General features: G+C 47.5%; 6 protein-coding genes across 19 annotated transcripts in view; 4 read left to right on the top strand and 2 right to left on the bottom strand.

The window, feature by feature from the left end:
• ARF1 (ARF GTPase 1) overlaps positions 1 to 795 on the top strand; it is a 22,572-nt gene extending 21,777 nt beyond the window's left edge. Inside the window, exon 5 of the mRNA XM_073334834.1 lies at positions 1 to 795. This exon is cut by the window's left edge and continues 707 nt beyond it. The gene's annotated coding sequence lies outside the window, so the exon portion shown is untranslated.
• Positions 796 to 39,718: 38,923 nt separating this feature from the next.
• Positions 39,719 to 53,958, bottom strand: C2H1orf35 (chromosome 2 C1orf35 homolog). The gene is given in 11 exon segments (XM_073334832.1): positions 39,719 to 40,357; positions 40,359 to 40,653; positions 44,476 to 44,616; positions 45,317 to 45,396; positions 46,706 to 46,778; positions 47,517 to 47,599; positions 49,637 to 49,682; positions 50,277 to 50,427; positions 51,786 to 51,963; positions 53,096 to 53,156; positions 53,662 to 53,958. Coding segments are annotated over 9 exon segments (990 nt in total). The 5' UTR covers positions 51,880 to 51,963; positions 53,096 to 53,156; positions 53,662 to 53,958; the 3' UTR covers positions 39,719 to 40,330.
• A 13,501-nt stretch (positions 53,959 to 67,459) lies between these two features.
• Positions 67,460 to 73,736, bottom strand: MRPL55 (mitochondrial ribosomal protein L55). 4 transcript variants are annotated; one of them, XM_073334829.1, is made up of 4 exons: positions 73,631 to 73,736; positions 72,300 to 72,496; positions 69,541 to 69,742; positions 67,460 to 67,737 (listed from the first exon to the last, which is right to left on the bottom strand). In XM_073334829.1, exons 2-4 carry the CDS (start codon positions 72,323 to 72,325, stop codon positions 67,588 to 67,590), a joined length of 378 nt encoding a protein of 125 aa, XP_073190930.1. In that variant the 5' UTR covers positions 72,326 to 72,496; positions 73,631 to 73,736; the 3' UTR covers positions 67,460 to 67,587. The 4 variants fall into 4 exon arrangements, with proteins under 4 accessions (XP_073190930.1, XP_073190931.1, XP_073190932.1 ...); XM_073334830.1 differs by having other exon boundaries at positions 73,590 to 73,724; XM_073334831.1 differs by lacking the exon at positions 73,631 to 73,736 and adding an exon at positions 73,445 to 73,567.
• A 5-nt stretch (positions 73,737 to 73,741) lies between these two features.
• On the top strand, positions 73,742 to 125,572 carry GUK1 (guanylate kinase 1). Of its 8 annotated transcripts, XM_073334827.1 has the most exons (9): positions 73,748 to 73,944; positions 97,673 to 97,778; positions 101,633 to 101,746; positions 107,088 to 107,129; positions 108,708 to 108,804; positions 117,670 to 117,808; positions 119,324 to 119,408; positions 122,221 to 122,306; positions 123,651 to 125,572. In XM_073334827.1, exons 3-9 carry the CDS (start codon positions 101,635 to 101,637, stop codon positions 123,684 to 123,686), a joined length of 597 nt encoding a protein of 198 aa, XP_073190928.1. In that variant the 5' UTR covers positions 73,748 to 73,944; positions 97,673 to 97,778; positions 101,633 to 101,634; the 3' UTR covers positions 123,687 to 125,572. The 8 variants fall into 8 exon arrangements, 2 of the variants coding, with proteins under 2 accessions (XP_073190928.1, XP_073190927.1); XR_012157661.1 differs by lacking the exons at positions 97,673 to 97,778; positions 123,651 to 125,572 and adding an exon at positions 120,167 to 120,412 and having other exon boundaries at positions 73,742 to 73,944; positions 122,221 to 122,308; XR_012157662.1 differs by lacking the exons at positions 97,673 to 97,778; positions 123,651 to 125,572 and adding an exon at positions 120,167 to 120,417 and having other exon boundaries at positions 73,742 to 73,944; positions 122,221 to 122,308.
• A 24,510-nt stretch (positions 125,573 to 150,082) lies between these two features.
• On the top strand, positions 150,083 to 262,420 carry GJC2 (gap junction protein gamma 2). 4 transcript variants are annotated; one of them, XM_073334823.1, is made up of 4 exons: positions 150,083 to 150,538; positions 179,659 to 179,759; positions 180,340 to 180,399; positions 254,345 to 262,420. In XM_073334823.1, the coding sequence occupies exon 4, from the start codon at positions 254,365 to 254,367 to the stop codon at positions 255,616 to 255,618; it is 1,254 nt and encodes a 417-aa protein (XP_073190924.1). In that variant the 5' UTR covers positions 150,083 to 150,538; positions 179,659 to 179,759; positions 180,340 to 180,399; positions 254,345 to 254,364; the 3' UTR covers positions 255,619 to 262,420. The 4 variants fall into 4 exon arrangements, with proteins under 4 accessions (XP_073190924.1, XP_073190923.1, XP_073190925.1 ...); XM_073334822.1 differs by lacking the exon at positions 180,340 to 180,399 and having other exon boundaries at positions 150,084 to 150,538; XM_073334824.1 differs by lacking the exons at positions 150,083 to 150,538; positions 179,659 to 179,759; positions 180,340 to 180,399 and adding an exon at positions 189,027 to 189,243.
• Positions 262,421 to 274,448: 12,028 nt separating this feature from the next.
• IBA57 (iron-sulfur cluster assembly factor IBA57) lies at positions 274,449 to 286,963 on the top strand. Its single transcript, XM_073334820.1, has 3 exons — positions 274,449 to 274,862; positions 277,868 to 278,214; positions 281,769 to 286,963. Exons 1-3 carry the CDS (start codon positions 274,534 to 274,536, stop codon positions 282,161 to 282,163), a joined length of 1,071 nt encoding a protein of 356 aa, XP_073190921.1. The 5' UTR covers positions 274,449 to 274,533; the 3' UTR covers positions 282,164 to 286,963.
• The last annotated feature ends 395 nt before the right edge of the window (positions 286,964 to 287,358 follow it).

Here is a 287,358-nt window from a genome sequence, read left to right as displayed (position 1 = left end):
TTGACATGGCCATGCAGAAATGAAACCAAGCTTCATCTGATTAAAATACAGATCCATGTAACTGCTAGATCTCTGGATCTTTCTGTAGTTCATAGCATGTGTGTTCAAAGGTTTGTTTGAACTGGTTTAGAGCAGTTTGAAAATTTGTTCATACAGCTTAAACCTCTGTGTTTTGCTTCAGATAAGGTTGATATTGTGATCTTCCATCAGACTTGAATAATTTCTGGGAGGGTCACATTTTTAACCTCTTACATCCTATGTGAAGTGTTTTGTACTTTTCTTGTGTGTAAACCACTCCAGAAGGCAAAACCTTTCCACAGAAAGCACAGCCTACGTCAGTCCTAAGCTCTATAGTCGGAAAGTACTGTACGTAAATAAGAAATGCCATGAACAATTCACCAAACATCTAGGTATAGTGTCTAGAAAAAAGCATGAGAGTCTGGAGAATCATTCCATTCTAGAAGTATTCAATCCCATTTTGGAACAATCCCATATCTGTATATGTGTGAAAACCCTGGGCATCCCTCATACTGCAAGGTTCAGATTTGCCATCAGAAAAAGATCTCTTTACTTTTTTCTTTTGTATTTTGATAAACACTGAAGAAGCTGGAGCTGTTGAAAACATTAAACTTGGGGAACTATCAGAACTGGTTTGTTTAGTGTTGCGGAAACCTTTATGCTTTCAATACACAATTAGTAATCAAACTGTTTTGTATACTTGTTTCAGTTTTCATTTTGACAAACAAGCACTGTAATTAAAGCTATTAGAATAAAATCTCTTAACTATTTCATGTTTTTATGTCTTGCTGTTTATTTGATCACCTTCGTAGAATCATAAAGAAATACTTGTCGAATAAAATGTTTCCTGAAACTTGCACTAGTATTATTCATAGATCCCAATGATCCCTTCCAGCCTTGGAATCCCCTTGTCTGGCCTCCTGTATAATGCATGCCATAGAACTCCCCAAAATAATTCCTACAGCAGGTCTACTAGAAAAACATCTACTCTTGATTTAAAGATTCAGTGATTTGTGGTATGCCGAGTTGCATCACTGCCTGACCTGTAACTATGGGTCACCTTTCTGCCAGAGCAGTAAAGAATCCTCTCAGGGAGGTGTTAGGCCTTAAATTTGCTGATATCCAGTAGGGGTTGCTCACTGGATTTTAATCTCCCCCTTGTCATACTTCTAAGCAGTAACTTAATGTGAGATCTGAAAATAAGCCTTATCACTTAGTTTGAACAAGGTGGTTAATAAAATCTCAGCATCCCTGCATCCCTCTAACACAGATGACGAAAGAGGGACTGTGATAGAGATTGATACAATTATGAATGGTGTGGAGAAAGTGAATAAGAAAGTGCTGCTTACCCCCTTCCCGTCAGACATGAAACGGGTCCCCCCAGTGAAATTAATAGGCAGCAGGTTTAAAAAAAAAACTAAAGAAAAAACTTCTTTACACCATCCACAGGCAACCTGTGAAGGTCAAAACTATACCCGAGTTTAAAAAAGAATTAAGCTCACAGAGGATTGGTCCATCAGTGGCTATCAGCCCGGATGGTCAGGGGCACAACCCCATGCTCAGGGTAATCTTCAACCTCTGATTGCCAGAAACTGGAGCTGGATGACATGGGGTGGATCACTCAATAAATTGCCCTGTTCTGTTCATTCCCTCTGAAGCACCTGGCATTGGCCACTGTGGGAAGACAGGATGCTGGGCTAGATGGACCATTGGTCTGATCCAATATGGCCATAAAACTCTCCGCTCTCTCGCTGCAGTTCTGCTCCAGCTGTGACTCATTGGCTAAGGCTGCAATGTCTGCCCCCTCTTCTCTTCTCTTCCCTCGCTCTAATCATATGCTCTTCTCCCCTGCATTAATATGCCAGTGTGTGGGACTCCAGACAGCTGAACACTGATGATTTACTGACTACTATGCTCTGCGCTCGTCAAATGCCGTTGGCCTGTGGCAAGCTGGGGTGTAAATCTACCTTGCACTGCCCTGCTGCGTACTAAGCGTCCGTGTCGTTGCTGCCTGCTGACCATTCCTGTCATTTCTCCCAGTGCCTGGCTAGAGGGCTGGCAGTTCTGCTGTGGCTTGCTGGCTGAAGACCTGTAGAGTGGGAGTAAAGGGCTGCTTGAGGTGGTCACAGCGGGAGCAGGCTCTTTGGGAAGGGACTCTCAGCCAGCAAGCAAAGGCTCTCCTGGCTCTGACCTTTGGCAGAGCTGACTCCAGCAGTCATTCTAGCAAAGCCGTCACCCCAGCACACAAGCCAGTGAGTCGTTGTCCTGCCAGCTATCACGACTTCAGTGATTTATGAGGGAGGATACAGCCATGGACTGTGACCTTAGGTCGGTCACTTAGGATGGATCCACACAACGGAAGGCGTGCACAGGTTAGCCTGTCCGAGCTGGCTTGAATCCCAATAGCAGAGCTAACATTGCCGGAGAACCTGCAGTGTGGGCTTCGGCGCAGGGAGGACAAGCCCGGCACATGCCCTGGATATGTACTCAGCACCCGAGCCTATGCTGAAACCTGCATGGCCCTGTCTTCCCTGCATTGTTACCTGCAGCAGCTGGATTTCAGCTAGCTCAGGTAGGGCAGTCTGTGCCCAGCGTTCACCCTTGGTCTCTGTGTTGTCCCTGGCTGTAAAAGGAAGATAATTAATACTTCCTTTCTCACCTCTTTTGTTTGTCTTGTCTTTAGATTATAGGCTCTTCAGGGGTCTGCCGCATAACAAGCCTTTGCACAGCACCTAGCACAATGGGACCAATCTCGGTAGGGGCAGAATCTAGGCGTGCATAAATTGAAACCCGTGAATGCAAAGCGCATTTCAGTCGCTTGATCTTTAGCATAGCCGGTGCTTAGATTCATTGCACAATCATGTTTCACGTCCTGCCACCATGCTGCTGTGACCTGCTTGTGGGGCAGAAGTCAGCATGTTGCAGATGGGCTAGCCAAATGCGTGAGAGATCTTACGAAGAGAAACATTTGAGTAGCAGGGCACATTTCAAGACTTCAGCAGGCCAGGCATGTTGACGAGCACTGGAAGGGATAGCTGATGGCAGAAGAACACGGGGCAGAAAAAGAAACTCTTGGATGGACAATGGGGTATCCCAGGTGGATCAAAGGACTATTCAGCCACAAAGAAATGAGCAGACAACTGTACAGAATGGGCTCCCACCATTGCAAACCTCCAGGAATGGAGATGCCACATAGGAGGAATATCTCCACTACGGAAAGCTACGTTTCCAAGGTCAGTCTCCGAGGTAGTTCTCCCAGCAAGCACTGTGTGCATCCTGTCGCTGTTTGTTCTGTCTTTGTATATGGAGTTTCCTAGCGTTCTTACTGTGTAGGGAAATTCTAACGCCAAGGAATTGGGAACTGCCTGCAACCCAGATTATTCTACCAAAGGCTGTGCGTTTGCAGCCTGGAGTATGAGCTGGATAGTGGTGTATATGGATGTGCCTAGCTGGGAACAGTCCTATCAGGCTCTATCCACAGTCCTTGTTATGATGGTGGAGAGCTGCACAGATTTTCAGCAGGTGTCAATCCTCATAACGCCACTAAAGTCTATGGAGCTACAGCGGATTTCCACCAGCTGAGGATCTGGCCCAGTGTTATCTTTCCCACCCTTCTAAAGTAGGGGTCTAGTCACAACTCACTCCCTCAGTTCCATCAGTAATAAAGTGGTGCACCCCCCAGCCCCCATTAAATAATACTGAAGCCCCTGCGAGATGTTTCTAGCACACAGCGGTGGCTGTGGGCGCATGCTATGGGCGTGCAGAAGGCAGGCATTTTAAGTGTGATTTGGCGTTTTGGTTAGAGCAGTAGGGGCTGCCCTCAGCCCCGAGGAAATAGGCCTGACGGGTGGGTGCCACGTGTGCAGTGAGCGACCGCTGAACGCTAAACACCCTGCAACTGTGGGAGGGATGCGGCTGAGAAGCGGGGCAGGATGGGGTGCCGGGCTGTGAGTGGGTCATAGTGGTGGCTTCAGGCTGGCTACTTTGTGCATTCAGGCTCCAGGCCTTGCACACTAGGAAGTGCCCCTCATGCCCAGTGAGCAGGAGCACAGGGCTCAAGGCTGGCCAGCCAGTTATTCCCACTCTCTCTGAATTCCTAAGTAACGTGGTCCCTTACTGGAGGAAGGAGGACGATCCCTCCTGCTGCATGATGGGGTGTGGACCTGAGGCCAATTACATCCTAAACCTTCCCTGGACAGTCATGCCCTCTGTTGAGGACAGGATGCGTGTGGGGTCTGGGGTCTGTACTGAGGGAGCTAATCCCATTCCCTTATAGCACCATAAGCCAAATAGTGCTGCCCAGGGGCCCTACTGGGGTTTGAAAATCCAGAGGCCGCCTTGGTCCCTGGAAAGGAAGGAAATTTGTTCCCATTGCAGGCACTTCCCCTGCCAAACTTGTGCAGCAGCACCAGGCAATGCACGGCCCCATTTCTCCCTGGCACCTGGGATCCCACCCTGCGGCTGGGAGGAGATCGCAGGGAGTAACTGCATCAATACAAGGGAACCTCAGTTGGGTTAAGGTGCTGCTGTATGGGCTCAGACTGGGTGAGATTCACCCCCCAGCATGAGGCCTCCCCCCCGCTCCAGCCCCAGCACGCTGCAGAGCTGGTCGTCACACCAGCTAGTGCAGGTGAGGAAGGGTACCTTAGGGCAGTTCATGGGGAGGGGCTGGGGATGCGCATTTGTGCAGAGCAAATCCCTTGTGCAGCCAGCGAGGAGGAGTTAGGGGGGTGTGGGGAAGAGGGCAGCCCCCCATCCTAGCCATGGGCTGGGGAGGGGGTGGATACCTCTCCATCCACATGCAACCCAAATTCATTCCGTCCATCCATCCTCCCTATGCAATGTAATCCATCCACCCATCTACGTGGCCCTCGTCCCCACAGCCGCTACAAACTCCAGCATTACGCAAGCGGAGGGAATTTCACCCACACCACAGCAGAGCACCCGTCTGCTTCCCTGTGCTACGGTGACCCCGGCGCGTTTACATGCAGCGGGGGCTGAAAACGGAGAACCTGCTGCCGTGCTGACTGATTGCTGTGCATTGGGATGCTCTGTCCCTTCCTTCCCCTTGTCGCACGGGAAGTCCCAAGCATCGATCAAACCACCAGTTTAATAGGACTTGCAAAACCAAGAGGCCAAAGCTGTAACGGGACACTGGACCTGAGGAGCCCACACAAGGTTCGGGATGCACTTGAAAGGGAAAAAGCAAATTATGGAGTCAGGAGATATTTCACAGCTGTTCAGTGTATTCATGAATGTTCTCCAGGGCGTAGTAGGTGTGGGGTGTGGGAAGAGAGCCAAATAATCTCGCCACGGCCTCAAAGCCAGAGCTGACGCGCGACTGGTGTAGCAGACCGGCTGGATTTCACAAAGGCAGAGCTGTGCTCGGGGGAGGACTAAGGGAACGGCTCAGGGCACGGAAGCGGATTGTGGAAACTGCAATCAAGCGGGTGGGGTGTTCTCCCAGCATTGTGGTGGGGAGAGGCAACTTGGTAAACTGACAGAGTGAAAAGAGCAACCTGGAAACAGGGGAAGGTTGGGAACCAGGGGGCCTGGATTGCAAATGACCTCCGGGAACGTTCTGTCCCTGCTGGGGGTGCAGAAACTGAGGGCTGCAGAGGGTTTGGCTAGAGCGTAGCCTTTAAGAAACCATTTGATGTGTGGACAGTGCCTAGCCCAGCAGGGTCCAGAGCCCCAACTGGGCCTCTGGGCTTCCCTGCAGCACAAACAGGGATCATTCCGGGGAAGTCCCAGGGCCTGTGTGGTGCAGGAGGGCAGACAAGATGACCAGAGTGGTCCCTGCTGGCCTTAGACTCTACGAACCTATAAAATGAATAATGATACTAATATGTGATGACCTAGACAAGGGTGGAAAGTTTTGGGACACCCCTTCATCACCTGGGTCGTGATCATTGGGACTCGCGTGGCGCCTCGCAGTCCGAGGACTCCTTGGTACTTGGATTACAGCTGGACTTCAGAGGCTCCTGCCGAGATGACGATCAGCGTGCTAGGTGCTGTACACACACACAGTAAGACAGCCCCTGCTCCAAAGAGCTGGCAATCTAAGTAGACAAGACAGACACAGGAAGGATTATTTAGCTCTATTTTACAGACGGGGAACTTAAGGAAAGAGAGAGACACTCAAGGTCACACAGGAATAGACCCCACAGCCTTCACCACAAGACCATTCTTTCTTTGCTAAGGACTTTACAGCTGCTCCTTTATAACATCTCAAGGTCAACCCCTCCCCTTCACATCCCCGCCCTCAGAATCCTGATTATCTGAAATTTGGGCATGTCCCCAGAGTGCCAAATTCATACAGGAATGAATGTCATTTACCTAAAACGCCAGTTATTTGGGTGCCCCACCGCACATTCAAATAGCTAAGGTTTACCCAAGGAGCGATCGTATCATCCAGCAGTGAAAAGCAACCAGCTCTGGGGAGGAACACGGCCACCATTTTAACAGCACAGGCTAGCATTAGGCCATAGCTTAGTAAGGGAAGTGAAGAGGAGCCACCATGCCCAGTTTAACATGGCAGCAGTAGCACAGAGGGGAGTTCGGCGAAGACCTTTGCGTGAACACCCTGATTCCTGTTAAAAAGCGCAATCGAGTCTCTGCCGACCGCAAGGCGACAGGATCTCTGTTTTGTCTGAGCCGATGACCAACACGGGAAGCAGCGCGGTCGTGCCGGTGAAAGAGCTGTGGCATTTTTTTCCAGCTGTGGTTACAACAAAATGGGTGACACAATATGTCTCCTGGGAAGAGTTTGCTCCCCTTTTTGCTCTTGGGGGGCAGTATGGCTTCGTGGGTAGCGCACCTGACAGGGACTCAGGAGACCTGGGTTCTCTTCCTGGCTCTGCCACTGGCCTGCTGGATGACCGTGGGCAAGTCACTTCCCCCTGCTGTGTGCCTCAGTTTCCCCATATGTAAAATGGGGATGATGATCCGTCTTCCTTTTGCAAAGCACTTTGGCATGTAGGGATTAAAGTGGTGAGAGCTAGGTATTACTAACAAGAGCTATAGAAAGAGGGTTCAGTAGAGAGGCAAGAGGGGCTAGAGAAGAGGACAGAGCAGGACAGCTAGATTCTCCCATGGGAGTTGGGCACCTAACTTCCTTCAACTCCTTTCAAAATTCCCAAGCCAGGATCCCGCTGTGCTGCTGTGGGACCGTGGGGGAGTCACTCCATCTGTCTGGGTCGTGGTAAATGCTCCCTCGGTGGAGCAGGGCGAATGACAGCATCAACCACAGCTGCGTTCGGTCCTGACAGCTTCGCTCTGAGCTGTGTGTTCATCGAGTCCTCGGAGAGCCTCGGACAACAGGCAACGGAGACGAGGAGCAGCACGAATTATTCCCGGTATCAGCAAAAAGGGCTCCGGGGGGCTGAGCCTCTGCTGGTGTAAATTATGACAGCTCTACTGAGTCCAATGGAGCTGGGAAGTTTTACACCAGTGGGGATCTGCCCCGTTGACTGCAGAGGGGCTGGGACATGTTACACCAGTGGGGATCTGCCCCGTTGACTGCAGAGGGGCTGGGACATGTTACACCAGTGGGGATCTGCCCCGTTGACTGCAGAGGGGCTGGGACATGTTACACCAGTGGGGATCTGCCCCGTTGACTGCAGAGGGGCTGGGACATGTTACACCAGTGGGGAACTGCCCCGTTGACTGCAGAGGGGCTGGGACATGTTACACCAGTGGGGAACTGCCCCGTTGACTGCAGAGGGGCTGGGACATGTTACACCAGTGGGGATCTGCCCCGTTGACTGCAGAGGGGCTGGGACATGTTACACCAGTGGGGATCTGCCCCGTTGACTGCAGAGGGGCTGGGACATGTTACACCAGTGGGGATCTGCCCCGTTGACTGCAGAGGGGCTGGGACATGTTACACCAGTGGGGATCTGCCCCGTTGACTGCAGAGGGGCTGGGACATGTTACACCAGTGGGGATCTGCCCCGTTGACTGCAGAGGGGCTGGGACATGTTACACCAGTGGGGATCTGCCCCGTTGACTGCAGAGGGGCTGGGACATGTTACACCAGTGGGGAACTGCCCCGTTGACTGCAGAGGGGCTGGGACATGTTACACCAGTGGGGATCTGCCCCGTTGACTGCAGAGGGGCTGGGACATGTTACACCAGTGGGGATCTGCCCCGTTGACTGCAGAGGGGCTGGGACATGTTACACCAGTGGGGAACTGCCCCGTTGACTGCAGAGGGGCTGGGACATGTTACACCAGTGGGGATCTGCCCCGTTGACTGCAGAGGGGCTGGGACATGTTACACCAGTGGGGATCTGCCCCGTTGACTGCAGAGGGGCTGGGACATGTTACACCAGTGGGGATCTGCCCCGTTGACTGCAGAGGGGCTGGGACATGTTACACCAGTGGGGATCTGCCCCGTTGACTGCAGAGGGGCTGGGACATGTTACACCAGTGGGGATCTGCCCCGTTGACTGCAGAGGGGCTGGGACATGTTACACCAGTGGGGAACTGCCCCGTTGACTGCAGAGGGGCTGGGACATGTTACACCAGTGGGGATCTGCCCCGTTGACTGCAGAGGGGCTGGGACATGTTACACCAGTGGGGATCTGCCCCGTTGACTGCAGAGGGGCTGGGACATGTTACACCAGTGGGGATCTGCCCCGTTGACTGCAGAGGGGCTGGGACATGTTACACCAGTGGGGATCTGCCCCGTTGACTGCAGAGGGGCTGGGACATGTTACACCAGTGGGGATCTGCCCCGTTGACTGCAGAGGGGCTGGGACATGTTACACCAGTGGGGATCTGCCCCGTTGACTGCAGAGGGGCTGGGACATGTTACACCAGTGGGGATCTGCCCCGTTGACTGCAGAGGGGCTGGGACATGTTACACCAGTGGGGAACTGCCCCGTTGACTGCAGAGGGGCTGGGACATGTTACACCAGTGGGGATCTGCCCCGTTGACTGCAGAGGGGCTGGGACATGTTACACCAGTGGGGAACTGCCCCGTTGACTGCAGAGGGGCTGGGACATGTTACACCAGTGGGGATCTGCCCCGTTGACTGCAGAGGGGCTGGGACATGTTACACCAGTGGGGATCTGCCCCGTTGACTGCAGAGGGGCTGGGACATGTTACACCAGTGGGGATCTGCCCCGTTGACTGCAGAGGGGCTGGGACATGTTACACCAGTGGGGAACTGCCCCGTTGACTGCAGAGGGGCTGGGACATGTTACACCAGTGGGGATCTGCCCCGTTGACTGCAGAGGGGCTGGGACATGTTACACCAGTGGGGAACTGCCCCGTTGACTGCAGAGGGGCTGGGACATGTTACACCAGTGGGGATCTGCCCCGTTGACTGCAGAGGGGCTGGGACATGTTACACCGGTGGGGATCTGCCCCGTTGACTGCAGAGGGGCTGGGACATGTTACACCGGTGGGGATCTGCCCCGTTGACTGCAGAGGGGCTGGGACATGTTACACCGGTGGGGATCTGCCCCGTTGACTGCAGAGGGGCTGGGACATGTTACACCGGTGGGGATCTGCCCCGTTGACTGCAGAGGGGCTGGGACATGTTACACCGGTGGGGATCTGCCCCGTTGACTGCAGAGGGGCTGGGACATGTTACACCGGTGGGGAACTGCCCCGTTGACTGCAGAGGGGCTGGGACATGTTACACCGGTGGGGAACTGCCCCGTTGACTGCAGAGGGGCTGGGACATGTTACACCGGTGGGGATCTGCCCCGTTGACTGCAGAGGGGCTGGGACATGTTACACCGGTGGGGATCTGCCCCGTTGACTGCAGAGGGGCTGGGACATGTTACACCGGTGGGGATCTGCCCCGTTGACTGCAGAGGGGCTGGGACATGTTACACCGGTGGGGATCTGCCCCGTTGACTGCAGAGGGGCTGGGACATGTTACACCAGTGGGGATCTGCCCCGTTGACTGCAGAGGGGCTGGGACATGTTACACCAGTGGGGAACTGCCCCGTTGACTGCAGAGGGGCTGGGACATGTTACACCGGTGGGGAACTGCCCCGTTGACTGCAGAGGGGCTGGGACATGTTACACCGGTGGGGATCTGCCCCGTTGACTGCAGAGGGGCTGGGACATGTTACACCGGTGGGGATCTGCCCCGTTGACTGCAGAGGGGCTGGGACATGTTACACCGGTGGGGATCTGCCCCGTTGACTGCAGAGGGGCTGGGACATGTTACACCGGTGGGGATCTGCCCCGTTGACTGCAGAGGGGCTGGGACATGTTACACCGGTGGGGATCTGCCCCGTTGACTGCAGAGGGGCTGGGACATGTTACACCAGCCGAGGGTCTTTCCCTTCGATATAAGGGAAGCTCTCAGCAGACACACACACACACTATCAGCTTGACTGGGAGGGTACAAGGCAAAGATTGTCGCAGCCGGTCTGTGGAAATGATGCCCAAGGCCGAGGCCAGAGTTACACAAACCACGACCCTGTAATGGAAGGCGCGTCAGTGCAGCGGGAGGCCATGCCAATAGCTCGGATTGTATAGCTGTTTACAAGGTGCAGCCAGGAGCTCTTCAAGGCTGAGACATAACACAAGCCAGCCCGCAGCCATATGCCCAAGGCATCCGCCTCCCCCGCAGTACAATCACTGGGACGGAGGACTTAGGCCCAGGTGCTCGTATACGTGTTTCATAGAATCTCAGGGTTGGAAGGGATCTCAGGAGGTCATCTAGTCCAACCCCCTGCTCAAAGCAGGACCCATCCCCAATTAAATCATCCCAGCCAGGGCTTTGTCAAGCCGGGTCTTAAAAACTTCTAAGGAAGGAGATTCTACCACCTCCCTAGGTAACGCATTCCAGTGTTTCACCACCCTCCTAGTGAAAAAGTTTTTCCTAATATCCAACCTAAACCTCCCCCACTGCAACTTGAGACCATTACTCCTTGTTCTGTCATCTGTTACCATTGAGAACAGTCTAGAGCCATCCTCTTTGGAACCCCCTCTCAGGTAGTTGAAAGCAGCTATCAAATCCCCCCTCCTTCTTCTCTTCCATAGACTAAACATCCCCAGTTCCCTCAGCCTCTCCTCATAAGTCATGTGTTCCAGTCCCCTAATCATTTTTGTTGCCCTCCACTGGACTCTTTCCAATTTTTCCACATCCTTCTTGTAGTGTGGGGCCCAAAACTGGACACAGTACTTCAGATGAGGCCTCACCAGTGTCGAATAGAGGGGAACGAACACGTCCCTCAATCTGCTGGCAATGCCCCTACTTATACCTCCCAAAATGCCATTGGCCTTCTTGGCTACAAGGGCACACTGTTGACTCATATCCAGCTTCTCGTCCACTGTAACCCCTAGGTCCTTTTCTGCAGAACTGCTGCCGAGCCATTCGGTCCCTAGTCTGTAGCGGTGCATGGGATTCTTCCGTCCTAAGTGCAGGACTCTGCACTTGTCCTTGTTGAACCTCATCAGATTTCTTTTGGCCCAATCCTCCAATTTGTCTAGGTCCCTCTGTATCCTATCCCTACCCTCCAGCGTTTCTACCTCTCTTCCCAGTTTAGTGTCATCTGCAAACTTGCTGAGGGTGCAATCCACACCATCCTCCAGATCATTTATGAAGATATTGAACAAAACCGGCCCCAGGACCGACCCTTGGGGCACTCCACTTGATACCGGCTGCCAACTACACATGGAGCCATTGATCACTACCTGGTTTGGTTTCAGTGGAAGTTGGGAGCCTAAATCCTTGTGGGGATCTACTTTAGCACTTTGTTCCCAAGTCAGCCTGTGATCGCCAGGTGTCTGGGAGCCGCGGACTTGGCTTACAGAACTGGGTTCTCATTTCTTTTTCCGGGCCTTTTTCCCCTCTCGGATGGTGCAGAGCTGCAGGGACGCTTGGAAAGGAACAAACCACCGTGCTCTGTTATTCTCTATCCAGGCACTTCCCTGGCACTCGGCATGGCAATTCTGCAGCACCTTAGGCACATGGCTGTGATGGCAGGGTCTCTGCCCGCTCCGTGTATGTCCCGCATTTGGAAAAACCAGTCGCTGAATCAATCTGTTCATAGCAGACGATTTGAACAGCCCTGACCGCTTACAAGGCTGTGGCCAGATGACTCAGCAGGAGCCGGCGTGGGTTTTTCCTTTGCACCAGAAATCAAACCACGTTAACACAAGCAAAACCCCTGGCCTGGGACTCAGCTCATTCCTGGGAGCTGGGCTGTGGGTCCCTGTCTTCTCAAAGGCAGCCTCAGCCCTCTGCCTCCCACAAGCAGCCCATTATAGCCCTTCCCCTGACCATCCGTGCAAGCGGAGGTTGAGCTGAGGTGAACCCCTTGTGCACCACAGTAGCACCGCCTGCGTGCATAGGCCCATCCAGCCATAAATGCCCTGCGTGGACAAGGGAAAGCTTGTTCAACAGGACACGCCTGACACCGTACTGTACTGCTTCCTAAAATCAGGCTCAGAGGGACCCACGAGGGAGAGCGAGTCCCATAGCCAGGGACTTGCTACGGAAAAAACTCCCAGGATAAGCCACTGGGGACCTAGCAGCAGCTCAGCTGATCTCTGCCCAGACGCCCGCTGGTGGGAATTCTACGCAGGTCCCGCCTCTGCCTAAATGGCCACCCAACCACCGACTGCTGGCTGTAACCCCACATGGCTCTGCAGAGCACTGGGGGGGCTGGCCCTGCTTGCCTCTTCCTCCTGTTGACTCAGTGGGGCCAGCCTCAGGAGGCAAGCGAGCAGGTTTGGGGCCTGAGGGCTCAGCAGCATTTCTTCAGTAGCGTGCACCTCAGAAATGACCTCGGGTCACATGGCTCTTGCTGACAAACACACTCAGGGAGGTCTCTCCACAGGCGCCCAGTTTGCTGAAGGCCAATACCTGGAAATCAGGAGGGCAGAGGAATAAATAGTTGAACTCTGTCTCTCAGTAGCTGGCCCTGAGCCTTGGGATAATTCACTCAGGGGCCTCTCTAGCTCTTCCCTCCGCTGCCACAAACCAGTGGGTGAGCTCCAGGTGAACTCGCTGGCTAAGAGCCAGCCCGGCATCCTCAAACGTCGGCTTTGGGTGTCTCAGGGATCGTTCCCAGCCAGGTGAAGTCTAGCCAGGCGCGCCTCAGCACAGCAGCCGCGGGGTCCGCCCTAAAGGCTGGTTTAAGCCACCGAGTGGCTGCAGATCAAACATTTGCCATCACGTGCACCAGGAGGAACGGGCACGTTTCTCAAGACGTTATTCCGAGTGTGCTGCAATGGTGATAAATGAGAACGACCTGGGCAACCTCCTATTGCTCACAGGCTAGTTCTTTAGCTCATGCAGTAAAGCCCAGTGCTGACAAATTGTGGATTCAAATCCTGCTGACGATCCCTAGGGCAAGGGGGGTGTTTATACCTGCCTAAGTTCGTTTTGTCACTGGCAACAAAATTTTAGGGATCCTTAATTCCAAGGGACTTGCCCCAGACCTTCCAGAGGATCTGTACCACTTGATCAAGAAAGCTTTTGCTGTTCGTAAACATCTTGAGAGAAACAGAAAGGATAAAGATGCCAAATTTAGTCTATTCTGATTGAGAGCAGAATTCACAGGCTGGCTCATTACTACAAGACCAAGAGAATACTCCCACCCAGCTGGAAGTACGAGTGATTCATGGCTTCTGCTCTGGTCGCGTAAGAGTTCACTCTTCTTTTTACTGAAAGAATAAAGTCACATTAAAGACCAACCAAAAAAAGAAGAAGGATTATTACGAAGCGCCCTTCAGTTTGCAGTAACAGAGAGACGAGAGCGGTTATTTAACAGGATATTGTCTATTGATAAGTGTTTTTACATGCCCAGCAGTGTAGTATCTGGTCACCAGCAATGGTGTATGAGCATTGGGCCAAATCTTGACATCTTTACGCCATGATTTCAAATGGCATTTTGCCGGAGTCCTGGTGACTAAGTATTAAACTGAGTAAAGATTTCAGGACTCAGCCTCGTAGTTCAAGAGCATGGTGTCTTCCCCAGGGCTGTCAAAAGAAACACTCCATGCATATGAAAAGTTCCACAGCTGGGTTACCGAGAGCACTTCTGATTGTTCCACAGTTGAATTCCTTTTCTGCTGTAGCTGCCGTTTGTTTGTCTATTGTCTCCACTTCACTCAGCCTGGCCAGCTTGGTTTCTTTTTGATTTCTATGAAGTGAGCTGTAGCTCACAAAAGCTTATGCTCAAATAAATTGGTTAGTCTCTAAGGTGCCACAAGTCCTCCTTTTCTTTTTGCAAATACAGACTAACACGGCTGTTACTCTGAAACCTATGTATAGTCAGTTTCTCTTGCGCATTCTCACGCACTACTAAGCCAATGCTGTTGTGTTAGGATTTCCAAGACAGCAGGGGAAGGTTTAACTCTTCAGTCCGTGCCACTCACCAAAACAAAAACACAGACAGACCTGGTTTTGTTGAAAATCCTGACATTTCCATGCGGATTGTCAATTAGGTTTCATAAGACGGTATTTAAAATACTCCATTTTGGCATAGTCCCTTTAAACTGGAAGCGGATGGAGCTTGTTGTATTTGATATGGGCGATGGTATGAGGCTATGCAGAACCAGATTCTGAGCTGTGGCCAAGGAGAACTCTGTGCAGCTCAGTGGGAGAGGAAGTAGCTTTAAGCTGCTTCTGTGCTCCCCTGGTCTAGACTGATCTGAGTTAGGTCTTTCCCAGGCACAAATTAGGGTATCCTCGGGGCTGCTCTAAATTGCACCGGTTGCCATTAACAGCTGGGGATCTTCGAGACATGGGGATATCCCAGCCATGCCTCCTTTTTCCCCAGCTACTGTCCCTGTATGGCTGCAGTGGAGGGTATCAGAGCAGCTACACTGGCTCTGTGTCCCTAGAGGATCCCCTTACACGTGAGTGATCTGGATGTGGCTGGTTACACCAGCTCTAGGGCAGCTTTGTGCCAACGGAGTAGTGCAAAGCTCCCTTAACGCAGCCCTGGCTCTAGCCCACAGGCCCTAGTCCAACAGTATTTGCCAAATACTATTCAACAAAACACTCAAGCACGTCCCTATTCAGCAAAGCCCGCTGACTTACATGCTAAATTAGGCACATGCTTAAAGTGAAGGGTGTGCTTAAGTGCTTTCCTGAATCAGTGACAATGGGCTTTATTTTGGCTTTGTGACACATGCACAAACCACTCCCATGGGTTAGGAAGCTGATTGTCATTTGAAAACGTTCAAGGAATAGCACCAGCAAACAAACAGCAGCCCAAGGCATATAGACATTCAGGCTTCCAAGCTAGTTACACAAGTATCCTGGGCCCAAATCCTCCATGGGAGTGTGATGGGATCCACGCTCTGCTGGTGGCGCCTTCTCCAGGCCAACCTAGGGATTAGTTCTGCCAGGCATTGCACTCTCCTCTGGTGCTGTCTTCACCCGTCCTGTCTCACCCTGTGGCCCCTCTCGCTCCAGGAACTGCAGCCTCCTCTTCGTGACTCGGCCCTCCGGCTAGATCTCCATATGTATTCCCCTTCCGGAAGTAGCAAAGTCCGTCTTGACCACAGGGCTCAGGCAGTCTTCCTGCTCACTGCCTCACCAGTGCCACTTCAGCAGCAGCAGGCAGGGGGACCCGGGCTTGCCCTCCACTCCGGTTCTAGCTCAGGGGCCCTTAAGTCAGCAGCCAAGGCCTGCACTGTCCTACCTTGCTGCTTTCCCCTGAGCCTTCTCCTACCTTTCAGGATTCACCAACTTCCCACTACGCTCCTCTAATGGAGCAACTGCAGCCTGCTTCTGGGCAGCTTCCTTCGGTTACCTGTTCCTCCTTACCTGGGCACTGTCAGCAGTTAGGGCCCCGCCTTGCCTGGCTTTTCCTCCAACTGCAGCCTGGGCAGTTAATAGGCCTACCTGGCCACCTTCACCCCTTCCTGTCCTGCGTGAGGTGGACACCCCAATCACAGGAGTGGAATCATAGAATCATAGAATATCAGGTTTGGAAGGGACCCCAGAAGGTCATCTAGTCCAACCCCCTGCTCGAAGCAGGACCAATTCCCAGTTAAATCATCCCAGCCAGGGCTTTGTCAAGCCTGACCTTAAAAACTTCTAAGGAAGGAGATTCTACCATCTCCCTAGGTAACGCATTCCAGTGTTTCACCACCCTCTTAGTGAAAAAGTTTTTCCGAATATCCAATCTAAACCTCCCCCACTGCAACTTGAGACCATTACTCCTTGTTCTGTCATCTGCTACCATTGAGAACAGTCTAGAGCCATCCTCTTTGGAACCCCCTTTCAGGTAGTTGAAAGCAGCTCTCAAATCCCCCCTCATTCTTCTCTTCTGCAGGCTAAACAATCCCAGCTCCCTCAGCCTCTCCTCATAACTCATGTGTTCCAGTCCCCTAATCATTTTTGTTGCCCTTCGCTGGACTCTCTCCAATTTATCCACATCCTTCTTGAAGTGTGGGGCCCAAAACTGGACACAGTACTCCAGATGAGGCCTCACCAATGTCGAATAGAGGGGAACGATCACGTCCCTCGATCTGCTCGCTATGCCCCTACTTATACATCCCAAAATGCCATTGGCCTTCTTGGCAACAAGGGCACACTGCTGACTCATATCCAGCTTCTCGTCCACAGTCACCCCTAGGTCCTTTTCCGCAGAACTGCTGCCTAGCCATTCGGTCCCTAGTCTGTAGCTGTGCATTGGGTTCTTCCGTCCTAAGTGCAGGACCCTGCACTTATCCTTATTGAACCTCATCAGATTTCTTTTGGCCCAATCCTCCAATTTGTCTAGGTCCTTCTGTATCCTATCCCTCCCCTCCAGCGTATCTACCACTCCTCCCAGTTTAGTATCATCCGCAAATTTGCTGAGGGTGCAATCCACACCATCCTCCAGATCATTTATGAAGATATTGAATAAAACCGGCCCCAGGACCGACCCTTGGGGCACTCCACTTGATACCGGCTGCCAACTAGACATGGAGCCATTGATCACTACCCGTTGAGCCCGACAATCTAGCCAGCTTTCTACCCACCTTATAGTGCATTCATCCAGCCCATACTTCCTTAACTTGCTGGCAAGAATACTGTGGGAGACCATGTCAAAAGCTTTGCTAAAGTCAAGAAACAATACATCCACTGCTTTCCCTTCATCCACAGAACCAGTAATCTCATCATAAAAGGCGATTAGATTAGTCAGGCATGACCTTCCCTTGGTGAATCCATGCTGGCTGTTCCTGATCACTTTCCTCTCATGCAAGTGCTTCAGGATTGATTGTTTGAGGACCTGCTCCATGATTTTTCCAGGGACTGAGGTGAGGCTGACTGGCCTGTAGTTCCCAGGATCCTCCTTCTTCCCTTTGTTAAAGATTGGCACTACATTAGCCTTTTTCCAGTCATCCGGGACTTCCCCGGTTTGCCACGAGTTTTCAAAGATAATGGCCAATGGCTCTGCAATCACAGCCGCCAATTCCTTCAGCACTCTCGGATGCAAGTCGTCCGGCCCCATGGACTTGTGTACGTCCAGCTTTTCTAAATAGTCCCTAACCACCTCTGTCTCCACAGAGGGCTGGCCATCTCTTCCCCACTTTGTGATGCCCAGCGCAGCAGTCTGGGAGCTGACCTTATTAGTGAAAACAGAGGCAAAAAAAGCATTGAGTACATTAGCTTTTTCCACATCCTCTGTCACTAGGTTGCCTCCCTCATTCAGTAAGGGGCCCACACATTCCTTGGCTTTCTTCTTGTTGCCAACATACCTGAAGAAACCCTTCTTGTTACTCTTGACATCTCTGGCTAGCCTAATTACCTTCAAGGTGCTGGGCCCTAGTTGCCTTATCCATTGACTGTGTATTCGACCCAGTCAAGCAGGCCGGTTTTGAAGCTTTGTGACTGTGAAAACCTAGGAAATCCATCTGGTTGCCCAAGTAATTGCCAAACACTCATCATTGACCCCAGCCCAGTATTCATAGAATCATAGAATCATAGAATATCAGGGTTGGAACGGATCTCAGGAGGTCATCTAGTCCAACCCCCTGCTCAAAAGCAGGACCCATCCACAATTAAATCATCCCAGCCAGGGCTTTGTCAAGCCTGACCTTAAAAACTTCTAAGGAAGGAGATTCCACCACCTCCCTAGGCAACGCATTCCAGTGTTTCACCACCCTCCTAGTGAAAAAGTTTTTCCTAATATCCAACCTAAACCTCCCCCACTGCAACTTGAGACCATTACTCCTTGTCCTGTCATCTTCTACCACTGAGAATAGTCTAGAACCATCCTCTCTGGAACCACCTCTCAGGTAGTTGAAAGCAGCTATCAAATCCCCCCTCATTCTTCTCTTCCGCAGACTAAGACTTCTTCATCCAGCAAGACACAAAACATACTCCCTGTTTTAAGAAGAGACAATATCATCATTATCTTGAAGCTTAAAAGAAACAGCAACTGCCGTATTAAGAAGGATTGTGCTTCTATTCCTTCAGCGCTGTGATCAGCTGGATTTTCAGTACCCAGCTCCATTGCGTACAAGGGAGCTGACTTGCCAGATACCCTTCCCTTTAACACTGCCACTGCCCTGCTGACTTCCGGCTTTGTAGCAGGAGCAGTGCTATGTATTCAGAGGTAATTATAGCAGTGAGCAGGTACTTATGGCAGTGAGCAATGCATGGCACGAGCAGGCTGCAGGTGGAGTAGAAAAGTTCCTGTTTGTGCCAGGGAAAGTGAGAGCTGGTGAACGGGGCAGAATCCTCTGATGAATCTATTTTGGATGGCTCCAGGCAGCTCTGCAATGCTGTGTGTGGTGCTCAGACGCTCCAGTGACAGCAGCTACATTCAAAACAGGCTGAGCCTGAGAAAAGAGGGCAGTGAAACCCTGGGAAGTGGGCTAGCTGAGTTCTAGGCCCATCTCTGCCATTTGTTTTCTGTGTGGCCGTGGTCAAGCCACGTAATTGCTCCGTGCCTCAGTTTCCCCCACTGTTAAATGGGGTATGGGTGCTGCTGCAGGAAAGTCGCTTGGGACACTTTGCTTTTCAAAAGCATCTTTTTCAGCTATTGCACACCCAGCAGGGGCAAATTCAGCTCTGGAATGAAGTCAGCCCAAACCAGGGCTGGATCCGAGCAGCACAAGCGTCTTCACATAACAGAGCCAAAACCAAGTCACTCCCTAGCAACCAGACCTTTGGATCGAGCTCCACGAAGCTGCAGCAAATGCCATCCCGAGGCAGATAGAAGGGTAGGAAGACCAAAAATCTCAGCTCAACCCCGCCACTGGCTGACCCCATCTTTCCCTGACACAGCAAGAGAGCTCCCCCTCCTGGCCTCCCAAGTCACTTGCAATGGTTGCTGTCTCTCTCAAGGGGCTGTCAGTTGTAACAGCAGCGAGAAGATCATTGTCTTTAAGGCACTTGGCTGAGCAAAGATTTGAGTCTGAGTCCCGCTCGCCTGAGGGCTGTCCGGTCCAAGCACTGAGTCCCAGCTCTAGCGCCCCCGTTTCCCATGGCATTTCTACACATACTGCTTTTATTCTCTAAAGAGCAAAGGACACAACAGTCCCTGGGGAGTCGGGGAGGGGGAGGGGAATCATTGTTGCAGTAATTGGAATTGCCCAAAGAATAAATGAGCCGCATGTTAAAGTAGCCCAAAGAGATGGGCAGAAGGTAGGGTGACCGGATGTCCAGACCGTCCCAATATTAGGGGCTTTGTCTTATAGATGCAACTCTATCCTCCCACCCCGGAAAAAAAAAAAAGTCCTGATTTTTCACACTTGCTAGCTGGTCCGCCTAGCAGAAAGGTTCTTATAAACATGGCCAGTGCCATGGAAATGTGACTCATCCGGCCTATCATGGAGAGGTATTTCAATTGTAGAAAATCTTTCTAGAGGCAGTGGGAGAAGGGATGACACTGTGGAGTGAAGTACAGGCTTTCTTAGAAGGCCAATGGATCAGCAGCAGGGCTCTCGCCCCGGCCCCCAATCAGTGGGGAATGGGAGGGGATCCAGACCGCACTGATTTAAATGGCATGTTCCAGTGCTCAGGATCAGGCCCCTAAGTTGGCCTGATCCAGTTCCCATCTAAGTCAAGAGGTGTAATTCCCACTGATTCCAGTGGAGCTCGATCAAGCCCTAAGCCACCTGAGGTCCGATTCTGCTGCGTCTTGGGGCTTTGCGTGGGCTGGAGGATGCACGGCCTGCTCCCTTGGTTCATTGTAGGCATCCCCACCCCACCCCAGTTCTAGGTCCCAGCCTCCCTCTCTTTAAATCACCAACTGCACTTTGCATCAAGGCCCAGTGGCATTTTGGAGGCAGGCCTTTTCAGAGCTGAGGGCCATTTGTCAACATTGCCCTGGCTTCCCCTTCTCATGTCAGCCGGACAGTGAGTTCAGCGTTTCTCCTTTATTCCCGACAGCCAATAATTATCTCCATTTCCTTTTTCTCTTTATCAAAAGAGGCCATTCTTCAGCCAAAAGGGATTACCTGAAACTGTACATCATCTGCTGACATCATTCATGGCGGGGGAAATCTACCCCTCCGGGCAAACAGCCATCTCAAGGCTTAGGCACCCGGCAAGTCCTCCTCCAGCCCAGAGTGGTGCATAGCCCCCTGCCCAGGGGTGGTTCTCACCCGGTGTGAATGAAGGCTCCCACACAGCTGGCATCCAGGGCCTATGCCCGGGAGGGTTTTTTTCCAAACGAGCTTCTCGTGGGTGTGCTGCATGCATTCTGGCCACGCTGAAACTCTGTGATTCATTGAGCAACCGTGCCGCTTCCTGTTCCCTCGCCCCAAAATAGGGGCCTAAAAATAGATCCTCTTTATACATCTGGAGGAGAACTGAGTTGGAAAAGCCAGACATAAAGTGGCCTTTTATTGTTGCGCTGTTGGAACTGGTCAGCCCAGGGCCGATACTACTGTGCTGGAAATGAACGGCGTCTGCTAAACGTGTTTCTCCTGGTAAATTAATGAAACTACAGGCTACCTGCAAACCAAAAAAATAATCCAGCCAAAGTACAATGTTATGGAATGGCTTGTCTGTATGGGCTCTACTGCCGTCTACTGGATAGACTCAGAACTGCTCAACTGTGTGGCACAATCTCTACATTACAAGCAGCGAATGGGGATTCTCCTTTAGCTCATGTGGTAAAAGCCTGTGATTTTGGAGTTGGGCTCTAAGGAGACTGGGTGTGCTGGGCATCAGTGTGGACAGCTCAACAAAAGCCTCTCGTCAATCTGCAGCCGCAGTGGAAATAAAGCGATCCAAGTGTAGGCTGCGTAAAGAATGAGACATAATAATACTGTACCAGCAGGTTATAAAGAAATGAGCCAGGCTTACCTGCAGGGTGTTCAGTTCTGGCCATCGTGTCTCAGAAAGACTAGAGGAGAAATCCAGGGGTTTCAGAGCTGGAAAATGAAAATGGATAGCAGTCTGGATAAACTTCCATAGGCATGAAGAGAGGCTGAAAGGATTGGGGCTGTTTAATTCTGAGAGGAGACGGATAGAGAGGCCTGATGATAAAGGTTTACAAAATAAGGAATGACACAGAGAAGGCAAAGCAGATGCTACTAATCACCCCTTGCTATCGGTTATGAACAAGGGAACATTCAGAACAATTGGAAGCCTGCTCATTTCAAATAATAAAGGAAAATCCATTTTTTGCTCAAGGCACAATGGGCCTGTGGAACTCATTGCCACTGGCTATCACTGAGTCCGAAAGCTCAGTAGGATTGAAGCATTTCTATGAATAATATGAACATTCAGGGGACTTTTTCAGAGGAAGTTTAGATGGGCTATAAACCCTCCTGCTTCAGGGCATAAGCCAAGCTCTAAATATCAGAGGTCAGGAAGTAACACTCCATTAGGGCAATTTATCCCTGGCCTGCCTCCTGAAGGCTTTCCTGCACCTTCCTTTGAAGCAGCGGGTGCTGGCTATTGTTGGAAACAGAATCCAGGGTGGGATAAAGCCCAGGTCTGATCTGCTATGGCAGTTCTTCTGTTCCTAGGGAGTTTTTTTCTAGCTCCAGGTGCAGAGATCTCTGTTGGAGCTGACGGCTCTGGGTTCTAGGCCTGGTGTAATTGGTTACTGTTCTGCAACGCAGGGGTTTGTTTCACAATGCAGCCGGGGAAAGGCGGGGTGGGAGGCGTCTGGTGTATGCAAAGGTTAGGGCAACGTTGAATCACTGCTGGGAAGGCCTTTGTCTTAGGAGGATCCTGTCAGGGTTGTTTCCTGACCTTTGAGCCATGGAACATACCTGTGCCTGATTTATACCATTAACAGAGATTTTGAAGGCTAATGAAGTCATCTCCACTTCCTCTCGCCTCTTGATTGAGACCAACGCTCCTGCTTAGACCTGTCTCCACAGCAGTAATTAAAGGCTTTATTGAGCTGAGGGAGGGAGGGAACCACGGGGAAAATGAAGGCAGTTCATCCTCAGGGTGTTTCCTGAGTGAAAGGGACAAGGGGGGAGGGGAGCGGTCAGCTGGATTAGCTGGGACCCACTGGTAAATCAGAAGAATCAGGGGCTCTTTCAAAGAGGTTTCCCTTTTCCAGAGGCTTCTAGGTGCTGCTGCAGCACTAATTAACAGTAACAAATATTTTTATTAATTATATCTGTCTGAGGAACACCTTGAGCCCACCCCAGCCCCTCTTGGATTTCAGCTGTCCTTCCCCCTGCTGCTAGGTCAGCAGAGACCACATGAGTATGGCCCTTCGTTTTTCTTTTCTTTAATTTCCCCAGGAATGAATCAGTGTTTATTACCACAACAACAAAAACAGGTGAAAATCAGTGCAAAACATTATTTACACTTTTTCTGGGTAAATATCGGGTTTATTCTAGTGGACGGAAAGATGCCGGGGGGGAGAAGAGTATTCCCTAGATTCATGCTTTGAATCCCGTTCGTCCATGTGGCTTGCTGCGGAACTAAAACAGAGCTCAAAACACAAGGCCACCTCTGAGTTTAAGAAAACAAGATATCTCTAATCCCCAAATCAAACTTTTCATCTGAATGAACAGGTTACAATCTACTGTTGTAGACTTAGAACTATTAGCCTACAAATATTTACATTTAATAATTGGGGCCATGCCATTTGCAGTGCATACACCTAACTTCATCCTTTTCTCCTGGTTTTGTTTCGTTAAAACTTTCAAATACTTCCTTGTGTTCTGAACCATATTCGGACACAGATTTTCTTTTTCTTCCCATTTTCACGTGTCAAATCTTTAAACCATTATCTGCTAACAGCTTGAAATGTGTCCGTGGTGGGCGTGAGAGTCATCAGCGCGTTCAGATGGGCGTGCACTTCAGAGCTGGCGTGCGCGTTTGTTTATTGGGTGTAGCTTCTAGACTAAAACATGTTATTGGTTGTACATTTGAATGATACAAAAGTAGGGTGAAAATCGGAAAAAACTGAATAACCCTTTTTGTAAACCTGCAAATTTTTCGGTAAAAATCAGTTTAATCTGGAAATGAAGGGGCTAGCATGGGAGGAAGGTGTCCCAACCAACCCGGGCCATCATTCCAGCTCACCGCATTGGCAAGGTCAGGTTTGACAAAGCCCTGGCTGGGATGATTTAGTTGGGGATTAGGTCCTGCTTTGAGCAGGGGGTTGGACTAGATGACCTCCCTCTTCCAACCCTGATATTCTCTGATTCTCTGATTCTAAGGTTCCCCATAGGAAAACTTGATCCTGGTAGGGAAGCCCCCAGCCATGGGGCTCTCTGCTCTGGGGCTCCTCACATGGGCATGATACAGTCACAGGATTCCCCACACAGGACCTGGAAATGGGGTGCTTCTGGCATCTGAGGGCATCTTCTGGGTGCTGATGGGCCAGGACCACTGCTAACCAATACTGTCTCATTGTTTCCTCATCCTGCCCCATTGGTCTGGCTCCATCTGTTGTCTTTTGTCATAGACTTAGATTATAAACTCTTTGGAGCCCTTCTGTTTGTTTTGTGTTTGTACAGCACCTGGCACAATGGGGTTCCCAGATGCTATGATAATACAAATCATCATCATCTAAGGTGGGTGCTGGGACTACAGTCGCAGGGGATGAACAATCAAAGCTTTAGATAAATGTCTAGCAATTCAGGAGCCCGATTCACCCTGGGTTACTCTGGTTTTGTGCCGGCGTAACCCCATTGATTTAAATGGAGTTACACCAGTGTAAATCCAGAGCAACACAAGGAATACTTGATCTGGAATTGCTGCTGAGCAAGTCAGCCTGAAGACCTTCAGGCTCTGGTTTGGGTTCTAGCTGACTGGCAAACCCTAAATGCCTCATGATGTCATCTATCAGGTGTCAGGCAAAGGACTTTGGTCCACAGGGGAAAGTCTAGCCCTTAGGGGCTGCCAGCATTGGCACTGATGTAGCTATGCTGGGGCAAACCTCTCCTGTGGTCATGCTGTACTGGTGTAAAGTGGGCCTTGCACCAATGTAATGTACTCCAGTCATTTACCAGAATGAGCTGAGCCACCGTGAACCCCATCTCACACGCATGCAGCGCATCTGCTTTCCAGGGCCATGCAGCTGCGTCAGTGCAAACTTCCCCAAGGGAATCAGACCTTGCATGTCCAAACTGGCCACTGGCAGCCCCAGAGTCCTGAAGGTGCAAAGATGGTGGACTAACCACCTCTGCTCCAATGCTGTGGTCAGCTTGGCCACGCCCCAGAACTGGGGGCAGACCCTGATAGAATTTGAGGCACCCCATTGGGAGAGTGCATCGGCAAATGTATGCTTGTGGGCCTGATTCTCCTTTGCCCTGTACCTTGGGCCAGTGCCCAGTGGCTGTGAAACACGCCCAGATCTGAAGGGTAGCAGGCTGCACTAGATTTACTGCACCGTAAATGACAACACAAGTGGCAGGGCGGCTCTGGATCAGGCCCCCTGGCTTTCCTTTTGCCGTAGCTGGAAAGCAAAGATGCCAGATTGGCTGCAGCTGTCAGATTTCAAAGCCGCTTTTTTACGGTGCTGAAATTTCACAGTGGCTTTCCTACAACTCCTAGCCCAAGCTTTCTGGCCTGCGCTTATGGCCCAGGCCTAGAACCCAATGGATCATAAAGCTTCATTTCCCATAGTTAAGCACCAGTTAACACATATGTGACAGGTCCCTCACTGCTCTGCACTTTATTACGTGTGTGGGGTGGGGACAAGCAAATCCTCTTTTATTCAGTCGTTACTTTAGCTTCAAGGGGACATTATTTTCCTCCCTACTTCCTTTCTCACTTGCAGCATGAAATCAAGATTAAAAACACAACCCAGGGCCTACGGAGAAGGGGCGCTCGCCTAAAAAACACCCTCACACTTTTACAGCCCTTCAAGTGTCCATCATAAAGCAATTGTGGGCTTTAAAAACAGCTCCCCTTGTAAAAAAGCAGCATCCCCACCCAGACCTGTCATTTCACTCCAGCAGCAAAGAACCACCTGGCCTCAGCCCCTGGAAGTAGGTAGCAATCATTGGGATAAAAATGGGTTTATTCCTCCCTGTAAACCCATCTTGTCATTTTCAGCAGGGAGTGAAATTGACCAGTGATTTTCCTAATTAACCAGAGGTGCCAACTCTCCCTCAGCAGAGACACCTGTTCCTCCTCTTTTCTTATTGTCATGACACTTCCTCCTTCTTGCCCACCATTTGAAAAGAGCTCAAACTGAGCTGAAAGAGGAACCAGACTGGACCAAAGGGCTAGATCCATCCAGTCGCAAATTTACTTCTGACTTGAAGGGGAGCAGGATGGGGCCCTTGCTGAGCAGAATGAGGGAAGGTGACTGGGCGCTGAATCAACATGCAGGGGCCATCGGCCTGCTGCAGCTGCAGAGAAAATGATTAACACCTGGCAAAGGGGCAGGTGTCGCTGTACTGCCAGGCAGGGGCTCAGAGGGTGGATTCAGAGATTGCCACCCACAGCAGAGGCATATTTGAGACAGATAGGAGAACAGACAGGGTAGATGAGATGAGTATGGATGTAGCCACAGCAGCATACTAGGAATTGAGAGAGATGTTAGCTGAGGGGGTCAAGGATGAAGCAATCTGTGCATAAATCCTTTAGGTGCCTACGTTTCTGACAGTAAAGTCACCTAACGAACAGAATGTTGGGAATCATTAAGAAAGGGATAGATAATAAGACAGAAAATGTCATATTGCCTCTATATAAATCCATGGTACGCCCATATCTTGAATACTGCGTGCAGATGTGGTCGCCCCATCCCATAAAAGATATATTGGAATTGGAAAAGGTTCAGAAAAGGGCAACAAAAATGGTTGGGGTATGGAACAGCTGCCGTGTGAGGAGAGATTAATAAGACTGGGACTTTTCAGCTTGGAAAAGAGACGACTAAAGGGCAATATGATAGAGGTCTGTAAAATCATGACTGGTGTGGAGAAAGTGAATAAGGAAGTGTTATTTACTCCTTCTCCTAACACAAGAACTAGAGGTCACCAAATGAAATTAATAGGCAGCAGGTTTAAAACAAACAAAAGGAAGTATTTCTTCACACAACGCACAGTCAACCTGTGGAACTCTTTGCCAGAGGATGTTGTGAAAGCCAGGATGGGCAGGGATGGTGTCCCGAGCCTCTGTTTGCTAGAAGCTGGGAATGGGTGACAGGGGATGGATCACTTGATGATCACCTGTTCTGTTCATTCCCTCTGGGGCACCTGGCATTGGCCACTGTCAGAAGACAGGGTACTAGGCTAGATGGACCTTTGGTCTGACCCAGTATGGCCATTCTTATGTTATGTTCTAACATTTGGCCAGTAGGCATGGGCAAAACTGGCCACAGCCTGACAGTGCTGAGCAGTTCAATGTGAGCCTCAGCCCTGGTCTACACTAGGACTTTAGGTCGAATTTAGCAGCGTTAAATCGATGTAAACCTGCACCTGCACAATGAAGCCCTTTATTTCGACTTAAAGGGCTCTTAAAATCGATTTCCTTACTCCACCCCTGACAAGTGGATTAGCGCTTAAATCGATGTTGCCGGCTCGAATTTGGGGTACTGTGGACACAATTCGATGGTATTGGCCTCCGGGAGCTATCCCAGAGTGCTCCATTATGACTGCTCTGGACAGCACTCTCAACTCAGATGCACTGGCCAGGTAGACAGGAAAAGAACCGCGAACTTTTGAATCTCATTTCCTGTTTGGCCAGCGTGGCAAGCTGCAGGTGACCATGCAGAGCTCATCAGCACAGGTGACCATGATGAAGTCCCAGAATCGCAAAAGAGCTCCAGCATGGACCGAACGGGAGGTACGGGATCTGATCGCTGTTTGGGGAGAGGAATCCGTGCTATCAGAACTCCGTTCCAGTTTTCGAAATGCCAAAACCTTTGTCAAAATCTCCCAGGGCATGAAGGACAGAGGCCATAACAGGGACCCGAAGCAGTGCCGCGTGAAACTGAAGGAGCTGAGGCAAGCCTACCAGAAAACCAGAGAGGCGAACAGCCGCTCTGGGTCAGAGCCCCAAACATGCCGCTTCTATGATGAGCTGCATGCCATTTTAGGGGGTTCAGCCACTACTACCCCAGCCATGTTGTTTGACTCCTTCAATGGAGATGGAGGCAATACAGAAGCAGGTTTTGGGGACGAAGAAGATGATGATGAGGAGGAGGTTGTAGATAGCTCACAGCAAGCAAGCGGAGAAACTGGTTTTCCCGACAGCCAGGAACTGTTTCTCACCCTAGACCTGGAGCCAGTACCCCCCGAACCCACCCAAGGCTGCCTCCTGGACCCAGCAGGCGGAGAAGGGACCTCTGGTGAGTGTACCTTTTAAAATACTATACATGGTTTAAAAGCAAGCATGTGAAAGGATTACTTTGCCCTGGCATTTGCGGTTCTCCTAGATGTAGTCCTAAAGCCTTTGCAAAAGGTTTCTGGGGAGGGCAGCCTTATTGCGTCCTTCATGGTAGGACACTTTACCACTCCAGGCCAGTAACACGTACTCGGGAATCATTGTAGAACAAAGCATTGCAGTGTATGTTTGCTGGCATTCAAACAACATCCGTTCTTTATCTCTCTGTGTTATCCTCAGGAGAGTGAGATATAATTCATGGTCACCTGGTTGAAATAGAGTGCTTTTCTTCAGGGGACACTCAGAGGAGCCCATTCCTGCTGGGCTGTTTGCCTGTGGCTAAACAGAAATGTTCCCCGCTGTTAGCCACAGGGAGGGGGGAAGGTTGAGGGGGTAGTCACGCGGTGGGAGGAGGCAAAATGCGACCTTGTAACGAAAGCACATGTGCTATGTATGTAATGTTAACAGCAAGGTTTACCCTGAAAGAGTGTAGCGACTGTTTTATAAAATGTGTCTTTTTAAATACCGCTGTCCCTTTTTTTTTCTCCACCAGCTGCATGTGTTTCAATGATCACAGGATCTTCTCCTTCCCAGAGGCTAGTGAAGCTTAGAAAGAAAAGAAAACGCACTCGCGATGAAATGTTCTCCGAGCTCATGCTGTCCTCCCACATTGACAGAGCACAGACGAATGCGTGGAGCCAAATAATGTCAGAGTGCAGGAAAGCACAAAATGACCGGGAGGAGAGGTGGCGGGCTGAAGAGAGTAAGTGGCGGGCTGAAGAGAGTAAGTGGCGGGCTGAAGAGTGTAAGTGGCGGGCTGAAGAGAGGGCTGAAGCTCAAATGTGGCGGCAGCGTGATGAGAGGAGGCAGGATTCAATGCTGAGGCTGCTGCAGGACCAAACCAGTATGCTCCAGTGTATGGTTGAGCTGCAGCAAAGGCAGCTGGAGCACAGACTGCCACTGCAGCCCCTCTGTAACCAACCGCCCTCCTCCCCAAGTTCCATAGCCTCCACACCCAGACGCCCAAGAACGCGGTGGGGGGGCCACTGGCCAACCAGCCACTCTGCCACAGAGGATTGCCCAAAAAAAAGAAGGCTGTCATTCAATAAATTTTAAAGTTGTAAACTTTTAAAGTGCTGTGTGGCATTTTCCTTCCCTCCTCCACCACCCCTCCTGGGCTACCTTGGTAGTCATCCCCCTATTTGTGTGATGAATGAATAAAGAATGCATGAATGTGAAGCAACAATGACTTTATTGCCTCTGCAAGCGGTGATTGAAGGGAGGAGGGGCGGGTGGTTAGCTTACAGGGAAGTAGAGTGAACCAAGGGGCGGGGGGGGTTTCATCAAGGAGAAACAAACAGAACTTTCACACCGTAGCCTGGCCAGTCATGAAACTGGTTTTCAAAGCTTCTCTGATGCGTACCACGCCCTCCTGTGCTCGTCTAACCGCCCTGGTGTCTGGCTGCGCGTAACCAGCAGCCAGGCGATTTGCCTCAACCTCCCACCCCGCCATAAACGTCTCCCCCTTACTCTCACAGATATTGTGGAGTGCACAGCAAGCAGTAATAACAGTGGGAATATTGGTTTCGCTGAGGTCTAAGCGAGTCAGTAAACTGCGCCAGCGTGCCTTTAAACATCCAAATGCACATTCTACCACCATTCTGCACTTGCTCAGCCTGTAGTTGAACAGCTCCTGACTACTGTCCAGGCTGCCTGTGTACGGCTTCATGAGCCATGGCATTAAGGGGTAGGCTGGGTCCCCAAGGATACATATAGGCATTTCAACATCCCCAACAGTTATTTTCTGGTCTGGGAATAAAGTCCCTTCCTGCAGCTTTTGAAACAGACCAGAGTTCCTGAAGATGCGAGCATCATGCACCTTTCCCGGCCATCCCACGTTGATGTTGGTGAAACGTCCCTTGTGATCCACCAGAGCTTGCAGCACTATCGAAAAGTACCCCTTGCGGTTTATGTACTTGGCGGCTTGGTGCTCCGGTGCCAAGATAGGGATATGGGTTCCGTCTATAGCCCCACCACAGTTAGGGAATCCCATTGCAGCAAAGCCATCCACTATGACCTGCACATTTCCCAGGGTCACTACCCTTGATATCAGCAGATCTTTGATTGCGTGGGCTACTTGCATCACAGCAGCCCCCACAGTAGATTTGCCCACTCCAAATTGATTCCCAACTGACCGGTAGCTGTCTGGCATTGCAAGCTTCCACAGGGCTATCGCCACTCGCTTCTCAACTGTGAGGGCTGCTCTCATCTTGGTATTCATGCGCCTCAGGGCAGGGGAAAGCAAGTCACAAAGTTCCATGAAAGTGCCCTTACGCATGCGAAAGTTTCGCAGCCACTGGGAATCGTCCCAGACCTGCAACACTATGCGGTCCCACCAGTCTGTGCTTGTTTCCCGAGCCCAGAATCGGCGTTCCACAGCATGAACCTGCCCCATTAGCTTTCAGAGAAATCTGTGTCCATGTCCTGATCACTCACGTGACCGCGCTGACGTCGCCTCCTCGCCCGGTTTCGCTTTGCCAGGTTCTGGTGCTGCATATACTGCTGGATAATGCGTGTGGTGTTTAATGTGCTCCTAATTGCCAAAGTGAGCTGAGCGGCCTCCATGCTTGCCTTGGTATGGCGTCCGCACAGAAAAAAGGCGCGGAACGATTGTCTGCCGTTGCTCTGACGGAGGGAGGGGCGACTGACGACACGGCTTACAGGGTTGGCTTCAGGGAGCTAAAATCAACAAAGCGGGTGGCTTTACATCAAGGAGTATTTCAGGCAGGACTTCATGGAGGGTTCCAATAAGAAATGGTGCACCTAAGTTATCGTTCTTATTGGAACAAGGAGGTTAGCCTGGCCTCTGATTGATACATGGCTAGATTTACCTCGCTGCACCTTCTCTGTGAGTGACTGCAGTGTGACCTAGAGGAATGAGTCCCTTAGACAGGGGAGGAGGCAAATGAGTACAAAACAAATCTGGTCTATTTCTTGTTTTGACCCACTCCATCTATCTTTTACATCTTTGGCTGGCAGCAGACGGTGCAGAAGGACTGCATGCCATCCACATCTCATGGCTGCTCGGCAGAAGATGGTACAGTACGACTGCTAGCAGTCCGTATCGCCTGCCCGCTCACCATAAGATGGTTCAATAGGACTGACTGCAGGACTAAAGAGAATGACCTGCTCAAGTCACTCCAAATTTAGTCCCTGCGCCCATGTCTGCCCAGGCGCTCCTGATCGACCTCACAGAGGGGACCAGGAGCACCTCGGACATGACGATGACGGCTACCAGTCGTACTGTACCGTCTGCTGCCAGAAGGCAATGGGTTGCTGCTACTGTGTAGCAATGCCGTACCGCGTCTGCCAGCACCCAGGAGACATAGGGTGACGGTTACCTGAGCGGGCTCCATGCTTGCCGTGGTATGGCGTCTGCACAGGTAACTCAGGAAAAAAGACGCAAAATGATTGTCTGCCCTTGCTTTCACGGAGGGAGGGAGGGAACGGGGGCCTGACGATATGTACCCAGAACCACCCGCGACAATGTTTTAGCCCCATCAGGCATTGGGATCTCAACCCAGAATTCCAATGGGCAGCGGAGACTGCGGGAACTGTGGGATAGCTATCCACAGTGCAATGCTCCGGAAGTCGACTCTAGCCTCGGTACTGTGGAAGCACTCCGCCGAGTTAATGCACTTAATGCACTTAGAGCATTTTCTGTGGGGACACACACACTCCAATATATAAAACCAATTTCTAAAAAACCAACTTCTATAAATTCGACCTTATTCCGTAGTGTAGACATACCCTCAGACTAGGGAGTTTGGGAGGAAATAGAGTCTTTGGGTTAAATTCAGACCTAATGTAAACAGGTCCAACTCCATGTCAGTCAGGGAGTCCAGACACTTCCACCTGTCTGGATGAGATCCCTTGTTTTTAAAAGTCTGTCTGCTCCTGGTGCGTATTTGCCACTTGAAGTTATTCTCCTTAGTGACATCGTATTTGGTTACTGTAAAAATTATAGTGATGTCCCATTAATCAATTAAGAGGGTGCATAAACAGATAGATAGAGCAGAGTAGCTAACTAGGTATCAGGAGACCAGGATTTGAATCCTGGCTCTGCCACAGACTTATTGCATGGCCTTGGGTAAATCACTTCACCTCGTCACCTTATTTCCCTCATCTGTAAGTGGAAATGGCACGGCAGAAGTACTAGATGGTGCTATTACACATGGTCTTAAAGTCCTTAGTGCGCGAGCAAGCTTTCAGTCCATGGAAGAAAAATTGTGTTGTTTTGTTATGAAGTAGTCCTTTGAGAGAAGCTCTCTGCGTTTGCTCTCTGCTTTATTCTCTATAATTGGTGGCAATTCTTGGGCCAGAGTAGCTTCCTGGGGCACTGGTGTGTAGGCTGAGATTTCTGCTGGAAGGGATTTCCTGCATGCTGTTTGTGACCGTCTCTGTGCCAGGACTGGCATATATGTGTACCTAAAACAAGTTCAACTTAGTGTATACTCGCACTCCATGCCACTGATTTTTCCTCCCCTAGGAAGCCAATCTGAAAACCCCCAAAATTCTGCTACTGCTCCACAGATGGGTACCGCTGGTGTTAGTGATGGGATGAGGTGGTCGGACAAAGGGGCAAGCGGGACTAATGAGAGCCACTTCCCAAGGGCTTCGTGAGGCTTAACTCATTCATTTTTGGGAAGTCCTTGGAAAACCTCCCACGGAAGGCATTGAAACGAGGCCAAATACTGCTACTAATAGAGAAAACAGATGCTAGAACAATCATCTCTAAGTGTAGGGCCAGACCCTTAGCTAGTGTAAATCGGCTTCACTCCAACCCAGATCTTCAGCTGATGTAAACCAGCACAGCTCCATTCTAGCCAATGGGCCTGGATCCTCAGCTGATGTAAACCAGCACAGCTCCATTCTAGCCAATGGGCCTGGATCCTCAGCTGGTGTAAATCAGCATAGCTCTACTCAGGGCAATGGGGCCAGATCCTCAGCTGGTGTAAATCAGCATATCTCCATTCAGGCCAATGGGACCAGATCCTCAGCTGGTGTAAATCAGCATAGCTCTACTCAGGGCAACGGGACCAGATCCTCAGCTGGTGTAAATCAGCATAGCTCTACTCAGGGCAATGGGGCCAGATCCTCAGCTGGTGTAAATCAGCATTGCTCCATGTGCTTCAATGTAGTGCTACTGATTTCAATAGTTACAGCATTTTACGTCCGCTGAGGGTTTGCCCCCAGATCACCTGGGTTCCTGTTTGAAGCTCTCTGGCTAATGCCCCTCATTGCTGGACTCTCTGAGCGCCTGGTGCGGGTCAGGCTGTTGTCCCGGGCGGACAGTGAGGTTTTTTCTTTTATGTGCCAATGAGTTTTTTATGCCTGGAGCCCTGGTTCCTGCCTCCCATTAACCACAGCCCCATTTTCACACACGTGTCACCGCGCAGATGGGAAGTACTCTCCTTTACACCAGCGTAGTTAGAGCTAAGCGGCGTTGCGGGGTGGCCAGGCGGGTTGCCCTGGGGCTGGACCTTAGCCAGAACATGGGTATAAGTGGTACAGGAGTGAAACTGGCACCCATTTGCCATTCAGTAGGCCCGAGTCCCTACCCTGGGCTAGCCCAGCATTGCACACCATGAGGGGAAGTTGGTTGATAAGTTCACGGAGCACAGGTCCATCAATGGCTATTAGCCAGGATGGGCAGGGATGGTGTCCCTAGCCTCTATTTTCTTGAAGCTGGGAATGAGCAACAGGGGATGGATCACTTGAGGATTCCCTGTTCTGTTCATTCCCTCTAGGGCACCTGGCACTGGCCACTGCTGGAAGATGGGATACTGGGCTAGATGGACCTTTGGTCCGACCCAGGAGGGCTGTTCTTATGTTCTTATGGCTTTAAGGCACCTTCATGGTCTTTAGATTCTGGGGCCAGCTGGGGATCAGTCTGAGGCCTGCTCTAATCACAGCTGTTTGCCTTTACTCCAAGGGGAAGTTTTGGAAGCTGGGGAAAGCTAGAACACAGAGACAGCCTGCCCACGCACCTTTTCCCTTGGGAATGTCTCCTGTGCTCAGGGCCTGGAGGCCGTGGCTTAGAAGCTGCTGTATGGCTTTAGACCATCCCCGGATTCCCCTTCTGTCAAGGGAAGCTCCAGCCAGCCAGTGATGCTGGATTTCGGTTTCTCTGTGCCACCAGAGCGGGGGCCCCGTAGCCGTGCCCAGGAGTGCCGCTTTCACCCCCAGGGGCAGAACAGAGGTGATATGAAACATTACACTCCAATGTGAGAGTGTAAAATAAAGGAATGGGGCCTGTCTCCATCTTACACTCCCTGTGCTGGCCACGCCACCTACTTGGTTTCCCTTGGCACCAGGGTTGCCATGAGACAAGGGAGGACACCTGGCATGAGGACGGCAGTGTAGCTGAGTGCGGGATTGGCCCCCACTGACTTCGACTGCAATCCTTGCTTGCTATAGATTGAGTTAGGCTCATGGCATCAAATATGCCTTAATTTCTAGATGTTTGCTCCTTATTGTGTTTAAATCCCACATTAAAACTGATTTATCCCATGGGATAGAAACACCTGGGACTGGAACAGGGCTCCCCATTGCTGCTGTGCTTCTCTGACAGCCCCGTGGCTCAAGCACTGAACTTGGGGGTCAGGAGATGGGGCTCCAATCCCAGCTGTGCTGCTAGCCAGCTGTGCGCCTTTGGGCAAGTACTTCTGTGCCTCTGTCCCCCATTTTGGGGGTGAAGATAATGACTGTCCCTTGTGAAGCATGGTGAGATCTATAGATGGGGAACGCTATAAAGGAGCGAAATGTTGGACTTTCAGCACCGTTATCAAGCCACGTCTGACAGTGCTGCTGCCAGGCAGGCTTGGGCACTTTGTGTAGGAACTGAGGAGATGGCCCCTTGCCAGCATCCAGACTAAAGAGCTTGGCAGGCCACAAAAGAGGTGACTAGAGACACTTTGTATAGAGCTAATTCCACACCACACCTGCTCCCAGACCAGTGCTTTAATGGGTAGGTCCCTCCTAGCCATAAGGAACGGCACACCTGATCACCTCATTGCTTCCATCAAAGTCAGTCAGTTCTGCACAGCTGATTGCCCGCTACAGCTCCTAACCATTTTTTAAATTGCCCTTTGTCTTAAGTCTTCCCCTGAATGAAAGCGCCACAGTGCTCCAGGAAAGATACTCTGGGCCAGAACCTCAGCTGGTGTAAATTGGCATCGTCCCAGCTGCATCTGGCTTTGGTGGAGTTCTGCGGATTGACACCATCTGAGAGACTCAGCCCATGTCTCGCCCTGACGGGTGCCCCCGGCGGATTCTGATGTACGCCGAAGGGAGAGAAGTTGACAGGCATGCCCTGCACACAGAACAGGCCCTGCCTCCTGCCATCACAAAACAGTGGCGTGGGACTCCAACCGTGCACGAGAAGGCTGTTTCTAAGGTAAGCTGGTCCTACAGACGGGAGAAGACCCAACGGCCGGAAGCTGAAGCCAGACATATTCAAACTGGAAATAAGGCACCAACTTAACTAACCACGGGAACAAACTCCCAAGGGCAGTGGTGCATTCTCCAGCTCTTGCTGCCTTCAGATCAAGATGGGCTGCCTTCCCGGAAGGTGGGTGTGACTAAAACACAAGTTAGCCTGCTCAGTATCGGGGTAACTGGATCAGACACTGCGGCCCGTTACACATATCAGACGAGATGCTCATCTAAAAGCTTTAAATACTAAGACCGTGACTAGTTCTCTCTGTACAACCGGCAGCCAGTGCAGTGAGCGGCCCTGAAACGCCCCCCTCCCCCTCTCCTGCCTTATAGCCAACTTCTTCTCATTCCCTTACACCCCAACATACAGACACCGACCATCCTGCCTCTGTGGGAGAGCACAGACCTAGTCTGGTTGGGTTACACATGCAGGGGCTGCTAGCAGAGGGGAAACGAGGAGTGACAGCGCCACCTACAGGCAATGTGTACACACAGCTAGCCTAGGTAAGAGTATTTTGCCCCTGCTGAGGGGCCGGCTGATATGCAGCTGTGGCAGTAGCCAAAAGGAGGGCACCACTGAGGGTGGCAAACCAGTCTGCGCCTTTCCAAGCACTGGGCTGCGAATACCTAATCACTGGTGCCAGCGGTTCAAGTCCCAGCAAGGTCAAGGCAACTCTGTGGTGTGTTCAAGGTAGGTAAATTGAGCAGCATGCAGTTTTCAGTGTTCAAGCCCTTGGGAGGAGACCTGGAGCCAGTGTGGACCTTAATCATCCCAGGCACTTTTTGTAGCTTGATCCCAATGTCTCCTCCCTGTTCTGCTCTGCAGTGCCCTCTGTGCTCCACCCTAGAGGTGGGTGCATTTCAGATGCCTTCTAGTTTGCTTAGGAGAGCAAACACTCCGAAGTCGGGCACTGGCTGGGCCTCCGCTCAGGCACTGACAGGCAATACAACACAGTCTATCTCAGCCACACAACCGGCACGGCTGTTAAGGCCATTGGCTCCTCACTGCTATTTCACCACGTGTGTGAGCTGTTGTCCCCCATCACTGTGCATATCCCAGCAGGGCCTATGGGCCCCAGTCTGAGCATAGAGCCCTGCTCTGCTAGGTGCTGTACAGAAACAGGGTGAGAGAGAGGCCCTGCCGCACGAGTTAACAGTCCAAACAGACAAGGCAGGCAGAGGGCAAGAGGGGGATTGTGAAGGGGAGCCACAGTTGCCAATGGGGTGCAGGGCTAATGAATCCTGGGCCCTGGGAATCCCTACACAGCCAGACACACACACCCCACTGGCATTCACAGGCTCCTTTGTTTGTGGTCTCAGCCGAGGCCAATGCCCGAATAAGCCACATGGCCCCTGCAGGGTTCAGCCCTACTTGTCGCCCAGCCCTTTCCCTAGGCCACTGATGAAGTGCGGAGCGGCCAGGTCCTGCAAGCCCCAGAGGGGCCAGCGGCTGGCATCGGGCTCCCCCTGCCCCGGCTTCCTGCCCTTGCCGGCTGGGCCAGGCTCCCACGCGAAGCCCCTTCCCTGCTGGGAGCAGGCCTATTAATCAGATGGAAAACGCTGGAGCCAGACTGGTAGGGCCCAGCGTGGCCTTTCCTCCCCCTCCCACCCAACAATGGGATTCATTTGCAACACCCCCCTCAGCAGCCCCCACCCCACTGCCCTGAAACGGGGTCGCCTTCTTTAATTGACCTCCTCTTATTCTTACAGCAACAGGCGCCTCCCCTGCCCACCCCCCTCCCCGGGCTCAAACTGCCTGGATTGCACAACAAGCCTGGAGGCCGAGGGGGAATCGGGGGGGAGACACTGGTGGGGGAAGCGGGGAGCCAGACTTATCCCACAAGTCAGCTGGCCCCGCCAAACTCAAACGCTCTCTGGTGTACTGAGAGTGAGCCAGCCCCACGTGTGGACCGGTAATACCAACCGCTAGGAAAGGTTAAAAGCATAGAGGGGTGGCAGGGTTCCTCTCTCCCAGCGGGAAATGCATCCTCTTCCCTGGATTAGCGCCGTATTCTGCTGACATCGACCAGAGGGCTTGCTATGGTGCCAGCTGCCAGGACTGCTCATTGATGCAGCAGCTCCCCGGAGCACCTGGACTGGGGGGTTCGCCGCTGCCTTCAGTGGGAGCAAGACTGAATCGGGGCGGGGTGGGAGAGGGAGAAAGAGCGCCCATGCTAAGATCCCTGCCTGGCCTCTCTAAAGCAGGGTTTCATATGTAACAGTGGCACCCAGCTCTTAGATAGCAGTCGGTCTCAATATGCTTTACAAAGGAGGTCAGTGCCATTATCCCATTTTACAGGTGGGGAAACCAAGGCACAGGGCTGTGACATGACTTGCCTGAGGTCACCCATGAGGGCAGTGGCCAAGCAGGGAATAGAACCCAGGTCTGCCAAGTCCCAGTCTCGTGAGCTACCCCCTAGACTTCCCTCCAGTTCCATTCAGGGCCAAAGGGAAAGTGCCGGCCCCACATTTAACTGATAAATTGTAGGAGTTAGAGAGACAGAGTTACTAGAGGCTCTAGTCCAGGGGTTCTCAAACTGGGGGTTGGGACCCCTCAGGTGATCACGAGGTTATTACATGATGGGCCATGAGCTGTCAGCCTCCACCCCAAACCCCGCTTTGCACTCAGCATTTATAATGGTGTTAAATATATAAAAAAGTGGTTTTAATTTCTAGGGCAGGGTCAGACTCAGAGGCTTGCTTTGTGAAAGGGGGCACCAGTACAAATGTTTGAAAACCATTGCTCTAGTCCATACCCCAGGGGTCCATACAGGATGGGGCCTGCCTGTATAAAGCAGGGCTTGGGCCTATGGCTAGCGCTAAACAGCCCAGCCTGGGGCCTCCAGCCCCCGCGGGGGGGGGGGGGGGGAGGCTATTGTGCAGCGTCTTCTCTAGAGCTCTTCACCAATATCCAGCCCCAATTCCTGATGTCTTTGGCAACCTGGCAAGACTAAACATCAGAGCTAGGTTCCCACCTCTGCCGCTGACTTGCTGTGTGACCTTGGCCAAGTCTCCTCTGGGCTACCAAGACAATCAAGGCAGCAGCTGCCCAGGCTGGTTACCAGGGCTGGGTCCCATTTACCACAGCAGGAAACAGCTGTCGTCGAACCAGCACCTCGGAGCTGCTCACAGCGACGGGACTAGAGCGAGGCACATTGCAGCAGTCCAGCGTGAAGCAGCTTTGTTGATTCCTCCCTTCCCAATTTCCCACTGATTTACCCCATTGACCCTTCTCTCCCATCCCATCCGTAGTCCTGCCAGCCGAGAGCCAGGATCCACTCCCCTCTTCTCAGCAAGCACACACGTACACAGGAGCCCATCGAGCAAGGGGAAGGAACAGCTAGGACACTGGCTCCTGGTGCTGAAGGAACCAGTTCCTCGGGGGGAGCAGCCATCCAGAGGCCAGGAGGTTTTGGAAGCTAGATTTGCACCTGGCAGCTCCCAGGCCGATGCTGCCACATCAGTTCCATTCAGAGGATTGCCTATCCTTTAGTGGCAGAGCACGCCACAGCGACGGCTCCGCAGCCGGACGTCCCTTATTTGCACCCATGGCAAGGGCAGCTGCCATGCAAGTTTTCCCCGCCCGTATGATGCAGCCAGCAGGGGCATTCACTGTTGGTCTCCCTGCCTAGACTGACACCCCAGAGGCCGCCTGCACTGATGGTTCCGTGACTCAGCCCATTTCCCACCCTGCCCTGGTTTCCTAGCAGATGATGGTGTCAGCAATACAGTGACCAACTTACACATTCGGGGCAGATGCTCCAACCACCCCTGGAGAATCCCAACCCCAGCCCACTAACAGGCACCAACAAAGTTATCGAGGGCCAGGGACATCTGTCTACCGCAGGCATGAGGGCCCCTGGGCTCAGCTCTGGAGACCATGGGCAGAATTGCTGCAGGGGCAAACCGGCCTGGCTTCGGAAGTCAGTGGAGTTGTGCCAATATACAAACAGCAGAGACTTTAGCCAGGACTACATAGCAGCTATTCTGATCTCACTTCACAATCAGGGACGTTGCGGCACGGTTACTAGCTGTTTGTCCAAATACAAGTTTAAGTCTCCTAAACTTCAAGTTATTTTATTCCGGGGGGGGGGGGGGGGAGTTTACAAAACTTCCTGTGTAAGTACATTTAAAAAAAACGGGGGAAATTTAAAAGAAAAAAGTGTCAGATTAAAAAAAATTTAAAAAACCAACAAAACCCTTCAGCGCAGTAAAAACACACACGGATAGCAACGTCTTTTAGGCTATTAAAGCAGAAACTGTTCATCTCCAGCTGCCTGGTTTTCAGTTTACTTGCTACGTCACCCCCTGTTTACTTGCTACGTCACCCTCTGCTTGAAACGGACTAGATCCATTGTCCGTTTTTGTTGGACATCATGTTCCAGGCTGCTTTAACCTTGCTGGTTCTCATGCACTAACACAGCGGGTTGAAGACATTCACCTCAGGCAATAGTCAAAACCCAAACAAGATCTCTCTTCTATTACATTCTCTCCCCAAGCTTTTCAGTAAAATTCTGGTTCAACAGGAGGTTCTGTAGTTGACGTTGGTTTTCTAAAATATCTAACTCTGGGCACACAAGTACTTGACAGCGACCTGATAAACATTTCCAAACAAAGGCCTCCATTCTGCAAGAGGTTCGCTTCCCCGGCATACAGTTATCCCCCTGCAGACATACAGGAGGGATCTGTGCACCTGGCTTTAAACCCTTTGTGGGCACAAGACACAGCAGGGCAGGGCAAGCTCAGCAGAATCAGAGAAATAGGCCAGTGGAGCAGCCTTGGCCAAGCTAAGGGCTAGACTCCTCTAAAAAGCTTTACCGGTGTAACTGCAATTATACTGGCATAAGAAAGTGCATATGCTGGTATAAATGTGTCTACACTAGGCATCTATGCTAGGGCATCAGTAGCATAGATAAGGGCATAAAAAAAAACACCCCCACCAACCTCTGGGCTAGATCCTCAGCTGGTGTGAACTGGTACAGTTCAATGCACTCTCAATCCAGTGACTTCACAGCTGCTCTGATTTGTACCAGCTGAGGATCTGGTCCTGTAACTTCAGTTTGGACAGCATCCCTTTAAACCAAGGCCCTAGCAGTTCCAGTCTTTCCTGCACTTCCCTGCAGCTCAGACATCTGAGTCAGTGTCGTGGCGGCCGCTTGGCGTGGCGGTCTGGGGGGGACTCTCTGCCGTTTCCCTGGCCCCTGGAGGGGGAGTGCCGGCTGTGGCGGTCCCTGCTGCCACTCCTGTCATTCCTGTGGGCTGGGAGATGTCGGCGAGGGGGGCTCCCTCCCATGCCCTCGCTGCTGGAGGAGTCCATGTCATGCCGCCGCCTGCCGGGCTGCTTCTGTGCCTCTGGGCCCGGTGATGAATGGCTGTCACGCCAGCCGTCTGCAAGCCGCCGGGAGGATGATGAATGGTCCTTGGAGGGTGGGGCTTCCCGCCTCCTCCTGCAACAGAGAAGATGGGTCAGAGCCTGCGGGTGCAAACCCCGCGGCCCCCGAGAGGGGAAGAGAACAGACCCTCGGAGCAGGAATGGAGACACAAGTGATAAGGGACCAGTCCCTGTATGCTCTAGCCTGGCTGAAAGGATGATGCAGGCAATGCTGAGATACTGCTCTGCACAGGGGAACATAGCCCAGGGAAGAATCCTACCCTGTCTGCATCTTCCCCTTCCCTTGGGCACGATCCCACCCCCAGTCTTGGGGCTGGGCTACGGGGGACCCAATTCTAGGACAACGAGAACAAAGTTCTTCCAAACTAGGGGCCAGGTTCTGCTTTCAGTTACACCCAGCTAACCCTGCTGCCATGCCCAGTGTCAATGCAGTTAACCCTGGATTTACGCCTCTGACAGAGATCAGAGTCTGGCCCTAGAAAAATTCATTCAGGGGGGAGTTATTCTCCTGCAAAACTGTTCACACTCGCTGTTCTGTTAAAGCCAGTTCATTTCAGTCCATGGCCAGGCCTCCAGGCTGGAGTGACAGCAGTGCATTTGTAATCAACTGTAGGTCACAAGGGCTGCTGGATGCATAGGGGACACCCAGGGAAATCTCCCTGATCTGCACAATGCTCATCAGCATGCCCTATGGTTTGCATACAAAGCACAGAGCCCCTCAGCTGAGATTTAACAGCTGCTGCTATGGAGAGGCCGCCTATTCCTGGGACTTCATTTCTTTTGCCGCAATATACTCCAGGACGTTTACTGCTATTAACACGTGGGGTTAGCGTAAGCCATCACCACTAGCTACACTGGCAGATCCTCTGGGGAAGGGTGTGCTGCACTGCCTTGAAATACCCCGTGCTCCCTCACCGACATTGGCCAGGGCTCTCCATGCCACTGGTACAAGCCAGCAAGGTGCCCCTGGTGACTTGGTTTTGAAAAAGGCAGCATGGGGGCTCGAGTCAGACCACTGGTGAAGGGACAATCTCCACGTCACCACATTCACGGCATGGGTAAGGGGTGTTAAATGACCCCAATGAGCCAGCGGGAGAAGAGACAGACTGCTGGCGGTCCCCTCTGGACACGGCCAGTTACTCTGTAGTCTACACGGGAAGGAATATTAAAAAAAAAAAAAAAAAAAAAAAAAAAGCAGCCGGGTTGGTAGGCTTGTTTCTGGGATTCCACGGACATGTCCCTTATACAGAGTGCGGCAGCTCTTGGCTCACAGCGCCCTCGTGTGTTAAGTATTTGCAAATGCGTCAAAAAAAAAACGTGAATGCACTAAAATGTAACCTTCACACGCCAGGTAAGCATGGGCCAAATGAGAAAAGCCCTTGGGACCCCCTAGTTCTGATCTCACACAGGTGTTACCCCTGGGTAATGCCATGATCCTCAACTGAGTTACTCCTGGATTACACTGGTACAAGCGAGAGGAGAATGTAGGCTTGTTTATGCTAAGAACTATCCGCACTGACTCCCGTATACTGTGTGTGTGGATTGTGGTGAAGGCTAAGGCAGTGGGTCTCAAACTTTTGTCCTGGTGACCCCTTTCACACAGCAAGCCTCTGAGTGCCACCCCGCTTATAAATTAAAAACACTTTTTAAAAAAAAAAAATATTTAACACTATTATAAATGCTTGGAGGCAAAGCGGGTTTTGGGATGGAGGCAGACAGCTCGTGACCCTCTCCTCCACATGGACAAACCTCAAGACCCCCAGTTTGAGAACCCCTGAGCTAGCGAGTCCTAGTCCTGAGCCAACACCCCATTGTGTGAGGAGCTGTACAAAAGCAGAACAAGACGACAATCCCTGCCACCAAAAGATCTTACAAACTATTCTGTAAGATATTAATATTGAAACAAAATGTTCTAACCGTGGCTTCTCTCCTGCCATATGGGGTACAGGTTTCAAACAGTGCGTAGAGAAATACTTAAAAAAAAAAAAATTAAGAGCAGGATCTTGTTTTTAAATGAGCAAATAGCTAAATACTACCTAGACCCCGCAATTATACTGTAAGTTACAGTCAGACCAAAGTCTCTGTCTATCCTTGATCCAACATCCTGTAGCCATGGTTCTCAGTTCAGCACTGGAGAGATGCAGGCTGGTTTGTAGCATAGTATTACAGCAAGAATCCATTCTAACACCACTGATTAAAATCAAAGAGGTGTTCTGCCCTGGACTCTGGAGTCTGAGATGTGGCACGCTCGGTCGAATGGTCCAAGGAGCAGTGTGCTATAGACTGCATGGAGAGAGAAGTCATTTAGCGCTTAATGGATGGACGATTTGTACTGGTGCTTGTTTGGGGGCATAGCTAGTACGGAAGTTAATCTAAAGCTGCTACACAGAGGGCTGGGGAAGAGGATGACGCACTGAGATTGGCAAGAGGCCCAGAAAATACCTACCCGCCACAACAGAAGAGCGCTCAGCAGGTTACTCCATTGAATGTTTGCATTTCAATCCCCACTAGAGAGGGCGGGGGGGCTGGCTCGGTACGACATGCCAATCCACAGCACCAATGCCCCCCCCGAGCCTTTTTACTACCCGGGGAGCTAGCAGAGAGACTCTCACGTGGTGGGGTCCAGCCACACCTGGAGCAGCTGCCGCACGTGGGCTCACGGCATTGTACAGGTGTGGCACAAATCAAGGTGCTACCTGACCCAATGCTGCTAATGTCAGAGAGTCTTCACAACAAGCGTCCTACCCCGGGGAGCAAATCCAACTACCGTGCATCGAGCCCCAGCTTTAGTCAGTCACGGCTAATGCAACACCCCCTTCCCCGCCTCCACCCACGGCCAATCTGTGAAGCTAGGTCACAAGAAGAAAATGAAGTGAGCTGTAGCTCACAAAAGCTTATGCTCAAATAAATTGGTTAGTCTCTAAGGTGCCACAAGTCCTCCTTTTCTTTTTGCAGATACAGACTAACGCGGCTGCTACTCTGAAAGAAGAAAATGGTTTCCCTCCCGCCCCCACTCCCATGACACACACACTCTGACCTCCCTTGTCTGGGGAAAGGAGAGAGCACAATGCAGCAGACACACTTGCCACACAAAGGCTGCGGCAGGGAGGCTTTCCAGGCTGCTTGTTTTCTACGCACTTTCTAGCGACACAGCTGTGTCGCTACATGCCAAGAGCTCTCCCTCTGACAAACAAAATCCACCCCCAACGGGAGGCAATAGCTTTGTCAGCAGGAGAGCACTCCGGCCGACAAAGAACTGTTCACACCGGTGCTTCTCTTCGGCAAAACTTTTGTTGTTCGGGGGCTGTGTGGGGGGGTGTTTTTCGCACCTCTGAACTACAAAAGTTTTATTGATGAAAGTGCAGGGTAGTCAATGCCTGAGTTTGAGCCCCTTCCTGACCCTGCAGCTCACAACACAGGAGTAACTGAGTGAAATTCTCCAGCCACACAGAACGTCAGAAGTTGGTCTTGGTGTTATAACACTGGACTCGGACGACATGATTTCAATTCCCAGGTCTAATATCAACTTCCTCTGTGATCTGGAGCTCTGTGCCTCAGTTTTGCCATCTACAAAATGGGGCTATAATACCTAACACACTTCATGGAGCTATAATATCTAACACACTCACAGGTTATACAGGAGGTCAGACAAGAAGATCTAATGGTCCCTTCTGGCCTTGGAGCCTATGACTGCCCTTGTGTTTGTACAGTGCCTAGCAAAATGGGGTCCTGATCCCTGACTGGGGTCTTTAGTTGGTGTTGGCCCTGCTTTGAGCAGGGGGTTGGACTGGATGACCTCCTGAGGTCTCTTCCACCCCTAATCTTCTATGATTTTAGACACTGCCATGAAAGAGAAAGATAGCAGCAGCTCTGGTACCTTTCCCCATGATCTGGAGAGGGGGAGGAGGTGGTGGTGGCTGCTTCTTTCTTGTGATGTTTCTCCTTTTCCTTCTCTTTCTTGTGTTTTTTCTTCTTTTTCTTCTTCTTCTCCTTTTTGGATTTCTTGCTGCTCTCGGGCCTGCACGGTTAAAGAAACAGGGAGACATGCTAACGGCACCAGCACTTCTTTGAAAGCGCAGCTGCATTCGCTGACCAGGGGCAAGTTGCCAGGTCTCAGCCCAGTGCCTGTCCTCAGTGGCTCACTGCTGTGGATCACTCCATGAAAGTTTTGCAAGAACGGATTAAGCCCTGAGCTGCTCACCAGCTGCTGCAGCTATCTAATAATCTAGCTGTGTGACTGGTTGATTCACGCACATGGTATTGTTTCTTCCACACGATTGGTTAGCCCAGTGATTCTCAACCCGCGGGCCGTTTGCGGCCCAATCAGTGCCCAGTTGCAGCCCGTGTGACATGCTCAGGGGCATACAGGTAGCATTTATAGTGTGCGGATGCGGCCCACATAACACAGAGAGCTGCAGGTGTGGCCCACCATGGTAAATAGACTGAGAACCACTGGGTTAGCCTCATCTTTATGAAACCACTTCTGCGCGGAAGGAAGTTAGTTTGGGATTAAACGAATCCGAGCTGCTAGCTGCAACTTTGCAGATGTCCACACGCAAAAGGCTTTGCTGGCAGGGAGCTCTGTGAAATCAAAGTGGGTGCAGACGCAGTCAGAGGGGAATCTGATTGACAGAGACACCCGGCTGTGGGTGAACAGCGTCTCACGATAGCCCACCGCAGCTCCCGCTGTGCGTCAAGCATAAGTGGGTTGCTCTTACCATGCCTCTTCCGCCTTTTCCTCCTTGCCCACCTTTCTCTTCGCCCCTGAGGCCTCCGGACTGTTTGCCGCTCTCTGATGCTAGATTTTCACAAGACAAAATGATGCACGAGACCGTCAGGCTGAGCGTGCCCATGGTTAACAACACAGAGCAGGTCCCACTGTATTATTGAGCAATACCAAGATTAAACAAGGTGGCAACGTAGCTGGGGGGCGGGGGGGGGGTGGGGGTTGGGGGCAGGGCTGGCAGCGTGGAGCTCCTTCGTTCTCACTCCGACGCCAATTCCCTGCTATGTGGCGCTGTCCACTGCACATAAAGGTTACACCCTGCGAGTTAGGTCACAGCCATGACAGCGCTGGGGCGACAGCTGGTGCTGACCGGCAGTGCCCCCCTGCAGGAGGGCAAAGTGGCACCATCTTAGACCCTTGCTCTAGGGATCTTCTCTCTCGCCCTCAAGCTCCTCCCAGCCACGACCTCAGCTTCTCCTTGCATTTCTACTCCCCCCCCCGCATCTATTACCCTCCAGCTCTCACGTCTATCTACCCATGGGGCGGTTAGGGTTACTACACCAACTCGGCCGCAAGAGCAAACCCCAATGCTCACAAGAAGGGATTTGATATTGTAGCTCCCGCTTCTCAGCCCCAGAACTGGGCTGACCCCAAGCCAAACTCTCCTGAAAGTTGGGGGATGTGTCCGTATCGAGGGATTTGCCCTGTTACAAAGATAGGTGCTGGCTGCGAACTTTAGAGTTAGTCTGAAATGCTCCCAGAGTTCAAGAAGGTCAGGGGCCCAGAAAGCCAATTCAGGCTTATTTCTGTTATCCAGGTAATAAAGCTATATCCCTCCTGCCCAAAATCCTGCTCCCATGACATCAGTGACAAAATTCCAGATCCATTTGAACAGATGGAGAAAGGACGGTCTCTAGTAAAAGCCCTGGCCAGGGGCTGAGGACAGTTGGGTTCAATTCCTGCTCTGCCACAAACTTCCTGTGAGAGCTTGGGCAACTCACTTACTCTCTGTGCCTCAGTTCTCCCATGTATAAAACAGGGCCAATACTTCTGTAGCTCACAGGGGTGCTATCAGGATAAAATCCACTAGTGATCAGGAGGCACTCAGATACTAGCGAGGAGGGCCACGTCAGCACCTACACAGACATGCGAGTAGGATCAACCCCTTAAAAAAACCAAACAAAACAAAACACACACCCCAATGCAGCCCTCACAATTTGCACGAGCAATGTGGAATGTGAAACTAACCCCAGAAAGTTACACTCTGGGAGTTTCTCTTGGACGGTAAAAATTAGTGTAGACGCAGCAGGGATCAAGCCTCTCCTATGCTCTGCAAAGCACCTAGCATGCAGAATGACGAGCACAGGGTGGAAAGACTTACAGTAAAAACAGAAAGCCCCAGTTTGGCAGCCTCTTTGTCCTCTTTGGAGAGCATCATTCTGCCAGCACCACCACTGGGGGGAAAATAAAAAGTAAAGATACACACACATACACGAGCGTACTGCAGGATTTTCTCTAGTCACCATGAGGGATGCGCCAATGACACTTTTGGAGCAATGCCTACTGGTTAAAGCAGGGGACTGGCAGTCAAGAATTCCTGAGATCTGTTCCCGCTCGGCTACTGAGTGACTGCGTCATCTTGGGAGAGTCATTTAACTTCTGTGCTGCCTCAGTTTCCTCTTGGGGCATGAGGATTCATCAGTGTTTGGAAAGGCCTTTGAAAACTCTCTGATGAATGCGCTAGACCGGGGCACAGTATTACTGTTATTACTGTTAGCTTTTTTGACTACTGCTGTGCACTGAGCAGATGCAGAGAACTATCCACGATGGTTCCAAGATCTCTTTCTTGAGTGATAACAGCTAATTTAGACCCCATCATGTTTACGTATAGTTGGAATTATTTTTTCCTCGTGTGTATTACTTTGCACATATAAACACTGAATTTCATCTGCCATTTTGTTGCCCAGTCACCCAGTTGTGGGAGAGCCCTTTAACTCTTCACAGTCTGCTTTGGACTTAACCATCTTGAGTAATTTCGTATCATCTGAACATTTTGCCACCTCGCAGTGTATCCCCTTTTCCACATGGTTTGTGGTTTTGGGGTCACCAGATTTCCTGCTTTAGCCACCAGAGGTTCTAAAGAGCAGGGAAAAGCACTGGAATTCTTATGCTAGTGGAAAATAGCCCCATACCTGGAACTCCCCAGCCCCAAGACACGGTCTGTATCCTTCTCATTGCGCTCTGCTCCGTCACGCTTACAGACCTCAGCGAGATCCTAGGAAGGAACAGGTTAGAAGGAGCAGTAAGTCCGTGGACCTGACCAGTTAACCACATCCATGTATTAGAAGAACTGGGAGCGCTGAATTCTTCAATACTGTATTTTCCATAGTCAGGAGCACCCCTTGTGGAGCACTCAGGTGACCTGTATGTCCCCAGACTGAATGGAAATAGGAACAAGCTTTCAGTTGACTAAACCATGAGGCCCCACCATCACCACCCCATTTCTATGGCCCTTTTCAAGCAGCAGATCTCAATGCACTTTGCAAAGACAGGCCCCGATCCTGTAATGGACAGCAACAGGGCTGACCAAAACGGTCTCGTTGAAGTTAATGCACAAGTGCAGCAAATCCACCCCATTCTGCCAGTGGGATGATTGGGACCATAGGCACAGATCCCAGTGGGGTTCAATCAGGTATGTTCAGAAAGGGCAACTCACACTGACTTATCTGTGCCACATGGAAATTCAGCCTCCCAGGGCATTTTCAGTAGGAGCCCCCCCTCTTTTCCCTTCCCTGTAGGGCACCAGCCGATCGTCACTCTCAGCCCAGGAAGTGGTTATGTTCCAGCACTACTGTTTGTACCTTGTACACAGCTTGTAAGAGCTGGGGAAGCCTCTGAGATCCAAGGGGCTGCGTGTAACACTGGTACTCTGCTAAGCCTACAAAACTGCTGTGGGACAAGCAATCATCCGAGGGAGCAGCTGACTGAGCATGGTCTGGAGGAAACAGCACTAGAGTGGGAGTCAGGACACCTGGGTTCTATTCCTGGCTCTGCCTCTGACCTTCCAGGCAAGTCTGTGCCTCTCCTATCCTCTGCCTGTCTTGTCAGTTTAGACTATAAGTGCTTCAAGGCCGGGTCTGCCTCTCCATGTGTTTGTACAGTGCCTATTGCAGAGGAGTCCTGGCCTCAGTAGGGGCCACTATACAATATTGTTCTATAAATAAATAAGGTCCTGATTGCACAGCCTCTGAGCACTATAGCAGTAGAGCGATTCATGGGCAGTTCACAGAGAGAGGTAAATTCTGCCTAGTACATTTCCAGTGAATCCCTCACTTCCATCTTTTTACGTCTTATTCATCATTAATGTTGCATAGAGGCAGAATTTGAAAGTTAGCAAGTCCCAGTGCAGCGTATATTCACAGCAGTGTATGCTCATTCCCACTTAAGTGCCAATAATGACAGCCAGACTGGGGGGAGGAAGGAGGAGAGAAAAAGAGTTTTAAGGTGTCATCTGGCCGGCAAAACCAATAGAGCTACAAATAATCACTCCCCAGTGGCGTGTACACCATTCAATTTTAGCTCTGCCAGATCCCAAGACCCAGAACTTTAAAAATCACCTCATTCTGGTTACCATCTTGCTAACAACTTCCTAGTTCTGACCTGAGTCCAGCAGCGGATGTCTCTAGAACCAGCTACCCCAACTGAAGCAGCTTTGTACAAAGCACAACTCAACTAAAGCTCAGGAGACACTGGCTATTTAAGTCATGTCAGACTAAGGGCTTGTCTATAGCAGGGAAATTAATTTGGATTACGGTAGGGTGTGAATTTAAAGCTAAATAGCTATACCTGATTAACGCCCTAGGTGGATGCTCTTATTCTGGAATAATCCTTGTCTGTTCAAAGTAACACACTCTTTTTCCAGAGTACGAGTGTCCATAGAGGGAGTTAATCAGGAATAGCTGTTCCAGACTATGTAGACAAGCCCTTAGATTGGGCAAGGAAGCACGATGGTAATCAGAGTGATGTGATTTTTTTTTTAAAAAAAAGAACTGATATTTCATGACCCAGCAGGGCTGGGAACATTTTGGAAGCAGCAGTAGAAATGCTTTATGGACCAAGTGAACTTTCTTAGAGCCCCAGTCATGAATCCAGGCTCCAAAATAAAGTATTAAATGTCAGTAGGCTCATGAGTCAAACCCAGATAACTTGGTATGGAGAGGGCCTGTGGCCCTGCTGGAGCGCCACTTCCCGCTCTCTCCCCTGAATCTCTCGCACAAAGACCCCACCTCTCACACTCAGATGCCTACCGTACCTCTTTGCTCAGGCCCGTGGGCTGTTTCTTCACATTCTTGTAGCCCCTGGAAGAAATAAAATCCAGATGAGTTACAAAAGCAAGCGATGGCTGAATCACCCGTTCCGGGAGAGGGGCTGGGAGAAAGGGAGCGAGACACCAAGACTGCTTCTCCATCGGTTGAATTGTTTGAAGATCACCAGGTCACTAGACGCAGAGTTGCTATTGCCACAAGACTGCAGGGGGGCTCAGGAAGTTGGGACATTTATCCAGTCGAACCTGTTTGGTGCTCACAAATGCATTTTTATGTGGTTCTCAGACACCACGGCGATGGGCACCCTAGAAATATCAGACAGAGCTATTTGCCTACAGTCCCACAACACTAGATAAATTATTTGCATTATGACAGTCCCCAGAGGCCCTAACCAAGATCATGGCCCCATTGCTGCACAAACACACACAGTAAGAGATCAAAGAACTTATTAGCTAGGTAGCCACAACAGAGAAATGGTGGAAGAGGAAGTAGAGGTGACTTGCCCAGCTGTACCTGCAGATTTCAGATCAGATGAACCAAACTTCAAGGTGTCTTTTAAACTGTGGTTCTCAATATGTCATAGGCCTTGGAGAGGTCACCCGTTAGACCCACTTGCCACAGACTTACAGAGCCGCCATCATGGCCTCCTGCTCGGCCAGCCGGACTGCAGCCAGCTCGGCTTCTCGGGAGATCTGCACGTCGCCTTGCTTCCCCTTTGCATACCAGGTGAGGTCTTTGCCCTTCTGCCACCTGCCCACTGGAGCCATCAGGGAGTTGCCTGCCATTTAGAACAAGAGAAGCCTTCAAGAGACCTAAAGTGTTAGGCCAGTATGAAACATCACTTCTAAAACAATGCAACCGGACTAACGATAGATCACGCAGGGCCCAACACATAGGGCACAGCACTGGGAGTCAGGACACCCAGGTCTTCCACTGACCTGGGGGGTGACTGCGGACAAGGCACTTCCCCATCCATTCCTCAGTTTATCCATCTGTAAAATGGGACTACTGATCCTGAACTCCTCTGTAAAGTGCTTTGAGATCTACAGGTGAAAAGTGCTATGTAATATCTAAGTGTTATTCTTGACAAGGTCCATGGTGTGATTCAAGGGCTCCTATATAAGTCTAGGGGCTGATTATTTATTCTGAGGTGAAAAGACAGCATTTGGGCCAATCTGTCCCAGCCATTCAGCTTCCACTAATAGCAAACAATAACGTCTTACATTTCTATAGCACTTTTCATCCTCAGGGATCCAGAAGGGCTTTGTAACTCTATATGCATCGCTGTACTGAAATGCGGCCACCTCTGGGGTGCATGGTGGCAGCCAAACAGCACACAGCACAATGTACAACTTGGGGAGGGAGGGTGGCCAGACCCCAGGGCAAACCACAAAGCCTACAAAAGTTCCATTTAATGAACATACAGGGTGAACAGGACCTCAGGTTTTTATATCACAACAAATCCCAAAGTGATTTAGCAGCAGTACTGACTGTATGAATAGGGTTCACTTTGCCCAGCAGTGAAATTCAGCTACCTGTAGGTTGCTTGCTAAGGGAAGTGGTAAATTCTCCATCAAGTAGTTTCTATAAATGGAGATTGGCCATCTTTTTAGAAACAAGCTGCTTTAATTCCAACCCAAATAATTGGGTTTCCCACAGGAATCACTTGGTGAGGTTACATAGGAGGCCAAATTAGATGGTCAGAATGGTCCCTTCTGGCCTTAAAAATCAATGAAACACAGTAGTGTTTAAGACCACCACCATGACAGCTCTTAGGACATAAAGCAAAGAGCAACACCATCTCCACGTTTATAATATTAACACCAATATTCCCGTGTGTCCAGTTCCTAGTTACCACATGGACATGACATAAAATAACTGTCATAGCTGGTCCCCCTGCGTCGGCAGCCTCAGCAGAGAGACCAAATCCTCCTGTTGGCTCCAGAAGTGGTGCTCTCAGGTTGGGATCGGTGCTCACGGGGGAATGGCAGCAGGGAAGGTGAAAGCATGGTGCCCATGCCATGTGCGTCCTGTAGTATACCAAGGACATCAGCCTCCAGCGCTGCCTGTCAGGCACCTTTCACAAGAGCTGAATTCACACAAGACACTTTATGCAATGACAAGATCAACTCTTACCCAGGTAATTTTCCCTCTGTTTATCCGTCTTCACATCCTCCCAGTTGAACTGGTCCTGCCCACCCCTCACTCCTCCCCTGGAGGAGCCAAACATGGTGCGGGAAGAAACAGCCTGCGGAGCTGGAAGTGAAATCGATCACCACGAGGTGCGCAGATCTCTGCCCTGAGTCGTCCAGATCTAGTAAACAGAGCAGGACAATCCCGAGGGTTACAGACCACATCCGATAGCCAACCAGCTTCCGCCAGACCCACATCATGTCTTCCCCCTCTGGCGCGCGAGCCATGATGGGACGGTGGCAAAGGACTGATTTTCCTAGGGGGGGCACTGACTGCTAGAATCTGCACTAATTCCTGCAGCTGGCCCAGGGTGCTGTGAATGGCAGCTTCCCGTGTTAGCCTGCCCCCACAATACCTCTGTGGGGATTCACCCCCCCAGAGACAGACAGTGGCATTTCAGCTGGAGGTGCCTGCGCTCGTCTGGCTGGGGTTCTACAGAGGATCAAATGAGAGTGCATCCTTTGGGCACCCCCACTTTTTGGCTAAGGCTGGGAGGGAGAGGCTAAGGCTGTTTTCTGCCAGCATGATCTTCCCACTGGCGAGCCTTCCTCCGCCCCTAGGTTTACAGTGGCAGACAGAGGTGGAAAGCTGAGTTGAATCCATTCCACTGTCCACGCAAAGTACTTGGTGGCACCGTCCTAGCCCTAGAGGAGAGCAAGAATAGGTGTCCTGGGGCAGATTCCTTCTGCCATCCAGGCCCTTTGCAGGCTATCCCAAGGCATGTGGGGCAAAAAAGGACACAGGGTCACATCTAGCAGAACACAGGAGTTGCACGCCAAGGGAGACTCTCGGTTCTTGAGGGCACCATCCTGACAGAGAGGCAGTGCAGTGCTTCAGAGGAAGGCAAAACACCCTCATAGTGCCCCGGCAGATTTTTCACTGTTGTATATGAGGAGGAGAAGCTCTTCCTGACCCCCGTGGCAATCAGCTTGTGCCCTGAAGCATGAGATTTGATCCACCCCATACCTCAGCATGTAGAGAGCTATTGGTATTTTTATACTGCGCCGTGAACACGAACACACACACATACTATTTTGCAGACTCCCGGAAACACAGAGTTCCTCCCAGGAGAGGCCTCACAGGAGACAGAAGCGACACAACCTGCTTTCCCCACAGTAACAAGGAACAAACCTCTGTGACACAGAGTTCCTCTAGGTTTTCCATCTCTTTCCATGCAATGACCAGCCCCCAAGTCTCCCTCCCAAGCAACATGCCCCCGGGGGAGGGTGTGGAGAAAACTGGCTCTAAATTACCCCTTCCTTTACAGTTCCCAGGATATCCAGGTCTTTCCTTCAGAGTAGCAGCCGTGTCAGTCTGCATTCACAAAAAAATAAATGGAGGACTTGTGGCACCTTGGAGACTAACAAACCTATCGGAGTGGAAGCTTTCGTGAGCCACAGCTCACTTCAGCGGATGCATGCTTTCTTTGCATCTCTGCTTTAGGCCCAAACGCGGCAAGCTCACGCACTCTCAGCCACACCGAGCTGCAGGATGGGGGTCGAGGGCTGTCTTAGGGATGTTTATTTTTGCAGAGCATGTTGTCAGCACAGCCATCAACCATAACAGGGATCGACAGATGTAAGAACAGCTCCTGGACGTCGCCCGGCCCTTTTTTTTTTTTTACACCCAGCTACCGCGTGCAAACATTCCTTATGAGGCAGCAAACCAAATCCTCTCCCTTAGGCCTTTAGACAGGACTCATAAAGCTGGTGCCTTCTTTCTGCAGGCAGCAGAGTTCCTTTCACCAGGATTTTAAACCCAACCACACATGGCTCTAATGCCGGATCCCAACCCCCGCTCCCAGCCACCGCCTCATTACCGGAAGACGCTGCGTGCAGCAGTCAAAGGCGAGCGGGCTCAGTGCCCGCTTCATGCTCCGCCGGCCCGGCGGGGCCCCTGGCTCCACGCCTCGGTCCCTGCAGCGGGGCCCTCCCTTGCAATACCCCAATACCTTGCAATAACCGGCACTGCAAGCAAAGGGAACCCCCCCCCTCGGGGCGGGGCTGAGCCGCTTCCAGCCCGCGCCAAGGCGGCAGAACGCGGGTCCGCCCCGCGCCGGACCCGAACCCGCCCCCGGGACGGCGACTCGCGAGAAGCCGCCGCAGGGCTACCAGCGTGCCTAGGGAGCTACCACTGCGATGGGCAGCCGCGCGCGGGGGGGAGGAGAGCGCAAGCTGTACCAAGTGGCTGCAGGGGCGGGGGTGCGCAGGCAGCAACTCGGCGCCTTCGGGTGGAGAAGGGAGCCCACAGCGCTTGCCCCCGCCCGGGCGGGGAGGCCGCGCGAGCCTGCAGGGGCTGTGCGCGCGCGCGCGAGTGACTTCGTGCCTCTGGAGTCCAAGGGGGCTGCTCCGTGGGCAAAGGCAGCCGCGCGTGGGTGGGTGTGTAAGGAGCTGAGTGTAAATTTACACCCCCAGGGGAGTTTCAGCCCCTGCATTTGCAAGGTATTGACCCAAAGCGGTGACAGCTCTGAGTCCCCCGTGGACAAGTCAGTGTTGTTATTAACCACCGCTCCCCTTTGCCGGGCTGTTGTGAGGATTACACGAGGTTCCTAAAGCTCTGAGAAAATGCAAAACACAACGGATTAATTGATTTGCGATGGAAGACCCTCATAAAATAAACCAGATTAGTAGGAGGTAGCTGTGTAAGTGTGTATCCACAAAAACAACACGGAGTCCCGTGGCACCCAACTCCTTGGTTTTTGCAGATTAATTGGAAAGGCCCTATAAAATATGAATAGATAAGACCCTATACAAATAAACCAGATGCATATAAAAGGCCCTATGAAACATATGTTAATATATAAGACTATAAAATAAACTGGATGTATACGAAAGGCCGTATGAAATATATAATGTATGAATATAAGATCCTATAAAATAAACTAGATGCATATGTATGGCCCTATGTGATATACAATATGAGACCCTATTAAATAAACTAGGTGCATATAAATGGCCCTATGAAATATATAGTATATGGGACCCTATAAAATAAACCAGAGAGTTACATATGCAAGATAATTCACTTTTGAAAATTTTAGATTTAGGATTTTTGTTTAAAGATTTATATATATACAAAATGTGTCAGAGTATGATGAGAACAACTCTGGGTGGGTTTCAAAAGGGGGAGAACCCCCCACCTGTTCTAAATCCCCAAAACGCCAGGCTGGTCAAAATAATTGAGTTTATATTGACAAAGTGAGGAAGCTTTCGGTAGGTCAGAAGGCCTTTCCCAAGATGGAGAAGTGTAATACGTTTGAACTAACCAGTCCTTCTCAAGCACACTTAGTTGAGATGACTTGTTTCTATAAGACTGGGGAGTAAGGCTATGACTACACGGTACTTTTGTTGGTAAAACTTTTGTCAGTCAAAGGTGTGAAAAAAACACTTGCCTGACTGACAAAAGTTTTACTGATGAAAAGCACCCAGTGTGGACAGTGCTTTGTTGGTGGGAGATGCTCTCCCGCAGACAAAGCTACTGCCACTCGTTGGGGGTGGTTTTAATTTGCTGGCAGGAGAGCTCTCTCCTGCCGGAAAAGAGCAGCTACACAGGAGACCTTACAGCGGCACAGCTGTGCCGTTGTGCGGTATGCAGTATAGACACAGCCTAAGAAAGAGCTTCCACATACTCTCTGATATTCTTCCAAGGGAGAGTTGCCTAATGCTTACAGAAGAGGCTGAGCATCAGGACTCTTCTATTCCTGGTTCAGTGTGATCAAAGGCATGTCCCTTAGGCTGGGATTTTCAAAGGAGCCTAAGGGAATTAGGTGCTTAATCCCTACTGAGTCAGAGCCTTAAATGCCCTATACCTAACTTTTCCTAACAGCTAAAATAAGGAGAATAATATAGGTAGGAATAAGAACAGGAGTACTTGTGGCACCTTAGAAACTAACAAATTTATTAGAGCATAAGCTTTTTTGGCTACTGCCCACTTCATCGGATGCATAGAATGGAACATATAGTAAGATAGATAGATAGATATACACATACATACATACAGATAAGTTGGAAGTTACCATACAAACTGTGAGAGGCTAATTAGTTAAGACGAGTTATTATCAGGAGGAGAAAAAACACGGCTGCTACTCTGAAACCTGTCATAGGCAGGAATGGTTATAAGATGTTATTCCTTAGTGTTTGTAAAACATTTTGATAGCCTCAGGGAAGAAGGGTTTCAGAGGGGTAGCCGTGTTAGTCTGTATCAGAAAAACCAACGAGGAGTCCTTATGGCACCTTAGAGACTAACAAATGTATTTGGGCATAAGCTTTCGTGGGCTATAGATGTGCTTGTTATTGGTTGCTAATAATAAAAACATTTTTTTAGAACACTTGTCATCCATAGATCTCAAAGCCCTTTACAAAGGAGGTCAGTGTCATGAGTTCTAGACCAGTGCACTATCCATTTGACCACACTGCCTCCCTACAGCCATTGGGCTGTGAAGGCACATTACTGAATGCTTGTTGGAACATCAGGGTCTTTACTAATTCCACACTTCTCATCTCATCCTCGTCCCTGGGAGTCTGATGTAGCTCCCTGATCAAATCAGTGAAAAGATTCCTATATTTATTTATTTCACCATCCGAACAAAAGCCATTTGTGACCAGGGTCCCAAGGGAGCCAACTGAGGTCACTCAATTAGGATGAACTGCAAAGAATGGGGCAGGCTAAGCCCCAGTTTATGAACGCCCAGCCAGCCAGTTAGCTGTAAAATCCCTCTTGGTGTCTGTTCTCTGCTTGCTTTACCTGTAAAGGGTTAACAAGCCCACAGGTAAAAGAAAAGGAGTGGGCACCTGACCAAAAGAGTCAATGGGAAGGCTAGAACTTTTAAATTTGGGAAAAAAACTTTCCCTTTGTCTGTTGTTCTTTGGAGAAGGAGATACAGAGGAGCAATGCTGTAAGGCTTGAACCAGGTACGAAAATTCATCTTCCATACCTAGAAGAAATTATTTGGATAGGGAATGTTTAGACAGTAACAATCAGGTTTATTTTTTATTTTGGCTTGTGGATCTCCTCTGTGCTTTTGTTTGCTTGTAACATGGAATGGCCCTAATTACCATTCACAAACTTTCTAACATTCTTTAAAGGTTGACTCTCGGGTATTTGACCTGCAAGCTGCTTAACCCTTTCTGGCCATGTGTCAAACTTGTATAAGAGCCGTTGCAATTATATAACAGTGGTAGTAACAGTGGTTTGCATGGTCATATTTTAATCAGACAACATCACACCATTGCTTCAAGCTTCTGTCTGTAACTGATCATCATAATATCATTGATTTTGTTTTAATTCTTAGTTTTACAGTAATGGTAAAAGGGTCATGAAAATTGTTACATTTGAAAAAGGACTGACCAACCAGAAAAGACTGAGATATGTTAATCTGGGCCCTTAAATTCCTAGATTTGTTTCTTAAACATGTACCTCCAGTAGGTAATATGACCCAGATCCTTAATGGTATTTAGGCACCTAATCCCCATTTATTAATTGGGAGTTAGGTGCTTAAACACCTTTAAGGATCTGGGCCTATGTTCTTTAACCAGGAATTTTCATAAGAACAGCCATACTGGGTCAAACCAATGGTCCACCTAGCCCAGGTCCTGTCACTGACAGTGGCCAGGGCACTTTCAAGTGATCCATCCCCTGTCGCCCAGTTCCAGCTCTCTGGCAGTAAAAGGTTTAGAGACACCCAGAGCACGGGGTTGCAACCCCTGACTATCTTGGCTAATAGCCATTGATGGACCGATCCTCCATGAACTTATCTCACTCTTTTTTGAACCCAGTTATATTTTTGGCCCTCACAACCACCCCCAGCAATGAGTTTCCCAGGCTGACTATGCATTGTGTGAAGAAATACTTTAACCGCTGTCTATTAATTTCATCAGGTGGACCCTAGTTCTTGCGTTATGAGAAGAGGTAAATAACTCTTCCTGATTCACATTCTCCACCCCATTTATGACTGTACAGCCCTCTGTCATATCCCCCCTTAGTTGTCTCTTTTCTAAGATGCACTGTCCCAGTCTTCATAATCTCTCCCCTTTCAATCAGTTATAACTAAAGCAAAGATTATGTCACAGAATCCGTGAGTTACAAAGACCTCCATGACATTTTCCGCTTTAGCCCTGGTGGGGCCCCTGCAGCTCCCTGCTGCCGTGGGTGGCAGGGGACCCCGCAACTCCCAGCCACTGTGGGTGGCGGGGGAGACCCTGCTGCTCCCAGCTGCCGGGGCCAGCAGGGGGACCTCGGAGCTCTCAGCTGCTGTTGGTGGCAGGGAGACCCCCGCAGCTTTGAGCTACCATGGGTGGTGGGGGGACCTCACAGCTTCAAGATGCTAAGAGGGCAGGCTGGTGGATGCTGGACTCTTCTCACTCCCCATTTTGTCAGAGTTATTTTTAGTAAAAGTCAGGGACAGGTCACAGGCCTCCATGAATTTTTGTTTATTGCCTGTGACCTGTCCCTGGTTTTTACTAAAAATAACTGTAACAAAATCAGGTTTCAGAGTAACAGCCGTGTTAGTCTGTATTCGCAAAAAGAAAAGGAGTACTTGTGGCACCTTAGAGACTAACCAATTTATTTGAGCATGAGCTTTCATGAGCTACAGCTCACTTCATCGGATGCATACTGTAGAAACTGCAGAAGACATTATATACACAGAGACCATGAAACAATACCTCCTCCCACCCCACTCTCCTGTTGGTAATAGCTTATCTAAAGTGATCATCAAGTTGGGCCAAGATTAGAGACCACTTCTGGGTTGGTGTGATGGGGTGCCCACCCCACACAGGACTGGAAGGGGTTAAAACGGCCAGGCCAATTAACGCCATAGGCTGCACCAGGAAGAGGAGGCAGGGAGCAGGGAACTAACAGGAAACAGGCTCAGATGGGGAGGAACAGGTGTGTGGGGGGGTCTGTATAAAGCCAGGTAGCTGGCAACAGAAGAAAGGTGCAGGGAAGTAGGCTGCAGTCAGTCCCTAAGTGGAGGGAGTTGGGAGGCTAGCAAATCCAGAGAGGGAAAGAAGCCAGGAAGGTAGGAGAAGGCTCAGGGGAATAGCAGCAAGGAATAGGAGTGTGACCAGAGGGCCTGTCAAGGTTCCTTCCCCACTCTGAACTCTAGGGTACAGATGTGGGGACCTGCATGAAAACCTCCTACGCTTACTTTTACCAGGTTAGGTTAAAACTTCCCCAAGGTATAAACTATTTTACCCTTGGACTTCCACTGCCACCACCAAACATTTATCTGGGTTTATTTTTATTAGGAAAGCATCATTTGGAAAAGTCTTTCCCCCCCAAAAATCCTCCCAACCCTTGCACCCCACTTCCTGGGGAAGGTTTGGTAAAAATCCTCACCAATTTGCATAGGTGACCACAGACCCAAAACCTTGGATCTTAAGAACAATGAAAAAGCATTCAGTTTTCTTACAAGAAGACTTTTAATAGAAGTAAAAAAGAATCACCTCTGTAAAATCAGGAGGGTAAATACCTTACAGGGTAATTAGATTCAAAACATAGAGAATCCCTCTAGGCAAAACCTTAAGTTACAAAAAAGACACACAGACAGGAATATTCATTCTATTCAGCTCAGCTTAATTTTCTCAGCCATTTAAAGAAATCATAATCTAACACATATCTAGCTAGATTACTTACTAAGTTCTAAGACTCCATTCCTGTTCTGTCCCTGGTAAAAGCATCATACAGACAGACCCAGACCCTTTGTTTCTCTCCCTCCTCCCAGCTTTTGAAAGTATCTTGTCTCCTCATTGGTCATTTTGGTCAGGTGCCAGCGAGGTTACCTTTAGCTTCTTAACCCTTTACAGGTGAGAGGATTTTTCCTCTGGCCAGGAGGATTTTAAAGGTGATTACCCTTCCCTTTATATTTATGACAGGGCCCCTGAGCTGGCATTTGGAGTAGAGGGCTGGCCCAGGTTCCCCTACCAGTCACAGGGAACGTGGTGCAGTTGACACAGTAAATGGAAGACTGCCATTTCCTATGGAGGGACTTTCATACCCTGCAAAGGGGGAATATGTATTGTGACCTGGCCAGAGGGATGAGTCATGAAGAGGAGCCTGCGGTTCCTGGAATAAGAGGGGTCTGCCGCGTGAGAGGATGGGAGAGATGCTGACATCGGAGAGCGCAACGCTCTTCCAGAGCTAATCCCCAGGACAAGGTGTCACCAACAGTGAGTGGACCCTGTGTCAGGTGGTGTTGACTAGGTGTGGAAAGAACTTCATCCAGTATTGCTCAGCCTCATGTACCATGTCCAAAAGTGAGGGAGTGGGAGAGAAGTTAAAGGGAAGGGGAAAATAGGATACCTCCCCCCCCACCACACACACATTTAAAAAGCGCTTGTGAAAATTACAAGGAAGCCAAAGGGTTAAATGGCAAAGGCACCAAACTCGTTTCTGGGCTGATCTTAACATAGGCCATTAATCTCAGTTTAAAGTCTATTTGCATTAAATGCCATCCCAAAGGAATGCAAGGTCTGTGTTTTGTCAGAGATAATTAGATCTACAGTCTGAACCTTGTGCAGCGACAGCCCCCATGGATCCACACCTGCACACACCGTGTGCATCATATTATTTATCCTTTATTCAGCACCGCAATCTTTACAGATATTAAAGCTCAAACCCTGCTCCAGGGACCTTACAGTTGAAGCCCCCAGTCCTACAAACACACACACCTTTTGCTTTCCTCAGCCCCATTGAAATCAATGAGACGACTACCATGTGAGTCAAGTTAAACATGTGTGTAAGCTTTTGCTTGATCCACTCCTCACTTTAACACGAGGAGCAGCAACTAAGGGAGGAAGGTAGGAGATGGCTGAGCAAGCGCTGCAGTATGAAAAATCATAAGATTGATTGTCGTAGATGCAGCATATCTGTCTCCATGTCAATTTTAGTTTTGCTGCTTATCTGCTGAACAGTTTACTATTGCTGTATGTTTTGTGGGATGGATAGGAGGAGAGGGCTTCTCTCTAAATACTCCTGCTGCTAATAGCTCATCTTAACTAATTAGCCTCTTACAGTTTGTATGGCAACTTCCACCTTCTCTGTATGTATATATATATATCTTCTTACTATATGTTCCATTCTATGCATCTGATGAAGTGGGCTGTAGCCCACGAAAGCTTACGCTCTAATAAATTTGTTAGTCTCTAAGGTACCACAAGTACTCCTGTTCTCTAAATACTGGTTTGGGAGACCTGGGTTCAAGTCCCAGCTCTTATTTTTGCAGAAGTGCTTATGTTATATTCTTGCCTATCACCACAGTATCAGAGTAGCATCCTCAAAGTGTGTATTGAGAACTCTTTATTATTTAAATCAAAACTATTTTGTGAATCCATCTTCCACCTATGAACCGTACCCCTCCCTGCCCACACACTCTCGGTATTTGATCTTTACTATGTTGTCCCCATTTGAGCTTCTGGCAAATGTTACCATTGTCCAGCCCTTGGTATACCACAAGTCCCGCAGGCTTGGAGTCCGTGAAATGCTGTGCTTTCTTAGCTGCCATTGAAGTCAATGGAAACTGTGGGTCCTTCTCACTTCTCAGAATCAGGCTCATTATTTCTCAGTGTAAGCAGGGTCTGAATGAATGCTTCCCTGAGAGCTAGCTGGGAGGGGAAGAGACTATGGGTGTTTTATGTAAATACAGTTTGCTCCTGCTCTGTTTACAGCTGGGCCCAAAGGTGGGAGGGGAGAGTCCCTAGGTCCCCACCAGCAGCTGGGTACGGTACCAGTGCTCAGGTAGGCTAGAGCACTCCAGTGCCAGGTGGGGCTCAGCAGGACTCCAGGGCAGACCCCTTTTGAGGAGCTGCTCCCATGCAGCCAAGTATGATGGGCTCAGTGGCACAGGATCGGGCTCTTTCCAACAGGGGTGGGAGAGAGGAAGCTATGGCAGCCTGTCTGTCCTATGCACTGTATTACAGACTGGGGCAATCAGCTCCTGATCTCCCTGGATCCTGGCCCTGCTGGGGAACGATGGGTCTCTGCTGGCCTTTCACTTGCCCTGGGACCCCTTGGCCAGCTGGGAGCTGGTGGAGAGTAGAAGCAGCAGGAGGCTGTGGGCTTGGAGCTGGACCTGCCTGGCTGCTGGGTGAAGCCATCCCATTACACAGGTCGCCTGGCCCGAGCCCAGCTCACCCTGCTTTGGGGCCCACCAGCGACAGCTCCGAATTGCCAGCCAAGGAGGGCACCAGGCAGCTGGGCTCCAGAGGAAGTGCAGCAGGTCACTGGTGGGAGGACATGCTCAACGAGCCAAGGAGGTCAGCTCCCTGGGGAGAGCCAGAGCATGCATCCCAGCAGGAAGGGGGCCCTGGCCTGTCGCTGACTCACGGGCACAAACCGTCAACACCAGCTGAGGCCCCAGCCTGGACCTGCTGCAATGCCCCTCCCCCGGCCTGAACCTAGTCCCAGCCCAGACCTGTGGGGGAGGGGTGTCTATCCTGCAGCCCCAGCCCCAGCGCTGCCGTGGTGGTGAGAGGTGATTCTCCCCACCAGCCCAGCTGCTGCTGCTGGAAGAGCGAGCTGTAGGGAGTCCTCTCTCTGCCGTAGCCCCAGAGAACCCTCCTGCACCCAAAACCCCTCATTCCCAGCCCCACCCCAGAGCCCGCACCACCTGCACCCAACCCTCTGCCCCAGCCCTGAGCCTCCTGCCACACTCTGAACCGCTCAGCCTCACCCCCATGAACTTTGTTATGTGCACCACTATGGAGGCGCTAAGAAAAGGAGGACTTGTGGCACCTTAGAGACTAACAAATTTATTTGAGCATAAGCTTTCGTGAGCTACAGCTCACTTCATCGGATGCATTCAGTGGGGAGATTTATATACACAGAGAACTGAAACAATGGGTGTTACCATACAGACTGTAACCAGAGTGATCAGGTAAGGTGAACTATTACCAGCAGGAGAGCCGGGGGGGGGGGGGGGGACCTTTTGTAGTGATAATCAAGGTGGGCCATTTCCAGCAGTTAACAAGAACGTCTGAGGAACAGTGTGTGTGTGTGGGGGGGGGGGGGAGGAGAGAATAAACATAGGGAAATAGGTTTGAATAGAGACTGGGAGTGGATGGGTCATTACACAAAGTAAAACTAAGTTAATTGTATCCAGTTTGCAAATTAATTCCAATTCAGCAGTCTCTCCTTGGAGTCTGTTTTTGAAGTTTTTTTGTTGAAGCATTGCCACTTTTAGGTCTGGATCAAGTAACCAGAGAGATTGAAGTGTTCTCCAGCTGATTTTTGAATGTTATAATTCTTGATGTCTGATTTGTGTCCATTTATTCTTTTATGTAGAGACTGTCCAGTTTGGCCAATGTACATGGCAGAGGGGCATTGATGGCACATGATGGCATATATCACATTGGTAGATGTGCAGGTGAACGAGCCTCTGATAGTGTGGCTGATGTGATTAGGCCCTGTGATGGTGTCCCCTGAATAGGTATGTGGACACAGTTGGCAACGGGCTTTGTTGCAAGGATAGGTTCCTGGGTTAGTGGTTCTGTTGTGTGGTGTGTGATTGCTGGTGAGTATTTGCTTCAGGTTAGGGGGCTGTCTGTAAGCAAGGACTGGCCTGTCTCCCAAGATCTGAGAGAGTGATGCGTCGTCCTTCAGGATAGGTTGTAGATCCTTGATGATGCGTTGGAGAGGTTTTAGTTGGGGGCTGAAGGTGACGGCTAGTGGCATTCTGTTATTTTCTTTGTTGGGCCTGTCCTGTAGTAGGTGACCTCTGGGTACTCTTCTGGCTCTGTCAATCTGTTTCTTCACTTCAGCAGGTGGCTATTGTAGTTGTAAGAATGCTTGATAGAGATCTTGTAGGTGTTTGTCTCTGTCTGAGGGGTTGAAGCAAATGCGGTTGTATCGTAGAGCTTGGCTGTAGACAATGGGTCGTGTGGTGTGGTCTGGATGAAAGCTGGAGGCATGTAGGTAAGTATAGGGGTCAGTAGGTTTCTGGTATAGGGTGGTGTTTATGTGACCATCGCTTATTAGCACTGTAGTGTCCAGGAAGTGGATCTCTTGTGTGGACTGGTCCAGGCTGAGGTTGATGGTGGGGTGGAAATTGTTGAAATCATGGTGAAATTCCTCAACGGCTTCTTTTCCATGGGTCCAGATGATGATGATGTCATCAATGTAGCGCAAGTAAAGTAGGAGCATTAGGGGACGAGAGCTGTGGATGCATTGTTCTAAGTCAGCCATAAAAATGTTGGCATATTGTGGGGCCATGCAGGTACCCATAGCAGTGCCGCTGATTTGAAGGTATACATTGTCCCCAAATGTGTAATAGTTATGGGTGAGGACAAAGACAAAGTTCAGCCACAAGGTTTGCCATGACATTATCGGAGATACTGTTCCTGACGGCTTGTAGTCCATCTTTGTGTGGAATGTTGGCGTAGAGGGCTTCTACATCCATAGTGGCCAGGATGATGTTTTCAGGAAGATCACCGATGGACTGTAGTTTCCTCAGGAAGTCAGTTGTGTCTCGATGATAGCTGGGAATGCTGGTAGCGTAGGGCCTGAGGAGGGAGTCTACATAGCCAGACAATCCTGCTGTCAGGGTGCCACTGCCTGAGATGATGGGGCGTCCAGGATTTCCAGATTTATGGATCTTGGGTAGCAGATAGAATACCCTGGTCAGGGTTCCAGGGGTGTGTCTGTGCGGATTTGTTCTTGATGTGTCACACATCACCTCCAAAGTGGTCCTCATAACAAAATTCATTCCACACATGGGTGGGAAAATTTAGAGGGAACACTGAGGATGTGAGGGAAATTCCCAAACCTGAGCCATTCTTTTTACGTGACAAATCTGAGGAACTGTTCCACACTGAGGTGTCAGAGGAGGTTTTGGAACAAATTGATAATCTAAACAGCAATAAGTCACCAGGATCAGATGGTATTCACCCAAGTGTTCTGAAGGAACTCAAATGTGAAACTGCAGAACTACTAACTGTAGTTTGTAACCTATCATTTAAACCAGTTTCTGTATCAAACAGCTGGAGGATAGTTAACATGATGCCAATTTTTAAAAAAGGCTCCAGAGGTGATCCCGGCAATTACAGGGTGGTAGGCCTGACTTCAGTCCTGGGCAAACTGGTTGAAATGATAGTAAAGAACAAAATTGTCAGACTCAGAGGAACATAATTTGTTGGGAAAAAGTCATCATAGTTTTTGTAAAGGGAAATCATGCCTCACCAATCTACTAGAATTCTTTGAGGGGGTCAACAAGTATGTGGACAAGGGGGATCCAGTGGATAGAGTGTACTTAAATTTTCAGAAACCCTTCACAAGGTCCCTCACCAAAAGCTCTTAAGCAAAGTAAGATGTCATGGGATAAGAGGAAAGGTCCTTTCATGGATTGGTAACTGGTTAAAAGATAGGAAACAAAGGGTAGGTATAAATGGTAAGTTTTCAGAATGGAGAGAAGTAAATAGTGGTTTCCCCCAGGGGCCTGTACTGGAATATTTAACTGGAAAAATGATCTGGAAAAAAGGGTAAACAGTGAGGTGGCAAAATTTGCAGATGATTCAAAACTAAAGATAGTTAAGTCCCAAAGCAGACTGCGAAGAGTTACAAAAGGATCTCTCAAAACTTGGTGACTGAGCAATAAAATGGCAGATGAAATTCAATGTTGATAAATGCAAAGTAATGCACATTGGAAAACATAATCCCAACTATACATATAAAATGATGGGGTCTAAATTAGCTGTTACCACTCAAGGAAGAGATCTTGGAGTCATTGTGGATAGTTCAAAACAGCTAACAGAACGTTGGGAATAATTAAGAAAGGGACAGATAAGACAGAAAATATATTGCCTCTATATAAATCCATGGTATGCCCACATCTTGAATACTGTGTGCAGATATGGTTGCCCCATCTCAAACAAGGTATATTGGAATTGGAAAAGGTTTAGAAAAGGGCAACAAAAATTATTAGGGGTATGGAACAGCTTTCTTATGAGGAAAGGTTAATAAGATTGGGATTTTTCAGCTTTGAAAAGAGACTACTAAGGGGGGAATATGATAGATGTCTATAAAATCATGACTGGTGTGGAAAGAGTGAATAGGGAAGTGTTATTTACTCCTTCTCATAACACAAGAGCTAGGGGTCACTAAATGAAAATAATAGGCAGCAGGTTTAAAACAAACAAAAGGAAGTATTTCTTCACACAATGCACAGTCAACCTGTGGAACTCTTTGCCAGAGGATGTTGTGAAGGCCAAGACTATAATGGGGTTCAAAAAAGAACTAGATAAATTCATGGGGGATAGACATGGACATCAATGGTTATTAGCCAGAATGGAGAGGGATGCGTCCCTAGCCTCTGTTTGCCAGGGGCTGGGAGTGGGTGACAGGGAATGGATCACTTGAGGATTGCTTGTTCTGTTCGTTTCCTCTGGGGCATCTGGCATTGGCCACTGTTGGAAGACAGGATACAGGGCTAGATGGACCTTTGATCTGACCCAGTATGGCCATTCATATGTTCATACAAACATAAGACTGTAAGAGACCTCGAGAGGTCATCTAGTCCAGTCCCCTGCACTCATGGCAGGACTAAGTATTATCCAGACCATGAGATGATCATGGTTGAGGTATTTTGATGAGTCAGAATGGAGGATCTTGCACGGCCAGTGCCCACAATATATCTGATTAGTGGATAAACAGAAACTTCAGTCTCCAGGACTGTCAATCCAGTAGCTTTCACCAACACTAAACAACGCATACATATGTGGTTGCTGGTGAGTATTTGCTTCACTCATACATATACTCATATATACTCACCAGGAACCACATACCACACAACAGAACCACTAACCCAGGAACCTATCCTTGCAACAAAGCCCGTTGCCAACTGCACCCACATATCTATGCAGGGGACACCATCACAGGGCCTAACAACATCAGCCACACTATCAGAGGCTTGTTCTCCTGCACATCTACCAATGTGATATATGCCATCATGTGCCAGCAATGCCCCTCTGCCATGTACATTGGTCAAATTGGACAGTCTCTACGTAAAAGAATAAATGGACACAAATCAGATGTCAAGAATTATAATATTCATAAACCAGTCGGAGAACACTTCAATCTCTCTGGTCACGCGATTACAGACATGAAAGTTGCGATATTACAACAAAAAAAACTTCAAAACCACACTCCAGCGAGAGACTGTTGAATTGGAATTCATTTGCAAATTGGATACAATTAACTTAGGCTTGAATAGAGACTGGGAGTGGCTAAGTCATTGTGCAAGGTAACCTATTTCCCCTTGTTTTTTCCTACCCCCCCCCCCCCCGACGTTCTTGTTAAACCCTGGATTTGTGCTGGAAATAACCCACCTTGATCATCATACACATTGTAAGGAGAGCGATCACCTTAGATAAGCTATTACCAGCAGGAGAGTGGGGTGGGGGGAGAGAAAATGTTTTGTAGTGGTAAACACCCATTTTTTCATGCTGTGTGTATAAAAAGATCTTCTATACTTTCCACAATATGCATCCGATGAAGTGAGCTGTAGCTCACGAAAGCTTATGCTCAAATAAAGTGGTTAGTCTCTAAGGTGCCACAAGTCCTCCTTTTCTTTTTGCGAATACAGACTAACACGGCTGTTACTCTGATACATATAAAAGAAACAGATGCACAGAAGAGAGAGAATCTTTACTCAGCTATGAACTTTCTCGTTATAACAGTAAGTTACAATCTCCTTCTCTGCAGGCCCAGGTTGCCAAATCTTCCCTTTACACTTCCACAGATCCTCAGAACAAACTCATTTCTTCTTCCAAAATTTTCTGTAATCGTCCAAATTAAACTCATCATCCAACACTTCCTCCTGTTTGCTCTTAAGCCTTCTGGGATTGCGTTTCCGTAACCTCGCTCTTCTTTCGGCCTCAGAAAGAGTGTTGATGTCTACAGGCATCTGGAGGGCAACAAAAATTAATAATCAGACAAAGGCATCTTATTCAAATGCCTCACTGTTCAAAAGGAGAGATGGGATATTGTTGTGCAGAGGAGTTTGCCGCAAAATAAAAATCCCAGTAGAGGTTAATCAAATAGGAATCATTTATTGATCACGATTCTCTTACTGACTGCTGGGGTTTCACTGGTTTGGGGGCAGATGCAGAAGTTATTCTGCATTCATCTGTTATCCTGAGGATGTATGATGTAGTAGCGAAAGGTCAGCAGAACACAAACATCTAACCTTCCAAACAGGGGTTGACTGGGCAATGGCAAAAGTAATGTGGCATGTAGAGGTTGCAGTTATTAGTACTGTGCAAAATAAGCTGAAAAAAATAATAAGTGGAGGAGGGATTGGGTTTCTTTTCAATTAGGAAGATTGCATTTTTAAGTGGATTTATTACTGGAGAAAAGTGTTGGGAAAACAGCTCTGTGGAATGTAGTCCTGTGCTTATCCACACTAGAGATACAGCACTGGCTTCCTCTCACCCCACCAGCCACGGTGCATCAACCCCAACTTGAATGGACCATGTCTAGGCATGCAATGATCATTCAATTTGACTCCTTCAGTACTAGGCCAATAAGAACCATTTGTGGTGGTGGGTTTTGTGCTGTGGACACCTACCCACTGGGAGCTGACCCAAGACCCACTAAACTCGTACGTAAGATCCATCAGATGGCAATGACTTTCAGTTATGGGACTGGTTTTATGCTGGTGATCTCAAGGTGAAAGGCATTTTATCCCATTATTAATCCCCATAGCCATCCAGACTCTGACCCACCTGCTCTTGTATTCAAGTGACTTTCCAAGGGGTAAAGGGGTTTGGTTCCTGGAATCACCACATTCCCCCCCAAAAGGCCTGTATCTCAAAGACCTGTCTTTGGCCAGAGGAGGCTGAGATCAGCAGGAAGGAGGGGGTCAGGAGTTGCCTGAGAAATGTCTGGAGCATGAGATGGCTTCTGAACTATAACCACACACTGCACCCAGACAGGACATCCATTACATTTCTAGGGTAGGGGGGATTTCAGCCCCATATTCTTATAAAGGGGTGAGGGGAAATTAAAAAATTCTGAAGATTAGCCCCCTCCATCTTCTGTAATCCATCTGAAGGGAAGGCGGGGAAGGGAGCCCACTTCATCATTCAGGCCAACACCTGGAGCAATGTTAACAGGCTCTAAAGGGAGATGCACACTGCCCTCAATGAGCAGGGATTAATGAATGTAACTGGGCCGTCTGAGGGAGGAAGCGTCTGGGGAAGCAAACTAGGAAGAAACTGGGATAGAGCTGAACACAACTTTCCAAAAATCCAATGCGATTGCTAATTAGTACTACTTCTACAGCTTCACAAAGTGTCTATGATGTAGGAACACTGGAACAGCCACCCCAACAGTATCTAATGATCCATCTAGCCTTATGTCCTGTTAAATAGATGACCATTAAAAATACTGGTGGCTCTGCCTCCTTGGAGGAACTTAATTGAACCTCATGTTTCAGGATAAGGAGACAACTCTGCCTCCAGACAAATGCATTTGGAGGTTTATCACCTTTCTCTACAGCATCAAAGTGGCCCATCCAGTCTAGTACCCTGACCACAATGGTCTGATCCAATATGGCAAATCCTATGTACTCATCAGTGACCGACACAGGATGCATCAGAGGAAATTGTAACTCCACCCCTCTCGTTACGCACCTACTTGGGCAATACTCAATACAACCTCCATCCCAGCAGTTCTATTAAAAATTAGATTTTGCTCAATTTCTTACTGTAATGATCCGCCTTGGCTCCTTATAGCGGATGTGAATAGCAGATCCATCAGGCCTGACCAAGAGCACGGGGTAGGACCTGCCGTACGTCTGCCTCTGAATGCGGGCAATGGACGTCCTGTTGGAGTTATATTGGCTGAGGGATGTATGCAGATGGCAAGCAATGGGGAGTAACCTGTGCATGGCATCCTGACGCAACAAACTAAGAGGAATTAAAACAGGGCAGGGTTAGTTATTCTTCCCCTCCATTCCACAGGACGCGCTATCTCAGAGTAGTCAAGTTCAGTAGACCAACATACATGATTAGGGCCCAACCAAATTCACAGTCCATTTTGGTCAATTGCACGGCCAGAAGGTTTAAAATTGGTCAATTTCACTATTTCAGCTGTTTAGATCTGAAATTTCAGGGCCTTGTAACTAGGGGGGTCCCTACCCAAAAGATGATCGGGGGGAGGGGAGGGTGTCAGGGGATTGCCACCCTCACTTCTGTGATGCTTTCACAGCTGGGCAGCAGCCCTGGAGCTTCCTACAGCAGGGGGAAGAGGCTCCCGGAGTTGGAGGTGAATCTGATCTCCCTGTGCTGCTGGGAGTGCCCTGCCGGGGGCTCCTAGCTGCCAGCCCCAGCCAGTGGCGGATAAACGTATGGGCACTCCGGGGGCAGAAGCCCCACAGCCAGGCACCCTGAGGGGCAGAAGCCTTAAGCTTGGCTCTGTACAACCCTCACTTCTGCGCTGCCACTAGAGGTAGGTCTGATCTCCCCACCAAGAGCGGCCATGCAGGGGAAGGACGAGTCCTGTCCTTCCCCAGCTCAGCCCGGACTAGCAGCTAGGAGCTCCCAGCAGCATGGGAAGATCAGATTTCACAGGGAAGGGCTTATTTCTTGTTCCTTGACATGTTTTTCATAGCTGTGAAACTGGTAGGGCCTTATACATGACACCATGTCACAGAACATGGACTAGAGACGGAGGAGATTTATAGTCCTCCAGCCAGGCTACTTTTAAATGTCCCAAGCAAAGAAGCTTCCACCACAACCCTGGTAATATTAACGATGATAAGCATTTACATAACATTTACCTTCAAAGTGGTTTACAAATATTAAGTAATTATATTAACAACAATGATATTTTTGCTTATACAACAATTTTACACAGGACCTAAGGGCATTTTTCAAAGGAAAGCAAATGCTTAATGGAGAAAACAACGATCAAGGAAATTGAACCACACAGTATTTAAGTGGCTTGGGAGGATTAGAGCTCCATGCCAGGATTAGAACTCAAGTTCTGTGCACAGATGAACAGGCCAAGCCCCTCTTTCATATCCCACAATCAAACAGATCTCATCTGCAAATCCTTGGTCCTTTAGTACAGCCTGGCATTTTAACGATCAGTTTTTCTTTCTTCAAATAAATAAGTCATTTGTTGATGATCGGCCTCCAGGACAGATTGCACTAGGCTAATTTATATCATGTGACTAGAATTCACAGGGCCTTGGATCACCAATCTTCACAGAAAAGCAAAGTGGAATAGTGTAAACAGCAAAAATAGGAGAGTACAGACAGGCAAGGAAATGGTTAGAGCCATGGAAAATCTTCCTCATTAAAAGGAAGTGTAAAGATCAGGACTTTTTCGTTTAGAGAGAAGAGGAGCATGAGGGGCACAATAGATTTGGTTTCACTGGTCCTGGTCATGGAACTCTTAACTCAAGTGAACAATACCACTGTGACATTCCCCAGAGTGCAATCTGGACTGCTGTGTTCCCTTAGTTCTCCAGCATGGCATGCCTTTTATACCGTTTTGCTGATGAACAGCAGCCCCTGTAGGCTCTCCTCACTCTCAGCCACCAGCATGCAAAGTCACCCCCAGCTGAATACATGAATGCTATACCCAGCCATCCATGAATTACATACAGGAGGACACCATGCATACCCTTCAGCCCCAACCTTGCTCCCCAAAAATGTGCATCTTATACTGTTCAGGACCCTCCTGGCCAGTATAAGCTCATAGATAGATATTCATTACCCATTGTTGGAGTGAAGACTAGGCACTAGGCTTGTTGACCTAAGATTCTCAAAAACAACGAAGAGTCCTTGTGGCACCTTGGCGACTAACAAATTTATTTGGGCATAAGCTTTCGTGGGCTAAAACCCACTTCATCAGATGCAGAGAGTGAAAATACAATACACCCAAACCTTCTCTCCCACCCGAGCCCAGCCATGAGGGTCCCCCCAGCCCACACCCCATCTCCCTCCTTCCCAGAGCCCAGCCATCTGTCCCCTTACCACCCAGCGTTCCAGAAAGAGAAACAGCCTGTTGCTGGTTCCCAGCCAGGCTTGTGTAGAGTTTTCTGAGCGCCATGGTCTCCTTCCCTCAAGGCATACAGGAAATTACAGTTGCTCGGAACCCTCAGGGAATTCCCCCAGGAGTAACATTTCAACCGGATAATAATATTCAGCAGATTATGAGTTTTCAAATGATACCTCACAAGGCATACTTTGTACAAAATATAACAAATGGTGAATATGGGGTACAGGGTGTCAACGCCCAATTTCACTGGGGCAATCTGGGCAATAAGGGCTGGAGGATCAGATCCTGTCTTAACGAGAATAACGACAAACTTTATTCTTGGTCATAAAGGGTTTGATCTTTTGAGGTACTGAGTACCTACTAAAGAGAGAGCCCATTTATTCAATCAAAATTAACACCAGGACCAACATCAGCCAGCCCTTTAGACAAGTCACAGTATTTGAATGTAAAGCTTACCCCAGAGTCCTGCTTACTGCTGACATCCTGCTCTTAGGTAAAACCACAGAAGTCCAAGGAACCAGTTCAACGAGGGCTGTGCCTGGAATACTGGATTTAATTGCTGCATGAAACTATTCCATAAAGTTCCTCAAGGTAAATGATCCAATCTTACACCACAGCTCTGCACCATACACGTTCCTCTCTTTGTAGGTAACCTAATGACCAAATGGACCAAAAAGAGATGGATCAAGCAAAGCAGCCTTTTCTTGTGACTTTAATCAAATCTCTTCTGAAATTGCCATGGAGCACAGGGTGGGCTGAGATAGCTGCATGCAGAAGGGGGCTGAGGTAGCAGGTATAGGGGGCATAGGGCCCTGGGGGGCAGGGGGTGATGTGGCAGGGGAGGGGGGGAATGGCTGTGGAGCACAGAGGAGGCTGAGGTACTGGGTGCAAGGGGGGGACAAGCTGAGGTAGCAGGTGCAGGGGGCATAGGGCCCTGGGGGTGATGTAGCAGGGTAGTGGGGTGGGGAGCCAGGCTGTGGAGCAGAGAGGGGGCTAAGGTAGCAGGTCAGAAGGCACAGGGCCCTGGGGCACAGGAGGCAAGATAGCAGGGGAGAAGTGGGGGAAAAACAAGTCAGAGGGCACAGAGGGGGCTGAGGTAGCAAGTTAGGGGGCACATGGCCCTGGGGTGCAGGGGGTGGGGGGAACAGGCCTGGGGGCACAGAGGGGGCTGAGGTAGCAGGTCAGGGGGCACCTCAGCTCCCCCGTGGCCCCCAACCTGCTCGCTCCCCCCTGCGCCCTAGGGCCCCGTGCCCCCCGGCCTGCTCCTCCTCTCCCCCCAGGGCCACGTGACCCCAGCCTGCTGCCCCCCTCCCCCTGCGCCCCCCGCTACGGGGGGGTGGGTGGGGGCGCTGAGGTCCTGGGCGCAAGGGCGGTGGGGGGGGGGAAGCTGAGGCAGCAGGTGCAGGGGCCGCAGCGGGGCGGCGGTATCCCGGCGCGGGGGGGGGGGCACAGGCCTTACCCCATTGTGAGGCTGCCTGGGAACCCCAGGGGCGAGGCCTGCGGCCTGGGGGGCGGGGGCCGAGGTCCCGCGCCCCAGCCAGGAGACGCCCGCCCACCAGCCCCGAGGCCGTCACGCCCCCGCCCTCACGGCTGCCCCCTGCCTGAGGGCTTGGCCCCGAGGCCCGCTTCCCGCCACCGTTCCCTGGCCGGCCTGGCAGCGCCCCCCGCGGGCACACGAGCGGCCCCTTCCCTCGGCCGGGCCCAGCCCCCAGCCGCGCTCGCTGCCGCCGGCGCCCCGCTCCGCACCGCGGCCCTCGGCGAGGCTCGCGCCCCCTCACGTGACTCACGCCCGGGCTCGGAGAAGTCTCCTGCGCGAGGCCTCCCGCCCCAACAACCGCCGCGCGCGCGCGCGCGCTCTTCGCGTGTCGTCAGCACGCGGCGCCGGCCCGCCCATGAAGCAACGCGCCGTCTCCAGAGACGCGGAGCGCGCCGCCGGCCCGCCCACGTGGGAGAGACAGAGAGAGAGAGCGCGCGCGCGGTGACGCGTGCAGAAGGTTCGCGGGGGCTTCCCCCTAGCAGGAGGCTCCCCGGCCCGGCCCGGCCTGCCCCGCCCCGGCTTCTCCCATGAGTTGGCGCCGCCTGTGCGGCGTGGCAGCGGCGGGTGAGTTCAGGGGAGAGGGCCCCGGTTCCTCCTTCCCAGCGCCCCCCATGCAGCCCCCGCCTTCCTCCCCCCTCTACAGCCCCAGCCCCCGCCTTCCTCCTCCCCCCAGCTCCCTTCCCCCAGCCCCCGCCTTCCTCCCCCTCTACAGCCCCAGCCCCGCCTTCCTCCTCCCCCCGCCTTCCTCCCCCAAGCCCCCGCCTTCCTCCCCCTCTACAGCCCCAGCCCCCCCAGCCCCCGCCTTCCTCCCCCAGCTCCCTTCCCCCAGCCCCCGCCTTCCTCCCCCCTCTACAGCCCCAGCCCCGCCTTCCTCCTCCCCCCAGCTCCCTTCCCCCAGCCCCCGCCTTCCTCCCCCTCTACAGCCCCAGCCCCGCCTTCCTCCCCCCAGCTCCCTTCCCCCAGCCCCCGCCTTCCTCCCCCCTCTACAGCCCCAGCCCCGCCTTCCTCCCCCCAGCTCCCTTCCCCCAGCCCCCGCCTTCCTCCCCCTCTACAGCCCCAGCCCCGCCTTCCTCCTCCCCCCAGCTCCCTTCCCCCAGCCCCCGCCTTCCTCCCCCTCTACAGCCCCAGCCCCGCCTTCCTCCTCCCCCCAGCTCCCAGCCCCCGCCTTCCTCCCCCCAGCTCCCTTCCCCCAGCCCCCGCCTTCCTCCCCCCTCTACAGCCCCAGCCCCGCCTTCCTCCTCCCCCCAGCTCCCTTCCCCCAGCCCCCGCCTTCCTCCCCCCTCTACAGCCCCAGCCCCGCCTTCCTCCTCCCCCCAGCTCCCTTCCCCCAGCCCCCGCCTTCCTCCCCCTCTACAGCCCCAGCCCCCCCAGCCCCCGCCTTCCTCCCCCAGCTCCCTTCCCCCAGCCCCCGCCTTCCTCCCCCTCTACAGCCCCAGCCCCGCCTTCCTCCTCCCCCCAGCTCCCTTCCCCCAGCCCCCGCCTTCCTCCCCCCTCTACAGCCCCAGCCCCGCCTTCCTCCTCCCCCCAGCTCCCTTCCCCCAGCCCCCGCCTTCCTCCCCCTCTACAGCCCCAGCCCCGCCTTCCTCCCCCCAGCTCCCTTCCCCCTGCCCCCGCCTTCCTCCCCCCTCTACAGCCCCAGCCCCGCCTTCCTCCTCCCCCCAGCTCCCTTCCCCCAGCCCCCGCCTTCCTCCCCCTCTACAGCCCCAGCCCCGCCTTCCTCCCCCCAGCTCCCTTCCCCCTGCCCCCGCCTTCCTCCCCCAGCTCCCTTCCCCCAGCCCCCGCCTTCCTCCCCCTCTACAGCCCCAGCCCCGCCTTCCTCCTCCCCCCAGCTCCCTTCCCCCAGCCCCCGCCTTCCTCCCCCTCTACAGCCCCAGCCCCGCCTTCCTCCTCCCCCCAGCTCCCAGCCCCCGCCTTCCTCCCCCCAGCTCCCTTCCCCCAGCCCCCGCCTTCCTCCCCCCAGCTCCCTTCCCCCAGCCCCCGCCTTCCTCCCCCCTCTACAGCCCCAGCCCCGCCTTCCTCCTCCCCCCAGCTCCCTTCCCCCAGCCCCCGCCTTCCTCCCCCTCTACAGCCCCAGCCCCCCCAGCCCCCGCCTTCCTCCCCCAGCTCCCTTCCCCCAGCCCCCGCCTTCCTCCCCCTCTACAGCCCCAGCCCCGCCTTCCTCCTCCCCCCAGCTCCCTTCCCCCAGCCCCCGCCTTCCTCCCCCTCTACAGCCCCAGCCCCGCCTTCCTCCTCCCCCCAGCTCCCTTCCCCCAGCCCCCGCCTTCCTCCCCCCTCTACAGCCCCAGCCCCGCCTTCCTCCTCCCCCCAGCTCCCTTCCCCCAGCCCCCGCCTTCCTCCCCCTCTACAGCCCCAGCCCCGCCTTCCTCCCCCCAGCTCCCTTCCCCCTGCCCCCGCCTTCCTCCCCCTCTACAGCCCCAGCCCCCCCAGCCCCCGCCTTCCTCCCCCAGCTCCCTTCCCCCTGCCCCCGCCTTCCTCCCCCTCTACAGCCCCAGCCCCCCCAGTCCCCGCCTTCCTCCCCCAGCTCCCTTCCCCCTGCCCCCGCCTTCCTCCCCCTCTACAGCCCCAGCCCCCGCCTTCCTCCCCCAGCTCCCTTCCCCCTGCCCCCGCCTTCCTCCCCCCTCTACAGCCCCAGCCCCCCCGCCCCGCCTTCCTCCCCCCAGCTCCCTTCCCCCTGCCCCCGCCTTCCTCCCCCTCTACAGCCCCAGCCCCCGCCTTCCTCCCCCCAGCTCCCTTCCCCAACCCCCACCTTCCTCCCCCCTCTACAGCCCCAGCCCCCCCAGCCCCGCCTTCCTCCTCCCCCCAGCTCCCTGCCCCCGCCTTCCTCCCCCTCTACAGCCCCAGCCCCCGCCTTCCTCCCCCAGCTCCCTGCCCCCAGCCCCCGCCTTCCTCCCCCTCTACAGCCCCAGCCCCCGCCTTCCTCCCCCAGCTCCCTTCCCCCAGCCCCCGCCTTCCTCCCCCTCTACAGCCCCAGCCCCGCCTTCCTCCCCCCTCTACAGCCCCAGCCCCCGCCTTCCTCCCCCAGCTCCCTTCCCCCTGCCCCCGCCTTCCTCCCCCTCTACAGCCCCAGCCCCCGCCTTCCTCCCCCCAGCTCCCTTCCCCAACCCCCGCCTTCCTCCCCCCTCTACAGCCCCAGCCCCCCCAGCCCCGCCTTCCTCCTCCCCCCAGCTCCCTTCCCCCAGCCCCCGCCTTCCTCCTCCTCTACAGCCCCAGCCCCCGCCTTCCTCCCCCCAGCTCCCTTCCCCCAGCCCCCGCCTTCCTCCCCCTCTACAGCCCCAGCCCCCGCCTTCCTCCCCCCAGCTCCCTTCCCCCTGCCCCCGCCTTCCTCCCCCTCTACAGCCCCAGCCCCGCCTTCCTCCTCCCCCCAGCTCCCTTCCCCCAGCCCCCGCCTTCCTCCCCCTCTACAGCCCCAGCCCCCGCCTTCCTCCCCCAGCTCCCTTCCCCAACCCCCGCCTTCCTCCCCCAGCTCCCTTCCCCAACCCCCGCCTTCCTCCCCCCAGCCCCCGCCTTCCTCCTCCTCTACAGCCCCAGCCCCCCCAGCCCCAGCCTTCCTCCCCCAGCTCCCTTCCCCAACCCCCACCTTCCTCCCCCCTCTACAGCCCCAGCCCCCGCCTTCCTCCCCCAGCTCCCTTCCCCAACCCCCGCCTTCCTCCCCCAGCTCCCTTCCCCAACCCCCGCCTTCCTCCCCCCAGCCCCCGCCTTCCTCCTCCTCTACAGCCCCAGCCCCCCCAGCCCCAGCCTTCCTCCCCCAGCTCCCTTCCCCCAGCCCCCGCCTTCCTCCCCCTCTACAGCCCCAGCCCCCGCCTTCCTCCTCCCCCCAGCTCCCAGCCCCGCCTTCCTCCCCCAGCCCCCGCCTTCCTCCCTGACAGCCCCAGCGCCCCCCATGCAGCCCCAGCGCCCCCCCAACCCCCGCCTTCCTCCCCCTACAGCCCCAGCTCCCCCGCAGCTCCCTTCCCCCGCCTTCCTCCTTCCCTACAGTCCCAGCTCCCGCAATACAGCCCCATCCCTCGTGCTCCCCTCCCCAGTACAGCCCAGCCCCTATGTGCATCCCGCAAAACAGTCCCATCCCTAGTGCTTCCCCCCAGCTCCCCTTCCCACAGCCCCCATACCACCACCACCACCTCCTCCTCCTCATGTTCCTAGTTAGCTCCAGAAGGTGATCCTGGCTTTATTGATTTTGTTCTGGATGTCCTGGTTTGTTCTACCGACCTCTGGTGTCTGTGCCTTGTTGTGGTGGGACAGCTTGTGTGCTCTAATGATCCCCAGAGTCTGTGTCGGTGGGGGCTTTTTGCTCCTGGTAGGTTCAACCAGGCCGAATTGGTCTGTGGGGGAGGGCTGGACCAAAAAAATAAAACAACACCCTGGTCCTCCAGGTTGGGGATTAGGCAAAGGGCTAACAACCCTGTCCCCATAAAAAACAAAATATGTTTCGGAAACAGCACCGGAGAAATCGACCATTACTGTGTGTGACGGCCTTCAGGAGTGAATGACCTGTATGACTGCAGGTGGTGAAAGCCGAAAGGAAGCCACTGTCATGAAGACTGAAGTGCTCAACACCAAGACAGGTTTCAGAGTAACAGCCGTGTTAGTCTGTATTCGCAAAAAGAAAAGGAGGACTTGTGGCACCTTAGAGACTAACCAATTTATTTGAGCATGAGCTTTCGTGAGCTACAGCTCACTTCATTGGATGCATACTGTGGAAACGGCAGCAGACTTTATATATACACAGAGAATATGAAACAATACCTCCTCCCACCCCACTGTCCTGCTGGTAATAGCTTATCTAAAGTGATCATCAGGTTGGGCCATTTCCAGCACAAATCCAGGTTTTCTCACCCTCCACCCCCCACACACAAATTCACTCTCCTGCTGGTGATAGCCCATCCAAAGTGACAACTCTTTACACAATGTGCATGATAATCAAGTTGGACCATTTCCAGCACAAATCCAGGTTCTCTCACCCCCCCCCCCCATACACACACAAACTCACTCTCCTGCTGGTAATAGCTCATCCAAACTGACCACTCTCCCTACAATGTGCATGATAATCAAGGTGGGCCATTTCCAGCACAAATCCAGGTTTTCTCACCCCCCCCCCCACCCCCATACACACACAAACTCACTCTCCTGCTGGTAATAGCTCATCCAAACTGACCACTCTCCAAGTTTAAATCCAAGTTAAACCAGAACATCTGGGGGGGGGGGGGGTAGGAAAAAACAAGGGGAAATAGACTACCTTGCATAATGACTTAGCCACTCCCAGTCTCTATTTAAGCCTAAATTAATAGTATCCAATTTGCAAATGAATTCCAATTCAGCAGTTTCTCGCTGGAGTCTGGATTTGAAGTTTTTTTGTTTTAAGATAGCGACCTTCATGTCTGTGATTGCGTGACCAGAGAGATTGAAGTGTTCTTCGACTGGTTTATGAATGTTATAATTCTTGACATCTGATTTGTGTCCATTTATTCTTTTACGTAGAGACTGTCCAGTTTGACCAATGTACATGGCAGAGGGGCATTGGTGGATGTGCAGGTGAACGAGCCTCTGATAGTGTGGCTGATGTTATTAGGTCCTGTGATGGTGTCCCCTGAATAGATATGTGGGCACAGTTGGCAACGGGCTTTGTTGCAAGGCTCGGTTCCTGGGTTAGTGGTTCTGTTGTGTGGTATGTGGTTGTTGGTGAGTATTTGCTTCAGGTTGGGGGGCTGTCTGTAGGCAAGGACTGGCCTGTCTCCCAAGATTTGTGAGAGTGTTGGGTCATCCTTCAGGGTAGGTTGTAGATCCTTAATAATGCGTTGGAGGGGTTTTAGTTGGGGGCTGAAGGTGACGGCTAGTGGCGTTCTGTTATTTTCTTTGTTAGGCCTGTCCGGTAGTAGGTAACTTCTGGGAACTCTTCTGGCTCTATCAATCTGTTTCTTTACTTCTGCAGGTGGGTATTGTAGTTGTAAGAAAGCTTGACAGAGATCTTGTAGGTGTTTGTCTCTGTCTGAGAGGTTGGAGCAAATGCGGTTGTATTGTAGAGCTTGGCTGTAGACAATGGGTCGTGTGGTGTGGTCAGGGTGAAAGCTGGAGGCCTGCAGGTAGGAATAGCGGTCAGTAGGTTTCCGGTATAGGGTGGTGTTTATGTGACCATTGTTTATTAGCACTGTAGTGTCCAGGAAGTGGATCTCTTGTGTGGACTGGACCAGGCTGAGGTTGGTGGTGGGATGGAAATTGTTGAAATCATGGTGGAATTCCTCAAGGGCTTCTTTTCCATGGGTCCAGATGATGAAGATGTCATCAATATAGCGCAAGTAGAGTAGGGGCTTTAGGGGACGAGAGCTGAGGAAGCGTTGTTCTAAATCAGCCATAAAAATGTTGGCATATTGTGGGGCCATGCGGGTACCCATAGCAGTGCCGCTGATCTGAAGGTATACATTGTCCCCAAATGTGAAATAGTTATGGGTAAGGACAAAGTCACAAAGTTCAGCCACCAGGTTAGCCGTGACATTATCGGGGATAGTGTTCCTGACGTCTTGTAGTCCATCTTTGTGTGGAATGTTGGTGTAGAGGGCTTCTACATCCATAGTGGCCAGGATGGTGTTATCAGGAAGATCACCGATGGATTGTAGTTTCCTCAGGAAGTCAGTGGTGTCTCGAAGATAGCTGGGAGTGCTGGTAGCGTAGGGCCTGAGGAGGGAGTCTACATAGCCAGACAATCCTGCTGTCAGGGTGCCAATGCCTGAGATGATGGGGCCCCCAGGATTTCCAGGTTTATGGATCTTGGGTAGTAGATAGAATATCCCTGGTCGGGGTTCTAGGGGTGTGTCTGTGCAGTTTTGATTTTGTGTTTACCAGCAGGAGAGTGGTGTGGGGGGAGAGAGAACCTTTTGTAGTGGTAAACACCCATTTTTTCATGGTTTGTGTGTATAAAAAGATCTTCTGTACTTTCTGCAGTATGCATCCGATGAAGTGAGCTGTAGCTCACGAAAGCTTATGCTCAAATAAATTGGTTAGTCTCTAAGGTGCCACAAGTCCTCCTTTTCTTTTTGCGAATACAGACTAACACAGCTGTTACGCTGAAAATTGACCATATCATGATCAATGGCAAATGACAACGCTCACTGGCAGATGTGAAAGTGAGAAGGGGTGCAGCTGTTGGCAGCGACAACCACCTTGTGACAGCCTCCATGAAGCTAAAACTGAGAACTGTGAGCCCACCAAACAAGGGACATAGATGTTATGATATTGAGAAGCTAAAGTCCCTTGAAATACAGAAAGCCTTGGTTCTACAGTTAAAGAACAGGTTCCAAGCACTTGCAGACCTTGATGAAGAGGAGGGGAGTGCAGATGAGATCAACAAGAAGTGGGACAAAGGAACAGCAATGTATGAACAGAGCTGTGAAGCCTGTCTAGGCTACAGGCAGAAGAAAAGGAAGAAGTGAATCACACTCAGCACATGGAACGCCATGGAAACCAGACGAGCCCTGAAGAAAAAAGTTTTTAGACACACAATCCCAGAAGCTAAAGGACAAATACCACGAGCCATATAGCAAGGCACACTGGGAGGTCAAATGCCTTGTGAGAGTGGACAAACAGCATTATATTGATAATCTGGCAACACAAGCAGAGGATGCAGCTGCTCGTGGTGAACAAGAAACCATCTATAAAATGATGCAGCTTATCAGTGGTAAACAGCAGACACCAACAAGCACTCTCATCAGGAACAAACAAGGACACCTACTAACAACCGAAAAAGAACAAGAAATGCGCTGGACATAGCATTTCAAAGAATTGCTGAACAGGGAGCCACCTAAAGAGGAAGCAAACATCCAGGAGGCAGAATAAGATCTTGATATCAACACAGACACCCCACTAAGGAAGAGATCATTCAAGCCATCAAATCCTTATAAAACAGGAAAGCTCATGGCAAGGATAACTTGAATGCAGAATTGTTCAAGGTAAATCCTAAAGTAGCAGCATCTATCCTGGCCCCTCTATTTACATCAATCTGGGAAAGGGGAAAAGTGCCAGAGAAGTGGACCAATGGGGTTATAGTGAAGATACCAAAGAAAGGAACTCTGTGATTGTAATAACTGGCATGGTATCACACTTTGCTTGGCACAGATAAAAGTATTGTGTAAGATCATAGTTCAGCGTATATCAGAGGCAGTTGATAGTGTTCTCAAAAAAGAGCAAGCTGGTTTTCGGAAAGGGCATGGATGCACAGACCAGATCATAATAGAACAGTGCTTAGAATGGCAATGGCAACTCTACATAAATTTCATAGACTTTGAGAAAGCTTTTGATAGCATTCACAGGACCAGCCTATGGCGTATTCTGCAGGCATATAGAATTCCTTTCCGCATAATCAATGTCATCAAAAGCTTCTATTTCAACTTTATATGCAGTGTTGATCACAGTGAGCTCAGTTTTGAAGTCAAAACAGGAGTATGTCGGCGTGTGTCATGTCTGCAATCCTCTTCAACATTGCCATCGACTTGGTAATGAGGCGTACAACAGAAGACCTGCCAAGAGGCATTAAATGGACACTCTTCTCATCCCTTGAAGATCTGGACTTTGCAGATGATGCCGGTCTCCTATCACATACCCAGCGCCATATGCAAGAAAAAACAACTCAACTCAATGCACTCAGCCAGCAAATTGGACTGAAAATCATCTGTAATAAGACAGATCGCAGATCTTACCTCGCCATTACCAGTGTGGATAGAGGATTATGTTCTCACCAGTGTAGAAACATTCACGTACTTGCACAGCACCATCAGCCAGGATGGTGGAACAAGCCAGGACACCCGGAACAAAATCAATAAAATCCCATAACTCTCCTCCCTCAATATAGGCCTCTCCCCAGGGCTCCCCTCCCACAATACAGCCCCATTCCCAGATCCCTTCCCCGAGCCCCTGTTTGCCTCCCCAAATACAGCCCAATCCCAACGCTCCCCCCAGCCCTGTACCTCTCGTCTCCCAATAGCCCATTCCCAGTGCTCCCCCCCCAGCTCCCCTTCCCACAGCCTCCTTCTGACCCTAGCTGTCCCTCCCATCCCCCAATATAGATCCATCTGTAATACTCCCTCTCCTGCACAGGTTCCCCTCCCACAGCCCCCCCCCATGCCTCCCTCTCCCCAGCATTTGCCCCTAGCTTCCTGACCCCTGCACCCTCACTCCCACAGTCCCCCATATTCTCCTCCAACAATACAGCCCCATCCTCCGTGCTTCTCCCCGAGCTTCCTGCTTGAGCTCCCTTTCCACATGCACTCCAGCTCCTCTCAGCTCCCTGCCCCTTTTTCACAGGCTCCCCCTCTCCCTGCCTCTCCTTTCCTATCCCACCCTCTGGCTGCAGGGAGAACTCTCACATTTGTCATAGTACAGGCTATGATATTTTAAATATCTCTGACCGTTTCTGCCCCAAAGCCCTTTGCATGCTGGGCGTGCGTGATGCCAAACTCAGCGTGGGGCTAGTCGCCACCACAGCCCTCTACTTGGTATGGCAATTTCCTACTGTGCTGATGCACTTTTGACACCTGAGCAATAGTGTTGAAGTGAAGGAGAATCCCCTATGCTCCAACCCCCAAAATGCAGTCTCCCCTAGAAGGGAAATTTGGTCTCTGTTTAGCTGTACGTAGAAAAATCACCCAATAATACAGCTCAGGGAGTGAAAAGCAGCAGCATGTCTAATTAAAACTGTAGGGAGAGGCAAAATGGAAATGCCCATCTGGAATCATGATGGTAGGATCACAGTCTTGCACTTACAAAAACTGCCCTGGATTCTTTTAATGACTCCAGGAGGTCAGGGACTTGGCTTTGCACCAAGTCCTGTATGTTGTTAGCAGGGTCATCGGTTGCAGCATAAGGAGCCCAAAATCCCTGGCGCGGCAAGCTCTGTGTCCCCTCTGAGTGAGAATTCCTTTTTACAGGGTTATACAGAACCAGCTTATGGTTTTTGTGTTGCATTCATGTTCAGAATAGAAATGAAACCACTTAAACATCTTGGGCCACTGAAGAAACTTTCCTTCACATCCTTGCCATTCATGTGAGGAAATTTTCTTGGACCCAGCACATCCTTAACCAGTACAACCCATGAGACTGAACTGTAATGTGCACCTGGGGCCCCCACTGAGTTAATGATCTCTGCATTCAAGAACAGAGTTTGTGACCTGCGTAATAGTTTACCAGATAAGCAGGGCCGGCTCCAGGCGCCAGCTTTCCAAGCAGGTGCTTGGGGCGGCAATTAGAATGTGGCGGCAGCCCATGTCCCGCGGCGGCAATTCGGCGGCAGCTCCTTGGGGCGGTAAAATTGCTAGAGCTGCCCCTGCAGATAAGACATTTTAATATAACCCAATGTATCTGCCACCAACGCATGCTTTAAAGATGAGTCCCTTGGCACTGACTTGTGCTTTAGAGGAAACCAATGTATTTCCTAGTGGGGTTGTAAACCTTTTCATCCTTTTGCAGCAAATATTAAACCCTGTGTCATGTTAAACTCTTCATGTGTTTCTCTGTTTGAATAAATTGCAAAAAATGTCGGGGACTTAATATAGGGATGGAACAGATGTCCTGACTCTGTCTGTGACATTGAGGGGAGGAAGGTTGTATTGTTGTGGGACTGGGGGGTGGGTGGGTGAGTAATATTGTTCCAGTTTATTTCTATTGGAGAAAGGAGGCTGCTTATATTGAGGGGTTTTTTTAGAGTTCACCCCTTTGGTTTTGACCCATTTAGGAACTGGCTTCGTTGGCAGGAGGTCTAGAGAGTAAATGATCTTCTAATTTTGAAGGGATTTTGAATTATTGCAGAGGAAGATGACTTTTTTCCCCCCTCCTCAACTGTGGTTTTGTGCAGGATTGATTGGTTTAGCGATGGGATGGTAGAGAGTATGTTAAACATTCAGTCCCATGAAGGGAGACACTCATTAAATGGGTTGGGATTATCTCGGTGGAGTTTTGACTGTCCCTCCTTTCATTTTTGGGGGGCGAGGAGTGGGGAGCTGTATATTGGATTGCATTGTTGCCATGCCAACCTGCTCTGAAAGTCCTTCTGTGTATTTCTACACTGCAGTAAGGCCTGAGCCCATGTAAGTGGATTCTGACTTGGGCTGCAAGGCTATAAAATTGCAAAGTAGATGTTCGGGCTCTGGCTGGAGCCTGCCGGAGCTTGAGCCCAAATGTCTACACTGCAATTTTATAGCCCCGCAGCCCGAGCCCTACGAGCCTGAGTCAGCTGATGTGGGCCAGCTGCGTGTGTCTTACTGCAGTGTAGACATACCTTCGGTGTCTAGTTGCTGCAACTCTTCTGCCCCTTGGGGCTCTTGTGTCATTACTTTATGGATGCCTGGAACAGGTTTCTAGTACTTTTTCGTTTTTTCTCAACACTCTGTGGAAGACTGGCTTTTTCTCCCTATCTGTACCTCTTTGTTTTTCTCTCCCTCTGCCATTACTTAACTCTGGGCTTGTCTGTGCTTAAAACACTGCAGCTGAAGACACTACCCTGATGGGAGGGATTCTCCCATGGGCATAGGTACTCCTCCTTTCTGAGAGGTGGTAGCAAGGTCAACAGGAGAATTCTCCCATCGACTTGAGTGCTATCTACGCCAGGGGTTAGGTTGCTTTAACTGCTTCACTCCAGGGTATTGATTTTTTGCAACCCCTCCCTTAGTGACTGTAGACAGACCTATTTTTCTAGCATAGACAAAGCCTTGGTTATAAAAGGGTCCCAATATTTGGGTATTTTACAGTGTTTTGTAAATAGCACTGAGTTCCCTGCATATGCACAGGGGACTTATGGTATTTATATGGCACATCAAATCCTGGCCCTTCCCATCCTAGTCTCTCTCTCCCTCCCTCCTTGTTAATCCTCAGCATCCAGTGTAGATTTCTCTTGCACTTGTTAGTGCTCTTTGCCTCTAATGCCTTTTCTCGTAATGTATTCCACAAACCCATTTCCCTGCTGTCAGTGGAGATGATTTTCCATCTCCTTCTCCCCTGAACTGACAAAATTCAGGAGCGTGCTCTTATGAAACAGTGTTCCATAATGCTTAAATTGGTTTACTAGTGAATTATATTGATTTATCCTAATTCAGTAAGTAAGAGAGAAACCATTTGTGAACCGGTTTAAATAACTGGTTTAAGGAAGTTAAACAGCAGCTACTAAACTAGATGCTTTTAAATCAGCAGGTTCAGGTAACTTAAATCCAGGAGTTTTAAAAGAACTGGCCATGGAGCTCTCTGCACTGTTAATGTTGATTCTCAATAAATCTCAGAACACTGGGTAAATTCTAGAGCACTAGAAGAAAGTGAATGTGTCAGTATTTAAACAGTAAACAGGACGATCCAGGTAATTATAGACTTATCAGACTGACATCAATCGTCAGCAAGATAGTGGAATGGCTGATACAGGACTTGATTAATAAAGAATTAAAGGAGGGTAGTATAATTAATGCCAATCATCATGGGTTTATGGACAATAGATCCTGTCAAACTAACTTAATATCTTTTTTAAAAGAGATTACTAGTTTGTTGATTAAGTATATTACATAAATACTATTACCTTTGACTTCTGTAAGACATTTGACTTGGTACCATGCTGCAGTTTAGTTCAAGGAGAAGTATACAAAATCAACTTGGCATGCATTAAACAGATTAAAAACTGGCTGGCTGATGGGTCTCAAAATGTAATTGTAATTGGGGAATCCTCATTAACCAGGTGTGTTTCTAGTGCGGTCCTGCAGGTATAAATTATTGGCCCTATGCCAGAGGTTCTCCAGCTGTGGTCCGCGAGCTCCATTCATGTGGTCCGCGGATAGTTCCTTCTAAGGTGAGCACCTGGGCGGCTGCACATGAGAGAATGAAGGGCTGCCCACCTAATTAGTGGAGCCACGCAGGCGTGGCTCCACTAATTAGGTGCTTGGACCCTGGAGAAGATACACATGTAATGTGAGGTGGTGACTTTGGGGAGGATAGGGGGTAGGTGGGAGGGGGCAGTGGGGTAGGTGGGGGTGCAGGGCTGTAGTGGCCAGAGAAAGAGGCGACTTTCTCCAGCTTCAGCGCTGCGACTGCCAGGGAGAGAACCCCTTTCTTCCCAGCCCAGCTCGGGGGCTGTGATGGAGGGGAAGAGACACCCCCTTTGCCCTGCCCAGCCCAGCTCAGTTCAGGGGCTGCCATGGCGGGGGAGAGACTAAAATATGAGTTGTGTGTTTTTATTTGTAGAACAAAAACACATTTATTATTTCGGGTTTTTTTTTATATATAGCACTTTTATCCAAAGTGCTTTACAATAGTTAGCTAGCGATACAAACAACTTTTGGAAAGATCGTTAAGTGGTCCACCACAACCCTCAGCAATTGTCAAGTGGTCCACGAAAAAAAGTTTGAGAACCTCTGCCCTATGCTATTTAGCATTTTTATCAATGACCTGGAAGAAAACACAAGCATTACTGATGAAGTTTGTAGATGATACAAAAATCAGGGGAATGGTAAACAATGAAGAGGATAGATCACTGCTACAGGACAATCTGGACCGCTTTGTAAACTGGGTGCAAGCAAACAATATGCATTATAATATGGCTAAATGTATACATCTAGGAACAAAGAATGTTGACCATACAGGATGGGGGACTCTATTCTGCGAAGCAGTAACTATGAAGAGGACTTGGGGGGTCATGCTAATGGAGCAGACTGCATAGGGAGCTTGTGGAAGCTCTTCACTGAAAGGTTTCGAACGGAGTCTGGATTGCAATGTCCTGGGTGGTTAGATGCAACAAATCCTGCATCTTGGTGTGGGGTGGGGGGTTAGAATAATGACCCTTGCAGTCCCTTCTAACCTTACGGTTCTATGATTCTGTGTTGGATAATCAGTAAAACATGAGTTCTTAGTGCAATGCTGTGGCCAACAGGGCTAATGAGATCCTTGGATGCATAAACAGAGGAGTATCAAGTAGGAGTAGAAAGGATATATTACCTTTGTATCTGGCACTGGTGTGACAACTGCTGGAATACTGTGTACTGTTCTGGTTTCCACACTTCAAGAAGGATGTTGACAAATTGGAGAGCATTCAAAGAAGAACCATAAGAATTAATAAAGTATTAGAAAACATGCCTTATAGGGGTAGGTTCCAGGAGTGCAATCCCTTTAGTTTAACAAAGAGTAGATTAAGGGGGTGATTTATAACAGTTTATAAGTATCAAATTTGTTCCCCAAGTAGGTAATTGAGGGATCTTCAGTCTAGCCAAAGAGGTCTAACACAATCCAATGGCTGGAAGTTGAAGCTAGATAAATTCAGACTAGAAATAAGAAGTACATTTTTGACAGGGTAATTAACCATTGGAACAGTTTACTAATGGTTATGCTGGAGTCTCCATTGCTGGAAATTTTTAAATCAAGATTGGATGTTTTTCCAAGATAGGTGCTCTATTTCAAACAGGAAATAATTCAGGGCAAACATAATACCTGTCTTTAAAAAGGGGAACAAAAAAGACCTGGGGAATTATAGTCTAGTCAGACTAACTTCAATATATGGAAAGATACTGGAGCAAATTATTAAACAATCAATTTGTAAGCACCTGGAGGATAATAGGGTTATAAGGAATAGACAGATCCATGCTGACAAGAACAAATCATGCCAAACCAATTTTAATTTCTTTCTTTGATAGGATTACTGACCTAATGGGGGTGGAAGCTGATGATGTGATATACCTTGGTTTTAGTAAGGCTTTTCACAGTTCTTCATGACATTCTCATAAGCAAACTAGGAAAATGTGGTCTATATGAAATTACTATAAGGTGAGTGCACAACTAGTTGAAAGACTGTACTCAAAGAGTAGTTATCAGTGGTTTGGTAGGGTATCACTGTCATTTTGTATCAATGACATTAGGAGGGTATTTGGTATCAATGTCAAATTGGGAGGGTGTATCTAGTGGGGTCCCGCAGGGTCAGTCATGGATGCAGTACTATTCAATATTTTCATTAAAAACTTGGATAATGGAGGGGAGAGTATGTTTATAAAATTTTCAGAAGACACCAAGCTGGGCGGGGTTGCAAACACTTAGGAGGACAGGTCTAACATTCAAAGTGACCTTGAGAAATTGGAGAATTGGTCTGAAATCAACAAGATGAAATTCAATAGACACATGCACAGTACCTTTGCTTAGGAAGGACAAATCAAATGCACAGCTACAAAATGGGGAATAAAAGTCTAGGTGGTAGTACAGCTGAAAAGGATCCGGGGATTATAGTGGACCACAACTTTGAATCTGTGTCGTCAACGTAAAGCAGCTACAAAAGAGGCTTATATGATTCTGTGGCATATTAACAGGAGAGTTGTATGTAAGACACAGGAGGTAATTATCCCGCTCTTCTAAGTACTGGTGAGGCCCCAGCTGGAGTGCTGTGTCCAACTCTGGGCACCACAATTTAGCAAGGATGTGGACAAACTGGAGAGTATCCAGCGTAGAGCAACAAAAATAAAACATTGAAAAAGCTTGATCTGTGAGGAAAGATTAAAAAACTGGGTGTATGTTCAGAGAGAAAACCGGATGTGTGTTCTTGAGAAAAGAAGACTGAGGGGGGACCTGATAACAGTCTTCCAACATGGTAAGGGTTGTTATAAAGAGAATGATAATCAGTTGTTCTCCATGCCCACTGAAGGTAGGAGAAGAAGCAATGGGCTTAATCTGCAGCAAGGGAGAAGAAGTAGGTTGGATATTAGCTACCATTACAGTTAGAAAGTTTTTCCTAAGATCTGGAATAGGTTTCCAAGGGAGGTCATGGAGTCCCCATCATTGGAAGCTTTTAAAAAGAAGTTGGACAAATGCCTCTCAGGGATGGCCTAGGCTTACTTGGTCCTATCACAGCACAGGGGGCTGGACTTTGTGACCACTCGAGGTCCCTTCTGAGCCCTACATTTCTATGGTTCTTTGATGTATGGCCTGTATTATACGGGAAGCCAGACTTGATCACAATGGTCCCTTCTTGCTTTATAATCTATGAATTTATAAAATTGTGTCCACAGAATGGTTTTCACTGGTTGAAATAAATTGATTTCAGAACTGATTTTAGTTGAACCCCTGCAGGTTTTGTATGTAATGACTACAGACCTGAACTGTGAACTGGAATTATAATTCCTCGATGATTTCCTCTGTAACCTTGGGCAAGTCAGTCAACCTTTGTCACAGCTTTCCACATCTGTGAAAGGGAAATAATAATGCCTGCTGCACATAGGTGTTCTGAGGATTAATGAGCATTTGTTTAGAAGTATCTTTGAAGATGAAATATCTAATATTAGTGCCAAGTAATATTACTGTGATGTGGAATTTTAAAGTTGCAATTGGATATTTAATCAAGCTTTTATCTTGTCTTTTGTGTTGAGAGGAAGGAATTTCCCCCCCTATTGATTTATTTAAGCCCAGCATAGAAACCATTGAAGCAGAAAATATCTAATTGCAGAGCCCAGCAGGGAGTACAGTTAGGAATGCAGGCCACCCTCCATTTGTAGCTATTTATGTGTCTATGTATCCTTTGTGAATCAGACCATATGGTAACATGGGGCAAATAGCCTCTCTTTATTTCCTAATTTAAATTTTGTGTGGCTGGATATGAGGTGATCCAATTAAAAAGTATGCTGCAATCTGATGATGATAGGGATTCAGATAACTTCTTCTTCTGTTGAGCTTTGCAAAGCCTTTCTACTAAATTATTTCCATATAGATAGACAGCGGAAGCCTTTGTTTCCTTTCGGCTTGTTGCCAGCAGGCTATCCTGAGGCCTATTGATGTTAAAACCACTTGGATTAGAGGTACAGGAAAATAATTTATATTGAAAACAAAACACAAGCTTACTGTGCAGGGTTTCTCTACCAGCCTGCCCTTCCCACATTGCTATATGGGAAGGGTGTCCTGTTCTAGAATAATGACAGGTTTCAGAGTAACAGCCGTGTTAGTCTGTATTCGCAAAAAGAAAAGGAGTACTTGTGGCACCTTAGAGACTAACCAATTTATTTGAGCATAAGCTTTCGTGAGCTACAGCTCACTTCATCGGATGCTTACTGTGGAAAATACAGAAGATGTTTGTTTTTATACACACAAATCATGAAAAAATGGATGTTTATCACTACAAAGGGTTTTCTCTCCCCCCACCCCACTCTCCTGCTGGTAATAGCTTATGTAAAGTGATCACTTTACATAAGCTATTACCAGCAGGAGAATCACTAAACTCATGTCATGGTTGCAATGAGAGACTGTGGAGTGGAAAGCAAGAAGTTAATCAAATCACTGGTCTTACAGTCCAATAATCTCCCAGTATGGGATGGCTTAGAAACATGTATTTTTTGAGACTAGTCAAAAATAAATCTCTTTAGGATCAGCAGACACCTGCAGATATTGGTCATGGAGCAGAGATCAGAAATAGATATTTTTTGGTATCTGACTGGGAAAGAAAAGGAGGAGTGCACAATTCTAGAGGAACAGCAGAATGAGGAGTTTGAGTCCAACAAGAACCTAAGCCAATAAGGTTCAGGCAGTAGAAGTATTTAGCTTGAACTTCTTTATACTTTTAAAGTATTAATTATATGGGTTAAACTACAAGGTTGCTGACTGGATAGATTGGTAAAAATGCTTCTAAAATTGAGCTAGGGATAAATTAAAGTAATTGATATTGTGGATATTCACGCTCCCCAGTAAAAACCTCTGTGCTGCCCAGAGAGTTGGCGCTCCTTTTTATTCACTCCAGTCTGAGGACTTTGAGCAGGGCTTCCCTCTATCTTAACACAGGTTGATTCTTTAATGGTGCTCACAGCCATTCTATTATGGATATTTTTCCTTTGCTGTTTGGAGAATTCCAAGAATTGATTGTCTGTGTTTTATACCGTCTATACCATCCATACAGCTCATGAGAGCACTTTATAATACCAGAAAGAAAGAAGCAAGGAAGCGCTCTGTGAGTGTGCAGCTGTATGTGTATATAACTTCATATGTCAACGATTTTTCCTTTTAGTGAATACATTTTCCAGCAAACTTTCATTGCTACCACACCGAGGAATTTTCGACATAAATAATGCCAAAAATTATGTCTGTAACTGATGATTTAAAAAAAACAAAACTTGTTTGATTTAGTTTTTGCTTTTCTGGAACATAAGAAACTAAAACCTCTGTAAGAAGTTTGTGGCATTGTGCTTTTAAGAAGTTGCTGGGACATAATACACCAAATTCCAACCCAGAATGAATTTTTAGTCATGTTTATAACAATCCTGATGCTGGAGGTTTATTCTTGAGTAGCTGACTCAGTGGCATTGCACAGGTCCTTTAACTTTATCATCACAGGTTCCAAAAAATCATTGTATCTGGAGGGAGTGATTTAATCAATTAGCATTGTGCCTCGTGAGGTCTTGAAAATACTCTCTTGGCTTTCAAGTGGGCCGAGAAAAGAGGAGCTCTAGAATAGGTTGATCCCTTTGGGGGATAGAATTGAATGTATACCAGTTTAGATTACTTCCTTGTCTCTTATGCCTGTTCACCATGAAAATTTCACACAGGCCATTCTGCTGTCAGAATGCTAATTAAACACAAGTCTTGGCAGGTGAGCTGGCTGCAGCAATTCTGTTTCCCGAGCGCATGGTGTCAATTGCACATTGCTGTCTACAGTTGTTCTGCAGCATGCCCCACCCTAAACAGCCTTCCTCTGGACAACAGCAGGTTATGATGCTTTACTGTTCAGTTAAGTTATTGCACTGGGCCGGAAGGACACCATGTTATGCTCTGATGTCTTTGAAGCCCAAAAATGCTGTGTGTGTATATTGCAAAGTATTATTAATTTTTACCATATTACTTAAAACTTCAACTAGATTAGCTTTCAGAGCTTTGAAGGCCCTACCAGTTGTCCCATGCTTTAGAAGGGTGGGGATGTAGTGCTTATAAAGAACGTGCTAAAAATAGGAAATGAGATTAAAGGTGTCTAATCCAACAAACCTCTCTTGAGGCTATAGAAAAACTGTCCTCTGATCTTCTTTTCTGCTCCTAAAATGGCTTCATTACCTTCTCTCTTCAAGCCTTTGCTAATCAGTACTAGTTTTGCTGAACTTTTTCTGTTCTCTGGCTTACCTGCTGTGGTGCACTTCCCCCATGAAAATCAATGGAATATTAGAGTACCCCAGTGGAAGTCTGCTTGGATGTATGTGAAATATTCATCAGTCATCTAGGAGACATTTATTTATGCTACTGGTTAACATACTTGCTAGCAGGGAAAGAACAGTCATGTGCCAGGCACATGTCTCCAAAATACCAACAGCAGTGAAGGACTCAGCTGTATACTCTGTCACGCAGTCTGAAGTGGCTCACAACTATGAGTGCCAATCTCAGATCAGACTGTCAGAAAATGGGGCAGACACTCCAAATTGGCTGTATATTCTATAATTGGATTTCACCAAGCCAGCAATAAATGTGCACTCCTGGATCACTACATTAGTCTTCCCACAGAGTCACAAACAGTCCCCTTAGGATCTCCAGCCTACTGTGCCACCCAGACAAACTGGACGTCGTATTGTTGATCGCTACAACATCACATTAGGTTACTCCCAACCCCAAAGGGTCAGTCACTTACCCCAGATCAATGGATTCTCTTGATCTCACACTGAAGACAATGCTGGCAACCAATTTCTCTAATAAACTAACTGAAGATTTATTAGCTAAGGAAAAGAAATAAATTATTGAGAGGTTAAAGCAGGTAAAATACATTAACAGGTGAGTCAAAGTTTGTAAGTCCAAAATGACAGTGGAGATGTAGTGATCTTCTAGTTTTCCATAAGTCTGTCAGGGTTACCCAAAATAACTTTGCGGATCTCTGTCTTGCATCTGGAGCGCTCCCCTGTGAGTGTTCAGAGATGCAGGGTCATTCCCTTTAAACCAGCATAGATCCTGCTCACAGAAGACCATCTGAACAGCATCTTCACCTACTTGGGTTTTGATGAATAGCACCTGCAGATTGTGTCTGAATTTCCATTGTCGAACACAATGACCCATGCTTTGACATTAGCAATTTTTAACATTTCAAAGGCTCCAATCTCGTGTGATGGGTAAACGTAAGGTAAACACAGTGTGAGGCCTGAAGAGCCACTATCAGACCTCACACAAAAGAACTAGAAAACTCCAGCAGCTGTGAGTGTCTTGGAGAACTTGGATTTGCCCTCTCTGATGTAAAATCTACGCTCTGGTGTCAGACTGCCACCTTCATGCCGTTCAGTTTCTCAGCAGGGTTGGTGACCAAACAAAGCCTGTGGTTTCGCAGCAGTGCACTTCGTGGAGGCCATCTTCCACAAATGGTACAGTAAATGCTATTTTTGGCAAACACTGGCCCAGCAGTGACCATTGCCAAGTGGCAGTGACCTAACAAATGTTCAGTAGCAGCCACCCACATTGACTGCCTCAGCTATCTAATCTTATGGAAGGAATTGCTTCATTATTTGCAATTCACATATCACTTCTTCCTCCACCACCCCAACCTCTCTTTTTAGTCTGCACAGGCCTGCTGTGATGGTTGCCAGCAAAGGTGGAGAAGTGGGAACAAATTGGGGCGGAAATCCCTGCTTCTGCTTCATTTATCTTTTCTCTTTTGAAACTAGACTCCAATAGTGATGTTCAGCAGCATGGGTTGTGAATCAGACCTGCAATGACCTCCAGGGTAGTTGGCAGTCCTTCACAATGTATAAAATAGCATCCTTTAAAAATGTGTATATTAACATAGGCATGACCCTTTTTACATTCTGATTCCTGAAGAGAAGGGTTAGTGTTAGAAAACGTTCAATGACTATCCAGATTCAGAATTAGTTGGGATGGGGTGTTTTGTGTGTAGTAGTTAGAGAACTCCTGGATTATATGTTCCTGTCTCTCCCACTGGCTAGTTGTGTGACCTTGGGCCATGCACTTAATCTTTTTGGCCCAGATCCACAAAGGTATTTAGGCTCCTAACTTCCATTGATTTCTTTTATCTATCTATAAATTCATCTAATATTTGCCTCCTATTGATGGCATGAGATTTAATATTTATAAAGCACTTTAGATACTTTCCTGAAAGACACTCTCCAGATGGACATACTGTTCTTATGCTTTCCTGATATCCTAAAGGATGATTTCCTAAATGGAAGCTATAAGTAACTGTTGCCCAAGTGCATCCTATCTGGTTGGTTCTCAGATTTACTCTTATTTCCTGCACCTCTCATAAATGTCAGATATCTTGAGTGTTGTTCATAACTCATGACTTCCATTTAAAAACACAGCCTGCAATTCAATCAGCAAAACAGTTCTGAGTCACTAAAACTGTCCTTTAATGTAATCTTACACATTTTATCACTCTCTTTATTAAAAAAAAATCCTACCCTGCTCCATAGGATTTTTCTTTTTTCATTCAAATGCAAACATCTTTTTAAATCTCAGATGGGATCCATTTAATTATCAGGGCATATTTCTGGCTCTTCTACATAGCCACCCGGTGAGAAACTGAGTGGCTTCTGCATTAAAGTTATAGCCCTTCCCTATCAAAAGGCAGTGATGGAGGCTGTAAACAAAATGATATGTCCAAGAAAAAGCAATGGCTTTAATGTCTTGTTCTGCAACACCCAGTTGGAGATGCGAGTCTGATGTGTCCATACCAATAAAAAGCAGCTGTGTGTGTTGCTTTCAGAGTTGCTGGGGTGGGGGAACAAGAAATGTAAGTCTCCTTCCCTCCCTCTAACTTAGTCATCTTTGCTCAAAAGAAGGAGAGAGAAAGGAGGTACATCTTCCCTCCAGTATTGAAAGGTTCAACTGCCTCGTGGGTACCATGAACCAGAAATGCCTGCCTGGCCTTCTTGACTATCAAAAGGCCCAGCTCTGCCCTACCCCGCTGGCAAACCTTTCTGCTTCTCCTTGACATCTCTGCAAAGCAGCTACACCCTTTCCTATTAATGAAGCTGTGGCATGTTGAAAATTTGGGAACGATGTAAAATGGATTCATTTTCATATTAAAATAAATAACACCTTGGATAGTGTACTGATTGGACAGGTCATGGTAGAGGGCAGTGAGTGGGGATGGCTTTGGGGAATCCCAGATATATAACTTGAGGGACCTGCTGCATAGTTTAATAAACTGTCCAGTACAGATGACCCTGGGTATTGTCATCTGAATGCATTGTTTGAAATAGCACCTCTGAGTTTGGGCAGGTAATGACACCTCCACCCCAAACCCAGATCTGCCTTCTAAATAGCTAAAATGCTCAAATACAATGGTGAATGGGCATAGCAAAAAGAAATGGTTACCCATCTTCTTGTTGTGTTCTCATACTGCTTCCGGCTACATCCGTGCATGTGTGATTGCCTGATCATTGCTGTCCACCAAGTCACTGGAAGACATTTTTGCTCAGGCAGCTGGCATTCCAGGACCTGCTTTCTATTTGGAAGCTCTCTGCTGCAGTCACAGAGGGGGTCAGTGATGTAGTTCCACTTGATCATTGCATCTCTAGACCAGCCAACTCCAATGCAGAGTCGATTAAGGTGACACCATGTAGCCCTGGGCTGATCTGCACTGAGTGGTAGGGGCTCAACTGGTGGGAGCTGGAGCACACATGCTACAGGGTTGTTCTCCACTCAGTTGCCATAAATGAACCCTTGTGTGTGTCAGTGACAATGTTAGGGGTTTAATAGGGGCAAGAAAACTTTGTCATGACTTCGGTCGACTCAGCATCAGTGTTGCATCATATAGCAGATGTTGTGGATCTGTGCATTGCCTTGTGTGCTTGCCTCTACTAGCAACATCCCGGCATATATCAGGAGGAGCAATGCCCGGGAGGTTACCTGTGTTCCTTCAGTACTTTGGTGCATTCCAAGTTCCTGTTGCGTTGGCGCCTTCTCAGATTTTATGCAAATACCCAACATGCATTGACCTCTAGTTGGATATCAAATTCCCCCGTCAACCCTAACATTAGTACCCAATAATGCCGGAAGCTCACGCTGGTAGAGTTCCTCATAAGGCCAGTTTTGTTAGATTTTTTTTTTTTTTAACGTGGCGTGTTTTGGGTAGAATAGTTTGTTCTTTTACGTAAAGAACTGTTAGTCCACTTTGTAGCACCAGACTGTGCTAGCTACAGCCCTGTGCGAATGCATTTCTCCAGCCAGTGTAGACTGGGCTATAGGCATAGGCCCTGTTCAATATGATTGGTTTGCAAGCATATTTATGGTGACCTTTATAAAACTTGCAATGGAACACAGGCAGCAGAAACAGCAGCTAGAGGAGACTGGTATGATTACACAAAGGTGAAACTAGAAATGGTGAGTGACGTGAAACATTTAAAAATCAGTCGTGGCACAGTGAGAGTCCAGGTAATGACTCAAACTAGGTTACAAAAATAACCCCATCTATCTGCAGGACTGAGCTGGACATGGAATCTAGCATATGCCCATACAGCACTAAGCAGTGGGTCTATACTGTATTCTTGTGTATTGGTAGATCCCGAGTCTGTGTTATACCAGTATAAAATTAAACTCAGCGGAGCTGCGGGTGTAAATCCAGAATGTGACTGAGATCAGGATCTGGCCAAGTTCAGCTGCAATCACTGTGCTATCTATGGAGAAAGATATAGATAAAATGAAGACCTGATTACTAAATTTTCCTCCAACTGTCTTTTTACAGCTATGCCCGAGAGCTCAGCATATAGAATGCAGTCAAAGTTGACCCAAATTTCCTTCTTTTAACTTGAATTAAATAGCAAACCCTTTCCCTATTGTACTTGTTTCTAGAGATGATCATGTCTTTGCTGCTAAGATGTTTCTTTTTATGGATGTGTAATATTTCAGATCAGTTACTTATAAACAGTCACTTAAGTTGGTCCTTTGTATTTCTTAAAAACCAGAGTATGCTTTGATGTGGAAGGCTTATGCTGGCATTTACCGGAGTGTTACCCGGGCTTGCCTGGAGATTTAGCAATAAGAATAGTAGGAGAGTGGGAGAAACCACAGGAGGAGATTAAAGATCAGCGGAGAGTTTTCATTGGCTCTTTTAAGATGGAGAATCTGTAATTAAGGATTTAGATGGTTCACAAATAGCTCAGCTTACTGCCTGCTCACTCACATTATCAGTTTGCTGTTGTTACAAAGAGCTGGATTTTATACTTCAACTGAAAGGGCATAAAAGTAAAAGGTAAGGCATGCAATTGGGGAATGCTGCGAATATGCCAGTGCTATTGAAGTAACCACGATTATCTCTGTCTCCTTTCCGGATCAGTTTTGAATAGAGTGCAGTTCCTGTAACAAATGTTGTTTGCTTTAAATTTCCCTTTCCTGTTAGTGGCTGTTAACGGATAGGAAAAGAAATGCGAGCAGAGAAAAGAAAATGTAAAAGAGGAGACAGCAAGAATAAAAAGTATCCAAGCACTCCCGACTGGCATATACAGGTAGGAGACTAAAGAGTTCTATGTTTCAGGCAGCCTAAGGAATTCTTGTTAGCAGGCAGATACTGTGGTGAAGAGTGAATTATTAACGCCTAGATAAGCGGCAAAGAGCCACGTTGGCATTTGAGTGTCAGGGCGTGTTGGGGTTGATTTAATTATGCCCACGGGAGAGCTTTCTTCCTTCGGCGTAGAGCGGCTACTTGGGAGACCTTACTGCTCCGCAGCTGCAATGGTACAACTGTGCCATTGTAAGGTCTATAGTGTAGATGTGGCCTTAGTTGTTGTTCAGCTTTTGGAGGGCTGGAGAAAAAGCTGCCTTATATATCTGGTGCTTTCCTAGAACAAAACAGTAATAATAATTTGCACTTGCAGAGCCTCTTTGTTGTTAAAAGCATTTTAATTAAGCCACGTCATGACCCTATCACTTAGCGGTTTTCCTTATTTTATGGATGGGAAAAGTGGACACTGAGGCAGAGAGAGACTGAGTGACTTGTGCACGTTCACACAGCGAGTTAGCAACAGAGCTGGGAATAAAATATGGGACTTCTTATTCCTCATCCTCTGCTCCAACCATTAAGATCCTGTTGCCTCTTCAGTAGCTAGTGGATGGGAATGCATTTCCTCCACTTTGGAATCTAGCATGACTTTTGACATTCAGCGGGTACTCCGCCAAAGACTGAGGGCTGGAAGGAAACACAATGTAGGTTGAAATTCTAACTGTGAGGTTTATTAAACCATGGATGTGTATCCCAAGGGAAGTGGTAAAAACTAGATAGGATAAAGCACTAATAAATATGCTGTAGGAACCAATTCCTGGGGAATAAATTAAATAATAATCTAATGTCTCTTCGTCTTCCAGTTGCTATGTTTTTAATAAGAGTACAATGGTACAGTCCCTATTTGAATAGTGCTTTTAGTTAACTTCTAATTTAACTTTAACTTTTTTTAATTAAAATTAATTTTTAATTAAATCCACCTGCTCTGTTCTGCCTGCCCTGAGTCTGAGTCGGCACATGACGTAAGCCTACAGTGCGTATGTGACTGGAACTAATTCTGTAAGTGGCTAATTGCTTGTGTCTTTCCGAGTTTGAGATGAGACCTGCTGAATCTTCTAGTCCAGCAATGGTTACTTGTGCAGGATTGTTCCTTTTGGGGGTGCTCTGCATGCCAATACAGGATGCAATTCATCTGCACCTGTTCGAGCATTGGATAATTATTAACGCACCTCACACCCCAGGAAATTATGCAAGTGAACATTCCCTCTTTCCTTACCCCCCCTCCCTACCAGGTAAGCAAACAGTCGCAGGTAGGTTGTGTCTGGCCCAAGGTCGTGCAGTGAGGCAGTTTCACAATGGGATTGAGTAGGGGAGCTGCCTACCTTCCAGTTTAGGGTCCGAGCTAGGCTCGCCCGTGGAGGGACGAAGGGCACGGAGACTGGGAATTCAGTATTGTGAAGGAATTCTCGCTCCCTGCCAATTGTGATAAAAGGCTGGTTTTGTGTGTGTGTGTCCTAACAGCCCATCTATCACTGACCACCAACAGAAAGGCTTTATTTACTTTAAAATATATATTATTCAGTTCTGTCATCTGTCTGAAACAGCCCTCTTCCCTCTACTCTGCATGAGAGTAAGATCCTTGCTGAGAGTCACCTGCAGATGCTGAGCCAAAAGAGGCCGGGTCTGCAGAGAGAGGGCATTCAGAGATCAGAATGTACATTGGGATGTTATTTAGGGGAAGGCTGGGGGGCGGGGAGGGAAAGAGTAGTGGGGGTGAGAGTCTTACCTTTTAGTTGAGGAAAGACTTCATTGAGGTTTGAACCTATAACCTTCAGTACAGGAACTTCTACTGTTGGAGCTCAAGCTTGAGTAATTCTGCTACTTTGTAGCTGTAGTAGACCCTTATCCACTTGTGTGGCTCAACCACTAGAGGGAGACAAAGACCCACTCTCTCCAAGGTTGGGGTATGTTTGCACCCTCATAACAGGGTCCAAAATGTTGCAACATGATGTACTTTTCTTGTAAACTTTCATGTAAACTCAATACTGATGGAAGTGCAGTGGTTGATAGCCATGGGGATGGAAGTCCTCACCTAGCCATGGAACGGTGGCTTCCATCACCACAGTGCCTCTGGTATGACCTGGAGGGGCCAACTCTAGCAATGAGGTGGTGGTGGACACACTGACCCATTCCATCCTCTGCTGAGTTTGTCAACTATTTATGGTGGAGGGGGGTTAGGTGGACTCTTGTCCAAAGCAGACTGGACAGACCACCAAACAGCTGTCAGAGGGTAATGGTTTTCAGTCACTACCAGCCTGGCCAGGATTTGGTAAAGGTGAAGGGCTCTGCAATGTGTTACCAGTCTCCTAAGACAAGCCTGTCTCCCGGGGTTTTTCCTCTTTGAAATAAGCGGTTCAGCTTGTTCACGATGAAAGTTCTGTGGCAACATCCACAGTGCCTGGGTCAGTTGCTCTTCTTTTACATCTCCGGCCTGGTAATTCAAGCTTTTATGGCTGAGTTGGATTCTCTTCCCCCATCCCTCCCAAGCTGCATCATACTTAGGTTTCTTATCGGTGGGTCACTTAGAACAGGAAGGGTTATTCCACTGGCATCAATGAAAAAAAATGAGCAGATTTTACTTCCTTGAGACCTTGCAGTGCAGATGTTTTTGCTCACCTTTATTAAACGCATGTGGTAAACGAACATCCCATTGTGTATGTACAAGGTGTTATAGTGGGATAACAGATGACATTTATATAGACCGCAAGTACACTGGGGGAAAATAACATGGTATTGAGTATAAAAGGGTCCCCTGACAACTTACAAACCAAATACCCATGTAAACATGTTTCTTTATAATGTCCCGCAAACTTGCTACTAGTCCCTTTTCTGTTTAGAGAAAAGTCCATCCCTTGGGACTAAATGGCTCAGGGGCCGAGTAATGGGAAAAAGGGAACCTTATGCTCTCAGGATGAAGCCTGCCTAGCTTAGTAGCCACTGGCATCCGTCTGACTGCTGCTCATTGGGACTATATAAAGTGACAGGTTTCAAAGTAACAGCCGTGTTAGTCTGTATTCGCAAAAAGAAAAGGAGTACTTGTGGCACCTTAGAGACTAACCAATTTATTTGAGCATAAGCTTTTGTGAGCTACAGCTCACTTCATCGGATGCATACTGTATTTTCCACAGTATACATCCGATGAAGTGAGCTGTAGCTCACAAAAGCTTATGCTCAAATAAATTGGTTAGTGTCTAAGGTGCCACAAGTACTCCTTTTCTTTATATAAAGTGAGTTTGATTTCGGTTCAGTTCCTTGAGTGCACTTGCCAACATCACAATGAACTCGCCCCATACTTGGCACTAGCTGTCCCTCTTGTTAGCAGGCTCAGTAGAGAGGCCATAACTGACTGGATCCTGGTGACTGAGCTCACTTTGGCCTAGGGATATTCCCTCCAGGTCAGGGTTGAGGCACAGTAGGAGGAAATCTTGTCTTGTTGCTGCTCGTCTAGTGTTTGCTCTCTGGATAGAGGATGTTGCTCTCTAGGACTGTCAGTCCAGCGCTTTTCACCACCAGCACTAAACTAGTTACTTCAGCCATACATTGTGGGTATGTATGCTTATCCGATTTCATATTTCATCTCAGTTCCACTGCTACTGTTTCTTCTGCTACCCCTCTTCCTCCCCTAGGTGGTGCCATTTGTTTGCTGATGATTGCTTAGTTGGCCGCAGTCGCTTGTAAGTGAAGGCAATGAACAGAAACCTTTCTCTCTGCATGAGGCATCTGCGGGAATCTAAAGCTGGCATTTCTTATGATTGTGTGTTTCTAACCAAGAGATGCGTTTGTTTTTTTCCCCCTCTGCAGCCATGACAGGACCAAGACCAGTAGTTCTCAGTGGCCCATCGGGTGCAGGAAAGAGCACTTTGTTAAAAATGCTGCTTAAAGACTACGGCAATGTCTTCGGCTTCAGTGTCTCTCGTGAGTATTTGTGCCGGGTGGGGCAGGGAAAGCGAAACCGAAGCTGCTTAACAGCTAAGGGCCTGACTGCGTAGCTGCTACAGGACTTCAGTGGCAGTTTGCACATAGTTAGCCCCCAAATCATAAAAATTGCATGTTAGATCCATTAACCCAAGCCACAACAGCGATCTTAACTTATGTGCTAGTAAGTATGTTTACATAACTTGGGCCACGTTTTACTACTGGTGTAAATGGACATGACTCCAGTAACTTCATTAGAATTGCACCTTTTAAGGGATTGGTATCTTCATGCTGCCCCTAACACAGCATGCAATGGATGTTGTTCAGAGTCATCCCTTCCTGGGGTTTGTCTTTAGTCTTAAAGTCACAAAGCCCTAAAGCAGAACTGTACTTACAAACATACGACTTGTGTCCTGTAAACACCTGTCATAAATATAAAGGGAAGGGTAAACCCCTTTGAAATCCCTCCTGGCCAGGGGAAAGCTCCTCTCACCTGTAAAGGGTTAAGAAGCTAAAGGTAACCTCGCTGGCACCTGACCAAAATGACCAATGAGGAGACAAGATACTTTCAAAAGCTGGGAGGAGGGAGAGAAACAAAGGGTCTGTGTCTGTCTGTATGCTGGGTCTTTGCCGGGGATAGACCAGGAATGGAGTCTTAGAACTTTAAGTAATCTAGCTAGGTATGTGTTAGATTATGATTTCTTTAAATGGCTGAGAAAAGAATTGTGCTGAATAGAATAACTATTTCTGTCTGTGTATCTTTTTTGTAACTTAAGGTTTTGCCTAGAGGGGTTCTCTGTTTTTGAATCTAATTACCCTGCAAGATATCTACCATCCTGATTTTACAGGGGGGATTTCTTTATTTCTATTTACTTCTATTTTTATTAAAAGTCTTCTTGTAAGAAAACTGAATGCTTTTTCATTGTTCTCAGATCCAAGGATTTGGGTCTGTGGTCACCTATGCAAATTGGTGAGGCTTTTTATCCAACATTTCCCAGGAAAGGGGGAGTGCAAGTGTTGGGAAGATTGTTCATTGTTCTTAAGATCCAAGGGTCTGGGTCTGTAGTCACCTAGGCAAATTGGTGAGGCTTTTTACCAAACCTTGTCCAGGAAGTGGGGTGCAAGGTTTTGGGAAGTATTTTGGGGGGGAAAGACGCGTCCAAACAGCTCTTCCCCAGTAACCAGTATTAGTTTGGTGGTGGTAGCGGCCAGTCCAAGGACAACGGGTGGAATATTTTGTACCTTGGGGAAGTTTTGACCTAAGCTGGTAAAGATAAGCTTAGGAGGTTTTTCATGCAGGTCCCCACATCTGTACCCTAGAGTTCAGAGTGGGGGAGGAACCTTGACAACACCCCAAGAGAATTGATTAGGATTCCTCTGTGCAAGACCCCATCTGCTTTAACCTTCCTGTGGGTGGATTTAATGAGACTTACGTGGTCTGGCTGCTAGGGTGAGTCAGAATAGTTAGTTCTGCTCTTCTATTCAGATTCTTATATCCTGACACCGAGTTACCGACCCGCTTGTGCCAGTGATCGTTTTGGCTCATTGATTTATTTTCCTGCTTAGAATTGTAAGCTACACAACAGTCTTTGTTTTCTCTACATGAGAAGTGTGTGGTGGATGTCTTTAGTATGTAAATAGCCCTATTATATGGCTAATTTACTGTCCCTCCCATCTACCTCCAAAATGTGGAGAACTGTGAATGTTGACTTTATCATATATACTTTTCTAGTGCCCAGATACTTAGGTGAGTGCCAGTCACCTAAGATAAGGAGTTAGATAATAAATGAATACCCCACGGCTGGATCATTGCTACTAGACTCTGAGTAGATGACCTGTGATATAATCTGTGCTTTGTCTTTATTGATGTAACAAGAAGATGATGTTTATTTGCTTGTTTCCAGTAGCATTCTCCAAGTGGTAGGTTTTATACAGACATACGGGAAGGCAGTCTTTGCCCCAAAGTGATTACAGTCTCTAAAAGATATGTATTACTTGAAGTTGTGATATTCAATTTCAAATGAAAAATGTTTAAATGGAACAGGATAAATGTAACTCTCCCATTTACAGGCATTAAAATGTATTTGATTGATAAAGCCTCTATCACTGGATACGCTATCCAGGAAGTTGTGCAAGATTTAAAAGTTAACCCAAATCTCTGACCCTTTGGTCCAAAGAAAATGAATCCAAAAAAGAAAAGGGAGGAGTTGATTGGAAAGAGGGGAAAGCCAAATGCCTAACTATGTGCTGGTAGTTACAAGAAGGCCTTGTGCTGAGCCTTGAAAATGCCACGGAGGAGTTCCAGAGGACATCCTCAGAGGCAGAGGAGTTCCACAGACAAGGTCCTTATGAACACCCTGTCTTGGCCCAGTTTATATGGAACCTCAGGATCAAGACTAAGGATAATACAGATGATCTTCCTTGCCTGAAAAGACATGTTTTAGGTCTAGATTGAGGGCCTTCTATATTAGCAACCAGACATAGCCAATTTCCAGTCTAGAATGCACATTCGTATAGCCCAGTTCTCTTGGATCATTAACTGCTTTCTTTAAACCAATTTTTAAAAATCGTCTTTGGAAAATGTGGTTCTATTTTTTTGTGCTCTGTAATTTTTAAAAAAACGACTGTTGAATGTTAATGATAATGCAAATTCTCAGACTGTAACCTGGGTGAATTGCATTCTGAATTTCCAGAGGATGGCTAGGCTTGAATTTCCAGTCTTCTTTTGCACAACCTGTTCACCGCAAAACATGCGGTTAGTACCCACTGCCTTAACTGACCACTTAGAAGTATCTTCAAGACTTTGAGAACAATGGCATTCATGTTGAAGTCCAGCTCTGCTGGGTAGCTTATTTTTGCTGGGACTTTGGGTGGTGTCTTTAGATCTACTTATCAAATGGATTTTTACTGTAGTAGGAATTTTCTGTACCAGTAGCTTGGAGGCTGTTGGCAAAATCCTGGCCCCAGACTTCCACAAATTCCTCTCTGAATGTTGTGACTTTCAGAAAAGGTTTAAAAGTGCTTGAGACTAAAAGACTTTAAAATGTCTCCTTTTGATACCTGTATAATGCTTCTTTGTTTGTCTCTAGCAACCCAACAAAATCTCACATCACAAAATTCAGCACAGAAATAAACTTTGTCTGGCCCCTAGGCTGCCTCCGAGTTTATAATCCGTGGACAGAAGCTTATAGATGAGACTACACCCTTCTTTTGATCAAGTCCATTCCAATCAGTGTGAAATAAGTCATTCATACTGTGTTCCATGCTGACTGCCACAGGGTGTATCACAGTTTCCAGAGCACATGATAGCATAGGTGCTGGAACTAGGGGTCCTGCTGCACCCCCTGGCTTGAAGTAGTTTCCATTATATACAGAGTTTACAGTTTGGTTCAATGACTCTCAGTACCCCCAGTATACAAATTGTTCCAGCGTCCCTGCATGGTAGTGCTTCAAAATAACAATTTATAGTGGTCTCCATATGGATTCTAACTTGGTCTCCTATCTCATTCAGAATTTGACCTTATTCATTAAATCTATCTATATGAGCACCTCACAGTCTTTTGAAAAGAATTTATCCAGTACTGTGGGGTAGAGAAGTAGAATTATCCCTGTTTTACAGAGGGGGAACTAGGGCACAGGAAGACTTAAGCCTGGTTTAAACCTAAAACGTAAGTCAACCTAGCTATGTCGCTCAGGGCTGTGAAAAATTTCACAAGCTGTGCAATTTAGTTAGGTCAACCGAAGGTGTCTTCCGTCGACCTAGCTACTGCTTCTCAAGGGGGTGGATTTACTACAGTGATGGAAAAACCCCTTCCATTGCTGTCGTAAGTGTTGTAGTTACAGCAGTGCTTGTAGTATGTACATAACTGTAGAGGCGTTTGGCCAGGGCTCGTCCCTCTCTGGAGTGGCGGGGAGCCACACTGCCTCGCTACTTCCTTCCAGCTGCTGACAGGGAATTAGCCTGGCTGCAGGAGTCTCTCACCGTGGCAGCAATAGAGGCAAATACAGACAGTCATTTGCGCCCAGCCTGTGGTTGGAGGCAATTACGAGTCAAGGGCTCAGGCCCTTAGACAGGAGCTGAGCAACAGTTTATGCAATTAGCAGGCCCAGGCCTGGGTTAGGGCGGGCAGCAGAGAGACAACGGCTCAGGCCCTCAGGGGGCTGAGCAAACGCAGGTAAACAACCAGCCCAGGCTCTTGGCTCAGAAGGGCCTGGGAGAGTTGGGTGGCAGGGGGGACGCAGGCCCACCCACTCCACGGTGTCCCAGCCCGGGGCTCTAACAGCGGCAGAAGACCAGCTGTTGAGTCAGTGGGGATCCTGGCCACAACACACTGACATAGGCTCTGGGTGTGCTGCCCCCGGGCTACTTCCAAACTCCCACTCTGGAGGTACCTGGGTCCAGACGGTGTCCTCCAGGGGGTCCAGCACCATGGGCTCCTCTGGATAACTGGCGAAGGGCAGGCCAGGCTGCTCCTCCAGGGGGTCAAGCACCATGGGGTCTTCTGGGTAACTGGCGAGGGGCAGGCTGGGCAGCTCCTCCAGGCTCTGGTTGGCATCGGGAGTCGGCAGGTCAGGCCAGTCCTCGGGTCCGCTGTAAGTCGTCGGGGTCTCCCAACCGGGAGGTAGGCCAGAGGTGTCTGGCCTCTCTACCAGCTGCCTCCCAAATGAGCTCTGGGGTCGGGCTTTTATACTTCCTGTCCTGCGCCTTGACCTCTGGGGGACTTCCTGTCCTCCGCCGACTCTGGTGTCAAGAGGGGCTCGTCCCTCTCCGGGGCTGCGGGGAACCATACGGCCTCACTACAATACCCTAAGGGCTTGTCTACATAGGAGATTAATGCACAGTTAACTAGGATGTGAATTTAAAGCACAGTAGCTACTCCACACTGACTCTTTCAAGCAGTTTATCTTAATGCACTGCTGAAGTTTATTAAGCTAATGAGCACAAGGCATTCTTAGTGCACAGTAAGAATGTTTACATGGGAAGACAGAGCAGAGTAGCTAATGCAGGCTTTTTCCCTGCACAGACAAGCCCTAAGTGATTGTGCTGGAACAAGGAATTGTATCTGAGTCTCACAAGTCCCAAGCTAGCACCCTAACCACTGGACCATCCTTCCCCTCTACAAGTAATGATTGAATCATCTAATAATACCTGCTTAAAGCAACTAGAAACAAATGATGCAAATTGGGTCCAGAAACTTTGATCAGATTAAACAGAGAATCAAATTACCAAGTGATCGAATTGAAGCCTGTGTATGCTGCTGAGTAAGTGGCTATGTATTGCTTTTACATTATTTTATTCTTGGGTGAACTACAAAATTACAAAGATTGTGTTTGCTTACAGATACCACAAGGCAGCCAAGAGTCGGAGAAGTGAATGGCAAAGGTCAGTGTATTGCACTTGTGTGTATTGTCAGATTAGGCAGGGCTACTGCTCTGAGAATTCTGGACGGCGTTTCCTGCTATATAAAAGCTTGCAGAACCTGAGAGGAGTAGCCAGTTTTGCTGGTAGACAATGAAGAGCAAACAAGGCTTGTAACCAATAGATAAGTACATGTTTGAGCAAGTTTTGTTGTTTATGGGCACGTTGTGTGAAAGTTCAGTTGTGGGGAAGTCAGACCTTATTTACTTAGCATTTATGGAGTGTATTTACTTAGTACGTGTCCAGTAACTGTTTTACACTTACATAGGACCTTTCATTCTGAATGATCCCAAAGGGTCTTATAAACTGAAGATACAAACTATACACAGGGATCACTTCACCTTCAAATGAAATGCAGCTGCCACTGTTATAGGAGGTAGCAGCTGTGTAATAGCACACAGCAACCTTACACAACAGTTTAGGACAGGATGTGCCGAAGTGCTGAGTACTCAGCAGCTCTGATTAACTTCAGTGGGAGTTACTTTTGAAAATTAGGCCACTTAATTTAGGTACTTACCAGTGGATTTAAGAGTGAAACTCTAGACACCCAGTTTTGAAAATCTAGATCTTAAAGTATCAGAGGGGTAGCTGTGTTAGTCTGGATCTGTGAAAGCGGCAAAGAGTCCTGTGGCACCGTCTAGACTAACAGACGTATTGGAACATAAGCTTTTGTGCATGCATCTAAAGAAGTGGGTATTCACCCACAAAAGCTTATGCTCTAATACGTCTGTTAGTCTAGAGGTGCCATAGATCTTAAAGGCCGCTACTAATAGTAAGGCTCTGGATTTCATCCCTGATCCAAGAGACCTTGCCTCCAGTAGCACAGAATAGAACCCGGAGCCCCTCCCAAAAAGCATTCTAGGGCCATTGTTTTACTACTGACTTGGGGGGAACCGTGTAATTTAATTCAAGTGCCAGAGCAACTGAGGCTTAAATGCAGCAACATTAGAGTCAACCCAGCACCAAAAAGCATCTGAAATGTCTTACTGGTGCCTTTATGCCTGGATAGCTCAAAAAGGTCCACATGAGATTTGTACCTACTTTCCCAAAGGAAAGCTTACCTTTCAACTGAGAATAAGAAATTTCAGCCGGGGCGGGGGACTGGGGGACACAATAAGCCTCTAAAAATAGGCACTTAGCCTGAAATGACTTCTCATCTACTACTGTAGTGTGTTGTAAGCAGGGCACCGTAATGAGAGGGGACACTGGAGATCTGGAGAATAGAAGAGGCAACGTAAACAGCAGCGACAGTATATCTGGCCAGTTATTAAAGATGTATTGGAAATAACTACATACTGTGAGCTGGGTTCGGGGATCCATTGTGTTTCTGATTGTGGTAACCAAGAGCCAAATTTTTAAATTTGAGTGCCTGAAAACTAGGCACCTAAATAGTCACTTAGTTGCCTAACATAGGTATTTAGGTGCTTCAGTACATTTTAAGTCCCCAAATGTGCACACTTGGCCCTGAGCCTTTATCTTGTTCTAAGTCAGATGAAAGCTGCACATTGATATAGATTTGTTTTTCAATATTGCTGGATCTAGAGTACCACTTTGTGACCAGAGAACAAATGCAGAAAGAAATTGATGCTGGCGAATTCATTGAGCATGCGGAGTTCTCTGGAAACATGTATGGAACAAGGTATGTAACTGTTACACTGTATCCAATAGCTCATGTGGCTGCAGATTGACGTTTACTGGCTACTTGTGTTCTGCCCTGAGATGATGGGGAAATATTTTAACATGCCATGACACTATTCTCTCCCTAGTCTAAGCTTTTCACTCTGGCAGCATGTCTGCTATTAATTTTATTCTGTCACTAGTAATTGGTGACATTCACCCTTGTGCAAAAGGTGAGTATCGGGCGTGTGCAACACTCACATTTTGCTTAAGCCCCAAGATATGAGTGCAAGATGGTTCATAGTGCTCATGCTGGCCCTTCACAGAGGTGAAATTTCACTCATACAGAATGTTTACAGTGCTCTCCATCTTCAAAGTGCTCTACAAAGATTAATTAAACAAAGTGGGACTTAGATTCTGCATTCACTCCGTGTTATCCAGTGGCCTGAGTGTGATCAGATCAGTGGCGAAAGGAAGTGACACATGCCTCAGTCTGGTACGGTAACACTTACAAATTAATAAATTCTCTCTGGTGTTGGCACCCTGTGATTAGTATTAAAGTGTAAAGTGGATTTTAAAATAGCATTGCTACTGGCATAAAAGTGATCATCAGTGAAACACTAATTAAGCTGCAATATAAATTTAAAAGTCAGATATCTTACATAATACAAAATCTCTGACAATTATTACAGCACAGATTAGATCCGAATGGCAAAAGTAAAATACGTTCAATTGGTTACTAAGATACCAAATCAATAATAGAATGAATTGATTTTAAAATTGCAAATACCTTTTAAGGGTGAACTGAAATGCTTTAAAAATAAATGCAAAAAAAGTCTAAATTTCCAAATGACTAGTGATTTGGAGGGCTGAACTTGACAGTTTAAGGAGACCTGCCTTCTAGAGATTGGGTATTCAGCATGTTCTGAAAATCAGGCCCCTTTAAGGTGTCTCAATAATTGGGGCAACCAAAATCACACATCCCTTTTAAAAATTAGTCTTAAGATTCTGAGTGATCAGACTGCATTATCAGAATATAAAATTATAGATCAATACATTTTAAAACAAAACAAATGAAAATGATTTTCTCTCACTTTACAGTATCTGCCTACACTTCAGTTGTAGTTTCTGTGTCTCTTGAAAGATTAGACATTATTTCCCTAAAGCAACATAAGGAAGGCAGCTTCCTGCTTTACTCTAGCTTTTCTGATGTCATTGGCTTGCACAGGAGGAACACGTAATCTTGACCTTCGATCTCAGCCGTTAGAAACCTTCCAACTCACCTTGAAGGAGAAACCAATTTCAAGCCTCTTGAATCCATGGATTCAATCTGCTAAGGAGAGTTTGCTTTTGAACAGGATTTTCTCTTTAATCCAGGAAGCCCCTCTTCTGGGATATCTCTCAGGGAGCAAGTTGAGCTTACCAGCCCCAAATGGCAATGGCTGCTGTTTGGTCAGGAGATTATAACGCTAACTCCTCTGCCTGGGGAGGCATTGGGCATGGGCCAGACAAAGATGTGGCACTCAGTTGGGTGTGATCGGTGTCAACTTTTAGGACCCTATCTGCTCATACATGAGTTACCAACTAAAGATTAAAAGACAAATGTCATCACAGAGTGAAATGCAGAGTTTACTTTTTGCTCTTTTATGTCAGTTTAACTCTTTTCTGAATAAAATAGGAAGGAGAAGGGGAACAGTGGAGAAAGAACTGGGGAAAAGATAGTGAGTTGAACTGGGATGGCAAGAAGAGCAGGAGAAGCCAGTGAAACAGGAGTTCTGTTTCCTCCCCTCTGTGGAGGAGGTGGTTGTGAAGAGATCTGACTGTGCCACCGTGTTCTGCCATCCCGTTTCGATCTCCAGCACGAGCGCAGTTGCACATTCAGTGCGTTTCTGGAAGAATTCAGTGGCCAGGTGTTAGTTAGGGACTAGCTGTGGCTTTTCCCTCTGAGTCCGAGCCCCAGCCCAATGATAGGGGTGCTGTGCTGAAACAAAATGGAGGGCCTTTCTGTTTGTGGTTCTTAATGATCTCAAGGCATTTTTTTCTATGGTTAGAGGTGGGTCTCTGGCTGAATTCCCACTCTGGTAACACATCTTGCCTACTTTTGTGTCCCCTGCAGTTTCAGTTAGATCAGTGGTTCTCCATCTTTTTGGGCTCAGGACCCATTTGTAAATGTTTATGGCCTGTCACGACCCAGTAAATAGTCTGGGGGTGGAGGTCCAGGGGTGGTTTTGGTCGGATCCTGCCCCTGCGGGGAGGTCAAGGGTGGTTGGGTCCTGTCGGTCACTCACCCCACAGTGGTGGCTCCTGTGCTATGAGGCTGGCAAGGCATGGCTGTCATCTTCGGGTGTTGCAACTTATGGGGTTGCAGCATCGCTCAGGTTTGGCCTCGCCCTTCTTGACTGGACCAAATATGTGGAAATGGAGCTGTGACCTGGCTCATGGGGTTGCGGTGCCACTCACTCAAAGTTAGCCCACCTGGACTCCCGTTGTCATGATGGCTGAGTGGTGCTGGGACGCCAGAGGTTGCAATACCTGGATCAGGGAGGCAAGCCCAACCAGCCCCGTGGGACAGGAGCTGCCATGCGACCCTTTGAAACATTCTGATGATCCAATTTTGGGTCTGGACCGACAGGTTAAGAAACCCTGAGATAAACTAAGTATTCTTCCCTTCCTGTCCTAATCTGTTTACATCACGTTAATATGCCCTACTATACAGCTGTCATGGTGCACCCCAGAGGCAACTGCATCTTAGCACTGGGGAAGTATGTCCTGTATGTGCACTATATCGGTGTGTGTTTAGGCACACTTCAGAATTAAAGGTGCTTTGTAGTAGTAACACATTTCCCCTCAGGTTTTCCCAGCATAGAGACTAAGGTTTGTTTTCTCCATTTCCCCCCAAAATGCTCCAGACATGATCCGTCAGACTATTTAGGGCTGGGTCCTAAGCGGTACTGAGCACCCACAGTTGTCAGTGCAGTTACCGTTGCTCAGGACCCGGCATGTCCTAGAAGTGCTAAGCAATGTTACTGTTCGTTGTGCTGCAGGATCATCTAGGAACCCCAGTCCTGGAGCAGGACCCTGTTGTGTTAGGTGCTGTACAAATACAGAATATAACTCCGGCAAAGCCTGTGTCTGATATCTGAATGACGGCATACCAGGAACTGCTACTGCAGAATGGGGCTGTTCACAGCTGGGTTGAGCACAGGCCTTTTCATCCAACGACTGTGAATGTGACTCAGTCCTGGGATCATTAAACTTGACCAAGAGCAATGTAAGGGCCACCTCCTTCTCTAGAATACTTCCATTCCCTCCCGCTAGTTTTCTTGGAGATTTAAAATCATCTAGTGGCAACCTTTGTATAGACATAAACTTATTTCCAAACTATTCCCATCCCTTCAGAAACAGCTCAGGCTTCAGTGCAGACCTAGGGCCAAATTCAAGCCTGGTGGAAGCGAGTGCAACTTTGTTGATTTCGTCCACTGAGCTGCTTATGCAGAATCTGAATTTTCCCCTTCATCTTTTCTCCCTAGATATCGCCACCCTTTATGCACTCTGCTTTGCCCATCTGTATACATTAAGGAGAAGATATTTTAAGTCCGACAGCTGCTTTGCTTTACCAGATATTTGTAGGTTCATTTCTACTGCACACCTTTGGCCATCTTATGAATGCAAGGATTGCCCAGTACTGAAATAGGTGACTATACTTACCTCACCTAGTCTGGTGATTAGTCTATCTCCAACAACTGCTAATGCTGTGCTGTGGATACAAGTTTCTTCCTGCCCCATGTCCTACTGGCTTATGCCCTGAAACATGCTGATGCCATTCTTCATACAATATTGTACATTTCTAGAACACCTTTAATCCCAAAGCAATAAAATCAATACTGAAACGCAGCCTTCTTTGAGCTGCAGCCAGCTGGTGCATTCACCATGGTGGCAGGGAAAGGAAATGTTAACTGAGGAAATCAGGAAAAACCTCAAGTCTTACTAAAAAGTGTGGTAGAAGAAAACAGAGGATTTAAGGCCATATCCAAGAGATCTAAGCCTTTCATGACTGAAAGCTTTTTCCAAGACATTTTGGTGATGGGAAAGATATAAGAACCTGAACCAAAGAGAAATTAACTTACTCCAGGAGGTGTCAGTCTTTTTGAAAAACAAACTCATCCACAAACACTGCTTCTCTGACCAGAAGGGCTAAGATTTTTCAGACTAATGGTTCTGGATGCTTAATTGGAGACCACTTAAAGGAGCCTGTGTTCCAGAAAGTGCTGAGCACCCACTCTCTGAGAATCAGGCCCCTATTAGATGCCTCAAGGTAGGCACCCAAACTCAGTAGTCCCTTTGGAGAACCTTGATCAAGATCTTTGCTGAGTGTGTGCATGCCACTCTAGGGTCCAGTAATGTGAGGTGCTGAGAAATCACTAGGAGTGGAAGAGACAGTACCTTAGGCATCTCGTGTGCTTAAATCTGAGGATGAGGGGGGAAAGCAACTCTGCATGGTTAGCGTTAGAGCAATTTTTGTGGATTTGTGACAGAAAGCGGTCTAAGCCATAGCTCTAGTTGCTAACATCTTCCGCAGTTTGGGGAGGAAGAAAGGAGAGCTGCAATCCAGCACAGTCAGTGAGATCGACATGCAAGGCAAGCTCATAGATCTCCGTGTTTGTATGGTGTGCAGCAATGATGATAAGGTGGGTTTAAAGGCTTTAGGACAGGATTAATGTGGAAATCCCAAGAATAACTTTGAAAGCTGGGACTCGCGTCACCTGCTGCAGCAGGATGGGTCTTGTTAAATCCGTTCCTAACTCCAGCTTTCTGCTCCAATTTGTTAAAACAATTCTGGGAAGAGAAAGTGTCCTCTTTTTCCATCTGTCCTAGGTATTTGTCTGGCCCCCATCACCGTAGCACCTCACCATCTTTAATGTATCCTCACTGCACCCCTGGCTATTATCCCTATTTTGCAGGTAGGGAACTGAGGCGCAGAGGGGCCAGATGGCTTGCCCAAGGTCACACAAGAAGTCTGTGTTGCAGCAGGGAGTTGAACCCAGGTCTTGCAAGTCCCAGGTTAGCACCCTCACCACTGGGCCATTCTTCCTCTCCATTTACCGAACAGGAGCTTGTTTTGCCTGTGTGTGTCTGTGATCGGTACGTGTGGCTTGAAGTTAGACCTCTGGATGTGAGGTCTGTCGTTCTGAAATCATGGCAGTAATCACTGCAAACCTGTTAAAAGGAAACAGTTAACTCTCTCTCTCTCCTCTTTTCCACCATTCCCCAGCTGGGACAACACCTCACCGTTCCTTCGGCCTGAGATGGGGTTTGTCCTCCAGGCTTAAGCTTAGGTGGAGCTATACAATGCTGCTCCCTCCGTCTCTGTGACATGGGGCAGGTATGACTGGAAAGTGCTGGGGGAAAGGGAACTGAAAGAAGAAGTGGGAGAGAGAACTGGGTGGGAGTTAGTGGGAGAAATGAACAGGGCAAAGGAGAAATATAATACCCAAGTAAAATGAGACACAGGAAGAGGAGGTGGAAAGGGTTGGGGGGAGAGCAAGGGGAAAACAAACAGGAAACAGATGATGATTTAAAAAAAAGTGCTCTTGTATAGCACTCTTCCATCCATAGATCTCAAAGAGCAGTCCCAAGAAGATTGGAATCATTATCCTCATTTTGATGATGGGGAAACTGAGGTGTAGAGGGAAGAAATGTGTTCCTGACAGTCACCCCGCAGGCCCGTGTCAGAGCTCAGTGTAGAACCCAAGACTTCCGAGTCCCACTCCAGTGCTCTAGCCATAGCCAGCACGCTGACAGGTAGGGAACACCGTGGTGGAGAATCCCAGGTGCAGATTGGTTAGAGGTGGGGTCCTCCAATCAAAGCAAGTTTGGAACCACAGTGCTAATGGGTTTCACTGCTCCCGGTGGAATCAGAGCTCATCTAGGGAGACCTTGCTTCCACCATGATATCCTTGGCTTAGGGGGACACCCCAGCTCAGGAAACAGGATTCCCTAGGAATCATGCCCCACACCTGGCTGGAGTGAGCTCACCTCATCAATCCTGCTGTGGGCAGCCGTGGCTTCACTGTCCTAATTGGCTGCTATCCTTCAGGTGTTGTGGCAGAAGAGGGTCTTGGGAGAGGAGGAGGTGATAGGGACTGAGCAGATCCGTTCAGGGAGATGACCCATGTGTAGAAGGGGCACACACATTGGTAGGAGGAGTGGACAGATGGGCTGGCAATCCATGGTAGCAGTAACCCAGGTAAGGAAGAGTATGATCATTCGCATCCAAACCGTACACCCAGGGAGAGGACGTGAGCAGTACATAGACAATGGGGGGACAAAACCAAACAGCCACACCCATCCCCTAGAGGTTGTTTAGTCTTATCTTGTCTCTGAAGTGCTATCCTGACAGTTTGGCCATGTAACTGAGAATCAAAATATGGACGGAACGTTAGCCAGGTCACCCGTCTACTGAAAGGTCAGTTGGATTTTTTTCAGTCAGGTTCTGTTTAAGTCATGAAGTTCATACGCAGTAAGTGTGTTACTGGTTAGAACTGGGAGAATTATTCTTACTATAACAATTTAGGAGAATATATGCTGCATTCTAGCACACATCTTGTTCGGATTGGTCACTTTTGCATAAAAAGGGCATGCTGTACGGGCAGATACTGACAAAAGGAATGCTTGGTCTCTCACTCACTCACTCACTCACTCACTCACTCACTCACTCACTCACTCACTCACTCACACACATATATATATATATATATATATATATATATATATATATATATATATATATATATTAGCAGAGTATATGACCGTCCACACTCAGCTTGTAATCAGATAGCGGACTGCACTAGTGGACTTCTTGAGGTCCCTTCCAGCCCTACATTTCTCTGATTCTATGAGCACCTGTAGGGAGGGCCTGGGATCAGGGTTGGGTGGGGCGAAGGTTCACAAGAGGAGCTACAGCGTAACCTCTGCGGGAGAGTATGGAGGCCTTCTCTAAAGAGCTGCTCTTTCTCTTATCCTCTGTTGCCACCATGTGGCCATTCAATTTAACTAATTTAAACCCTCCGTAACCACCTCAAAACATTTTCTCAGGTTTTCTCCTCTTATTCTTTATCATTTGTAGTACATGAGTGCCTAGGAGCCCCAGCCACGGACCAGAACCCCATTGCGCTAGGTGCTGTACAAACACAGATGGTCCCTGCCCCAAACAGCTAACACCCATTTATTATAGGATTCAGATTAGTTTTTCTTTATGCATTCAGATAATTGGAGTCACTGCTCTTTAGATGTTAGTTTGTTCTAAGAGGATCATAGAGAGAGTTTGGAGGGAAGGTCAAAGCATATCAGATGCAGCCCACAGTGTGGAAAGCATATGATTATCTTTGCCAGTCCAAAGGAAAAATATTTTAATACTCACCTTCTTAACTTGGTATCTTCCAAGACTGGCAAATCCCATGAAGGGTACTGCACTCTTCAAGAGAATTTATTAGTATGGAAACTTGTGACCTCTTATAGAGAAGTAACCTTGTTCAGTGGCTTTTCCTCCTTAGTCCAAGCATCTGTGATTCATAAGATTCCAGGGTCAGAAGAAGACCGCTGTGATCATCTAGTCTGATCTCCTGTATAACACAGGCCAGAGAATTCGTCTTCTCCCTCCCCCCCACAAAGAATTCCTAGAGCAAATTTTTTAGAAAAAGCATTGTCATTGTTTAAAAATGGTCAGTGGTGAACAATCCATAAAAACCCTTGGTAAATGGTCCCACCAGTTAATTATTTTCACTGGTAAAAATGTATGTCTTATTTACGTTCTGAATTTGTTTAGTTTCAACTTCCAGCCATTGGATCATGTTCTACCTTACTTTTGATGTTGTCACCCTTCTAGTCCTTCGGGATTTATATGGGCTTTGGTGTTTGAGCCTCTCCAAAGGAATGATGTCATTGCTAGCCTGTGACTAAGATGCTCTGTGTTCACCTCAGTGGAATGCAATGCCATCTCGTTAGCCATTTCCACACACTTAATTTCTCTTGAAGTAGCAATATGCACTTGTAGGAAGCTCTAGGCACCTATATGATTTTGTAAGAATATGTCAAATTCTGTGGTCTCAGCCCACAAAATCTAATTCTCCAGTGCCCACCATAAAACTCCTCCCTCTTTGCCAGCCCCTTGTGAGCAATTTCTTCCCTCAGCCCCGCTTTTAGGGCGAGCCTGGGAGAGAATAGTGATGCCTTCCAGCTTGCCCTGTAGGCCAACATATGTGGGCCCTCTTGGAAAAGGGGGTGGAGGAAATCTAGAGTTGTGGACCAGTCACTGAGACAGTCCTGCTATCCGCCCCCTCCTGTTGAATCCAAGGAGCTTTGATCAAGTACCTTGGCAAATTAGAGCTGCTACAGTTTCCCATGAGGAGATAGAGGCAACAATTAACGAAATGTATACAAATAATAATGCCTGGTTATATAGCACTTCTATCTGTAGATCTCAAAATGCTTTCCAAAGGCGGTCAGTATCATCATCCCAATTTTACAGCTGGGGAAGCTGAGGCAGAGAGGGAAAGTGACATGCCCAAGGTCTCCTAGCAGGGTAAGCTAGGAATTGAACGCAGGCCTCCTGAGTCCCCCGTATAGTGCCCTATCCACTAGGCTACACTGCCTCCGTTTCTGAACTTTCCACTTCTAGTTCACTCACCTCCCTCTTTTGACCATATGGCACCTCTAGGGACGGGGGCTGGGAAATATCAATGCAAAAGAGAACGTAAGTGGTGCAGCATAGCTTGTGAACGGTTCTTAATGCACGAGGAGTAGATAGCTAAGATTCCCTGGCTCTCCCTGCACGGCATCCCCACCCCAGTGTGTCCAGTAACCAACTTCTTCTCTCCCTTCCCCCAAGTAAAGCTGCGGTGCAGGCCGTGCAGGCACGGAACCAGATCTGCATCCTGGATATCGACTTGCAGGGCGTCAAGAACATTAAGAAAACTGACCTGAAACCAATCTACATCTCTGTCCAGACTCCGTCCATAGAAGTCTTGGTGAGTGAGCCTCCTTTCCCATGTCCTCACTGTGCTCTTACTGGGGGAAAGTTACCTTGGGGTCTTTCCAGCAATAGCAGAAGATGATCCAATTAATGGATGAATTCAGTGAGGCGATGAGAATTTCCTGCCTCTTCTCCATTGATCAATTTACTATATAACCCACAAAACAGGTAATGGCTTTTGATCAAACCTCTGCCTATCCTCTCTCCTCCCTGCTCCTTGTGTCTCATACTCCTCCTCTTGGCTTTGTGCATGCTCATCCTTCTCTTTAAAAGGCTCCATCTCCCATGCTCCTTCCCTTGCGTCTCTCGGATCCTCTTCATCGTCTGATCTTCCCATCTGCCATGTCTCTCAGCACCTGTTGTGCTTGAAGCTGTGTTCATGTTAGTTTGCAAGATCCCTAGGGCATGGCCTTCGTCGGTCCATGTTTAGGAAAGCTTTGTGTTTATGATGCTCTCTGGGGTTATGAGGACTTCAGTATCCATCTATTACAGTAAATCCTAGTGAGGCTGGTATCATGGGGTAACACCATGGAACTCTTATCTGTGGTCTCACGTGTCCCCATATATTAATGAATGTATCCCCATAGCTTCTCTGTGAGGTTGAGAAGTGTTGTCACCCCAATTTTGTAGATGGGGAACTGAGACGGGGATAAAAGTGACTCGCCCAAGGTCACACGGGGAGTCTATGAGAGAGTCAGAGATTGAACCCAGATCTCCTGAGTCCCAGTCCAGTGACTCTGACAAATCATCCTTCCCAGACTTTTTTTTCTGTTTTGTTACCCTAAGTCCATTATGTGAGTGGTGTTCCTCCTTAAGAAGAAGAAAGGCCAGGCAATGAGCTGCTGTCGCAAAATCAGCTCCAAAGTGTCGCCTAACAGCTGCCATTTATACCTCCATGGCTGTTCCTTTGGCAGTAGTATTGCAAGAAGCAGCATAGTCCAGTGGCCTGAGCACAGGGCTGGAAGCCGGGAGCTCCTGAGGTCAAATCCCAGTTTGGACAGATTTGCATCGTGGCCTGGGGCAAGTCACTTAATGGTTTGCTAAAGTGGGGATATACTTCCTTACATCCCATGGTATATGTGAGGCTTTATTGGTCAAGGCCAGTACCCACAGCCGGCCTCTTGATCTATTCCTTCTGGCCAATGGACAGCACGGTGTCACCTGGCTCCAGAAACAGCCATGTGCCAGGAGAGAGGGTGTTTGAAATGACTTCCTGTTCTCTGCCTGTGGCACATGACGGTCTAGTCTTCTGTGGGCTGTGACCCTTTGGTCTCATTCCAGTTGTTGGGTTTAGTGTATGGGTGCTGGGTGGCGTTGGTGGCCTGTGATCTACAGGAGGTCAGGCTAGACAGTTGGGTGGTCCTTTCTGGCCATAAATATGAGGTCTGTGACTTGGAGCCTTGTGAGGGTGGTTGTGATGGCAGTAATGGGACTTGGGGGCCGAAGCCGACTGTTCTCCTCCAAACGGCGCTTGGAATGTGCATTTACACTTGTCGTCTTTGGGCTGTAGGAAAAGAGACTGCGTGACAGACAGACAGAGTCCGAAGAGAGTCTCCAGAAGCGGCTGAACGCAGCTCGTGTAGACATGGAACTTAGTAAGTACAGGAAGCTCGCACAGACACAACCTCAGCGGGGACTGGGGGTAGGGGGCGGGGGAAGGCACGTCAGAGTTTTTGGCGCCTTGTCATACACAGATGTCTGGCTCCCTGTCTCAGGGGTTTATGGAAGATCTGGCCAGATGAACTGACCATGACTATTTGGGAGCTGGGAGCTAATTGTAGGGGGAAGAGGGGATTCACTGTCCTGGACTGACGAGGAGCGGGGCCATGTCACCACTTAAACTAGCATGGAAATCACAGCTGTAAAGACCTCACAGGCTCCGGGTGTGTTTGTGAGAGAGAACACCTCAGCCTTCCATTGTCTGCGTATAACCTTAGGCACTAGAAGCAAAAATCCTCCTCTCCGTTCCCTTCCCCCTCCCTCTGAAAGAACAGGAGCCCTGATTCCCTTCCCTCACCCCTTGGCACAGCACCATGGGAAAGATCCCCTCCCCCTTACAAACGGGTAGGACCACCGAGCCCCTTCCCACCTCCCCTCACTCCTCCAGACCAGTTCTTTCCATCCCTGGCTTCCACTCCTGTTACATCCTCCCTGCCCCAAGTCCCAGGCATGAGGGGGATGGGGCAGTTCAGTCTCAAAGATGCTACCAGGTACTAGGGCCACTGATGCACTGTTCAGCATTAGACTGTTCTTAGTGCTTCAGGGTTTGTGTAGAGTGAGTTGGGCTTGATGGGGTCTTTTTTGTTGTTTTTTTTTTAATGGTACCAACCACACCATGAAAATACTTTGACAGCTGTTAATGCGCTCCAGGATGGCTGGGAGCACTAAGTTAAGTTTCAAGATTTTAATTTATTATGAAGTAAAGTGAATTTCACTTTTTAACAGCTTCCCTTATTTCTATCTTAGGTCCTTTTGTGGCCCCCCCATCAGGGTAGTATCCGAGTGCCTCATAATCTTTAATGTATTTATTCTCACAACACCCCTGTGAGGTAGGGAAGAGAAGCTATCCCCATGTGACAGATGGGAGAACAGAGACATGGTGAGGTGAATGACTTGCCCAAGTTGACAGTCTGGTTTTTTTGTTTGTTTTTTGTTCTGTTTGTACAGCACCTCGCACGATGCGGGTCCCAGTCCATAACTAGGGCTCCTAGGTTCTGCGGAAAAGGACCTAGGGGTGACAGTGGACGAGAAGCTGGATATGAGTCAGCAGTGTGCCCTTGTTGCCAAGAAGGCCAGTGGCATTTTGGGATGTATAAGTAGGGGCATAGCCAGCAGATCGAGGGACGTGATCATCCCCCTCTATTCGACATTGGTGAGGCCTCATCTGGAGTACTGTGTCCAGTTTTGGGCCCCACACTACAAGAAGGATGTGGATAAATTGGAGAGAGTCCAGCGAAGGGCAACCAAAAATGATTAGGGGTCTGGAACACATGACTTATGAGGAGAGGCTGAGGGAACTGGGATTGTTTAGTCTGCAGAAGAGAAGAATGAGGGGGGATTTGATAGCTGCTTTCAACTACCTGAGAGGTGGTTCCAAAGAGGATGGTTCTAGACTCTTCTCAGTGGTAGAAGAGGACAGGACAAGGAGTAATGGTCTCAAGTTGCAGTGGGGGAGGTTTAGGTTGGATATTGGGAAAAACTTTTTCACTAGGAGGGTGGTGAAACACTGGAATGGGTTACCTATGGAGGTGGTGGAATCTCCTTCCTTAGAAGTTTTTAAGGTCAGGCTTGACAAAGCCCTGGCTGGGATGATTTAATTGGGGATTGGTCCTGCTTTTGAGCAGGGGGTTGGACTAGATGACCTCCTGCGGTCCCTTCCAACCCTGATATTCTATGATTCTATAGGTAAATAAATTCACACAGGTAGTCTGTGGCGGAACTAGGACTTGAACCCAGGTCTCCCAAGTCATAGGCTAGTGTTCTACCCACTGGACCTCTTTCCCTTTAGTTGCATAGAGTTGTTTAAAAGGAAAATCCTAGAGTTGCCTCAACAAACTTTATTTCTGCCTTTAAATTGCTGATCCTTTCCTTGTTCTAGCCCATCTTCCACATCCACTCTTACCTGGGAGAATCCTGTGTAGTTTTTCAATAATTCTGGGGGCCATATAGCAGTCAGTAACAGAGTAATGGCCATTCTCCTGCTCTTCCAAAGTCTTGTGTTTTCATCCTCTCTATTTCCTACCTCTGGTGATTGTTTCACAATCTATTGGATTGAGCCCCTTCAGACTTCATTTATGTTGGTCTTAGTTTTGTAATGAGTTCAGCAGCAAAGCAATGTTCGTAGTCTCATCCGTAACATCTTATGTCTCATCGTCAACTTAATTTTCAGAATCCTTCTAGGTCATATAAGTGAGTCTCTCTCCATGCCATGTGTTTCCTTTTCTTTTTGGTTTCAACTAAGCTCCTGTTTGTTTAGAATCCTCCAAGAAATTTTGCTTTCTCTGTAGGGAGTGTATGCAGAATGTGCTCTCTCTCAAAAGTATATGCTCTAGCTCAACCAGAAGATATGAGCTTGATGCAGAAATTACTGAGGGAGGTTCTATGGGCTATTATTCAGGAAGACCGACTGGATGATCATAATCGGCTCTTCTGGCCTTAAAATCTATGAATCTGTGCTACATTCAGCTCTTAGCCTGATGCAGTCTTAAGACTATACTTGATCTAAGTAGAACGCAGCATGCTCTCCTATAAAACTACTTCACAAGGATAGCTTGACAGAGGAGATGATTAGCAGTGGCTGAAATAAAATGAAAATGTTAAGAGTCCACAAGAATTAGAGTCCCAAAAAAGGAGGCAAAGGAGCCAGCGTTCCTTTCCTGTGTTCTAACTCCTGTTTTGATTCACTAGGTAATGAACCTGGCCTTTTTGACTTGATCATCATCAATAATGATCTACAAAAAGCCTATTCTGAACTGAAGGAGATTCTTGCAGAGGTAAGTCATTTAGGGCTCTTCTGCCTTGGGTACCGTGCAAGCTATTGTAAATGGAGAGTCAACTGTTAGAGAGCATCAGAAGGAAATGCTTGACAAACATTCCGTTTCTGAGAGAAGGCAAAGTTGTAGCTAGGCATATAGCCCTGACTCAGTAAGATGTCTAAGCACATACCTAACTTTTTAAGTATGAGTAGTCCCATTGGCTTCCATGGGATGCTACTCCCATGCTTGACATTAGGCATTTGCTGAAGTACCTTGCTGACTCAGGGCCTTAAAGAGGGAACTCTGGTATGCAGAGGTTTTTCTCCTGGTCCGGGACCATTATTTGCAAAAGTTTACCCAGGGCAGGGGCCTTGTCTTCTGTTGTGTTGGACTGGGCCAAGCACAGTGACACTAGTCAGAACATAATCAGTAAATGCAGTGACCTTCATGCACCCAAAGCCAGGACCCAGTTGTTGGCTTCGTGAGCCCTAAAGGTCACTGCTGAAGCAGTTACTTCTGAAGATTGGACATGGGTGATGTAACGAAGAGCAGAACTTTAAGCTTTGCAGTTAGGCTGGGAGAATTGTATCTTGGAAAGCAGGGCCTCTGAAAAGGACATAGGGGCCCTGGTGGATAACCAGTTCAACACAAGCTCACAGTGTGATGCAGTGGCTAAGGGGGCTAATGGGATCCTTGAATGTATAAGCAGAAGAGTTTCAAGTAGCAGCAGGGCAGTGGGGTTACCGCAATGTCTGGTGTTAAGTGAGACTCTTGTGGAGTTCTGTGGTCCCCGTTTCAAAGAGGATGTTGAAGAATTCGAAAGGGTCCAAAATAGAGCTACAAGAATGATGCCAGGTCAGAAAAATCTGCTTTATAGTGAGAGATTTAAGACTGTTATCTATGTATTTTAACAAAGAGGATGTGAAGAGGTGATATGATCACGGTTTAGAAGTACATGGGAGAAGATGTTGGATAGCTGAAGATGTTTTAACCTAGCAGACAAAGGTGGAACGAGATCTGATGGCTGGAAGCTGAAGCTAGACAAATTCAGATAGGGAGCAAAGCACGCGTTTTTAACCCTGATGGTGAGAGAACCATTGGAACAATTTACCAAGAGATGTGTTGGATCATGTGAAGTCTCTTTAAATCCAGACTGGATGTATTGCTAAAAGGAATAGTCCATTTCAACCATAAAATATGGGCTTGATGCAAAGGTCACTTGATGAAATTCTGTGGCCTATTTCTATGCCAGAGGTCAGACTAGATGATCATAATGATCCTTTGTGGCCTTACAATCTATGAAGCTATGAATTATTTACAGAGAGCAATACACGATAAATCATTTTCTTCATCTGCTTGCAGGAAATTCAGAAGGTCCAAGAATCCAAGAAATCCTGAGTTCAGTCTGCTTGGCTGCCATTCCTCACGTGCTTCACAGCATTCTGGTCCAAGAGAGACATTCCCTTTAGCCTGATTCCCTTCCGAGTTACTATGACATTTATATTAAAAAACAAACGCAAAACCAACCTTATATTTATATTAGCCAGGGCTTCTGCTACTTGTGTGCGCGCGCTAAGGCGTCCAGTGCTCTTCTAGGTTTGTGTGGAGGTTCCAGGCAAACAGTCTGAAAGTCCCTGTACTGTATTTCCTGAACAGAATTATTCTAAATTCATTTGTATTGCCTGATCATAGATACAGCCCCATGCTCATACAATCCGTGCGTGTAGTGTGTGAAACTAAGCAGTAGTCTCCTCCATAGCATTTTTTGGTGGATACTCCCTTCCCACCCGTGGGCTGCCTGCACCAGATGCCGCCTGCAGAAGGGAATTGCTTAGTATGACCTGACCTGGCTTTCAAATGGGTTAAAGTGTGCAGTGGCATCAGCTGGCATCAAGTGACCAGCTGAGAGAAGAGATGCAACTGAAAAGGAAAGAGAGGGGCTGAAGACCAACTCAGAAAAAGGGTGGAGCAGAAGAGAGGATGGTGCTAACGCTAGTGTCCCGCCCTCCCCTGTCCCCCGTAAATGTTCCACTAAGCAATGAGAGCTCCTACTCTTTCCCTTTTGTCCTCCCATTAGGCCAGTGGCTCCAGCCACCACTCCTTTAGGTGTTTAACATTGTCAGCGAGTCTTTCTGCTTGATCTTGATGCTGCTGCTGGCTAGGGCTCCTTTCAGCAGAGCTTGGGTAGCTCCAAACCTCAGTCCTCGTGCCCAGGACCTAGTCAGGTGAACTGCTGGGGTTGCTTGAAAAAACTGGAGACCTGCTTAATCTACCAAGAAATAAAATCATGTCCTGACTTCTCCTGGCTAAAAGGAGTTCCTAGGGGAGCAATCATTCAGCACCTGCCTGCCCTGCAAGACTGTGGGGTGTGGTCATATATGTTGTTCTGTATGAATGCAGCGGTGGAAAGGTTTGGGTGTTCCCAAGTTCAACTCTCTGGGGAATTTCTTTCCAGGCTGTGCAGCGCTTTTATTCCTGGAAGAACTGACAATGCAAGGGGACATTTTACATAACAGTTTCTGAGATCTCTGTGCCTGCTGCCATCCTAAAAGTTGAAGGCTTTGAAACTTCAGGGTTTCCCTTCAAATTGAACATCCTAGAACCAGTTTAATTCTGAAACATCCAAACCATTTTACACCTTTTCTCCCTGATGGTTTTCCAAAAGGAAGAGTCGTGGTTGCACCTACCATTTCCCAGATTATCACCCTTCCCCGCCACCGCCTACACCCATACGGTGAATGGTAGAACAGTAACATTCATTTAATGTCCATTTCCTCACAAAAATTGCCTACAGATAATATCTGATAATTATCTACAGATAATCTGACAAATACCTTCAAAGCCGAAGCTTGGCGCAGCATGGTTTCTGGGAGGTTGTTCATTAATTCCAAAGTTTTTGCTTTCAGGCTCTTCTCAACATGGATTGGGGTGGAATTTTAAATGGCACTTGGCACCAAAAGAATTAGCAATATCATCTGTGCTGGGCCCTAACAACTCCAAGTGTTAAGAGGCTTAAATGCGTATGTCATGGAAAAATGAGGACGGAAATTCTGCTTTCCCGTCGTTGCTCTGAATCTGCAGTCAGAAATGCTCTACATGTTAACTGAGTGACCTCTGTATTCCAGAACTGTATATGTCTTAGGAGGGAAATTTCTCACTTATGAAATAATGAAGCATGGAGGGTTAGGGATAGCGGGGTGGTGGTAAGAACATGTGAGCCCTGACTACCCTAATGCTACTACTAGTGGTGAATTAAAGGTTTTGTTTTGTTTTTTTTACTTTAATTTTTTTGCTTGGGCAGATGCAGCCTGACTCATTGGCTGTGTGTATTATTCTGTCCTTGGGGTTCCTTCTTCCTTGAAAGTGCCCTGGGAGATGTGAGCATAAGAAGATTCTGGAAGCCAATGCTAAAAGGTCCTATGGGAGATATTACAGCCATGATATAAGGACCAACAACTGCGCCAGTGATATTTCCCATGAGGCCATCCTGTGTTTCAGGCCATGCTGTCTGTGCTGGGATACTACAAACTTTTCCTCTATTGCAATCAGATTGCCTGATGGGAGTTTACTCTGTGCCTGACCTATATCAACACAGCAGGAAGCCCCCATGACCTTAAGCAGTTCAGATAACCCTAAACCGTGCACTAACCCCACTATACAAATCCCCCTCATTGATGAGCAGAAATTCCACTGCTTCCCCAAACGGGGCCCTTGAGATATGGTCAAGGGTTCTGATATGTTCCAGCCAAGAGAGAACTGCAGAAATAACAAGTGATGTACAAAGCTGGTTGCTTAAATGAAGAAAACTGAGTGAAAAGAGCAGGATGTAGGTGTTTCCCTGCAACCCAGCCCGAGCCATGGCACTGGCCTCAGGCAAGAGAGTGGGGAAAGGAAACTAGTTTGTGTGCCAGCTACCGTACCGAAGAGAGTCAACAAACAGCACTAAAGATGAAAAATTAATGTTCTTCTCTCTCTTCCCCATCAGCCCCTTTTAATAGTCAACAGTGGTAGTAAGACAGGTAAGAAATTCCCCCCTCCCACCCTTGCAATATCTGTTTTTCATCTGAGCATGTTCCTCATTCCAAGGCTGTATCCTATAGAGCATCATCCTGGATGTGGTGGTAGGGGATGGACTAATGATCTAATAGGTCTGTCCCAGCTCTGCTGAGTCTGATCTGATGCCATTCCTTTTCCCCCCTCAAACGCCCTCTGAACTCTCATGGTGCCAGACCCTCTACCTAACTCCTTTCATTGCATTGGGAAATCAAGGAGTGGTAGCTACCTAGGTGCCCAGGCCTCAGCTCTCTGTAGGGACTTGGGCATTGCATGCTGAGCGTCCTAGCAGCTGACGGTTAAGTGCCTGGAAAATCACAGCAACGTGCTGTGATCCAGGAAGCCGTGTTAGGCATCTAGGCTCCCTCTGCAATGACATGGGAGAGAGAGGCATCTTAGAATGCAATCTACAAAAGCCAGCATGATAAGCCAGGAGCCCTGTAAGCTAGCCACTGGCCGATGCGGACCAGAGAGGTGTGTGCTAAGTTCCGCTCCTGTCTGGGAGAAGGGTGTCTAACGCTATGCTCCCTGAACGGGAACCCATCCCCTGGAGTCAGGTGATTTAGGTGCCTAAGTAGTTTCTGATGTGAGTTCGGTGCCTTCCTCGCTCTGCACAAAAGGCTGCTGCTACCACCCATCTTATATTTTTTAGCGCCATAGTTGGAGTACTGACCTGGGGTGTAGGAGAGTTGGGTTCAGTTCCCTCTCTCTTCCAAAAGGGGTGAAAGGATTCAAACAGGGGTCTGCCATGTCTCAGCTGAGTGTTCTAACCACTGAGCTGTGGTATATGCTGATGGGGTGGGAAGCCCTCCCTCGATCTCTCCTGTTGAAACTGTTCCCCTGTGGGATAACTGATGATTGGAGCAGGGGACTGGCCCCTACATCTCCCATCTCCCCAATGGGAGCACTAATCACTGCAGTTACAGTGTCATTCTCACATTTCTTGTCTCTCTGGCCCAATGACTATTTAACGGGAGAGCATGAGGAAGTCCCCATCAGAATGCCCCATGACTCAGTGGTTCGAGCCCTCATCTGCGTGGTGAGAGACGCTTGTTCAAATTCTTTCTCCCCCTCTGCTTGAAGGGGGAAATTGAATCTGTCTCCCGCACCTCCCAGGTGAGTGCTCTAACCACTGGGCTAAAAGAAGGTGGGTGGCAGCCCTTCTCCAGCAATCAGATTTTGAATGGGACCAATCCTCTTGGGGGCCTCTAAGCACGCCTACCACAGTGGGACCTGCAGGCAAGTTCAATGGAAGAACACCTAGCTTCTCTGGGTGATGCATCACTTTTGGGCTTAGCTGGGAGACTGGCATCCAAGTACCTAGCTTTGAGGCAGCAGTGCGCAAGCCCCGAGACAGAAACTTAGGCACTGAGCGACCTTTTCCTTTGAAAATGTAGGTGCCCGTGAGTTTAGTTGCCTACATGGGAGTTTTGGAGATCTCAGTGGAGCCCAAACTGGGACTTATGCACCTAACCGCACTAAACTTAGGCGCCAGATATTTCAAGGTATTTAGGCTCCCTCTGGGAGTTAGGTGCCTAAGTACCTTTACAAGTCAGGCCCCTAGTGCTCAGTTGCAATTTAATTTTAGAAAGGGTTAGTTGCAGTCCAGGTAGTGGAGCACTAGAGGGGGCCCATGGCCCTAAGAAAATTCATGGGGACCCTTCTGCCCCAACACAGAGAAACAGAGCTGTGTAGTACACTGGATGAACTGGTGTTTCTCGGGATCGTTCTTTGTACCAGTTAAGATTCTGTGCCCATTACCAGCTGAAAATGCACCAAGCTGCACCTGTGACTGTCCTTTAGCAAGCTCCATCCTCAGACGTTCCTCTGGGCTCCCTTGACTTCTGGAAGGCACTGCAGCCAGTGTGACATACAAGCATTACTGAATCCTCAGAAAGTCCCCCTGGGCTAGATAAGTGGCAGATAGGGATTGCTTCATTCAGCATTGACATGCAACTGTCTCTGGGGTGGAAGGCAGCAGTTATTTAACACTTCATAGTGACACTATAGAACATCTTAGAAAAGGGAGCAGAGAAGACTAGTGAAAGAACAAAGGGAATTAAAATAATCTCAGATTCTGCCCCAACAGCCCACCCTTAAATCCGTGCCATGGGCTCTTTAAATGACCCCAATGAAATAAATTGGTAAGCATGTTATTTATAGTTCCATCTCTTTGTGTGGTGGACTAAAAGAATGAACACTTCATTCTCTCATGCTAATGGAAAATGACATGCTCGGTGTCAGGATTATGATGCGTGAAGAAAAAGAAAACGAGCTTAGATTGCTCTTGCGTCTCTAGGCGGTGGACTGTATTTCATTACGAAAGAGACATGGATGCTGTAGACAGAAACCCTAATGTAAGAGCACAGGATTTTCGTATGCCTATATATCGTGATTGTCAAATTAAAGCCCAGTGTCTCTTTCCAACCTCTTGAGCTGCTGGCAGCCGCTGTATGGAGGTGACACAGCTGAACAGGAGAAATAAACCCAACAGACAGAGTACGTGTTTTGTGCCTTTAAAATGCTGAAGAAGTTCTGGAGAAACTGGCTATTCAGAGCAGGGATGTCAAACACCTGGTTTGTGGGTTGGATCTGGCCTGTTTTAATGTATTTATGGGGCCTGTGGAAAGTATTCAGATTCTTTAGCATCTCCGCTTTCATTAAAAGAAATTAACTTTCCGAGTGTAAACCACTGCAGCATCTTCCTGAGTCTGCAGACAGCCTTAAACAAGAGTTTGGATGTGCATCTCAATGGGGTGTTGACTCTGAAGCCTACAGATGACATTTCCAATGCTAACATAGATAAGTATTTCACCACGGATCATTTTAGCAGAAATATCCAAAATGTGTGTTCCAGGCTTAGGCCTCCCTGACCATCTTAGATTCTGCTGGGATGGAAATGGCTCAGTTATGAGCCTGGCAGCTATGTGCTACAGAAGTGAGGCTGGAGAGAGATGGAGGGGAAAGAAACTTGGCACTTGTGGAGCACTGTGAAAATGTAAAGAGGCATGTGCAACCATTAACTAACACAGCGATGTTACCAATGGCCATTTGCCATGGTACGGCCTAATTCCAACCTAGGAAGGGCCTTGGGAGTGGATGTTAAGTGCCTGATCCTGCACTGTTGATGTCTCTGAAGTGTGCATGTCCAGAGGCAGAAACTTAGGTACCTAGGGAACTTCTACCCTGACAAATTAGGCACCAAGTAAGTTTAAGCACCTACAAGATTAGGCGGCAGCCACAAGGGAGTATTGTGGATCACCTAAGTCTGGGGTTTAGGTGCCTGAATATCTTTGTGGATGTGGGCCTGAGTGTTTTGCCATCAGAGCCCTAATCTTGTAAACAGATACACGCAGGCAGACCCTGGCTCTGGTGTGGGGTCCTACCGAGGTCACTAGCGCTCCACATGGGGAGAGGCTCCATCCAGGCAGATCCAGTTGCAGGATTGGGTCTACAGTCAATTGAAGAGGCCTTCATTCTGTCAAGGTGGAGTCCTGCTCACCTTACTGATGTGAGCAATTCCATTATGGCCAACAGGGCTCTGCATGAGAGAGGGGAGCAGCAGGAATTGGCTCTCAGTGGAGTCCTAATTCCACATATGTGATGTCACAGTCACTTCCATAACCGTGCCGCATGGTGTCATAAACCCAGGCTATGGACTTCATTGCAGGCTCTCACAGGGTGAGCTGGCCCTTTCAGAGGGTTGATGATGGCTCAGCTGCACCTGGGCCAGGTTTGGCCTGCCTCCCCAACTGGAGGCAATGGGGGATGTCAGCTGAGAAGGAGTCAGGCAACCAGGAGGTGGGTCTGGGACAGTACAGGGCATAGCTGGGTGGGTGCACAGCTACTGGAGGAGGGCTGTGGGGGAGCACTGCTTTTGGGGTCAAAGGAGGGAGAAGAGACAGCAGCAAGATGGAGGGGCTGCTGTAGAAGGGGAGGAGTCCTAGGAGCAGGTGCTCTTCAAAGAGCATGAAACCAGTCAGGTCGTACAGGAGGATGTGCTGGGGAAGAGACTCCGCTCCCTCTTTTCCCCCAGGTTTGGCTCTGGTGGTAGGGTGTCCAAATCTTTAGGGCTTACAGGGCCAGGAACCCTTAGAAGAAGGAGACTGTAGGGTCCCCCTGTATTGCCACTTGGGAAGGGGAAGTAGTGACTCTTGATATGAAAGGGAGGAAGAAGGGATTGTTGTGTGCCTGGCATGGGGCTGGAGTGGAAGAAAGGCACCTCCTGCTGGACTTTGATGACCTCAGAAGGGGTGAACTTCTGGGGTTGGGCCAGAGGGCCCAGTTACCTCAGCAACCAAGGGGGGAAAAGGCAAGTCACCTTGGCCTGATTAGGCTGCAGACTGAGAAGGCACAGTTCATGTGTGTGCAACTCATCCTAGACAGAAGAGAGATCAGCCTGCAGGGAGCAGCCAGGAAAGAGGGCTGAGAGCACTGAAGGGAACTGGTAGTTAAATAATAAAATGTAGCAGGGGCCTGAGATGTACTTGGGCATTTGCTTGGAGCTGCTGTGGGAAGAGAGCAGGGGTGTGGAAAGAGTCAAATATTCAAAAGGAAACATTTTCCAGACTGGAAAAGGGAAGCTGGGTAGTTCCTGGAAAAGAACCTTTCTGTCAATACTATTGTTCCTTTTCTCATGTTTGCTGTGGCATAAAAGACCCACTTCAAGGCTCAGCTAAGCAGTGACCCCGCACTAAAGCGGAAAGCTTGAGGCCCTGAGCTGGAGTGAAAATTAAACAGACTTTGGGGGGGAAATATGCTTAAAGCCACCAGTAAAAATCCTAAATAGACAACCCCTGCACCTTTGCACCTGTGGGGTTTTTTTTTACATTAATACATCTACGCTTATGTGCATTACATTTCAAAATGGAAAAATTACATTTAAAAACAAAAGGCCGAGAGCTCTGCCGTTTTCACTCCATTTTTACTCCATCTTTACTCAGCCAAAACTCCCAGTGACCTTAATAGGAGCCATTAGGTGCTCAACACTCCCGCACTAGAAAGCCCGGGGCACTGAGTCTCTGAGCCCAGGTTAGCTGGCTCAGGCTGTGGGGCTGTAAAATTGCAGTACAGATGTTGGCACTTGGGCTAGAGCCTAGATTCTGAGCCCTCCCCTGTTGTGGGGTCTAAATGAGCATACAGAAAATAATAGCTCCCTCCATGAAATACAGCGTTTCTTGCAAGGGAAGCTTATCAACCTTCTATGAGAGCTACTGCATCATTGTGAATGTCTGTGGTCAGAAAGAGAGTCCAGAAAATAAGATGGAAGCAGGGTGTTAATTTTAGAAGTAGAGTGTAAGAGAAGGGTTGGAAGCCCCCAAACTAGACAGATGGATGTCAGACAAAAGGATTTGATAAGCTGTGGTGTTTCGGAGGAATTGTTTCAAGATGGACTGGAATGGAGGAGGAGGAGGAGGACTTGAAGATGGGACTCAGGTTGGAAGAAGAAGAATCTAAGTCTGTTGGGAGTTTGATTCTGTTGTGGCTGGCGGGGAGAGTGGTCATCGCTTACTCCTCATTTACAGGGTCTTTTTCTAAAGTACCACCTTCATTTTTTAGATTCAGGTTGTATATTAATACTATGATTGATGTCAATGGGGTGGCACAGGTGGGAGGCAGTGCAGCCTAGTGGATAGTGTGCTACCCTGGCACTTGGGAGAGCATGGTTCTTTTTCCCTGCCCTGCTGGGTGACCTTGGGCAAGTCATGTTACTGCTCCGTGCCTCAGTTTTTCCATCTGTAAAATGGGGATAGTGATACTGACCTTCTTTGTAAAGCACTTTGAGATCGATTGACAAAAAGAGCTATGTAGGTATTAGTATTATATAGCTGCTCTATAGCTTCATTATTTCTCCATTTTCTTCAGCTAGGTACATTGCACATCCCAGTACTCTTCTTACAATACCTTTCCCCCACTTCCTTCCTTTCCCTCTAATTTCAAACCAATTCCATTTGCTCTAGGTATCTTAACAAAAATTGGGGAGGCTTCCATCGTGGGTTTCTCACCGAGGCTTTGCAAGTCACAGGTTTAACGTCTCTCTTAAGTCTCAGAGTGGTGCCACAAGTACTCTTTTTCTCTTAAGTCTGCGTCTTCCCTGATATCTGGGCAATGCAGGAGAGGGTGCAGCTTGTGCTCCCTCTGCCTCCACAGCAGCAGCACCTGGGGAATAATTGTAGGGTCGCTTTCTAATCATGGCTACTGACTTTTTAACACGAGAATCTCAGCAATGTGTGGATAACAAAGCCAGAAAGATTTCAGAAGCTAAAGGCTAATAACATCACACTTTTTTAAGGCGGTTCATAGGTTGGTACCAGCATACTTGATGTGGTTCTGTTAATCCAAACATTTCTCTCCATGTTTGGAGTGAAATCCTGCTCTACTGAAGTCCATGGCCCAACTCCAATTAATTTCAGTGGAGCCAGAATTTCACTCTTTGTATTTAGCAATATCCTTCTGTGGTAGCTTGAAGCTAGGATTCATAAACTGCTCGATCTTCCTAGCGGGCACAGTACACAATTGGTTTTGTCTCCTGTGTATGTGTGTTTCTAGGGCACTTATCGCTGTCCTGTTTGGGTGCCCGTAAGTGCTGGCCCCTGCTGTCTGGGACTCAGCGTGTGATTGCTGACTATACTGTGCATTTTGTATGTTGACAGACACAAATATGCCAGGGGCGTAAGCATCAGAAGTCAGAGCTGTCATGAAGCAGTACCCCTCCCCATTAAATGTCTGCTGGTTGTGCTTCCTGCTAGACTCATCACACTGTTTTCTTCTGCATTCAGAATATCTCCTGGTATTTATTGTGGTCCTCAAACCCTTAATTATTAAAGCAGATTAGATGAGAACAGTTGTTGCTGTGCCTCAATGAAAAATAGCGTTGGAGACTGACGTACCAGGCTACACCTCTTGATACGGCTTCCCACAAGCTCTGACCTACAGACTGTTGTAGCCCTTCTTTATCGTGAGCGACAGCTGAGTCAATGTGACTGTACAGCACCCTAACCACCACGTCAGGTGGATTGATCTGCCAATCCAACCGAGTAACCTGCCAGCTGTGGCTAGCTTAGCTCACTAGTTTAACAGAACGTGCCCCCAAAGAATGGACGTGCTGAATGGAAGACGTCCTGCCTGCTTTACAAATGACTCACTTTCAACGTTGCTGTCCCTGTTTGCATTGCTTATTACTCAATATTGCAAATAACGCGAAGTTGTGAAAGAAGGTTAAACGTCGAATGTGCTAAAGAACAACGTTCCAGTTGTGACACTAGCTGTCAAATCAGGACACATCTGTGTCTATTTATGTCTTAGTGGTTAGTTTACTGGAGCATGTACAATTTAAGTCAAAGGTTTTTGGTTCTTAACTGGGAGAATCTAATTTTTAACAGTGGAAGCAAAACTAAATTAAGCTTGTTCACCCCTCTCAACCTATCCCAGTTCTGTGGAGCTATTAACACTGCGTAGCAGAAAGGGAAGATTTTTGTTCTAAAGGGCAATCAATCCTGTTTCCAAAAGAAAGCGCCTGCTTCTATAATAAATCTTTTAGAAGTGAGTACATTTCTCCTTTAAATGGATGCAGAGTTCAATCTGAATGGGACAACACACTGAATTGTACTTTAGTGGACAAGAAATATACCAAAATATTGGTTAGCACCCTCAAGCATATAGACTTTAATGCAGTGGTTTCAACCTTTTTTCATTTGCAGACCCCTAAAAAAAATGTGAATGGAGGTGTGGACCCCTTTGGAAATCTTAGACATAGTGTGTGGTCTTTGCAGGATTGGGGCCTGCATCCTGGATCTTGCACCCAGAACTGCACGGGCAGACCCCTGTCCCTGTGCAGAGCCTGACTGACGTCATTGGGTTTTGTTTGGGCATCAAGGTCTTGGTGCAGGATCAAGGCCTCAATGCAGACAGGATGCAACAAGCGAGGATAACAGACAAGAATAAGGGAGACAGGGAAGATGTAAGGAGGAAGGAAAAGAGTTACAATAACATCACACACCATCCCTTAGTAAGGCATGTACTCCCCTCCGTGGTGCTGTTAGACTTTTCTTTTTAATTCATTCCTTGGCAGCAACACCGGATGTGAGTGTTTAGCAGGACACTGAATGGGGAGAAGGAGATGGCTTGGAAATTGGACTCCATGCTTAGGGAGTAGCATGAACGAAGGCCCAAAAAGTGGGCATTGGAGAAAGAAACCAAGGCTGGGTCATGGCTGTGATTGGTGGAGCAGAAGCGGAATAGGAAAGACTGGGGCGGGAGAGTTATCCACTGATAGTGGCTGTTAATGTGGTGAAGAAGAACCTCAGGGGGGATGCTATTTGAGATAGTTAATGGCATGTTAACGGAGCTAGAATATATATTAACAGTGCTCTGCAGCCCTGTCAGCAGCAATCACTCTGAGCCAGTCTGAATGCAGAGAATGGCTCACCACAGGATCTATTAGTCACTTGCCTATATGATCAAATTACTGCCATTCGCTGCCAGTTTAACCTTCCTAGGGAAACAGGCAGAGCTGACCTCTCCTCAACTGGAAATCCATCTCTGGAACATCCTTGGGAATACTGTCTATCCCCTTCCCTCTATCTCTATGTTCCAGCATTGTGGTCCAGTTTAAACCTCCTTCCATGCAGAGCTTGGAAGAAACTAGAGAAGACTTGGGGACACATGAGAAACTTTTTGCTGTTTGAGGAAATCCACGCTAAATACCAGACTATCCCGAGCTGATCTGGAGTCACTCTGATGGGGCACTGAGCTCCCGCTACACCCACTGAATTAATGCCCTGTTGAGGACCTTCCAGAGTCAGCCAATGGGAGTTCTCTACTGACTTCAATGGGTCTTAGGTCAGGCCTAATCTGAGGCATTAATCTGATCTCTCCATTTGTATGAGGTGTAAACCCAAGGAACTGAGTGCTTGTATCCATTCAGGATCTCATGGCCTTCCCAGGAGCAGAGATGTTAGCTCTGGCCTAGCTGACCACAAAAAAACTTTCCCTCCCTTTCACTGTTGTCCAGTGTGCTTGTACAAATGTTCCCTACCCCAGAAGCAGTTGCATTTTCAGTGATGGTGTCTGTACATTTTTCATGAGGCACTTCGGTCCTTTAGCTGCTCTATCAATGTAAAATAATGGGAAAAATAATATAACTGGGAAATGTCAATTGTGTAAACAATGCATTTTTTCCTCTTGGCAGTGCATGGCACCATTCTATGTAAACTACTAATTGTATGTAGGTAAGTATGTGTGAGACTCCCATTACCATAGAGTCTGAACACCAATGATGTATCAGGAGCGTACAATAACAAAAGCAACAGCTTGGCCACTTTCCCAGCACTCTACAATCTAAATAAAACATTAATGGACCTAAAAGTCATCAGGTCTGACTATAGTTGGTCTATCATTAGTTTACTACACTGGAAGTAAAACAAAGTGGTATTGTCTGCAAAGGTTGCTCATTCAGTGTCTCACCTTGTCCAAGTCTAGGACCTTTGGTAAAATCTTTGGGACAAATTCTCTCTCCTCAGAGTTTCTCTAAGCCTGGTGACTTATGTGGATTTGCACAACAGTGTGAGTGAAGATGGAATTTACTCAATACATTTAAGACCAGAACAATGTATTCCCATGAATCCAGCAGATCCATTTCTAAGGAGGAAGCCACGTGATGCTGATTTGCATTTTTTTTACAAAATGTGCACCTGTGGCTTTCCTTTAATATGAACATCGGATTTAGGCCTTAGTTCAGTGAGATAGTGAAGCATGCACTTAAGAAAGGTACTTAACCACGGCTTTGGCTTTAGCCAGAGCTTTAGTGTGTAAAGTGATTATTATTATTTATTTATTAACCTAGTTATCCACTTTCTTATCTATTTTCTCCTCTTATCCTCTGCTTTTCGCCCTGGTCTCCATTTCTTTCTTCGGTTTACCCTTGACCTTCAGGTACCACTAAAGCAACTTACCCAGTAGCAATAATCATGTAGAGTCAGCAGTCAGGTACAGAAGTGCTTAATGTCAGTTCTGTCTTGCTTATGTACATGATGTGCTTTACCCTGCTAGTACAGAGAGAAGTGAATGAACCTGGTCCACTTGTATTCATTAGGTGCTTAGATACTACAGGGATGGAAGCTGGACAATACTGTGCTTGATAAACCTTTTAGAATACATTATATATACGTAAAAATAGTGGGCTGTATTTTTCTGCCCTGCTCCTTGGGCCGGAATGTGTTCAGATTTTGATCACAAAAATTCCATCAAGGTTTTTAAAAACTGCTCTGAGTGCAGCACTGTGGTTCCATCCAGGCCTGCGATAGGAATATTGAAGCAAATGGCCCATCTTCACAAAGCTTTCACAGTCCTTTCCAGTACAATGACTATTATTATTACTTTTTTTAGTACCAAGCTGCAAGAAAGCACCCAGCTGTGTGATAATCAGCACAATAGACCGTGCTTGGCTATTGGCATTTAGCTGCAGGAACACAGTGGAATCATTCCCTAGGACAAAAACTTGCTGGTTATGAAAAGAAAAGGAGTACTTGTGGCACCTTAGAGACTAACCAATTTATTTGAGCATAAGCTTTCGTGAGCTACAGCTCACTTTGAAGTGAGCTGTAGCTCACGAAAGCTTATGCTCAAATAAATTGGTTAGTCTCTAAGGTGCCACAAGTACTCCTTTTCTTTTTGCGAATACAGACTAACACGGCTGTTACTCTGAAACTTGCTGGTTATGGTGACCCTGGGATTCTTTGGTAAGAGTCATTATTATTTAATCCTATGTCTGCGTAGCTATGGACAACCATTTCTACAGCATCTCCCCCCACAGTATCTATATATGTCTTTGTTCTTATGGTCACAAACGTCAAAACAATGCTTCAGAACTAGATGCTCTATGTTAGAGATTCCCTGCCAGAGACTGTATTAAAGCACAGCTCAAATGAGAAGCATTATTTGGGTCTCAAAAGGGTGTTCTGCCTCTAGATGTTCCGTTAACTTTGCTGTGGGCATGTCAACACTGCAGTCACAGCTGTTGTACCATGTGTGTGTAGCCATACCCCAGCTAGTTCTGATCTAAGCTTGAATAACAATGCTGGTGAAGCTGCAGCAGCAGGGGCTGTACAAAGTATGGGTATGCACCTGTCTTTGCTACCCCACCTTGGCGGTTGTTGTTATTTGAGGTACTGTAGCTTGCTCAAGTAGGTCTACATGTGCTGCAGTCGCACCTCTGATTGCACTGTAGCCATTTTCTGTAATTCTATCACGTGAATTCAATGGGGCGGGTCCATGACAGAGCCTGGTCCAGCAGAGCCCTTCAACACATAAGTATGTGTAAGTGTGTGTGTGGGGGGGGGGGGGGGGCTGTTGTCTGCACCAGAATTGAACTGGGGACCTCCAGAGCTAAAAGCATGAGCTGTTAAAGCTTGAGCTAAAGAACTGTAGCATGCTCAAATGCTCCGCAGATCAGGTGCAGGACACCTCTAAAACAGTCTCTCTGGTGGGTACATAAGCATGTGGGTCATCCCATTGACTTCAGTGGGCTACTCACCTGTTCAGAATGAAGCACGTGCTTCAGAGCTTTGCTGAACTGGGGCCAAATTCTGCTTTGGCTGGGTACCTGTCCTGCTTATTTGGGGCCAGATTCGGCTAACATTACTGACGCAGACTTGTACCTTCTCTGCATGTAGCTTCACTGAACCCAATAGCACTACTTGTGCAGTGAAGAGCCGTGCAACCGGAGGAAGGTTGGCAGAATCTCGCCCTTTGGTGTTTGGTTGAGTGCTACAGCCAGAGATGCAGCATACGGCAGGTATCCAGCACTGATCAGAAGGAGGAGAGGCAGAGGCCTGGGGGAACGCTCAGAGGGAGGCTGATCCAGGTACAAAGTCAGGAGGAGGAAGAAGAGGCGGCAAATGGAGAGTAGCTTATTCAGAGCCTAGGGAGTGGGGTGGAACGCAGGGGGAAATGAACTCAGAGGTGGGATCCAAGCCAATGTGTTGTGGCTGTGTGGCATTCACAGCTGCAGATGGCAATAGTTACTCGGGCTGGACACGTGCAATGGGCTGGAGACATGTATGGTCCATAACAAGACCCATGTAACAAGATGCATGTTAAAATAAGGCCATTGGATCTTGTGCTGACCGGTGTGTCTACCAGGGCCAGGAAGGAATTTCTTCTGTATATCTAGCTTAATTTAAAAAAAAAGGGGCAAAAGGGATGTGGCATTTCACTGGTCCCTTACCCATCCTGTACAATTATTGCTGAAAGCTAAGGGCTGGGTTTGATGATCCAGTCTGGCCCATCCTCTGTTCCTAAATGCATCACTTAACCCTAGAGATTGGTCCAGGCCAAAACCAATGCTCTGTAACACTGAACCGGAATCTGAATGTCACGGTTTCAGGGCGAGTTGCACCTCTGTCCCCTTTGCAGTGTCTCTGAGTGCGCCCGCTCAGGACTCGTGCCTTTCTCTGTCCCAGGGTGGAATTCCACAATTCTCCTACTCTTAGCTAGACCTGGACTACAGCAGCCGGTGTGTTACCGTGCTTACCCAGCAGGTCACTGAATATAGCGAGCAAGCATGGCCTTTCTTAAACTGAAGTATTTGCTTTGTTCCTACGGTTAAAAGGTAAGAGAAAAAGGATTTTAAAACATTAAACAGTCTGTTCTACCTAACGGCTTACCATGCTCTGATGGTAACCTACACAGGCCTAGCAGCTTCAGACACCCTCGCAAGTCCTGCATGTCAGTCTGTTTTCCCTGAACAGCTCCCCCAGAAAGAGGGAGTTTCTTTATCCAGCCAGAGTTCCCCATTCTTGTCATTTCCCGGGCTTTTCCAAAGCAGAGCAGTGGGCTCCGCAGAGCCACCCTCATTCCCTGCAGCTTGCTGCTCCTAACAAGCTCGAACTCTTCATCCGTATTTCCAGCTGGTGAGACAGTTGGGTGGCTCTACCTGTGAGTGAAAACAACAGAGCACAGCCCCATCTGCTCCTTACATGACTCTGATGTCTAGACAGTCTGGCAGTTCTAAATGGGGTGGAAAATGAGCCCTGCTCAGGGTGGTCTCTTTCCACCGGAGCAGTTTCTCTCTTCTGATTCTGACCTACGTTGCTGTGTCCCCAGATAGCCCCTACAAGCAGGATTCTGCTCCTCAGGGAGAGCGGTATCTTACTTCGACACACCTAGCCCAAGTACAGACTAAGTAAGCACTCAGTCCTTCAGGGTTTGGCCCCTTTAAAAGAGCCCCGCTGGAGTTTTCTGGAGCTCTTGTGATGCGGGTGGGACACCAGCAGGTGAAAAGCAAGTTGTTTGGCCCGGGTAGTCAGGGTGGCAGGGCTTGGAGAGCATTTGGGGAATCAACTGAAAACAAGAATGTTAGTTTATGTCGGGGGCAGATGGAAGCCTTGGGGCTCATGTAACTTTCCCCCTGGCCTCTGCTGTAAAGACAGGCAGGGTTCTAATGAGTAACTTTCCTTGCAACTGTGCTTTTGATTTTTTTTTTTAAACCAGAATTAAAAATAGCCACATTCTGCTTTGCTAATTAACGGCTTCCTTGGTGCCTGAAGTACTTTGTGCCTGGGCCAAAATGCACCTCTTGTGCTCCCCGAGTACTCATCCGGCAACGCAGCCCACTAGCCCTGTCTCCAGTACAGTGCCAGATCCATGTGCTACAGTTACACCACGTAAATCACAGAGAGGGGCGTAGCTGAGGGAGCTGGGAGGAGAACCTTGGTCCTTTGGCTCCGAAACCTCAGGCTTCTGGTATCTGTGCTAGAGGAGACCTGCTCTGACTGGCCGCAGAGAGATGTCCCTTATCTTCTCTCCACCAACCCCTAGAGGGCAACATCGAGCACACTGCATGTCCCCTTTGGAATGGTACATCCCAGTGGAATGGTGATACTTCCGAGAGCCCACACTGTGTTCTGTTGCCCTGGCCCAGAATCGGCAGCAGGGCCCAGTGGTGAAGCGATCAGTCGTACGTGAAAATAGTCATTCTGTCTTCAGTGTAGCTTCACTGAAGTGTTCCATGTGACTCTTATTAACATCAATGGTGACCAAGTCCTTGCACATTAATCTCCAAAGACTTAGATACATGACCTATGTGAAGAATACAAAATTATTATTTGAACATTTGTACAGAGGCAGGGAATGCAGGTTTTGAAGCTGTCCTCCAGAGCAGCTTCAGCCTCCTTGACTGCTGATGAAGAAGTCCCTTTAGAGGAAGGGTCTATTTCTCCCCCAAGGATGGTGCTGGACGGCATTGCTTGTCAGCTACTTTTGCAAAGCTCTGCATGAGACAGAGTCTGTGAAGAGATCCCAGGAACTCTTAGACTGCATGTCGGCTACTTCGTCAACGTGGTGCGAATACCCAGGCAATGCCAGTGGTTCCGTAAAGCTCAGCTTGTGTCTTAATTTCACATGTCAGTGCACTGATGTAAACCTCTCCCACGAAGGACGGATACAATTAGCCCGGGAACAGGTCAGGGCAAGCTCTGGAGAAGGTCCATGAGATGGTGTAAGGCACCCTTCTCTCATCTCTTTCTTCCAACCCCCTCACGCTGTTGATTGCTGCATGATTTTGTTTCTTATTTAAGTGAGGTCGGAATGGCTTCTCCTTGGCTCTGTGTTGGAAGAGTGAGAATGTGGCTCATGTCATTGTCTGTATGATATTTTAGTTTGTGTTGACTTTGCTAGTGCTTTTTATGTAGCCTATTGTAAAACTAGGCAAATATTTAGATGAGTTGATGTACCCCCTGGAAGACCTCTGCGTACCTCCAGGGGCATGCATACCCCGGGTTAAGAACCACTGATTTAAGGTACTTATCGGGCCCTCATCACTGGTACTTGAGCACCTCACAATCTTCAGAGTCTTTTATCCTCAAGACCCCTACGAGACAGGCAGGGATATTATACAGATGGGGAACTGAGGCACAGACAGACCATAGCTGAGTGCATTACTGCATTACTGGCTTCCGCTTCAGTGGCATTTGAGCACCAACCAGCAGTCCCTGAGAGGCCACCTATGTTGAGTTTAAACCCCATTTGACTGGAGCTAGAGACTTGTGTGTGTGGACTGAGTTGGGTTATGGTTAACATTTGGCTTATACCTCAAGCTAACTGTGCTGTGAAGATACACCCTAAGGGCTAGTCTACCCTTGAAATGCTACTGCGGCAGAGCCGTGCTGCTATCTACACGGAAGCACTAAACTGCCTATGCCAATGGAAGGGATTCTCCCACCGGGGTAGGTAATCTGCCTCCCTGAGAAGCGGTAGCTAGGTCAACAGCAGAATTCTTCCATCGACCTAGTGCTGTCTACGGAGAGACTTAGGTCGGCTTAACTACACCACTTAGGGGTGTAGATTTTTCACACCCTTGACTGATGTAGTTAAACTGACCTAATTTTTTAGTGTAGACCAGGCCCAAGTGATCTGCCCCAGGTCCAAGGAAGCCTATGACAGAGGAGGGAATCTTGGTTCTCTAACCCTAGTGCCTTAAACACTGGGCAATCTTTCCTGTCTGTGAGAGACTGAAAACAAAGAGTGGAAACGAACAGTCCATCCTCAGCATGGCAAAAGGCTAACAGCCACAAGGATCCATAAGAGTTCTGGTGTTAGGTTTATTAACGAGCTGGAAAGGAGGTGGTCAACAGCGAACTGGCAGATATTGCAGATGGACCCAATGTTATTTAGACCAGAGATGGCTGTGAGGGATTTAACAAAGCTAGGAGCGTGGATATCAATTGAGTCGACAAATGCCTTAGGAATACCTAGTAGAAAGAACAGCTTGAACTGCTCCGTGGAATTGTGTTCAGAATGAACTGCAACCAAATCAGGGAATAAAATCTTTGCCGTGGCATCACTGTGGAGGGCTCTATTAGTATTTATTAATTAATTTATTATTTGCATTGCGATAGTTTGCAGATTTGCCCAGGATCCCACTCTGCTTAACCTTTGCTCAAGGTGCAGCAGTGGTTAAGAAAGCAAACAAAATATGGGGTGTATAAAGAATAGGATAGAAAATAATACTGGTAATATAATAACACCATTATTGTAAGCTCTCTGGGGGCAGATCCCCTGCTTTTTGTTCTGTGTTTGTAGAGTGCCTAGCGCAGTGGGAGGAGTGGGGGGAGGGGTCTGGTCCTTGACTAAGGCTCCTAGGCACTAGGGTAATAAAAATAAGTAATAATAATTTGGAAGTCTCAGTAATGACTCTGTATTTAAGATTGCATAAGGTTTGCAATTAAGGCAGGACTAAAAATCTCTGTTTCCCACTTGGGGCTGGACTTGATTGAATTTCATCTCCAACTCTATTGTAACAACTTGTCACCGTAGGCCCATTGAGTCTTCGGTATAATTGTTTTCAATATAATAGTTATTAACTTTTGCTGAGGAAACATGCTCATGACAATATTAGCTTGGCTTAGCTGAGCCACATTGCACTTAATACTCTATAGACAGGACCCTACCAAATTCCTGGCCGTGAAAAATGCGTCACGGACTGTGAAATCTGGTCTTTTATGTACTTTTACCCTATACTATAGGGTTAGAAGTATACAAAAGTACACAGGGTTTCTCAAACTGGAGGTCCCGACCCAAAAGAACATCTCAAGGCTATTGTAGGGGGTCACGGTGTTGCCACCCTTACTTCTGTGCTGCGGCTGGTGGCAGCACTGCCTTTAGAGCTGGGCACCGGCCAGCAGCCACCGCTCTCCAGCCGCCCAGCTCTGACGGCAGCGCAGAAGTGAGGGTGGCAATACCGTGACCCCCTTACAATAGCCTTGCGCCACCCTTTTGGGTTGAGACCTCCAGTCTGAGAAACGTTGAGTCTTAAGGGCTTTACATGTTTATATTTTGCCGTTTTCAAATACGTATTCATGGTCTGTTACACCACCATGAAACTTAAACTTTAAATATCTGAAACGGTGAAATTCAAGATTTTTAAAATGCTATGGACGTGAAATTTACAAAAATGGACCATGCATTTGGTAGGGCCCTATCTATAGATCTAAAGCAACATAGCCAATATTTACATAAACACTTATCTAGGAAAAGGTGTATGGTTTTGTTTTTGTTTTAATCAGTGAATATCACTTTTCCCCAATTATATTTAATGTCATGGTGAGAATACATAGACTTCATGGCTCACTTGGTAAATTTTAATAAAAATATTGCAATAATTTTATGTTAAGATGTATAATGCGCCTTAACTAGTCCTCTGAAATACTACACATGTACAATGTGGGTGAACTAATGTTATGGAAACATTAGCTATTGCATTTCCTGACTTCTAAATTTGAAAACTAGTATTGCCTCAATGGTTTTTTTTTTTTTTTTTGCATTTAAAATAATATATGTAGCTATGCAAATATACTTAAGAGAGTCTGTAAAACTTTTGAAGAGGTTATCAGCAAGGCAAATAAAAAGTGAAAATATGATGACGCATTTTATGCTAGTGATGCTATGTAAGCGCATGTCTACACTTAAGTTACAAGTCCGGTAACATAAAGCAGACCCTCGAGCCTGCCAGAGATGTGCGCTCTATGCGCTCACCCAACGTCTCTGCATTTTTGCTCAGCCAGAGAGAACAAGCAGAGCCCACCCCCTGCCCCTGACGTCTGGGATGTATTAGTGAGTGCATGGCTGGAGCCCAGCGCTGGGTAAGCCGAGGAACTCTGCATAGAGTGAATAGCCTGGACAAACCCTCCTCTTCTCTGAGCTCTTTGCTGTTGCAGTCCTTATACAGTAGCCGAAGCTGTGCGCTTTGCTCCTGTCAGGCACCAGCTTTGACCCATGACTCTGTTCCTCTCCTGTGAAGAGCCAGACAAATACAGTTGTGTAGCTAGGTGGGATTCTTTTTGGTCCCTTCCACGGTTTTGTGCATGTGTGTGGCCTTTTGTGATGCTGTCTGAGCAGAGGACGGTCCATCGCGGCTGGTAGCAAAAGGAACGGGCCATGAGGGGTGAGTAGCTGCTGACAGTTTTGCCTGATGTACAGTGGATCTGGCTTGGTGAGTGTGGGAAGCAGTGACTGACCCAGAACGGTCTCAGTGGTGTATGTGACTCTGAAGCGCAGTTTGTGAGTGTGCACTATGTGGTGTGTCTTGGTATTTTTTTCTGTGTGTATCTGTGTGTGAGCACACGCGTGTGAGGTGTAGGTATTTGTTGGGGTTTGTTTGCATGCATAATATCTGTGTGTAGCGTCCGTGCGGTGTATGTGGGTCAGTTGTGTGTGTGTGTGTACGTACTGGGAGGGCAGTCTGAGACTTGTGCACCATGCGTGTGACAATGTAATATCTGTGCATGGGGTGTCTCCATGTGTGGGAGACGGAGAAGAGAGTGCATGTGTCTCTTAAGATTTCTGCTGGGTTTTGCATTATGTGTAGATAGTCTATGGACACTGTATGTCGTGCTGGAAATTAATGGGAACGACATGCAAAACCAGGGAGCAGTATTACTGCAAACACTGTTTCTCTTTGGCTTCTGTGGGACACAGAATGTAGGAAGTGAAGAAGCAATACAGTCTAATCTAACAAGCATTTTTCAACAGAAAACTTTAAAACACTCTATGGACATAAATCAACTTGCATAGCATCCCTCTGAGGTGTGTTAGTATGACTGCCTGCAGGTAGGTAAACTGAGGCACAGAGAGGATCAGTCTGGTGTTTAAAGTCACACAGCATGTCTCTGTGGCAGAGCTGGTCCCAGGCCATTATTCTAAAAATAGGCTCTCTGATTTGAGTGTGTCTTTAATTAGAGTTTTTAAAAATGAGTGGAATAATGCAGTAGCGATTTGAAGGTGATTTGGAGTGGGGTTGGGGGAGCAGGGGATGTTGTATGAAAGCTGGTAACCTCTAGGCAGAGGCTGATAATTTTTCTTTTGAGCTGGGGGAGGACAGAGGAGAAGGAAAGGAAGAAAATCTATTCCTAACCTGAGTGAACTGATGCTCACTTCATGTTGCATCTTCAATGTGGATTTCATCACGTTGCTGTGTTTAGGATCAGCACTAATTGACCCAGAGGGCTGTTCGCACAGAGCAGGGAGCAGTGCCCTGGTAGGGTCACACAGCAGAGGGGGACAGAGCCACACTGTGTTAATGTGGGTGACAGTAGCAAGCACAGCACGGAGGAAGTTGCTTGAGCATAAGGCGTGGGTCCTCCAGCAAAGGCAGGTGGTACTGAAGTGGCACTGTGTCATTAGGATGATGGGGTGCCAGCTGGAGGCCTTTAATTTACAGGTTGGCTAACAGCCAGTGGCACGATGTGGGCAACAAAGACCCCAGGTTAAATTGATTGGCGCTCACATGGGGACATTTGGAGGGCAAGGAAGGGGTCCAGGTTTAACCCAAACTTTTAAATGTAGATTCATGGGGTAGAGAGGGTGAGGGAGGCCTACCCCTACTAACAGTCTGTATATAAGCACTGTCTCTCCTTGCTCGGGGTGCTGTGTGCTCAGAGTGTGACAGTGGAGTGTACAGTCAAACTGAAGATGAGACACATCTGTTTAGCGTAACAAATAGAAAGCTAAGGGGTGACTCAATTACAGTTTGTAAGAATATACACGGGGAACAAATATTTAGTAATGGGTTTTTCCATCTAGCAGAGAAAGGTCTAATGTGATCCAATGGCTGGAGGTGGAAGGTAAACATATTCACACTGGAAATAAGGTGTAAATTTTTAACAGTGAGGGTAGTTAACCAGTGGAATAATTTACCAAGCATCATGGTGGATTCTGCATCACTGATCGTTTTAAAATCAAGATTGGATGTTTTTCTAGAATATCTGCTTTGGCAATTACTTTGGGGGAAGTTCTCTGGCCTGTGTTAGACAGGAGGTCAGACTAGATCGGTCGTTTTCAAACTGGGGTACACGGACCCTAGTGGTACGCAAGCTGTCGTCACAGGGTACACGAGAAAAATCCTGTGATGGCGGACAATGCACTTTATTTACTAAGACTTGGTAATCTAATCATAGGTATATTTGACCCTATCTCAGATGTGGGTACACAACGGGCTACATTATTTGGAAAGAGGTAGGCAGCCTAAAAAGTTTGAAAAACACTGGACTAGATGATCACAATGGACCCTTCTGGCTTTGGAATCTATGCATCTAGGACAAATGGGTCGAACAAAAGGAGGGAGGGTGACCTGACAGAGTCCTCTTAACTACTGGAGTGATCTACGGATCATTTAAATCTGCTGCACAGACTTTTGGAGGGTGTAAGGAAGGGTATTTAAAATGTCCTCGATCTGAGCGTGGCAAGCTGCAGTGCCATGGAGATGGCTGATCTTCCTGCCCCTTCCTGTGAGGTTCAGGGAAATTAGTGAATTGAGGATCCCCTCAACCTGTGGCCCTTGGGGCCTAATTGGGGCTGATAAACCCATTGTACAGACTGGGTAACCGAGACTGAGGACCCGATTCTCCCTTGTACTCTGTCTCTTTGCTCTTGTACTTTGTCTCTTTGTAATGAGGCCATAAAGGCGGGGAAGAGGCTCCCAGGTAATACCTATTGCTCTATCTGTTGGTGTAGGGCTCCCAGAACAGATCTATGCTAGTCCGGCCTCTCTCTCAGTTCCCCTGGTGAAGGGACTGAGCTGGGGAAGAGAAGAGATGAGACGTGACAGGGAAAGATTTTGCTTCCGCTAGTGTAAAGTGGCAGACAATCCCTAGAAAACTATTGCAGCTGGAGCATAAGCTAGAGCAGCCCCAAGGCTGCCTTTTGGGTCGGTCCATGGCTGCCCCAAGAGTGATATCTTTTCCAAATGCAGGCACAGAGTAACGGAGAATCAGGTCCAGAGAGGTTAGGTCTCAGCCAAGGCCAGTAAGGGGTCATTTGACCCTGCTTCCTTGTCCCCCCATGTGTACAATGGGGAGAATTGAATAGACCTACCTGAAATTTTTCTGACACAAAATGGGTTTTCAACCTACACCAAAATTGTCTTGGAATGTTTTTCACTTTAGTTTATTTTTTAAAAAACTGGGAAAAATTTGACCAATGTATTTTATTGAAAACTAAACTGTATTCATTTAGAGTGGTAGCTGTGTTAGGCTGCATCAGCCAGAAAAAAAAAAAAAACAAACCCGAGGCGTACTCATGGCGCCTTAGAGACTAACAAATTTATTTGGGCGTTCAGGGCCCCAGTTCCGAAAACCAGCAAAAAAGAACCGGAGTGCTATTTGGTTCTGTTTTGTTGGTTTTCGGAACTGGGGCCCTGAATGCCCAAATAAATTTGTTAGTCTCTAAGGTGCCATGTTTTGTTTTGTTTTTTGTATTCATTTATTTTTTACCAAAATAGCTTTCAAAAAACAAAAAATGTGTAGGTTTCAGTTCCAGTTAAAACCTGGAAAACGTATCCTGGGGAAATCTGGCAGAACAATTCTTTCAAAAAATTTCCCTGACCTATAACAGGCATTTTTTTTCAACCAGCTCTAATGATCTCCACCTCTGTAAAGCACTTGGAGCCCTACAGATGGAAAGCATTGCTTAAGCGCTAAGTGTGAGCTCTCGAGGCAGGAGCTCTCTCTTATTGTGTGTCTGGACAGCACTAGCCCCCAGGGGGCTCTGATGTTAGCGGGGCCCCCTATGTGCTAGTGTTACACACCTAGGAAGTGTTGTTACGCTTTGTGAGTTAGTATGCAGTGTGTACTAGTGCTTTCCAGGCAGCGAAGCGGGGACAGTCCCACCTTGAAGAGCTCACGGTATGAGGCAGAGGGCACGGGAAGGAGAAGCGAGAAGAAAAGGAGGACTTGCGGCACCGTGGAGACTAACCAATTTATTTGGGCATCAGCTTTCGTGAGCTACAGCCCGCTCCGTCGGATGGTTATTTTAGAAGTTAGGTTCACTGGGGCTGCACAGGACGAGTGGGTCTGTAAGAGGGCGTGGCGTGCGGGCAGGGCGCGGTGAGCCTGCACCGTGCACACGAGACTGCAGAGGCAGTTGTGGGAGAAGATGACGAGCGAGACGACAAGGGCGAGAATGCAGGTGGTGCAGAGGGGGTGGAGCGCTAGGGGATATGGCTCGGCGGCGTTGTGGGCTGGTGGTTAAAGGATAAGGGAGGGACACACCTGTAAGGGTGGGGGTGACCAGAAGCTTAAAATTGCCGGGCTAACAGATGCGGAGCCAGTGGAGGGACTGGGAGTGGTGAAGGACCTGGTCAATTGGTTGAGCAGGGGAGATGACCTGAGTGGCTGTATTTTGTATGGGTTGAAGGGAGGCAACATCTGTGTGTGTGCACTGGGAGAACGGAAAGGAGGCTGTTGTGGCTGAGGGGGGATCTCGTGGGGGCCTGTTTGAGAGGTGTGGCTGTGAGGCTGGCAAGGAACAGGACTGGTCTAAGAGCTGTGGAAAGGGCAGGAGTTCAGAGCACTGGGCTCTGCCTCTCGTCAGGATTTTCCCGGCTCAGCCAGGATGCCGACTGGTGTCCCTGCGCCAGGGTGAGAAGGCAGCTCTCGCTAACCACAAGGGCTGTGTCCCTGCCTTGCTTTTCAAAGGCTGGCTGGGCACGGGAATGTGGCAGAGAGTCGCTCCTGTGACCAGCGACGGGAGCGCAGGAGCCCAGTTAGATCACTCCCCTCTCGCAGACTCGGCTTTGACCTGATGCACAGTGCGGCGAATGATTTCCTCCTCCCACCTCACCGACTCACAGTAAATGGTCTGTAACCCTTCTGCCAGGTGGAGCCAGCAGCAACCAGGGCCGGGTTCAATATCTAGGGGTTCCTCTCCATCGTTCCAACACAGAACCGGCTCGAGCCCCCACCCAGTAATCTGGGAAATTTATACATCACCCCTGGGTGCCTCTAAGAGGCAAAACTTCCCCACTCACATGCACAGAGTCTGAGTGTAGAAAAGAAACTTTTATTAAAAGGAGGGAAGTAACTTGGCATTAATTTGGGAAAACACCACAAACAGGGTTCATAAACATAAACCATGAGTAAAAATCCACCCCCAAGTAGGTTGGGCAGTGCCCTTTTCCCCTCAGGTTCTTAAGTTCAGCAACCCAAAATGTGCCTTCATGTGCCCGACCCTTCATGTGCCCGACCCTTCTTTACACCCCACTCACAGTTGCTGTCCTTGGTCAGTGCAGACCCAGAGTTCAGAGGTGCATCTGCAGAGTTCACTTCCCAGCCTGGGTGGGGGGCATTGGTGACCACAATGTCACTACCCCGGCATCCAGTTCTAAGACAATTTGTGATCCAACACCAGCCAAGTTGATTACAGTGAGCAAAACACCGCTCCATCAGCTGAATATATAGCAAACCTAAGCAAAATAGGAGCAAACTGTATTTACATAATCACACCCAGGGTCTCTTCCTCCCTCCCAGCTAGCTGTCTGGGAAGCATTCATTCAGACCTATTCATGCTCACTCTGCCTGCCAAACTGGAGCCAGGGGTACATCCTGCACTTGTCTGGCTGGTTCGGCCTTTGCCTCCAGCAGTAAAATACGAGAAGCAGCAAAGCATTACGTAAGCACTGAATTACACAAGAGGAGCATTTTGGCAGGCCCCTGAGCAGAGAGAGATGGGTCCAGATCTAGAGCTCAGGCCTTGTCCACCTTGGGGGTTTCAGCCACTAGTGTGGCTGCTCTGATGTAAGCAGGCAAAGCCAATATAAGCCAGTGCATCTCATCCTGATTTCAAGCAGGTGCAAATCACAGCGTCCAATATACAGTAGTCTGTCTATTCTGTAGCTTGCATTTGTGCAGCCACACCTCTGGGCTATAACTGGGGCCAATCTTCAATGTAGACCAAGCCTCACTTAAACTGGTGTAAATCTGGAGTGACTGTTTGAAGTAAGGCCAGGGTACAGGAGAAAAGAATCTAGCCCTTCGTGTTGTGCAGTGGTCCAGCAGACCCATGTCCAATGTCTTTCCCCCTCCAGGTTGCACCTCCTGCTGTGATGTGCGATGATTATCCAAGGCTGCAGGGCAGGGAGGGCTGAGTTCTGCTGTGAGTGTGACGTCCCCTCTGCCAACTGGATCACCGCTGCAGTCTCTGAGGGTGATGAGTAGAACAAGGGTTAAAGAGGGTTTGCCCAGATTGAAACGGTCCCGGTGAACGGAGCAACTTTGTAACATCAGCGAGTACTTATCTGTGCAAAACCGGCTGCAAACCCGCCGGGAGCTGCCACCACCTTGACAGATGTGCTGTGCTGCCTTCAAGATCCCGCACAGATGTTCCTCGTCTCCCCGACAGGAAGCTTCGTTGAGCCAAGATTAGCGGTAAATACGGGTGTCTGCCTGTCTCGTAATGTGCATGCTCTGCAGCACTGTGTGTAGGTACAAAAATAACCCCGAGTTAACATTAAGGCTGGAATGTCAACAGTCAGTAAGTGCCTATCTTCTTTCCGCAGTCACCCGCTCCTCTCCCCTGACAGCGGCCCCCAGACTTATTGCCGGTGCTTCTAGGCCTCTCCTTGTCAGCATTCAGTCCCTAAATGGGCAGCTCCCTCGAGTGTGAAGAGATGAAACAGATAAACAGATGCCTTAGAGCCTTATCCAAAGCCCACTGGAGTTAATGGAAGGCCTCTCGTGGCCTGCAGAGGGCTTTGGCTCCGGCCCATCATCGGCTCATTTCTTGGAGGCGGTGGGTCTTTGGGAGAGATTTAATGAGTGCAGGGCAGCGACCTTGTGGGCCAGCTTGAGAAGGGAGTTTCATGGGTCAGAGGGTGATGTGGAGGGAAGGGCAGGGGAGAGGTGGACCAACAGTGCGCTGGAGTGGGCATTGCTGGCAGACCGGATGGGGATGCAGGCCCATGCAGTAAGCCCGGCAGGGCGTAGCGAGGGGCAGAATTATGTAGGGCACTGAAGGCAACTGCAGAGGGCTTGAATTTGGTGCAGTGGAGCCAGGCGAGCCGAAGGAAGGATTTGAAAAAGAAGTGACGCAGTCGGAGCCAAGGGCAGGGGAGCTGAGCTGAGTGGCTGCGTTCTCTATGGACTGGATGGGGCAAGAGAACAGGTAAGTTACAATAGGGGATGGCCTCCCTCACGTACTCTTACACTCTCCGGTTAGCTGCCTTTCCTACTACACCCCTCTCTGCGAGTCATGCTGCGTTGGGCTGGCTTACTGGGACAAATGCAGAGATGAATGTGTTGGCGGGCAGGGAGGTGATGTCTAAGTTGCTGTAAGGTGTGTACCGAGGTCCTGGTGCCAGTTACACCGCTGGCTTTTATGATGTTACCCTGACCTACACCACTGTGAGAGCAAAATCGTTCTTGGCAAGGTCTGGGGGGTGAATTCTGCCAACTTAGACTCCTCTCTGTATTTGGCTCATCCTCTCCTGACACACAAATGGAGCAGGTCTGAACTCTCATCCAGCTGGCTGAGAGTAACTGTGGTTCCCCAGAGTCACGCTGCTTTGACTAGCCACTGACTGGAAAAGGAGACTGCCCCCGTCGAAGAAGAGCTGGGCCCAGGGTAACCCTTGGTGTGACAATGTGGAGGGAGCAGCATGTTTTTGATTGGCTTCTTACCTCCCACTATGAGAAATTGGATCCTGCTCCAATCCCGCTGTGCAGTGCCCAGCAACTCCTCCTTCCCCCAACCACTTCTGTACCCCGTGAACCCGTCCCAGGCCACCAAACTGTATGTGAGACAGTGTGATGAGCGGACAGGGTTACAATTGTCTGCCCTTGGTGCATGATGCATCGGATGCCACTGTGGAAGTCCTTTACCCAGGACAGCAGTGCAGCAGATCTACACAGGCAAATGGAAAGCTGGAAGATGCCTTTTGACTTACACTGCATTTTAGTCTGAAAGCAGGACACTGTTCCACATATGGAGGTGGGAGAATGAGTGTGCCACATTCTAGTTGGTTTGCCATGATTCGTGAGTTGGAGAGCTGTATTTCTAGCCCCTCTAAAATGGGCAGCTCTAACGTTTTTTATTTCTTTTAGAGTTCTTTCTATGCTCTCTTGCTAAGAGGAAGCAGGCACTCTGGGCCAGCGTAGTCCTTGGAAATAATTGCACTTCTTGCTCTCTGAAAGTCCCATGCCCTTCGGCCTCATGTCCCTGAACACCACTCAAGGCGTCCAACAGATCCCCTAAAATCCATTGCCTGGGAGTGTCTTATTGCCTAATTATGGCCCCTCTGATGGCTTCCTGTTTGAGCTGGCATTGCATACAAAATTGCTTTCTTGGTATTAAAAGCTCCTGGCTCCCGCTTAGACCCATGTACAAAATAAGCCACAATTAAAATTCTTCAAGTGGTTGCATACATTGTGCCGACAGCAAAAATCTGCACTTCCGTTGTAAACCCGTGTGTATTTCCACCAAATGCTTGCTTCACTCCTTTCAATCTGACTTTCTCTCTCCGGATCATAGGCTGCATTATATAATCTCTCTTAAACTTTGTTTTTCATTTGTCTACTTTTGATGATTGTTTATTTGACACCACAAACATTTAGGGTTTTACTGTGGACCACATGGTGACTTTAGCATCCACTGAGAGATTTTAAAAAGGACAGAAAAAAGACCATTATATGCCAGGATTTTGGGGGGTATAATTGACTGAAAATAGTCAGACGATAACGCAGTAAGTTTATCTCTTCAGATGTGAAAAGCATGTAAGTCAGAACCAACGTGCCCCAATCATGATGCACAGAACACAGTGACTCTGGAAGACTTTTTAAAGTAGAGGTGCTGCATCCCCACACTGCCCCCGGCTAAGCTCCCTGCCGCCCCTAGAGCTGGGGCCGGGAGCAGGGCCATGGCTTCAGGATGGGAGGACGTGGACAGGATGGGAAGGGGGCCCAGGCTGAGGCCACAGCCAGGGGCAGGCACAGAGCCCTTACCGTGAGGCCAGCAGTCGGGACCCTGGTCGTGGGGCCAGGAGCAGAGCCCCGTGTAAAACCTGGGGGTGCTGCAGCACCCCCCGCACTGCTAGTTCCCGCGCCTATGCACAGAACTTAAGCATACATATTGGGCAAGACTAGCTACAGCTGGGTGTATACTACTGAAAAACTCCTCAACAAATGTTGATTTGAATGCTTATGTAAATTGATTTAGCAGTGTCCATACTCCATTCGTGTTTGCTTTCCGTGACCATTCTAGTGAATGGGTTCACTGGCAGGAATGTTTGCAGAAACAGATTTTCAAGTCAATAGTGCAGAAATGCAGAGAGCCAATTTCAGATTGGTGATCATAAGTATTTGCAGTAGCAACTTGATCTGAAGAGTTACGTTACGCTCCATCCACTCAGCAAACCGCAACGTCATGGGACCTGTGTCCAGTTAAAACATCTTGAATTCTGAATTCCTGTCACAAGCTGTCTGCAATCAAACTACTGACTAAGAATTGTTCATAGAGGGCCACATTTTCAAAAGCACTTAAGTGACTAAGGCCAAGGGTAAAAACTTTTGCTGATACAGCAGTATCATTTAGAGGTGTGATCTGTGTTTGTGACATTTTTATAGCCTTGCAAAAGCTCTAGTCTAGAGACAGTTTTACGGCCATAAAAATGCTTTTGGTGGTGTGAGTTATTTTGCTCCAGGAACCAGCATAAGTTATACCGGCAAAAGAACCATTTACCAGTACAAACTGCATCTGCACTAAGAGGGTGCACTGCTATGGCTTTCACCAGTATAGCCAGCAACCTTTGCTTGTGTACTCCTGGCCTTAGAAGTCTAAGTCCCCTTGACTTTCAGTGGGACTTTAGGTTCCTAAAGTCTGAACCGGAATTCCCCTGCTGGCAACCCACCAGACTGTTGGAAGGCGACCAAGCCTCTGGAGTCTGAACACAGCCCAGGTACTGGCCCAGTCATAGGGGCCACAGACACACTGCCTGGGTGCAGACTCTCTGTCTAGCACCTTCCCACTCCCAAGAGCTGCATCCATGCAATCCCTGTCCTGCCCCTGGAACCAGTGCTGCTCCTGTAATTTAGAGTAGTAGCCATGTTAGTCTGTATCAGCAAAAAGAATGAGGCATACTTGTGGCACCTTAGAGACTAACAAATTTATTATAGCATAAGCTTTCGTGGGCTAAAACCCACTTCATTGGATGCATGGAGTGAAAAATACAGTAGGAAGATATATATATACACACAGAGAACATGAAACAATGGGTGTAGCAACACTATAACGAGAGTGATCAATTAAGGTGACCTATTATCAGCAGGAGAAAAAAATGTTTGTAGTGATAATCAGGATGGCCCATTTCCAAGAGTTTACAAGAAGGTGTGAGTAACAGTGGGGGGGGGAGGAGGGAAAATAAGCAAGGGGAATAATTTGTTAGTCTCTAAAGGGCCACAAGTTCTTTTTCCTTGTTCTTTTTCCTGTAATTTAAACATACCTACAATCCCACCGAAGGTATGAGTCTTCTGGGACACAGTTCAGCTGTCTCACGGGGCATATGGCATATACAGATACTTTGTACAGGCATCTAATACATTAGTGCTCTTTACTTACTTGTATGAGAAATGTACAGATTGTTACAAAAATAATACCCCATACATGCATTTCCCCTCTCCAGCTGACCCTTCCCCTGTGTTCAGGGAGGCAGGATGTCCTGCACCTCCCTTGCCTCATCTGGCTCCTGCAGTTGCTTCCCTCATCTTAAGGAGTAAAAATGGCTGAGGAGCCATCATCTAAAGCCACTCTGGTCCTCTTTAATCTTCCGGCCTGCTCTGTCAGGTGACTCCCTGGTTGGCCTCAACAGCTGACCAGAGTTCTGGCAGGTCACCTCATTGCTAGGTGACCTCTTCCCTGACAAATCAGTTCTCCAGGGTAGGTAGGGTTGCAGCCATCCGGGTTTTGGCTTCTGTGCATGGGTGCCAGTTAGGGTTGCCAGATGCCCGGTTTTTGACCAGAAAGTCTGGTCAAAAAGGGGACCTGGCAGCATCCAGTTGGTACTGACCAGATACCAAAAGTCTGGTGACCGCAGGGTGGGGAAAGGTGCTGGGTCATTAACCTGTGCCAGCCCCACTCAGCCAGGGCTGCCTCCTACCTGCAGGCAGGCTCCTTGTCAGGCCGCAATAGGTCCCATCCCAGCCCTGAAGCAGAGGGAGCCCAGCTGAGGGGGCGAGGGAGGTGGAGACAATCCAGCGAGTGACGGAGGTGGGTGCAGGGGGAGAGGAGCAAGTGATGGGGACGGGGCCTTGGGGGAAGGGGCAGAGTGGGGGAGCCTTGGGGGTCCAGTTACCAGCAATTAGAAAGGTAGCAACCGTAAAGGTAGGTGCCAGCTGTTCGTCTAGGGTGCTTTCTTTTTTAATAGAGTTCCATCCAGATTTAACAGTCCACTTTTGTTAGGCCTTTGCCAGTTCCCCAGTTAGAGTTTCAGTCCAACATGGAAGTGAAAGGATAATAAAGAAGACAGGAGGCTTATACTTTCAAAATGGAGATTGCAGCTTGGCAAAGATACATACAGAGACCATGATCTCACACGCAACTCATAAACAGTGTTATTTTCACCACGCACACACAGAGAAATTAGATAAAACATAAAATACTGGAAGGTTGCAGTGAAATATAACTTTATTTCTTAGAATTCAGAACAATAACACAAGAACCAAAACCAAAGAGAGACAAAGCAGGCTGCTCTCTAAGACAGACAGACAGACACAGGCACAATTCACCCCACCTTACTCAAGGCTGTCTGTCTTCAGGCTGACTCTGATCACAGCTAAAAAGTAATCCTTTTGCTTCTGGTAGCGTCACGACAACTGTAAAATGAGCATCTAGTAACAGGCACATCCAGTCCATAATCTGGTTTATGGTTGGAGAGCGCATGCCAGGAAAATTCATACTAACTTTTTCACTGCACTTTATATACAGGTACTGCAAATACCAGAGAAACAGAATGACTTGCTGAGCTGAAAGGTCTTTTAGATGAGGCAAGAGAAACGTTTCACTGTATGGTGAATGGAGAATGGCATTTAACAGTGCTGCCTTTGGGTTCATTAAAGAACCACCTAGCCTGCAAAGGAAATGCAAGGAAATGCCTTAGAAATTTAAAGTGATAGCTCTACAATTTGTACACAGTTTTCAGTACACCGCAGACTGTAAAGACGCAGTCCCCAGATCATCATATTAAGTTGCTTAGCTTCTGAGTAAAATTTTCCAAAGTGCTTGTTTGAGAAATAAGTTTGAACAAAGTGCAATCTCTTCATGGACAATTTAGGAACAGAAGGGGCGGAATGTGTTTGAATAAACCATTAGTTATGCAGATTGACCTTAATCTAATTGTAGCTTTAAGCCATTTATTTATTTGTGTGGTGGGCTGTGGTGGGGTTGTGCATTGTCAGCTGTTCCTAGAGGCATTGTTCTTGGTCTCTGCAGAGAGGCACAAAGAAAGGATCCGTCCATACTCCCAGGGAGCTAGACTTATGGCAGCCTTCTTAATGATTGTTTAAAATGTCACATTTTGTATTTTTCCAGGCACACACAGATAATGCACCATGATGGCTGACATTTCCTTGTGCTGAGATATCCCAGTGCATACTGTGCTAGCAGAGTCTGGTACCCCTGCTCTGTCCTGGAGCAGAGAGTCTTCCCCAAAGGAAGTTGTTTTAGTCACTATCCATCTGTTCTCTCAACTTCATATTCCTCTTGCTTTGTCTTCTGAGAACATTTCAGACCCTAAAAGAGCAGCCCATTACTGAATAAAAATCAAACTGACTTTCCGTGCTCCACTGCCAGATTGCCCCCTGCTCCAGCACTGGTCAGCGGTGATGTCGCCAATCCATTGCATGCTGGGACATCTCAGTCAGGCCCAAAGTCAGCAACGCCCCACATCACTACACACTGCCTTGTCCCAAAGATGGAGGTCCCACCAGCACCTCTTGTAGTCTGACAGCAGCATGCAGTCCTTGGCCCTCTCTCTGTAGTGTCCAATATGTGCCGGGGTAGGCAGGAGTCTAATGTGGTGTGGCAGTCCCTTCTGTGATTGCAAGATCCAAGCTGGGACTTAGTGAGAACGAATGTGATAATGGTAGGTAGCACAGGTTCTGTCAGTCAGGCTGGGAGGTAGAGAGCCAGGGAGGACAACAGTTAGTGTCAATGTCCCGCAGCTTCAGTAAATAATCCTTTGTATATTCAGCATAACAGAGTCCTGTCTGTTTTCTACCACGCAGGATGCTGCAGCCTCCACAGAGGGACTGAGTCTGCCATGTGCTCAGCTCAGGGAGTGAGAGAAGCCAGAGCCATCCCCCTTGTGGGGCTGTGTGAAATGTTAGGCCCGATATTACAATGATTGTATAATGCAAGCCCCAAATGAAACAGCCAGCCACAGGCCGTCAGCCTTTAAAAGAAGAACTGGCACAAAGCCAGTAGCCAGCACTTTACCCACAAAGGGACCAGTTCCCAACTCCAGAGGGAGGAATGGGAAAAACCAAAGGGAGGGTCAAATACCGGCACAAGGGCCGTAAGAATAATCCATCTGAAATAGACCAGATTTGTAACATGCCCTAAGGGAGGAACATGGGGACGACCCAGTCCTAATGGAACCTAGGGACAGATCCAAGCCATAGCAGCTAACTTTTACCACCCAGCAGGGGCATGGAGGAGACTGGCTCATGATGTCTTCATTGTCAATGGCTATTTTAGGGGGAAGCTCAGTCACAGGGAAGCAAGGTGCCAGGGGAGAATTGATTTCTCTCTCAAACGCACCGTATTAGTTACATTACAGTACAGCAGAGGCTCTGGGAGAGGTACTGAGCACATTCCAGGAGCTGAGACTCTGGAAATCCTACAGAAATATGGCAGCATCACTCCTGGCTGAGAGTGCCGGAATAAGATGATGATGATGGAGATTGAGTTGCAGTGTCTATAGCCGAGAGAGACCCACACCAAGCTAGTAGTATTCACATTGGCACATAAAGCAGCACTCCAGCTGGCCAAAGAACCTGCCTCTCCTAGCCTGCCTGCAAAAAGAACAGGTTTTCTGACATATACTACTTCTCAGCTTGTTTGATCTCGCTCATTTTCTCTTGGAACTGTAGATTGTTAACAAAATCTCTCCTCCGCTGTTCTGCCGGCCCATGCAGAGACATGGGAAGTTGGCATAAGATCGAGGGTGAAAAACTGTTTTTGAGCAGGGTTAATAGACAAAACATTCAAGCATTTACACAATGCTGGCACAAACACCATACGCATCTCATTTAGTGCATGTGAACTCCACACGGATGCTCTAAGTACACCTTGCATACACAAATTCAGCAGGTTGTGTTACCACACCACAACAGTCATGCTTACAAACTACTCCTGTGCGCTCTCAGCACCACACGTGTGCCGCGCGAACACCACACACACTCTCTGCAGCACTCCTGCTGACAAACACCATGCATGCACAGCAGTGTGTACACACCCACACTCAGAACACTCCACAGACTTACATGCACACCCACATCACACACCTGCATGCTCTTTCTCATGCACACACACACAAAAACACTCCAACATTTAATCACAGTGAGGAAAATCAGGGGCAGAAGAATCCTGCTGGAGACAGAGATGGGGCCTGAATGTTGGGGAAGCAGCTGCCACGTTATATCCGTCCACCCAATGACAGACATGTCAGTTTAATTTGCATCTGGCTTGCTTAACATCCTTTATCTTACATAATGCAGCTCTTTATACAGTTGTAGTGTTTAATGAAAAGAGAAATTGAATCCACAGTGAACAGACTTTTCCAGGTACATTAGAACTCTTGGGAATATCACTCGTAGCAGACTGCTTAGGAGAAACAGTCAATTCCTTGCAAGTGCCTAAGAACTGAGACATTGGTGTGAGTAGCTGCTTTTTAATGCCATATTTGGTAAGCTTTGTCAAAACCAGGGACTCCCAATTACTTTTCCTGGTTGTTGATGCTGAATGCTGCTGCATGCCACCTCAGAGGTGGCTGCATTTCATTGGTAGGGGAAGCGCAGTTTGTTACACACGTTGGAATCTTTGGGATCGGAAGTCGCTCTGTAAACATCCAGTATTGTTGTCCTTTATAGCATGTGTTTAATTTAGGGCTTTTTGGACGAGCTGGAAGAAGGAAATCCCTTTTCCGGAAAAACTTCACTTAAAAAAATTGTTTTGAATTAGGACGAAAAGTCAGAGGTGAGATTTTTTTTGTGGGAAATTTTAAAGAGAAATTCCATTTCAGAAGAACCAAATGGAATTTCTCATCCTTTCTCCTGGAAGGCTCTTGTCGATGTCAGTTCTGAAACTGACCAGAACCTTCCCTGGCCAGAGGGCCTAGCTACTCAGCCTCCCTTCCCTTCCCTTCCCCTGCAGCTCCAGGAGCCAAAGAGGTGGGGTGCTAATCTCCCCATTTCCCCCTTCCCGTCCCTCTAATCTCTAGAGATGGAGAGGCAGAGACTCTGGCTCCGCAAGCTGCGGAGGAGTGAGCAAGGCTGAGAGCTCCAGCTCTCTGCCTTTACAGCTCCTGGAGCTCGGTGGAAGGCTAAGCTGCAGAGTGTCTCTGTGATCAACCTGGGCCAGGAAAGTTTTTGTCAATTTCCCTTACGGGAGGTGAACCTTCCTGGCGGTCAGCCGGGAACGTCATTATGGTTTTTCTGATGAAAATTTTCCAGCAAAACTAAAGTTTTCCCCTGAAAATTTTTTGTTTTGTGAGAAGAGCATTTTTCATCAGAAAATCATTTGAATGAAAAACTTTTTGACTAGCGCTACGGGCCACATGATCATGGCGGTTTGTGCTCGTGTGACACCCCACCTCCCCCGATGTGTGTGTGATACAAGGTTTCTTCTGTGCCCAATCTGCAGAGGATAGGGGGCTGCTGCTGGGCCAGTTAGAGAGCCTGGGTCTCTAACTCAAGCTGTAGCAGCCTGTGCTTTTTAGCTTTGGGGGTCCACAGGTAAATTGCCAGGGTGTCAGCCAAAATGGTGACCATCACACTTTTTCCCAATGGAGGCGTGTGCATGGGTTAGGTTGTTACTAGGCAAGGGCAATATGCATAGCTGTATGGAGGCACTTGTGCCATAAAAAGCAGGGCATGCTGGGGCTGGAAATATTTGCTGGGGATTTATTTGTAATCTGTCAATGAGGGCTAAAACAAGAGCTCTGTTTCATGAAAAATATCAAGGTATCCGCATCTGGGTTTCATTTCTCATCAGAATGAAAACTTCTGAAACTTTTCATGGAAAAAACAAGGGAGACCCACCCCAGAATGGCCAATTAGTTAGGACATTCACCTGGTACTTGGGAGATCTAGATTCAAGTGCCTGGCCCAAATCAGGCAGAGTGCAGATTGAAACCTGGGTCTCCCAAATCCCAGCAGAGTGGTCTAACCACTGGGCTATTTGGTATCCTAAGGCAGGTTTGCTCTTGTTTTGACCAGAAATTCCATCCTCGACCTGAGACACCTTTCAGTCGGAACTGATACATTCTCAGAAACGTTTTCAGTTTCAATTAAATCTGCATTTTCGGATGAAAAAAAGCTTAGTCGAAAAATTCCCAATCAGCTCAATTGCCAGTATAGCAAAAGTCTTTGGAAAGCGACTATGTTGCCCCAACACCATTGTTGTTGTCTTTAAGATCTTTTTCTAGAGAAGGGTGCCACTAGAGAAGGGTGCCGGATTGCCAGCCTGGACACTAAAGCCTCCCGTCTGTCAGCAGGACAGGGACCCATGTGGATGCGGGAAAAGCCTAGCTCTGTTAAGCTAGCCCTATGGGCTGAGAGGATAGGTTAGCCTCTATTTAATCCTTTGCATCTCTGCTGAGGCATCCTGTGGGCACCTGTTCCTTGTGAACCAGACTGAAATGACTCTGCCTGTTTCTTGTAGGGTACCAAAAAGCCTTTGGATGGTAACTGCCTTCAGTGTAGCTAGCAACCTGCCAGACTAGAGGGGTCCTAGACCCCATTATCAACCCCTCCCCAAGCCATCCAAGCTCCTTGCCGGCTTTTTGTTTGTTTGCTGAGGACACTTGTCATTTCCTGTTGTGGGCTGTCTGAGTGAGGAGCCCGTCATAGTGATGGCTCCAGCACGCGTTCTCATTCAGCAAGGACAAAAGGGCTCTCCATGCTGCCTGTCCAGCTGTGTTTCTGTAACCTTTCCATGACCCTCTGTCACCCAAGCTGGTTACAGCAAACACATGGTGAGTTGTGTCCATCCCACAGTCTTTCCGCCTCCTGACTGTGTGTATCCACGCGCAGCTCAGCTGCTACAGGGCAGCTGCGGCAATGCATTGTGGGAAAAGCTGGTCAGTTCTCCCATAGTGCACTAGCGGCTGACAGAGAACCTGGAGCCAGCGGCGTGTGTATAGCGGGGCAAGGTGCATACACACTAGAGCCATGATACTCAGACCTCAAGGGTTCAGGAGCCGAATTAGCAATCCGCATTACCCAACAGAGCCAGAGGCGTGTGCATGGATTGACTATATAGCACTATAGTGGATGGAACAATCACAGAGAGCATTTTAATATCATGTGCTGCACAGAGCTGCAGGAGACGCATTACAGAGCCACTTGGGACTCCCGAGCCTCAGTGTGAGTATCCCTGCTCTAGAGTCTCCAGTTGCACAGAGGAAGGATGCTATGCCAACCTGATGCCATGGGCACAGCCAGGGGAGCCTGCCCATGTGGCAAAATGCCGCATGCCAGCTTACAGAAAGGCCCTCGTGGCCCAGCCTAGGCCTCTAGCAGGGGTGAGGCATGGCTGGCAGCCGTGGTTACTACCCAAGGGCCCACTCCAGAGCTGACTGAAATCAATGGAAAGGCTCCCCCCCGATGAGTGTGGGCTTTGAATCAGGTGTCAAACGTGGTGTGTGGCATTACACTATGCTTGGAGCCAGCCAGGCCGCTGACCAATTAGAACGGTGGCTCAGAGCTGTGGCATGGCCGGGCTGGGAGAGCCTCTCCCGTACAGCAGTCATGTTTCCTGTTAGTGCCACGGGTAGACAAAGTGCCTCTGACCTTGGCCCAGCAGGACACCGATCTATAAGTCAGAGTGAAGCCCAGCCGCGGCAGAGCCTGAAACAGCCTTTTCTGGAGGGCGGAGAGGAAGCGAGCTTTGCTGAGTGCTTCCTGGATATTTTCGGTGGTGTCAGCGAGCCCCGCTAGGTCTCAGTGGTTCTCCAGCGCCATGCAATAAGCTGCCAGCATCAGACGGTTACCATGGCTAAATGCTGTATTGAAACTCTAACTATGCTCTCTCCCTGTTATCCAGCCAAGGATTGATCACAGCATAAGTGCAGGGGCCTCTGCTCGCCCCAGGGCTGAGTGCTGTTCGTGCTCCCCACCCACTCAGCTTGGCAGAGCCTGGGGGAGCAGGGGAAGGAGGCAGTGAATCTCCCCGCTGTGTGATTGGCTTTGGTTCTCCTCCTCCGCCCCTGTCTGCCCCTCAGGGAGCGAGCGCATGTCATGCACAGTGGACCAGCCACTCTCCTGGCTCCTCCTGCAACACGTGAACGATCATTGGTAAGCAATGACTTGGGGAAATGGTCCTGCTCTTCAGGGCAGAGAGCCGGGCTCTTCAGATAGCGTGTCCAGATTCCCTTAGTCACAAGGGATCAATTTGAGATGGAGCCCCATAACAGTTCACTGATTCTGCACTAGCTTTGGTTTACTGCCCTTGGCTGCTTTTCAACAGCCATTTTCCATGGTTTCACTCTCACACAGAGAGAGAACAGTGTACGGGATACTAGTTTTCAAGGCCTCCACTGCACGGCCTCTCTGTCTGCAGCTCTCTGAGACAATGTAGCTGGCAAGCCCATGGTGACACTTGTGAAAGCTGGCAGTGGATCAGTCTTATTGGAGTAGGATGACCCTATGTCCTGTTTTGGCCGGAACAGTCCCTTTTTTAAGCCCTGTGCAGGCCCTCCCAACTTTTTTGGCAAAAGTGGGCCTTTGTCCCATTTGCTCTTGCCAACTTGATCAGTGCAGAGTAACATGTGGGAGAAGGGGGGGTGAGCAGTGATGCCAGCCCCGCACTGGTGGGGGAGGCAGGGCTCGGGCGGGGGGCAGGCAGGGCTCCGGCAAGCAAAGACACCAGCCCTGCATGGGGAGGGAGGGGCAGGGCTCAGGCCAGCCCCGCATAGGGAAGCGAGGGGTGGGGGAAATGAGGCTAGCCCCACGTGGCGTCCCATTTTACCTTTGGGAAATATGGTCACCCTACATGGGAATCACCCATGGCTGTGGGAGCAGAATTTGAGGAGATGAGGCTTAGGCTAGGTCTATACTGCAGCAGCTGAGAAAGTGAGTCAACCACCCAGGGCAACTCTGCGCTGCACTGGAGTTCTTGGGGGAGGGACGCCGAAGGTGCAAAGAGAGGCAAAGGGAAGAGTCTGCCCTGGTGGTTACCATGGATTTTCCAACACCACAGCCAGTTATGGCCCAGCTGTCTCCTCCAGAGCCAGTTCTCGGGTCCCATTATTTAGGGGGTGATTAGTGGGCAGGCCCTGGATGTCACGACTTAAAAAAACCACCGACCTTCCAGAAGTCCAGAGACTAGTTGGACCCCTGGAAAAATCTCCGCTTCTGAGAGTTAAAACACTTAATATTTGGCTATTGGGTCAGTATTGTGCTGTGATTTATGATTTACATAAAGGATGGAAAAAGAAAAGGAGTACATGTGGATACAGACTAACACGGCTGCTACTCTGAAACCTATCATAAAGGATGGAGATGCTGCAATCTGCTGCCGTTCCACTGCTTAATGCTGGATAACTTTGTACAGATCCTGGCCTTTCTGGCAATAATTTGGAGCCCCTTAAAGGTGAGTTTTGGAGGAGGGTGGAATAAATGTCCCCTTTGACCCCCCCCCCCACCAGTAACAGTACGCTTGCTCTCCTCTTTTGTGCGCCAAGCCATGCGAGAGATTGTGGCACACTGGTAGTGTTGCCAAATACACATAGCCATAGGCTTTAAGGCCAGAAGAAACACTGTGATCATCTCATCTGATTTCCTGCTTAACATAGGCCAGGGAATTTCTCCCAGTGGTTCCTGCATTGAATCCATATGTGGAATTCTGTTAGCCTGCGCTTAGCCTTCCATGTGATTCTGTGCAGGAGCAAGGGCACAGGGTGCTATGAGAATGGAGCAATGGCAGTGAGGCCAAAATCATCTGAATATCAAGACCCAGGAAACTTAAGGAGTGAAGAACAAGGGATGATCGTGCCGCTCCGGTTCTTGGCCAACCTTCATCTGCGACAGACAGAGCTATCAGCCCTTTGCAGTAAGTAGGAGCTGCTGCGATAAGGCCAAGAGGTACAGCAGCACGAAGAAAGGTCTATGGATATATTCACCTGTAAATCCATAGGCTTAAAAAGTTCAGAAGAGGAGGAGATGGAACTAAGTAGCGTATTCTGCTTGAAGCAGGTCATGCGGCAGTTTTATTTGCCCTTGGTTTGTTATGTAGACAGGTTGTACTCGGACAGGTTTGTTATGATCCCTGGAGTTTCGGAATTGCCAGCCCAATGCCAGGGATGGTTATAAACATTTGTATTGGCTTGCTTGGCATCAGCATCAGTTACAATTGACTTTCTGGGAAAGTTGATTATTTAGATGTTGATGACTTTAAAATGAAGACCACTAGGAGATGGTGTTAGATAGTATAAATGGACCCAATACACTGGGAATTGTGAAAGACTTCTCATGAGAAAGTGATCAGAAAAAATATTGCCTGATGCTGGGAGGAAGGGGAGACACAGGAAGCATCAGAGTTACGTTATGTAGCAACCAAATGAAGAATGGATGCGATGACACACGAATGCAGGAGATCAGACCCAGACACAGCATGTAACCCTACCTTGGGCAGCTCTTGCACACCTCTGACAAATACCTGAAGGGGGTCTGTCTCTTTTTAATAGTAGTGTAACTTGCCATGCTAGTAAAGTCTCATTGAATTGGACAGAGCCTTGGTTTGTGTAACCCTTCTGCCAGATGGCGCTGGCAGCAGCTGGGGTGGGTTCAATATCTAGGGGTTCCTTTTCAACCATACAACACAGAATGGGCTTGAGCCCCCACCCAGTAACCTGGGAAAATTACACACCACTCCTGGGCGCCTCTGAGAGGCAATACTTCCCCACTGGTAAGCACAGAGTCTGAGTGTAGGAAAGAAACTTTTAATGAAAGGAGGGAAGTCACCCGACATTAATTAGGGAAAATGCTGCAAGCAGGATTCATAAACCTAAAACTATGAGCAGGACGCCCACCCCGGAGTGTGAGGGGCAGAGTCTTCTGCCTCATGTTCTTGAGTTCTATAACCAAAAGTTCCTTTACTGTGCCTCTCTCTGGTCCCTCACCACACCCCACACACAGCGGTTTTCCTTAGTCAGTGAGGACTCAGGGTTCAGAGGTGCATCTGTGTCACTGCATCTCCCACCCGAGGAAGAAGACACCTGGCTTGCTGTGCCATCTGAGCACTTGCTCTGGCTGACCACCCCGCTAGGTGGTGTTCCTCTCTGCTGGCCGCCCTGCCAGCCACTGCTCCTTGCAGCCTGGCTGCCATGCCAGCTGCTGTTTCTCGCTGTCTCCCACCAGCTGATTATTCACCACTTTTGCTGGTCGTGTCCGCTGGCCACCTGTCAGTCACCTTCTACTGCCACCTGCCTCTCTGCTGTGACCTCTATAGGTCAGTCTCTTAGTGATTTTTAGCTCTTTGCAGGCTGGACAGAAACACTGCCCCACTACAAGTGATTTCAGCTCTTCTTGAGTACTTAACATAACAAAAAGGCTCCTAATGAAGTCTGTTTAATTCTATCTTTGAACAATGGGGAGAAACAGGCTAAACCAGACCAGGGACCCTTAGGGGGAGTCCACATCTTCTGGCTGGGACACTGTCCTCACACCTCTTACTTTCACAGGGGTCTGGCATTTGAGCCCCTGGCTTAACGAGGTCCTTTCAGCTGAGGGTAACCCCCTCATTTGGGATAGATTAAGCACAATTCTGCTCCCCTTTACTCATACAATAAAGACAACAACATTGATAACAGATTTCACTGCCCCTGCATTCAGTACTAAAGTGATTTGTAACCCAACACCAGCCAAAGTTGATCACTTTAAGCAACACAGTGCTCTATTTCCTGGCTATCTAAGCAGAGTAGGTGTGTTCATGTAAATACAATTTGCTCCTGAAGTCTCTTTCCCCGCCCAGATAGCTATCAGGGGAGAGTTCATTCAGACCCTGCTTACATCTGCGTTTGCATGAGTTACAGTTACCATGTCTGCTCAAATCTTGGAATAATTCTGTTTGCTGCTGAAGAGCTAACGGCGCACAACCACCCCAAGAGATTTCTGGGACAGCACATAGTACAAGAACACAAGGGCAGCTATTTGCTACTGTAAGGATAAAGGACATGGTTGAGAGTCTCAGACAGCACCATGAAGTACCAACTGGTTAGCCTTTTATTGGTAGCTGCTGTGTAGACCCAGTGAGTTCAGCTTTGACTGCAGTCCCTAAAGGGGATAAGTTCAGAGTAACAGCCGTGTTAGTCTGTATTCGCAAAAAGAAAAGGAGTACTTGTCCTTGCCTACAGACAGCCCCCCAACCTGAAGCAAATACTCACCAACAACCACATACCACACAACAGAACCACTAACCCAGGAACCTATCCTTGCAACAAAGCCCGTTGCCAACTGTGCCCACATATCTATTCAGGGGACACCATCACAGGGCCTAATAACATCAGCCACACTATCAGAGGCTCGTTCACCTGCACATCCACCAATGTGATATATGCCATCATGTGCCAGCAATGCCCCTCTGCCATGTACATTGGTCAAACTGGACAGTCTCTATGTAAAAGAATAAATGGACACAAATCAGATGTCAAGAATTATAACATTCATAAACCAGTCGAAGAACACTTCAATCTCTCTGGTCACGTGATTACAGACATGAAAGTTGCGATATTACAACAGAAAAACTTCAAATCCAGACTCCAGCGAGACTGTTGAATTGGAATTCATTTGCAAATTGGATACAATTAACTTAGGCTTGAATAGAGACTGGGAGTGGCTAAGTCATTATGCAAGGTAACCTATTTCCCCTTGTTTTTTCCTACCCCCCGCCCCCCCCCAGACGTTCTTGTCACTTTAGATAAGCTATTACCAACAGGAGAGTGGGTTTGGGGGGCGGGGGGTGAGAAAACCTGGATTTGTGCTGGAAATGGCCCAACTTGATTATCATACACATTGTAAGGAGAGTGATCACTTTAGATAAGCTATTACCAGCAGGAGAGTGGGGTGGGGGGAGAGAAAACCTTTTGTAGTGGTAAACACCCATTTTTTCATGGTTTGTGTGTATAAAAAGATCTTCTGTACTTTCCACAGTATGCATCCGATGAAGTGAGCTGTAGCTCACGAAAGCTTATGCTCAAATAAATTGGTTAGTCTCTAAGGTGCCACAAGTACTCCTTTTCTTTTTAAAGGGGATAAGACACCAGAAGCTCAGCCTGTACTTCCCCTAACAATAGTCATGTTGTTGGACTGGTGTATTAGGCCTGAATCTCAGGGGCAGACGTGCAGCACATCCAGGCTCCCGTGACTCCCTTTGTCTGGCACTTGTCCGCACCTTTGTAAATGCTGCAGCTGGCCATGAGCTGTCTGCAGTTCAGATTCTCGGCAGCAGTAACTGGTACGGCAGGACGTCTGTGAGATCTGGAACAAAAAAACCCTTCAGTTGATTTCCCTTCCCTTCTCTCCCAGGGACACAAAGAGAACGAGGAGCAGGATGTTTTGCTGGTGTTTAATTTCCCTCTACGTCCGACCCAGGTCATCTCTGAGAAATGTGGGATAAGAAAGCAGGCAGGTCATGGAGCATCCACTGCCCAGGTCAACAGGACCAAAAGCCAGGATCTTCCTTAAGAGCAGCGACTCTTCCCTTTCATGTTGTTTGCTTGGCCTTGGACTTTTCTTGGATTTCTAAGGACAGAGGGGACCATTAGATCATCTAGTCTGACTTCTTGTATCCCTGAGCCCATTACATTTTACCCCGTTACCCCTGTATTGGGCCCGATAGCTGGTGTTTGACTAACGCACATCATGGTCGGGTTTATCCTCAACACAAGCATTCCAAGAGACTCTACGTCACAATAATGAATAAGGGTGCCAGCTGGAGACCCCAATTCTAGTTCCCTTTCTGTGCCTGGGTCTCCACTCCCACTCTTTGTATCTAGCACACAGAATCATAGCAATGTAGGGCTGGAAGGGACCTCGAGAGGTCAGCTAGTTCAGCCCTCCCACACTGAGGCTAGATCATCTGTGACAGGTGTCCGTCTAATAGTGATGGTGTAGGTAACGTCTATACTGAAACAATACAACAGCTGTTCCACTGTGGCATTTTAAGTGTAGACAAGCCCTTCGTGACCTGCCCCAGGGAAGACTGGTGGAACAGAGAATTGAACCTGGGTTTCTTAAGTCCCAAACTAGCACCCTCACCAGTTGGCTCCCCTCTCTCTCTGCAATCAGTGGCAGATTACCGTACAGGCCCATGGGGCTGTGCCCAGGGGCCCCGGCCAATTGGGCCCCCCCGTAGGTCGGAACTCCAGCCCTGCACACTCGCTCCTCCTCTCCCTCCCCCTGGGGTCCCGCCACCCACTTCAGGCCCTGGCCAGGCCGGAGGGGAGCTGTGGTAGGCTGAGCACTGAGCATATTCCTCCCACGTGAAGCTGCCCTCCAAGCCCCTCTCCTTCCCCCTCCCTCCTGGGTGGAGCTGCCCCCCTCCAGCCCCTCTCTTTCCCTCTGCCTCACGGAGCTGGGTCCCCCCCAGCCCCTCTGCTTCCCTCTCTCTCCCATGCAGAACTGCCCCTCTCCTTCCCCCCGTTTTACACATGGGTATAGTGAAACACACAGCGGTTAAGTGAATTGCCTACAGCCAAGCACAAAGTGAATCAAGTATCACTGCTAGTTAGAGAACTCAAGAGTCCTGACTCCCAGTCTCCAACACTTGCCAATAGACAACACTGTTTTAATAGAAAACCTCATGTCTCAGCTATTACAATATTTGGCCCTTAGGCAGAGTTCTCTGGCATAACGCTGTGTTATGTGCACAGACAGCTGCAGCTGTCTACACTCAGTCACCTGAAACTACAGGCTCCAAAACTACTGTCACAAGGATCAGCAGGGTTATTAATTCAAAACCAAACAATTTATCGACAAGACGAAACTTTAAGATAGCCACATTTTTAGTGCATTGAACCATTTATTTTCACTGATATTTATTTCTGTGCCTTCTGGGCAGCTGTGGGGAGCCCTGGACACTCCACCTGTCCTGGGCGAGGAGCCAGGGTGCCCGAGACCAGCCCCTCGCCCATGTCCCTGCCCTCCAGGGCAAGTCGTCCAGGACAGGTGGAGGGTTCAGGGCTCCCCACAGCAGCCCCGGCTCCCCAGGCAGCTCTTACCACAGGCCGACTTCCGGCCAGGCCAGGAGGCAGGGCCATGGGGGGAAAGAGAGGAGCAGGGGGTGGGGCCATGTGGGGGGTGTGGGGGTCTCCCCAATGTCCTTTGTGCCCAGGGCCCCAATAAATCTTAACCCGTCTCTGTCTACAAGCTGCCGTCAGGTGCTAATCTAAAGTTTCTGTTCAGTCCTGATGCAGGCAAAACTCCCACTGAATTCATGGAGTTTACATCAGTGTAAACAAGAGCAGGATGGGACCTTGACTTCAGTGGAGTTTTCGTAACAGGCTGAGTAAAGCTCTCAGAATCTGGTCTGTACATTTGTGTTTTCCGGCCTCGGCTGTGTCTGTTTTGGGGACACATTTCAAATCAACAGGAGTTTTCCCCTCAGTTCAGGATTGAGCTCTTCATGTGGATTTAGTGTTATTTATTTTTGGCAGTGGTGGAAAACCTAGTAATCTTGATTAGCAGGCAGTGCTGCACCAAATTGATCCTGGCCCCCCATGGCGACTACCCCTAGCTGCCAGGCCCTTCATCGGATAATTAAAGTTCATTTGCAATTTCTTTCACAGCCTGGCATGTGCTGTGTCCACCAGCTGTGCAGCGATTCTAATCAGGACACCTTTTTTATACGATTTGTTTAGTTAGGAAGTCTTTATGGGGTTACAAATCCTTGCAATATATATATCAGGAACAAAAGAATCATTACAACAATGAGGTTTTGTTTAAAGACATTATACAATAATATAGTCATCATCTCTCTGTTTAACATGGTGTTACCCTATTACAGTATAAGCATCATTACAACACCCATGACATGTTGTTCTTGGTGATTTTGTTAAACTGAGTGAACTCTTTAATTACACATATTTAATAGGCCAGGCATGTGTATCAAACGCTAGTATTCACAAAAATTGGACAGGTGTGCTGGTTGGTTTGTTTGCAGGTGAATATTCTCTGTCTGAGTGTTGAATAAATGAGATACAAGGTAGGCAAGATAATTATTGGACCAACAGCTGTTGGTTGAAGGTACAAGCTTTCAAGCTACTGAGAGCTCTTCTTCAGATCTGGGGAAGAAAGCAGAGTGTCTGAGTGCGTGTCTACACTTAAAACACAACAGTGGCATAGCTGCGCAGCTGAAATGCTTCAGTGTCGACATTACCTGCACCGAGGGGAGGGAGTCTCTCATCCGTGTACGTATTCCACCTCTCCAAGAGGCGGTAGCTAGGTTGATGGGAGAATTCTTCCATCGACCTAGTGCTGTCTATACCAGGGGTTAGGCCAGTTTAACTGCATTGCTCAGAGGTGTTGATTTTTTCACACCCCTGAGCGCTGTAACTATATTGACCAAATGTCCTAGTGTAGACCAGGCCTTAGATCAGATTAACTATGCCACTCAGGGGTATGGATTTTTCACACTCCTGAGCAACGTAGTGATGCCGACCTAATTTCCTAGTGTACACGAGTCTTGAGATAAATACAGGTTGGAACAGATTGTTAAGCAGAAGCGGTAACGTGAGAGGTGGTCACTTGAAATGAAATGGGTCATTGGGGGTTAGATTGTTATGCATAAAGGGTCTGAAGTGGATAGTTAAAGGTAGCAGGCTTTGGGGCATGTTACAAATTGTTGTAATGAGCCATAAAACCAGTGTCTCTGTTATGTCCATGGCAGAGTTATACATTTAAGTTCCCAGGCTTGCCTTCTCTGAAGGTGTTGTGCAGGTTTCCCCTGAGGACAAGTATGGAAAGATCAGATATGGAGTGATCACTTTGTGAAAAGTGTTTGCCCATGAACGATCTGGTGTTTTTGTCGTTTATCATTTTTCTGCAAACAACATATTGAATAAATGGTAACCAAATAGCTAAGTATGTATTGGTCCTCTGTCTATTTTGCTGGGTACCTTTTTGGTGGCAGGCCACATCTTTAAGGCTGGTTAATGGCAAAATAATCCAACAGCGCTGTTCACAGTGGCTAAATTCCATGACTGCGTTGTTTCATTGTGTAGAAGGGGATCATTTTAAAGCTATCCAGAGTGTGCACTGGGGACATTTCCCTTTGGCCAGGGGTATGATCTAACATATTTTATCGATTTGATATCGGATTGCTAATTATGTTGTGACATGGTAGGCTGCCCTGCAGAGGCCAGCAAGCAATTATACTTCCAGTGATCTGACCCAGTGCGTATGCACTGATTTATTTAAACACTCGGTAGACGTGACCTTCGCTTGTGTTGGGTTTATCCAGTGCTGGGGATCCGGGGGACAGCTTGGCTTATGCTAGTGGTGTCTGTAAATGAAAAGTGACATGAGCTACAATTCATTCACATGGCAGCCACATCTTGAATGTTCGTCTGGAAGGAGCATGTCCATGGTTGGAAAGGGGTTGCACCTTGCAGATGGCAGGACTATCCACCCCATGGCCCTGGACCAGCTCTGATGTTACCTCCTCCCCATCATCTCCCCTTCCGAGGCAGCATGGCTCTAGTGTACTGTTGGCAGCTGCCCTGCTCTTACAGGAGGTCCCATGGGGGGGGGGGGTGAGCTGGAGGAGAAAATGATGTAAAGGTAATGCAACCTTGTGGCACAGTGTATGTCACCTCTGGCTCTGTCTTTGTGCATTCTTCCTCCCATACAGCTCCCTAGGATTAGAAGCGGGTCCAGGAAGAAGCAGATGCAAGGTGACAATCCCACCCCTTTATTGTAGAAAGGCCTCTGTCATAAATAAAAAGGGAAGGGTAACCACCTTTCTGTATACAGTGCTATAAAATCCCTCCTGGCCAGAGGCAAAACCCTTTCACCTGTAAAGGGTTAAGAAGCTAAGATAACCTCGCTGGCACCTGACCAAAATGATCAATGAGGAGACAAGATACTTTCAAATCTGGAGGGGGGGGAAAGAGGGGGGGAAAAAGAGCGTTTGTCTGTCTGTGTGATGCTTTTGCCGGGAACAGATCTGGAATGCAGCCTTACAACTGTTAGTTAGTAAGTAATCTAGCTAGAAATGTGTTAGATTTCCTTTTGTTTAATGGCTGGTAAAATAAGCTGTGCTGGATGGAATGTATATTCCTGTTTTTGTGTATTTTTGTAACTTAAGGTTTTGCCTAGAGAGATTCTCTATGTTTTGAATCTGATTACCCTGTAAGGTATTTACCATCTTGATTTTACAGAGGTGATTCTTTTACCTTTTCTTTAATTAAAATTCTTCTTTTAAGAACCTGATTGCTTTTTCATTGTTCTTAAGATCCAAGGGTTTGGGTCTGTGTTCACCTGTACAAATTGGTGAGGATTCTTATCAAGCCTTCCCCAGGAAAGGGGGTGTAGGGCTTGGGGGGATATTTTGGGGGAAGACGTCTCCAAGTGGGCTCTTTCCCTGGTCTTTGTGTAAGACGCTTGGTGGTGGCAGCATACGGTTCAAGGACAAGGCAAAGTTTGTACCTTGGGGAAGTTTTTAACCTAAGCTGATAATAATAAGCTTAGGGGGTCTTCATGCAGGTCCCCACATCTGTACCCTAAAGTTCAGAGTGGGGAAGGAACCTTGACAGCCTCCCTCAGAAAGCACTCTTCAGAAACCCCCTCTGCATCCTTGACTTCAAGGGAGACAACCCCGGCCACTTGAAGACTTGGACTTTGTGAGTTTTGCACTGGAAAATAGTTCATGGATGTTTATTGGTATCAACCATATTGGCAAACCACCATTCACAAAGAATGGATGGAAAACACTGGGTATAAGCAATTGTGGGGTCAAGGCGCCATCTGGAGGATGGTGTTGATTGCACTCTCAGCAAATTTGCGGATGATACTAAACTGGGAGGAGTGGTAGATATGCTGGAGGGGAGGGATAGGATACAGAAGGACCTAGACAAATTGGAGGATTGGGCCAAAAGAAATCTGATGAGGTTCAATAAGGATAAGTGCAGGGTCCTCCACTTAGGATGGAAGAATCCAATGCACCGCTACAGACTAGGGACCGAATGGCTAGGCAGCAGTTCTGCGGAAAAGGACCTAGGGGTGACAGTGGACGAGAAGCTGGATATGAGTCAGCAGTGTGCCCTTGTTGCCAAGAAGGCCAATGGCATTTTGGGATGTATAAGTAGGGGCATAGCGAGCAGATCGAGGGACGTGATCGTTCCCCTCTATTCGACATTGGTGAGGCCTCATCTGGAGTACTGTGTCCAGTTTTGGGCCCCACACTACAAGAAGGATGTGGATAAATTGGAGAGAGTCCAGCGAAGGGCAACAAAAATGATTAGGGGTCTAGAACACATGACTTATGAGGAGAGGCTGAGGGAGCTGGGATTGTTTAGCCTGCAGAAGAGAAGAATGAGGGGGGATTTGATAGCTGCTTTCAACTACCTGAAAGGGGGTTCCAAAGAGGATGGCTCTAGACTGTTCTCAATGGTAGCAGATGACAGAACGAGGAGTAATGGTCTCAAGTTGCAGTGGGGGAGGTTTAGATTGGATATTCGGAAAAACTTTTTCACTAAGAGGGTGGTGAAACACTGGAATGCGTTACCTAGGGAGGTGGTAGAATCTCCTTCCTTAGAGGTTTTTAAGGTCAGGCTTGACAAAGCCCTGGCTGGGATGATTTAACTGGGAATTGGTCCTGCTTCGAGCAGGGGGTTGGACTAGATGACCTTCAGGGGTCCCTTCCAACCCTGATATTCTATGATTCTATGATTCTATGGTCAGAACCTGCCATTCATGTTAGCGAAGAGATCCCTGCACCTATGGAGAAGAGTGGAAATAGATTACAACACCAAGCAGGGATTTGGATCAGTGCCTGACGCACCCACCCTGGCAATAGGTGTTGGCTCTGGTGATTGAGCCTTGCTGACTTGCTGTTGAAAATAACTCACTCACTCCAGCCTTGCTGTGAGGGAGGTGGGAGTGACTCCCCAGAGAGAAGATGGTGGGTTTGGGCTGAACAGTCTGGAGAAAGAAACCCTAGGAGCAGCCAAGCCCGATGGGATGGCTCAAACTGGAATTTGTGCTGGATTGTTGCTAGTTTCTTTATTAACATTCAAATGTCAGCCAGCGCTGCTATATACAGAAAACCCCCTTTGCAGTTTTTTGTCCTTACGTGTGCATTATACGTGTATTTGTTATAAGCCAAGGCTATCGTCACTTTGAATGGAGGTGGCTAGTTCTTTCTTGGGCATTTGTTTTTTCAACAAAAAATCAAAACTTTCTGTGGAGAACAGACACTTTTCTCAAAAAACGCCCAAGTTGGTTAGTCAAATTGTTTAGTAGAAAAACCAGCAGGTTTATCAAAATATGACCAGCCCTGGAGGGTATTTTGATGTGCGCCTGTCTGATGCCTTGGCACTAGAACTAGCCCTTGTTAATGCTGCTCTGATCAAGACAGAAGTGGACACTTAAAATATTATCACCGCTTTCTGACCCGAACAGCTAGCCAAAGTCTGTGGTCCCAACAGCATTCCAGTTTGGAATAGAAATTGACAATGGAGCCTGGTATTTTCTTTGATGCAATCTTGTCGACTTACAAGGAATGTACAAAGTCCTGCTTCTCTGAATGCTGCAGAAATCAAAACAGAGGTGAACGTCTTTGCTTACAGCCTCTTTAGCCAGCACCTGACCCCAAAGTCCTTTCTCTAGCTTCTGCAGGCTCATGCACTGGGCTTGTTCAGGCTGTCCCCACATCTCTCCCAGTCTGCCTTCCTTCAGCTTGTTCAGTATCTCTGATACTGACCTGATCCATAACAATGTTTAGCCTAACCCACTGCAATGGGGTTTATTAATAGGACAGAGTCTTTCAAGCCACTGATTGAAAATCCATCCCAAGAGAGTGATGATCCAAGGCTGTTAACATTTCGTTGCTGTTCAGGGGTTTATATGCACTCAGCTTAGTTACCATTGCCGAGTCTTCATTAAGCAGTGTTCCCACATCTCTGAAAACAATCACCAGCCAGCTGGCACTTGCTGGAGTCTCAGCTGGGAGGCCATGGACTGATCGGGCAATAGAGCAAGCTACCTTCTTACTCATAGAGGCTGTGCTTTCAGGTCAGGCCTGAGGCACGCGATTGGAAGCATACAGGGGAAGCTTGCATTGTGTCCTGGGGAGAAATGGAGGATTTCCTTTGCTCTAGAATGGGAGTGTGAAATGCTTCGTGCAGTGGCTGATCTGCTAATTCTAATGACGCAGGACCCTGTTTGCATTGAAACAAAGGAAATCAAAAGGGCAAACTGAGCTATGCAGCTTCACTGAGTCCCACAGATGTGAAAAGAGGCAGGTGAACAGTGTTGAGGATAGCCAGCCTACGCCTGAATTAAAGAGCATGGCAAGCGCTCCTTGTCTCCTTGGAAGCTGGGTACACTTGGGACACATCTTCATGTGGAACTGTCGTTTCTCTAAATTTTTCTTTCCGTTCCCCTGGAAGAGAAACATCAGCCCCAGAGCTGCTGCCATGGCCATTTAGAGCCCACTCACTTTGGTTCTCCTAGGGCTGCTGCTGCTCCTGTGGCTTGAGGATTAATCTGTCTTTACACTGCAGAGCCACAGGTATGAAGCCAATCGTCTGCTTAAGTGACCAAAGTGCTGATGAGACCTGAACGCTATCAGCTGCTGGCCAGAATTTGGGCACTGGAAGGCTGGGCCAGGACTTTCTGTGTGGGACAGGACCTGGCGCAGCGGGAGCTTTGAAGTGTGACATGGGAGAATTGAAACAGCTCTTCAGGAAGTCATGGAGCTAGTGCTGATCTGGCTGGGTTAAGGGAAACAAAGTGTTAAATGTTTCGGCACACGTTCAGCCTAGTCATGTTTGTTTTAGGCAGAATTTGGAGAAAAGGGGTGAAAAGGGCAAAAAGTTACTGCAGGGCTCCAAGAAAAAAATACATGAGGCAAAAATACCAAGATCGCTAAGTACAAATAAACAGGCTGGACTTGGCCAGAATAGATCACAAGACCAATGCTGTTCCCTCTGACTTGGATACAGTCAAACAGATTTCCACCCTTGTACTAGACGTGCTGAGATCTGTGGTTTTAAGGGTCTTGTGTTATTGACACTGCCTTAGAACATGGACAGTTATTGCTGTGGCATGAGTCCGGCTGCTTGTTGAGTAGGACATTATCCGAAGAGCACCCAGCTCCGGTGCTCCATAATCTGTTCTGAGCACCACCAAATGGGATGCCAGGTGTTGGCTTTAACCGATGAAGCCCTAAATGGTTTGGGACTTGGTTTACCTTGGGGGCCGCCGATGGAGCCATTCCCCCCTCCCCCCGCACCTTCAGGTGGGTGTTCAGCCCACATGGGTCTCTACCCGCTTCTCTGGGCTGGCCAGCGGGCACCCGAAGCTGTCCTCGGCCATGAAGATCTTGGTGTCTCCTGTCTCCTTCTCCAGCCCCATGGTGGCTCCGCTCATGCGCTGCCTCTGGGGTGCCCGGGGCTCTGCGGGCTCTGCTGCTGCCCTGAAGAAGTGGGCAGAGACCCACCTGGGCTGAACACCCACATGAGTGCCCAGCTGCCTCCACGGGCTAATCTCTGCTCGCCTCCCCTGGCCGCTGGGTCCTTGCGAAGCAGGCGGCTGCAGCCCCTGTGGCTGAGCTTGGGCACCTCCTTGTCTCCCCAGGACCCCGGGAGGTTCTGTGCTTCTAACAATATGTTTTAACATAAGTGGTGCAGGGTGGCAGCAGAGCCCTGCATAAAACGTGGGGGTGCTGCAGCACCTCCTGCACCCAGGGCCGCTGTTGGGGGTGCAGGAAGCAAAAGGGGCAGCTGCCCCAGGGCCTGGCGATTTAAAATGGCCCGGGGCTCCTGGCCCCTGCCATTGCGACCTGGCCCCTGCCATTGCGGCGGCGGCAGCAGTGGCTGGAGCCTTGGGCCCTTTAAATCACTGCCAGAGCCCCGGGGGTGCAGCCCGGCCAGCACTGAAGCCCTGGCTGGGGGAGGCTAGCCTCCAGCCCTGCTTCTTCTGGCCGAGGCCCCACCCCTTCCAGGGGCCCAGAGCCAGCCCCCACACCTTGCCCAGGGGCCGGCAATTCTGTTGGAACCCTGCCAGCACCCCTAGTTCCCTTGCCTATGGTCCCAGCTGCCACCCCATGGCCTGTGTCCAGGTCTGGACCTGCACCTGGGGTGGACAAGGATCTGACTTTATTTTTCTTGGCTGGGTCCTGGGGGGAGCGGGAGGGCACGAAAATGAAGCTGCACACAGGGCCCCACTAACTCTAAAATCACCACTGAGTCCCAGTGATTGGAGTAAAATATTCCTAGATTATAAAACCAGCAGGGGCCATTCTGACCATCTGATGTAAGCACCTGCATAACACAGTGTGACAGTCCCCAGGGTACAATCTGGACTGTTGAACAGCTGTGTCCTCTCAGCCCTTCAACCTGGGGTGCCTTTCACACTGCTTCACGGTGAGAATAACCACTCTTGGTCTGTTTGCACACCGCCTGTAGCATGCAAAATCACTCCTACCTGAATTATATAACTGCTTCTAGCCACCCGCTCCTGAATTATACTGCAGAGTGACACCAGCAAATTCCCAGTCCCAGACATATCCCCAGAAGAGTGCATCTTGTACTGCCTAGCTCTTTCCTTCTGTTTTCCTGCACTAAAAGCTCATAGAAAGTCCATTGTTTCATTAATAGAAAATTATATGCACAAACCCTGTTATCTCAAATGGAAGTTCCAGACACTTCAGTCCAAACACACACTAGTTTAGATAAAACAAGTTTATTAACTACAGAGAGATAGATTTTAAGTGACTACAAGTAATGAGGCATAAAAGTCAGAATTGGTTACAAAGAAGTAAAAGGTAAAACACAAACTAATACCTAACTTATCAAGCTAAGTGGACTTAAAGCAAAAAGGTTTTTCTCACCACAGGTCTGGCTCACCACTGGTCTCACCACTGGTCTCACAGCAGTCTGGCTGGATATTTCAGGCAAGACCTCTCCCCCAATTTGACGATGCTCCTTTTATCTTTCATATAAATGCCATGAGTAGAGATGAGATGAAGGGAAAGAGGTGATTTGTATCCTCTGTTCCTCATTTTTATATCTTTCTCTCCTCTCTGAGAATCATCTCCAGGCTGGGGGTCAGGTGACAGCAAGTCTGTCTGCCAAGGTGTAACTTTCTCACTCACACCCTTCTTCCTGCCAAAGGCTGCTTAACTGGGTGATTGTCCAATTGATTTTGTTGCCGCCTGGCTGAGGCATCAGTTTGCTCTTTTCTCTGAGGAACTGGTTTGTGCCAGCTTTTCTAAACATGGAGCATGTCTTAGTAATGTTATACAGTAGAATCTTATAACTTTACATACAATGTTGCCACACATGTTTTACCAGGACAATAATGATCAGCAAATTATGAATTTTCAAATGATACCTCACAATGCCTACTCTGTATACAACTTATCATAGTCTTGTAAAACTGGTGAACATAAGGGTACAGTCTGTCACATACTGTCCCAAGAATCTCACCCAGTCTATATGAGCTAGAATATGTCTTTTAGAAAAACATCCAGTCTTGAGTTAAAGACCTAGTGACAGAGAATCCACCACACCCCTAGTTAAATTGATTCAATGGTTAATTACCCTCACTTAAAAACGTGCACCTTATTTCTAGTCTGGAGTTGTCTAGCTGCTCTCTTCTTCTGAATGGGAGTATGGGTTTCAGAATCCGACTCCTACCAAACCAGGGTAGAGCTGGGAGTAAAAACCAGATGTCCTGTCCTTCTCCTTTGTCTTTGCTCCACAATACGTATATTGTGTTTTTATAACATTCTCTGAAGGTCATTTGACAGAAGTGCAAGAAGGATATTCTTTTACTGGTGCCCAGCCTTTGTGTTTTGTTATGGTGCCTTTGTAGTAGCTGCCCATGATCACATGCCCATGGGGTGGTATTTCTGTCAGGAAGAAGTGAATGAAGCAAGGGGCAAAACCTTTGATTGAAAAATGTGTACTATTCTTGGCAGTTCTGCAGATGGAACAATGAGACCCTTGAGAGCAGAATCTGAAATGATGCCTCATAGTGCTTGGTGGGGAGAGCTGCCTGCCTGAACCCAAAGAATGATGAATTGTCTTTCTTTCCTTTTTTTTTGTTTTTAGTACTGAAGCCACCAGCAGCAGCGATTTTGTCCAAACTTTCCGGCTATGCAGTGAAGATCTGCAGCTACGAAGCAGCTTTTTTTTTTTCCTCTCCGTGAAAGGTAGGGAACTCCTCATAATTCGGTTAATAATATACAGCTCAATGTGCATCTCAGGCAGGAATAAAATACGATTTTCACAGCAAGGGGTCACTTCACACTTTAACCTTTGCCTTTGCGGGATTCCAAGGTGTTGACCCTTGTGATATGGACAAGATTGGGAAGAGTGAAACTCGGCTTACCTTCTGGTTTCCCTTATGCCAACTTTCAAAGTCTTTATGTTAAAGATGAGCTTCAGCTGTAGAACTGAGATGCCAGTCTGTATTTTGAATACCCCCAAATTTGGATCTGCTGTATTTGTTCAGCCCATTAAAAAGATGAGGATGGGTGGGAACTTGATCCAGATCTGAAATAGAACGTGGGTAAGATTTTCAAAAGTGCCTGAGTAATTTAGTAGCCTAACTCTGCTTGAAACGTAAAGCTTTACACATTTTTTACTGAAGTCTGTTTGCAAAATTGAGATCTGGATCTAAATTTGGCTTTCAAACACGACAAGCAATTTTCTATGGAAAAAGATCATGGGTCTGGCTCCCCTACCCTGTATAGTCAGTACGTTTTCCATTTTCTCTCTCCCACGCATCAGCTGGGGCAAGAAACAAAGTTTTAAAAGCAGGAAAGCTGGATTGCAAAACCACAGGGGCAGGTGCGTGAAACTATTTTTAACTCCTCTTGTTCGGTTGACGAGGCTTCATATCAATGGTTCCATTTATAAACGAAAGGAATTTTGAAAATTAAACGGTTTTGAAAATGTCCTTTTGAAACTTGGAGGTTTCAGTAACTTTGCTGAAGTTGAGCTGCAGAGCACAAAGAAACTGCGTGTGAGTGTGTGAGAGAGAGAGAGAGACTCACCTGTTGTATCACATCTTTAGGACAGTAAGTTCACCAGGGCCTGGAATGTAAATGTACCTGTACCGCACATACCTGGCCTGGTTGGGGCACTAGAGATATGTTTACAGCCTCCCAGCCCGGGTAGACAAACCGGCACTAGCTTCACTCGTGCGAGTGCGCTAAACGTAGCAGTGTGGCCGTTGCGGCATTAGCCACTCGAGTCCAAGCCCGACTAACCCCTGGGTCTGTGCTTGGCTGGCTAGTCTGAACTACCACCTGTGCGGTAACATTCCCACTAGCTATTTTTAGCACGCTCGAGCGGAGCTAGCATGATCTGTCTCCCTGGGCTGGGAAGGTCACTGCCAGTAGGGTGTAGACATACCCTAGGTGCTACTGTGATATCGATATGGCATTGCCAACCTCAGTCAGGAATCACGAGTCAGGCCCCACAAAAATCATGGCATTGGTTTAAAAATCACTTGGGCTGTTTAATCATCTATTTTGGGTAGTTTGTGTTTACCTTGAGGTTTTTGAGCCTTCAGGGTGCACTTGGTTTGCATTTATAAGCTTTTCCCCACCGTCATGAGGGCTAGAAATTTACTGTTTTTAAAAACATGCAAGCTGAGAGTCTCATGTAACCACATGACTCCAGGAGCTGAAGCTTTAAGAGAAACATTAATTCTCATGAGACCAGCAATAAAACTACGAGGTGGACTGGCAACACTGCATAGATGATGATAACCACGAGGTTACGGCATATTAGTTGTACCAGTTATTCAGTCTGCATTTGTTGTAATGTCAAGGTGCAGAATAACTCTACCAGCCTAGGGGTATTTTTAAAAAAGAGAATTTCAGGTGCTCAGTCAATTACTCAATGACTTTTTGGAAATCATAGAATCATAGAATATCAGGGCTTGAAGGGACCCCAGGAGGTCATCCAGTCCAACCCCCCGCTCAAAGCAGGACCAATCTCCAACTAAATCTATTTAAAGTTCCTATCTGGCCCCTATTACTGTCATATCTGAGCACCTCATGGTCTTTAATGTGTTTATCCACAGCGTAGTGTGGTAGGGCAGTGCTATTATCCCAGTTTTACAAATGGGAAACTGAGGCACAGCAAGCCTAAGTGACTTGCCCATGTGGTCACACAGGAAACCAGTGGCAGAGCAGGAGTTGAACCCAGGTCTCCCAAGACCAGTTCCCTAATCACTGGATCATCCTTCTCCCAGACAAAAACCCATTCTCTTTTCCTCTCCTCCCTTCCCCAGTTCCCCTTGGACCAACCGTGGCTGCATAAGGGAAAAAGTAGAGGGTGATTGTATTCATTTGGTCTTAGCTTGTCTTGCAGTACTGTGAAAATAAAACTAAAGGTCTCTAATGTGAGTGCTCATGCATTGGTTGGGAAAACCCTGCATTAGGGTGTGTTTGTGGCTTTGTCAGCTCTCTCTCCAAAGCAGAAATGAAAAAAAGACGTGCCCTGGCCCATGGCTTCTGTTCCAACGGACCAAGTTTCTGCTGCATCAAATCATGAGCAGTGAAGGGCGTGCTGTGGATAGGGCCAGATCCTGTGTTCTTTGAACATTCAGCCTCCCATTTCAATCACGGTGTTGGGTCATGCCTGTATATGCTTGGTTTTCCGTTATTTATTTCAAATTTCTAAAATTCCGCCCTGTGGCTAAGGGCATAGAAACAGAACTGATTAAACACACTTGCAAATCTGTACCTGTTCAGAGGCAAAAGAGAGAAGGACAGTCCCTAAAACAACTAGTCCTTCACTCTCCCTTAGCCAGGCATACCCTTTTCACCCATTTGTCCATTTCATCCACTGGGTTTGTCTTTAACCAAGATTGGGTTGGGGCAGGACTGTCTCACAAGTGGGTCCCTCTCCATCCTTTCTTATAATGCTGAAAAAAAGAGATTATGCTTTAAAGATTATCAAATTTGAGTCTGCTAGACTCAGGCACTCTCAGAAATCTGCTGTCTCTCATACAGGCAGCAGGCAGTGTGTTCTAATGGTTAGGAGCACTGGCCTGGAAGTCACAAGGCCTGGCTTCTGTTTCTGGCTCTGCTACTCACACTGTGTCACTCTGGGCAAATCACTTTGCAGCTGTTTTCCCACCCTTTGTCTGTCTAGTCTGTTTAGACTAAGAACTCTTTGGGGCAGAGATTAGCCCCTACAGATAGTGGAAGTTCATTGTTTAGCGGGCCTCTCTATTCGTCCGCAGGACGGGGGTATGCGTCGGGGAGAAGCTGCAGGGGTGCTGATGGTGGGAGTGCGCTGAGGGTTACATAGGCTACTCCCTTATGGGTATTTTGTAACCTTGTAGCTTTTTTAACCAAGTCAGATGTTTGCCCCCCATTCCACTCTGTACGGTTTGCTCCGTACTGCATCAGGGTTCACCAGGCTAGTTGGCAGATCTTATTATTAGTTAGCGCTTTTTTTGTTTGTTTGTTTTTTTGTTTCGAGGCATTAGCCTAATATTGCCGGAGATTTGGGTATGCCCAACCCCTTTGCCTACCCCTATTCCCTCGTCCTTGGGAGCGACCCCTAGCATATCCTTCCTGGTTCCCGATGGTCCCTTTTGTAGCGCTCTCATCTGTATATGTAACTGCAGGTTTTATTGCCGCCATATAAGAGACCCATTTTTTTTTTAATGGTGGGTCGCGGTCCAGAGTGAGTGGTTATTTGTTCCCCCAGGTTAGCTGGGTGATTATTTTGCCAAACTGCAAGTTTACCAGAGTAATACAGGGCCAAAGAGGCAGCGCAATCCCTTAAGGACCAGACACTGAATGCTAACTCATTTATCAAGGTGGTACCCTCGATTGCCACCAGGCCAGCCGTTATTTGCATTAGAGCCCATCGGATTAAGTAATTTTCAGGGTCCTTGTTAGGCTTTTGAGTGGAGGCTACAGCTTGTGCTATAAAGTTACGCCTGCCTATTTGTTTCCCAAATGTCGCCATCAGGGCCAGGAGGCCATCGGCATTGATGACTGCTATTTTATCCAGGGTGGCTCTAATTTCCGGGGCTGCACATACCCCCATGAATCGATAGACTTCTGGGGTAGTTAGCCCTTCTTTGCCTGCCAGTAAAACTGCATTGTTGCACCATTTAGAAAAGGTGTTTTGGTTCAGGGTCCCCAAATAATTAGCAATTGCTTTTAAATCGGTGGCTGACACTGGGACTGTGGTAACGGTCGTGCTACCCCCACCATCTACGGGGGTTGTCACCATACATCTTTGGATAGCTGCTGTCAGGGCTATGGGAGTGGGAGTGCACCCATAGTGTAGACATTTTTGGCGGATTATTTTAAATAGGGGTGTTTTTGTTTTTTGGGGGGTGTTTATTTTTTTTTTTAAAGTTGGGATGTTTTTGGACAGTGTTTGATTCCATTTTTTTGCTGTAACTGCTGCAACCTGGTGGGTTGCAAACCCTAACTTCTGCTAGGCTGCTTAATAATTGATTCGCAGCGATTATGGCTTGCAGGAGCTCTACCCTGCTCTAATATTAGGCTTTTTATTATGCTTTGTAGGACCTGGGGTTTTTTTTATAATTTTTTAAATTTGTTTTATAATTTTTTTGTTTTGTTTTTAATGTTTTTATAGTATTTTTAAGCACGTTTAATTGGCCATGGATTCCCGTACTTACTGCTTTCCAGTTTTTTGCGTTTTGCTTTTTTGTGCTGAGCTTTTCACGCAGTGTGGTCTTTTTTGCTTGGCAATTGGCCAGTTGGAGGAATGCCTCGTTACAGGCTTCCCATAATAGCCAGAGTGCAGCCAGATCCCTTTTTGATGGGTTTGAAGGTTTATAAATCAACAAATATTTTGCCAATTTGTCTTCTAAATCGGCTATTGTGTGGACATTGGCTATTGCTTGTTCTGTCCATGGGCTGTGGCCAAATTTTTGCAAGATCTGTTTAAAAGGGGTGATCTTTTGCACACACGGCAGCTTTTTTAGCTCTGCCAGCGTATTGTCCGTAGGGGACTCTTTTCGTTTGAATATTTTGTATTTAAGATATTCAATTGTTATTTTTAAATTATTTTAAGATTTTGTGTTTGCCCGTGCCAGTGCCGGGGCTTATAACTTCTTTTTTTTATTTCTGTTACCCGTCAAAGTGCTGGGACTTACAATTTTAACCCTCTCTGGGCCAGAGGGAGAGACGCTTAGCCTCCCTCTGTATCACTCAGACTACTACCACCGAGGCTTCATACACTAAATATAAAAATCCCTCCCAGGATTAGAGCAAGAAACATTAAGTTCTCCTCTTGAGCTCAGTCTTGCTACGGCTGAGGGTGTATGTCCCTAGGATTTTTCGGTTTGGAGCAAGGATCTCTAAGTCCTCCTCCTACTGCCTGCATTCTCCACCAAAAATGTTATGCTTAAACAAAGCACACGAGATCTTTTATAGGGGAGAGGCAACATGCCGCATTTATTGAGAATACAGCAGTTAGCATATGCTTTTCAATCACACCCACCCACCACGCACACAATCCCGCCAGTCGATGTTTATAGTTACCAGTCCAGAGTCTGGATTAATTTAGTGGCCAGCCAGATTGGTCGCAGAGGGGAGCCGGGCTTTGTTGGTCACAATCCGATGCTTTTGGAGTAGTGGCAAGACGAACCCAAAGTCCCATGGCCAAGCACCCTGTTTTTATAGGGTTTTGTTGTTGTTGAAGTTTATGGATTTTGCTGTTTCAGTTTACGACCGGTTACTCCTTAATTGGTGTTATTTTTTTATGTTAACATTTTAAAACACCGCTGAGAGGGTCATTCTGTCCTGGATTTGATTTAATCAATTGTGTTTAGGGGTGCCAGCTTCCACCTCAGGGTCGTCAATCTGCCATTTCTTAATTATGGGTGTGCGTTGATGGTTCTTCTTTCATTAATAAGTTTTGATAAGTGTTTTTTCTTTCTTTTTTTTTTTTTTGGACCATTTAGTTAACAATGGCCTTTACACCTTTTTTTTTTTTTTTTTTTTTGGATGCACGCATTTCTTATGTACACAAACAATCTTTTACAGAGACCTTTGAGAATACACACAGCAGTATTTCATATAGAGCGAAAAGATATTGTAAATTAAACCTTGCTAAATTTTATAACCAAAACAATTCACATTGAGGCCCAGGCCTTCAACGTTTCTTTAATTTACTTAACATAGACACAATACAGGATTCTCTTACTATCTAAACCTTAAAACAAAAAACTAAAAGGGCCCAATTTGTAATGCATATGGGAAACAGAATCCCATAGTCCCAGAGGGTCATTCCTTTTTGCTATTTAAAAAGGGTGGCTGGCAGGATGAAATCAAATCATACATTACTTCTCATAGTACAATTATAAAATTCTGCTCCTACAGGGGGACAGACCTTGAGTTCCGCTGTGCCTCTGAAATCCAGGTCCAGCAGTTTAAACCCAGTGTGGTGTGGACGCACTAGCACAAGCTTGGAAACATTGAGTTCATGAGCCTGGGTCCCACAGACCCTGGGTTACAATGCTGTGTACACAAACCCGAAAAGGGCCCCTGTGATCCATGAGACTCTATCTTCTTTAACCCCTCTGGTGATGGCTAGGCCACAGAGAAGTTGCTGAGTCTGTCATGCTTCTGTATCAGATATAAGACTAACTCCAGTCGTTGCTTATACACACCAGATGTGTTCACCATAAGATCCTTTAGTGCTCTGCCAGGTATAGCTGAAGTTCGTTTAAATGAGGTATTTTACACACAGTGCCTCCTAGTGGCTGTGTGGCATAATATGGATTAGCATTCCACTACACAGCCCTGTATCGCGTTGGCTAACCCAGGTGGGTCTTGGAACTCAGGCAGTAGAGGCTCATGGATTCAGATCCAGAGGTCCGAGGTTCGCTGCCCACAGCCCACGCGCAGTGCAAATGGAAAATGATGCATCCAGATTACAAATGCTTGTTGCTTACAACTGGATCAAGCCACGTAATTTCTTCTTACAACTGTGTGTGTTACTGTCCCTAGGAGAGATGCAGCATCTGTGTTGCCAAATAGGATTTGTGGCCAAAAGGAGCTTTTTGGTGACATGGACCCTAGAAATGAGGGTGCGGTCATCAGATCATTATATACCTCTTGCAAATATATGTAGGCCCAAATTTTCAAATGCAGCTACTAATTGTGAGCACTGGGAGCTCATTTTAACACCACGGGCCACAATTCCAGTTCAAGTCAATGGGAGCTGCAGGTGCTTTGTACCTCTCTATATTCGGCCCCTTAAAAAGCTGGGCACTCAGAATTTGAAGCCCCCCAAATGTAGTGACTATTGTTGAAAACACATTAGCTCAGTTTCTCCAGGTCGCACCCACTGAGCAGTGTAATTGGCATCGCTACATTTGGTAGCGCACAGTGTCTGCTTTCTCTTCATGACAGCTGTGGTTCCTTCCGCAGTGCAACAGCTTCCAAAAGCTAAAGATATTTTTGTTTGAATGCAGCCAGGAAGGCAGTCAGTTCTTACAACTGCTTCAAGGCTTGGCTTCCGGCAGAAGCAGATCTAATTTGTCATCCAGCAGCTGTCAAAAGCGCTGTAAAATCCTCGGACTCCTGCCGTGTAGAGAACAAACAAACCAATGGGAGATCGGTTGAGAGTGCAGGGACTGATTCTTCACCACCTTGAAACTTGTGTAGTCACTTACACTTGGGCAGAGTGGGTGTTCAGCGATTAGTCAGCGTTTTACATCTACTTTGCACTGAGATAAATGATGACACCTGGGAATGGAGAATTCCCAGTGCCTGGGAATGGAGAATCCACTATCTCTGCAACATTGGCCCTGCTTTTCAGTACAGACTTCCTTTGTCTGATGTTATCTGGGATGGAAACACATGCTAGAGCTCAAGGATGCTATCATGTATTGGCTGAGTTCCTGATCCTGCAACAGGATCCACACAGAGAGCTTTATGCTTACTCAGGGTCTGTGGAAGTTAGTTGGATGCTGTGCAGATGTAAGGATCTAACCATTGGGATACATTTGCAGGATTAGGGCCATAGTTCATAGGTGATTATGTGGGCCCTAGAGAGGCTGGCCCATGGAAAGGATATAAACCTTAGTACTACAGACAGCTGATGGAGATTCTCCTTTAGCCCAGATGGTACAGATGCATGTTTTAGGAGCCAAGAGACAAAGTTTCTGTCATTACAATTGGCTGTGATTGATAATTTGTGGTGATCCCAGTGCTGGCTGCAAGGGTGAAGCACCGAGATCCCTCTCTGTCAATGCCAAGAGGATAAAATCTGCCCTGCTCCTTGCAGAGATGGCCAATTGCCACATGGCATGAGGCAGCCACACAGGCAGGACCTGACAGGAATGTAAAGTTTGTTTTCCCCTTATGGAAAGCTACAGGGGAAAAGGGGCAGGGTTCCTGCTGTAGAACCAACGGGGAGTTGTTCCTCTTCACCAGCTCTGGGGCTCCATGCTCCCTCTCCAGATACTGGCTACCCTGGCTCCAATGCTCAGGTCTTGTCTGCCAACAGCGGAGCCGGGAACCCCTGGCTATTGCACAGTGCAAAATGGAGCCATGGGAAAGTGAATGGGGCCTCGGTGGGAGCTAGAGCTGGCTGGTCACTTTTGGGTGGCATGTCTCTCCATCGGAAAATGCTGATTGGATAAAAGTGAAAAGTTTCACAGAAACGTGTCGCCTTTGACCATGACACATTTGGAAATGAAAACCAGCCTTTCAATCAGGGCGCTAGGTTCCATTTTGCCCATTTAAGAACGGGGCCGTTTTGATTTTTCCCTCTCTAAATGGCTTTTCATTTCGATTTTTCATTTGACATCTGGCGGTGTAAAACAAAACCAGTGTCAAATCAGAATGAAACATTCTGATGGACCCAAATACAACTTTTTTTGTGCGTGTGGAATTTTGGTTCAGAGAAAATGTTGACGTTTTTTGTTTCCATTCCAGAATGGAAGAAATTTCAAAATAGTAAAATTCCTCCACAAATGAAAAATCCGGTTCCTGCACAACAGGAGCTGCTGTGCATTGAGGGCTCTGGAAAATCAGGGACCTTAGTTGGGTGCTTGAATGTGCATGTAGGAGCCTAACTTCAGGTCCCCGCTGTTGGGTTTTTTTTAAAATAACTTGGCCCTACTTCCTTAGTGCGACACCTAGATAAGTGGCCTGATTTTTTCTGAGGTACAGAGGGCTCTGTGCTGTAATTGGAGTCGTCATATTGTCATTTTTCTGGATGAATTTCAGACCAGAATAAAACTCTTGGGGGGAATTGGCAAAGGAAAAAAAGACTCCTTTGTCGTCGTCGTTTCCCCCCCCCCCCCAAAGGAATCTGCAGCACGTCTTCTTGATGTTTACTCAGTCCATGAGTCAGCCTTCCCATGCCCCGCTCCCATTGGAGGGACCATCTCTCTCAGGAAACTTTCCCCAGCCAAGCTCCAGCATTAGAGTCTCCAGGCTTGTGTAGCGGGAAGAGAGATTGATTTGAAGGAGGGGAGGAAAAGAAACGGTTTGAAGCTCTGCCTTTGCTGGCTGTTCCTGCCTAAATTCCCGGGCCGGCAGAGTCCATGAAGCGGGCAGGGAGTGGGAACAAGCCGTGGAAAGTGTGTGATTCTTTCCCTGCTGGGAATGAAGATACCAAAGCCAAGAAGGATGGGACGGTTTTGCAGAGCGCTGAGTCCAAGAATTCTCAGTATGTTGATTTTCTTTTCTTATGCTGCTTTTAGCCTGAAAGTGCTGCTGATTCTTCTACAGGAGCTTTGAAAATGATCCCCCTCTTGAGCCAGATCTGCCAGTGCTCAGACATCTCCTATCTTCTGTCTTTATTTTACTTCCTTTTATCTCTCATTGGGACATCTGCATGGGAACGGAGGGCCCAATTCTCCATTGCTCTGCACCTTGTGCCATCAATTACACCAGTGCAAAATGCAACCATTCCAATTTGGTAACATTTTATACGCAGTTTGCCCTGGTATAATCACCTCCACAAGGTGCAGGGCATGAGAAATGTGGCCCATTTCTTTGCTGTATAGTGGGTCCTCCAGGTGCAAGTGCTGAGTGTCCCCAACTCCCATAGCCCTTGAGCGTTTGGGGTCTGATCTGGCATTTTCTGAAGCCAATGGAAAGACTCCTATTGACTTCAAGGGATTTTGGATCAGGCCCTGGGCCTGGTACTTGTTCCCTGCTTAGAGCAAGTGTGAAAAATCAGGATTGGGGGCGGGGGGGGGGAATAGGAGACTGTATAAGAAAAAGCCCCAAATATCGGGACTGTCCCTATAAAATTGGGTCTTTTTTTCCTGCTAGAAGTAATGACCTCCAGTGACTTCAGACACAAATGCAGATTGTGACTTCACTGATTGCAAGGGACAATGAAGCCGCAGGAGTGGTCAGGAGGGTGGATCAGTTAATTCTGAACTATTACCAAACAGGAGGAGAGGCAGACAGAAAGCACCCTCTCGCCGCAGAATTGCCCGTTAACAGAATGGTCCCGGGAAGAGGCCCCAGCAGCTCTGTAACGTTAGATTTCCGCACCTAGAAATGCATCTGGAAGCACTTAGCTTTCAAAGGTCTTTTTCTGTTAGCTGGTAACGGCTTGTTGGGTTTGAAATGCTTCAGTCTGAGGAGCAGAGCGTCCCGCATTGCTGGCAAAGGGAGAGAGAACTGGCTTTTAGCGCTGCTGGGGTAGGTGGGAGGAGACTCTGAGAAGCTACCAAGGGGCCCGGTGCCCCCTGCATGCTGTTGATCCCAGCTGTGCAGGGGCTGCCCAGAGCACTGGGATTGGAGTGGGGAGGGTTAAAAATAAGTTATAGTCAGATAAGGACACCTTCTCTAGAATGAGATCATCCCCCTGGAGTCCAGCACACTTTGAATCACCGTAACTTTCCTGAGTGTCCCTGTGCAGACAGGGCCTTAGAGGAGCTTTCTGCTGGTCCTTGTGAGTCCGAATGTCCTGAGTCACTGGCATGCACTGCTGCCTCCAGTCAAGCAGCCCATCCCTGTGCAGCAAAACACATAAGCATCTGCTTAACTTTTAAGTCCTTGGGACTTAAGCACAGGGGGTCTGGTGGACAGAGCACTGGCCTGGGATTCAGAGAAGCTGGGCTCTATTCCCAGTTCTACCACTGCCCTGATGGCTGACCCTGGGCAAGTCACTGCACTGTTCTGTGCCTCAGTTTCCCCATCTGTAAAATGGGGATAATGATACAACTCTCCTTTGTAAAGCACTTGGAGATCCCTGGGCAAACTGAGCTAGGTATTATTATTTATTATAAAAGTTAAGCATGCCCTTAAGTGTTTTGCTGAACTAGGGCCCGTAATTGTCCCTGGCAGAGAAGCCTAAATGGCTGCTTAAAGAAGCAGCTTGTTTTCCTCCTTGAATAACATGATTCATGTGGTGGCTGCTATGCACAGTTTCACCTCTTCCTGTACAAAGAACTGTTCCTTGTGGGTCCTGTGAGATAACAAAGTGCAGCTGTGACTGGACGGCTTGAAAGAAGCAGCCCCTGAAAACTGGCCGCTCCTGTGTTTGAAAGTGGTGGACAGATCCCTCCAATGTGGCCTTAAAGACAATGGGCCAGATGGACAGCTGGCGTAAATTGACATTGCTCCACTGACTTCCATGGCGCGATGCTGATTTACCCCAGGCAAGAAGCTGGCCCAGTCCGGGTGTGCCGTGTAACATCTTCCAGGTGCAGGGATGGGCCTAGCCCTCTGCACATCCCATTTCTGCTGGGAGTGTCGTGTGTTGGGGGTGTTGCCAGAGCTGGTATCCCAGAGCAGTGCGTGTGTGGAGGGGGGGCACCACAGAATGCAGTGACAGAGCTCAGTGGGAGAGGGGATTTCAGAGGCGCAGACGTTGGTGGGGGTGGGGAAGACGTTTATTCAGGGGGGAAGAGAGTTGAGAGGGAAAGTGGATGAGATGGAGGGAAAATCCACTTGTGGCACTTGGGCCTGGGGGACCCTGCAAGGAGGGCCTTTGAATCCTTCCATCAGACCCTTCCTCTCTCCCACACCATGGACGAAGCTGGAAATTCAGCTTCTAAACCCTGGGGATCCCTCCCCGTGTTCTGTGCAGACCTTGCGGCTCCCACCATGCAGAAGCTTTGTGCCTGACCGCCGGCTCCTTGGACCCTCCAGCTCTGCCACAGTGCAGTTATGGTGCCCCCCGCTCCAGCCTCCTCCGCCTCCCGCTGCGGGGGACCCACCACTGCCGCTGCTTTCAGTGGGCCCCATTTTGCCCACGGGGTGTCCGTGTCTGGAGCTCTGATTAGAGGTCGGGAGGTCCTGGAGCCTCAGGCCATCAGAACAGCCATTGGCAAGCGGACCTAGTGCTGAAAGGGTTGGGCAGGGTAACGTGTTAAAAGAGGCTCTCCCGTGGAAATGGTGAGATGCCACAGGCCTTGTAAGCTAGTAACACAAAGCCCTCCCAGAAACCCCTGTGGATTTCATTCCCCCCAGCGAGATATTGTTAAGAATTCTGCACTTTCCAATCAATGTGGGGGAGGGAATCGAAGTGCCCCAGTGAGTGTGATCGCTCACAAACTTGTCATCTCCCTCGCACTAGGGTAAGGCAGAGGAAACTCAGTCGAATTGAGCTGCTCTGAGGCAAAACCCAGGGGAGGTCAGAATCAGCCGCAGATCCTGGAGTTGGATCCACGAGTGGATGCCTTTCCCCATTCTGAGCCCCATTGAAAGCAATGGGCCAGATCCCCCGCTGGTGTATGAACTGGTGTAACTCTGTGGAGTTGCGCTGAGTTACACCACCTGCAGATCTGCCCCACTGACTTCACTGGGGCTCTGTCCAGACACCGGGGGTGACCCACATGCATCCAACGTGAGATCAGGACCAATGAATGTATTTAGGGCTTGATCTTGAGATGTGCTGAGCAGTCACAAGACCATGAGAACTCTGAATGGTGAGCAACTCTCAAAACCAGCCCCTTGGAATCCGCCCCATCTGTGCCTTTGGGTGCTAGGTTCATTTGCTCTCTGGAGAAGTGGTAAGCACGCCCATATGCAAACATGCATATCATAAAGTAAAATAAGCCCATGCTACCCACAAGTGTCCAGTGTTATCTTCTCTAATGTGAGATGGTGGAAAAACTCAGCCCAAAGATGCCCAGGTTTATGGAGTGGTAACCATGAAGTTTCCTAAAGCTACAATGCTTTTTTTCTCTTCAGTCATGACATTTTTTTCCTTGTGGGACTCAGCTTACGCTTTGCATTTTTAAGCAGTAAGGAATGCACGTTAGAAACTGTCATCTGTAAAGAATCCAGAGATCATGCAATCTGTTACAGTAGGAGATACCACTTCCTAGCTTGTTCCTCTAACCCTCATGGAAAAGACCTATAGAATTTAATAGAAAATAATACCTTTTTGCAAAAGGTTTCTTTTATTAATAAAGTTTTTATATAGCATTTTTCATCAGTAGATGTCAAAGCACTTTGCCTTGGAGTTAAGTATTGTTATTCCCATTTACAGATGAGGAAACTGAGGCACAGGGGCAGTGATGTGACTTGCCCAAGTCACCCAGCAGGCTAGCGGCAGAGGCGGGAATACACCCCAGATCTGCTGAGTCCCAGTCCAGTGCTCTATCCACGAGATCACACTGCCTCCTTTTTAAAAAACATTGTATAGGATTCAAAGAAAATTCTATCCCAGCTATAGGATTCTTTAGGATGGCTCCCAAAATCTATAGAAGGAATCTTATTCTTTATTATATTTTTCATTCTCTATTCAGTTCTGGAGGAGTTTAGAGTTGATTCTATAGACCCTACTACATTTCTGTAGAATCCTATTGGTTACATGCCAATTAAAACTTCCTTTAAGGAAAGAAATCCTTTATTAGCAGACATTGTCTTTGGAAGGAACAATGTGACTTTTCAGTTATGTATTAGGGACCTGATCCAGGAGTTTAATGAGCTTTGGGTCAGATTCTAGTGACCTACATTTAAAGAAGTCGTGCGGTCCTGTTGTGCACAGAACAGGTATCATGTGCTTCTTTCCTTGTAATATGTGATCACTGCTAAACGGGGCACCATGTAAGGGAATGAATTGCTCAGGGAGACAAATTATGGGTTTTCAAAGCATTTAATTAATCTCTAGGTCACTGGTGCAAACCCAGCTTGCATTGGCAGTAATTGAAGTCTGTCTCCAGCCGAAGGGTGTTCATTGACTACTGTTCAATGAGATGATGGACCTCTATTCGGTTTCTGGCAGACGAATAGCTAGCTATCTTCTAAACCCTCTGGCTCCCCCGGGCTCCGTGCAGGTCTTAGAGATGAGAGCTCATGCACCTTATTACAGCAGGAAATACCACTTCCGTACTGGTCTCTTTAACCCTCATGGAAAAGACCGACAGAATTTAATAGAAAAAAATACCTTTTCCATAAGGTTTTTTTTTTGATTGTACTAGTTTTTTTACATAGCACTTTTCTTCAGTAGATCTCAGAGCACTTTGTAGTGGAGTTAAATTTTGTTATCCTCATTTATAGATGGGGAAACCGAGGCACAGGGCGGTGACATGAAGAAAAGTAAAGTGGAAGTTGCAGATGCTTATAGGTGTGTATGTGGCCCCTATTAATGTAGTGTCTGAGCCTCTCGCAATCCTTGTGTAATGAGCACTTCCACAGCTAGCTTTAAGTGTCTCCCCTCCCATCCTGACGGAGCCTAGACTACCCTGATCCCGAGAGAGGATCCATGCAGGTCAGAGTTGAGACACTTTGGCAGGGCATCGGGGTGAAAATTACAGTGCTATCTCTGGTTCTGTACATGTTCTCGACGCCTCAGGGCCATCAGTCCAGCATCTCTCCCCGGTGCTATGAATTCACTTTGAGGAGAAAATGAGAGAAATCTAAATGTGGACCAAATGGTTGTCTTAGACACATGCCCCCAGGACAACTCTGGCCTGATGGGAGGTGTGTGCATATGTACATTAGGGCCAGAAGCTGGATTTGCATCGAGTCCAGCGATTGTAGTTGCCAGAAATGACTTCTTGGGTCCTCCAGACAGCCAGGCTTCCTGCCTCTTGCAGTGTATTTCCCTGGGTCATTTCCACATTTTTTGAACCGTAGTAATCTCTGCCGGTGTCTTAGCAATGAGAGCTCGTAGGTATTTCCATAGAGTGAATCTGGATTCTTTCCATGCATAGGCATTTCTCCTCCTCCTTTCACTACTCCCAGATAATCCAAGTGAGTAATCTACCTCCTTCCTAGCCATTATAACCTTGGAAGCACTGAGGCATTCTTTCTGGAGCACTTCGGTGATACACTGCTCCAGTCTTGTGTTAGCTTTTTGCTACGTCTTGAGAACAGGCAGCCAGCCCATTTCACTGCAGTCCACACTTTGCCCTGCAGATTGTGGCCATGGCAACTTGCCAGGAGCCTGAGGCCCGCATACCGTTTGCATGAAGTCTAGAGCCAGATGGCAGCTCTCCTCTTTAATGGGGAAGGGCTGCCCGTGGAGATCTCAGGTCCTATCTTACAATGCTCAGTCTTGAACCGAGCAGCTGGCAAAAGGAATATAGTGAGAGGTGTCTGCCTCACAGGTGTGGTAGCTGTTATTAGACGTTTGTCAAGCACTTTTGAAGATGAAGAAGGCAGTACTCTGGTGAAGTGAAGTGCTGTGATTGTGATGCTTGAAGGTTATAGTCTGAAGCTCAGCTGACATGGGCCTTGATTCAGCCCAGCACTTACATAAACAAATTCATAGATTTGCGGGACAGCAGGGACCGTTAGAACCTCTAGTCTGTCCTCCTGCATAACACAGGCCAGAGAGTTGGATCCAGTTACTCCTGTGTCGAGCCCAATAACTTGTGTTTCACCAAATTATATCTCCCAGCAAGGCATCCAGTCTCGATCTGAAGGCATCAAGAGATGGAGAAGCCACCACTTCCCTTGGTAGTCTGCTCAATGGTTAATCACCTGCACTGTAATCAAGTTTGTGCTTATTTAAGTGCCTGTTTGAGTCCCTCACTATTCAGGGCTTAAGCGCATGCTTATGAGCTGTGCTGAATAGAGATGGCCTTAAGCATGCGTTTAAAATTAAGTGCACACTTAAGTGCTTTGTGGAGCTGGGAGCGTGGTGGGGGGAAAACACAAACCTTTCCCAGAGTTGCTGCTGTGGTCTAAGTGGAGTCGAAATTGGCACCCACCGGTGAGGACGAGTAACTGAAATGCTGGGGTGGTGGTTAGGGAGGGAGTAGCGGGGCCTAGCAAGGGGCCACAGCAGAGTGAGTCAGTCCTGGGGAGCAGTACGGAAGAAGGCACGTGGGAGGAGATGAAGGGGTTGGTCACTGGCTCAGGCTGTGCACTGGGGCACTATGCAAACTACAGTTGCTCCTTCCATTCCAATGCAGGGCCCTGTCTGACCTGCCCCACATGGACAGCCCTCCCTGCAAGCTTCTGCATGCCACTGACACCCCTCTATTGCCAAGTGAATGCAATGGCCTCTAGGGTGCAAAGAAACCACCCAGCTGGCATGCCAGGAATACAAGTGAAGAGGGCATGGGGACTGGTCAGAGAAGACCACAGACTTTATAACAGCAGGCACTGGGGTGAGATATGCAAAGAGTCTTAACTCTTCTGGCAAACTCACAAAATCTCCTGCTAGCTGAACAAAATAGGGAGATGCAGGTTCTGCTCCGACCAGAGACGGATAGCAGGGGTGTGATTCGACTCTCCAGTGTCCATTCCGGGATGCAGAAATGGGCTCTTCACTCACTGTGGTCAAAACCACCCCAGAGCCTAGAGCAGCGAGGAAATAAAATGACACCACTGCCCAAACAAAGGGAAGCAAAGGAGCCCTCCCTGAGATTCCTAGGTAGATGTGTGCTGTTCCAGAGTGCCAGAGCGAAGGCTTTATTCTCATTTAACCCCAAATTACCACTAGATGGGGCACTGTCCTCCCCTGAAAAGAGGAGCACGGTTAAAAAACTTCCCTTGTGCAAAGCTACTTCAGTAAATCCAATTTAATAGGGCTGGGGTGAGTCATGGAGGGAAAGGGGCATTTTAGGGAAAGGGGCATGGCAACTGTGCTTTATAATTCTGCAAGCCACCAAATTTACTTTTAGAAAATGCTTTCTTAGGTGGTTTTCAAAAAGATGGAAAACTGAGGGAATAGATAACCAACCAGTCTGTGTGTCTATTCTTAATTTGAGGAGAGGTGGACTACTGAATAATATATTCAAGGCCAGATGTTCAAAATAACTCTGCTCCCAAGAGCTCCCATGTAGGTACATATATTAGTGGGCAGATTTTCAAAAGCCTTTGACTCTCAGTTACCCATTAAGAGAATGCATCTGATTTTCAGCAACTAGCACTCAGCGTCTCTCCTTGTTCTTACACATGTAAATCTGGCCCTCAATGAATTTAGCTCCTTTTTTTCTGTTCATAAATTACCCTCGGGCAGGCTGTGATTTTCCTTACTTTCTTGCTCCTTTGGAATTTTTCAGCCCAGCATGCATCTCGCCGTACACGGTGATCTATTCCCTTTGACTGCTGGCTCTTCGCAGTGTGTAATTGACCACTGGTGTCAGCTGGTATTTTTTTCTCCAAGATTTGAAGACTGAAACTTTTACAAATGGGAGAAGGAAAAAGGGGAGATTTCCACGTGGGCTGCTGAGTGCTTCCAGTGCGAACCCTGAACCAAAAATATTACTTGCCATGGAAAACTCATAAAAGGGGGATAGCACATCCTTCCAAACTGAGGTCTTGGGGCCAGTTCCTCTGATGATGTGAGCAGCATAGCTCCATTAATGCCAATGGATCTCTGCCAGTTTGTACCAGCTGCAGATCTGGCCCATGGTTTTCATTTGAACAAATGTTTACAGATGCTTTTTTCAGTTGTCTCCGAATTCTGCTGTGGATCCTGACACAACAATTAAGGTCCTTGGGGAAGTCCTTGCTGCCAGAACCCCAAGTCTAAAAACCTAATTTGTTATATGTATCTTATATATAATATATATGAGAAATTAGATGAAGTTATATGCATTTTCACTGCACTCATTGACATAGTATCTAGGTACTAATATATATGATTAAACTTGTACGGTCAGGTTTTAATCTGTTGCTTGAGACAGTTAGAACTGAGCCCTGTGGCTGGTTATTGCTAGTTAGAACTGAGGAACTTTTACTTAAGGCCTGAGGGTAGATTTAAAAAAAAACTTTTGACTGTGTTAGTCTTAAAATTCATGTCAACTTTTGCTGAGTTCCGAGTTTTACAAGTGTCTACTTCAGATAAAGGGAGGGAAAAGCATCTTCTAAACAACCAGAGACAATAAAGACCTGATCCAATGCCCACTGAAGTCCAAAGAGTCTTTCCATTGACTTCAATTGGGCTTAGGTGTTTTTCTAAAGCTTCCCATCCGTGAGCTACCAGAAGAGTTTACATTTCAAAACACTGATGCCTGATCAAATTTGAATTTAAACAGACCCCTCTCAGACACACTTTTATTGTCATCTCTTTCCTGTCCAGGACAATGCTATTGCTTGTTGTTTTGCCCAGCTATTTCCTCAGCTTACTGCAGACAGCGCTAGTTAACCAAGTCCCCTGCACATGTTAAAGTTCCAATTTCCTTTCTGCTGCAACTGTTCTTTCCCCCCCACGAAGTGCTTACAAATTGCTGAAGTGAGCTCCCCAAGTTTTGAGGGTGTGGAGGATGTGTGGTCAATTTGCCGTAGTGCTCGGGCACTAATTTGTACGGGAGGTTTGTGACTCGTTTGTCTGGCTAATCTACGTGATTCCACTCATTGCCATAGCATCCACAGCCTTCAACCGCGGAATTGTTTGTTTTCCAGTTATTACTATTTCTATTATAGTAGCGCCTAGAGGCCCCCACTGAAATCTGGGCCCCATTGTGCTAGGCGCTGTACAGACTGTCCCACCAGGGTTCTTCACCCTCCACCTGCTCTGTAGAGTTTCCAGTCTAAATACATAAGCCAGAAAAAAAATGGAGAATTGAGGCACAAAGAGATGAAGTGAGCTACCCAAGGTCAGACAGGAAGCCGGTGGCAGAACCAGAGCTTGAACCCAGCTCTCCTGAGTCCCTGTCCCATGCCTTAACCAGCCTTCTTGAACTCATGTATTTCTTAAATAGCATTGCACAGTAGGTCAGTGTAGCAATGAACCAGGTCACCCCCTGATAGCAAGAACCAGCCACAGGGCCAGAGAGGTTGGAAAAGTGCATGAGGTTCCCCTCATGGGAGCAAGGCCTTGTCAGCTCTGTGTAGCCTTATTACTAGCCCCCCCCCCCCCTCTGCTCTAGTCCACAGGGCTCATGTACCCATCGTCAACATGACTTTCCAAGGGCTGTCTGCCACTGTCTGAGCCCTTCTGCATGTGATCTCTAGGAAGGCAATGTGCTCAGGTACATAGAATACCAAGCTATATACACCAGTTCCCAATTCTGCCACATCCTTTTTGTGTGAACTGAGCAAGTCACTTCACCTCTCAATCCCACAGCTTCCCCATCTGCATAGTGCGGGGTGACACAGTGTTTGCCCACATCTGTAGAGCGCTTTAAGATCCAGGGGAGAAAAACTCTATAGAGGGGATAAGCATCATTCCTTACAGCTGCCAGGTTGTAGCACTTTTCTAGGACATTGGTTAGAATCCAACGCAGGATGATAGTGATCCATCCAATGACGGATTTCTGGGTTGATGTGAAATGAGTCTGAGAGCTTCATTTCATTTCCTAATGGACAAGCATCACTGAAACCACTAGTACAGTTGAACCAATCAGCTCCTTTGTTGGCCAAGGATGGAATAGGCCTGGCGACACAACTCTCCTTTCCTCCGATGAAGCGGAGGACAGTGTGGGCAATCCAACATTGTTGTTGCTTGAGGGGTACCCGACCAGCAGATAAATGGTGGCTGTCATTTTCCAGGATGGTCATTCTAACTCCTAGTCCCCTGAAAAGAAAGTGAACCTCTTTATCCCTGAAATAATTATTATGGGCAGAGGAATTTCAGCTTTGTGTTGTCCCATGCTGTGATGTATCGTGCAAATTCACACAACCCATTATGTTGTCTGAACAGTGGCATTCAGGATACAGAGAGTGCTCCTCAGTTGTGAAATCTTACAGCTGTCTGTACTGAAGAAGCAAATCCACGGTGGATCTGATGGCAATGTCAGGGTTAAGGGCTTGTATTTAGAAGACAATGGGCACACACAGCGATTCACTTATCAGCAGTGTGCTGCTCGCTTGCTGTTCAAGAGAGTATCTTCTCTCCCCCTGATGTAACTATTTCTCCAAGGGCGTCTAGTGCTGAGAATAACGTGCAAGACGCACAAGGCTGGGAGACTGAGTTTCAATGAAGCATTGTTGCATTAAAACAAGGCGCTGCACCCTGATTGGCTACAGCTAGAGGTGCCTACAGTCGGACCACAACCCTCTGGCATAAAGCATTTTCTAAACAAAGGGGCGAAAGGGAGAGCCAAAGGCATGTGTAAGTGTAAGGCTGCAGCCCGGCTGAGCCACCCTCAACTAAATCAGGGGTTCTGAAATACGGATGGTGGGCGGAAGCGTGTGGATGCTGCACTAAACATAGGCTGCTGGATCATTGCTGCTCTGTCAGATCTGGGGAAAAGACGTTACTTAAAGGTTAGATGTGGTCTTGGTGACCAGACTGGTCTAACTGATTGAGGCAAATTCAAGAGAGGGACTGATTCATTGCCTGGTACTGGAAGGTTTTGGGGTGCGGTGCAGAGACATATTTTAGATGTGCATCATTGAAATTGTCTCCACCAGACCCAGAGCAGAAGGACCTGGCTATGGAGTTTAAAGTTTCCATAAGTAACCAACTGATTCAAAGTGTAAACACAAGGAATTAGAGTGGGAGTTCAAGGCTGAGTTGGACTTTCCAGATGTGGTGGGAGCTGACTAAGGCTTTCTAAAACCTGCTGCTTGGAAGGCTGTCAAATGGGACCTACCGAAGGGAAACGGAAGGTTCTGCCTGGAACGATGTGCAGTGACTAACCCAAATGGTGAGCACTAACTAGGGGCTCTCCCCACACTCTCGTGTCCTCGCTCTTTAGTTTGCTGCTCTCGTGAACTCAACCACCTGAGATTTGCTGATGTGCTACTATGAGTTCTGAGACAGCTTCTCTGAAAAGCATCTGACATTTCTGGTGTGTACGCCTGTGTGTGTGTGTGTGTGTATATATTTAAGCATTTGTGAATGGAAGGGTTCTCCAGATGGTCAGCTCATGGCTAGAACTGAGCTGGAAAAGGCAGAGGGTTTTCTCTCGGAGCTGTTGGGTCCCAGACGTGTATGAACAGAATTTCAAACACTTTATGTATGGATGAATTAAATTAATGCTGCTTGGGCTGTGCATGTTCTGGGAGCGCTAAAATGACCAAAGATGTAAACATCACAACCCAAGGTGTTGGCTTGGAACAGGATTTAGATCAGTCTTTTTCTCCTCCTTTCTGTGGTCTCATGTCCTTAGCAGCTTAATTGCTGTCCTCAGTATTCCCATTTCTTAGCAATTCCCCTGTTCCAGAGAATGAAAACAGTGCAGATCAATATTCTATGACTTGTATCAAAATGTTTAATGTGTTTACATGAGAGTGTAAATAGTTTGTCTTAAATTCTAAACTTTCCCTTAAATCATGAATTTTAAAATAATTTAGCAGTGGTAGAATCCCCTGCATTAAGAGAGAGGATGGTCTAGTGGCCAGGGAACGGGGCTGAGATATTGAAGACCTCAGTTTAGTTCAGTTCCTGGCTCAGCCACACACTCCCTGGGTGACCTCACACAAATCACTGAATCTACGCCAGGCCTCACTTTTCCATCTTTAAAAATGAGAGAATGGCTCATTACCTAACAGGGACGTGGTGAAGATAAAACACACTAATGAGTGCGAGGTGTTCAGATACTACAGTGATAAATAGAAGTACCAACCTAGACAGCCCTTGAGACTGTTTTGGCCCAATTTTGGGAAGTGCAGATGGCCCTCAATGCCCATTGATGTCGGCCATTGCACTCAACATCCTGTAGGGTGAAGGCGTCTAGCTACAGGAGAGAGATAGTAGGAATAGCAGCAATGCACATTGCCCCACCAGAGGGTCTCTACTCTGAGCTGGGCAACCACCGCCCAGGACACAATAGATACAGGCCTGTTCAGTCTAACTGGGGAGGGGGACATTGTCGCTGTAGTAGTATAAATGCCTGTCCATTTGTGGACTCCTGTCAGCCAAACTCATTTCAGGCACCGCACACGTAGACCCCTCGGTGTTAGAACCCTAGAAGTAGAACAACTGGGAAGCAGAGTAGAGCTCTGAAAGGACCCTGAGCCGTGATATGCCACCAACATTGTCACCAGGGGCTCCCTCAAATTTTTTTGGCTTAAGTCAGTGATGAGTACAGCGTTGCCTGGGTCAAATAGCCTTGTTTTCCCTCCTTCCCCCTAAAACTGAATCATTCCAGTTCTTTTCCTGCCAAAAAAACCCATCGGTTCCATGCTCTTCCCCACTCCCACGTCCATCATCCTTCCTCACTGGTACCTCTAGGCTTCTCCTCAGAACCGCCATTGAGATTCCCCTCTCGGCAGCTGTTTCTTGCAGCATTATCTGGGCAGGTGGGTTGTTCTGAGATCTCTGCTAGCAGCAGTGACGGCAGGTGAGACAGCTCGCAGGCTCTGGTTGGACAGGTGAGGCGAGAGTGCTCTCTGGTGTTGGGCTGGGTGGCCAGCTGGGGAATGGCTCCTCTTTGGTTCTTTTGTTGGGCCGGTTTTGTTTTGAGTTTACAGGTCAGGTTCTGATCTAGGTTACACAGATATAAATTCAGAGTGAAATTGGTTGGGAATTTTTCGACAATTTTTTTTTTGGGGGGTCAGAAAATGCTGATGCGTCAAAACCATAACTTTTCACAGGAAAGGGGCAGTCATGACAAAAATTTCACTTGGCAGGGTTCTCAGATCCAGGGGTAGAATTTACAGTCAAAACCAGAAAGAGACGACGAGACAGAAAAACCCCAGAATAGCTAGATTCCAAGGCTAGAAGAGACCACTGTGACCATGTAGTCTGATGTCCTGCATAACACAGGCTGTGGAATTTCCCTGAAATAATTCCTAGAGCAGCTCTTTTAGAAAAAGCCAATAAGCTGGCGGTTAGCTCACTTACCTGGGATATGGGAGATCCAGGAGCAAGTCCCTGCTTCAGAGGAAAGACATGACCTGGGTCTCTCTATGCCCTCCCCAGTGGGCTATGTTGCTTCTGGAAGGCAAGACTCAGAGAGATTGTTGTGAGGTCCCATTTATTAGTGTGCATTGAGTTCATTGTGATTCATAAGTGAAGGGTACTCAGGTATTACAATCCTGGTGAATGCCCCAATCACCAAGCGATGGGCTATTGTGGGTGAGCATCTCTCAGTCTTCCCTGTTGGAGCTGTTCCATTTTGTATAAATAATTTACATATCCATTGGGCTAGAGAGAAAGAGACTGACCCTCTAGCCTGAGGCTTTAGGCCATCCTGAGATGTGGGAGACACAGGGACTGGAACGTGTGTCTCCCACATCCCACGTGAGTGCTGTAACCACCAGGCTATTCTGGGATGGGTCTCTCTTTTCCTGGCTTTTTGTGACATTTTTTTGAAAGCTCTTGGTTTTTGTCCCAATGCAGAACGGGGAAAGTTTTGAAATCTCATGGGGCGGGAAAACCATTTCCCACCCAGCTCGCACCCAGAATCACTTTATTGCCAGCAATGGAGTGAGTCCAGGTTTATGCTGGTGTAGTGGAGAAGCTGACCCTCCGCTTTAAGGGGAGTTGGGTTTTACTGATCCACCTCTGAGCTGGTTTCGCTCTAGTTTGCAAAGGAGAAAATAGCCATTGCTGCTACATGCAGTAAGGTGGGGTTTTGGCTGGCGTGACTTCGTCTGAGTAATGCACTAGGGTGGAGACGGGCGCAACAGTTGAAGAGTCCACCCTCTCATGGCTCCCCAGAATGGGAGGCTTCCAAGGAACAGGCCAAAATAAATATTTTCAGCATAGGCAGGGATTGTCTGAAGGGGGTTGGAGGATGCAGGAATGTGCCTCTGCCGGCAGCCAGGAAGGTGACATAACCTTGTGTGGGACAAGACCCTGAACTCATTCATTGAAAGGAATTCAGGAGTCACTTTATTGTGTGCCAGCTTTGCAACAGGAGCAGGGAATCATTTTGCAAAACCAGACCCACCCGGGGATGCCTAATCTGTTTTGCACCCTAGAGAGTCTAGTGTTGCTTTGGACAGGAGTTCTTTCTTCCATGGTTTAATAGAGGTAGTTTGCACGGATGTCCAAGAAAGATTAGGGAGCTGACAATCCCCAGGTCTAGTGCAAAGGCAGATGATGCACGTTAAGCAATTGTAAATCGGAATTCTTTCCAAACGGAGCAGGGAGAGTGCAGTTAGGTGGTTCATAATCTGCCTTGGTTTTGTGGCTTCAGAGTCAGATGGGGCACCAGGGTGGTTCACCAGCAATCAAGCAGGTGTATGGGACATGCTGCCATCCAGACCTTGTTTAAGAGTTTGTGATGGGGCCTTTCGTGGCTGGGCAGCCTAGTGGCTAGATCGTTGGTCGGTCAGGCCAAAGGGGCCGGTAGGGAGACCCGGGCCCTCCCTCTCCACTGGGTCCCAGCACAGGGCCCTGTGTAGTTCAACCCCTAAATAGAGGGGATGGGTCTCCTTCTGGCAGGGGCTGGGGTGGGGGTCAAGACCAGTTTCCCTGGGCTACTTCCTACATGTCTCATTAGTTTGGGGCATGGCCTCACTAGTCCAGTTGCCCCACAGTTGGGGCTTATCTGCAGACTCCCCTTGGCAGGGAAAGACTTATTTGCCTCAAGTGGCTGCACTGGCTGTCAGGTCGCTGATCCATCCCTTCAGGCACACAGAGAGCTCCTGCCTCCTTGCCAGTCAGCCCCCAACTGAGCCAGGCTCCCTTCTTTTCTTCCCCCTGCAGTCCTGGCATTGGCTGGAGGTATAGTGGGGCGGGGCTAGCTGAACCCATCGGTTTTCTTCAACCCCTGCTGTGCCAGGCGCCGGTTTCTCTGCTCCCTCACAGAGCTGTTGTAAAGAGCTGCATAAAGGAAGCCATTTGCAATGCACAATCACCAACTTTATTGGTCCAACAAAACCCATCAAGAATGCTTCATATTCTTTAGCACCCTCTACTAGCACACTTCCAATTAATTAACTAATGACATATGTGTAGACAGAGCACTCTCGTAACAGGCTGAGGTGGCTCTGGAGGTGAAACAGTGGTTCGTTCTCCATCCAATCCTTGGCCTCTCTACTGAGGTGAGACTCTTCATATCCCATCACCAATCCCCTGAGCCATCACCCCTCCTCCACCCCCCACTCCCTGTAATTTTTGGAATTCCAGTCTCAGCAAAATAATACTGGAAAGAAATAACAGACAATAATACTCATATGTCATCATAACTTCCCCAGGCATCGGCGACAATAAAGGGGTCAGTTCCCATGGGCTGGAGAAGGTTGCCCTCATTTCAATAGCTGGAACTAGGTGTAGTCAAACAAAGTGATTTAGTGTCTGAAATGCTCTAGGTTTTTCTCACTTGATGCATGGAAGGAGGGGCTGGCAGATGGAGGCAGGAAATGAAATCTGCATTCTCAAAGGCAATGACAATGGTGCTGTTCTACCGATCCTTCAATTTTCCATTAGGCTTTGGAAAATGTTTCTTGGAGATTGCGAATGGGCAATTAAACGAGGAGCAGAAAGTAACTGTGTTGGCCATGGGCGAAAACATGCTTTCAACTCCATTTTGAAAGGGGGTGTAGATGAAGTGATGGAATAAAGCGGAGCTGGAGGCCTTTCCAGATGGCAGGATCTGCAGATCAGAAAGTCCTTGCACCAGGCACGGTGACATCGTCTGGAGGGGAGCAGCGGGGATCTGAATTAGATGAGCAGAGTAGAGAACAAATGGGAGATTTGGCAAAGAACAAGGGCAATAACAATAATTCACTGTGAACTTGCTCCTGGTATGGTTGGAGAGCCAGTGTGGTATTTGGGGAAGGAGGTGACGTCTGGAGAGCTGAGTCTTGGAGAGGACCCAGGGAAGGGACCTGCAGTAACCAAGATGAGAAGCCTGAGGGTGTTAGCATGGGTGGAGCTGCGCGAGCGGTGTGCCACGGTGTTGGGAGGAGGAGAGTTCAAAGCGCGCAGGATAATGGTCAGTGGATGGAAAGTAAAACCAGATGGAAAATCTGTGTCAAAGACGGAGACAGGACAAAAGAAACAGCTGCATCCAAGGAGGCGTCTCCTGCCCGAGAGAAGAGAATTCACCAGGGGCGGGGGCTGGGCAGCATTTTTGTGCCAATATAGCTGGCCCAGAGGGGCTGCAGTGCAGAACTGAATGCCCACGGGGAGCACAGGTGGAAGGGCAAGGCTGGCCAGCATGAAAGTTCCTCACCCAAGAGAGGAGAAGGAAAAGGAGATGGGGGAGTTCGGGACTGAGGGTAGAGAAAAAGGAAGAGGATGGAGAAAATACACTGGTGGGAACTGGGAACAACTCCACAGACGTCATTGGTGAAAAACTGGTTTCAGCTACAAGAGGGGACAGGGTGCTCTAATGGACAGGGTGCTGGACTGGGGACTTGAAACCTGGCTTCTGTTCCCAACTTGACCACTGTTTCCGTTAGCACATCTCCTCACCTCGCTGTGCCTGTGTCTCCCCTCCCACCCCTGTGTCTTGTCTGTTTAGATCATAAGTTCATTTTGGGGTAAGGCCTGTCCTGTATCATGTGTGTGTACAGCTTTTAGCACAGGATGGCTCTGCTCTTTGTTGGGACCACTAATAAGAGTAGGCCCAGGCTGTGTGTGACCTCAGGCATGTCACTCAACATCTGTCCCTGTGGGTCCTCATCTATAAAATGGGGGTTTACCACCTCCGTGGGGATGCACTGTGGCTGAATTAATCAGTTTCTGTAAAGCCCTCTGCGATCCTGAGATGGAGGGGCAGTAGAAAGGCAGAGCATTGTTAACAACGGCAAATCTGTAAGGACCCCATTAAAATGTCAACATGAATCAGCGTCGGCGAGCAAAGACAACACGATACGCCAGGCCCGTTCGCCCTGCTCAACTCTTACTGCTCCCTCCACCCGTGGCAAACTGTGCTGAATGCTGCTCTGCCTCAGCTACCAAGAGAACTGGGTGGAGAGCTGAAGCCCTGGGCCTCATTCACACGGTTTGCCTTTAGGCGTAGCTGGTATTAGGGCCAAATAGGATGCTAAGCGGTTTTTTGGAGGTACGCTAAATAGAAAGGAAGGATGGCCCAAGAGCCCTAGCCTTGGACTTGGGAGACCTGGATTCAAGGGGAGATGCCCAGACAAAGGACATGAGAGCAACATCAGTTGCAAGTGGCATTCAGTAAAACTACCCTTACAGGGAGAGCAAAACTATGCCATGGGCAGGGGATAAACAATGGAGAGTCTCGGTATGGTACGCAGCATTACAACCAGGTGGGTTAGCTGTAGCTGCTTTAAAAAAAACAATGTTTATGGTTTAAGCACTGGGGTGTCAGAAAATCTGGATTCAGTCACTTCTCTGCCACAGACTTCCAGAGTGACCTTGGGCAAGTCACTTAGCCACTCTGTGCCTCAGTTTCCCATCTGTACAATGGGGACTGTAATACTCTATTCCTCCCACCTGTCTTCTGTCATGTCCAGGTAAATCATAAGTTCTTCGGGACGGGGACAGTCTCTCACTATTTGCCTGTACAGCGCCTAGCACGATAGGGCTGTGCTGTTGGTTGGAGTCTTTTGGTGCTACCTTAATATACAATAATATGTAATGTTATGGGAGCATTGCCTAGTAGTTAAAGTGCTAGCCTGCATTTCAGAAGACCTGGGCTCTATACCTGGTTCTATGCCTGACTTCCTGCCATACCTTTGGAAAATCACTTATATGCTCTGGATGAAATCCTGGCACCATTGATGTCAGTGGCCAAACTCCCATTGACTTCAGTGGGGTCATCCTTTGTCTTTGCTTCTTCATCTGTAAAATGGGAATAATATTACCTGACCCTTTATTAAGCATTTTGGGGCTTAATTCGTTCGTGTTTGAGCTCCTCACTTGGAAAGTGCTATAAAAGGGCCAGGCTGTTACATTATGGGGGTTTTTAATACGGCCATGTGGTTTTTACCATCGTGTATGAATGACAGATGAAGCATTCACTGTAGTAGTGAATGAAAGATGCAGGTGCTATTAATATCCAATACTATATACTGCAATCACTGCTCGGTGTAATGCTTGTTACCGGGGGACTTTGGTGTCTGCTGTTTCTAACTACCCACGGGCCTTACATTGAAAAGTAGTGTGCTGTTCTATATTATTGGTCCAAAATATTGCATGGATTGTCACATTTTGGATTATTACTGTAGGTTTTTTTTCTCTAAGGGGAGTGATAAAACATGACACCCGTAGGGGTTTCCATTCTTACTTCTTCACTATCCACTGGCACATGGATCATGCTGAGGCTTTTGTATAAACGAGCTAAAGGAAGGATGAACCAAAGATTGAAAAACTGGATTTTCAAGAACTCCCTCCCACATCATCCTTACCCTTCCCTTTCCTGCCCAGGGTGAATCTCTCTGTTGCAGACGTTTTCAAACCCCAGCTCTCCACTGAGCACTTCGGTGTAGCTTCTGTAACAACAAAGCACCCCTCAGTCTTCAGAGGGTCAGATCCTCAGCTGGTGTAAATCTACATTGTTCCGTTGAAATGAATGGCACTCTTTTGAGTCATACCAGGATCTAGCCCAGAGACACTTTCTGCTAGCTGTAGCCCAGTCCACGCTGTTTTAGGTTTCCTCGGAGCTTTTTGTAACAAACTAAAGTAAAACCAGTTTCTTCAGGCTTTTATTTATCTGTTGCTTCTTTGGTGTGAATTCAGCTATGGTCAAATTTGCAGACCACACCAAAATTGGAAAGGGGGTAGCCAGTGTGCATGAAGACAAAACAATCAGCAAGAGGACCTGAGATCAGAATGGGGGTTCCTGCAGGATTTGGGACTAAAATCTGATCCCCCAGGGGTCGGAAGTTATCAGCACCGATACACAATGTAACCAAGAGGGAGCAGCCATTGTCCTGAAAGAGAGTCGATTATTTGATTTATTTGTGTTACAGTAGCACTTGAAGACCACAGTGAGGATTGGGTTCCCAGTGCACTAGGCAATGCACACACGCGCTCACTAAGATGGCTGTCAGTTTTCTCCATAACACCAAACGAATACTGTTTTTTTACATAACTTGCACCCAAGAGCTGCTGCAGAAGTGTGGAGGCCGGGGATTCTGAGGTGCCCAGTTTGTCCCTTTAAGATCATGCATCTGTTGGAACCCAGGAAGGTTGCATGGTCAGTAGTGAAGTTTAGTGCAAGAGATGCTGGGGTACACAAGCTGTTCACTGCTCAAGCTCTGCTAATAACACATTATTAACCTGCACCCGTGTGTGTGTGCACACTTGGATATGTCTTGAGAGGATTTATGCCTTAAGGACTGGTCCACAGCATGAAACAGATGGAGAATCTCTGTTCTCTCTGTTTCAGAGTAGCAGCCGTGTTAGTCTGTATTCGCAAAAGAAAAGGAGGACTTGTGGCACCTTAGAGACTAACAAATGTATTTGAGCATAAGCTTTCATGAGCTACAGCTCACTTCATCGGATGCATTCAGTGGATGCATCAGATGAAGTGAGCTGTAGCTCATGAAAGCTTATGCTCAAATACATTTGTTAGTCTCCAAGGTGCCACAAGTCCTCCTTTTCTTTTGTTCTCTCTGTCTGTCTGTCTGTCTTAGAGCTGTACACTGGCACCCAGCCCCATAGTACCTGTACCCCTACCCCATTGCATTGTCCCACACTGAGTTGCAAAAGCATCACAAATTTTAAACAGCTTGGGAAGGGCTGACTGGTTTCCTCCACACCACATCCCTCTGCCTTATAAATGTTCATTCATGAAAAAATTCCCATAGTGTTGAAAGGGGGGAAAACTGGCTTCCACTGATGTTCTTGCTTCATTTCCGCACTCAGGCCAAGGTAGGAACATGGTAGGATCTCCATTTTTAATCTTTGTTTTCACAGCTGGATTTTTTTTTCTTTTCTGCTTTTTATTACAGCTCATTCTCCGGAATGGCTTGTTTTAGTGCGGTGTATGCGCTCGTGTTTCCATGCTTGAACAAAAAACCCTGCCAGCTTCCAGCTAGGCAGAAGAGGTTGAAACTTGTCTGAAGTAGGGTGAACTGGGAAGCCAGTGAGTCAAAGCAAAAACTCACTGCACAAGCAGATATTTGAAAGGCCTTGCAGTTGTAAAAAACAAATAGAAAAATAATGCCCCGTGGTGATGACAGAAATAGATCTGTGCCCTTTGTGTTCAATGAAGCAAAGGGCACACACAAGGATTCTTCCCAGTGGTAATTGATTATGATTGGTCGAATCCTGAAGTCTTTATTAAATGAGCATTCAGTCCCTACTTAGGCAAAATGCTATTAAAGTCAGTGGGAGTTTGGCTGAGTAAAGGCAGAGTAAGAGAGGAAGCATGGTCGTGTCGGGAAGGTGCTGACATCAGACTCAGGAAACCTGGATTCTATTCCTGCCTCTGCCACAGACTCTATTTGATCTTGGGCAAGTCATTTAATTTTCCCATGCCTCGCCTGTAAAATAAGGATAAAAATATTCTGTTATATAACTCTCTTGGCTAGTTAGTTGGACAGTAAACTCTTCAGGGCAGGGACAGTCTCTTTGGGCATGTTTGTGTTTTTGTGTAGTGTGTATCACAATGGGGCCATAATCTCTGTTGAGGCCTCAGGGTAATGAACAATAATTATCAAGATTTGGTCCCCATTGACTCCAGTAAGTGTTTGGCCTCAGTGAAGCCCTTTGGGATATATAGGCATAATGTTCTTATTAATGGATTTCCTTCATATAGACCCATTGATTTGCATGGCACTTTAGAAACCCAGAGGAAGCAATTCCCTGCCCCAAAGAATTTACAGTCTAAGATTCGTAGACGCATAGACTTTAAAGCCAGAAGGGACCACTGTGATCATCTAGTCTGACCTCCTGTATAACACAGGACATAGGACTCCCATGAATTAATTCCTGCTTCAAGTGTAGTAGCTGCAGTTGAACCTGAACATATCTCTTAGAAAAAACATCCACTCTTGATCTGAAGATTTACAGTGATGGAGAATCCACCAGAACCCTTCAGGAGCTGTTCCAGTGGTTAATTACCTTCACTGTTTAAAATGTGTGCCTTATTTTCAGTCTGAATTTGTCAAGCTTCAACTTCCAGCCATTGGATCTTGTTATACCATTGTCTGCTAAATTAGAGAGCCCTCCATTACCATATTTCTCTTCTCCATGTTACCAAGGCTTGCTGATTTTAAAAATGTCTTTCTTTAGTACCTGCTATTTAACATCCTCTTTAGTTATTATTTGGAATGGAAAATATTTTTTCATCAATGTATGATGTAACTACATCATCTGGCTTTCCCCAAATACAGAACAGATATATTTAATGAACATATCTGCCTTTTCTGCATTATTATTGATAGTTCTACCATTTCCAGCTGGTACTTGACAAGTACCGTTATTAGGATTCCCTTTCTTCCTGATATATCTAAAACAACAACAACACCTCCCCCCTCCCATCCCCCAATAAAACCCCACACTTCTTTCAATTTTTCTTAACTCTGCTGGCTATGGAGTTCTCCTAGTGTCCTTTTGCATTCCTTATCGATTTTCTACAATTTTTAGCTTGTAATTTGTATTCATTGCTATCAACATCCCTCTTTTCCCATTTGTTTTTCATATATCTAATTATAGCTGCTTTCTCTTCCCCTCTCAGCCCAGCTATTTTTTTTTAAACCAGTGTAGCATTCTTTCTCAATTGTGAGGTTGTGACTTTTTGGACATTTAGTAAAACATTATTAAATAATTCCCAGTAAAATCAGTAACATTTTTCTGTTTCTATTCTGTCTCCCATATGATTTGATTCCTAATTGTTTTCTGAAATTGATCCTTTTAAAGCACCAAGTGCTTATATTACTAGTTTGGACTGTATTCTGTTTACACATAACAAAACGCATAAGGGCTTTATCCAATGGGCAGATTTCCCATTGATTTCAGTAGGGGGCAGAGGCAGGCCCTAAGTTATGCTAGAGCAAAAAAACCTACAAGACGCAGAACAAGGGACACTTATAGAGAGATTTCTGGTGGAAGAGGAGGTAGGAAGAAGTTCCCGGAAAAGAAGGAGGGATCTCTCTCTAGGTTCTTATATTGGTGTTCATTGGTTGAACCTGATGGGGATGGATTCATATGAACAGAGTAATGGGAGAGGAAGACAACCTTTGCAGCAGAATTTTCGATACATTTTCAGGAGGAAGTTTACAGAGCGTATAATGTTCAGTATCTTCCTTGGCGATAGAGCTGATCAGTGGAAATTTTCAAAACTGTTTCCATTTCACACGGTTCAAATTGGACCCATCTGTGGTGAAAGTTTCACAATGTATTGATTAATAATATTTTTAGTGTAATCATGCTTGAATTCATTTTTAAACATTTGCATTATCCATAAATGAAAACTGCATTCAAAATCATTATTGAGCAGTCTTCATATACCAAAATTCACCCTTTCAATCAACAGAAACATTCAATACCTATTTCAAAGACAATTTTGATGAAAATTTCAATTTTGAAATGTCAAAACAAAACTGGGAAATGTCAAAGATTTCAAAAAATTTTGTGAAAAGTTCCATTTTCGAAAAAAGGCCTTTTTCCATCGGGAAAAAAATATTTGCGTGAAACAATGTTGATCAAGCCTACTTAGGATATTTGCCATGGGTAAGGAAGCCTACTGGGCAGAGCACATTGTGGGGAGGGGGAACGTTGACCAATATACCCAGCCAAGTCTTGTTTGAAAACTGCCTTGCGAATTAGAGTGTCCATGCAGAGCAGACAGGCCCTCGAGATTTCCACGTGTCATCTGCAAAACTGTCCACAGAGTAAACTAACTCTCTGATAGCTAATCTGTCTCTCTACCAGAGGAACTGGATGACCTGATTTCAGTCTGTGTCTTGGAAAGATGAACCTACCCTGCTGAGATCTGAACCAGTAAAGATGTTCCAAAGGTGATCGTTACACTTATCTGGGCAAAGCAATATGACCATGGTGAGGGGGTGTGGTAGGGTCCATTCCTACCTGGGACAGTGAGGTACTATGCAGCCTCTTTGCATCCGTATCCCCATCTGTAAAGCAGGCCTTGATACTTACCCACCTTTTATAAAGTGCTTTAAGATCTGCTGATGAAAAGTTCGGTATCCATGTGCTGATTTTTATTGTACCTCTCCTTGGTGCTGGGAATCAATAGCTTCTTGATGTGAGGTGTGATGCAAAAAAAAAAAAAAAATACGTAAGCCCTGACCTGAGAACAGCTGACCTATCCAATGTCAGAGGGGTCAGTATCCATCTATGTAAACACTTTCAGGAAGCCCGCTGTTCATTTTCTACAGCAGTCTGCTCTCTCCTTCAAATCAGACTTGCCATCCAGCCGTTAACAAATGTACTGAGTGACAGCACAGCTTTCACCAACGCTGCTCCTCTCTTTGATTGGAAGGGGAAGGTATTGTACCTTGTCAGGGCTGTTGTGCATGTAATTGTCTGAATGTGCATAAAGATGGGGGGTGTGTGTGTGTATCTATATATAATATAGGCTATTTAAATATTTAGTAGCAAAAGCTACACAAGAATGCTAAATCTTGGTTAATGTATTAAAATAAAGCTGCCTGAAGAAACTCATGAAGATCAAGCAGGGATTCTGGCCTGCAGAATAAGAAGCAGCTTGTAGTAAATGTTTCCTTTTATTTTAATTTTTAGTTGTTTGTAGATTTAAGAGCAGTTGGCAAAGGCACATTCAACCCATTTGTTTCCTCATTTATCACATTCTGGTTTTCTTTTTCCTATATTCAGGCCTTAGTAGTAGTGGAAAAACAAGGCATGAAGTTGGATTTAAGCATCTGGCAATTTCATGTTGGCTGTTGCCTTTGTGTCTCTGGCATTCTTATTTAGCTGGTTTGGGACTCCTGAAATACGATGTCTGGTGTTCACCCTTGTCAACTGGCAGGTTCTTCCGCAAAGGCTCTTCTTTCCTTTCTGCCTTTCCTTGCCACATTAACCTTTCTGAAATCAGGCTTACATTAGCGGCTTTGATAATTATGTCCATATGTTGTTGCCGCTGCTAATATGACATTAAGAATTGTCTCTTGGGATCAGACTATAATGTAAGCATATAGCACCAGACAATAATAATTAGATAAATCATGATGCTGGATAGTGCAGTGTTTTCTCCCTGCCTTCCCCCACCCACCACTGTTCTGTCCCCTTCTCTGAACCAGTTGGCTGTTGCATTGTACCTCAGAGGTGGCTGCCTTTCCAGGATGCTCTATGAAATGAAGCGCTTGATCCTGCAGTCAGCCAAAACTCCCATTGGCTTCAGTGGTCATTTTTCCAGATTGAGACTGCAGGTTTGGGTCCCTAGTGTGAGAAATACACAGTGGTCCAAATGCTGACGTCTTTTCTGAAGTCGAGGCTTTCAAAAGCAGGTGCCTAACTACAGCCTGAGGGGTGGAATTTTTAAAAGCGTCTAAGTGAGTTGGGAGCACAAGTCTCATTGAAAATCAATTGGAGTTTGGCTTCTAGGTCACTTAGGCACTTCTGTAAATCCTGCCCAGGAGTCTAACTTTAGGCACCTGAGTAAACAGCCTGATTTCTAAAATGCCAACCACCCAGCCGCTGACACTGGGGTCACGGGGCGCTCAGCACGTCTAAAACTCAGGCCACTTATTCAGGTGCCTGAATATGGATGTTGGAGCCTAACTCTAGATTCCTGTTTTTGCAAGTCTTGCCTAAGTTTCCATTGGTCCTTGTTCAAGCGAAATTGCCATTAACGTCAATGAGCGTTCTGCCCGGGGCAACGGCTGAATGAAGACTTCAAGATTTGATGCTGTCAGGTGTAAATTGGTTGTCATTATAGTTACTCCATCTTCCCGCCTCGTCATCTGTAGCTGGCTGCATTTAAGAGGGGAACTAAATGGAAGAAGATGGTTTGAAAAGGTACCAGAGAATGTATCAGCAAGAGCTTCCTCTTGTTCCTTCTTTATCTGCTCTTCAAATCTCTTTTCAAACAGAGCGAGGCATCTGAACTAAACACACCTGGCTTTTAACAAAACAGTCTCTTGAAATATGCATTTCTTTGTGTGAGGCACTGATCCTGTTCACCGAAGGTCCCATGCAGGCATGGACTTTATAGTAGCTAAAAAGTCTTCCTGGTGTGCCAACTTTAGCAAACTTTAGCATACCTTTAGCATATCTTAAGGCCAGTACAGCGTGTTGCTTATACAAGCAAACCAGCACAGGGCCATGCTGCTCAGACTCCCATCATCACCCCGGGAATGCACAGACTTTTCCCATCAGGAAGCTGGTCTGTGCTGATTTGCAGGGGATTTTCCCACTGGAAATCTTCCCTGTCCCTCTGTGACGATTTTGCCGGGGTTGGGATGTGGCTGTTGTAGTCTGCCCATTTTTATGTTTGCGGGCATATCTAGGATTAATTTGGGAATGAGAAAAGAGACTGAAATCTTGATTCCAGATTCTCATGTTGCCCCCTCCCACAGTACACCCCAGGAAATCTCTGTGAGGTTCCCCTCACGGAGGGCCCTATTCGCTATGCCTTGTGCCACGTGATGGCCGCCGTCTTAGCTGACACTGGGGATTAAACCAGGGACTTCCAGAGCTTAAAACATGAGCTGCTATAGCTTGAGCTAGAGCCAAGGCTCCGCGGGTGGGGCTGTAATGGATCCATATCCCCATAGGCGGCGGGTATAATAGGACAGGGAAGGCTCAGTTTTCGCTGGCACAGCTGCTGCCACGGGACGCCATTTGTGGGTGTGTGTTTATTATTATGCACCATGCAGGTTCCGGGGCGGCTGAGGTATCTGCTACTCAGCTTCCTGGGTTCATGGCTGATGAACCCGGGAAACGGAGTAGCAGATACCGCCTCCTCAGCCGCCCCGGAACCTGCATGGCGCATATCAAAAGCTCAGCATTCTTCCCCTGGGCAGCTGCGGGAGGCGTGCTGCCTTTCCCATTCTCCGTCCAGCACAGCTCAGGCCAGCCCGAGGCCTGCACTGTTGGGGCTGGCGTGGCTGGGCCGGGGCTGCTCGGACTGGTGCGGCTGGGGCCAGCTCAGGGCTCGGGCTGCTGGGGCCAGCCCGGGCCGGGGTTGCTCGGGCTGGCGTGGCTGGGGCTGGCCCGGGGCTTGGGTCGGTCGACTGGCATGGCTCAGGCCAGGCCCTGGGCAGCTAGGGCCAGCCCTGCTTGGGCCAACCCTGGGCCAGGGCTGCTCGGGCCGGCCTGGGGCTGCTCAGGCTGGGGCCAGCCCGGGGCTCCTCCAGCAGCGGGGTGGGGAGTTGGATTCCAGTGGGCCCGATGCTTCTGCAGCCGCAGAAGGGGGGGCAGAGGGGCCTCAGGGCTGCGCCACGGGGGAATGCAGTGGGGCCTTGTGCAGAAGGGGTGGGGCTGTATCGCCTTGTACAGGGCTAGTGGCATGGGGAATGATGTGCATCTGGGCCTCTGTCCCCTACATGACTAGACCTTGCCACTTCCTGTGCCTGGCTCTCAACCTTGAGAGTGCCCTCTTACTCCGGGGCGAGGAGGATGGTGCTCTGTAGGCAGCAGAAACCGCCCTTTGCGAGCAGGAAGGGGTAGGTCTGCGCCCAGCCAGAATCCCGTCTCCCACATACGGGCTGGGAGGGTGGGGCCAGGACCAGCAGAGTCAGTGGGAGTTGTTCACCCACACCTGAGGAAAGAGTCTGGACCTTATCTGTGAAGTCCCTCTTGAATTCTTCTTGTTTACTTGTGCATTGCAGTAGCACCAGGAGACTACAACCCCAGTGTGCTGGGAGCTGCTCAGATGCAGCACAGAGAGATCCGAAGAGCTTAGTTAGCTTAATTGCAACCATGGATATTGCAGGTGCTTAAAGTTAGATCAGGTCTAAACACACAGAGCTGCACCCCAGTGTATTAACTGAAGGTGTGATGTTAAACTGACTCAGTTTCTGTGTGATGAGGATAGTCATGTTTTCTCGACCTTTAATCATTTTTGTTGCTCTTCTAGAAAACATAACCTATGAGTAGGGTGAGCAGCTGTCCCATTTTTAAAGAGACAGTCCCGTCTTTTGGGACTTTTTCTTATATAGGCACCTATTACCCCCCCCACCTCTTGTCCCGTTTTTTCACAGTTGCTGTCTGGTCACCCTACCTATGCGGAAAGATTGAAAACATTGGGTTTGTTTGGTCTGGAGAAGAGAAGACTGAGAGGGGACATGAAAGCAATTTTCAGGTACATAAAAGGTCGTTACAAGAAGGAAAAAAAAATTCTCCTTTACCTCTGAGGATAGGACAAGAAGCAATGGGCTTAAATTGCAGCAAGGGCAGTTTAGGTTGGGCATTAGGAAAAACTTCCTAACTGTCAGGGTGGTTAAGCACTGGAATAAATTGCCTCAGGAGGTTGTGGAATCTCCATCATTGCGATTTTTAAGAGCAACTTAGACAAACACCTGTCTGGGATGGTCTAGATAATACCTAGTTCTGCCATAAGTGCAGAGGACTGGACTAGATGGCCTCTCGAGGTCCCTTCCAGTCCTATGCTTCTGTGCCCTGGTTTAGTTAAACCAGTTTAGTTAAATCCTGTGTGAATTAGCCAGTTTTAAACCAATATAAATTAATTCAGTTTAGCTCACTCTGGCCCATCAGTGTAACAAAATCAGTTTAACATCGCATTGTTAGCTGGTGCAACTTGTGTGTGTAGACAGGTCTGACTATCCAGCTGCTTTAATCCATCTGTTGTTGATGGACAATGTGCATAATGCCTGTGTCATCACCACTGCTCCTCTTATTAGATCCACTGCAAGAGTAAACTCACTCCCTCGCTCCCTTGGAATCGCATATCTCCCAGTCCTGGAACAGAGAGTTTTCCATACCACAGCAAGGCATATATGTGTTCCCAGGCATATGAAAACAGGAGTGTGGTTGGGATTGGAAGGTGGGGAGGGAGGTGTTTGGAGCTATTAAATTTCCTGGATTATACTGAATTATAATCCTGCTGGAGTGTTACCCTGGCTGTATCTTGAAATTAGAGTGTCCAAAGCATATGGATGAGGGCCCATATACAAATGTCTTGTATAAATCCAAATAAACAAGCATCAGCTCTGATTACTGGTCTGCCCAGACCAGTGACCAATGCTTGCTGGTAGTCAGTGGCCCAATGCCTGCTTCTGAGGAAGGTTGTGGGGAAACCCATAATACATCTGACCAGATATGCAATCCTGTACATAGCTGATCCTTACCAATTCCCCTTACATCCTGACACACGAGATTTGGGCCAAATGTAGATCATACCATTTATGCAAAGTCATCAAGATGTCCTTGATTTTGGTTCTTGGAATCTTACTGATTTGTTGGTTCCCCTCTGACACTGTGAATCGGTTCGTCATACATTTTCACATCCAGAAGGAACCATTCTGATGATCTAGTCTGACCTCTTGCATAACACTGACCACAGAACCTCACCCGGTGATTCCCACATCAAGCCCATAGCTTGTGGTTGACCTTAGAATCTTTCCATCCCTTTGCTCTCCATCTTTTTGTTTCTGCTCCATTTTCTTGGTGCTCGTCCAATCTTCTGCTCCATGTGTCAGAGCTGGCCATTTGCAGGTGTTAGAAAAACACCTCTGTGGAGCAGCCAGGGGTCTGGCTCTTCACAATGCTGCTTGACCTTTCAATGTTCCCGATTCTTTCCCATGCCCTTCGATCTTCTCCTCTGCCTTCCTTTGCGTTAATGTGCCTCTGCCATGTTTACTGCTACACTGGGAGTGGAGCGTGGAGTAGCAGCAAGAGGTGTGCAGCAAACGCATCTTACATGATCCCTGTTGTTGAGCATCCGCTTCCTTTGATTTTGTATGAAGCTCAGGAAGGTCTGCGGCAATTCAGGCTCTGGACTCACTTCATAGAAGCATTCTTTAAAAAAGCCAGTGCTGGAAAAACTGGATGGAAATTTTATTATTTCCTGTTATGAGGGTTCAGGGAGCCATGGTGGGTTGTTCGGGAGGAACCAAGGTCAGCCCTAATTCCAGGGACTGCACCAAAGTGCTTGGGAGGGACAGAATGTATCCATATATTTTTTCTCTTTCCTTCTTTGGCCGCCTCAGAAAAAGGAAACAAATTGAAAAGCAACTAATTACTTTATTTGGCCTTTGCCTCTCTCTGTCTTTACTGTGCTTTCTTTGGAGTGGGAACAGACAAAGAGAGAAATGGAGTGAACAATTATGCTGAACTGCCGGAGGCCCTCCGTATGTCACCCATGTGCACAATATTCCCTCTTAAGGGACCTCAGAATTTCATGTCTCTCACCTGGAGACCAGTTTTCACTAACTTTGATTAAACTAGCCGTTATCATTAGAGACTAGAGCTGATCAGAAAATTGTCAATGGATCAGTTTTCTGTCAGAAAATACAGTTTTGTCTAAATTGAAACATTTCATGGGACTGTAAAGATTTGGATGAAATTATTGATAGGAAAAAGGCTAAATGAATCATTTTGACTACCTTGTTTTGATAATATTGAAACGTTTCATTTTGACTTTATCATTTTGGTTAATTGTGTATAGACAGTTAATATTAAAAATATTGTCAATGTAACATATACATAGTATATTTAATATTTCTTGTTTTGGCATTATCCAAGCGAAATGTTTTAGTTGGTTCTGAATTGAAGTTTTTCAGAATTTTCATTCTGTGGGAAATTTAGAAATTCCAGCTTTTCATTCTAAAACGAACCAAATGGAGACATGTTGGATTCTCCTGCAGAATGGAAATTCCTTTTTCCAACCAGCTCTAATAGAGACACAAGGTTCTGATCCTGATTGGAACTTGCCCAGAGTTCAGGAAATCCAGATCTAGGGCCCACGTTTTCAGAGTGCTTTTGGATGTACAACTTGATACACCTTTAAAGGGGCCTGGTTTTCAGACACATGCCCCTGTTGTGTGTTCTCCAGTTGGGCACCCAAAATCATGAGTCACTTATGAAAATTTTTGGGTCCAGGATTTTTGGTTGGGCCCTTTAAAGAACCAGCGGCCAATTACAGAGTTCTGAGCTGAGTAAAACTTTCCTCAGTTTCATCAAAAGAGTACTGAGGGGTGCAAGGTTGTGACTTGAAAACAACAAATGATGTGGTGTTGACTGGTGCTGTGCAGATATGGGGGTTTGATTTCGGCCACTCTCTCTAGTTAAAAAGAGTTAATTGCTCTACCCTCTTCCTCTTTTGCACTGTGAAAAGATATCATGAGAAAGTGGATCCCAAAATGGGGTAAACTTTTATGTTGTGGATTTTTTAAATTCAGATGATCCTGAAGTTTTGACTAAGGACTTTGAATCATGTTCTCTTAGCATGAATCCTCATTATCCCAGAGCCTTGAAGAACATCCAGACATTTGGATAATGGGTAGTTTGGATAACTGGGAGCTGCAGCTGTGCACCACCGGCCCGAAACTAAAGCTCTTACATTGCGCTGGATCCTACTATCACAGAGGACATTACCAGCATCCTGTTAATCTGGTGTTTCAGTTAATTAGGTTTCAATCATTGTCAGTGCAGGAACGGTGCCCCCAAAGTTAAACTATGCAAAATGCTATTTCTGCACCTCCTGCTGCTGTGGTTCCAAAAATCTCCCCTGCGGGTCTGATTCATCACCCAATAAATCACCCCTGGGCTAGGTACAAAGGGTGAGGAATACATAGCATCCAGAGAGGTTGCTGCTCTAATAATAATAATGCTTTGCATTTCCAAGGCACCTTTCATCAGTGGATCTCAAAGCACATTACTAGGGCCCTACCAAATTCACGGTCCAATTTGGTCTTTAAAATTAGCCAATTTCACCATTTCAGGTGTTCACATCTGAAATTTCACAGTGTAGTAACTGTGGGGGGTCCTAACCCAAAAGGGAGTCATGGGGGAGGAGGGTGTCACAGGATTGCCACCCTCACTTCTGCGCCGCCTTCAGAGCTGGGCTGAAAGCCGCAGCCACGGAGCTTCCTGCAGCCAATTAGGTACCCAGAGGTGGGTCTGATCTCCTGCCAAGAGCAGCCGTGCAGGGGAAGAAGAAGTCCCATCCTTCCCCACCCCGGGACTAGCAGCTGGAGCCCAGTGCACGGTAGGAGCCCCTGGCTGGGATGCCCCCAGCCCTGCCCCTTCCCCTACCCTCCAATAGCTAGACTCCACAGGGAAGATCTGATTTAATGGTCCATGACATATTTTTCATGGCCGTGAATTTGGTAGGGCCCTACACATTACCGATATGAATGAACTATCACTCACCACGCGCCGACGAGGTGGGTATGTATCATTATCGGAGATGGGCCAGAGTCAAATTCCCAGCACCGTCCACTTTGGAGAAGTCTGGATTCACACCCTCCCTTTGCAGCTCAAATACATCTTTAATTATTATCTCTGCGAGAACGGAAATTTTACCTTCTCTAAGAGCCTCACACTCCCTTGAGGGATGCTCACCAATGCTAAAGGAGTTCCTAAGTGAAGCACTTTTTTAAAAATGGCACTTTCTCTGACTTTTCATCTTCTGACTTTAAGGCCAAACCCAGTGGTTTCTCACCCAAATGGCCACAAAATCAAGAGTTTTCCAAGCAGTCAAAGAGAATCATTACTTAAGGCTGCATCAGTCTTTCCCATTACTCAGACTGGTCGACTATGTGGTATTAGCACGAACAAACAGCCCCAAATGTTATGGCTGTTTTCTAGGGCTTGTATCGCAGCCTCTTGGTGGGTTTGGAGCTGACATGCTGGTTTTCTCAGTGTATCCCAGGCAGCCCTGAATCCCTGAGGGGCATCCTAACTTCCCTCCACCAGCACCTGTTCAGCATGGATGAGGAGCAGCGTGAACTGCCCTAGCATGATACAGTCTATTTGTACATAGCAAACCTCATTGCAAAGCCCTGGGGAGACAAAGTGGGACGTAAGCTAGAGAGAATGCTGAGCGGGGAGATTGAAAGTGAGGGGCAGGCTTGATGCTAAAGCCCTGTGTGACATTCAGAAATTCAGGGCAGCACCTCCAAACGCCAGCCCTCTTGTGCTGTCATCAGACGGAGGATCTCCCGCATGGCAAAGCACAGCCATCTCTGTAGGCCAGTACGATAGAGGTATAAGGTGCTGCAGTCCATCACCAATCCCCTAAGCTAGTCAAGTCCCCTTTGGAGGGTCACTATTACTATTCACATGTGTCGCACAATGGCTCAGTGGGTCCATTGTGCTAGGCACTGCACATACTACTCCTGGGGGAATTCTGCACCAAAACATTAAAAATCCTGTGCACGGTATTTTAAAATTCTGCACAGTTCTGCATATTTTATTTGTCAAAATAACACTACATAATCACACCAGTTTCAATTATTTTGGTAATTTATTTCAAAATAGCTATCAACAAGTATGTCTGTAACAAAACAGACAACCAAAAAGATTCAGGAAATGTTTTCTGACAAATAGATGCCTTACTAGGTGTATTAATACAGAACCTTGAGTAATAATTCATTTAAACGACAATACAGAAAAGTATTTCCCGCACTCAGAAGCAGTGCAAAGGCTTGAAGGAGTCAGGGGTAATGGAAGAGCTGAGGGGGAGGGAAATAATTGCTGGAAGGAGCCTGGCAGTGAACCTGGAGGGTTGCTGGCTGTGGGTGGGAGAAGTATGGATCAGGGGTTTTTGCGGGGGGTTAGGGGGGATGGGCGGGAGGGATTGTTAGGGAGCCTCCCCCATACAGACCCTGGCTGATCCCTAGCCTTTCCCATTCAGTCGGACAGATCTGCCCCTGTCCCCATGTGTCCCTGTGCCACCCTCCTCCATCCCCGATTTAGTTGGGGATTGGTCCTGCTTTGAGCAGGGGGTTGGACTAGATGACCTCCTGAGATCCCTTCCAACCCTGATATTCTATGATTCTATAATCCCCATGCACCCCCTCCACTCATCCAGCTGCTGGCACAGGTGGGGTCATGTGGCTGGTGGGGCGGGCGTCGGTGGAGCCATGCTGCTGGTGCTTTGGGGTTCTGTTCTTTTAATTCCACAGCATGAACCCTATAGACCCTCCCTCAGATTGTGTATGTCCTGCTGGGAGAAGACTTCTGTGTATAAAATCTTCCTGACAGCTTAATGCACCATAGCTAATTATTGTTTATCCAGGGAGGCTTCTGAGCTTCTCCTACAATATATGTTTAGCTGTGTGCCAGACAAAATACTTGTAAAGTGTTTTGGTTCATTATCCCTTGGTAGGGATTTTTGTTCCATAGACAATACCTTGAACTCCAGAGTCTTAGTGTAACACGGACAGACCCCGGTCGTCGGAGGGCAGGATCGAACCTGGGACTTCTGAAGCTTATTGCATGAGCCTCTACTGCATTAGCTAAAAGCCAACTGCCTCTTAGCAAAGGCTGTAGAGCAGACTCATTTTATCTCTCTCTCTCTAAGTGGTCTTGGTGCCACTAAATGGGATAGAACACCACACCCAGAAGGTGTGTGGGTTACATTGGCAGCTGATCCTACAGCCATAGCAGCAATTGATCTCACTGGGATTGACATGAGTTTGAAGGCTGCAGGATAGTGCTCCTCAGAAATACCCAAATCACTGGCAAAATAAATGACTGAGGCCCCAGTCCTGCAATGGGGCAGACTCCTGCACCCACTACTGAGCCCCAATGACTTCAGGGGACTGCTGCACAGAGCCACTTGCACAGTCTGGGCCTAAGGGGCTGATCCTGTGAGTTGCAACCACCTCCTGGATGGTGCTGAGTGCCCTGCACTTGCATTGAGGAGGTTGATAGGAGGTCAATGGGAGTTAACAGCTCTCAGCACCTTCCAAGGGGCCTGTAAACACCAGCAGGATATTGGCTGGGATGGAAAACATCTTGCTATACTGCTGCGTTAGCCATGACTGGAGTCTCCTGTGGAGGAGACCTATGAATGCTTCCAAGTTGTTTAATTGCCCTGCAAAGTGTTCCTAGTTGTTGAACTCTCTTTAAAATGTTCTTTCGCAATATAAGGGGCTGCTCTGATTTGCACCAGCTGGTGGTTGTCCCCAAAGGACCTTTTCCCAGCTGGGAGCTAACACACTGCACTCCAGCCACACCCCTTCCTGCCCCCAGCACACCAATTTTGCCAGGTCTGGGTCTGAGGAGTGTCAGAGGCAAGTTGTGTTGGCTCCGCAAACTACCCCAAGTCAGCTGGCCAGATCCAACTGTTCCTGGCCCCTTTGCACTGCATGACTGGCACAAAGTGGCAGAAAGTAAGTAGAGAATCTGGGTCTTAACGACTCTTGCAGGAGACTTTCACATTGGATTTGACAGCACAAGGCCCAGTTATACAAGTGAAGTTCCAGGCCCTTGGGAAGGGAAGGCAACCACTGCTAAGGCAGAAAAGTTCCTTTCCACTGTCATAGATTAAAAAGGCTCCCCTTTTCTGAAGCTGGGAACCCCGAAGAAGCCTGCCATCAAGATGGGGTGGGATCATGATTGTCATCCCAAGGATAGGCTTAGGATGGAGCTAAGATATGCAGGGGTTACCCTGAATTTGGGCGACGTTACTGTCTCTACACTAGGCTTTTTGTCCAATATTTCCCACCGTTGCTATCACTGGTGCAGCTTCACTGCTGGGAGTGCTAGGGAGCCGGGGCTAGAGGCAGCCACTGGTGTTTTAACCATCACGTCATCTAGCCCTGCTCAGAGCAGGTCTACTCAGTGCTCACTACACCCAGGGGCTGCCGGCACCTTGTCTGCATTAGCACTTGCTGTCACTACCCCGGAAACATGCTCACCCCCGTCCGCGCCTGCTAAACTCCACAGCTACACAGAGCTACACCAGGGAGTCAAATCCTTTTCCCTGGACACACTCTGCAGCCTGCCCTCCTGCCCCGGGCGGCAGAACTGTACCAATTCCAGTGGCATAGTGCCTTCCCACCTGCACAGGGAGCAAGAATCTGACCTAATTTTGTGTCAGTTAGCTGCTTTAGCAACATCTGCACACACTAGTCTGCTCCAGAATTGGTTGCAGCACTGTCTATTAAGCACCGAGTGCCAATGCAATGTATAACCCTCTTCACAAACGCGATTGCTGCTTATAGTGGTGTCTGGATGATCCTCTTCATGATAACACAGTATTTATATTTTATAGCAAGGAATTGTGATCACCGGTGCCAATAAAATTGTCCACATGGCAGAGCCTAACCCAGACTAAAACTTCGCTTTGCTTAAACAACCTGGGCCTGATTCTGATCTCGTACACACTAGTCTAAATCTATGGAAGTCAGTGGGAATTACTCTGCATTTACACCTGTATGACTAGGCGCCCTTTCTGGTTGTTCACAAGGGTAGCGAGTGAACATTTTAAGCTTATGTGGCAAACTGGCAAATGCAAGAAAACTTGTCCCAGCAACAGGGCCCAGTGGAGGCCAGTTAGGTAACAGCAAGATGGTATCTTGCTCTGTCTAAATAGCTTTGTCCCGGGGCAGCGTTCAGAGAGCACATCAAGTTCCTTTTAAAATCCAGGATCTTGTCTGCGCCACTTCTTTATTTTCCCCTGCCAAGTTCCAAACATTCCTGCTGGAGGCTTTGCTTGCCAAGTTTAACTCCAGTGCAAATTTTTGTAGGTGAACTACATACTAATGTAAAAATCATGACAACTTATTACAATGGCAGTTGCCAACAGAAGGAAGTGAAATAAAATCAACCAGAGAGTTACCTTGGTGTAGGGACAGAAATGGGCCAGATCCTCAGCTGGTGTAAATCAGCATCACTTCATTGAAGTCAGTGGAGGTGCACTGATTGATACCGACTGAGAGCCTGGCCCATAGAGCCAGATTCAGAGGTGACATGGGAGGCGGTGTAAAATAGACATCAATGAATCGGTCTGTGGTGGTTTAAACTGGTGTAATTGACACATCAGGGGCCCAGAAGAAGTTGTACGTTAGGCCATGTCTACACTACAGCTTATGTTGCTATGGGTTGTGAATAAACCACCGCCCTGAGCGACATAAGTGTCAGCGACCTAAGTGCTCGTGTGCATACCGCTATGGCGGTGGGAGAGCTGTCATAGCTTCTGCTGGTGGCGGCGGTGGTTTTATTATACCGATCGGAGAGCTCTCTCCTGTCGGCATCGAGCGTCTTCACCAGACACGCTGAACGTGTAGACATGGCCTTAGTGGGGGAGGGAGGAGTTGCCTAATTTAACATATGCCTCTTTTCCAACCACTTATTAGTTGCTTTTTCCACTACCCATCTCTCCTCCGGACAGGTAAGTCATACCAGCTCTGATTCAGTTAGACTCTGTAGGCTACCACCTTACACATCACTGAGCATATGTTGCCATGGCCTGCATTCCGAGAAGTCCTTAATACAAAACCTCCTCCAAATCTTATGCAGCAAACGAAAACCTTTTCTTTATTATGTTGCCACAACATATTTCCCCCTCCCTCTCTGCATGCAATCATTAATAGATACATGTAAACGAGATCATGAGATCTGATGAGATTACAAGTTTGGTTGACAAAGGTAACTGCATGGAAGTAATATATTTAGGCTTTTGTAAGGCGTTTGACTTTAGTACCGCATGACATTCTGATTAAAAAGTAGCACGGTACAGTATCAACAGACCACATGTTAAATGGTTTAAAACTAACTGCCAGTCTCAAAAAGTAGTTGTCCATGTGGAATTATCCCTTAGTGGGGTGTTTCTAGTGCGGTTCCACAGGGTCTGGTGCTATGCCCGATACTATTCAACATTGTCACCAGCCAGATGGAAGTAAAGATAAAACAACTGATGGCAAAAGTTGAGAACGACATAAAGGTTGGCAGAGTGGTAAATAATGAGGACAGGGCAATCGCACAGAGAGCGATCTGGATCAGTTGGCAAGATGGGCCAAACTGCATTTTAATAAAACCTAATGCAAGTTTCATCCATCTAGGAATGAGGACTGCAGGCCAGACCTACAGAATGGGGGCCTGTATCCTGGAAAGCAGGGACTCTGAAAAGGACTTATGGGTCAGAGTAGACAAGCAACTGAATATAAGTTCCCAGAACCATGCTGTGGCAAAAAGCTAATGTAACCCTTGGATGCAGGGACGCTGGAACAATTTGTATAGTGTGGGGGGCTGAGAGCCATTGAACCAAACTGTAAACCCTGCATATGATGGAAACCACTTCAAGCCAGGGGATGCAGCAGCACCCCTAGTTCCAGCACCTATGCTTGGATGTATAAGGAAGGGAGTAGTGAGTAGGGGCAGGGTAGTGATTTTGCCTGTGTGTGTGGCGTTGGACAGACCAATACTAGGATACTGTGTACAGTTCTGATGTCCGCATTTTCTAAAGGATATTTAAAAACTGGAGATACAGGACCCACAAAAAAGTCTTACAATGAGAGATTTAAGGAGCTCAGTCTATCTTATGAATCAGAAGATCAAGAGTAGAATTGATTAGTGTATGAGTACCTCCAAAGAGAAAGTACTGGATACTAAAGGGTTTTTTAATCTAGCAAACAAGGCAGAACAAGAACCAATGGCTGGAAATTAAAGATAGACAAATTCAAAGGAGAAATTAGGCACAGATTGTTAACCACTGGAAGAAACTACCAAGGGAAGTGGTGGATGTTCCATCTCTTGATGTCTTCCCAGCAAGACTGGATGCCTCTCTGGAAGATACCAAACACAAGGTATTGGGCTCAATGCAAATGTAACAGGGTGAAATTCTATGGCCTGTCATATGCAAGAGGTCAGACTAGAAGACCTGTTAGTCCAGCAGTGGGTAAACTTTTTGGCCTGAGGGGCACGTCGGGGTATGGAAATTGTATGGCGGGCCATGAATGCTCACAAAATTGGGGGTAGGAGTGCGGGAGGGGGTGAGGGCTCCGGCTGGGGGTGCAGGCTCTTGGGGTGGGGGCAGAAATGAGGAGTTCATCGTGTGGGAGGGGGCTCTGGGTTGGGGTGTGGGGGGCAGTGAGGGCTCTGGGGTGGGGCTGGGGATGAGGGTTTGGGGTACAAGAGGGGGCTTTGGGCTGGGATCGAGGGGTTCGGAGGGTGGGAGGGGGATCAGGAATGTGGCAGGGGATTGGGGCATGGGGGGGGCAGGATCAGGGGTGCCGGCTCCAGGCAGTGCTTACCGCAAGCAGCTTCTGGAAGCATGTCCCCCCTCCGGCTCCAAGGCTCAGCCAGGCAGCTCTGCGCACTGTCCCGTCCGCAGGCGCCACCCCTGCAGCTCCCATTGGCCAGGAACTGCAGCCAATGGGAGCTTTGGGGGTGGCGCCTGCAGACGGGACAGTGCGCAGAGCTGCCTGGCAACTCCTCCATGTACTACGCAGGAGCTGGAGGGGGGTCATGCCGGCTGCTTCCTGGGAGCCAAGCGGAGCGGGGCAAGCCCCCAACCCCACTCCCTGGCTGGAGCGCCGGAGTGGGGCAAACCCCCAACCCCGCTCCCCAGCTGGAGCTGAGGGCCAGATTAAATGGTCTGACGGGCTGGATATGGCCCATGGGCCGTAGTTTGCCCACCCTGGCGATAGTCCCTTTTGGCCTTAAACTCTATGAATCATGCACACCCCTTTGTGTTTGCATGAGAAGCAGTTCTTGAAACAATAAGGATACTGCCAGGAAGAGATGAGTTCAGGAAAAGTAGGAAGTATTTCAGGAAGATACTGCAGTTCCCTAAAGCACATGTTTACATCCGAAGAAAATCTCTGTTGAAAAGCCATTTTTGGAACAGCAATGCCTCCAAGAAACAGCTGTGGTTTCCTGAGTTCAACTAAGGCACTGCATGTCCGCAGTTTCAAAGAGGGACATGAAATTTACAAGACTATGGCTGAAGTCCGACTAGCTCAATATGTGCTTGATTTATTTATGTTCACCATGTACAATGAGTCAGTGCTGTGATATCATTATTACTGTGTCTATTCCGGGAGTTCCTCGAGGCGTCATTGTGCTAGGCACTGTACACCACAGAATCATAGAAACGTAGGGTTGGAAGGGACCTCAAGAAGTCATTATATCCAGCCCCTAGGACCAAGTGTCCTTAAAAACCTCCAATGACAGGGATTCCACAATCTGTCTTGGAAGCCTGTTCTGGATCTTAGCTACCCTTAGAGTTAGAAAGTTTTTCCTAATATCCAACCTCAATCTTCCTTGCTGCAGATTAATCCAATTACTTCTTGTCCTACTTGTAACCCACACACCTTCTGGGTGTGGGGTTCTGTCCCATCTAGTGGGACTGAGACCACTGAGAGAGAGAGAGAGAAAATGAGTCTGCTGTACAGCCTTAGCTAACAGGCTGTTGGCTTTTAGCCCATGCAGTAGAGGCTCACGCACTAAGCTCCAGACGTCCCCGGTTCGATCCCGCCAGGATCTGTTGGTGTTATACTACCATCACTGGACATGGAGAACAATTGAACCCAAGCCCTCAGTATAACAGCCCTTTACATATTTGCTCAGTCTCCTTTTCTCTAGATTAAAATGTCCTTTTTATAAAAAAAAAAATCTTTCCTCATAGGTCAAGTTTTCTAAACCTTTGATCATTTTTGTTGCTCTCCTCTGGACTCTCTCCAATTTGTCCACATCTTCCCTAAAGTGTGACACCCAGAACTGGACACAGTACTGCAGCCGAGGCCTCACGAGGGTTGAGTAGAGCAGGACAATTACCTCCCATCTTACATATGACACCCCTATTAATACACCTCAGAATATTAGCCTCTTTTTGCACCTGGAAGGGACAGTAGTCGCCTCTGTGCAGAACATTTGCTCTGCCAAGGGAGTCTTCCAAAGAGCATGTTACGATAAAAACACCAGTTTCTCTTGACTCTCTCTCCAGGCAGATAAAATGCCCTTCATCCAGGCTGCAGAATGGCGGGGCTTGACTCACAGTGGGACTTGGGCTCTTATCCATCCCCCTAGCAGGGTGCTAGAGCTTGGGTCCTGAGTGCTTGCTGACCTGAGTCAGGCTGTGTGTATGGACAGAAGGGAAGCTTGGGCTGAAACCTGAGTCAGAAGTTGGGGTTAGTGTAGACATACCTGTAAAGGCCAGTGATAGAATAAAATCCCTGTAGGGAAATTTCTAATCTTAGGCAATTTTTTCCATTTGTCTCAACTGTTTGAATTCAAGAATACCTGTTCCACTGCCATAAAATTCCATTGTCACCTAAGCCTTGGTCAAAATTAAATTAAAACAAACCTTCACACGAGTTTTTCATATTTCATTTTGATTTTGTGAAACTGATCCAATTTCCCCCCCTCCCCCCGAAACAGGTGAAATTTCATGGGCTTTCATTTGATAAGTAGGATTGTTATTTGAGTGAAGATTTGATGAAAGGGTCCTTAACACATGTAACTGGAATGAATGAAAATCCAGAAGAAGATTATAAAAATTAATATATTTTTCTAATGTGAGCTACGTGATATAGAGATTCATAGATTTTCAGGCCAGAGTGGATTATTATGATCATTATTCTGACCTCTAGCATAATACCAGGACAGAGAATTAGTTTTATTCTTCTCCCATAGAGAATAGTAATTGAATTACTATTAGTGTTTAATTGGAATCTATAGAGGACTACAAAATCATGAATGGTGTGGAGAAAGTGAATAGGGAAGCGTTATTTACCCCTTCACATAACGCACGGACCAGGGATCACCCAATTAAATTAATAGGCAGCAAATTTAAAACAAATGTAAGGAAATAGTTCTTCATACAATGCACAGTCAACCTGTGAAACTCATTGCCAGGGGATGTTGTGAAAGCCAAACGTATAAAAGGGCTCAATAAAGAACTGGATAAATTCATGGAGGATAGGTCCACCAATGGCTATTAGCCAAGATAGTCAGGGATTTGACCCCATGCTCTGGGTGTCTCTAAACCTCTGACTCCCAGAAGCTGGGACTGGATGACAGAGGATGGATCATTCAATCGTTGCCCTGTTCTGTTCATTCCCTCTGGCGCTGGCCACTGTCAGAAAACAGGATACTTGGCTAGGTGAGCCACTGGTCTGACCCAATATGGCCATTTTTATGTGTTATCCATAGCAGGTAAGGTGCTTAGTTATCTAAAGGTATTTCTTCATTGCCAAGCAAGAAAGTGTGTTCTTAACATGGGTTAAAATAGCAGTGAAGACATGGCAACTCAACCTGTAACTTGTGTTAGCAACTTGAGTTAAAGCCCAAGGCAGACCGGGGTTGAACTCTAGCTGCCAGCCCGAGTTAAAAGCCGAGTTGCCGTGTCTTCACTGCTATTTTAACCCGAGTTAGCTAACCCATGCTAAGAACACACCTTTGTTTTTTTCCCCATAGAAGACATACCCTAAAATAAATACCTATAGATTGGTGCTTTAGAAATACAGTGGTGGGATGGATGGACAGATGACAGCCACTCTTTCAGTACATTCATTGTCCCTTTTTTATTTTTCCTTTTTATTTAATTCCAAGCTTTAATTACAGCCCAGAACATGGAAGAATTGAACAGACAAAAGGTGCCTATTATTGTTTCGGTCTTTGTGTATTTTATTCATGGCTAGAAAAGCGAAGCCTTGTGGCGTCAGGTCTGCATTGTTTTGTCTTTACTTTCTGCCGTGAACGAAAGACGACACAAACTGTTTACAGCAGTATGCATATTTCTGGCATTCTCAGTTCTTATCTCTGGATATAAGCAGAAAATCAGTGGTATCCATAAGACCTGTTGCTTTTGGTGATATGAATCGAGCGAAAGCATAATGACTTGATTTTCCCATTGCCTTGCACCTTGGGTAGTCATGTATTCTTGTGCCATGTGACTACAAAATGGCTATAAAACACTGTCATTTTGATTTCTTTTACACCTATCTTGCACTCAATTTGCACAGATGTAAATGGCAACACATACTGCACAGAAAGACTAAGCCCTGGTCTACACTACAGGGTTAGGTCAAATTTAGCTGCGTTAGGTTGATTTTAAAGTGAACGTGTCTACACAACCAACCCCTTTCCGTCAACTTAAAGGGCTCTAAAAATTGACTTCTATACTCCTCCCCAGCAAGGGGAGTAGTGCTAAAACCGACCTTGCTGGGTCGAATATGGGGTAGTGCAGACGCAAATCGATGGTATTGGCCTCCAGGAGCTATCCCAGAGTGCTTCATTGTGACCACTCTGGACAGCACTTTGAACTCCGATGCACTAGCCAGGTACACAGGAAAACCCCCGGGAACTTTTGAATTTCATTTCCTGTTTGGTCAGCCTGGCGAACTCAGCAGCACAGGGGACCATGCAGTCCCCACCGAATCGTAGCACGTTGAATGTTTCTACGCTCCCCCACATCATCTCCGTCCCTGAGGTTATTGCAGATTAGAAGTCGAAAAAACCACACTCACGATGACATGTTTTCCGAGCTCATGCAGTCCTCCTGCACTGATAGGGCACAGCTTAATGCATGGAGGCATTCAGTGGCAGAGGCCAGGAAAGAATTAAGTGAGTGTTAAGAGCGGAGGCAGGACGCGATGCTGAGGCTAATGGGGGAGCAAACGAACATGATGAAGCATCTGTTGGAGCTTCAGGAAAGCCAACAAGAGCACAGACCCCCGCTGCATTCAGTGTGACGGGGTTGGGACTCACTCACTCCTGCTGTTGACTCCGGGAATTAGCTCAGTTCATGCAGAGCGCCCTCTGCCGGTGGTGTCCCATCCGTCTCTCACCCTAGATTGGCGTCTCGACCCGCGTTGCTCCCAGCACCCTCTTCAGGATACTGCCCTCCGGCAGTGCCCACTACTCTGGACTCACCTACTTCCAGGGGCTTGGTGTTATCAGTAGTCCTTCTCTTCACCCCAGCCACAATGGCCAATCACATCCCCAAAGTCTAACCCCTTTTGGCAGGGGTCTGGTGCAGTCCGTGATGGCCACTCCTAACGGCCAGGTGGAAGTGCAAGGGGCGGCCAAGGCCCACCCTTTACTTTGGATCCCGACCCAGGGACCCTTTGGCAGCAGCCTTCCTGCCTGCCCTCCTTCTCTCCCTTTGTCCATCTCTCTCCCTGGGCCATTTCCCCTACAGCCCCTTTGCACCAGCTGGGTCCTTTTTCGCAGCCCAGCCCAGCCCGCTAGTTTCCTCCAGCAGGAGACAGACCTTCAAACACTAAAGGCCTAGGAGAGACTACCTGCACCCTTCCTGGGCAGCCTTTATATAGGGCCTAGCCTAGCCCTGATTGGCTGGCTGTAATACTGCCCCTGATTGGCTCTCTAACAGGCCCTCCCTGATTGGCTTCCGCCTTGTGCAGCCGCTCTGGCCTGTTGTAGCCCAATCTGACATAGGGGTGGGGCACTGCCCCACCACAAACTGCCTACCCTCCTCCCCATGTTCCATAGCCTCCTCACCCAGAGGCCCAAGAATGTGGGGCAGGAGGCTCCAGGCACCCAGCCACTCCACTCCAGAGGATGGCCCAAATGACAGAAGGCTGTCATTCAAAGAGTTTGATTTTTAGTGTGGCTTCAGTAAGCAATGTGGCCTTGTCCTTTCCTCCTCCCCAACCCCATCCGGACTTCCTTGTCCATTATCTCATTTTTTTTTAATTAATAAAGAAAGAATGCATGGTTTCAAAACAATAGTTACTTTATTTCGAAGAGGGGAGGGTGGTTGGCTTACAGGGAATTAAAATAATCAAAGGGGGTGGGTTTGGATCAAGGAGAAACACACACAATTGTCACACCAAAGCCTGGTCAGTCATGAAACTGGCTTTCAAAGCCTCTCTGATGCACAGCACACCTTGCTGTGCTCTTCTAATTGCCCTGGTGTCTGGCTGCTCAAAATCGGACACCAGGCGATTTGCCTCAACCTCGCACCCCACCATAAACAACTCCTCCTTATTCTCACAGATCTTATGGAGCACACAGCAAGCAGCAATAACAATGGGAATGTTGGTTGCTCTGAGGTCTGACATAGTCAGCAAGCAGCACCAGCGGGCTTTTAAACATCCAAAGGCACATTCTACCACCATTCTGCACTTGCTCAGCCTATAGCTGAACTGCTCCTTGCTACTGTCCAGGCTTCATGAGCCATGGGAGCAAGGGGTAGGCTGGGGTAGGTGCGACCGCGCGGTGCTGCTGGCTGAGAGAGCAGCCTGAGGCAGAAGCCTCCAGCTCGTATGATATTCCAGGCAGGACTGAATCTCCATGAGATGAAACTTGAAGAAGAGAATGACCTGGAGTCTCTGGCTCCCATTTGGTGATCTAAGAAGAGGATAGCCATGTCTGTCCAGGCGCTCCGATCGACCTCACCGAGGTCTGCCAGGAGCACCCAGGAGACGTACAACGGCTATCAGTCCCACTGCACCGTCTGCTGCGAAGGCAAGGAGCTGCTGCTATGTAGCAATGCAGTACCACATCTGCCAGCAGCACCCAGGAGACATACAGTGAGCTGAGCGGGCTCCATGCTTGCCGTGGTATGGTATCTGTACGGCTAACCCAGGAAAAAATGCGTGAAACGATTGTCTGCCGTTCCTTTCACAGAAGGAGGGAGGGAGGGGGGCCTGACGACATGTACCCAAAACCACCCGTGACAATGTTTTTGCCCCATCAGGTATTGTGAGCTTAACCCAGAATTCCAATGGGCAGCGGCGACTGTGGGAACTGTGGGATAGCTACCTACAGTGCACCGCTCTGTAAGTCGATGCTAGTCACGGTAGTGAGGACACACTCCCCCGACTTAATGCGCTTAGTGTGGACATACGCAATCGACTGTATAAAATGGGTTTCTAAAAATCGACTTTTATAAAAGTGGCCTAATTTCCTAGTGTAGACATACCCTTAGTATAAATTGATGGAGCACTATTAGTCTGGTGAAAAGACAGGAGACTGGTGCCAGGCTATTAGGCCTTTCATCTCTAGGTCACTGCTTCAACTCCAACAGGATCTGTAGTGACTGGAAGTCATACTCAGCTGGTGGCTATTAATAAATAACTAATAATACTTTTTGCTTGTGTACAGCTCGGGTCTTGCCCCCAGTGGAGTTAATGGCCACTTTGCCATTGTCTTTAGTGGAAGTGGGAGCATGCCAATCATACCTTTCATCTGAGGATCTCAAAGCACTAAATGAAGAGAGATATTGGATGGTCTGTGTGAAATGAGTTTGGGGTTTCTGTTCAGCTGCCAGTGGATAGGTGTCCCATTATAACTGTACCACAACGCCACCATTATTACCAATGCTCAGCACATTGCCAGAAGATGTGGGCCAAGGACTGAACTCCCATCTCATCCCTAGAGCTGGTCCCTCCAGCTCGGGACTGAGGCTCATTCGGAGAGCAGTGGGGACATGTTACGGTCTGATGCACAATCCCCAAACACAAGGAAATCGAAGCAAGATGCGCTGGGAGGTGGTCAATCAAAACATATAATAACCATGAAACGGCTAAGTCAGCAACAGTCTGAGCAAACATAATAACAGGCCAAACGCGTCCACACACACACACACAAGTCATCCCAGGGCAGGGGGGAGTTCACTCTGCTGGTGCCCATGTTGCCTTCATTGGGAACCAGGCATGTGCACTCAAGGGCAGAATTTGGCTGTAGGCATGTTGCAAAGTGGGTTTGTCGTGTTGTTCGTGTTCTTGCTTTCAGCTGAGCTCCTATCCAGGCATGTCAGATCTGTCACAAAAGGTTCCATTTGGAGCCTGTTGAGACATGAGGGGTCATTATATTGTTTGAAGCATTGCTATTCAGTACAAAGAATGTAGCCCCACTTCTGCCTCTGTAAGAAAGAGTGCGGTGGCTGTCGAATCAAAGCAGCGTTCTGTTCTAGCCGCTTAGGCCTGTTTCATTTCTGTTCCCTGGCAACTTAGCTATTGGGGGCACCACTGGCCATATCACCAATGATTTGCAGCATTTATCAGCCCACAGACTCCTGTATTCAGGTAACTGCAGACAAGACCATGGGCTCTTTTGGGATCCAGACTGGATTCTGGTAGCCATTACAGCCTTGGTCTGTGCACCAGTTAGGTTTCATTAGCTAAGCACGGCTGGCCTGATAAGTACTTGGATGAGTGATCCAAGGAGCCGTGAGGTGCTTTGGGGGGTTGACTCAGTATGTGGCCCACTTCCTTCTGAAACTGACCCAATACCCCAGCACGATGCTTCGGGACAATGTGCTTCTAGGGGTGCTGCCTTCCAGATGAGACCTAAACCCAAGGCCATGACTACTTATGATCATGAAAGATCCCATGGACTTTTTCTCAAACTTAAGTGTGTTTACCCCAGTGGCCTGGTCATATTTACATTCATGCACCTCACATTTCCCCTGTATTGTCAATTGGATATAGAGTTCTTTTTCACTTTGTGTCCCTGGAGATGGCTGCATTTGAGAGATGGGTTAAATGATCCCTGTGTGTAGTGTGTATATTATTTTAACTGTAAAGACTCTGAGACCTTCTGCATGAAAATCACAATAAGATACTGTAAGACTTTGCATCCTCCCGCTGCAAAACCACAGGTGCTGAGAAGAGCTAAAGGAGAATCCCTGGTAGCAGTAGAGGGCTTATGACAAACAGACAATAATTTCCAACACCATCCAGTAGAGGATGGTGGTGCACGTTTATGCTAGACAGTGCATTATACTGTTAATATTATCAGTTGAAACCACTATGCCATCTCCTTGAACTGTTCCAAAAGGTGCTCTTACTTTTAAAGAATGTGTTAACATAAATGGAACCTTCATATCTCTTTGGGGGATTTGTAATGTTGCAGTGTGGACACTCAAGCACAGGCTTGGAAACACTGAGTCCACAAGCCTGGATCTCACAGACTTGGATTTACAAAGCTGTGTCGTACCCATAGTTACTTATCTCCCTCTCTGGCTAGCATTGCATTTTGGAGTGTCTTTTCCCCTCTCTAATTCTTTGTTGACTCTCACTGTTGCTTCCTGTCTTCTGCACAGGAATTACCTTCTATGCAACGTTTCAGAGTAGCAGCCGTGTTAGTCTGTATTTGCAAAAAGAAAAGGAGTACTTGTGGCACCTTAGAGACTAACCAATTTATCTGAGCATAAGCTTTCGTGAGCTACAGCTCACTTCATCGGATGCATCCGATAAAGTGAGCTGTAGCTCACGAAAGCTTATGCTCAAATAAATTGGTTAGTCTCTAAGGTGCCACAAGTACTCCTTCTATGCAAACTTTCTGCCTTACCTTTCCGTCTATTCTTAGCTACTATAGTGAAACCAAATCCTGATTCCATTGAAGACAAAATGGCAAAAGTCCCATTGACTTCAGTGGGGAAAGGATGTAGCCCTGAGATGGGCAGTATGATGGATTTCAGTGCTTGGTTTCTTTTTAATTTGGAGCTTTGCGTTAGATTTCATATAAACTCTGATTTCCCACCTTCCCCCCACCCACCCACTTCTGAGAATAAGCCAAGAAGCCAGGCATAGTTTTCAAAGTCTCCTAGAATCCTTGGTACTGCCTACAAAGGGAATGGAAAAAGTCTGCATTCTGCTTGAATACTGAGATCTCAAACAGCGTGAGCTTTTAGACAAATGCAGTGCTCACTTCAGAGGAAGCCTAAGTCATTAGCACAGTGCAGAATGGCCTGAAATGGGTTTTTCTTATTAAGGTGTCTTTTTGTTTTCCACACATGGATCTTTCATCGACATATGTTTTCCATATGTTCCTTATTAGTCATGCTTTCTATCTCACAAATCTGGTACTGATGCCATGAACTTATGCAATTAACTTGCTTAAGAAAACACAGCGAAATTCCAGGCAGTATCCCGAGGAAAGCACTGGGCAATGGATTTTTTAAAATGTTTTTACTCCTGCTTGTGTAGCATGTTCCACCTCCTCGCACCGTTGGAGTCCCTTGTGAATGAGGACACTGGAATTCATTCCTACATGCTCTATTCAGTCTTTGTTCCGAGACCTTCCTATAGATATCAGAGAAGGGGGAGGAGGGAAAATAGGACATTGCTTTTAGCTGTTTTCCTGACTTGTACAGGCAGGATTCTCGGGGGATGGGCGCTTAGCTGTCAGAGAGGCGGAGACCGACAGGATGTTTAAATACTTACCATAAAGTCTCCTTCCAAACTGGCAGGGTATAGGTTTGGGGAGACGTCAGTACGTTTGTCTAAGGAAAGGAAAAGGACACGGATAGCAGGAAACTTTCTGATCCTTGGTTGCTGGGAGAGCCCTCAGCAAGAAACACAATGTCTCCGTGAGTAGCTTTTCCATAGCACTTTCCCTTCAGTTTAAACGACTGTACAATGCTTTGTGTACGGGAAAAGAGCAAGAGGGTGAAAAGATTGGCTTGGAAAATCAGGAGAGAACTCTGGCTAGCAGAAACATTTGTCTTATTTCACTTATTTTAGCATCTATTTTAAGAGTTCCCCTTTAGTTCCAAATTCTCTTCTTGGTTACACTGTATGACCCCACAGTGTAGCCTGCACTGGTGTAAACGAGAGGAGAATCTGAACCCTCAAGTCAGCCCTTGCTCTCAGTTACTTTTTCACCCACATAAGGGCTTGATCCAAAGTCCATTGAAGTTGGTGAAAAGATTCCCATTGATTGTAATGGGTTTGGATCAGGCCCTAAAGGAGTAAAATCTGACCCCCAGTCTGTGTTTAGTTATCTAGGAATGAAACAGTTACTCTGTGTGCATTTTGTAGGCTGAATTTGATTTTCGATTCATAGATTTTAAATCCAGAAGGGACCATTCGATGATCTAGTCTGAGTTCAATAGTAGGGAAGCTATGTAATCTATTCCTCCTACCCACCAGTGCAGAATTGTTCCTTACTCTTTTTGTCCAGTGTGAGTGGACTACATAGGCTCTTATATTGTACAGTGAAGATACATAGGTGCCTATATGGAAAATACGTACTGTTTTTCTTTTTTGACAGCATGCATCACTGGAAGATGGTACATGACATTTTCAGACTGTTGTCCTGTTTGTTAAGCTAAATTGATGTGATCATATCCTACGATGGAAACTGGGTTTTATCTTATAAGTTCTTTGAAAATGTAAAGGGAATATTTAAAGAAACAACCTTATGATTAAAGCCTTCGCAATTATATTTGGCAGCTGTATAGTTTCCTCGGTTGAACAGTTGCAAAAAGCGCCCCCAAATTAAACTGAGCATTACAACTGGAGATCAAATGTTCCAAGTGTCTCTTCTCATTGTCTCCTGGGCTGGTTATATTACTCACAGCTATTTTGCCTGGAAAGGTGGGTGGACTCATAGCATTATAACATGGCTGTTGGGATGTATGAATTTGCCTGGTTCTTCCAGCATGATGGAGGCAAAAGTATTGCACTGGGAATTAAAGAAGCTACTACATGCAAAATTAGTCCCTAATCCCGCATACATTTACATACGGAGTTAAGGGTTTGCAGGAGCTTTAAAATACACGGGGCTCAATTTTTGCTGATAACTGAATAGTTTGTTAAAAGTTTACATTGACTATTATAGGAATCAAATAAGAGGGTTAATTGCCTGTGGTCAGAAACCATTATTCCTTAATTAATTCAATTACTTTGCAATCTCCCCCCCCCCCTCTCACACACACACACACACACACACACACCCATTTGGCTTATGAACATTTAAAAGAGTTTAAGTCTCCCAAATCTGTTTCCACTGGCATTAATGGGAAGTTTGCCAATGACTTCAGAGAGAACAGAATCAATTCCTTAAATCCTTGCTCTGCAGTCTGACCTTGTAACCATACTGGTTGAATCCTGCCACCGAATTGCTGCCACCCCATTTTAATTGCCACCCCAAGCACCTGCTTGGAAAGCTGGTGCCTGGAGCCAGCCCTGCTAGGAAGGGTGTATATTTGACTGAGGAAGGGCACGAGGAATATTTTTGATGGTAAACCACAGTTGACTGAAAGCCTGAATCCCATTTAATGAACAGTGAACTAAAAGGCAATACTCTAGAGTCCCACTGGCAGCCCAGCAGCCGCATCCAGCCCACAGGACAATTCACTCCAGTCCTCAAGGCATCTGCTCCCACAGCGGCAGCTACCTGGAATATAGGGAGCATCGCAGTGAAATGTGGCACGTGCCAGAGACCCGTGCCACAAAATGGTGTCCTCCGCACGGCGTGACCTCTCATGTATGGTGCGTGCGAGGATACACCACATGGAGGACGCCGTTTTCTTTCTGTATGTGGCCCGCGGAGGTGTCACACAACTGTGCATGCAGCCTACGTCACTGAAGAGGTTGGACCATCCAAACTGGGGCCCGATTTTTGAAGTAGCCTCTAATTTTGTGCTTGCAATGAATTGCAGAGGTAAATAATGTCTAAGTATGAGCTGGATCAGACCACTGCTCCATCTAGTTCGGTATCCTGTCACCACCAGTGGGCAGCACTAAGTACTTTGAAGGAAGATGCAAGAAAGCCTGAAGTGGTCAATTATAACATAGCCTGCTCAGAAGGGAAGTTTCTTCCTACCCTCCCTCCATTAAAGGTTGACTGAATACGCGGAATTTATGCCTGCAAATAACCGAGCTTGTAATTTTGCCCACAATTGACCCCAAACTAGATGCTGTGTTAAAGAGCCCTTAAAATTTTAACCATTAGAGTTTAAAGAGCAGACAAAAATCATGTAAGAGAGATAAGGTGGGTGAGGTGATATCTTTTATTGGACCAACTTCTGTTGGTGGAAGAGACAAGCTTTCAAGCTCAACAGAGGTCTTCTTTGGGTCTGGGAAAGGTACTCAGAGTTTTACAGCTAAATACAAGGTGGAACAGATTGTTACACATAAGTAGTTAACATATATTCTAGGGGAGTACATCTGTGTACCCTTCCCGGACCAGACCAGAACAAGAGTTCTGTTTAAACTCAAAAGCTTGTCTCTTCCACCAACAGAAGTTGGCCCTATAAAAGATATTATCTCACCCACCTTGTCCCTCTAATATCCTGGGACTGACATGGCTACAACAACACTGCAAACAAAAATTTTGTAATGAATTTGGGGTGTTTTTCCTTCTTGCTCTTGTTGTTCAACTCAGGAAATCCAGAAGTGGCATGAGTTGCTTTCTGCATTGTCACAGGATAATTTTCAGAGTAGCAGCCGTGTTAGTCTGTATCTGCAAAAAGAACAGGAGGACTTGTGGCACCTTAGAGACTAACAAATTTATTTGAGCATAAGCTTTCGTGAGCTACAGCTCACTTCATCGGATACATTCAGTTGAAAATACAGTGGGGAGATTTATATACATAGAGAACATGAAACAATGGGTGTTACCATGCACACTGTAACCAGAGTGATCACTTAAGGTGAGCTATTACCAGCAGGAGAGTGGGCGGGGGGGGGAAGAGGGGAGAACTTTTGTAGTGATAATCAAGGTGGGCCATTTCCAGCAGTTGACAAGAACGTCTGAGGGGGGAGGGGTGGACGGGACATAGGGAAATAGTTTTACTTTGTGTAATGACCCCCACTCCCAGTCTCTATTCAAGCCTAAATTAATGGTATCCAGTTTGCAAATTAAGCCCAATTCAGCAGTCTCTCGTTGGAGACACAGAACGCCACTAGCCATCACCTTCAGCCCCCAACTAAAACCTGTCCAACGTATCATCAAGGATCTACAACCTATCCTGAAGGACGACCCATCACTCTCACAGATCTTGGGAGACAGGCCAGTCCTTGCTTACAGACACCCCCCCAACCTGAAGCAAATACTCACCAGCAACCACACACCACACAACAGAACCACTAACCCAGGAACCTATCCTTGCAACAAAGCCCGTTGCCAACTGTGTCCACATATCTATTCAGGGGACACCATCATTTGGCCTAATCACATCAACCACCCCATCAGGGGCTCGTTCACCTGCACATCTACCAATGTGATATATGCCATCATGTGCCAGCAATGCCCCTCTTCCAGGTACATTGGTCAAACCGGACAGTCTCTACATAAAAGAATAAATGGACACAAATCAGACGTCAAGAATTATAACATTCAAAAACCAGTTGGAGAACACTTCAATCTCTCTGGTCACGCGATTACAGACCTAAAAGTGGCAATTCTTCAACAAAAAAACTTCAGAAACAGACTCCAGCGAGAGACTGCTGAATTGGAATTAATTTGCAAACTGGATACAATTAACTTAGGCTTGAATAGAGACTGGGAGTGGATGGGTCATTACACAAAGTAAAACTATTTCCCCATTTTTATCCCCTCCCCACCCCCCCCCACTGTTCCTCAGACATACTTGTCAACTGCTAGAAATGGCCCACCTTGATTATCACTACAAAAGGTTTCCCCCGCCCCGCCCCCACTCTCCTGCTGGTAATAGCTCACCTTACCTGGTCACTCTGGTTACAGTGTGTATGGTAACACCCATTGTTTCATGTTCTCTGTGTATATAAATCTCCCCACTGTATTTTCCACTGAATGCATCCGATGAAGTGAGCTGTAGCTCACGAAAGCTTACGCTCAAATAAATTTGTTAGTTTCTAAGGTGCCACAAGTCCTCCTTTTCTTATCACAGGATAATGTGATAGCATTTTCTTGAGTTACAGCTTAATTACGCTTGTGTCCAACAAAGGCACTATGTAATTACCACTGCTTAGTCCTTATAAAGCACCATTTCACAGTAACTCACAACAGAGCTCTTTCCCCTACCTGTGCACACTTGTATTAGTGGAGTGCCTTGGAGCCCTAATCATGGATCGGAATTCCATTGGGCTAGGTGTTGTTTAAGCACAGAACAAAAAGGCGGTCCCTGCCCCGAAGAGCTTACAATCTACCCTTTTAGGTTGGTTCACGTTCATGGCTGGAAATGCACAATTTGACCAAGAAGGCTTTTGAGAGACTTTGGGATTCAACAGCTAGACTTGTGGTGTGGGAGACAGGAGACATGGGTTCTACTCCCGTCTCTGCCCCTGACTTGTTTTGTAAACATGGGTAACTGTTTTGCCTCTTTGCCTCAGTTTCCCCAATCTGTAAAATGAGGATAACAACACTCTCCTCCTTTGTAAAGCTCTGTTGATGGAAAGTGCTAGATGATGATTATTATTAGGAGTCTTGCAGCCAGTAGGATTTTAAAGACTGGTGGGTCTGTGTTTATAAAGGGCTTATTATGTATAAAAATAGTAGCACTGGAAATTTCCATTTGACTTTACACCAGACCTCTGGATAGTAAAAGAATTTTCACTATATTTCAAGACCTGGATCTGATTGTTATCTTCTGTGGTAGAATCAAGGCTGTTTGTTGAGCGAGCAGCAGTGTTGTATTTGGCTCATATCCTAAGAAACATCAGTAGAAAAAATGGAGGAGTCTTTGCAAAGAGACAGAATTTAGATGTCAAAAAAACAAAAACAAACAAAAAAACAAACGTCACATTGGTCCCAATCCGACATGCACTGATTTCAAATGGTTCAGGGAAAGCTCTCATTGACTTCAATGATCCAGAACTGGGTCCTTAGAAAGGAAGACTATAGGAAAACATCAGTAATTCAGATAAAATGATAAGAGCTTTTGGAAAGCTGATTCTAGCCCAGATCTATGTACAGGGTAGGGGGATGAGAATTTCAAGCCATCCCTCTGGCTAGAAAGGAATTACCAAAACCAATGGGGCCTGATTCTGCTTTCGACGGCAAACCTAGTGTGCATGAGATCAGAACTGGGTCCATCAGTTTTACTTGTATCATGTATAGCAGGATCGCTTGGTCATCTTTGGTTGAAAATGCATGGGGCAAGGCATGAAAATGCATTGTGTTCTACTGCAGGAAAACACTCAGGATTTGGCCCTTAAATACAATAGGTGAGTAAACAAAATGGGCTGGATTCATCCCTCGCATAATTCCATTGACCAGCAGCATTAATGTGCCCTACATTACAGCCAGCAGCAGCTGCATACACTGCCCCCTCCAGGCAGATGGTTCCTGGCCAGGAGTGTGAACGATCTACATGGGGGAGCTCTGCCTAAGGGGTATTGCTGGCTGAATGGGGGTATCCAAATAGGACCAAAATCCTGCATGCTTCTGAGCCCCGGCAGCTCCCATTGCCTTCAATAGGCATTGCAGGTAGTTGGCGCTTTGTCCTGGACTCTTTCAAGACCAATATGGTCTTTAGCAGAAATGAGAAGGCAGCTGGTGGCTTTAAAAACACAAGAGTCCTCCAAAAGAAATGTGTGTGCGAGAGTCAGGGGGAAGGGCAGAAGGACATGTGTTCTGCTAAGAGATTAGAACAGTAGTCCCCAGACTTATAAGGGTTGCGCCCCTCCCCTTGCCTGTCCATGCCCCCCTCACCCCCGAGTTGGGACTGGGAGCGGGGCCGCGGCTCTTGGGGGGGAGGTGGGGACACGGCCAGGGGTAAGGAGACTGAGGCTAGGACTGCAGCTGGGGGCGGGAGCGGGGCTGGGAACAGAGCTGCAGCCAGAGGCCTCGGCTGGGGCCAGGTTTCGGGGCCTCGGCTGGGGGCGGGGCCAGAGCAGAACTGGGAGTGGACTGGGTTTGGGTAGAGATCCCTCTCTGCCCCCTGTGAAGGCTGCCCCCCTCCCCCCCACAGGGGGCATGTCTCACAGGTTGGGGAGCTCTGGATTAGACAATCTTCTGATAACCTACCTGGCGCCCTTCAAGTCAATGGGAGTTTTGCCATTGACTTCTGTTTGGCATAGTTTCTTATACTGCCCTCCTCATCGCACCTCTGAGCACCTTCCAGTCATGCTTTAAGTGACATAACTCCCATCTCTTACAAATGGGTTCGTTCTTTCTCTCATCATCTCCCCAGGAGAAGTGTGTGTTGTGGTGGAGTGTTCTGCCTTGGTTGGGCTTTTTGTGTTTTTATTAACATGCACACACTGCTCAGTGGAACTAGGATTTATTTCACTCCTCGTGCTTGAGGGGCCAGAACCTGCACGGATGGAAGTGCATCTGTGACATCTGCAGGGGTGAAAGTAACGTAAAGGACTTACTGGTAGCTTTCAGAGTAGCAGCCGTGTTAGTCTGTATTCGCAAAAAGAAAAGGAGTACTTGTGGCACCTTAGAGACTAACCAATTTATTTGAGCATAAGCTTTCGTGAGCTACAGCTCACTTCATCGGATGCATACTGTGGAAACTGCAGAAGACATTATATACACAGAGACCATGAAACAATACCTCCTCCCACCCCACTCTCCTGCTGGTAATAGCTTATCTAAAGTGATCACTCTCCTTACAATGTGTATGATAATCAAGGTGGGCCATTTCCAGCACAAATCCAGGTTTTCTCACCCTCCCCCTCCCCCCCCAACCTCACTCTCCTGCTGGTAATAACCCATCCAAAGTGACCACTCTCTTTACAATGTGTATGATAATCAAGGTGGGCCATTTCCAGCACAAATCCAGGTTTTCTCAACCCCCCCCCCCTTTTTTTTCCCAAAAACCACACACACAAACTCACTCTCCTGCTGGTGATAGCTATACTCTCAGCCCAGCAGAAGAAGCTGCCCTATCTCGGGGCCTCTCCTTCTGTCCCTCCACCCCCACGAACGTGATACAGTTCTGTGGTGACCTAGAATCCTATTTTCGACGTCTCCGACTCAAGGAATATTTCCAAAATACCTCTGAACAACATACTAATCCACAGAGGTCTCCCTACCAACATGACAAAAAGAAGGATTCTAGGTGGACTCCTCCTGAAGGTCGAAACAGCAGACTGGACTTCTACATAGAGTGCTTCCGCCGACGTGCACGGGCTGAAATTGTGGAAAAGCAGCATCACTTGCCCCATAACCTCAGCTGTGCAGAACACAATGCCATCCACAGCCTCAGAAACAACTCTGACATCATAATCAAAAAGGCTGAAAAAGGAGGTGCTGTCGTCATCATGAATAGGTCGGAATATGAACAAGAGGCTGCTCGGCAGCTCTCCAACACCACTTTCTACAAGCCATTACCCTATGATCCCACTGAGAGTTACCAAAAGCAACTACAGCATTTGCTCAAGAAACTTCCTGAAAAAGCACAAGAACAAATCCGCACAGACACACCCCTGGAACCCTGACCTGGGATATTCTATCTACTACCTAAGATCCATAAACCTGGAAATCCTGGGCGCCCCATCATCTCAGGCATTGGCACCCTGACAGCAGGATTGTCTGGCTATGTAGACTCCCTCCTCAGGCCCTACGCTACCAGCACTCCCAGCTACCTTTGAGACACCACTGACTTCCTGAGGAAACTACAATCCATCAGTGATCTTCCTGATAACACCATCCTGGCCACTATGGATGTAGAAGCCCTCTACGCCAACATTCCACACAAAGATGGACTACAAGCCATCAGGAACACTATCCCCGATAATGTCACGGCCAACCTGGTGGCTGAACTTTGTGACTTTGTCCTTACCCATAACTATTTTACTTTTGGGGACAATGTATACCTTCAGATCAGCGGCACTGCTATGGGTACCCGCATGGCCCCACAGTATGCCAACATTTTTATGGCTGAATTAGAACAACGCTTCCTCAGCTCTCGTCCCCTAACGCCCCTACTCTACTTGTGCTATATTGATGACATCTTCATCATCTAGACCCATGGAAAAGAAGCCCTTGAGGAATTCCACCATGATTTCAACAATTTCCATCTCACCATCAACCTCAGCCTGGTCCAGTCCACACAAGAGATCCACTTCCTGGACACTACAGTGCTAATAAACAATGGTCACATAAACACCACCCTATACCAGAAACCTACTGACCACTATTGCTACCTACATGCCTCCAGCTTTCACCCTGACCACACCACACGATCCATCGTCTACAGCCAAGCTCTGCGATACAACCGCATTTGCTCCAACCCCTCAGACAGAGACAAATACCTACAAGATCTCTATCAAGCATTCTTACAACTACAATACCCACCTGCGGAAGTGAAGAAACAGATTGATAGAGCCAGAAGAGTTCCCAGAAGTCACCTACTACAGGACAGGCCTAACAAAGAAAATAACAGAATGCCACTAGCCGTCACCTTCAGCCCCCAACTAAAACCCCTCCAACGCATTATTAAGGATCTACAACCTACCCTGAAGGATGACCCAACACTCTCACAAATCTTGGGAGACAGGCCAGTCCTTGCCTACAGACAGCCCCCCAACCTGAAGCAAATACTCACCAACAACCACATACCACACAACAGAACCACTAACCCAGGAACCTATCCTTGCAACAAAGCCCGTTGCCAACTGTGCCCACATATCTATTCAGGGGACACCATCACAGGACCTAATAACATCAGCCACACGATCAGAGGCTCGTTCACCTGCACATCCACCAATGCCCCTCTGCCATGTACATTGGTCAAACTGGACAGTCTCTACGTAAAAGAATAAATGGACACAAATCAGATGTCAAGAATTATAACATTCATAAACCAGTCGGAGAACACTTCAATCTCTCTGGTCACGTAATTACAGACATGAAGGTCGCTATCTTAAAACAAAAAAACTTCACATCCAGACTCCAGCGAGAAACTGCTGAATTGGAATTCATTTGCAAATTGGATACTATTAATTTAGGCTTAAATAGAGACTGGGAGTGGCTAAGTCATTATGCAAGGTAGCCTATTTCCCCTTGTTTTTTCCTAACCCCCCCCACCCCCCAGACGTTCTGGTTAAACTTGGATTTATGCTGGAAATGGCCCACCTTGATTATCATACACATTGTAAGGAGAGTGGTCAGTTTGGATGAGCTATTACCAGCAGGAGAGTGAGTCTGTGTGGGGGGGGGGGGTGAGAAAACCTGGATTTGTGCTGGAAATGGCTCACCTTGATTATCATGCACATTGTAGGAAGAGTGGTCACTTTGGATGAACTATTACCAGCATCCGATGAAGTGAGCTGTAGCTCACGAAAGCTCATGCTCAAATAAATTGGTTAGTCTCTAAGGTGCCACAAGTACTCCTTTTCTTTTTGTGAATACAGACTAACACGGCTGTTACTCTGAAACCTACCAGCAGGAGAGTGAGTTTGTGTGTGTATGGGGGTGGGGGGGTGAGAAAACCTGAATTTGTCCTGGAAATGGCCCACCTTGATTTTCATACACATTGTAAGGAGAGTGGTCACTTTGGATAAGCTATTACCAGCAGGACAGTGAGTTTGTGTGTGTGGTTTTTGGAAAAAAAAAAGGGGGGGGGGGAGAAAACCTGGATTTGTGCTGGAAATGGCCCATCTTGATTATCATACACATTGTAAGGAGAGTGATCACTTTAGATAAGCTATTACCAGCAGGAGAGCGGGGTGGGAGGAGGTATTGTTTCATGGTCTCTGTGTATATAATGTCTTCTGCAGTTTCCACAGTATGCATCCGATGAAGTGAGCTGTAGCTCACGAAAGCTTATGCTCATATAAATTGGTTAGTCTCTAAGGTGCCACAAGTACTCCTTTTCTTTTTACTGGTAGCTGGAGTCCTGAATGGGGGCGTGGCCTCAACCGGAAGAGGCGATTTAAAGGCCCCGGGGCTCTGGCTGGGAGACCTGGGGCCTTTAAATCACCCCGCTGCAGAGGCAGCTGGGAGCTCAGGAGTGACCGCAGAGCTTCAAGCATTTTAAATCCCTGCTGGGGCCCAGCTGCCCGAGCCCCGGGGCTCCAACAGCCAGGCTCAGGTGGAGATTTAAAGGGCCCGGTGCTCCGGCTACTGCGGGGAGACCCCGCCCGAGCCCCACTGCTGGAGCTCCGGAGGTGATTTAAAGGGCCCGGGGCTCCCTGCAGTGGCAGGAGTACCGGGCCCTTTAAATCACCGCTGGGGAAGCCAGTCCGGTCCGGCACGGCGTACTGGCTCTTGCCAGTATGCTGTGCCAGACCAGACCAGCTTACTTTCACCTCTGGACATCTGTGATGTCGAGCCAGGCCCAATGTGTGTGATGTGTATAGCTGACCTGCTTTAGAATGCAAACTACATGGGTCAGGGACAGTGTCTTCCTTTGGGTCGCAGACGGTACCAAGCATGCTGATGGGGCTTGGTGCAGAGCAAAAGTAATTCATACAAACTGGATTCCTTGCAAAGCACATTTCTGTAAATGGCAGTAATGTAGTTGGGAGTCTGAAAACAGCAATCTCATTTTGCTCTCAATTTTTTTTTTTAAAAGCAGGTTCAGAAGATCCTGATTTATAATAAGCAAACAGAACAAACAGCTTCCCATGTTGCATCTGCAATTTGGGCCTGTCAATAATTTTGCACTATAATTATGGAGCAATTATTTGCAGGCACCAATGAAGGCATGTAGATGTTATGCCGCTCCCCTGGGTGGGTCGTCAGCAGAATGTATTGAATCTCTCGTTTGAGATGCATGGGCTGCTCCTGCCTGAGCTAAGAAACCCATCGCTGATAACCGAGGCTCTAGCTGGCTCATCAATCTCTGTCTCTGGCCCAAACACCCGGGGGGGAGGGGGGACACAAAGTGCCGGACCAAATGACATCTACGCTGCCTCACAGTTCAGACCAAGGGGGTGTGAATAGCAGGGCACAGCAAAGTGGATGCTGTGAGCACTACTCTTGTAGAGGTCCGGAGCTTACCCTAATGAGGTGTGCTTGCAAATCAGGCAGTAATGTCTACTTGCCTTTATCTGTGTGTCTGAGTAGCTGTGCCCTGAAAAGGGGAAGTGGGGAAGCCCTATTAAAAATAAAGCTAATGCTAACCCCAAATCTGTATAATAATAATATATTGTTCCTTCCCAGTCGTCTGCCTCTTACAATACTCGCATGCTTTATGTGTGATTGATTCTTTAAAGGGCTTGTATTTGATTTAAACTTTCTTAAGCACCTGGTTTTCAAAGGGTTTTCAAAAGCTCCATTACTCTGGGGAAAAAAATAATCCTGCTCTTGTTTGCTTGGTTTTGTGTTTCTTGGCTTGCTTACAAAACGGGCTTCAGGAATCAGAGCTGGATTCTGCAGGATGTTGAACATCCTCTGGCCCTGCAGCACCACTCGGGATCAGGTCCATAATTCATTCTTTCCTGTATCAACTGCTGACTGAGTGGCACGGGCGAGCAGGATAGTGTAGGATCGCTGTCCGTTCAGAATACGGGGAACTCTGACACACCCACTTTCTCCACTGCCCTATAGTAATGAAAATGTAACCCTTCTGCCTGTCAGAATTGGCAGCAACAAGGGCCGGGTTCGCTATCTAGGGGTTCCATTCCAATAACACAATGCAAACCGGCTCGAGCCCCCACCCAGTGACCTGGGACAAGTATATACCACCCCCGCTGGGCGCCTCCAAGAGGCAATACTTCCCCTCTCGCAAGCACCTAGTCTGAGTGTAGCAAAAAGCCTTTTAATAACAGAGAGGAACAATGTGGCATTATGTTGGGGAAACACCACCCACAGGATTCATAACACAACCCATGAGCAAAAAACCCACCCCAAGCAAATTGGGGCATGCCCCTTTCCCTTTGGTTCTTGAGTCCAGCAACCCAAAATCACCCAAAGTCCCAAAAGTCCAGCGACCAAAAAGTCTCTGTTCCTGGTCAGGGCAGCCCCAGAGTTCAAAAGTTTATCTGCAGAGCTTTACCTCCCAACCTGGGTGGAGATTGGGGGGGGAGGGTTAAGGGGCACCTTACGTGGTCTAAAGCTGATGGCCCCACCTCTCCATGGAGCTCCGCTCTGCCAGCCGCCCCATGAGCTGCTCTAGGCATCTGACAAACTGCTCTGCTCCTCAAGCCGCTCTGCTCGCCGTCCCGCAAACTGCTCCACCATATATCTTCAGGCTCCCCCACTACTTAACACAACGCTCTGTGATTTCAGCTCTTAGTCAGTTCAGCTCTTTGGTGATTTCAGCTTGTAGTAGGGGAGCCTCAGTGCTGGTGCACCATTGGCCCAAAGTGAATTCAGCTCAGCAGCCTGTAACTAGACTCCTCATGGAATCAAAATTAGCTCTGAGATTCCACAGTGGAGAGGAGGAAGTGCAATTAACATGTAAGGCCCTCACCAGGGGGCCTATACCACCAAGTATTAATACCTATCCCTAGCCTACCTCTCTCTCTCAATTCACAGAGTTTTGGAACCCAAGTCCTTTGCCTAGCGAGTGCTACTTAGTTGATGGCGAGTCCCTCCATCATAACAAAAGGCCAAGTACAGTTCCACTGTCCTTGATTCCCATAATCGGGGTAATAACAATTTATTCTTCCTGCCCCGATAACAGGGGGATCCCACAGCAGCCAAAGTGACCATTTGGGCAACTATGGCCTCATTCTAGGCGGGGTGGGTGTGCCTATGCAAATGAGATCAGTCCCTGAAGTTCTTTTCCACAACTTGCCACACCTCACCACCAGATGTCAGGGTGGAGCTCATCCTGACTCTGCTTACATATAGGATCCCAAAACTCGCTGTTACCTTGCAGCCTGTTTCAAGACACTGGTCTGATGCAAGTGAAGTTAAAACCAACAGGCATGCCACCGCCATAAACTGACGTCCCCAAGCTCACTGCAGCTGGTTCTGAGTACTTGCATCTTTTGATGCATGCATCCAACCATGATTATTGTTTATATTCCAGCAGTGCCTAGGTGCCCTAGTTGTGAACCAGGACCCAACTACTCTCGGGGCTGTACAAATATAGAACACAAAGAGGGTCCCTGCCCTGAGGGATTTGCAGTGGTTGTTTACCAAGGAAATACTGTTTGAATGTAACCAGAGAAATCTATCTATGGTACTGCAGCTGGGATTTGGGGGGGAGATTGGGACTGGATGGGAGAGAAACTGGGACTGGCTGGGCAAGGAGACTGGGGACCATAGGATGGAGGGGAGACTGGGACTGGGAGCTGGAGTGGGGAGGAGATAGGAGGCTGGGACTGGAATGGAAAGGAGATTGAGACAGAGCGGGGGAGGGAGAGGCATCTGGAATTAGTTGGGTGGGGAGGCTGGGACTGGTAGTTGTGGGGAGGGGAGGCTGGAACAGCTTGGGGAAGGAGACTGGGACTGCAGGCTGGGAGAGACTGGGTCTGGGAACCAGTGATAGAAATGTGGGAGAGAAGGAAAGACAATCCAGTGGTTAAGGTACTTGACTAGGACTTGGGAGAGCCATGTTCAATTCCCTGCTGCTTCACAGGCTTCCTGCATGACCTTTGGCACGTCACTTAGCCTCTCAATGCCTCAGTTCCCCATCTGTAAAATGGGGATGAGAACACTGTTCTGCCTCATGGGGGTGTTGTGAGGATAACAATTCTTGCATGCTCTGGTACTGCAGTGATAGGGGACATTTGAGGGTGTGTGGGGAGGAGGAGATACAGGGACTTGGATAGCTAGCCCAGAGGGAGAGATTGGGACTGGGTAGACAAGGAGAATGAGTCTGGGGCAAGGAGCCAGGGATGGGGCAGGTGGGAGGAACAGGGCAGAAGGGGTCAGGTTTGTGGGGAACGGACAGAAGAGTCTGAGCCACGAGAGCACATGCCCTTCCAGAGCCTGGACTGGAACCCAGATTCCTGAGTCTCCCCATTCCTCTGCTGTCAGCAATACCTGTGAAACCCACCGGCAAAGTGTGCATCTCGTCCCTCTGTGAGCCTGGTCCACACAGCGCATGACAACCTACTACGCCCTTAGCTAACATGGCAGAGCTCTGTGCGATGGATCTAAAGGTTCCAACCCTGCGGAGGGCTGGTGGGTGTCAATATGACGCCACATGATGACATTTCTGTTTTTTTCAGTTTGCATTTTAAAAAACCTAGGACATTAACACAAAACCTGTCAAAAGAACATTATTAGGGTTGTAAAGTCAAGCACGCAAAGGTCGGGAACTGCCAGAGTTAAGGTTGCCTGTGCAACCTTATTTCAGTTCCCTCATATGCACGCATTATGATACCGTCTTTAATGACATGATCACATACTGTTTTTTCCACAGGACATCTGCCTCATTCAGTGAACAGCCTGGACAGTGCCCACTTAGTGAGCAGCGCTATTCAGTATTTTGTTTTAGCCTCGTTGTTCAGTGTGCAGCCCCATGACTTATTTACCACACACTATTCAAATCCTGCTCTTATTAATTTCCTTGTGGGATTTTCTATGGTGCTCATCACTGTAGTATCCAGTGCTTCATAAACATTAATTAATTTATCTTCACAACACCCCTGGGAGGTGTGGGAGTGGTGTTATCCCCATTTTACAGATGGAGGGCTGAGGCACAGAGAGATTCAGATTAAAAGTGTAAATTTGGGTGAGATGATGAGGACTTGATTTTTCAGCATTATACAGCAGTTTATTTGTTCAAGGCACCGCGCCCATTGACTTCAGTTGCAACTGTGAGTGCTCAGCACTTCTGCAAATCAGACTCCAGGGTCTCAAACTGGGCTTCCAGAAAATGAGGAACACCCAAGTAGTGACCATCCATGGCCTTGTCCCCTGGCCCATTGGAAGCCAGAGCCACGCAGTGCTCACAGCCACTATGGGTAAGAGCCACCCAAGTGGTGGGGGACCCAACTCTGGGGCTGACAGAGCCTTCAGGGAGCTGCCTTGGGCAGTATGCCCCAGTGGGCGGGGACAGGCCAGGGACTGCTCTTGGGCACCTCTGCCCCCAGCCCGGGCAGGGCAGCAGCTGCTGCTCTCTCTGCTCTGCCTTCAGAATGAGGCAGTCAGAGAATGGCAGTTGCTACAGGTGCCATAGATAGATTGCTCTGGTTACATTCAAACAGTATTTCCTTGGTAAACCCCCTGCCCCCAGCACCACCCCTGGTTCTGTGGAAAATATAGTATGAGATCTTTTGATTAAAGCCTGTGTCTTAATGCATATGCACAAGAGGGCCAAGTTAAGGTTACACAGGCGACCTTAATTCTGGCATCTCCTTACCTTTGACTGCTTGACTTTGCGACTTTAATAATCAGGGGGGTAGCCATGTTAGTCTGTATCCACAAAAACAACGAGGAGTACAGTGGCGCCTTAAAGACTAACAGATTTTTTGGGGCATAAGCTTTCATGGGTAAAAAACCCTTACCCACAAAAGCTTATGCCCAGATAAATCTGTTAGTCTTTAAGGTGCCACCAGACTCCTCATTGTTTTTGTCAACCTTAATGATGTTCTTTTAGTGTAGCTTTTGTGTGTGTGATGTGTACAGATACCTGCTTTCAGTGTTTATGTACCTATTGACTATCTCTTATATATTGTAATTGACTACTAGCATGTTAGGCACTCCACTGATAGAATCATAGCTCTTCAGCTGTGTCATAGGATCTGTATTGCTAACAGAGAGTCTCAGTTAGCATTTAGCTCCAGTGGTAGGGGGACCTGTGTTATTGGAGTAGGAGAATCAGATCTCTGTCCCTACGTCATCAAGTTCAAAGTACTGGTGGCAGCATAGTGACAATTGTGAGATTCCTAAATGGCCATCAGTTTGTTTATAGTATAAGGCCCTGATCCTGCAATGAATGGACAGACCTCTCAACCCACACGGAGTCCCATTGACTGAAGGGGTTTGTCCATGGGAGATCACTATAAGATCATGGCCTAAACATATCCAGCGTACTGTACTTCTTTGTGCAAATAATGGAAACTACTTACAATGAGCTTGGATATAGTGATGTAAAGTAAAACTCTTAATTGTTTCAGTCCCTTGCAATGTACAAATTAAAATTCCCCTTATGCTGAGTCTCTCATAATAGTGATGCTGATCTCTGGAATAAAATGCCTTCACTCTGATATCATCCTGCTACGTACCAATGCCACTATTATAATGAGGTCTGTTGCCATGAACAAACAGAGCTACATGAACTTATATGTTATGTTTTTTCTTCCTGCTTTTCTTGCAGGTTATAAATGATTAGCCCTTATGACCAACATGAGCTGGAGTTTTCTCACCCGCCTGCTAGAAGAAATTCACAATCACTCCACTTTTGTGGGGAAGGTCTGGCTCACCGTACTGATCGTCTTCCGTATCGTCCTGACAGCTGTCGGAGGGGAGTCCATATACTCAGATGAACAGAGCAAGTTCACATGTAACACCAAGCAGCCAGGCTGTGACAATGTCTGCTACGATGCCTTTGCACCGCTGTCACATGTCAGGTTCTGGGTCTTCCAGATCATCATGATCTCAACCCCTTCCATCATGTACCTGGGCTATGCCATCCACAGGATCGCTAGGTCCTCCGAGGAGGAGAAGAGGCTTAAGGTACTCAAGAAAAAGAAGAAGCAGTTTGCTTTGAACTGGCAGGCTGTCCGTAACTTGGAAGACCCTTTGGAAGCAGACGAAGAGGAGCCCATGATCTCCGATAACACGGTGGAAAATGAGGAGAAAGCGAAAGCAAACAAGAAGAGCAAGGAGCAGCAGAAGCACGATGGTAGGAGACGCATCCAGCAAGAAGGGCTGATGAAGATTTACGTCTTCCAGCTCCTTGCCAGAGCTTCATTTGAAGTTTGTTTCTTGGTTGGGCAGTATTTTCTCTATGGCTTTGAGGTGGAAGCGTATTTCGTCTGCAACAGAGCCCCTTGCCCTCACACTGTGGACTGCTTTGTGTCAAGGCCAACAGAGAAGACCATCTTCCTCCTGGTGATGTATGTTGTGAGCTGCCTGTGTCTGTTGCTCAACATGTGTGAAATGTTCCACTTGGGGTTTGGGACCATTAGAGATGCCATTCGCAACAGAAAGATTAATAGTTTCAGGCAGCCTCCATACAACTATTCCTACTCGAAGAATATCTCCTGTCCTCCCGAGTATAACCTGGTCGTGAAATCGGAGAAGCCTGCAAAGGTTCCAAATAGCTTGTTGGCCCATGAGCAGAACTTGGCTAATGTTGCTCAAGAACAACAGTGCACAAGCCCAGACGAGAACATCCCACCAGATCTGTCCACCCTTCATAAACACTTGAGGGTGGCCCAGGAGCAGTTAGACATAGCATTCCAGAGCTACAATGCTACTCAGGCCAACATGCAGCCTTCCAGAACCAGTAGCCCACCTTCAGGTGGGACTGTGGTAGAACAGAACAGGGTCAATACTGCCCACGAGAAACAAGGTGCTAAGCCCAAAGCCAGTTCAGAAAAAGGCAGTTCTAGCAGCAAAGATGGAAAGACTTCTGTATGGATATAATTAGGTGCTTGACCGTAGCTCACAGACAGGGCAACGTAAGTAGGGGCATGGTTTTTTCCAGCATTGTCTAGAATTCAATTCACAGAGCACAGGCACAATTTGTATGTGGGAGTCAACATAGATGAAGGATGAGTTGTTTCAAACATTACATTTGAATAATGTCTTCTGGTGTGTTAACAAAAACATTCCCTTTCTTGCCTAGTCCATATTCTCTCTGGGAACCTCCATCGAGCTAAACTGTATGGTGCCGCCCTCCCCGCCTCCCCGTCCCCGGCACTGCTTAGGGGCAGGAGTAACAGCCTTTCTTCTTATGTCACTCGCTAGCTGTTTGCCCAGGATGACCCACTGCCAGCTCTCTGCGACAGAGACTGGACTGACAAGCGAGCTGGCTGGTGGGAAGGGGACTCTGCTGATCATTCAGAAGAAACGTCTTGACTACCCTGAGCTGCTCCTGTCCTGCATCATGAGGCTATAGTACTGTACTTGTGTTGAGAACTGTTTAATTACTAAATGTCCTTCCTCCAATTAATTTGAATTCCTCTGTTAAAGGGGAAAATGGTGAGATGTTACATAAATGGCCACGATCCACTGGGCTGGCTCGTTTCCTGCCTGGATTCTTACATGCACTAACAAGCAGTCATTGGAGATGAACTCAACAGAGGTTGCAGCCAGGAGCTCTAACCATGCATTAACGGAACATGAAGACAGTCAGAAGCACAATAGCCATATTTTAAAGAATGTACGCCACCCTGAGTGATTAGCATTGAGGTAAATGTTGTATCCTTTCTTTCCCCCAATCAGTGTTGAACTGCAAAGCAACCGGGATCAATTGCTACATAGCATTTGCAGTAAATTTGCATTGTAATGATGCTGCAGTGTAGCATTCGTTCCAGAGCTGGTGGGAATTGCAGCAGTTAGACGTTTTTTAACACTGCTACTGCACATCTTAAGCAAAAGTGCCTTTAAGCAACCAGTAAAATGAAATTCAAAGTTTCTAATGTCTGTGTTAACTCTTGGTAGAGATCAGAAGACCAGTGCTGACAAATTTTGTTATCAAGTACTTTTGTTTTAATCAAAAGCTTAGAAATAGTTGCAGACAAATAGATCAATGCATAGTGTGTACGGCGTGTGTGTGGAGATGTATATTTAAGTATATATACACACACATACAAATATTGTGTGAGCTACAGATATATATAATGTAATATCAACCACACGATGATTTTTACAACTTCCCACCCCCACCAAAAAACCCACCAACTCAGAATGGTGGCTGATCTTCCTCTCTTGGAAGTCAAATTGCCAGCCCTTGGGCCAGATCCTCAGCTGGTGTCACTTGGTTCAGCTTCATTTACTTCATCTGACCCAAGCTGAGAATCTGCCCGCTTGACTTTAATGGGGACAGGAGAGGGACCATTCACAAAAAGGCAGTTTAAGGACCAAATCCCCTTGCCTTGCTCACACAACTAGTTCCACTGGACTTGTCTACACCAGGTTATTTTGGCTAAAGTTTACCACTGGAGATACCCACAATGCAATGCTAATGCAGACCAAGTCTATGCAACATGGTGCTTAACAATGCCAGTGGCTGCTGGCACCTTGTCTGCTCTAGGTCTGCGGGAGAAAGTGACCCGATGGTGGGAGAAGTGGGGAAATCTTAAGAAAAGAAGCCCGGGCTAGACATCACCATTGACTTCCATGAGGCTATTCATGTCAGTGAGGCAAGCCGGGCTAGGACCCTAAACACAGTGTGGCTCCAACTAGAAGGGTTTCTCTTTTTCAAACACTCTGTGTAAGAAATACGTTGGCAATGTGTTTTTTTCATCATGTATCTGACTTGTACAAAACTGAGTGCATCTGTGGCTTTGTTGGGAATGAACTCTGGTAACAAGGAGCAGAAATGTAATCCTGACCCCTGGGAACATGGCTGAGTGATTTATCGGCCTAGGTGTCACTGGACCAGCTAAAGTAAAAAAGTAAATGAATAACTGCCCCATTTTCTGCTCTGTTGCTCTCGCGGAGAGCCTGTTCCTGCCAGGTGCCTAGATGTCCTCAATTCCTACTGTGACTTTGCAGGGTGCATTCAAGAGCTTCCAGGATTAGACCCATAAATCTCAGTCCATGATAAACCTCTAAAGACTCTGAATGAGCAGAGCACTTAAGAATGTGCTTAACTTTAAGCAAGTAAGTAGCCCTATGGGCCGACTCGTGCTGAAGTGCTGTATTCAGGCAGGACCTAATAATGCACTTTCCAAAGCCCTACAACATCATCAGTGATCGTGACTGAGCAAATGATTGCTTGAAAAGGAATACAATGAGCAGCTCGTGAGAGCGTCTGGCAAAAATGTTTAATATATTTTGCTTAGCCATCTATGACGTAATTTAGAGTTTGATCCTGTTCCCATTGGAGGACATCTCCTGGAAGCAGAATCTACTCTGTACGATTTTTGAAAATGAATGAGTGACTCGAAGGGACTGATCACAAACCATCAGTTCTGTTTAAAGCAGGGGTGGGCAAACTTTTTGGCCTGACGTCCACACTGGGTTTCCAAAATTGTATGGCGGGCCAGTTAGGGGAGGCTGTGTCTCCCCAAACAGCCAGGTGTGGCCCGGCCGCCGCCTCCTATCTGACCCCCCTGCGTCTCACCCCCTGACGGCTCCCCGGGGACTCCTGCCCCATCCAACCCCCCCCTGTTCCCTGCCCGCTGATGACCCCCCTGGAACTCCTGCCCCATCTACCACCCCCTGCTCCCTGTCCCCTGGACCCGCCACCCCATCCAACCCCCCCCCATTCCTGACTGCCCCTCTGGGACCCCTGCCCCATCCAACCCCCCTGTTCCCCACCCTCTGACTCCCCTGACCCCTATCCAACCCCCACCCCTGACCACACCCCCAAACTCCCCTGCCCTCTATCCAACCCCCCCGCCCCCTTACCATGCTGCCTGGAGCACCGGTGGCTGGCGGTGCTGCAGCCGTGCCACCCAGAGTACCGGGTCAGTCTGTGGCTCTGCAACTGTGCTGCCCAGCTCCCCAGAGTGTGGCATGGCATGCTCAGGGGGAGGGGGAACAGCAGGGGAGGGGCCAGGGGCTAGCCTCCCGGGTCAGGAGCTCAGGGGCCAGGCAGGAGGGTCCCACAAGCCAGATGTGGCTCATGGGCCGTAGTTTGCCCACCTCTGGTTTAAAGGAATGCAGCTTTATTCTTAAAGGGCACGTGTAGTGGATTTCCTCAACAGGATAGGTCAGGATTACTCCATGTGTCTGTCTTAGGGAAGAACTCACTTTAGCCGTGAGTTTTGCACAAAAGGCTCCTAATATTTACAACATGGTGAGGGTGGAAGAAACATATCTGTCTGCTCCTCATGGCTGAGCCCTTTCTCTTTACTCCATGGAACGACTTTGCATTTTGCATGGAGTTAAATTATTCCTGTTAAACTTGGGCCATACCTAAAATCTAAGAGGGGTTGTTTGATAATGGTGGGTTCCATTAAAAATTCAGTGTGCTGCCGATCCCTTGACTCTGGTGCATATTCTGAAGAGGAGAGATGCCGTGGTGAAGTCAGGCCCACAGCTGGCTATTGGTTTACGTATTATGCTGCCCAGGGTGGACGTTTATATTTCACATCTATGTGAATCTCCCTGGTTTAGCTTTGACCCTGTGCTCCCCATGATGACTCTGATGGAAGCTCTGAGTAGACTGAGGGTCGGATGCTGCATGTTTTTTTCCTTAGAGATGACTCACAATGCAGCAGGCCCATTGAAACATGTCCCGCTGGAGCAGAGCAGTGACTCTCCGCTGCAAGGGGGAGTTTGGATTGTTGCTGTTATAACCAGGATAAACACACAACAGCCTCCATCCCTCAGCATTTCCTGTGTAACTCCTGATGGATTGTAATTGACCCCAGGTTTCCATTGGCCTCATCAGCTAGTCATTAATCTTCAGGGAGTGCTCTGTGTGCCTCGGTTGCTGTTGTTTAATTCAATCCTGCTTTGATTGCTGTTGCTGCACCAAGAATAGCCAGCTGGAGAAACAGAGCCAGCCCCTTGGCTCTGACTTTATTTGTAAGTGTGGCTAATGCTGAGCATTTGCCCAGGAGGCAGAGAAACAAGCTTTAAATCAGACATCTCAGAGTCCATCACATGAGCTCGGTCTAATAAATGTATAATTGGCCCTTATTGTTTATTATATTAGGAAGGGATGCACAACCTCTTTGGGTCTGTGAGGGCCATTGCAGCCACCATCCCTGGGGCTAAGGACTGTCAGCGATTGCAGGATTTTGCTGTTAATACTCTCTTGTCAGTTCTAGTATAACCTCCTTTCTGAGTGGTCTATAGTTATAATCTCTTATCACCCACGCCTAATGCTGTACAAAGAGCTAACTAACCCGCAACACACCTATTATTAACCCCACTTTATCCAGCATGGTTAAGACACTTACCCAAGGCATCCAGCAGGTCAGTGTCAGAGAGAGGATTAGACTGCAGCAGTTCAAGCCCCATGTTCAACCTCTTGGCTCCAGTTCACTGTTTTAGGCAGCCCAATATGTGGCATACAGGTTTTCCATGTAGAAACATTTTCTGTTCCAAGATGATTGTGTTGGGCGTTTGGTTTGGTTTCCTGGTGTCACTTGCTGTGGTGAAAAGCAGATGACTTGAGAGCCATGAATGAGGACTTGCTTGTGATGCCTTGTTAAAAAGGGAGTGAGTTAAAGATGGGATTTCAGAAGCCTCTCTGAATTTCCTGACCCTTCTAGGTAGCCTATGCCAGGTTCTTAGTGTTACCATGGGTGATTAATGATCTGTATTTCTGCTGGAGGGACACCAAATTAACACCCAAACTGTAGGGAAGTTGGGTACTCGGTACCTATTGAATGTCTCATTGTGTGATTCTCCTTACCCCCCATTCTACAACGTGAGCTTAACGGGTCAGATGATGGTTGCGAGCATGTCAGGGTTGTACACAATAGTCCAAATTCTGTCCTGATTAATTCGCTACCCCAGTCAAGTGAACCCGTACGATCAGCAAAATTGCATGGGACATAAGATGGGGCAGAACGTAACCCAATGTTTTCCATATACCCCAATGCATCTGCATTGCAGTGTTGAACAGCATGCCTGCATGGCTAGGCAGTGGCAATGTGATAATAGTAGACTGCAGAATCCTGGCCCCATTCAAGTCAATAGGAGTCTTGCCAGTGACTTCAACGGCGGAGCATTTCACCCATAAAAGTTAGAGTCGGGAAAGAGCTATGAAGTCACATCTGGTCCAGCCCCACAGGGGCCAGTACTAGCTCATTTCTTGCAGCATATTGTCCAGGGCTCTGTCCAGTCTCATGTTAACTTATCAAAGACCCGGGCATGGGGCTTCCACCACTTCCCTTGAGAGAATATGTCACTGTCTTAGAGCATTCGTGATTAGGAGATTTTTTTTTCCTGCTATTCAGCCTGTAAGGCAGGCGTGACCGAGTGGTTGGTGATAAAACTGAATCAAGAGACCTGTGTTCTGTTCCCCACCATGGTACTGATAATCTCTGTGACCTTGGTTGAGTCACTTACCCTCTGTTTCCTTATCTGTAACATGGGGCTGATAACATTTACCCCCCTTGGTAAAGCACCTTGAGACCTACAGGTGAGAAGACCCGCTCTGTGTTGCACCTCTGCAGAGCTTCTCTACCCTCCAGCAGCCTTTGGGATGACCCGTGACCCAAAATCTCTGTGGCACTCACTGCTATGGAGGATTCCCTTTCAACTCACAACCAGCACAGCAAGAGTCCCACACTGGGTAGCCTAGGCACACTTATAGCTGCTCTTACACTAGGGGAATTCTTCCCCAGCCCCTTTGACTCAATTACAGCCCTTATTTGCCATGGGAGCAGCATGCAGGAGCCAAAGCAAGGGACAGAATTGACCCGGAGAAATGTACATTAGTATTATTATGTTATGTTGCTGAATGCCCTCCCATTACTCCTTTCAGATCCCTCGGGGCCCTCCCAAGCAGTTCTCCCTCTTTTGTTGGTTATACCCTCTAAGGCCTTCAGAGGTCATCATTGCACCAGGCTACCGGGATTTAATACTGCCTCGTAAATGAATCTGTGCCGCTCTCAAAAAAGAAATCCCGTTTTTTTATGGGAAGGAGAAATATTAGGAGGCACAATAAACATAACCATCTTAAGCAATATGGCAAAAAGTCGGGTCCCAGATTAGGTAAAAATCCATCAGGAGCTAACCGTCTGACTGCTCATACAATTGTAACTAATTCACATGCAGCATCCTTCCTGAAAGAGATCACTATATGGTATGTGTTTAATGCTTCACTTCTTGTACAGGTTAGTCATTTCATTTACAGAGCAGATGGGTTTAGTTGTGTAGTTTGTTTAATCCTAAATGCTGAATATATTCACTAAACCATGTCAGATAAAGTGCTCATCTTTTTTATTCAGGGCCTGGAATGTCCCAGGTAGAAGCCAAATTACCTTGTTGCTTGCATTCCATTCCACTGGAAAATACTTGAACTTAACTAAAGGCCATAACAAATCTGTGCGGTCACAGAGTTTCTGGGGGGGTTTGTATTAACTGTATTTGTATTTGAAACTTTTTGTGTATGAAATTGAACCTGTAAATATTTTTCAGTGTAAATGTTACATCTGGAATGTAGTTAGAATGTTACACATATTTGTCAACAAAACAAACCCCAGCTCTTTGGATATTCAATTTCCAATACTAATAAAATGGAATAAACCATATATTGTTTACAGTATGCAAAGTGTGTGGTATATTTATATGGCAAGGATCACTTGGAAGATGTTGGTGGGGAGACATGGTGGAGACTTTTAAATTTAATTTGGTAGCCAATTCAACCATATATTTTCATGGCTGTAAATACATAAGAACACACACGGGTCCAGAACAATAGTCCATCCAACCCAGTATCCTTCTGACAGTGGCCAGTGCCAGGTATTTCAAAGGGAATGAACAGAACAGAGCGATTGCGAGTGATCCATCCCCTGTGATCCCCAGCTTCTGGCATTTGGAGGTTGTGACCCTGGCTGTCTTGGCTCATAGCCATTGATGGACCTATCCTCCATGAACTTATCTCATTCTTTTTTGAACCTAGTTATACTTTTGGTCATCACAACATCCCAATGGCAACGAGTTTTCACAGGTTGACTGTGTGTTGTGTGAAGAACTTTTTTTTTTTTTTAATCTGCTGCCCGTTAATTTCATCATTTGACTTCTAGTTTGTGTGTTAAGTGAAGGGGTAAATAACACTTCCCTATTTACTTTCTCCTCCCCTTTTCCCCCCCTTCGTGATTGTATTGACCTCTAGCACACCCCCCTCAGTCGTCTCTCTTCTAAACTGAGCAGGCCCACTCTTTTTTACTCTCTCCTCATCTGGAAGCTGTCCCGTACCCCAATCATTTCTGTTGCCCTTTTCTGTACCTTTTCCAATTCCAACAGATCTTTTTCTGAGACAGGGCAACTAGAACTGCATGCAGTATTGAAGGTGTGGGCTTACTGTGGATTTATACAGAGGGATTAGGAGATATTTTGTTTTATTATCTATCCCTTTCCTAATAGTTCCTAACGTTAGCTTTTTTGTCTGCCCCACCTCACGCTGATCGGATGTTTTCAGAGAACTGTTCACAATGACACCAAGCTCACTTTTTGAGTGGTAACAGGTAATTTAGACCCCATCATTTTGTATTTATTGTTGGGATTATTTTTTTCCAACTGTGCATTACCTGCAAAGTACTTTTGCCTTACTGTGATCTTCTGGTTATCTGGATTCTGCTCTCTCTCTCTCTCTCTCTCTTTGTGCGAAGAGGCATTTCCTACAACTCCTTTAGGCATTGAGCTGAAGTAATGTGGAATGTGCCTAAATTTTCTAAAGTGACTAGTGATTTTGGGGACCCAACTTGGGACATATTAAAGGGGCCTGATTTAGAAATTGGACCCATTCAAGGTGGCTCAAGTTCAGCAACCAAAAACTGATGCATACAAATCACTTTTGAAAAGTTAAGCCACTGGATGGATCTTCTGTGTAGCCAGAAATACAATTTTTTGCAGGTTATAGAAAAGGAATAGAGGAGTACATTAAGCCAAATGTTGATTTAGCATAAAGGTGACCAGTAAAGGGGGAGAAAAGCTTAAGTTAACAACTTCCCCCCTTCCTTCATATAAATGTTTCTGCTTATGTTTTATATTAGAAATTCAGATCTTGTCCTTCCTGTTTTTCCTCAGCTGGACAACTAGGAGGAGATAGGACTTCGGAGGTACTGAGTGAGCAGAATCTAGCGACATTACAGGGAAATTTATATTTATTCAGGCTGCTTAAAACTCTTAGTTATTTGTGACCCTCTGGTTGAACTCAAATCCATGGAAAACACTTGGGAGGAATATTGTCTTTGTTAAACATTTACTACCTTTGCCCTTCCCATTAAAACGATGATCACCCGCAAACTGTATCCCGGAAACCTCCAATGATTCCTCACAAACTTTGATCAGTTCTATAGCTGACTGGAAAATTTTGATGAAAAACATGGTGGAAAAATCCACTATTTTCTCCATTTTTTGACCAGCTGTAGTGTTACTTTCCCACTCTTCCAACCCGAACAACAAAATAAGCCCATCAGGTAAACCTTCCTAGAACCAGGAAAGAATATTTTATGAAGTTCACTGTGCACATCAGCATTTACTCATTCAACGCTGATTTACAACAGTGATGGGTGGTACAGGAAAACCTAAGAGATAAAAAGTCCAGTGGTCAACTAAGGTCACCAGCAGGGCATCAAGTTACAAGTGATACATTATCAGAACCAACCTTCAGTGGCTGCATATCCTTGATGCTGTCATTAGCTATAGCCTTTACAAATTAATCCTTTAGGGAGTGTCCTGTATGCCACATTAAGGGCTATAATCCCACACTGATGCTCATTTGGGATCTTTGTCTCACATCTGGGCCGTGGCAAGTTACCAGAGGTGAAATAAAGTTCCACTGTGTTGCTCTTCACAGAAATGACATCACAGTGGAGGGGAACTAATGCATGATGAGTAACACTAAATCTCTTCTTCCCAAGATTATGGCAGGCTAAAACTACAATGAAGATATTTGCTAAGGACCAGATCTTCTGTTGGGGGTAAACCAGCACTGATCTCCTGAAGTCAATGGATCAATGTTGATCTATGCCAAGAATCTGGTCCTTGAATTACTTCCATTTACAAATCTTTTCTAGGTACAAAACTCTCCCTCACAATGGGAATAGCTCCCATTGCTCCTTCCCTTGGCTATGGTCACTTTAGGAGCTGTTTGCAGCTAATGACCGGCTTGTGTGCTCTTTCAGAAATCATTATTGTAACTTTCTGGGGCGACATGTAGGTACTTGTTGCATTTTGCTCGGTCTACTGCAGTCTACAGTGCAAACAGACCCGAACCAAAATAAACTTTGCCCGTGTCATGGTTCAGATTAGGGCTAAAGAGGAAATCACTGCTGTTGACAGCAATGCAGCCAAAGTACCGTGCCTGGGAGAGAGTCAACAGGTGACCTGACTCTGATCCCCAGCACTCCAGAGCATTTCTGCCAGCCTGAGCACAGATAGGGAACCTTCTCACACAGGCACTATTCCCCAGTTAGAGAGACATTGCTTTACAGGCTGCTTTATGCTGCTGCAAATTCCCATCATTCAGTCACTGCACTGTCCTCCAGCTAATTAAGAAGTGGGTAGCTCTGTTAAGGCAGAGTTATCCTTGATTTACACCAGTGTAACTAAGCAGAATTTGCCTAAAACACAGATGGTGGGCCTCTTCCACACTCTTGTAGACCCCCTTCTTCTCCAGTCTAAACTAGCAGCCACATGTTTGAGGTGGCAAATCCTGAGACGAATTTACTAACAGAACAAACACATCTGGAGATTACCCTACTGCCTGCGGAAAACTTGGAGGGTGGTTTGCCAAGAGCCCAGTATTGAGATGCCCCTTTAGTAGGACCAAACCTGGAGGCTGAACCCCTGGTGGTTGAAGCTACAGGCGGTTGTACTGGCATTACGAGCCTGGAAGCCATTATATCCCGAATACAGAATTGTGAAAGGTTGGCTGCCATCAAAGCAATATAATCCCTAGTAGGACAGGCAGCCTGCAGCATTTATAGTATTTGCTTTGGTTTGGAGTTATAAAAAGTGGAGTATTTCCACCATTTTTTAATTTTTAAATGGTAACTAACTGTTCAAATTCACCCCAATGCATTTGCCTTGACTTCAGTGAATTACACGAGAGATGGATTTGGCCAGTTGTCTTTTATTAAAGAGATGCGTATAAAGTGACAGACGACGGGAAGACATGGCTTAGCCAGTATGATTCCAACAACTGGTACATTTCATTTTCCCACACACACTAAGCACAGGACAATGACAGCGGTCTTTTAAACAAATAATATTGTTAACTTGGTGAACACTACCAGACACTATAGCTACATAGGGACAGTCAGGCATTTCTGTCAATCAGGCATGTGTTCTGTACATGTTGCATTAAACCAGTGAATTCAAAGGCAGCAAAAGAGAAAGGATTGGAAATAGTTTCAATGGGTTTGTTTCATACATGGAAGGAAGTGACCCCCTTTAAGGCTATATAATGCCATGCTTATTGCTTGAAGCATAAAGGATCAGGCCTAAACTCTACATTGATGGCAAAACCTGGCCTAGTGTAGTATATTATTATCAGATGGCGTACTTGCAGAGTCAGGTATTACTTTGCGTGAGTAAGGGTGGCAGTATCTAGCCCAAGAAACATCAGTATTCAGCAGAACAGCTCCCTAGCAAAGCATGATTCTCTCTGGGCTCAGAGCTGGCTGAGACCCGAGAGAAAAAAAAAGGTGAATCCATTTTTTTTTTTAAGTCCCCAAGAACTGGAAGGCTGAGGCACGTGCTGCAGGATGAAAAATGAGAGCTGATGGCAAGCACTGACAGGAAAGTGCCCCAGCAGGGAAGGACTGCGCTCTCCTGTCACTCCTAGCCAAGAAGGAGGAACGATCAAAGTGGTAACAGACGATAAGGGTTGGTGCAGCAAGTAGGTTTTGCATTTGAGTAAATCAAATGCCATCAGCTTACTTGGCTGAAAATCCTAGCCCGTTGCTTACCATAATTCCCCCATTAGCTCTCTAGTGTTCTGGAGAGGTGATGGAAAAGAGAGATGGCTGGGAAAAATCTGTGGGCTTGATTCACCACTGCATTACGCCATTAAAACCAAGTGGAGCAATGCAGGGTTGAATTAGGGTTTATGCACATGGACAGGAGAGAGAGAATACTGAAAGGCAGATTCTCACCTATACTAATCCAATTTCTGCCAGATTAATCCCACTGAAATCGCTGGAGTAACCCCAGCAATAAAGTTTTTTGGCACTTGTGTCTCAAGATTAGATCAGTTTTTGCTTTAACCAACTCACTTTTAGAGGACAGTTTTGCGAGGGAGTGGGTGCTCTAAGTCCCCAGTGATCTCAGTCAGAGTTGAGGGCACTCAGTACCTAACAGGATTGAGCCTTTAGGGCAGAAGTGGGCAAACTTTTCGGCCCGAGGGCCACATTGGGGAATAGAAATTGTATGGCTGGCCATGAATGCACACAAAATTGGAGGCTCCAGCTGGGGGTGCTGGCTCCGGAGTGGGGCTGGAGATGAGAGGTTTGGGGTGCAGGAATGTGCTCTGTGCTGGGATCGAGGGGTTCGGAGAGCGGGAGGGGGATCAGGGCTGGGCCAGGAGCATGGGGAGAGGCTCAGGGGTGCAGGCTCTGAGTGGTGCTTACCTCAAGCAGCTCCCAGAAGCAACTGCATGTCCCTTCTCAGGCTCCTAGGTGGAAGCACAGCCAGGCGGCTCTTTTGCATGCTGCCCCGTCCACAGGTGTTGCCCCTTCAGCTCCCACTGGAGCGCCAGAGGGGGCCATTGGAGCGCATAGGAGCCGGAGCGGGGCCATGCTGTGGCTTCTGGGAGCCGCATGGTGCAGCCCCTGACCCTAAGCCCAGTCCGGAGTGCTGGAGTGGGGCTGAGTCACAAGGTGTGGCCCTGACTCAGCACCCCGGCCATGTACATTGCTATGTACATTGGCCAAACCGGACAGTCTCTACGCAAAAGAATAAATGGACACAAATCAGACATCAAGAATTGTAACATTCAAAAACCAGTAGGAGAACACGTCAACCTCCCTGGACACTCAATAACAGACTTTAAAATGGCCATTCTTCACGAAAAAAAACTTCAAAACAGACTCCAACAAGAAACTGCAGAACTGGAATTAATTTGCAAACGGGACACCATCAAATTAGGCCTGAATAAAGACTGGGAGTGGATGGGTCACTACAAAAAGTAATTTTTCCTCTGCTGATACTTATACCTTCTTGTCAACTGTTGGAAATGGGTGACATCCACCTTGATTGCATTGGCCTCGTTAGCAGTGACCCCCACTTGGTTAGGCAACTCCCATCTTTTCATGTGCTGTGATATATATACTGCTTACTGTATTTTTCACTCCATGCATCTGGTAAAGTGGATTTTAGCCCATGAAAGCTTATGCCCAAATAAATTTTAGCCTCTAAGGACAATGTGTTTGTCAAAAGAAAAGGAGTACTTGTGGCACCTTAGAGACTTAGAGTCAGTAGTTAGAGCTGTGTTCTTCAATAAACCCCTTGCATTTAAGACTGATAGTGATTCCAAATACAGTATATGACATTCCCCCTTTGCCCTGGCTTCTGGAGAGTCAATTGTAATTGCAGTCCCTTAGGATTTGCTCCTGCCATTCTCTAGAACAGAGATAGGTGGAGGGAGTCAGCACCCTGCAGGATTAGGTTGTTTGATGGCTTTGAAGCAATGGAGGAGATGAAGCACCTTGTGGGCAGCGGCAAAGAAGTCACCATCACTATAGAACGCAAACTGTAGGAAGGGGGTTCCTCCCCCTCCTATGGCTTGCTGAAATCTTTAGAAAGCCCTCTCCCAGCTCTATGCAAGGTAGGAAATAAAGACCTAGCTTCATCCCTGAAAAGAAAGGCAGCTCATAACACATTTCACTACGAAGAAAGGGGGAGGGTACATGCAAGGTCATATTGAACCATCTATTTTCAATTGCCAACATTTATAACACTTTGTACATAGTTAGCACCTTCCATTCAAGGAGCCCGAAGCACTTTGGCTCAGCTCAACTGGAAGTTAGGAGCTTAAATAACTTTGAAGATCTGGATCTTTGCCCTCAGTTAAGACTCAAAATGCCCCCAGTGAACATCATTTTACAGGTGGAGAAACTGAGGCAAGGAGTCACATAAAAAAAAATCTCATGTATGTCCAGCTCTCATGTTGTGCTTTAAACACATCATCCTGCCTCTCCTTGCCAGTGTTCACCCTCATTACCAATGCTGGCATTTCCACATTGGCTAGAACCTTGCTAACTCATGCTAATAACCCAGCAGAATGTGTCTGTTGGAGTGTCCAAGGTCACCTAAAATCACATCCGCAGGCTGGGGTTTTTTTTCTTCTCAACATTGTTTTTTTCTGTTTACACAGCTGCCTAACAAGTGTCTGCTTTCATCTGGGAACAGCCCGTACACTAACCAGAATTAAAAGCCAGATAACATTTCATTGAAAGGGAGGGAAAAAGCTATGCTCTTCAAAAATGGGCAATGGGAGGAATCTGGCTGCAGCTCAAGGCTAGCCATTTAAAAAGGGAGTCAAAACCATCATAGCTACAAATCTGTTGCAACCGGACAAGGCTGCATGCCAGAGAAAGCTGTGGCCTGTGGTCATGGTCAAGATGTTGCTCCGTTATGTTGCTAATGCTGGCACACAATGGCAACTACTCTAGAGGGAAATTCACCCCTGTTGCAGAGGGCCAATGTTATACTTATAAGAAGCACACAGGATCTTTATAGGGGAGAAAGCAGCATGCCGCATTTATTGAGAATACAAGAGTTAGCATATGCTTTTCAATCACACCCACCCACCATGCACACAGTCCTGCCAGTTGATGTTTATAGTTACCAGTCCAGAGTCTGGATCAATCTAGTGGCCAGCCAGATTGGTCGCAGAGGGGAGCAGGGCTCTGTCGGTCGCGTTCTGATGCTCCTGGAGTGTGGCAAGACGAACCCAAAGTCCCATGGCCAAGCACCCTGTTCTGATAGTCTGGATTTTGCTGTGTCAGTTTGGGACCAGTTACTTCTTAATTGGTTTCAGAGTAGCAGCCGTGTTAGTCTGTATCCGCAAAAAGAACAGGAGGACTTGTGGCACCTTACAGACTAACACGTTTATTTGAGCACAAGCTTTTGTGAGCTACAGCTCACTTCATCGGATGCATTCAATGGAAAATACAGTGGGGAGATTTATATACACAGAGAACATGAAACAATGGGTGTTACCATACACACTGTAACAAGAGTGACCAGGTAAGGTGAGCTATTACCAGCAGGAGAGCGGGGTGGGGGGGCATTTTGTAGTGATAATCAAGGTGGGCCATTTCCAGCAGTTAACAAGAACGTCTGAGGAACAGTGGGGGGGAAATAAACATGGGGAAATAGTTTTACTTTGTGTAATGACCCATCCACTCCCAGTCTTTATTCAAGCCTAAGTTAATTGTACCCAGTTTTCAAATTAATTCCAATTCAGCAGTCTCTTGTTGGAGTCTGTTTTTGAAGGTTTTTTGTTGAAGAATTGCATCCAATGAAGTGAGCTTGTTTGTCTCTTAGGTGCCACAAGTACTCCTTTTCTTTTCACTTTTAGGTCTCAGAGTAGCAGCCGTGTTAGTCTGTATTCGCAAAAAGAAAAGGAGGACTTGCGGCACCTTAGAGACTCAAATACATTTGTTAGTCTCTAAGGTGCCACAAGTACTCCTTTTCTTTTTACTTTTAGGTCTGTAATCTTAATTGGTGTATCTTTCTATGTTAACATTCCAAAACACCTCTGAGAGGGTCATCCTGACCTGGTTTTGATTTAATCAATTGTCTTTAGCGGTGCCAGCCTCCACCTCAGGGTCATCAGTCTGCCCTTCCTTCATTATGGATGCACATTGATGGTTCTGTGGTGTTGTTAAGTCTCTTCATCCTTCCTTGACCATCTGGCTATAACAATGGCCTTCACACCTTATCTTTTCCTGATGCATACATTCCTCATTCACACAAACAGTCTTTTACAGAGACCTTTGAGAATACACATAGTGTCAGTTTTTTGAGCAAGACATTGTAAATTAAGCCTTCCTAAATCTTATAATCAAAACAATTCATATAGGGGCCCAGGCCTTCAACGTTCCTCTAATCTCCTTAACATAGACACAATACAAGATCTTGTCTCTTACTTACTAAACCAAGACATGTATATTTAACTAGAGTGCCTAATTTGTAATACATATAGGAAACCATAGACATTTTTCAGAGTAGCAGCCGTGTTAGTCTGTATTCGTAAAAAGAAAAGGAGGACTTGTGGCACCTTAGAGCCTTAATGCTCTTAGGCACCTTAATGCCCAAATAAATTTGTTAGTCTCTAAGGTGCCACAAGTACTCCTTTTCATAGTAGACATTATAACTTATCCTAAAACAAAAGGGTGACCATAATCAGTCATAAGGATTGTTCTGGTCTGTCCCTGCCTTAACATCAGTATAGACACTGGCAGTCTGTCAGATGCATTTCTACCAATGTCCCAGAGGGTCATTCCTTTCTGCTATTCAAAAAGGGTGGCTGGAAGGATGAAATCATATCATACGTTAATTCTCACAGTACGATTATAAAATCCTGCTCCTACACCAATACAAGGGCTATGCACCATTTAAGGTCAAGGTCTGCTCCCCATCAAGCAGCGGAGGGAGATGCACTCAGCACCTGCAGGATCATTCTCTTTTATGCCTTTGAGTTCAGTGGAACACTAGCATTGTGAAGCTCACGTGTGGCTGCAGCCCTGATATGCCTCTTATCACAGTGGTCCCCACAATTTTCAGCATTGCACTCCCTCTCTGCCCCCTGTGAGGGCTGGCCCAGGCCCCCCTGAACATTCCTCCATTCCCCCTTAGGGGGGCACACCCCACAGTTTGTGGGACTCTGTCCTATCAACTCCACAAGGTCCCAGGTGACACTGTGAGCTAAGGCTCTTGTAGTGTAACTGTAAAAGCTGATTCTGCATTCACGCTGGGACCGACATAATTTACATTTAAATACAAACTAACTCAGCCAACATCGCATTCAAGAGGTTGATTGAAAGAGATGAAGGCTGGGAAATGCAGAGTGAAGCTGACACTTCGGCTATGTCTACACTTGCAGAGTTTTTGCGCTGTCAGTTTCAACATGATAGTAAACTGGTAAAAGAAAAGTGCTGGCTTGTGTACTCACTTCCACAGAAAGAAAAGGAGTACTTGTGGCACCTTAGAGACTAACCAATTTATTTGAGCATGAGCTTTCGTGAGCTACAGCTCACTTCATCGGATGCATACCGTGGAATTCATCGGAATGCATCCGATGAAGTGAGCTGTAGCTCATGAAAGCTTATGCTCAGATAAATTTGTTAGTCTCTAAGGTGCCACAAGTCCTCCTTTTCAGTTGCTTCTGATAGTTCTAATAAATTAATTTTGTCTTTTTTTCCAGTTTTGAAATTTTTTCCTCTCATTATACAGCTGAGATCACAAGGAATAACTTTTGCTGCAAAACTTCAGTCAGGTAATTTTTGCTGTCTTGAGTTAAACATATGTGTTCTGAGCCTTGGTATGAAGAACAGAGAATAAGCTTCTGGGGCAGGGGGAGGAGGAACAGAGCGTAAGCCTTTAGAGATGACTCAATAACATTTTTTTAAATCTGGGAGATGAATTCCACTGTAATGCATTGGAGTTTAAAGCAAGGCTATCATAGCTCCTCGCATATATTTCCCCTGGAGTTAGTCTAGTATTAATGAGCCAGGGAATGGTGATTTTTAGCTCTCACCTTCACATTGGCAAATCATTTTGACAAGACGCATACATCAGGGGATTTTTTTATTTCAGAGTGAAGTAACATAACTCAAATTCCAATCTTATTAAACATTCTGTACATTACCATCAAATACCACTGTGTGTTAGCAAAGAAGCTGTTGATAATGTTCAACCTCAGTTTTCATTTAAGCCTGGGGGAGTAGCAAAGAGCTTAGAGTGCAGCAGAAAGCTTGGGAAATGCCGGAGAACTAGCATGAAGAGTCAGGCATCCAGGAAGGCAACTTGCAGAGCATTAAAACGCAGAAAGTCAGGAAGCAGAATCAAAGAGAGAATTAAACAAGGCTCAGGGAGCATATGAGGAAGAGGTGTTTAAAAGAATAGTGGGGAGAGACCCCAACAGAAGGGAAAAGCAGCAGCAGAGAGCTAGGGAGCAGTAAAAAAAACCATTGGAAAAGCTTAACCCTCTGAATGATGGCATTTTCCAGTGTACTAGTGACTGAGTACTTAGGAAGATTTGTATGTACCTGCTCCAGTGATTAAAAGGAACAACAGAGAGGTCTGGAAAAGATTAAGCAATACATTGAAGATCCAGAGGGACAATGGAAACGGACAAGCAGGGAGAGGCCCTGACCGCACAGGAATCATAGCACAAATATTACATTGATTTTACTTGAGGCACTTCCCTTTGCTTCTTTAGAGAAGACGTACCTCAGTTCCATATGTGCACTATGACATATAAATAGGACCCGATCTTCAATTCCTTGACAGCTGGAGAATAATGTAGGTTTTATGTGAGCCCAGCAACCACATATCCTTGCTCTAGAGTTACTAGCAATGCAATCAATGTCTGAGTTCCTTAGCAGATACGTAGAAACATGTTGAATAACAACCGCAAAAAAAATCTCCAGGTCCAAACCACATCCTCCTCTTCGAAGCCCTGCCACATGGCTGATCAATTCCCAGAGAGCAGGAGAAAGATGGCAAACAGATGATCCCAGCCGTTTTAGTCGGAAGATGGCTCTACACGGTATGCATCCGATGAAGTGAGCTGTAGCTCACGAAAGCTCATGCTCAAATAAATTGGTTAGTCTCTAAGGTGCCACAAGTCCTCCTTTTCTTTTTGCGAATACAGACTAACACGGCTGTTACTCTGAAACTCTACATAGTGTGTATATGTCAGAACTTCACCTACTCAGGACAGGCTTTGCCATTTAATCCTGACTACATAAAAACCAAACATACTCAAAGAAAGCCAAGCATATACTCTTTGTTGAGGTTACGTATGGGCCAGGTGCCAAGTTTTATACCAAAGTTGGGTCCTAGCGGCCTCGCAGCTTGAGCATTAGACTGGGACACAGGAGACCTGGGGTCTAAACCCTGCCCTGTCACTAGTCTGCTGGGTGACCTCGGGCGAGTCTCACCTCTGTGCCTCAGCTTCCCCACCTCTCAACTGGCACTACTGAGCTCCTTTGAGAAGTGCTTTGAGGGGTATGGCTGGACAGCACCCCGGGCTGCTGGGAAGGGGCAGTCTCACCCCACACTGGCTCATGCGATGGATGTCTGCCAGCCTCTCCCGGGGCCACCCGCCACGCTCTGGACGGCGCCAGAGCAGCAGCTGGTACCTAGGCAGGCTGCTGCTGCACGAGGTGGGGGTCAGTGTCAGGGCAACAGGGAGCCACCAAGGCCCGATACTGACTCGGGGTGGGGGTGTGAAGTGAACCAGTTGTGGGGGGGGGGGGGGGACAGAGGGCAGGGGTTGCCTGAGGCCTTCCCTCGCTGATGGGGGTCCTGCCCCCACAGCCCCACCCCGCAAGGAGCACTGGGCGTGGCTACCTGGGGAGGGGCGGAGTTAATGGGGCGGGGGGCGGAGCGTTTTGTTACCACGCCCCCCCGCCGCCGCCGCCGCCGCGCGCTCCGCCTCGCTCCCAACCGGACACGCGCAAGATGGCGACTGCGAGTCCGACAGAGGTAGCTGCCGGCGGTCTGCCCTGACGGGCCTCCGCCGCCATGTTGGTGAGGGCGGGCGCGGCGCTGCTAGGTCTGCCCCGCAGCCCCCGCCCGTGGGTAGGTGGGGGCGGAGGGATGAGGCGGCTGAGCGGGGGCGCCCCTCCCCCACCCGCGGCTGTTCGGAGCTTCCCGCTCAGCCGCGCGCTCCTGCGCGTGCAGGGGCCCGAGGCGGCCACCTTCTTGCAGGGGCTGCTCACCAATGACGTGGAGCGACTGGTGTCGGGTGGGGCGGACCGTCCCCCGGAGGGCGGGGCTCCCCCGCCACGCGCTCAGTACACGCATGCGCTCAACGTGCAGGGCCGGTGCCTCTATGATATCATCCTCTACAGGTGAGACCAATGCAAGGCGGGCGTGGGGGGGGAAGGAATGGGCAAGACTTGGAAGAGACCATTGCTAGAGTCAGTACCACTATTTTGCTCATAGGGGAACTGATGAGTTTGCTTGCTGTGAAGTCAGATGTGGACGCAGTGTCCCTAATGGTATAACTTGGGCAGATTTGGTGCGTGCAAAGTTAATTTAAGACCTGATTGAGCAAAACAATTAAGCCCTGGAAATGGGTGCAGTTTAAATTAAGCCTGTGTTTAAGTATCTTGCTCATTTGGGGCCTTTTTAAATTATTTGGTGTGATTTTTTTAAAAAGGTCACTAAAGTCATGAGCCCACTGCAAATTAAAGCAACTTTACAATAATAAACTTGCTGGCCCATGCCATGGAGGGAGAGATGCCTTTGTTTCACGTTTGCAATGGTGGTTTATTATGCATAACTGTTGGGGAAAAAATCCTGTTGAAAAATGGTGGTGGTCTTTTAATGTCAGCTAGGTATAGCTAATGTTACAGGGCCTGAACTTGCCTATGTCCATGGTCAACTTTATGATAAAATCAATGGGACCACTAACTGTGTAAAGTCAAGCTGGGACTTTTTAACTGGGAATTGGTCCTGCTTCGAGCAGGGGGTTGGACTAGATGACCTTCTGGGGTCCCTTCCAACCCTGATATTCTATGATTCTATGATTCTAAGCGCACGTGTAAGTCTTTGCAGGATCCGGGCCATATCAGTCCTACAACATGCATTAGTTTAGCTTTTCTTGTTCATTTAAAAAAAAAATGGTGGATGAAAGGTCTCATCTTTCCCCGTTTAAATTAATTTGTATTGTTTTGTTCTCCCTTCACTTCTGTTCTTCAGAGGTAATTCCTGTCACTAGTATTTAAGAATTTTTGTGTATTTCCCATTTCACATACAATAATCCCCCAAGATGTTTCATGCAGTTTATCATAGTTACATGTCTTTTTTTTAATCTGTAAATAGTGCCGGCACAATGGACTCTTGATTGCCGGGTGGAGTCTGTACGCATTAGCACAATGTAAATAAGTAATAATGAGGTGCCTGTTCCTAATGCATCAATCACTATAGTACTGAAGCACCAACTCTAAAAATGTACTATGATGATATACGAACATATTGGCTCTAATTTTTCCACTGCCTTATGCAGTCATTTACATCTGTGCAAACTTGGTTTAAACTGCTACCAGAGTAGAATGGCAACATTTCACAACTCCTTAACATAATTGTAAGGAGTGACAAATTGGGCCCTTGGATATTCTCAGCTCAGTTATTTTTATTACTTAACATTTATATTGTGGTCGTGCATAAAAGGCATAGAGAGATCAGGCCCCATTATGATAGGCACTGTACAAAAACATACAGTTGTTGCCATAACAAGTGGATGATATGAACAAGCAGGCCAGGGTAGGGGAAACAGGATAACTAATATAATAGAATGTGTGCAGTTCTTAGCTATTCAGTAGTAGTGATCACAGGCTTCATCTTCCTAGTTGTTATCAGGTTACAGTTTAATCTACACGTTATGGAAGGCGTAATTTTGAGGAGGGACTTCAAGGAGGGCAGTGGTGGATTTAGAGTTAGTGGGGCCCTGTGCCACCCTCATTTTTGAGGGCCCCCCTTGGGGACCCAGTCAAGGAAAAGGCATTCTCTCTTATCTCCCCCACCCCATTTTTCATTATTTTTTCCGTCATCCTCCTCCTATATTATAAGTAATAGGAAGTAAATGAAAATAAAGTGAGGTATCTTGATTAGGGCAGGAGGTTGGGGTGCAAGAGGGGGTGTGGGGGTTGGGCTCTGGGAGGGAGTTTGGGTGCTGGGTGTGGGCTCTGGGCAGGGGGTTGGGATGTGGGAGGGGGTGAGGGGTGTAGGCTCTGGGAGAAAGTTTGGGTGCGGGCTCTGGGCTGGGGCAGGGGATTGGGGTGCGGGAGGGGTCAGGGGGCAGCGTTTACCTTGGGCAGCGCGGCTCCCAAAGCAACATGCATACCCCTCTGGCAGCGGCTCCTAGGCGGGCAGGGGAGGGGAGGCTAGGGGGTTTCTGCACGCTGCTGCATGCAGGTGCCACCCCCACAGCTCCCTTTGGCCATAGCCAATGGGAGCTGTGGAGGTGGCGCTCGGAGCGGGAGCAATGCGTGGAGACACTCCCCCCAGGGGCTGCAGGGACATGCCGGCTGCTTCTGGGAGTGGAGTGGTGTGGAGGGAGGGAGGGAGGGAGGCAGCGCGGGCAGGGAGCTGCCTTAGCCATGCTGCTGGCATGTCTCTGCGCGCCCCTTTTGGGGAGGGGGGCAGCAGGTCTTTGTGCACTATCTGGGGCAGGAGCAGTGTGTGGAACCTCCCGCCCCCCACCAGGGGCACGCAGAAATGTGCCAGCAGCCAGCCGCTTCCGGGAGCGGCGTGGGGCCACGGCATGCAGGCAGCCTGCCTGCCTGAGCCCTGCTGTGCTGCCAGCCAGGACTGGGGGGCACGTTGCCAGATGAGATTTATCCTGCATTTTGGGGTCCCCCCTGTCATGGGGGTCCCCGTGCCACCGCACTGTTTGTTTCATGGCAAATCCGCCTCTGAAGGAGGGTAAAATGATGGCTTACTGGGACTGGGAGTCTTTTCCCACTCATTGAAGGGGGGCAGGTATGGGTGAAAACACATTTGTCAGAGCAGTGGAGAATTGGGTGCTCAGGGCTGGCATCGTTGAGAGCGAAGGCAGGAGTTTACCTTGCAATAATAGAATAACTTGGATAGGTTTGGTGGGACTTGGTGAATCTACGTCTAGATTTCCATTCCTATATGATTTTACAATTTTGTTTGTTTTTTTTTTAACAGAAAAAATTATGGTGCAAATATTTCATAGTTGTCCAAAAGGTTGAGTACTGCCCATATCAGCACCAGTAGCATTCAGTAAATTCTGCATATCATTGGACTTGGCTCTGGATTAAGGTAAAAAGCTCTGCTGAAACTACTTCTTCTGTTTCTTTTAATGTTTTATGTGTTACTTTTTCAGGCTTCATGAAAGTCAAGAAGAGGAACCAAATATCCTGCTGGAGTGTGACTGCTCAGTGCTGGATTCTGTTCAAAAGCATTTGAAATTGTACAAGATCCGGAGGAAAGTAGATATAGCCCCCTGCCTTGATCTCTCTTTGTGGGCAGTCATCCCAGAGGAACAGTCTGGAGATGTTTCCAGTATCCTTGATAAATGTGCAGACAAAACTTTGGTTTTAACTCCTGATCCCAGAGCAGAAGTCATGGGTTGGAGATTGATTACAAACAAAGAGGAAAATCCACTAGAAATTATCCCTGGAAGTCATATAGGAAATATTAGCGATTATCATAGGCACAGGTACAAACAAGGTAAAGCCGATTTAAGTTTTATACCCTAGTGTATTAGCAAAATGAGGGAGATGTATGTTACTGTGAGAATTCCATACTCAAGATCTAATGCAAGACACTAGAAGTTAAATGCTAATTATTGGATGTCTGAATGTGTTTGCTGACAGGGTAGTAAATACAGCTCTTGTTTAATACTTCTGGACTAAATTTGATTTAGTAACTATAACTATATTTTGAATACAGTATCCAGCTGCTGGGGTTTTTAATACATGTATGGATGTGGGCATGCCTATAGGATTACTGGTTTCCATATGGTCAGACATTTTTGTGGTTTGAGTCATTTTGATTATTTTTGGAATATTAACTGTGCTTGCTTGCTTGTTTGCCTGTTGCTGTGGGGGGAAAAAACAAACAAACTTGGCCTGTTTAGTAAAAATGTATGACTGGATTCATAAAGAAATTTACGATCAAAGCGATATGTATTTGCTTTGAGTTGGTAACTAAGATACTGCAATCTCATGTGTGTGGGTTCACCATTGTGCCCATGCAGAGCCCTATTGACTTCCATGGGACTCTAGCCAAGCATCAGATGAAACGAATCACTGGACAGGAAGTTGCATTTAATGTGGGCAAAGGGAGAAATGTAGTATATATTCTTGGTTCTTCAAAGGGGCTAATTTCCCAAAGCTGAGGAAAATTATGAGTGAAGTTGATGGAAAGGGAAAATTTAGACAGAGAAATGTGAATTAAGATTGAGAGTTCTTTAAGAACAGTATATTAGATGGCCAAAAAGCCACGATTCCACAATCAAGAAAAAGGACAATTTTGGCCAAAAGTCTATCCTGGTTCAGCTGCAGAGCAAAGACAGTAATTATAAATAAAGCAACATATAACCAAAGGAAAAAGGAGGAATAGATAACTTCTAATTTATATTTATTGTTATTAAGTGCGGATAATAAGGGGAGTTAAAGTCATCAGGGAAGAATCTATGGCTGGCAGGGCTAAGGACAATAAGGAGATTTTACTTAAAATCAAATATATTAGGAACAAAAGAAATCCAAGAAATGGTATAAGCCCATAGATGGAGATGGTAAAATTATTAATAATGATGCAGAAAAGGCAGAAATGTTCAATAGATATTATTTTCTGTATTTGGAAAGAAGCAGAATGGTGTACTTGCATCATATACGTCTGATGAAGTACTTTACATTCTATTAGTAACTAAGGAGGATATTAATCATCATCCACTAGATATTAACCGGCCTGGATAACTTGAACTCAAGGGTCCTAAAACAGTGGGATGAAGAGCTCTGCCCACTGATGTGAATTTTTAATTAATCTCGGAATGCCAGGGCAATTTCAGAAGACTGGTAGAGTGCTGATGTTGTGCCAGTATTCCAAAAAGGCAAGGAAGATGATCTGAATAACTATAGGCTGGTTAGCTTGACAAATCCTAGGCAAATGAATGGAAAATCTGAAATGAGATTCAATTGATAAAGAATAAAAGGATAGGAATATAATTAATGCCAGTCAATGTGGTTTTATGAAAAACAGGTCTCATCAAACAAACCTGATTTCATTCTTTGAGATTACAAGTGTGGTTGACTTCTGTAAGGTAATTGACTTAGTAATGCATGATATTCTGATGTAGAAAAGTGAGCAGTATACAGTGTCAGCAAAGCACTAATTAAATGGCTTAAGACCTGGCAAACAGACAGATTGCAAAGTATTTGTCACTGGGAAATCATCACTAAATGGGGTTGGTCCTAGTGGGATTCGTGCTAGGCCCAGTGTTATTCAACACTTTATCAATGATCTGGAAGTAAATATAAAATCGCTGTGGCCGACACAAGGATTGACAGAGATAAATAATGATGAGGACAGGGCAGTCATACAGACTGGATCTGGAGCACTTGGTAAGCTTGGCACATTCAAACAAAAGGTATTTTAAAACAGCCAAATATGAAGTCAGACATCGAGAAACGGAATGTAGGCCATATTTCCAAAATGGGGGACTGTATCCTGGAAAGTAAACAAACGTAATCCTTGAGTATAAGGGAGAGTAGTGAGAGAGCAGGAGTGGGGAGGTGATTTTGCCTTCATGTCTGGCATTGGTGAGACCAACACGGGAATACTGTTGTCCACATATTTTAAAAGATTTTGAAAAACTAGAGAGACTGCATGAAAGAGCCACAAACATGATTTGAGAGCTGGAGAAAAATGTCTACTATTAAGAGTCCTAGAACTCAATCTGTTTAGTTTATCAAAAAGAAGATGGAGAGGTGACACAATTAGTGTATAAGTATCTTCACGGGGAGGAAATGCCAGGTACTAATGGGCTCTGTAATCTAGTGGAGAAAGGCATAATATGAAGTAATGGCTGGAAGCTGAAGCCAGACAAATTCAAATTGAAGATAAGGCACAAACTTAATAGTGAGGGAGGCTGGTTAACCACTGGAACAAACTACTAAGGAAAGTGCTGGATTCTCCATCTCTTGTTGTCTTCATATCAAGACTGGATGCCTCTCTGGAAGATACACGTTAGTCAAACATAAGTTATTGGGAGCAATACAGGGATAACTGGGTGATATTTAATAGCCTGTGATATACAGGAGCTCAGACTAGATGATCTAATTCCCCTCTTTTGGCCTTAAACTTTACAGGGTCTGCCCTTCCAAATCAGATTACAGGACAGTATCAGAGCCTGTCTTAACCACAGTTCTAGGTTTAAAAAATAAAGAAGAGGACTTGCAGCCTAATTTTCATAGGTACTGAGCACCTGAAGCTCCTACTGAAAATTAGTCTACTATTGGATAATAACAGGAAGTACTTCAGTTAAACTATATTTTTACCTTAAGTATTTAATATATTAGAGTCTGAGCTCCTACAGTATAATGAATCTGTGGTCATAATGAAGATGGGTGCATAGTTTTTAATGGACCCACACTGAGTATTTCCTTTACTAATCTGTCATCAGAAGTTATTTATATTGTCAAAAAGGAGAAAATACTAATGTTTCCATAAAGCTGTTATTAACTAATTTGATGTTTTTTATTTCTCTGTATGCCCTGACTTTTAAGATAAAACATATAATTGGTCTGTTTGCTGAAGAGGTATTTTCATTTGACCATCCTATGTTTATTACATAGCTTTTGACCAAAAATAACACTTTTTTTTACCCTAAAGTCTACTTATGTGATTAAGGTGAGCAGGATATGGCCCTTTGTATTAAATGTATACAAGTTCATTTGGGTCCAGGTTTTGACTGCCTGGTTTTGACTGCCCTCCATTTCAGTAGTGTGCTTGTGAATGCTCAAAACGTCAGCAGATCAGGCTCTGATACAGCTTTTTGGCTCACCTTTTAAATCAGCATTTGCTAGCCTTGCTCAGTTATGACTCGTGATTTCAACTTGGGTCTCCAACCAAAGTATTGAAAAACCAATAACTTAAAACTATTTCTACTTTTTTTTTTTTTTCTCCAAATTACAGTTTTCAGCGAACAAGATGGATGCTAAAAGTGCTATATATTGTGAGAGCCTGACAAAACTTACCAGTTACTTCTGTTTTCCCCCCAGGAATAGCTGAAGGTGTAAAAGACATCCCCCCAAGAGTAGCCTTGCCACTGGAATCCAACCTGGCCTACATGAATGGCATCAGTTTTACCAAAGGCTGTTATATTGGGCAGGAGTTAACAGCCAGGACCCACCACATGGGTGTCATCCGCAAACGCCTATTGCCAGTGCAGCTTTCAGCTCCTTTGCCATTGGGAAGCATTCCCGAGGGTGCTGCAATCTTAACTGAATCGGGAAAGTCAGCTGGCAAGTACCGCGCTGGTGGAGATGAACTTGGCATAGCTTTGCTGCGATTAGCTAACATAAATGAGCCACTTCATATCAGTTTACCAGGCGACACTAGTGTGAACCTTACTGCATGTATACCTAACTGGTGGCCAAAAACTACCAACAAATAAATGAGGAATCCTGTGTGGCACATCTGCCTTACTTAACAAACTTTGTCTGATAGGCTGGGAAATTCATTCACTCTCTCACTCCCTTCCATCATGTCTTCCTTTGTCTTTACCTTTTATTTGCAGAACTTAAGCAGTGTGTATTACAAAAGGGTCCTTGGGAACTGGGCCAAAAGGCAGAAGGAACCTGATGCATCATCGAGTCATTGACAAATCAAGGGCTAAGTGGAGAAGCACATAGGAGAACAGAGAAATATTCAGCAAAATCTTGTAAAGTTCAGGAGCAGGAGTTTCTGCTGCTTGCTTCCCCTTAAGGGAGAGGTGTATGGGGAGGGAGATTAAGGAGACTTGGGCTGTGCTGGGCAACTAGGCTCCGTTCCTGAAGATCCTTGACCCAGCCACAGCACTCTTGTGGCCCATCCTCTCCCTCTGTGACCTGTACCATACTTCCCTCTCTGAAAGAGAGTGAAGACAGGCCAATTATTGCTGGTTGTATCAGTCCCATGGGAATTTGCATGGTACAGAGGAGATCTCTATACTGACTTCCACTAGCTGATTAGCTCACCCAAAACCAAGGACCCACAGCTCTGCAGAGAGGGACTTCTGTGGGCTCTGGAACCATAGAGGAGCCTGTCACAGAGACACTGCTCCCCAGCTCTGTGTCTGGGAGCTTTGCTGGGAATTTTTGGTTTCCTCCCATGACATAGTGGATGGTTACATATAGCTTGAAGAGTCTCTTTGGGGCAGAGGGAGGAGGCTTGGCATGGGTGAGGAATATTAAGGAGTCCAGTGGGGCTGCTAAGGAATCCAGCCCCTACTCTATGTGAGGTGCCCTGGGTTTATTTGGGTGGTGCTGGATCTGGGACCTGCTGCCCTCCATTGGATGGATCAAAACTTATTCTGAATATAGTGCTGCATATATTGAAATGCTGAAAGGGGAGGTGGGAATAGGAATTTTATCACAGTATGTGTCAAATGTTTTTATATCGGATTATTTTTGTGGTATTGTAAGGCTTTTTAATAGCAGTGTGCTGCCCATTTATTTCAATAGCGTGTGTTTTTGCTACACTCTGGCTAAAATGTTCACTGTGAACGTTCCTTGCATCAGGCTTTCTGCACCGCTCCTAAATTGCTGATTGATGAGAGCTTTTTCTGTCATTACTGTTAACTCTCTCTGAAGGAATAGGAATGGATTGTACTCTGTCTGCATTTGAAATAAGAATTTTGCTTTTAATACTTGACCACATGGGCGAGCAATGTATGCAGATGATGTAATATCAGTATGTACTCTACTGTTGCAAGGTCAGCAGAGGGAGCACAATGGTCAATAGTATACCCACAGCTGCCCTGCCATGGCCAGGATACTGGTAATAAAGGCCTGGGCTATGCACAAGTTCATGTCGGAGTGTGATATTTACTGAAATAGGTACGCCGATACAACTCCTAGTTTGCACACAATTATACTTGTATAAAGATGCCTTCCTCATCCTTTATGGGAATAAACTATATTGATATAAACTTTATACCAGTATAATTGGTTTAAATTTGTCAGCAAATGTTGAGGTTTTGGTTGGCAGAAATCACAAATAAGGGTACGTATATGCTAGAAATGCTACAGTGATACAGGTGTGCCACTGTAGTTTTAGGCACTTGCTACAGCCACAGAAAGGGTTCTTCTATCGATGTAGTAAATCCCCCTCTCTGAGAGGTGGTAGGTAGGTTTGACAGAAGAATTCTTCTGGTGACCTACCACTGTCTACACTGGGGCCTAGGTTGGCTTAACTATGTTGCACAGGATGTAAAATTTTTCACAGTCCTGAGTGATGTAGGTGAGCTGACCTAACTTTGTAGTGTTGATGAGGCCTGAGTGTAGACGTATGCAAAACTGTGCTGCCAAAAGGAAACTTTCACTGGCAAAACTTTCTAGTGTACACCAGGTCTAAGTGTAGCCATGCTAAGGAGGTTGTACCACTTTAAATATACAAGTATAGTTAATAGTTAAAAGAGTACAACTTTCTGTGTAGACAAGCCTAAATAAAGGTACTAAGAACACATAAAATATTAGGACCATGTGCCTTGTGATTCTTAAAAAAAAAAAATGCCAAAAACCTTCAGGAGGCAGCCAAAACCCCAGGCGGTATGACTGTTCCCACACAATCTCTTCAAAGCCAATGAAGGGACATGTCCCCTCCCCAAGGTGAGATGTCCACTCCTTCCCTGCCAACATGAATCTCAGCCCCATAGAGGGCTCTCTCTGGGGGATGGGGGACAGTGCCACAAATATGCATGAGGGAGTAACAATCCTGCCTTTGATAAGAAAATGCTGAGTAGAGCCTGTGCAGTGCCCTATGGATCTGAGGCCTGCTTGCCACCCACACTCCATGCCCTGTTCTTCCCAGCTGTCTAACTCTTTTGCCCTAAACTAGGGGGTTTTCCAGGCCCGCACTTTCCTCACTGCTTCACTACTGCCCCCATCCTCCCAACAGCTTCATGTGGCCCCCAAACAAGGGCTTCGGGTTAGTCCCTGCTGCTGGCTCTTACTGAGGGTTTCTCTAGCCACCTTACTTCCTGAGTGCTCAAACCTGCACCCAAAAATTTGGGGCCCCTTTGACTGCTGCTACTTCATGTTGGCTACTGCTGCTTTTTCCATCTTTGCACCTCTTCCCCCCCCACCCCACTCAGGGCCTCCTCTTCCTCACTCCCTCTAACCCTAAACTAATTTATAGAAGCTGTGTGTATTTTTTTTAAGTAAATAATGTGAACTCAGAAGTGAGGTGTGGGGAAGAGGAGTGAGGGGGATGAATGAGTAGGGTCCTGATTGAATGGGTCTGGAAGGAGCCCAAGATGATGAACTAGCCCTGTTTAATATTTGTTTGAAATAGCCATTGTCCAAAGAGCATTTCATCGTTGCCTTGCTGTAGCCATTACTGTGAAGTGAAATGTGTATGAAAAATGCTTATATTCGTTAAAACTCCTCAGGCTTGCTGTAAAAGAAATCTGTGGAATTACTCATTAAAAGTTAGCTATGTCAATGATTTAATATTGGTGCTTCTGTGTGATTGGCCTGTAGGTTAGGTGGAGTTGCACAGACAAAGGTCTTTTATTTTTCAGTGATAGTAGTACGTTATGTTGGCAGATGTGCTTGTCTTCACAGAAGGGTTCTGCTCATATGCCCACTGTAGTCAATGTGGTCTTAGCCCATTCTGGATCAATGTCAAGAAGTTAAATTAAGCATCCTCTAACTACCAGAACAGGAAGTTAAAGATGAACTGGAAGGCTTGTTACCTGTCAAGACCAAGTTCACTTTCTGCTGTTTCTCCTGCAAAGGATGATATCATTAATACCTTAAAGAACAAGAAGGTGCACAAGAAGGGTTGTTTTAGGTGGTCAGTAAGGCAGCTCCTTGTGCTTTTTATATAAATCTCCACGTGCAGTTTGGGATCATCATTTTTCTTAATTAAAAAAAAAATCGGTTTTTCTTTAAAGATTACCCGTTACTATTGGACAGGAGCAGGGTAGCTGCAATCTCTTGGCCACTGTTGTGCCTCCCTTCTTAATGCCAGTAAAACTACCTGTGTTTTAACTAGCACTGATCTTGAAGACTTGTCTTATTAACCGTGTATGATGAGTGCCAAGTTTGCCTGACAGACATCATTCTGACGCTACAAAACTAAAATGCCTTTGGGATATAAGAAAATTGATAAAGAATCATAGAAATGTAGGACTGGAAGGGACCTCAGTCTAGTCCAGTCCCCTGCACTGAGACCATCCCTGACATGTGTTTGTCTAACCTGTTTTTAAAACCCTCCAAGTAGTAATATTATTTGTGTTAAATATTTAAAAATAAAAGCATCTATTAAGGCACAAGAGGAATTGGGACTATAAAAGATAAAAGGAATCCTTCTCAATGACAGCAATTGTCCCAGTATTCTTCAGTTACAGATAGGGTTAAAAATCTAATTATCATTGTGAAATAAGTTACCTTTTTTGTTTGTTTGTTATTAAAATGTTTATTGGCAGCTCCCATTTGAAGTGTTCCATCCAGGCTTTTCTAAACTTAACCCAAGTGTTAATCTTGATGAGTGTACTGTTGTGCAGAAGTACTCCAAGTTGTCCAAGGTAATAAAAGTCCAATTTAGCCTGTTACATAAAATTGTTTATAAAGTCAGCAAAAGTTAGACACTGTTTTCTAGGGTTACATTTTAAAAAATGTTGACGCAGCTCGAAATGGCTACGTTCTTGTTTACCTATTAAGTGAGAGATCAAACAGACTGTTAATTTCCAAACTTGGTCAAATAAACTTAGTCAAATAATAATTACTCTATTTTTGCTGAAAGTCTTATCATGAAATCGATCAATGAGACATATAAGTGATGCTTGGCTACTTACCCACGAAGGGAAAAAATGAAAAAAGGCCTCTATTTTCATTTATTTTGGGCAAGGATATTTTTGTGCGATTGAAGAATTGTTTGGCTGTGGTATTGACATAGGAATGAGTCCCTGAAGAGTCTTTTTAGTGCAGTCTTTTTAGATTATGTAAGATTCCTCAGTATCAGTCAGTTCTTAGGTTGCTTATAGAGTTTTTTGTTTTATTTTTTTAAGCTTGAACTAGAAATTAATCTGTAGTGCTTTAGACTTTCTGGATTCTCTGAATGTGACAAAGGAGAGACAGTGTAGAATATGCTTATGCTGGTTTGTCAAGAAAAGCTTTTCCCTCCACCACCAATTGCGCAAGCTCTTCTCAGAATATTTATATGGTACTACTGTATATGCACCAGGAATAAACACAGTTTCTTCTTTTCATGGGAGCCGTATCTATTATTTCAGCTACATACACACATTTCTTACTGCCTCTTAATATGTGAAAGGCTTTTATGTTACCAAGGGCTGGATATATATATATTTTTTAATAAACACAGATCACAATTTTCAAATGTGGATGCTTAAAGTTAGACACCTAAACACATAATATACGCAACTAACTGAAAGTGGCTTGATTGTCAGACATGTTAAGCAACACCCATTGGTATCAAAGGGAGCTGTGTGTGTTCAGTACTTCTGAAAATCTAACTGCTTTAGTTACCTGCTTATTCATGCACTTAAGCACTTCCAGTTAGGCACCAAAGTTAGGAAAAAATGGCTTTGCTTGTTATGAGGTTGCATTGAAATATACCTTACAGGTGGTAAATAATTAGAGG

Source organism: Lepidochelys kempii, chromosome 2 (assembly GCF_965140265.1).
Source record: "Lepidochelys kempii isolate rLepKem1 chromosome 2, rLepKem1.hap2, whole genome shotgun sequence".
Taxonomy (NCBI): Eukaryota; Metazoa; Chordata; order Testudines; family Cheloniidae; genus Lepidochelys; species Lepidochelys kempii.
This window is presented reverse-complemented; position numbering and strand designations above follow the sequence as displayed.

Bases quoted from the DNA above. Each gene is read 5' to 3' on its own strand.
- MRPL55 (XM_073334829.1), bottom strand. From the start codon at position 72,325: ATGTCAGCAGTAAGCAGGACTCTGGG. The intron at 69,743-72,299 runs GTAAGCTTTACA...AATTCCTCTTAG, and splicing joins GCAGTAAGCAGGACTCTGGG to TTTGTTGCGTCAGGATGCCA. The intron at 67,738-69,540 runs GTAAGAAATTGA...GTTGCCCTCCAG, and splicing joins AGCCAAGGCGGATCATTACA to ATGCCTGTAGACATCAACAC.
- GUK1 (XM_073334826.1), top strand. From the start codon at position 73,908: ATGAGTTGGCGCCGCCTGTGCGGCGTGGCAGCGGCGG. The intron at 117,809-119,323 runs GTGAGTGAGCCT...TTTGGGCTGTAG, and splicing joins CTCCGTCCATAGAAGTCTTG to GAAAAGAGACTGCGTGACAG. The intron at 119,409-122,220 runs GTAAGTACAGGA...TTGATTCACTAG, and splicing joins TCGTGTAGACATGGAACTTA to GTAATGAACCTGGCCTTTTT.
- GJC2 (XM_073334823.1), top strand. From the start codon at position 254,365: ATGACCAACATGAGCTGGAGTTTTCTCACCCGCCTGCTAGAAGAAATT.
- IBA57 (XM_073334820.1), top strand. From the start codon at position 274,534: ATGTTGGTGAGGGCGGGCGCGGCGCTGCTAGGTCTGCCCCGCAGCCCC. The intron at 274,863-277,867 runs GTGAGACCAATG...TTACTTTTTCAG, and splicing joins TATGATATCATCCTCTACAG to GCTTCATGAAAGTCAAGAAG. The intron at 278,215-281,768 runs GTAAAGCCGATT...TTTTCCCCCCAG, and splicing joins TAGGCACAGGTACAAACAAG to GAATAGCTGAAGGTGTAAAA.